General features: G+C 41.2%; 5 protein-coding genes and 2 long non-coding RNA genes across 19 annotated transcripts in view; 3 read left to right on the top strand and 4 right to left on the bottom strand.

Moving 5' to 3' along the window:
* Nucleotides 1–6,129: 6,129 nt before the first annotated feature.
* Nucleotides 6,130–24,185, bottom strand: TNFAIP1 (TNF alpha induced protein 1). Its single transcript, XM_030536323.1, has 7 exons — nucleotides 23,966–24,185; nucleotides 19,683–20,022; nucleotides 16,555–16,724; nucleotides 14,096–14,185; nucleotides 13,947–13,999; nucleotides 10,776–10,971; nucleotides 6,130–9,334 (listed from the first exon to the last, which is right to left on the bottom strand). The coding sequence occupies exons 2-7, from the start codon at nucleotides 19,894–19,896 to the stop codon at nucleotides 9,116–9,118; spliced, it is 942 nt and encodes a 313-aa protein (XP_030392183.1). The 5' UTR covers nucleotides 19,897–20,022; nucleotides 23,966–24,185; the 3' UTR covers nucleotides 6,130–9,115.
* A 447-nt stretch (nucleotides 24,186–24,632) lies between these two features.
* Nucleotides 24,633–30,386, top strand: IFT20 (intraflagellar transport 20). 6 transcript variants are annotated; one of them, XM_030536326.1, is made up of 5 exons: nucleotides 24,633–24,839; nucleotides 27,170–27,339; nucleotides 28,626–28,711; nucleotides 29,630–29,733; nucleotides 29,934–30,386. In XM_030536326.1, the coding sequence occupies exons 2-5, from the start codon at nucleotides 27,213–27,215 to the stop codon at nucleotides 30,013–30,015; spliced, it is 399 nt and encodes a 132-aa protein (XP_030392186.1). In that variant the 5' UTR covers nucleotides 24,633–24,839; nucleotides 27,170–27,212; the 3' UTR covers nucleotides 30,016–30,386. The 6 variants fall into 6 exon arrangements, with proteins under 6 accessions (XP_030392186.1, XP_030392184.1, XP_030392187.1 ...); XM_030536324.1 differs by lacking the exon at nucleotides 24,633–24,839 and adding an exon at nucleotides 24,852–24,942; XM_030536327.1 differs by lacking the exon at nucleotides 24,633–24,839 and adding an exon at nucleotides 24,858–24,942 and having other exon boundaries at nucleotides 27,203–27,339.
* Nucleotides 30,387–32,352: 1,966 nt separating this feature from the next.
* Nucleotides 32,353–37,917, bottom strand: TMEM97 (transmembrane protein 97). Its single transcript, XM_030537002.1, has 3 exons — nucleotides 37,619–37,917; nucleotides 35,048–35,192; nucleotides 32,353–34,215 (listed from the first exon to the last, which is right to left on the bottom strand). The coding sequence occupies exons 1-3, from the start codon at nucleotides 37,823–37,825 to the stop codon at nucleotides 33,965–33,967; spliced, it is 603 nt and encodes a 200-aa protein (XP_030392862.1). The 5' UTR covers nucleotides 37,826–37,917; the 3' UTR covers nucleotides 32,353–33,964.
* A 7,841-nt stretch (nucleotides 37,918–45,758) lies between these two features.
* On the bottom strand, nucleotides 45,759–151,645 carry NLK (nemo like kinase). Of its 2 annotated transcripts, none has more exons than XM_030536227.1 (11): nucleotides 150,168–151,645; nucleotides 95,448–95,577; nucleotides 92,629–92,684; nucleotides 72,171–72,277; nucleotides 70,150–70,235; nucleotides 69,017–69,226; nucleotides 65,815–65,916; nucleotides 53,339–53,425; nucleotides 51,254–51,452; nucleotides 47,988–48,087; nucleotides 45,759–47,482 (listed from the first exon to the last, which is right to left on the bottom strand). In XM_030536227.1, the coding sequence occupies exons 1-10, from the start codon at nucleotides 150,623–150,625 to the stop codon at nucleotides 47,990–47,992; spliced, it is 1,533 nt and encodes a 510-aa protein (XP_030392087.1). In that variant the 5' UTR covers nucleotides 150,626–151,645; the 3' UTR covers nucleotides 45,759–47,482; nucleotides 47,988–47,989. The 2 variants fall into 2 exon arrangements, with proteins under 2 accessions (XP_030392087.1, XP_030392086.1); XM_030536226.1 differs by having other exon boundaries at nucleotides 47,994–48,087; nucleotides 150,168–151,644.
* Nucleotides 151,646–151,837: 192 nt separating this feature from the next.
* On the top strand, nucleotides 151,838–197,221 carry LOC115636422. 5 transcript variants are annotated; one of them, XR_003996923.1, is made up of 4 exons: nucleotides 151,838–152,329; nucleotides 175,352–175,438; nucleotides 179,927–180,483; nucleotides 196,892–197,221. It is a non-coding gene; the product is annotated as an uncharacterized LOC115636422 (long non-coding RNA). The 5 variants fall into 5 exon arrangements; XR_003996921.1 differs by lacking the exon at nucleotides 196,892–197,221 and adding an exon at nucleotides 192,406–192,577; XR_003996922.1 differs by lacking the exon at nucleotides 196,892–197,221 and adding an exon at nucleotides 186,748–188,055.
* LOC115636423 lies at nucleotides 163,191–190,956 on the bottom strand. 2 transcript variants are annotated; one of them, XR_003996926.1, is made up of 4 exons: nucleotides 189,623–190,956; nucleotides 184,781–184,856; nucleotides 164,906–164,982; nucleotides 163,191–164,189 (listed from the first exon to the last, which is right to left on the bottom strand). It is a non-coding gene; the product is annotated as an uncharacterized LOC115636423 (long non-coding RNA). The 2 variants fall into 2 exon arrangements; XR_003996925.1 differs by having other exon boundaries at nucleotides 163,191–164,982.
* Nucleotides 197,222–221,989: 24,768 nt separating the features above from the next.
* The window catches only part of LYRM9 (LYR motif containing 9), a 7,466-nt gene continuing 6,469 nt past the window's right edge, over nucleotides 221,990–222,986 (top strand). The window contains exon 1 of one of the 2 annotated variants that reach the window (XM_030536731.1): nucleotides 221,990–222,011. The gene's annotated coding sequence lies outside the window, so the exon portion shown is untranslated. Of the gene's footprint in view, nucleotides 222,012–222,043; nucleotides 222,160–222,986 lie in introns of those variants that run through there. The other variant, XM_030536730.1, reaches the window with a different exon arrangement.

The following is a 222,986-nucleotide window of genomic DNA, read 5'->3' as shown; positions in this document are numbered from 1 at the left end:
TAAACCAGTGGTTGCCCCTGCAAGGCGCAAGCAATGGTTTACAGTCACATTGCGCTCAAATTGGGGGGTGGGGGGAGAAAAGGGAAAGTATTTGATTTTTAAACTTCTTCAGAGTGTTGCAAACTAAAAACCCAGGAACAACACGCGTCAGTGACTTGCTAAGCCAGGGGCAGCTGAGCAAACTCTACCCTGCGTGGAGAAACTGACATTTCCTGCCTGCTTGATGCTCTCGCCGGCGGCATTAGCGCTACAGGCAGCTTCCCCCTAGAAACTCTACATTCAGGAGGCCCTACCACCGGAAGCTAGCGACACAACGTTCCCCTGTAGAACTCCGAGTTAGGGAGCGTTCCATGGTAACTACGGCAACTAATTGTGTTGCGGGTTAGGAGCCCTGCGTGAAACGTGCAAGGCAGGTTTGTACACTGTGTACTAACGGCATTGCCTCTGCCCCTGTAGTTCGTGTTAGGTTTCGGAGATGGGGCACAGCTGATTTGTTCTGCCTTAACAGCTGCTTACGGCTCTGTCAGGAACCACAGCCCACGAAGCCCTCGTTGTTCAATCCCACTGCAAAATAAAATCTAGGCCCTTGAGTGAAATTAGCAGATTTACCAACTCCCAGCAGGGAGGCAGAGCGGGATGTACGATACCGCTACACAATTCATACAAACGGCTCTGTGCTCTCAACAGAAATTATACCTGTTGTCCTCTTGCGTTTTACTCTCGTGGCCAGAAACAGTTGCTTCACCCCACCTTTTCCTCGTAAAATTGCCAAGGAAACTGTCGCCCACTGTTTGCAATAAACACTTAGCCTAGCTTCAAACAAATCGTGCTACCAGGGCCTTAACAGCTCAACTGAGCCTCTTGAATGAGTCAAAACAATCTGTACATTGAAGCTTTGGTTTCCATAACGTTTCTTACCCTTCAAAATAGCCAAAAAGCTATTACTAACTAACTGCTGGAAATGAGCTGTACTAATTCCAAAAGAAGCCAGTGAGCAAACCTGGACCTGAGGACATATCATGACAGAGAAAAATTCAAGGAAGCTTAAATATTCACCATAGGCTACAAGGGCAGATATTTATTTTTTATATATATTTATTTAAAGGGCAGTTTATTAGGGTAAAAAAATTACCTATCTTACTAACACTTTAGATATAATTGAAATTTTACAAATATAAACTTTTTAAAAAGTTTATATATGTATTTTTATGTCCTCTTGGCCACTACAAAGGACTAGTCCATTTCACTTTGATTCATGGTCAATTTTCACTTTTAAATCGTGATAGAACATTTTGATCACAAAACTGCCCAGAATATGTGTTTAAGTGATTGACGTCTTTTTTAAATGGAAATATTTCTACTGAACTTGTTTTAGAAAAGCTTGCCTTTCTAAAGCTGAAATTAGGAATCTGTGCAGTAGGACCATCTCTGAAAATGTACAGTGCCTAGTGCAATGGGTCCAAATCTGTTAAGGTCTCTAGTTATTACCAGAATGTGCATAATATATCATGTCTACTTACCTCCTCATTGGAGACAACTGGCTACGCTATACAATATTCAGGAGAATGGAAGAGTCTTAATGGAAGAGTCTTAAGGGAAGCATGTAGAAAGGACATAATGTTGGAAGCAACTTGATCTGGACTGCATAGAGGAGCAGAGCACGTGACAGATGGAAACCCTATTAGCATAAGTGGAAGAGGTAACAAATAGCAGCTTCCCAATCTGTGTGGCAAATTATACAACTCTATGGAAGCTTGGTGATGACAAAGTAGATGTAGAGTAACACACATCCCCCAATCACGAGGAACAACAGTCCCACCCAACAAGTGGAAAAGTGGGCCACAGGACAGAGAGCATGAATTCTTACAGTGCTTCATGCCATCATGCTCTTGAGTTTTATAATGTCCAAGGCCGCCTAGTAAAGCCTGGTGGAAGCTGCCAAAACATGGATGAGTAAGTTCTCCATGAGGACTATGGGAACCAATGGTAGTTTGTGGCCGAGGTTGGAACCAATGGCACAGTTGTGGTAGGGGGAGTCTGAAATTGTAGCAAACCCAGACTGCTGGCATTAGAAGGAAAGGAAGAACAAAACCGTTGAAGTGAGGAAAGGCTCCTTCCTATGCCCACCACACTAAATAGACTAGAAATCTCAACTAGGTGGCTACCAAAAAAAAAAACAAACAAACAACATACAGGTGCCAGCAGCAGAGGCAGCAGCTAAATTAAGGCGAATGAATACATGCCCAAGAAGGTTAAGACAGCTGCCAAAAAGGATGCACAATTCTAGACATTCTCAGACCAAGTTATAGTAGTAGCTGTGAAAAATCTCACTTGTTTCACCCTTTGTTGAAAAGAACCACTGAATTGTTGGTCAGCTAGAGATTATAAATTGTTACAGTGAAGATGAAAAGTACTGAAACTAGTACAGATAAAAACAGCCATATCAGCCTATGGATAGATAGAAATAAAAGTCCAGAAAAATCGTAACATGGTGAAGTAGGGAAATAGCTAATGTGTCCTTATAAAAAGGCAGGCTACACACAAATAGGGAGGGTATCATCTGCTAGACACACTAGTCTACCTTGTATTTGTAAGGGGATGGACTTAATCAAATGGGTGAAAAGTAAGCAGTCTTAACAGTGCACAGCAACACAACCTATGGATCAAGAATTGGCATTACATGTCTGCAGTGCCATGTACGAGATAGATTGTACTCTGGTGTTAGAGATTTTTTCAAACTGGCTTGTGTAAAACCAATGAAAATTCATGAGCCACTTAAAATATAACACAGTTTATTACAAATGAGTGATCCATTTCCATTCAATGCACTGCAAAAAGTCAGAGGAAAATACTGTATTACTGGTTAATAAGTTTATTCCATCAACTTAAGAGATTTAGAATCCAGAACAAAATGAAAGCTCCTGTGGTCAGAAAGCAGCTTGTTCACCTAAATGTCAGCTAAATTATCAACAGTCACCATAATCTGATGTCTCTGGTAAATACAATTACAGTAGTCCAAGGTGCTTTATAAACATGAATGAATTAAGCCTCAAGACCCCTCTGAGGTAGGGAGTGTCTCACCCCAGTTTTCACTGATGAGGAAAATGAGGCTCACCAAGGTTAAGTGACTTGTCTGAGGTCACACAGTGAGTCAGTGGCAGATGTTGGGATGAGGGCCCAGGTCTCCAAGTCTCAGTAAAACCTCCCTTTTCCCCAATAGAAGGGGTTTGGCATGCCATTTGGTTATACGGAAGACTTTTTTTTTAAACGCGCAAAGGATTGTCAGAAAACATGATTCAGTTTTGGATTGTTTGGTCAGAAGTGTCCAGAAGAACCAAACTTACTCTGGTTTCCGGGTGCTTGAAGACCAGAACAAGCATTTTCTACGCCAGCCAGAATGCAGCTCTCAGAAACAGCACAGCATCAGTCACTCCCGTCCCTCACCGGTCCGGATTATTTATTTATTTTTCATTATTTAGTACAAGAGAAAAAGTCAGTGAAATGGAATGTTACCATGGGATAAATGTCTCCCGTTCTGAAGCTTAAATGTCAAGGCGAAGGTTAAACATTTAGTTTTGTCTCGGCATTTATCGAGCAGTGGGAGACGGCTACCCTGCAACGCTATCCCAACTGATGTTATCACCTAATTAAAACTGATATTAAGGTGCTGCTTAATATAAGATATTCGTTTGGAAAGCTCCAAGCCCCCTTCCCCGTAGAAAGGAGGCGGGTATTTGCAATTCATTAGGACCTCATTTCAAAGAATGCAGCTTTCCCAGCACAGACGCCATATAAACAGTTCCCTGTCAAAAGGGTCACATACAGATGTCAGTTAATATTTCCCATTCATCCCCTTAGTCTACTATCATAATCTGAATGCATAAAGTTCACTTAAACACAAGTGTGCAGACAATAGCAGGGCTTCAAAAAGATTGCACCAGCTAATGATTGCTTGCTGGTGTAGTTAAAATTCACACACTGCAAATGAGGCAAAGAGGTTTTCTTTTCTTTTCTTCTTTTCTTCCAAAAGGCTATTTTAGAGTCACAGGCACATCAATAGAATGCAAACGTAGGTGATTATGGTCTTTGTAGAAAGTTATTACAGATTTCTTAACATGCAACTGTGAATGCCTCAAATTAAAAATCTACGCTGCCGTAATGAGGGGGAATCATAATAAGTGCTATTTAAAAGCAGGAGAGAAAGTATTCTCAGCAAGAATGGCTGCTTTGTCAACTTTGCAAAGGGGATTTTACTATAAATAAGCAAAGACTGCTTAGAACAATGACTATTTCAAAGCGGCATTATCCTTCACAATGGTACTTGTTCTCAATTATATAAATGTCAAAAATGTAACCTAGGATTCAACAACATCTAAGCAATTTACATCCTTTAAGTAAATAAAGAGTGGTTAAAATGATAATACAGAGCACAAGTTACATCAAAACTACTAATATTAAATATAAGCAGAATATAGGTAGTCATACTGTACAATCAACAGGTCATGGTTTAGGTGCAATAAAAGAGAACATTCAATTAACATTCTGTATTGAAATATGCAGAAATCTTTTTTTTTTAAATCATTAGAACCTTAAACCCTTTTGGTTAAAAAAAAAAAAAAAGTGTCCAATGACTTAATATGGAAACAATGAAACTGCCCATTCCTGCATTTGAATTTAGTGAGACTATGTAAAGCTGTCCAACGAGGTAATCACACGGGCCAGAAACACCTAGTATGTTCTGTGTAGATACTGTACTGTTTTACTTAGCAAGTCTAACTCTGCAATCATTTAACACCGTGAAGATTTGTTTATTAGCACAGGGTCCATACCTTTCTCTACAAATGCTGACAATCTTCTGACATTCTCCCACCATTGGTCTATCCCTGGGGTGGGTGCACCACTGCTTGTAACAATGGGAGTGCTAGTTTTGATCAGCCACAGGCATTTTAACCTGTTACCTAACCAGGCCCTGATCAGCTCTGATTGTTCCCGTTAGTTTCCCAGAAAAAAAGGCGTAAATCATCCCAAGAGTCCCTGGCTTCACAGAACTCGCATTTCAGAAGTTGTATAGAATGGGGAAATTGACAAATAACCAGAAATCAGAGATCTCAAAAGCCTTAGTCAAAACAAATCTCAGCAGCTGTGTTTCTGCTGGCATGATGTCAAAACAGTCAGAAAAACAAAACATCACAGAAAGCAATAAAAAGCAAGTTATTGATTTTTATAGTGTTTTAAAGAGGCCTTTCAGAAAAAGGCAGGTGCGGTCGCATTACTGTGGCAACACTCACGGCTGGATGTGAGGAGAATTAAGAGATCACTTTCCACATGCAGGCGGCATGGTCAGACAATAAGGATAGAGATCTGTGGCAACTAATGCTCTGTAAACAGGCATATACAATCTTGTTTTTAAAAGACAAAAACCTAATCAAGGCCGATCCCCTACTCTTTCCAAATATCTATTCCCTCCAAAATACCCAATCGGCCCCATGCACATTACAGCTTCACGCTGTGAATTGAAAGATTTTGCAGGAAAGTAATCCCATGGGATTATGCTTTTAAATTTGTACACGAGTGGAGTGCTGTGAAAAGAGCCCCAGCCTGTTGGTCTTGAAGATTGAAGTCTCCCATTTATCTAAAGAATAGGTACAGAATGGGGAGTGGCACAGCATGCTTACCATAATGATCTCCCCCCATCTACTTTACACCTGGTGCGGAAGGGGCAATGGGGAGTTCGGTCTCCATGGTCCTTTCCACCCTTGGCCATTCTGCCAACAAGTCATTTGTTGCCAGTTGTGGCGATGGTGTTATGATATGGAGCCCTGGCTACCCAGAACTAGACTGAGACCCCTCAATTAATATCAAATACATGCCATTAAACAGCCATCAGAGGGTAACAGCTTGTGGTCACAACTAGAGCGGGGCAAAGTTTTTGGGTGAATAGGGCTCTGAAACTATTGGTGAATTAGGGTCACAAATAGTTTTGGCCAAAAAAACCTGAAAAAAAAAAAACATTTGGAAATATCAAAATGTTTTGAAGTTTTTGAAGTGTTGCTTTGCAATAACATTCAAAATGTTTTGTTTGACCCAAACAATAGTTTTCTATTTTTTCATTTTGTTGAGAAAAAAACAAAAAAAGATTCCATCTTGGTTTGAAATAATTTTTTTTCCAGATTTTTTGTTTCAGTCAAAGAAAAAAAAATCGTTTGCTCAGCTCTAATAGAGGTGATTTGGATCTGAGCTGGTGACCTAGAGATGAAAGATCTTACGACCAAGATTTTCAAACACGATTAATGACTTTGCATGCCCAGCTTGAGACTCCTTAAAGGGAACTCGTCTGTAGAATGCGCCAATCAACCAGCTTCTAAAAATCAAGCTCATTTAAGAGGTCACAAGTTGGGCACCCAAAATAATTAGGCCAATTTTTCAAATGTGACTATATTTTTCCCCATTACCAAAGTTTATGCATTTTATCTCCCAATTAATAAATAAAACAATTCACTATCTTACTCAGTTTATAGCTTAAATACATCTAGGGAAATAATGTACTCTTAACACTGTAACCTGAAAGCATTGTTTTTTAAACACCACATTCCATGGGCCATTTAATGAATTTTCAAAGAAAAAGCTCTATGTAGTTGAAGTATTCAAAATCTTTTGTCTAGCCAGACTGCGGTAGACTGGGATCTTTGTCTTGAGAGAGGGAGAACACTAAATGCGCTGAGTAGCTCGGGTTTTTAAATGGTTTATGATGCTGGGAGGCTAGGCCAGTCTAGCATCCGAACCACATTTCTCTCCCTGTAGACTACTCTGAAGGCAATAAAACCCCCACACCAGCTGCAGCCTATTCACATATTTTAAAAAGCCTCAGAAACAATCCGTATTTTTCCTTTGAGACAGTAAGTCAGCCAGTTTGATCATTAACAAAAGGTCAAATCCTGAGAAACTGGAGCTTACTTGCTTGAACTGGAACTTGCTCGGATTTGGTCCCAAAACATCATTTCTAAATCGAGACCTTGTCTACACGTGGGACAAGCCCCAACTCAGCCTTTGGTGCCTAGCAACCAGCGAAGCTGCACCACTGCTGATGCCTAAGCGCAAGCCGGGGCAGGCTGTGGTTTGCACCTATTACAAGTAGAGGTCAGTCTTGGTCAGACAAATTGGTACAAACCCAGGCATGCCCTTGTCTATGCTTTGCACTCAGCACCAGTCCAGTTACATCAGGATGTTCCCGAGCAGTGATTCTCACCCCCATCCCCACACACTAAGCCCAAATTCTCCTATGACTAGAAAAAAAATAATTTCTCATGAAAGCAATGGAAAGTGAAGCTCAGAAAAATCCTCCCATCCAGCACCGCCGGGCAAGCAACAAGCCAGGCTAGACAGGTGGCAATTAATTCCTGGCTGCTAGTCAAACTGCTGCCCTTGCATTAAAACAATCCTAGATGAAATATTGAACCAGGACGCACGGCTAATTGCACATTATACCATCATCTCCCGTGTGCAGTAGGGCTGCCCCGCTTCCCCCCAAACCACTACCAAACATTGAGATCAAGGCCAGTTCTTATTTGAAGCCTAAAGTTAGCTGCCTTGGTTAGTTAGCAAACCCAGATGTTTGAAGTGCCAGCTGGGGTCACCAGTTGTCCTCAAGGGGGAGAGACACAGGAAAACTTTGGGCCTGATTTTCAGAGGTGCTGAACACCTGCAGCTTCCACTGTTTTCAGCTGGAGTTGTGGGGGCTCAGAACTTCAGAAAAATCAAGCCCTTAAGTTTTCACCTGGGCTACCAAATAAGTTGGGACCATCATGTTCTCTCACTGGATAGTCACGTTCAAGATCAAAGCTCAAGTCCAAAAACCCCTACGCCCAAGGAGAGTTGACGCTATAGTACCAAAAGAGGAGTACACACTTGACAGATCATCTCTCTTTTTTAAAATATATGTTTAAAAAAAACCATCTGAGTCACAAAAGATTTTTTAAAAAGTCAGCTGAAGAAACGGTTTAAAATTCAATATAAAAAGTCCCTCTCCTGGGGCTGTGCAGAGACAGAGCTCCACTGTATAACGAGGTGTAATGGCCACTGTCCCTCCATTCCCACCTCCTGGCCTCAGAGGCGACTTAGAGCAGAAACACATGGATAACCCCAACTGTGCAAGAGTGAATGCGCAAAGAAGCTTTCTTTGATCTACACTTCAGTTATTTTCCCTCAATCACCCTGTTCTTTCCTAGCATGAGGAAAGATGACACCAAGCAGTGCTTAGGTGCCCTCTTGATCTAGTGACTAATTCTAGAGAGATTCCCTCAATTCTTCAGGATCTATTAACACAGGGTTCCCATCCCACCCAAAGCCCCAGAGGGTAGAGGTCTCACCATGCCCATGATTTCACCAGGGCTCTGTTTTCTTGTAAGCTTCACCACACCCACCCCCTCACCTTTAGGATTTTTTTTTCTTAACGATCACGTCATTTAATATTTACTCTCTAAATTTCCCCCATTTGGACCACTTGTTAGCTTGAGTCCTAAAAACTTGGCTTAAAGTGAGACAGGCTAAGCAGTTTCAGCACCAAGGGTGATCCTTGCACAAAAGGGGAAACACATTCTCTCTCATGCCATGGGAATCTAACTACTTGCTCCATAAGGAAAAAGAGTAGCTCGGCCAGTGAGAGGTAGCACTTGCTAAATGTGCTAGCGTTCGAATCCCACAGGGCATCCTTTGTAAGAAAATTTAAAAACTAAGCAATTCCAGGGCACACAGCTCTTAGGATGTCTCTGATAATGGGTTTTCAAACAAATGGAAAAATACATCGCTTCTCACAAGGCAGACAACGCCTCATGGTGGCAACCTATATCAGAACAAATGAGCTCCACAGGATCCCCGCCTATCCGCAGCACATGAAGAACTGCTCTATTTACACCACATGGTGCACAAGTAACATGTCACAATGACTCTAAAAGCCTCTGGCCTTAAATGTTGCCTTTGGTTTGCACGCATTGATGCCAAGCTGTTTCTCTAGGAAGCACTGAAACCATCTGAGGATCAGTCCCCTGCTTCCCCGACTAACTCCGCATATTCGTTAAGCTCTATGAACAAAGCAAACCGTTTCTCCTCTGCCAGCAGGCTAGTGGCCAAGCTGCCGGTCGTCGTAAGTGCTGTATCTCTTCACGTGGATGCGGCGCACTCGGTCACGCAGTTCAAAGCCCTCATCGTCCTCACTGTGAGATGCCTGGCTTCGGTTCCTGCTCGTTGCCTCCAGCAGGGAGTTGTCAGGTACGCGTGGAGTTTCATAAAGTAAAACGTTTAGTGTCTCCTCGTAGATACGCGCTTCAGGGAACTCAACCTAGGGAAGAGAGAGCATGCTTTTTCCTGATGCAGACTGGGTAACATGAGAGGAGGCCCTCTGCTTATTGGTGAAGGAATTTCAAATGCGAATGCACATGAGGATGGATGTAAAGGCAGTAAAACCGTTCTAAGCAGAAGAGACTTGTGAGATAAACTCATCGCATCCCCCAGGGTACGATTTTACTTTAAGTTCTCTAGTGCTTTCACTAGCCTAGGTTTTGATGGCCACTTCTCTAGGGAGACTCCGGCAGAATACACCACATCTCACTGTCAGGATGTCATTTCTGATACTGAACTGCAAAGTCTTGTCTCATTCTAGTCTCACCGGCACACGTGTAAATCAGGAATACCTCTGTTGAGGCCAGGGGAATTACTCCAGATTTATCACGTTGTAATTAACAAAGCAACACATTTTTCTTCTTAAAACAGTTAATATTCAGCCCAAAGTTCCCTTTTGTCAGTTTTATCCTACCCCACTTTTATTTATACTGACATGTTCCCCTCTGAACAATTCTCCTCTTTTGACATTTGCATCTTCCAACCTTTTGGAGATGGTTATGCCCCCATCACACATCATTTAGTCAAGCCACACATAGGGTCAAATTCTGCTCCCAGTTATACTAGTGCAAGTCTGGAGTAATTCAACTGAAGGTCATTTACACCAGTGTAACTAGGAGAAGAATTAGATCCTTCATTCAAGGGGGGTAGATTTTTCAAAAGCTCTTATGTGACTTAGGAGCACCAAGTCCTATTGACTTTCAGTGGGATTGTTCTCCTAAAAATTATTTAAGTGCTTTTGAAATTCCCCCTCAATCTTTCCTCCTTATTTATTCCTTCCACTGACCTAAATTCTGAACTCTGTTCAAACTGCCAGCATCTTTTGGATACCAATATGCCCAGGACTGAATGCAGCTTGCTAGCCAAGTGTTTTTCAAGCAGTGGGTCCCAACCCACCAGTGAGTCACAGGAGAGGTCTAAGTGGGTCACACATGCCCCAGAGGCAGTCCTTCCCCTCCCATGCTCTCGCTTCCCCTGGGGAGTGGCATAGGGAGCGGGATCTGGACAGCACGGAAGAAGTAGCTTGAGTCAGCGTGCAGACAGATGGCAGCCTGGTAGACATTGCAGCCTGGCTGAGGCCGCAGAAGAGGCAGGGCTGGGAGAGTGAGAATTAGGGGACTGAGACAGTTGGAGAGAGAAAGAGCAAGGATAATGCAGACAAAAGGCAATTGGATGGGTCACCAGTAAAAAGTTGAGAGACCACAGTGCTAGCCAATGAGTGGCCCCAGTCATTTGGATTTAATTGACCATCAACGGCACTCAGTCAGCACACTGAGGCCACCCATGACCATACCTTCTCCTACTGACCTCAAGAGATCTCACATGGACGTGCTACCAACTGTTACTTAACCACAAGATTCAAGGAGGACAATTCCCAGTACCTTGGTTTGTTTCTTTTCCGTGGCGTACACTATCGAGGTGCAACAGACCTCAGCGAGCTTCCGCCCCTGTCCGTAGAAAGACCAGCAGCAGATTTCATCCCCTATAACATCCTTAAGGAAGAGGACTCGGCCATTGAAGCGGAGAGAAAGTTTATCGAACAGTTCTATGTTCTTCAGCAAGTTATCGTCCGAGTTACTGAAACACAGCGGCAAAGGCAGCGAAAAGGTCTTTGTGGTTTAGCAATTGGCCTGCACCATAAACTGCACAGGTTTAGCATTCCTACCCCACCACGGCTGCAAGCATTAATCTAACTGCAGGATACAGCTAGTGACTCATTGCTATGCACTGGAGAACAGCCACCTTGGAACACAAATAGGATGCTCTGCTCCCCTGAGCAAATGCTCCTTTTAGAGGTCAAATGGCGTAATTAATATAATGGTAGCAGTTTCCTATGTCATTATAGCAACAATCTAAACCTACATCCTGACCAACGCCAGAGCTGATTAAATCATATGCTTACTATGGTTCTACTTAGCCTGGCAACAGGAAATGACCCCAGAGAGCCAACGCAAGGGTCAGCAGAACGTGTCCAAGTGTGAGTAGAAGTGTCACTTTACAGAGTCCTCCTTGTACCTAGAATGATACAGGGCACAATTTTCAAAAGCATCTAAATGACGTAACTGCTCTTGAAAACTTTACCCACTGTATCGCTTAAATATATATTTGAGTTTAATAAAGATGTCAGGTGATCCTGAGCCTATCTTGATAATGACGTAATGTAATTCACATTGTAAGGCATGTCAACGACAAGGTCAAACTCTAAAAGACAGGCCCCTACTACTCTGGCATTGACTTCGGCACAATTCAGCCAAAAGTATGTAACCCACTCAGAGGGGTGCTCTGTCCCCCTCATGTATGGCTTGGCCACACAGAGGTTGATTAGCCTGCAGCAACCTTGGCTAACAGACATGGTCTTTTAGCTCAGGAAGTAAAGGCTCGTGCTTTTGGGTCCAGAGCCCCAGATTCAATCCAGACGCTGGTGCTTCACCCGTGGTACTCCATGAGGGCCACATCTACATTACAAACCTATATTGGTATAACTACACCACTCAGAAGTGTGAAAAGTTCACACCCCTGAACTAGTGTTATACTGACTTAACCCTCTGTGTAGACAGCGCTAGGTTGACCAGAGAGCTCCGCCGGTCAACATAGCTACCCCGCCTCTCAGGGAGGTGGATTAACTACACTTATGGGAGAAGCTGTCCCATCGGCATAGTAACGTCTTCATTAGAGCACAACAGCACTGGTGAAGTTGTAGCACAGTACATGAAGATAAGCCCTCATATCCCTCCTGAGGCCAGTGGGACTAGCTGTGAAGTGAGGCACTCCCCATGAGACGGGTGGCAGAAGCAGGCTCTAAGGCAGCAAGTATTCAATTTAGAGGCCTGAGAAACATTTGCAATCAAAACTGAGGACGGGTGGAATAGAGCAGGCCAAAGGCTTCCGCTCTCTGGGGTGTGAGATTGATTGGCCCCCGAATCCCAGAAGTGTCGAAGTTCAGAGTTTAGTATTGGTTGGATGATTTGGTCTGGCATTCAGCTAATGGTCTTCAGACGTGCTGTGGCAAAACCAAGCCACTGCATCATCCCAGGCCAAACTAACTTGGGCAAACTTCAGAGGCCTCCAAACCTGGAGGGGGAGGGAGAGGTAACCAGGGGAGAAAAAGAGCTGTAGAAGCAACATAGTAAAATGGACAAGCCTTAAAACCCTAGAAAAATCACACTCTGTGCTTATGCAGCACCTTGGAGATTCTTCTGTAGGTATTTTCCATGATGACGGGTAATTGTCACCATTTTATAGGTGGGGAAACAGAGGCTTTAAGTGTTTTGCCAAGGTAACAGCGCAAGTGGCAGAGCTGGGAAAAGAACCCAGGAGTCCTAGCTCCTAAAACATTATCACCTTATCTCCTTACTGATATAGAAAGTGAGCAAGCGGCCTTCACTGATGACGACTAGGAAGAATTGGCGGGGCGGGGAAGAATATTTTTTATCCTGGTAAGATGTAGTGTCTATAAAGAGATGCCTCAGACAGCTGCCATCAAGGCATAAAAAGCCACGCAAAAGGAGTAATTAGAAGCTCAAGTTAACTGAGCCGTCCCTGCATACGGCTCCAGGCTTCTGTTGCTCTCATCAGTGCCACTCCAACTTCAGACCCCTTCTGACTAATACGTTATTTTGTCCTTAGCGCAGTGTTGTCGCTGGATAATAAAGGGAAGCATGGCCAGGAGGGCGCGGAAAACACAGACCCCAGCTGGGTGATGATTGTGCTGCTCTCTTGCACTCCCTAGTGGCCACCTGCACCTAGTGGCCACCTGTTTGTTAGAATCTGTCTCTCTGGGAGACAAACAGCACACGTCTAGAGATTCAAGGAGGTTGAAAAAACCTCCATGACTGTGTCTCAGAACGAACAGGCAAATGTGCCCCCCACCCGCTGCCCCTTAAGGTTGGCTGTGTTGCTTCAAGCTCCTGATCTGGGAAAACCAGGAGCCACTTTGGCAGTGGTGTGGCACTGGGGGTGGGGGGTGTCACAAGAGTTACACCACAGAACCCAAACCACACTCTTTATTCCCTCAGTGACACAAGGACAGCCACGATCCTTAATGCTAGAGCCTTACAGGGGCAGTTCCTGCTCTGATATGTTTCACATCTCTGCCTTTTACTAATTAATTGATTTCAAAAGGGGTGGGGCTGGAATAACTAGGGGTGCTGTAGGTCAGGACTGAGGTGGGTTAGCAGGGCTGCACAGGAGCTCAGGAATTGAACAGCAGAGGGAGATACAGGTCACAAGTGCATTAGCATTGCAGCAGGGGGGTGGAAGTTTACCCTGCATTGCCTTACTCTGCCAGGCTTCAGCCAGTGTTAATAGTAGTCATGCTTCTCTGAGCACCTTGAGAGACAGCCACGTCCACCTCCGCTACCCACACGCTGATCTCTAACAGGCTGCATTCCCCATGCAACCCAAGGAGCCTGATCATCCTCTGTCAATCATGAGTAACTGCACTCAGGTACATGGAGACACCCTCCTGGAAGAGGAGAATCTGGCCCATGCACACCCAGCCCCAGTAGCCTACGAGGAACTTTTACCGCCCGCGTGGAACACTCAAGACATACCTGGTGTAGGAATATTTGTTGTTGCTCCTGTTATAAAGCAGCTTGACAACAGGCTGTGAGGAGAGAAAAGAACAAAGGCAGGGTAGGTGAGTGGTGTACTGTAAAGAGGTTGGCAGAAATGCAGTGAGTGGTGATGGAAAAGCAGTTACTTTCATGGAGGATTCGATGAGCCTCTCTTCTTCCTTTGGAGACGTGATGATGGGGATGCTACAGACGGGCTCGTATGAGTCTTTCTTGTCCTGGTTCAAATAAAATGAGAGAGATAACTAACATGGGCACCTCAGCCATGTTCCCAAGCCCTCCAATGCAGAGAAAGAGCACCAAGTTGCTATAGTAACCCCACCATATTACCATGATCTGCAACCCAGGAATACAGCAGAGATGTTTCTTAGCCCCGAAAGGCCGTGATAATTGCAACATTCGGATGCAAATGGACGTCATTCCTACCTACTGCAATGACTCCAAGCCCGCTGTGGGTTTGTGTTCGCGGGCTGTGATGTTCTAGCCCCTTTGACAAAGGGGGCAGGGGAAAATTGCTTGGGCCAGTTTTATCAACTGCCCATGGTAGATCAGTCATCACGAATCACACATTTGCTGGAGAGAAATGCACTTCACTGAAATGGACCCAAACCCTTTGTTGTACAAGCAACAAGCTATTGCTTGTAGCAGATGCTAACTCCAGCTTCCTTATGCAATGAGCTATAGCGCCAACTACTGGATCCTTGAGTAGAAAATAAAAAAAAGCAAAATCTGTGGTCTATATCTACTTACATGGCCCCTTTACTGTAGTATTGGAGCATCTCACTGTGACCCTGTACCCCATAATGCTTTATGGAAACATGACATAACTGGAATAGGTTTTGTGCTGCCTGTGCCATGTAACATATATCTCTGTAAAGGTTATAGTCTACTATATCTATTCATCTTATTTGTACACATATATTTTGTACTTGAGGTTAAGAATATTGGCTGTAAACTTGCTTGATTTCTAAGTAAGCTTTGTGAGGCATTTAGTCAGCTTCTTTCAGAAGGAATTTGCAAGGTTAAGTACCCGGTCAGGAAGCACTTGGGGAACAATGCATCTTGGAATGCTCCAATCCACATAAGAAGTCTTCCTGGAGACATACAAGATACCATGTGGACAATGGATTCTGCCTGCAAAGACCGAGTCATGCATGGACATGTGACTTGCCCAGGTTACTCCAGAACTCCATCTTGGAGCTGAACTTTGCATAGGAGTAGGTCTCCACTCACAAGAGAAAGTCTATTTAAACTCCTGGGAGACCCCTCCATTTGGTCTTCAGCTGGCTAAAGAGAGAGCTTCTCCAAGACACTTGAAAGAAATTGGAACAAAGGACAGTAATTACAGGGGGTACGAGTGACTGCTGGACCCAGGCTAAAAGGAGATTCGTCTGTAAAAGGGAGTATTCTGGAACTGGTGAGGATCTTATCCATATTCAGTTTGATTAGACATAGATTTACACATTTTATAGTTTATTTTACTTGTGACCTACTTCGTTCTGTCTGTTACTACTTGGAACCACTTAGATCCTACTTTCTGTATTTAATAAAATCACTTTTTTCTTATTAATTAACCCAGAGTATGTATTAATACCTGGGGAAGCAAACAACTGTGCATCTCTATCAGTGTTATAGAGGACGAACAATTTATGAGTTTACCCTGCATAAACTTTATACAGGGTAAAACGGATTTATTTCGGTTTAGACCCCATTGGGAGTTGGGCATCTGGGTGTTAAAGACAAGCACTCTTCTGTGAGCTGCTTTCAGGTAAACCTGCAGCTTTGGGACAGGTAATTCAGACCCTGGGTCTGTGTTGGAGCAGACGGGAGTGTCTGGCTCAGCAAGACAGGGTGCTGGGAGTCCTGAGCTGGCAGGGAAAACAGGAGCAGAGGTAGTCTTGGCACATCAGTTGGCAGCTCCGAGGGGGGTTTCTGTGATCCAATCCATCACACTCACAATCTTTAATTCTCTCAACGCTCCTAGGAGGCAGGGAAATGCTATCATCTCCAGTTTAGAGAACGGAGGTCCAGAGACCCTGTGACTTGCCCAAGGTCACACAGGGAGTTTGTGGCACGCCAAGGACTTGAACTCAGGTCTCCCAAGTCATAAGCTCTAACCACTGGACCATCCTGCCTCTCTTTAGGCTGCAATAGGACCTTATTCCCGAAGTGCTTCACAAGCCACGTACACACTCAGCATGGTTACACTTCTGCTCGCTCTAGGGTGGAAGCCAGGAGCAAACAATGGGATTAGCTGGGGATATTTTGCCCAAGTATTCATTCCAAATCCCTTCTCTAACAAGAAGCATCACAGAACACTTAGTGTCAGGCGGAGCAGAGAACAACATGGTTTTAAGCTCGTATCCAAAAGAACAAGAGGTCTGTCGCTCAGTTTATCTGCCTTGGAAAGAGACCCAGAGGGGGATCAAAACTGATTTTAGACATTTCAGACTTGATATCAGACACCCCCTGGAGTTGCACCAGTACTTCATTCAAACATAAGCATTTTTAAAAGCACGTACAACAAAAGGTAGGTCCCCAATAATTTTTAGAAGTTAAAAAACTTCAGGCTGCTGCCACATCTTACCTGGAGAGCTGCCTGGCACATGTCTACTAAGCCCTGAATTAGGTAATATTTCGCTTCTGCCATCAACTCTTTGATCTCCTGCCTGTTTTTTGGAAGTGCGATAGTGTCGTCTCGGAGGTAATTTAAAATCACACCGAAGTGTTTCCCACAACGGTCTATAAGGATCCACCCTGAAAGACAAACACCACAATATTTGAGTGCAGCGTTGTACCAAGGGAGGCAAGCAGCAGCTCAGCAAGGAGGCAAAACATGGAATCTCAGTGCAACAGCTCTCAGGCCTCATCTGTGGATAATCCATCTTCCTAGTGCCTCTTGCAACGGAGCTTGACCAAATTCTCAAGGTAGTCAGTGGGAGTCTTTTTTGACTTCAGGGGAGCTAGATCTGGCCCACGGAAGAGAAACTGACAGAGGAATTGCTCTTCTCAATGGTCCAACCATCAACCTCCCAAAAGGAAAGATTCCACGCAGATTCCAAAGCCTAATAAGGCCTAGATGAAAGAATCTGAAAACAATCAGGCCTTCCCGGAGAGGGACAAAAAAACCATAAGAATCCTAGTGCTTTGTTTTCTAGTGCACTGATCAAGCCACACACTTTCATCCCAGAACTGTTTTCTGTGCCTTGTCTTGTCTATATTAGATTCCAATCAACTGAGGACATGGATCCATTTCAATATTATTGGAAGTTACCAGTTGGCACTATTACAGTAGTTTTGTTTAACTGACTGTTGAGGCAGTTAGATTTTAGAAAAATGCTTATTATTAAATGTGGGACAATTTTTTTCAGAAGCTCAGAGCTATACCAGAGAAGTTGGTTCTTATTGCCTTCATGTTGGAGTCATTTCTGTTGCCTACAGGTTGTGTGGACAAACAGGACCATTGCATGGTGCCAGAACAGTACAGCCACGTGAAATGCAGTGAACTCTGGAACCCAAACTCCAGAATAATAGGCATGAGAGTGAGTTTTGGGTAGGAAGGCTTTTCAGGAGTCCTATTTGATTTTTTTTTTATTTTTTTTAAGTTGTTGGAATGGATTTTGTGATTTTTAACTTTTGCTCCTAGAGAACATGATAAGCTCAAAAACATGAATATATGTCAAGATCTAGGTGTTCAGCAATAAGAGATCTATTGGACTGGTGTAATAGCAAATATTTTAAAGCAATTAAATATTCTTCAAGTGTTCACAACAAATATGCATAATTCAATAATAAAAGCTAAGTGAAAATACATGACTCTTCCCATAACCCTCTACAAGGGATGGGTAGACTCCTGCCAGTGTACATTGCCATGCAAAGAAGCAGATGCAGTATTGCCAGGCAGCTTAGTACTAAAAAAGTATCAGAAAAACTAAGGGCCCATTGCCAAAAGTGTTTGCAAATTCTAAATGGATTTGAGTCTAAGTTCTGCATACCACCTGCTGGCATTTGGCTGAGGTTTCACTAGTCCTCTTTCCCAGTTCTTGAGAGAGAAATCAAAGCAGCATTCCACAGATGCCAAGATATAGAAACGGCCAGTGAAACCAGTGAGGGAAAGGCCAGTCTGTACACGCAGGGAGAAATGCAGGAAAGCCACCGAACAGGAAAAAACTCAGCACAGGTGCTTCATTCGTTGTGGAGAAGGGATGTAGAACTTGCTATCAAACAACGCTAGCAGCAGGAAGCATCTGCCTGAACCGTCTTACGTAACAGGCGTTCTAATGTGGAGTTAACATGCAAGGAGGGCAAGATTTTGCAATAAGTCAGTATCTTACATTAACAGGGGATGAACAACAACAGTACTTTGGATGTGTACAGTGTCTTCCATACCTGGACCTCACAGAGCTTTACAAACATTAGCAGATTCGCGTCCCTGCACACTGAGGGTGGTATGACTCTCCTCTTTTCAGATCTGGTCTAACACACTAAAGATATGCTATCACACTGATTTAGTTAAACCGAGTATTTGACAGGCACGCTACACTGATATACGCCAGCTTCATACCAAAGTACAATATTCATACACAAAGCTGAACTGAGTTAGTTTAAACCTGGTGCAACATCGCCCCTTTGGTTTAACCAGTGCAACCTTTATGTGTAAATAAGCAATATGAAATACCAAGAGGTTAAGTGACTTTCCCAAAGTCACAGTAAATACATGGCACAGCAGGGGCTAGAATCCAGATCCCCATGTTCCCAAGCCCACACTCTCAACACCCAAGATCATTCTTCCCTGAAATGCGTAAATAGATTTTTTCCTGCTTTTGCTTATATTTGTATTGCATGGGTGTATTTAGAGGGCTCCAGGGACATATTCTCTCTCTCTCTCTCTACATAATTCCACGACTCTAGCGAGCCCACATTTTTTCTACTCCAAAACATATAGTTTTGCTAGGCGGCACCTTTTTTATTTTCCATGTGTGCAGTACAATATGGCCCTGAACCCTGACTGTGGCCTTTAAATGCTACCTCAATTCAATTATATGAATATCAGAATCAACAAGTAGCACATGCCACAGAAACCAAAAAACAGCACCTTGGTTTGGCCACACAGGTCAGAGCTTAAAACAATAAAAAGTGCTGCCATTAGTCTTCCCCCTTCCCACATTTCAATTGATGCCTCTACACAAGATCACACGAGTGCCAACCCACACGCATATGTTCAGTCCTGACAGCAGAGTAAGCCATCCACATACCAGCTGCAACAGAAGTAGAACAAATGATTCCTTGTTCCAACTAATGTTGGTAATGAAGGAGGAAGATTACTCTCCTTGGTGGCTTTGAAAAGAAATCTCCGCCTATATCCCATGCATTGACAGAGTCCTGGGCCAAGTCTTCACTACCCGCCGGATCAGTGGGTAGTGATAGATCTACCAAGGTCGATTTATCGTGTCTAGTGTAAAACTGATCCCCGATTGCGCTCCCCATCGACTCCGGAACTCCAGCTTGCAAGAGACTGAAGTGGAGTCGATGGGGGAGCGGCAGCAGTCAACTCGCCGCTGTCCCCACGGCCAGGTAAGTCGACCTAAGACATGCCAACTTCAGCTATGCTATTCGTGCAGCTGAAGCTGCATATCTTAGGCTGACCTCCCCTAGCTAGTGTAGCCCTGGGCCTAGTCTCAGACACGCATGCAGCTCCTATCGGTGCTCCCTTACCTTCCTTGTCAGTCAGTACTTCCATCCTGCCACTGAACATGGCCTTCAGCATGGTGTCATGCCTGGTCAGCACCTGCACTGTGGTGTAGTACAAGGAGCCCCCAACGTTCAGCCGCACGTACTTGTTTCCCAGGCTACCCTCTCTGAAGCTGCAGGTTTTGGGCTTGGCTCCTGAAGACTGGCAGATGGTGGTCAGGCACGTGTCCCCAGACATCTCCTTCCGCAAGTAGATGATGACTCTGCAGAGGGTTGGTTTGATGGATTCCGCCGTGGTTGGGGAGGGGTCACGAATTGTCAGATGGGTAGGGCAGGACAGGAATGGTCATAAGTCGCTCAAGTCCTGGGCGGAGTTAGAAACAAGGAGAAGAGGATGAGATCAAGGAGGAAGCCTAGAATTACCGTCCGCAGTGAAACATGCAGCCTGAATCAAAGAAGGGAGGGGACTCCTAAGAGGATACAGTCTCTCACCCTGAGGTTCCCACGTCACAGCTAGCCTAGGTGGATCGTTAGCAACACCTAGCAGTTGGATAGCTTCCACAACACAGTTCTGAGGGAATCTTCATCGGTTTTTATTAGCCAAGCGCTACAGTTCTTGACCGCACTCAGCCTTGGTCTGGCACTGTTACTGTTCTCACTGAAGACAATAACTCCCATTGACTTCAAAGGGAGCAGAGCTAGGGCACTTTTAAAAATCCCACCTAAGATGTTTAAAAGAAAGGGGAAAAAGGAGGATGGGGATAAACAGACAGAATGTGGACTTTATTTTAGTAGCCAGCCTGGAACATTGCTGGTCTTAATGTATGTGTATAAACCACTTTGATAAGAAAGGCAAGGTATTACTAGCAGACATAACTGAAAGGCTGAATGAAGGACTGAAATAGGGAAAATATAGAAGAATTCGCCGAGTTTCAACGTCAAGGTTTGAGTGCATGCCTAATTACAAACGTGTCGGGAAATGAGCTCTTTCCTCACAACAAAGTCATGAGAAAATAATCAGGCCTGGCATTTGGAAAGTGTTTAACAAAGGAGCCTGCACCAAAAGAATTTGGTTTTGATTCTCTTTTCAATATGAGACAAAACTCTGCAGCTTCTTTCAAATGATCAATTGAAAATAATGGCGCTTCTACCCCATTTAGCCAAATAAAGCTTTTCTGGACTAGGCAAAGCTTAGCCATCAACCAAACCTGAACTCACTGGGAAATACTGCAGTCTGAATGTATCTGTGCAGCGGCAGGAACTCTGCTCTCCCTCAGCTTCCCAGAAGGATATTACACATCTTGTTCAGACCCTATCCTACACAATAGGAGAGTTTCCTGCACTTCCGCTAGCTGAAATAACAGCTTGTAGATCTTTTCTTTTAATTGGAAATCTGTACAGCAGCTGTGGAAGTCTATATTTACTGAGTTTAACTGTAATAATTGAAATCACTGTTTGGGCCATTCCATTTCTCCATCCATACACCACTTCTTGGTACATCCTTACACAGACATAGTTGTTCCTCCTGTACCCTTGCAGGTAGGGTAGCTGATGCTGTACTAGAGTTCTAATATGGAGAAAAATGTTGGAACATCCCTTACTGATGAGTGCAGATGAGAAACTAAGCTAACCTGTCACTAATCCAGTCTGAGCCCCATCCTTGCCTCTGCTCTCCTCTCTCATCCCAACACAAGGTAAACAAGAAATAGAACCAAAAGAACAAAAGCAAAGATGGAGCAATTCTAACATGTCAGATCCAAAATCCTCTAACTGGAAAAATGTGAATCTAGATTTCGTGGGCACTGCACTGTGTTCTGCTCCTGGGTTCAGCTATTTCACTTTGCTCCCAGTGCTGACATCTTTTTTCCTTCCCTCCCACTATGTCATAGTCTACTTATCTGTCCATTCCGGATTGCAAGCTCCTCCTTGTCATCTCACTTCTCTGTAGCATCAGTGGCCTTGTACAAATAACCTGCTATCCAATAGTGCCATTCTTTATCACGATACAGACAGCATGAAAGAGCTAAGCATCCATCTGGTATAGAAAAACCTCTTGATAGCTACAGACGGCATCGTATTAATTGTAAGAGATTTGAAGAACTCCTGACTTTACAGGCATAGAAAAATGCTCTTATAGCATCAATTCCTATCTTGATTGTTTTATCTGGGTAATCAGTACAGGTGGGCTCTATTAATCCACAGTGAGTAGGAAGCAAACTCTGTAGCTTGCAAGGACACAGCAAATTCCACAAAGCATTTTTTAGGCCAAGGGAGGTCAGTCAGGTTATAACTGGCTCTAATTGGCACCCCTATGCGCTGTCCACATTCTTAACCTTGAGCTGAACAGTCCTAGAAAACAAAGCATAAGTTCTTTTCTACCTCTGAACAGAGCGAAGTTGCTTCTTAGCTGATCACGTTAACCAAGCATCCCAGAGATCACTATGAATCACAGGCAGTTACACATCTCAATTGTTGATCTACAGGTGATTAATCACTATAGGCTGTGATCCACAAGACCTGGCTGTGTGAGTACTGTCACACGACAAGATCACTGAACAAAATACCACCTTTCATTTCTCTATGCCCTTTTATCAAGGTCACTTAAAAAGTCTGTCATAGGAATGGGACGGGAATAAGCCCAGGTGTCCTATCTTATTTCAGATACCCTGACCAGATCTCCTATTCATATTAAGAATTAATTTGTAGGAAATAATTCTTACTGGCAGGCAAAGCAGCCCAGTCAATAGAGCACTGGACTGGCACTCAGGAGACTGGCCTTCAGTTCCTGGTTCTACCACAGACCTACTGGCTGACCTTATGCAAGTCATTTTCACCTCCGTGCCTCAGTTTCCCCATCTGTAAAGTGTGGCTAATACTGCTGACCTCCTTTGTAAAGCATGTTGAGATCTCTGGATGAAATGCGCTATATAAGCGCTAGGTAGTACTACTAGTAATAGTTTGACCAGAGAATGAAATCAGTACATTGTTGGAGGAAGTTCTGCTGGGTACTGTTGACAATATTTAACAGTCTGTTTCAGCAACTACTTTATTGCATATTCGTAGGGTGATGAGAAAGACCTTTTCCCAGGTTCCGCTACAGATTACAGAGAAAATCATGACTGAACTATCGGGAATTTATTTGCAAGGTAAGAGGTGTGGGGGAGAGTGAAAAGGGAATCTAACAATTCCCTGCTCTAAATAAAACGAGAGAGAGCGCACTTTCCATCTTCAGGGCATCCTCAGAACCCCCATGAGAAGTACCCGCTGCAGGGGGCCTGCTTTACAGAAGAATAAAATATTTCTGTTTATGGGTGCCTCTGTGCTTTTACGTTTACAAACATTAGGTCACCTTCACTATACCCCTTGCGGGTAGGGGAACGCTAAGAATTCTTAGCTCCACTTCACAGGTGGAGAGAAACATGGCCCTGGCCCCAATGAGCTAACTGTTGGGTAGGACACATCCCCTGAAAATACTGTAAAACTTTTTTGTTCCAGGTGTTTACAGCTTAGCACCATGGGGCCCTGGTCCAGGAGTGGGACTCATAGCCACTAGTGCAATACAGCTAATGAACCAAGACGACAAACAATGAGGGGAAGCAGGGAGAAGGGTTGCCAACTCTCATGAAGTTACGGTAAGTCTAACCATACTTAGCGTGTTCCTTAACACACTTCGTGAAGCACTTTGAGACCAAAAGAGCTACTGATGAAAAGTGCTGGATAAGAGATCGGTGTTGTACTTATTAAAGCCCTGGCTCCGGGAATGAAAGAACACAAGAATCTTGGCTCATCCAACCCCCCCTTTTTTTCCCCATTACAATGAGAAGGCTGGAAATGGGAACCCGAAAGACTCCAACTTAGAAAGCTAATAAAAAGAACCCAACATTTAATATGAAGTCCCATTAATTTTTGGGCAGACTAATGATATCAGCATGCTTGGGGCCAGCAATATCAGCTACAAAACCATCACGTGGAGGGATGCTTTAGTTACTTACATATATTCCTTGAGGGTACATACACAGGTGACAGGGGTGGGTGCACACCCCCCCCCAGCCCCAGGGTATTGCCCCAGCCCCTCACCCTCCCCACCTCCAGGGTATTGCCCCAGCTCTTCGGCCACCCCTCCCCCCAGCCAGCCCCAGGGTTTTGACCCAGCTCCTAGGCCGCCCCTCCCCCCAGCCAGCCCCAGGGTATTGAGCCAGCTCCTCGCCCGCCCCAGGGTATTGCCCCAGCTCCTGGGCTGCCCCTCCCCGTCCCCAGCCCCAGGGTATTGACCCAGCTCCTCGCCCGCCCCCCCCCCGGGTACTTACCCGGCTGTGGGACCGTCGCGCTCCGAGAGCTGCCAGCGACGCTGCCTCACAGACCCCGCTCCAGGAGGCCCCGGGCCCAGAACTCAGCCCTGCTCAGGGCACAACATCCAACCGCAGCTTCCCCGGCCTGGGCTGTGCCGAGCTCCCTCCGCTCCCACAGCCGAGACCCGCGGCCCGGACCGCTCCCTGCAGCTGGGACTACGGGCTCCAGCATGCACCGGGACCGCCTGCCCTTAAAGACTACAGGCCCCAGCATGCAACGGGCCACCGCCCTTAAGGACTACAGCCCCCAGCATGCAACGGGGCCATCGTCACCGGGGACTACAAACCCCAGCATGCAACGGGCCACCGTCCCTTAAGGACTACAGCCCTCAGCAAGCAACTGGACCACTATGTCAATGATTTAGAGCCCGCAGCATGCAACGCCCCCCCTGTCCCCCAGCCCAATGGCTCCTGTGGTCCCGCCCCACCCGGGCACCGCTCCCCAGGCTTGGTCAATGGTTGCAAAGTGCTTTGAAGACGGAACGTGTCCGGGGTGAGGGGCCCAGGATACAGCAGCACCAGCCGCAGCCCCCTGTACGGACCCCAGTTCCCAGCATGCCGAGGGGCGCCTCCCATTTCTTCCCTGCACACGCCAGGGCTGCTGGAGCCGCCCGGGGCGGGGGGGAACCTGTCCCGGCCCAGCGTCCCGACGCACGGGGCTCACTCCGGAGCGCTGGCCCGCGGGCGGCTGGGCTGAGTGGGGCAGAGTGAGCCCCCGGACTGGGCACCACAAACCCCCGGCTGCAGCGCTCCCCACTCCCCTGCCATGTGCTGTTCCCTTGTTGGGACTACAGCTCCCAGGATGCACCGATCCCGCCCCCCCCCGCGAATGGTAGGTTCCGTGGGGCGGGGGGTGACACCCGGGCTGTCGCCGTGGCAGCCAGAGCCCGCAGTGGGGGGTGGGGGAGCGCGGCGCGAGCGCAGGAATCTGGCAGGTAAATACCAGCCGCGGGGCTCGGGGGGGTGGTTCCCGGAAGCCTGGGTTCTACTTCCACCGGGTTGGGACGCTCCACAGCCCCCCCCCCCCCACCACGGAGCCAGGTTGGGGGCAGGGTGGTCTTGTTCCCCCCCCCAGCACTGCCCCCCCCCCCCCCAGCCAGCCCCAGAACCAGCCCCGGGTAGGTGGGGAAGCAGCTTCCTCCCCAGATACAGAGGGGAAACTGAGGCACGGCGCAAGGGACTTGGCAGCTGTCAGGAAGCCGGTCATTGGCGGAGCCGGGGAGAGAAGCCAGGAATCCTGATGTCCTGTTCTACCTACCAGGCCACTTCCCTCCTCATCTTCCCCCCGTTCTGCTCACTGGGGAGCAGGGTGGGAGGCAGCCACCCTAGGCTGCATCCACCCCAAGGCTTTTCTGCAATTCTCCCACTGCTGCTCTTAAACTTGGGCTGAGACAGGCAGCCCCCAACCAGCCATCTCTGCCCTATGCAATGGGGTGAACACACCATCAGGGGATTGACACGGGCCTGATCATCATTGCTGCGGAGGCTAGGGGAATTGCAGAAAATCATTTGTGGAGGGAAGGGGGCAGAGCTGCCTCTGATGTTTTCTTCAAGATTCCCAACCCTCCATGGAAAGTCTAAGGTTGGGGCAGGAGGTCTGCCCACTGAGAAGGAAGCCTAGAGGTGAGTTGACAGGTGGAAAGTGAGGTGAAGTTCTGCCCTGGTGCACACTCCCCTTGCAGGCTCCCCCTTACAGCTTTGCACTCAGGAACATTTCTTGGCCTTGCTCTGTAAACTTGTGACACCTCCTCTACTCCTACAGGTACCAGGTTCAGCTCAGCATCACCACCTCTGCCCTGTAGGGATCAATTCATCACACACATCTCCTCGAGACAGTCAGTCCTTGGTCTGTCAAAGTGGCACAAAGACAGATTAAGTGCGGATTGTTGGCCTGGCTCAAACTCTCACTCCGAGGAGAGCAGCCGCTTTGGGCATGAGTAATTTATAGAGCCAGGTGTAGTAAGTGAAGGCCCTGATAAAGGGCCCAGTATGAGGCCTGAGGCCTAAACTAAAGTAATGTCAAGACTTAGCTAGAAAGCAAAGTCAAGCTGTGAGCTGAAGGCCGGCTCAGTTCACACATGCTGGCAAGGAAAGGGCTGATATTGCATAAACATATATTCACCTAGCATACCGAAGTATAAACACGGTACCAGAACACCTTATACTGGAACATTCCACAGATAAGAAAGAACAGGCCGACCCATCCCAATGACAGGGGCAAAAGGGTAATATGATGGACAGAGTTGTTTTGATCGAACCAACATGTACAAGGTGAGAGGCGGCACTTTACTACGTAGAGGGGCTGCACCTCAATACGTCAGGAGTGATGTGTAACTTGTTTGTACCTGTGCATAAAAATGTATCCCTGGGGCGATGTCTTTGTCCGGCCAAGGGGCCAGTGGAAAGTCCCGCCACTGACTGAGCCGGGTCCATTGCCAAGAGGTACTTTCTTGTAGTATGCCCTGAGTTAGGCTAAGAAACCTACAGGGAACTGCCATTGTGTCCAAGATCGCAATAAATCTAGCAGGCGTGACTTTGCACCTTACTAGAGTCTGTGGTCATTGGGGGTTCTCGTCGGGTCTGCTGTATCAGCTATCTGCAGAGCTGGGGCAGCACACAGGGTGAGCTCACGCACGCAGCCGAGTGATACCAACAGAGAGAGCAGAGCACCACACCGGTAGCATCTGAGAACACCAGGGCCCAGGCAGTTGTTCCAGTTTCCCCACTTTCCCCTGTAAACAACCAGCTCCTGGGGCTCCAGTGAAGAGTATCATACTGTTATTGTCCCTGGGCATTGGGATGGACCTATACAATTTAGTGTTTTTAAGGTTCTGTCTCACTCTGGGGTCTCTGAGTAACAGTTGAAAATGGCTGAGAATCTTAGGACTGAAAGTAACTTTAAAAAAAACAAAACAAAAAACCCTTGTGTAAGTATTACAAATAAGAAGCTGTGGTTCAGCCAGTCTAAAGGTGGGGACCGGCTGGGACTAGTAACTGCTGCACTTTTGTTTGAGTAGTTCTGAGGGACATCTTGAATCATACAATAGATGTTTGTCCTCACGATTCATGGGATTGGGGCAAAAGATGTTTCTATGTGTAGCTCCTGTGACGTTAATGCTCTTCTTTGCATGCTGCTCACTTTTCCCCTCTTTATATGTTTAGTGCAACTAGCTAATTCTATGTTGTATCCTGAAGCGAGACAGAGATGGCCAAAGGCATTCTAGGAGATGCAAGGCTTCACTTTGATGAACTGAATAAACTACGAATTTTGGACCCTGAGGTTGCACAGCAAACAACTGAACTCAAAGAAGAATGCAAAGCTTTTGTGGACAGTAAGTTCTTTCCCTTTTATTGGTTCTGCCTAGGTCAAGCTCTCAGTAATACTAAACATCGGGTCTAAATACTGCTTTTGCTGCTGGGTGGCCTTTTACCATCTTTAAAACGAGTCCATCTACTGCCAAAACTGGAAATAGTTCCCATTCACAGATGGAGTTTTGAAGCAATACCATCCGTCCGTCCCTAGCTTGCCTCAATTAGTTTTGTCATCAGCTTGCTTGAAACAAGCACCCAATAAAGAGTAAGACCAGTGGAAAGAAGAAAGGATGTATTCATGGAGTCTAATCCAAGGGTCTGCTTTTGTTTTTGGAAGTCTTTTTGTTAATTGATAGTGTTAAGCTGTAGCTTAGGTTAGTTTGTTCCTTCTGGCTTTTCACATCAGTCACACCCGTAACATCAGATGACTGGACTAGATGACCTCTCGAGGTCCCTTCCAAACCTATGATTCTATCAATGCTCTTTAGCGGTAGCTCCCTGTAGAGGAAACCGGACCTGGAGCTCAGTTTCTGCCTGCCAAGCTGCTTCCCACAATAAACCCTATATATGAAACACCTGATGATAATGATATTTTTCCCCATGCGCAACCTTTGCCACAATTTACAAACGTTTTCTGAAGCTGACAAGTCAGTACAGGCAGTGACTGTACTGTGCAGACTCTGTTGCATTGTCTATCAGCCTTGTTAACATCGTGAAAAAAACCTATTACAGTTTCAGAGCAACTTCTTTGTTGTGAATGTTAGTGTCTGACCTGTGCTTATTGGTGACAGGCTAATGAAGGCAGAAAATTTGATAATTAAATGTGCTCTTATTGTAACAAATGCCTGTCTCCATCACCTATAATAATTTTTCCGATACAGGAAAAGAGGATTTCTTGGTAGGTGGCTGGTTGAGTTTCTATTTGCAATGATTATTTTTGCAGCTGGGATTTTATGGTATGCTACGGCACCTATCCATGTATGGGCATCTCTTTGTAAATTTAGATCTGAATCAAGAAGAATATAGAGCAATCAGACTAAGATTAGATGTCCTAATAGGACACAAGAACTCTGAACCTCATCACTGCTTAATGGCTTTTCAATATATTTTCCTCTTCTCCATCTTAAGTTTAGTAGCAATGAAGCTCTTAAACTAAACATATGCCTGATACAATCAATTTCAAAATGGTTAAGAATATAAAATATTAAGCAATCCAGGTTAAAACACACTCAAATGCTATAGAAAAAGAAGGTGTGTGTTATTTTGAATACTTGTAGCTTAAACACCACCATTTTTTCCTTTTCAGAAATTGCAGAGTTTCAGAAAATAGTGGGTAGCTTAATAGAACTTGTTGATCAACTAGCAAAAGCAGCTGAAAACGAGAAGATGAAGGTACTGTACATTTAATTATTGGCCCAGGAAATACTCTGTCCTGTACAATACACAGACAGCCCCTGCCGTACGATCTAAGCAAACTAGCTATTTATTCAATTGGTATGATAGATTGTTTTAGGGATCTTTTAGGTGGTAGAGTGGAAACACCTGTCTTTGGATTATCATAGTTGTTCGTTACCAAGGGTTTAAAGGACTAGTACTAGCCAGTAGCACACAAACAAGCAAGCTCATTGAAGTGTCATGTCATTCCAGGTGCTTGTTTTTTCCCAGCCCTACAGCTTATCAATTATGTTTGCGTGTAAATAGCAGATTCCTTCTTTCTAATCAGTATTTTCCTTCTACTAGTTCATTCAGTAGGGCCAAAATTGAGTGCGTGGGACATTAAGCATCAGCTCTTGATGTGTCGCAGTGGGCAATGCCATTACCGAATGCACCTGGCAGAAGGAAGTGGCTGATTAGAAAACAAAGAGCTTTTATTTATACACCTCTTGCTAGCTACTTTTGTGAATGTTCTTGTTGATGCACATGTAGAAATACATGCCACTAAGATCTGTGTTTTATAGGTCAGTCTAGAAACAAGCTTGGACATTCAGTGTGTTTCAGAAAAACTCCCATAAGCTTATTGATATTGAAAAAAGTTCAGAACTAGTGGTCAGTTCTGAATTTACTTGTCCCTTCTTTGCCCCAATCATCCAGTGGGCAAGTAATATTTCTAGACCTGGCTTTGCCTTTGGTGTTGCGCAGGTTACTAACCTGGGTCAGTGAGAGCAGTGAATATTGAAAGGGAAACGCTACGAAGATGGTATCTTCCTTGAAGTCTAATTATTAAAACCACTTGGAAAGTTGACTGGTTCGAAATGACTGTAGTAAACACTGATACAGCTCTATTACTAAAACCCAGCCTTGGTTCCATAGGCAATTGGTGCCCGAAACTTGCTAAAGTCTATAGCAAAGCAAAGAGAAGCGCAGCAGCAGCAGCTTCAGGCTTTAATAACTGAGAAGAAAATGCAGTTGGAAAGGTAAGCTAAGCTGTTACATGAAGCCAAGGCCGATAGTTTTCCAGGAGTTAGGTTTAATATTTTGAAAGGATAGATAGTAACAGAACAAGCGGGACTAACTTTATTAATATCACTGGTTTTGTGGACTAGAAATTCAGTTCCAATATTTAAACTCTAAGTGCAGGTTGTAACCATTCTCTCTCTTTCCCCCTCTCTCCCAGATACCGAGTAGAGTACGAGACCCTGTGTAAAATAGAAGCTGACCAGAACGAATTCATTGACCAATTCATTTTTCAGAAATAAAAGATTTCAGACCAACGTCCGCTGACTGGGCAAACTTGTACCTTTCCAGTATCCTGATGATTCTAAAATATGCAGTTTTGTATTGCGTACCAGTGAGCAAAGCAGTATGTATAAAGGTCAAAAAAAAATTTAACACTGTGTGAACTTACATTAAAATGGCAAAAGGTTTTCCAGGAATGTGTAAATAAGAAGAATTCTAACCTGTCTCTTGTTTTTAAAAAAATCTGTATGGTCCCCGTAGTTTGATTTCATTTAATCTTTGAATGGACACAACTGTTATTACATGGACCCCCCCTTCCCCCCCCCTTTTTTTTTTAAAGTTTAGAATACTTTTGAGAAATCAGGAAATAAATTATTGTTTTTAGAAGTTGCTTTATTTTCAGGGTTTTTTTGACTGCCAGAATCAGCTGCTCATGTTATTTATATAATTGAGAGTGTTTTCCCTAGATTTAATGAGTTCACTGGATTGTCACATGAATAGTTTACCAAATACAGCTTTTCATGTCTACGCAGACAAAACCCAACACTATGAAGAAGCACCAACAGCCTGTTTTTATTTGGACTGATCAGAAGAGAATTGCCTCTCAGTTTAAAAAAAATACACAAGTTTGTAACTAACAGAGCCCCCCAAATGACAATCCAGAATTGGAAAACATACAGCAGAATTCAAGACAGATTATGCCTGAGGCTCACAGCAGTTTCCTGGGAATTTTTAACAGTGACCTAAGCTGCCAATTAATAAGACCGACCACCCTGAAGTCTTTGTGGCCTGAGCAGATGTTAACTGTAAATGACTTTAAACAATGAATGTTTAAAGTTAGGTTCCAAAATCCACATTTAGATAGCTGAGTACAAATGGCCTGATTTCCAAAGGAGCTGAGCACCCCCAAATCCCATTAAGGTCAACAGAAAGTGCGGGTGGTCAGCACCTGAAACAGAAGTCAGGCTGCTTGTAAAGTGCATAGATGTGGAGTTGTACACCTAACTGTAGCCAACATGTTTCAGAGTAGCAGCAGCGTTAGTCTGTATCCGCAAAAAGAACAAGAGTACTTGTGGCACCTTAGAGACTAACAAATTTATTTCAGCATAAGCTTTCATGAGCTGCAGCTCACTTCTTCAGATGCACAGAATGGAACACACAGACAGGAGATATACAGAGAACATGAAAAGGTGGAAGTATGCATACCAACAGGAAGAGTCTAATCAATTGAAATGAGCTGTCGTCAGCAGGGGGAAAAAAAGTGATCATTAAGATGACCCATAGAAGGTGTGAGGAGAACTTAACATAGGGAAATAGATTCAATTAGTGTAAGGACCCAGCCATTCCCAGTCTCAGACAGAGATAAACACCTACAAAATCTCTATCAAACATTCTTAAAACTACACTACCCACCTGCTGAAGTAAAAAAAACAGATTGACAGAGCCAGAAGAGTACCCAGAAGCCACCTACTACAGGACAGGCCCAACAAAGAAAATAACAGAACGCCACTAGCCATCACCTACAGCCCCCAACTAAAACCTCTCCAGCGCATCATCAAAGATCTACAACCTATCCTTAAAGATGATCCCTCACTCTCACAGATCCTGGGAGACAGGCCAGTCCTTGCTTATAGACAGCCTCCCAGTCTGAAACAAATACTCACCAGCAGCCACACACCATACCACATAAACACTAACCTAGGAACGTATCCTTGCCACAAAGCCTGATGCCAGCTCTGTCCACATATCAATTCAAGTGACACCATCATAGGACCTAATCACATCAGCCACGCCATCAGGGGTTCGTTCACCTGCACATCTACCAATGAGATATATGCCATCATGTGCCAGCAATGCCCCTCTGCCGTGTACATTGGCCAAACCGGACAGTCTCTTCGCAAAAGAATAAGTGGACACAAATCTGACATCAGGAATCATAACATTCAAAAACCAGTGGGAGAACATCAACCTCTCTAACCACTCAGTGACAGACTTGAAGGTGGCAGTTTTGCAACAAAAAAACTTCAAAAACAGACTCCAAAGAGAGACTGCTGAACTCGAATTAATATGCAAATTAAACACAATTAACTCAGGCCTTAACAGAGACTGGGAATGGTTGGGTCATTATACTAATTGAATCTATTTCCCTATGTTAAGTTCTCCTCACACCTTCTATGGGTCATCTTAAATATCACTTCAAAAGTCTTTTTCCCCTGCTGACAATAGCTCATCTCAATTGATTAGACTCTTCCGTTGGTATGCATACTTCCACCTTTTCATGTTCTCTGTATGTATAAATCTCTCCTGTCTGTGTGTTCCATTCCGTGCATCTGAAGAAGTGAGCTGTAGCTCACAAAAGCTCGTGCTGAAATAAATTTGTTAGTCTCTAAGGTGCCACAAGTACTCTTGTTCTTTTTGTAGCCAACGTGAAGCTGTTGGCCTTTGGAACTGAGACCACGGCAGGCAGATAAGGATTCCAACATACTTTCAATGACAGAATAGTCCTTGACCTCAAATAACTGATGTCACAGCAATTTTAAGGTTAAAGCTCAACTTTTTAGAAGAGATTTGGAACAGAAGACCAGACCACTTGCCATTCTGTGCCTAACTGGAATGAATTTGTACATTTCATCCCAGGTGTGGCTGCAGCTTATCTCAATATTTCAGGTGACTAAAAGGAGGCCGTAGCACCACTCAGGTTTGGCCCTTCTGCCCCTCTATAGCTGGAAATGAATGGGTGGGCAGGCAAACCTAAGTTGCGCTGCAATGCCATGCACCAGGTCACCCCACCACTAGGTTTGAGGGCCCTCTCAAACAGGGGACCCAGGGCAAACTCCCTCTCCAGAGGCAGTCCTGAATGTGGGAAATGTTCGCTCCAACTGAGACGGGCTTAGGGTCAAAGTGGGATAGCCCCACGAAACCCAGGGCTGCTGGGAGGTACGCTGCAGGTCAAAGTGGGTGAAAAGGTCCCTGCTCATACACACTTAGGAAAAGACTTTAGGACCATTGGGAAGAAAGGTGCTATACAAAAAGCAGATGTATATCAGAGTAAGTTACATTTTAGCATTCAGAAATCCACTTAAGGCAGGTCTTGAAATATACTTTAGCCCATGATTCCACTTCATAATCAAAAATGGAGCTGGGACCAGCAGAATCTTTAACAAAGGATCATACTGTACTTCCAGATGGTTAGGCAATGGTATAAGGGGCCTCGGAGGCAGCCTGGCAGGTGTGCCCAGGCACAAGATCAAAAATATATAATTAAAGTTTTAGCCCACAAGTTCAGAGTTGTGAAATCTTAAGACTTACCCAACTACGTGACTTGGCTGTATCCGCATATATTCAGTAAGACTCTTAACTTTAATGGGCCAGGTTCTGCCCCCAGCAATACCTAAGCCAATGGGATTGTGCATATGTGTATGGGGGCAGAACCAGACCCTGGTTTTACTTCTAATAAAAATGATACAAAGAAACATTTCCTCCCTCACAGCCTCTCTACTCCCCAGCTGCTTGTAGTCAATTAAGTCCTAACACTGTGCAATTATGCAGGCTCCAGCATGTCTTATTTTTAAACAGACGGGGGATCCATGGTTTCTCACACAGGTATATTTACCATGGTCTTTTGGGGAGGAGAGCAGCTGAAAGGGAGGCAGAATGCAAGTGCAATGCTCTGTTTTCAGTATTGTACATCAAAGGCTTTACATGTGTGTTTTGTTCGCACTGATGAAACACACCAGTTTGCTAGTACCAGAGAAGTCAGGTCCCTCTAGCCAAAGCAGCAGGTACAGCAGGGGGAATTGCTACTTGTTTTGGGAAGAGCAGTGACTTCCAGCCAATTCTATTTGGGACTCACACTAATGTGAATTGGGGCAGCAGACTGTGCTAGTCAGGCACTTATCCCCCAGGACCTGGACGGAGGAGATTCTGAGAACAAATGGGGCTAGATATTTAGGCTGTTTCCACTGACCGTTATTTCTTTTTCCTTTTCTCCACCTCATTGTATTTGGGGCTGTACAACATGGTAAGCAGGAGGAGCATGGGAATCAGCAAATACGGCGCATAGAAGGATAACAGAGTAAGGCGTTCCTGCACTGTCTCTGGACCCTGATGCTTGGACGTCGAGAAGTCGTGGAACAGGATGTGTGCAAAGATAGGAAGTACAGTTGTAGATACATGAGTGGAGTAGATAATTGCTGGAGTCCGTATCCATTTGCAGCCACCTGTATTCAAGGCAGAAAAGTGTAACATTTGTTTGAAATAAGAGGGCAGCTTTCAATAGCCTTAGGATAAATACATTAAAGAGGGTGGACACACGTTGAGATCTATACTGCTATAAGAGAGTTAGATGTTAGCAGAAAATTAACCCAGACTGCACGAGCCTCAATTGCAAGGAGTATATGGTAGCAGGAAAACAAATCTGTTTTTATTAGGTGGAAAAGTGGCAGCACAAGGCATGCCAACTGGAAGCTTAGAAAGACAGGATGCAGATAGGATTCCTGGGACTTCTCTTCAAAGCAAGCTGATAAAATATTTTCATCCCCCAAAAAATAGACACACAGACTTAATTCAAGAATTATATTCTTAGGTTGACCACTAGGTATCGTGTAGATGCCGAGTATCATTATACCCATTTTACAGGCGTTAAGCAATTCGTCCAAGGTCACATAAGAAGTCGGTGGTGGAGCCTGGAATAAATACCCCATGTCCTAACAGGGCTGTTCTCTCCCCACTGGACCCCATTACCTAGAAACCTAGGATTTTTGGTTTAAGATAAGGGTCTCTGTTGTGGGAATGAAGTGTATTGTGCAGGCTTGACAAGCATCAGCAAAAGAATAATTTTTCCTGTTTTTATTTGAATTATTTTCCTATGGTCTCTATTCTACACTCCTTACTGAGGCAAAAATTCCTCGTGAAAAAACAGGACTCCCCCCCACCACTTGATGTATTTGTAATGGCTTAAGTATACAAAACAAGCTTTCTATACCACCTAAAATGAATATCTGCAAGACGACTGCATGCACAGCATTATTCTTTCATTCCTTCTGCACCAACCTTTTAAGAATGCATAGGCCGCAAAGGGAAAGAAGGGCAGTTGTAGAGCGGCTTCACAACATATAAACGACTTAAACCATGAAGGGGGCTCCAGCATCATGGAATCTTTAAAGGTAACCGCATACCATTTTAACAACTCCGTCAGCTTAAGAAAAAAAACCACAACAGATTAACACGCTTAACGTTAGCTGCAACGAGAAACAAGAAGGCATTTCACATGACCCATTACATAGAGCCATCATTACAGCGAGAGAAATCTGCAAGCCAGAAATCTGGTATGCAAGGCTTCAGCTGTGCAACTATTAATGGGAATTATGCTGGGAAGGTGGTGAAAGCACTCCTGTCAGGGTTCCCTCCCCACTCTGAATTCTAGGGTACAGATGTGAGGACCCACATGAAAGACCCCCTAAGCTTATCTCTAGCAGCTTAGGTTAAAAACTTCCCCAAGGCACAAATTCTTCCTTGTCCTTGGAACGGTATCACTGCCACCACCAAGTGAGTTAGACAAAGATTTAGGAAAAGGACCACTTGGAGTTCCTGTTTCCCCAAAATATCCCCCCAAACCCCTTCACCGCCTTTCCTGGGGAGGCTTGAGAGTAACCAAGGTGAGCACAGACCAGCCCCTTGGGTTTTTAGGACACTAAAAACCCATCAGGTTCTTAAAAACAACTTTATTATAAAGAAAAAAGTAAAGGAAGCACCTCTGTAAAATCAGGATGGGAGGTAATTTTACAGGGTAATCAGATTCAAAACGCAGAGGATTCCCCTCTAGGCAAAACTTTAAAGTTACAAACAAAAATCAGGAATAAACCTTCCTCTTAGCCTAGTGAAAATTCACAAGCTAAAATAAAAGATATTTTAATGGTGTTTCCTTCCTATTACTTACAATTTGTAATCTTAGATGCTTAGTTCAGGTGTGGTTTCAGGTGGTTCCTCGCTGACCCAGAGAAAACAACAAAGAGAGACAAAACAAAAACCTTCCCCCCACAGATTTGAAAGTATCTTCTCCCCTCATTGGTCAGGTGCCAACCAGGTTATTTGAGCTTCTTAATCTTTTACTGGTAAAGGAGGAATTTTATGCTCCCCTTAGCTGTATGTTTGTGACAGCTTCGTAGGCATACATTCGATTTTGCAGTGTTTTGTTCCACACGTTCTCAGAGTTATCACAACCTTACACAGAGCCTGCTGCTTCAGACGTGAATGGCCACAGACCAAAATCGCCCCCTCAAGGATTGAACTCACAACCCTGGGTTTAGCAGGCCAATGCTCAAACCACTGAATAACAGGAGTTCAACGCCTAATTCACTTAGGTGCTTTTGGAATTCCCACTAGGCCCCTATCTGCATCTTTAGGCATCTAAATCCCCTTATACTGCTGGCCCATGGTGTTTAATCAGTCCTTTACAAAGGCTTTTGTCCCAGCTCACAGTGCAATGAGCTAAATGTTAAATGAGTGTGAATGACTGAAAAATCAATTTAAATGTGGTTTTGTTAGGAGGCCTTTGGTTGAAAGTCCCTGGAGATTTGCTAGTTAATTTTTAATTTAATATTGCTTCTAAAATAGAAGCCTCCTGATTGGCCAAGAGAAGGCAGAAATCAAATTCACTATGGAAGCTGCTGTATAGCCACTCCTGATCTCATCCAGGTAACAATCCAAAGTTCAACTGCTTGAGCTTAATGACCTCATGTCTCGATCTAAAGTCGTTGGCTATAGATTATATTTATAGTTTTCTATCAGACTGATCAAACCCTGGTGACACAAAATGAATTTGTATAAATAACTCATGTTGTACCTTGATTGGTCATATTTGGGAACCAGTTCTCTCTGCCTCTCACACATTCATGGTGGGGTTTTGCACAGAAAACAAATGTACTGACTCATGAGGCCAGTATTACAGAAGTCACTCAATGAACAACAGTACTTGGCTCTGAATTCCTCCAGTCTCTCTCTCAGACGGGATTAACTTTTTTAAGACAAAAGTAACATGGAGTGCTTTCCATATGCGGAAGAAATCTACTGTCAACCAGATAAGTCAGGTATTTCTAGGCTGCTTAGGTTAGACTTCTGCAATAGCTTAGCGGGCTGGGAAGATAAAAGTAGGAGAGATTTTAGCAAGGGGGTTTCTTGATCTTACCTGACTTGTTTAGATTTAACTGGCAGAGGAAGCTTGCACAGATTTCATTTGATCTTTGAACCACTTTGGAAACCAGTTGATTTGTGCCCTCGTGAACTAATCAAAGTGAAATTTCTTCCAGTGACCCCAAATTAATGAGCTTGGCACAAGATATACGATCTCTATTTATAGATAGTTTATAAAAGCTAAGTGGTATTGTAAAAAACTGACTCATTTTAGGACTGTAAATTAATAGCCATCTAGTGAACAAAGACTCATTATTAACACTGCGGAACAAGAGCTGAGACTTTTGCAAGATCAGGTTTTTCAAGCTAAAGGCTAGGCACAAAGTCACTGCTATTCAAACCCTTGCATCGGACAGTCCCTACAGATTTTGCACAGAGCTGCAAACACACACAAATCACAATGTCACCGAGAGACCCCTGGCAGCTACTTACACACTGAGGATAGATGCCAGCTCCATGCACAAGCGGTTGCAGGTCTATCATTAAAGTGATGGGAATATGAGTGAGGAAGTACAGGGCAAAAACCCACTCCAGTAAGCCTGTAACAGCAGCCATCCCTTCCCTGGTGCAGTGCAGAGGCAGCAGGAAGTCAGCATGTAAGCAACAGACAGCAACATGCCACCTTTCTCCTGCTCTCATTGGCTGCACTCTCAGTAGGCTGGGTTTCCTGCTGGGACAACTCACAATGTAAAGGGCTACTCGTTTTGCTGAAGTCAACCCATGTGCTGTGCCTTCCCTTAAAGAAGATTCTACACAACTTAGCAGGAGGAGAACTTACTATATTTGCGGGACAATCTATTTTAAAGACTAAAAACATTTTCATAGCTTGGTTAGCAAAAAAAAAAAAAAAAAGTATTGGCTCGATCTTTAGCACTCAGCTCAACAAATTACACTGTATTCAAGGCATCGTCCAGCAACACAGCACATGATTTAGCAGGTTGCCTTTGAAGCCGGTAAAAGGAGGGCAGAAGTCCTCTGTGCGCACGTGCACACTATTATGGATTCCCAAAAGCATCTAAGGGACTCAGGGGAATAAATTGCCATTGACTTGAAAATTCAAAATTGCTGCCAACGGATAAGCTACATTTTAGTCTTATTGTATGCAAAGAGTGTGCAAAGAGGTATTTCCATAGGACTTCCTATTTTTAATCAGCGTAAGATCTATGCAGAATAGCTAATTATATATTAATGCTCCTCATTTTAGTCCTAGAATTACTATCTTTGTCCCACAGACACAGCACCTGATGCTGCTCTCATTTAATCGTAATTTATGTACAGAACCAAGAAACTGAGGCTACAGAAAACACTGAAGTCATCACACATTTTAAAACTCTTGCCCTTGTGTGCATACTCATTCCTCAGGGTGCTCGTCCCACATTTGGGCCAATGCAGATATAGAGATACAGATGATATAGTTATCAACACGATTTCATTTCTTGTGTGTTTATTGAGACCTACACAGAAAGCTCCGGCAATTAGCTCCAACAGGCTTTGTACTGATGCACAATGTGGACACTACTATCCATAACATTATGAAATAAACCCTTTACAAATCCTATGTATTTAAGGAGAGAGCAGTTCTAGCAGCAATCCATTTCATATCTGCATGTAAAATAACCAGGGTCAGGAAAAACACAAGCTCTACACTGAAGCAGAATTGAATGAGTAGCGCTGGCTAAGCAAAAGTACCAAATAAATTAAATGACACCAGTTTAGTGAGCTTGACACATAAAACAGGAATGTGACACCACCAACAACTAGAAGTTGAAATTTAGCTCATCATCATAATATGAAGAAATTGAGGTAGAGATGTTATACGAATTGCCTGAAGTCACTGAGGAAGCCCATGTCACAGCTGGGAACAGAACCCAGACGTTCCGACAACTCCCAGGGTATGGCTACACTTACAGTTGTACAGCGCTGGGAGTTACAGCTGTCTTCGTACAGCTGTGTAGGGAAAGCGCTGCAGTGTGGCCACATTTGCAGCATTTGCAGCACTGTTGGGAGTGGTGCATTGTGGGCATCTATCCCAGCCTTCAAGTGGCTGCAACGTGCTTTTCAAAAGAGGGGGGTGAGGGGGAACGTGGGGGAGAGAGAGAGAGAGAGAGAGTGGATTTTTGGATCTTTCAGCTCCCTACTGCAAGTTCTAAGGACTAGAACATACACATCACCAACCTGCAATCAATTTAAAAGTTTCGAGCCCTTCCCCCACCCCTCTCTTATTCACTAAGCCCACGTCCACACTACAGGGTAAAATCGATGTTATTAAAATCGATTTTATAAAGCAGGCTTTATAAAATCGATTTTGCGCGTCCACACTAGGGCTACTTACATCGATGTTGAGCGTCCATGTTCCCTGGCGTCCATCTTTTCCCTGAGCGTTGCACTCTGGGTACCTATCCCACAGTTCCTGCATGGGTCCCTGGCCTTTGGAATTATGGGTTACTACACCAGTGCATGATGGGGCCAAAATCCCCGTCGTGGGTGGTTCTGGGTACAGCCTCACCCCCTCCCTTCCTGTCAGCGGAACACAGTCACTTCGCGCGGTTTTTACTGGCTGCAGTGAGAAAACGCCATTTTGCAGCAAGCATGGATCCAGGAGTGCTCTTATCCTTGATTGCGAATGCTGTAAATAGTTCACGCATTCTCATGCTATCCATGCTGAACCATGAGTCAGAAATGCAAGAGAGAATGCTTGACTGCGGGGACGACAGTGATGAGGACTTGGAGAACGAGATTTCCGACACCCCGGGCCCCTGCACTTTGGAGCTCCTGACGGTTTTGGGGGAGGTTCTACCCGTTCCGCGCTGCTTTTGGGCATGGGAAACAAGCACTGACTGGTGGGACCGCATAGTCCTGCAGGTGTGGGACGATTCGCAGTGGCTGCGGAACTTTCGCATGCGTAAGAGCACTTTCTTTGAACTTTGTGACTCGCTTTCTCCTGTCCTGAAACGGCATAATACCAGGATGAGACCAGCCCTCACAGTGGAAAAGCGAGTGGCAATAGCCATCTGGAAGCTTGCAACGCCAGACAGCTACCGGTCAGTCGGTAATCAATTTGGAGTGGGAAAATCTACTGTGGGGGCTGCTGTGCTGGAAGTATCCAAAGCAATCATTAAGCTGCTGCTTCGAAAGATTGTGACTCTGGGAAACGTGCAGGCCATTGTGGATGGCTTTGCTGCAATGGGATTCCCTAACTGTGGGGGGGCCATAGATGGAACCCATATCCCTATCTTGGCACCGGAGCACCAGGGCGCCCAGTACATAAACCGCAAGGGGTACTTTTCAATGGTGCTGCAAGCCCTGGTGGATCACAAGGGACGTTTCACCAACATCCACGTGGGATGGCCAGGAAGGGTTCATGACGCACGTGTCTTCAGAAGCACTACACTGTTTAAACGGCTGCAGCAAGGGACCTACTTCCCTGACCAGAGAATAACAGTTGGAGATGTTGAAATGCCTATAGTTATCCTTGGGGACCCAGCCTACCCCTTGATGCCCTGGCTAATGAAGCCATACACAGGCAGCCTTGACAGTGCTCAGGAGTTGTTTAATTACAGGCTGAGCAAGTGCAGAATGGTGGTAGAATGTGCATTTGGCAGATTGAAGGGAAGATGGCGAACGCTTCTTACTCGCTCAGATCTTAGCCAAACCAATATCCCCTTTGTCATTGCTGCTTGTTGTGTGCTCCACAATCTCTGTGAGAGTAAGGGGGAGACCTTTATAGCGGGGTGGGAGGCTGAGGCAAACCACCTGGCCGCTGATTATGCGCAGCCAGACACCAGGGCAATTAGAAGATCACACCAGGATGCTGTGCGCATCAGAGAAGCCCTGAAAAGTAGCTTCCTCATGGGCCAGGGTACAGTTTGAATGCTGAGTTTCTTTTCCATTGATTACCACCCTCCCCATGTATTCAGTCCTGCTGCTGCAAGCTGCATTCCCTGCACCCTTCCACAACTGCTTGCTTACGGTAATTAAAATAGCCGTCTGTGTCTGTGGAAAACATTGAATTCTTTATTAAAAGACAGTCACTGTAAGCAGCGCACCCTCCCTCTTGCATTTAGAACCCTGCGAATAGAATTACAGTAATAGGGTTTTTTTGGGAGAAGAATAGTAAATGGCTAGGGTTAGGGAGGGATGTAGGAAGGAAAGACACAGTCAGTTAAGGAAGCCCAGAAGTGGCTTCATGGACCAGGGAACGGTGTGATTGGTATGTTTTTTTCTCTGTTATTACCTACCTCCCCATGTCTTGACTCTGGCTGCTGCAAACGAGCTTCCCTGCACCCTTCCTTAACTGCTTGCTTATTGAAAATAAAGTTACTGGTATTTGTTAAAGAAATTGAGTTCTTTATTAAAAATCAGACCCTTTCACAAATCAATCATCATGCTTGCTGTTACAATCCTGTGCATGACATTTCATAACTCGGGGTTCTCCGGGGAAGGGAGTGAGGGAGGTTTGGAGGAAGGGGGAGGGAGGTTGGTAAGAAGAAGGCGCATCAGAGAAGACATAACAAGATTTATCATGGACCATGGTACGGTATGACTGCTTTGTTTATTTTCCCTGTATTACCCATCTTCCCATGTGTTTACTCCTGATGCTGCAAACTAGCTTCCCTGAAGCTTTGCAAAGCTGCATGCTTTATTTCTTTAACAACCCACCCTCACACTGCCTTTGCATAGCATGTCCTGAGAGTAAAGTAAGTAAATGGTGCCAAGGGAGAGGTTTGGGAGGAGTACAGGAGGGAAAGAAACATAACATTAAGGGGTTTTCAATGTAATGACAGCCTTCTGGTTGGACTGTCCACAGGGGTGTAGTTGGCTGGTGCAGATAGCCTTCCCCCACGCGTTCTTACACGCCTGGTTCTGGAAGGTGTGGGACAGGGTGAGTACTGAGGGAGGTTATACATGGGTTGCAGAGGCAACCTGAGACCACGCAGCTCTTCCAGCATATCGCGGAGTATGTCGGTCTGATCACGAAGAAGATCCAGCGTTGCTGCCCGCCAGCGCTGATCTTCCTGCCACCTGAAATCATTTTTAGCATCCCTCCTGTCTTCGCGTTGACTGGCAGCCTCCCTGTACTTTGCGACCAATTGTTTCCAGTCCCCCTGCTGAGCTCTCTCAGTACGGGTTACTGCCATAATTTCTGTGAACATCGCCTCACGCGTCCTCTTTTTTCTTAGCCTTCTTATGTGACCTCCCCGTCGGACAGGAGAAGGGAGAGGGAGGCTGGAGAAATGTGCAGCTGTGCGGGGGGGTGGGGGTGGAAAGAGTGATAGAAGAATCATAAGAGACATTTCATAGAACAATGGATACAGTCTTTCTCAGTGAACTGCGCTATTCACCGTACCTTGAGCATGTAACTTTACCACAAGGTCGCCTTAGGATTCTTTTAATACTTATTGCTTGTGGCTGAGGACTGAGATTTCAGCTCAGCCGCAGGTCAGGGGAGCACACAGACCGTGTCCGGAGACAATGGTAAGTTATTTGGTAGTGAACCGTGCAGTGGCTTGTAGTACCCTGCACCCCCTGCTTTTATCAGGTAGCATGAACAGTAGTGAGGCAAAGCGCTTTGAGGAAAAACACTGGTTTCTTTTCTTAAGCCATGGAAAAGGTGCAGCACAGGGAAATACAAGTTCCCTCCCACAATCATCTGTGCTGCACTTTGGAGTTAGCTTTAATGCCATCTACCTAACCCCATCCCCCCTCTGCCATGGCAGTTAATAGGGATGATTCATGCTGGCCAAGTGCTAGGAGACACCACCCCGTAGGAATGAACAGCTTTCTAACAACCACCACCTGGGTCATTGTTTTAGGAAAGGTTTTTCATTTACTGGCTCAGCACAGAAGAAAGGAATGAATGGTCATCTCTGTTCCCAGACATGTTAACAGACTGTTCCAGTAACTCTAATTCCAGCTACTGCATGCAGGCACTCATGGCAAATCACCCAGTAAAAAAGGCTTGCATTCATTCAGCCTACGCTTTTAATAAAAAAAGTGCACTCACCAGAGGACAATTCCACAGCATCATTTTCTGTGCTACTGGCTTGAGAGGGCTGGCAGGGTACTTCTGTAAGGGTTAGGAAAAGATCCTGGCTGTTAGGGGGAATTGAATGCTCTGTGCTCTCTGCTGTTTCGTCCTCCTCTTGGTCCTCATCGTGATCTTCGCTGTCCTCTAAATCTTCGGCAGTGGCAGAGATCACTACCCCCACCTCTGAATCCACAGACAAGGGGGGGGTTGTCGTTGCACAGTTCCCCAATATTGCGTTCAGCTCCTTGTAGAAGCGGCATGTTTTGGGGCCAGATCCTGACCTGCCCTTTGCTGCTTTGGTCTTCTGATACGCCTGTCTGAGCTCCTTCACTTTCACCCTGCACTGCAACGAGTCTCTGCTGTGTCCTCTCTGTCTCCTGGCATTAGAAATCTTTTCAAAGGTTTTCTCATTTCTTCTGCTGGACCTCAGTTCTGAAAGCACTGACTCTTCTCCCCATACTGCTATCAGATCCTGTAACTCCTGTATGTTCCATGCTGGAGCTCTTTTCCTATTCTCAGGAGATTGCATTGTTATCTCTGCTGCTGAGAGCTCCACGCTGGGCAAACAGGAACTGAAGTTTCAAAGTTCCCGGGGCTTTTCCTGTTTACCTGGCCAGCAGTAGAGTTCCTTTCCCTGTGCAGAGCGGCCACTGGTGCACTATGGGATACCTCCCGGAGGCCATTAACTTCTGTTTCCGTCCACACTAGCATAAAATCGATTTTATAAAATCGATTTTGGGGTTACTCCTCTCGTTTTGATGGAGTTCCAAAATCGATTTTAGGGACCCTTAAAATCGATTTTATGCACTCTGTAGTGTGGACGGTTACAGCTTAAAATCGATTTAAAGCTCTTAAAATCGATTTAAAGCTCTAGTCTGGACCTGGCCTAAATGCAAATTATGCACTCCTAAATAGCCTTCAGACCACATAGGCAGCTGCTCAACACGGACTCCCCCCTCCCCCTCTGTTATGTGACTTCTCTCTTCAAGCAAACAGTTGTGAACCTTCCAAAGCAATTCCCCTGCCTGCCTCCGCTCGCTTGCTCGAGCAAACGGCAGCTGTGTTTGTTTTTTAGATAAGCAGTCTGGGGAAGCTCGGAGTTCAGCCATTCTTCCGGTTTGTTGTGAGCAGCCATTCTGGGATACCTCCTAATACCCTGGAGGCCAATAACAGCGCTTTTAGTGGCCACACTTGATGAGCAGCGCTGCATTACCAGTGCTGCAATCGTTACACCCCAAGCAGACCAGGTGTACAGCCAGTGGTGCAGCCAGGGAGTTGCAGCGCTGGATGTGCCTTGCAGGTGTGGACGGTTACTAAGTTGCAGTGCTGTAAACCCACCACCAGCACTGCAACTCTCCAGCGTAGCCAAGCCCCCCGTCTTACATTCAAGTCAGGAGACCATCCTTCCCCATCTATAAGACTGTCAGGGACTTTAACCCAGACGGCAAAGTTCGTTGTCTGACCGCGAGAGAGACAGGCAACACCAGCAAAGTCCGATCAAAAGCTCTTTATTGACAAGTGCACGCATCAATAGAGAGCAGCTCGTCTCCAGAGAGAACCAGCCTCTGCTTTACATCTTAGTACAAACCTATATAGACAGTTCCGTCACGTCATAAATTATTCACTTGAGCAACCCACCCCCTTCTTCTAACAACTAGAAACTAGACACCTTTAGTATACATGCATGCCTAAAGTCAGGAATGTAGGGGAGTTAAAAAACAAACAAAGAACAAAACCAGGGAGTGAAAACAAGGAGGCTGGGAAGCTAGGGCTCTTATCAGTTCTTCGAAGGATCTGCTCCTAACACAGCACATCTGGTATGCACACAGGAATGCAGCCTCTCCCTTATCTCACTTTTTCCCAGCGCTTGTGAGACATGCTGCTTCTCAGCCTTTTTCCACTCAGGGATTACCAAAAACCTCTGTTAGCCTGACTTTGGTCAGGTTGGCATACCTGTTTTTGTCTGCTATATTTTTATTCAGGCCTAACAAGACTATTCAATTCCTTATGGGTTCTAGCAGCTGTAACTATGTAAGTTCCATGCTTGATTCTTTGAAAGGTTCATAACCATGTAATGTGTGAAATGCTTTCCATTCTAGTTTCTTAATGTAGCACTGCTGAATACTGGGCTACTTACATTAGTTGTTTAGAAAATCCATTAAAGCTTTTGCTTTGAAAGAAAGAATTATGTGGATTTTGCAAACAAAGAAAAAAGAAAGCAGAACCAACCATCCTTGAGTGTGTATCTTTAATCCCGCCCATCTAAATGTAAATCAACTTCTTATTTCTCTTCTGTTAACCTCTGGTTCTCAGCTTCATCCACGAGCTAACATTGCAATAAGGTTCAGAAAATAATTAGACTAACCGGATGCTTCATAAAAAGCAAATATATCAACCAAACCGCCCCCAACAATTCAAGATGCTTTAAAGTCATCTGACTTTAAATTATTTCTGACAGCATTAAATCAAGTTTAGAATAACTGAAAAGGTAGCAAACTTTCGGGAGGAAGAGGAGTGAGTCAGGAAATGAAAAGATAATACCAATTCTTTTTCAAATGTCACATTTAATGTTTTCACCACTGTACTTCAAATCTACATTTTACGAAGTGACCAGCAAGTGTGCCACATTAACTGTCCAACCTCTGAGATTTTACCTTTCATACCAGTGTCTTCTTGGGCTCTTTTAATTAAACACGTTTCTCATTCAAGTGAATTGAAATGTTTCAGTTGGTTTTATTCTCAAGAGCCTCATAAAAAACAAAGATATTGCACCATCTTTGTTTAGTAATTCAATGTTTGTTTCTTTCACAGCAAATAATTACTTCATTGAAGTTAAAACTTCCAAACATAACTTACTAATAGTCTCCAATTTCAGCTCAGATCACTCTTGTTGAAAATACTCTGCTAAATACAGATAACTTACAATAACTTTAACAGTTAATTGTCCATAACAAACACCAAGGTTTTTCCCCAGACCAATGCTCAAAATTTAAGACCATCCATTAGTATTTCTTTGTACAGGTGAAAAACAGTCTTCAATTTTCTTGTCTTGTTTTAAATATAAAAGTTGGAAGGGACATTCAAGTTTCAAGTCTCCACACTGAACTTAAAAAAAAATAATAATCATGTGGAGGTAAACAAACCAAGTTGTATACTCCAGGAGGTAGAGGCCTTCAATTTGTGTTCATATATACATATGCACAGAATAATTCAGTGTTCCAACAGAAAAAAAGAATTAGCCAAAAAGAAATAAAAGTTATTTACTACTGTGACATTTCAAGACTTCCACAGCTTTGCCTAAAGACACAAACACAATTAACATAATTCCCTATGTGCTGTTTTTTTTTTTCCTTTCTTTCTCTCTTTTTTTTTTCTCAACTGTCCAGTGCAGGAAAAAATTCTCACAAAATTTCACAGACCTAAAATGTGCAAGCTAGTTTCTCTCTATACAGCAATGATGTCAGGATTCTTTGAAATTAGCCCATAAATGGAATTATTTACACACATAGAAGATGCATGCTTGGGGGTTTTATGTAAGAAAGAGCAGAAAAACTTCTAATAAAAATAGATTAAATATATATATATATATTTATACCGGGTAAGGAAACAGAAGTTTATTCTCTCCTAGTCACAAACTCATTCTCTCTACTCACAACAGTTGATTTTAGAACAGCACACATTACCATCACAGCTCTAGTGAGAAGCTATTTATAGGATTTGATCATCAGGTGATGTGTCCATTCATAGTCTGGTCACTGTCATCTGATGTGACTTCATGATTGGTCGCAATCAAGTTCTCTGTATTCCTTAATTTTAGAAAACCCCAAATCTTCAGGAATGGCTCAATATCAAACTGCATGTCTATCCCTTTTTACAATCTCACCTCAATTAAAAAAATCAAAACAAAAAAACAACCTCCCCAAATTTGGTTCAATTCTCTGTTTGTTCCAAGCTGAGCCATCACAGCTGCCCCAGAATTCATAAAACATGTGCAACTCTGGATAAAATATTTTCTTCTAAAAGCACAACCACTTTACAAGATTAAAAGTCTAGTACATCTCTAAATATTATTCGTATCATACAAGTAGTGGTTGTTAATTTAAAACTTCATTAGTAAAATTACAGTACAAGCATGATTAACCTCCAGAATTGCAAATCCCAGACTCCAGTGGAAAGCTACATTACATCTTCAGTAGTATATCATCATCTACTTTTATTCCCAAACCAGTGGAGATGGCGGCATCTCAGATGGCTGAGCAACAGTGGAACTAGAATACAACAAGAACAGAAAATCAGTGTTCATTAACAATGGGTAACAGACAAGCAGCACAAGAAACGTGAGGTTTGATTGGTAAAACCAACATTTACCTCAAACTCAGATCAATAACCTTTTATATTAAAGCATACATTGTCATTATCCTTAATTGCTCATTTTTGTAATGGTTCTCCATTTTATTTAATTGTAATTTTTTTGCAGTGCAATTTTAAAATTACAATCTCTCCTGCATACACAAATCTCTCAATGTTAAACTTCACATGCTGTCACACTTTTATCTGTTCACAGACGATTACGTGAACTTGCTACGTTTTACTGAAGTTCAGCGTCACCTACATAAAAGTACTTTTAAGTTTAATCATAAATGTTTATATTATTCTTAGCAGAAGGCAGTCATATGGAACGTTTCCCCACTCCCCTTAATTCAAAAACATTTCAAATGTATCAAATGCTGTACAACTAAGAAATGTGAATTAGTATCAGATGTGATTACATACAGTTACCTAATAAAGCTCTTAAAAGCAGCAGACTGAGGGTTGATGCAGAGAGGTACTCGGTTTCCTTTCTGCTGTTCCAAAATGAACTGATGAATTATTTCTGTACAAGAAACAATTGACACCATTAGGTTAGCACTTTTTGCTTTGATTAGATGCAATGCGGAGTAGAAGCAAACATGGTTTTCTTTGGTGAGAGTACATACAATAAGATTACTGGGGACAAGAGTGGAAAATAAGCCACTCGGTTTTCCCATCACCAATGTGATGTATCCTATTAAACACCACAAATGCCCACGGTACTTTCATATATACATTGAAATAAAGTAAGCAAAATAAATAATCATTCCCTACTAAAACACAAAGTGATGACAGACTAAAGATTGAACATGAAAATGTAAGGGCAATTTCTTGAAGTGCATAAAACTCTCAATAGCATAAACTGGAGTTAGAAGCATGGAGAACACAACCCTAACATCTACTATAGTTTATCAGTATTATAAAGAGCTGAAACTAGAAACTTCTGCATCCAGATTCGCTGATCAGTCCAGCGTGGTACTTAAATACACAGCATTTGCAGCTATTAAATTAATGAAGTAAGCCTATAGTACTATTTGGTGAGGTGAAAATCAATCCTCTCAGAGCAAGGGGAACTCTGCATACATTACCTGCCTGTGCATTTTTTACTTCATACATCTGATGAAGTGGGTTCCAGTACACGAAAGTTTATGCCTAAATAAATTTGTTAGTCTCTAAGGTGCCACATGGACTCCTCGTTATTTTTGTCTTTGATGTAAATGCTTGTGGGAGATACTGATTACTAGATCAGTGACATCTCGTGGTGAAGTAATACCTTTTACTGGACCAATTTCTGTTGGTGAAAGAGAAGCCGTAAGCTCGAACGCTTGTCTCTTTCACCAGCAGAAGTTGGCCCAATAAAATATATTACCTCACCCATCATGTCTTTCTAATATCCTGGGACCAACATGGCCATCACACAGCAAACATACAAGAGGTATGACAGGGCCACTGATGCTGGCAATGTTATGGGGCTCTCACATCATTGGCTTGACAGCTTTAAGCAGCAGGATCTGACATTACAAATGTGGCCCTGCCACAGAAAGTCCTGTGCGCACACATCATGCAGCAGAGGGAAAAGGGGCAAGGTTTTTATATAGGTAAAATGTTTTAGCTATAGGAGGTTTTTTGTTTTTTTTTGAACGCAAGGTATTTGCCAGGAGTTACGATGCTGCTACCTGGCTATTGCTTCATCACATGTGGGAGGAATCTGCCACTCTCACCTACAGAGGATCTCTTCCAGGCACATGCTATACTCCTCCTGAATGTACATGCACAACTTCATTGGGAGGAGGAGGATGGAAGTTGTGTGGCCTATAATGGAGAAGATATTTCTTTCTCCTTTGCAGCAGTTTGTGAGTGCAGATCTATTTTATATGTCAGTGAACTGCAGGGCTTTTGAGAGCACAGTAAAATTAAAGATGGGTAAAAGAAAGACCCAATTTGGTACCAGTATACAAGACAAGGTCTGCAGCTGCATTCCACAACAGATACACTAGTTAGGAAAAAGAATGCCTACTCCAATTGCCATTTTTGCACAGGCCCTGAGGGCTTGTGGCATTTTTTTACATCCTTGAATAGATTGGCATTATTTCATTAGGAATAGTACACAATGGCCTTGCTTCGTGAGATGTACAGCTGACATTGCTTGCATCTTAGCACTAAACTAGGCACAAAGTAATATATTCATTTGTTCCCTGGTTAATAAAAAAATATTAATGTTCACAAAAATCCTTAATAAAAATCAATTTTGGAAACCTCACTCTCTATATACACACATAAAACAGTACATTAGCATATACCTCTCTACTGAGGTATTAAAATAGAAAGTTGAATGAAATTAATATTAGACACATTGTGCTTATGGCACATAGTAGGAATTTTTAAAATCAACATTTTAATTGAAATGTTCTCATTTTAGTATTTCAAGTTCCCAATCTAACAAGCCTTATATCCATATATCTTTTTTTTTTGTTCACATTCTAGTACTTAAATTAAGAGGAGTAAGAACAGTTCTCTCTACCTTGATTTTTGACTGTGCACAAGATTACGTAAAGCACAGCGGAAGGATGCATGTCACTGAAAAGTGCTGGACAGTGAGGTAACAGAAGGGCAGACTGACTGGATCAAAAAAAGTTCTATAAATTCACACAAGCAAAAACTTTGAACAATTCAGAAACATGGTACCCAACAGGGCAGATAACTCAAGGTGTCATGGCAGTATTGTGGGTATTTTTTTTTTTTGAGTGAGACAGAGAAATGAACTTCTCTTAAATGATTATTCTTGAACCATTTGTTACTTATGAATCATGAAAAATATCCTCAAATGCATATGTTATTCCATCTATATTTTGTCTGAAAGAAACGTATTGAGGATAACTCTTGTAAAACGAAATCCCTATTCATTCTGTGTTCCTCCTCTGTCCCCATTCGTTCTCCCAAGGCAATGATATACTGCGGGGTCATGTTTAAAAAACCTAACATTTATATTGTGGTTTGTTAGTTGTGTTGCGATTGGACTTCAAGTCTCTAGTGGCACAGAACAACATCTAATGTTTAGTAACCTTCCACACCAGTAGTTCCTTCTTTCAAGCATCAAAATTAATTTCCCTCATCTTGGCATGTCAAGACTCAGAGCGTGCGCCCCTTGTACCACTGCCAGATCCATGGAATGGCACCAGCAAAAGAGCTTAAGATGGCAGCCGCTTTTAAGGCCTCTGACATGGCAGTATCAATGTGAACAGAAAGTGACAGAATTAAGTGGGAAAACTATGAAACTACCCAGCTTCTGCAAACTAATTTGTTGATGAAGGCAGACTCTTCTAACCCACACTCTTTTCCTTACATTGGTTGTGGTGCCTGTTTTTTTTTTTTTTTAATACAATTCCTGCTAAAACACTGTCTTTCCCACACTCTATTCTCCAATAAGGATTGTGAACTCAGGAGAAAATACCAGTAGGGACAGAAATCAATAAGCCAACTATTTTATGGCATTCTCTCTATCAAAACTGAAAGAAAATAAAGTTATCTGGTAGAGAAACTGCAACTCCACTGCCTACCACAGGCAAACACCTAATGGGTTAGGGTGGCTGGTTCACTACATACAGTGGAGATTCCAGATTCCAACTATGTACTGACCAGGATAGAACAGGGAGATACAAACCTAAGCATGAAGAGTGCACGATACTCACCTTTCACCTGACGAACAGAACTGAGGTTCTTTTCAAAAGTGTCATCAAATTTGGGATTAGTGATGGGTTCAAAGTCACTGGTATAAACTCTTCCAGTAGAAGTGGAAAAACAACATTTACACATACAAGTGTGATATCGCAATCGCCCTTCATCAAGATACGGATGAGCTAAGGCATCCTTAGCGGATATTCTTTTGGACTGAAACATTAAATTAAAAACAGTTAGTGTGTTTGTAATAAAAAGGAAATATTTTCAGTGCCTTGTTTTATATACAGAATATTTTCCCACAGATTCATCTCTGACGTTTTCTAAATCCCATATTAAACATACTTGACAGTTACACCACTAGGGGGAGTATCTTACTAAAAAACAAGCAGAATTTTTTATATCTATACAGTGCGTTTGTGTGTGTGTACATATACATACATATATACATATACATATATGTTAACCTTTCTATACAGCATCCAGTATCAGAAAGTTATGCTATAAAAACGTTTCTGAAATACATTTCACAATAATTACTATAGTAAATTTGAATGTAAAAAGTAAGTGCTACAATAACCAAAATATTCCCTAATACTTATAACAGCAGCAAAGAATCCTTTGTGCTAGTACAGGCATTTATTCAGCAAATCATTTCAACACATGCTTAAGTTTAAGCCCTTATTGAGCAAAGCATTTAAGCACATGCGAAAAGTTAAGTACATGCTTACAACCCATTAAAGTCAATCGACTTAAGCATGCGCATCTGAGGTCATTAGGAGCACTCATACATTAAGTTTCACAGTACCCTTGTTGAAGTACAGTAAAGTAGCTAGGTTGACGCAGAGGTTAGAGCAGTGGGCTTTGATTATACAATCTACATTTTATTTCCAACTTGTTGAAACCGGCTCTTATGTGATAAAGCAAGCCACTTAATCTTTCCATGTCCCTGACTCCCCACATCTGTAAAATAAGGAATAATTCCCATGTCCGTAAAATGCTTTGAGATATCTTTTGATGGAAGCTGCTATTGCAAATGCAAAGCATAATTAAATTCTCACCTCACAGATGAGTAAAAAACAGCAGAAAGGTTAAGTGACTTGCCCAAAATTACTAAGCAAGTCAGTGGCAAAGCTAGAAACAGAACTCAAGCATCCTGGCTTAGCTACTAGACTACACTCTCTCCCCTCTTGAAATATCAGAGTATACAGCACCTGTTCTTAAGACTGTCGGCTTGATTTTCAAAGTAGCTGAGCTCCCGCAGCTTGCATTGACTTCAATGTGATGTTTGGGTGTCAGTGCTCTGAGAATCAGGCCATATGTAAATAAGTTACGATTCAACATTTGATTTGTTTGTTTTAAATGTCCCTGTTTGTTTGCCAAAAGCTTTTACAGTATTTTCAGTTAAAAGCAAAAAGATACCACCTGAACACTCTGATGATCAGCTGCTGGCTTCCTGCTACTCAGCACGGTCATCACTGGCTTGTCTTATCTTATTCAATTGCAATTTTAAGGATTTTCCTCTCAAGGTGCAAGTGCAGAAATAACTACAAATTTAGACATCAAATTTTTAAATGACAAAGTTGCAGAGTAAGCCCAAGAGCTGAAGCCCACAGCAGCAAGGGCTTGATTCCAATTAGAAAGACAGGTGCATGCCGAAAAATCCTCTATGTGATGGTATGTATAATACAGAAGGAAATGTTCATGCTACACGACTATGCATGCCCACGCATCAAAGATTAGAATTGAATCAAAGTACCTAACACTCTGCTACCTACACCTAACCAAACTAGGGAGAAAATGGCATGATTCACAAACACCCTCATATGCCACATTTCCATGCCTTCTTTCTTTTACAGGGAGCCTATTATTTGTACGTGAACTCCAGATTGTTCAGTGTACTCCATGCCCACAGGATCACTTATATGGACTTTGCAGAAGAGAAGGGACAAAAATGGTGGTATAGAAGAAACGTAAAGAAAAAAACAATCCTTTATTCACAATGGTCATCTATGCAAAATATAACAAGATGTGTCATTTAAATAGTGTTGTATATAAAAACAACAACAACAACAACCACCACCACCACCACCACTTACTGGATCAAAGACCAACATCCTGCAAAGGAGATGAACTGCTTCATGTGTAGCTTGGCTGGAAAGTGTATATAGGACAGGAAGGGATGGCTGTAAGAGGGAGGGAAAAGTATTCATTCAAGTCATGTCATATCAATCGTGTATAATACAAGTGTAAAAAAAGTGCTTATTACATCAATTACCAAGATATACATTTTGCTGAAAGGGAAATACACCTTTTCTGCCATCTACAATGGGGAACAAATATTTGATAATAGGCTCTTCAGTCTAGCAGACAAAGGTATATAACAAGATCCAGTGGCTGGAAGTTGAAGCTGGCCAAATTCAATCTGAAAATAAGGAGCAAATTTTAAACAGTGAGGGTAACTAATCATTGGAACACGTTAGAAGAATCATGGTAGATTCTCCATCACTGGCAATTTTTAAATCAAGATTGGCTGTGTCTAGTTCAAAAGGAATTATTTGGGGAAATTCTACCACATGTGCTATACAGATCAGACTAGATAATGACAATGGTCCCTTCTGGCCTTGGAATCGATGGACCTCAAACAAGAAGATCATTGCTATGGCTCAATTCAGCAAATCTGAATGTAAGGTAATCAATGATTTTTCCTTAATAAAGAATTTAGACTGAGTTGCAAATTTTATTTCAATTTTCTTGACAAGTAAATTTATATAGTGGTGGTCTTTCAAAAGTCAACTTTTTATCACCAGCTACCACACAGAATAAGCAGTGTTGTCCTATAGTTCATATTCTAGTTATCTGGGGTACCTAAGATACCACTGTGTAGCATCTATGAGTACATGTAGATTTTTGGTGGACCACCACGGCACCTGTTGCTGAAAGATTTGGTGTTGTTCCTAATGGCCTATTGCAGCACCGCTACTACTACAGAACATCGTGATGCTCTATTTTTTTTTAAAATGGGTCGTTTGACAATATAGCATACTCCAGATTATCCAAATAGCACGAAGGTGCATGGATTTTATTTGGATAATCAGAGGTTTGGAAAATCGAGAGGGCTGGAGCCGTCAAGCAGCAGGGTGAACTTCCTTACAGCCAGGGGTATGTCCTCCTCTGTCCCACTCACTCACTCCCAAAACAGAGTGCTCCCTGTGCTGAGGTAGGGCAGGTGACACCCGATTCCTTCAGACGCAAGGTTCAGGGCAGAGAAGAGATCTCCAGCCAGGACTTTGCTCTGTCCTGCCAGAACCACACTTGCATTTGCAGGGATTGGGTGTCACAGGTCCTGTGGCAGCAAAGGGAGCCTTCTGCAGCTCCACTGACACAGCCTTGCTTAGTCACTCCTGAGATACCCGGAGAATAAGAAAGGGATTCCGATAATACAGTGTTTGGATAAACAGGAGAATACTGTGGAGTGTGTACACACATACACAGTCCAGGGGGCAGAGGTTTGGATTTATGGTTCACTCTGCACCAGAATATTACATTCATGACAACTTTTTACTCCCATTAGCCACATATTTTCAGTTATTTCAGACAGTCAGTATCTACACAAAACACTGACTTTAAAACCTTGAAAGTTAGATGTCTTTGTAAGATCAGAAACAGTTTAATGCAACCAGTCTCATTTGACTATATCAAAAACTTTTACCCTCTACTACAGTAAAATTATTTACTCCACTTACTTGGAAATTAAGAAACAAATGTTTTATGTTTGCAATAATTTAAGACAACAAACTTCTCAGGAGATGAATATTCACTTTATTCTGCATGACAATCATGCCCTGCTGCCTTAGAGATTCTCCCTGTCCCTGCTGAAAAGAAGGCAGAGGGGACCCCCAAACAGAAAAAAGGACTAAACCGGCTAAAACTATCTACAACTATTTTGAATAACTAGAGATACAGAAGAAAGAGCTTCAAGGACACTGGAGTGTTCTGTCACAGACCATGCACCGGTCAGAAACAACTGGAGAGGCAGGCAGTCCACTCTACCCCTTATACCCTCACTTTAGAGCACGAGGAAAGAAAATGCATACTATGGACCAATAGGCACTCAAAGAACCAATTTTATCTATTTATGAAAATTTCCTTTCAAATGGCACAACAGTTTTGATGCATTTCTCTCCCACTCCTCCTTTATAGGTGGCATTTGTCTACTAATATATCTAAGGCCAGATATGTTCTACAGGACAAGATAATACACTGCATCCATTTGTGATAACCTTGTCCTCTGAGAAGTGTACGTGAGCTACATACTTTTAGGTCTGCATTTACTAAAGACAGTAACTTGCATGTCAAGTATCAGGAAACAAGAGTTTCTGATAAACGTTACATACATGTATATATTTAAAATATTCACATCACAAACTCCCATTCATTTTTCTAAGAAGTATGTCCTCAGCCTTTTATCCTCTTACCCAGTGGTTTGACACAAAGTTCCAAGGTTTGAGGATATGGCATTTTAATCTTCTCTTAGTTAGATATTAACCATTTGAAAGAGACCAAAAACGTTTTGCTGTTTATTAGCTGTTAAGGCTGGCATTGTTCACCATTTTTTATTTTATATGGATTTTGTAATTTACAGCATCACTGAAGTTAATTGACTGTACTGACAAAAAACACAAAAATCCATTTGAATTGTATTCCAACCATTGCTTCTTAATTCTACCCCATTCTGGACATATTTTTGTGAAGATATCTAGGTCCTAAGTGCATTTGCCTGACTATTCAACAGGGCCATTGCTTGTTTGTTCTTCAAGGTAATCTACCAAACAACACAGTACAAACACTTAATTTTAAAGGAATAGCATCTGTACGACATTGGTGAACTATCAACTGGTTGTCAACTGTATTATGTACTGCACACAAAACAACAGGTTTGAAGAATGTAAAGGCTGCAAAGTCAAGGATTCAAAAGTTAGGGAATGACAGAGTCAAGGTTGCCTGTGCAACACAAATCCAGCCCCCTTGTACATAATGCGTTATAATACAGTCTTTAATGACATGATCGCTGAGGCTAAGATTATGTCCTGGAGGCCATGGAAGTCATGGAATCATGTGACATCAAGGGCCCCGCAAATGACCAGCCGCTGTCAGCAGTGGGGGGCCCTGCAGCAGTCCAAGCTCTGCAGGTGGCAGGGCACCCTCCCACAGCTGCCCAGGAGCTGTGGGTGGGTGACCCCCTGCAACTGACTGGCCACTGCCATTGGTGGCAATCCCTGAGCTGCTCAGCCACCACTGTTGGCAAGGGTCCCTCATGCAGCGGCTCACCCACCGCAAGCAGCCGCCCTCCCCTACCCTCAGCCACCACTGGTTGCAGCAGAGGGACTCCGGAGCTGCTCAGTGGGCTGGGGGGGGACCCCAGAGCTCCCCAGCCACCGCTGCTGGCAGGGCCCCTCCTGTAGCTGTTCAACCACCACAAGCAGCTGCCCCCCCACCCCACTGGTAGCTCCCAGCCACTGGCAGTGGCTGAGGGACCCTGGAGCGGCTCAGTGGTAGCAGGCAGGGGGAGCCCCTCTGTAGCTCCCAGCTTACCGCAGCAGAGGAACCTCAGAACTGCTCAGTGCTGGCAAGAGGTCCCCCGCAGCTCCCAGCCCCGCAGAGCAGTACAGGGACCCTCCCCAAATCTAGCCCTACAGAGTGGCAGAGGGACCCCTCACAGCCAGTAGGCCATGTGGTCCCTGCAGCTTCCAGTATTCATTAATCTTGGGTGCCCAATTTGAGATGTCTACAGTCTGACTTTTATGAGTAGTTAGCATTATAAAGAACTTTATATATTTAAGCACATCTCCCACTGGCTTCAGCTGCAGCTGAGAGTGCTCAGCGTTTCTGCAAACAAACGGCAGGGTCTCAAGTTGGTGGAAAATGAGGAACACACAATTAGTGACCACCTGTGAAAAAAGTTTGGTTTAAGTGACTTGCATTAGCATCACAAAGGAACTGCACCAAAAGCAAGGATAGAACTCACTTCTTGGGGGTAGTGTTCAACTGCCTAAACTGAGACCCTCCTGCAATCCCTGCCTCATTTACCACACCCGTTCCATTTCTGCTGTGGCCCTTCTGACTACAGCCTCCTTCACTACACACCCTGGTTCATCCCCAGAGCGGGTTCATCCTGTGCACTGAATGAAGCAGGGGCCCTAACAATTAAGTCTGGTTGTTCTAAGTTGCCTTGCTGATGTGGTCTGCGTTTGTTTAATGATGTTCTATTTCATTGTTTGTTTTTTTCAAATTATAAATATTAATGTTGTCAACTTGTTTTGCGACTTTTAACTCATCATAATACTCTATGTATTATTAGTCTCTCTTAGTTATTTGTTGTTTTTCCAAAAGCTCCCAAATCTTATGCTGGCACCTAAGCATTTCAGACAGGGAGGACATCTTTTTGTTTGTACCCTAACAACCAGCACACTTTGGAGCACTGTAAAAAGAAATACTAACAGTTCTTTTATGGTTAAATCATTTAGGTACCATGGTGTTCTGTGCCAGGATAGAAGGCAAAAAGATCATGTCCCAAGACTATCAAAAAATTCCCTCCTATAGAATACAGAAGAAGTTCTATGGACTGAATCCATTAATATAATTTACTTTCTTAGCTCTGCTGTAGTCTATAAACTGTTTGAGCTTCTCTCTCTAGTTTATAACACTGGAGCTTCCCACAGGAACTACAGCTTTCATTTACGGTTTAATGCTCCTTTGTAGAAATTCTTGATGTCATTAATCTCAACACCAGTGGCAACCAAACCTATACGGTATATTTGTCTACAGACTTTGAGAGTATTTTTCTCAAGCCTTCTTGATTCATTTATTTTATGAACATTTGTGCAAGTTCAAACCTGCTCCTACAGCTGAAGTTTAGTAAACTGCATCATTTCCTACACTGTTCTAATCTCCGTGTTTTTCTGTTTACCCTTCTAAATCCACATCTGGCCCAACACAATCAAATCTCCAGGCATATAATGGTTTTACAGTAGTTAGAAATAAGCAGGCCAAGAATCACAGTTTAAGGAACTCTGAATTATATTTTTTCTACAAGCTCCACCTTGTGCTATAGTGAGGTACCTGAGCCAGGAGTCGCATGTCAAAGGTAGTTACAATAACTCAGCAGCTGATTTGCACTCCTAAAGAAGACAGTCAAATACTAGTGGTGCTAGAAAGTGGTACTCATTTCAGTATTAAATGGAGAGAACTGTCAGGCTCATAATTTCTTTAAATTATAGGAAGAGAGAGCTCTGCAGATACTCCCACATGCTTCCTCATCTTGTACAAAGAAATGGGGAGGCCAGGAATCTAAAGTTAGAGCAAACTGTATTTTAAAAACTAGCTAATTCAACTATGATCCTTCTAAGAAAGGCTTAAATATTTTTGTTTAAAAGAAAAACAAACAACAGGAAAAGGAATTTAAAATGTTTCAAGAATCCAAAGGCTCTAACCATGTGAGTATTTGAAATAGACAATATTTGACAGAATTCTTTAGAAGAATATAAAACCCCCAAACATGATTCTACAGATCATACCATAGCAATGATAAAATAAGGGATAGCTTGCCAACTCCAGACTCTTAGGTCAATCCACCGGAAATCTTCAAGTCACATAGCTTCAGGACATTTTTCTTCCTCAATTTGCATTCAGAAAGCTTTACAACAAACAACGAAAGATCTTCCGACTCCCAGTTCAGATGCAGCCTTATCTGTATCCTGTCTCACACTGCCATCATCCAGATTTTTTTAAATTCAGTTTCCTCCGTATATTTAGTAGTTTAACACAACAGAAGCCAGTTTCGCCTTCCATCAAATAAATTAGCTCATAGCTGTGTAATTCACTTCTCTGTTTTCATATTAGCAGTTTTTTTTGTTTGTTTTTAAACTTTAATCCTACTAGGTTTTGGCACTTCTCTTATGTTCATTTACTGGACAGCAAGTAACCTTCCCTACATCAGGGATCCGAAGGAAAGCAAAAATCTCCTTAGTGATAAGTGCTTTAAGCAAACTGATTACACCGATTAAAGTACACGGTCAACATTTTCTTCAGTCTCTGCATTATACCTAGTCTCTGCCGCACTGATATCTAGATACCCATTTAGCAAGATTGACTTAAACATCCTGATGGGTACCATCTGAGAACAACTTTTTACCCTCAAACATTCCCTGCCCCATAATCCTCCCTTAACCTTTAAACGTAGTTTCTAGTAACACCAACAAGATTTGACTGCAATTACTTATGTTTTCAAATATTTAATAGTTCCCTCCCCACAGATAGATAGCTTATCTCCTCTTCTCTTTTCTAAAATCCTGGCAGAAATACTGCCCTAATATTTTTAAAAACAAAGTATTATGCTTCTGTATAATGTCAATTCTAAATGGTTAGCCACTCACTAGATACACTGAAATGGGCTGCCAACTATTTTCTCTCTCTCTCTCTCTTTAATTACACAGCCATATCAGTCTCCCATATCAAGTACTAAACTTCTGTATCTTAAAACACATTATTCCTATCACCAGATCTATGCATGGGAATAGATTTTTGGACCACACTCATTTCCTTTTTCTTAATGCACATTAAATTTGATTCACAGAAGGTCAGTTTCAATTCTCTTATGCCAGTCTTCCTGAAAAGGTATCAATAATTCAGTTAAGAAAGTGTTCCCTCTCTGGTTGAAAGTGGAGGAAAATCTGTACTTGGAATCAGTTATTCAAGACCCACTTTTTCTCCCCTCACCAGGAGAAATTAATGAAATTCTCGTGAAATGGGTAAAGAGTAGCTCCTCTAACGTGTAGCGAATTTTAAATTAGGAAGATGAAGGTAGAGAGAAAAGCAGCTTCTTAATTCATTTTCACAGATAAAAATAGAACTGACCCCTTTATGCAAATCTAAAAAGCTGTATTTTCTTTAGAAAACTGCACAGACTAAAATTTCTGCTTTGAAGTTTGTTACTCTCAAAGCTTCATACACTATAATTTCCCTCCTTTTTAAATAGTACCTGTACATCTGTTTACTTCCCATGCAAATTCAAAAAGCACTCTCATTGCAGGAGACCTAATGAGTGCACGTGTTGGGAAGAGCCATTAGGACAGGAAGGGTTATAAAGAATGCTCCATTAATGTGTATAATTAATTCCTATTGAGATGTGGGAGGAATATACTATTCTGCTGACAAAGAGGACTAAAATGCTCTGCCCAGAATATAACCAAGCAATTGAAAGCCAGCTACTGTATTTATGGGACAATATTAACTGAAAGGGTTAGACTCCAGAGCATGTGTGAATGTGTTAGAAGGATTTACAAGATTGTAATAGAACTGCACCAATGGTTAATTGATATACTAATGCAATTCTAATGCTTTGCATGAATCTGTCACAGGTTGCTTTTTCCTCTTCAGCAAACACAAATAATGTATGAACACAGGTCAGATTTTGAGACACTATCTTTTTATATATGGAAATGTTGTTGTGCATTTAATATGACACTAAGTGAATTGTTCTAAACCTACCCATCAGGGTCACTAGACATAGATTTCAGTACTTCTCAGATATAAAAATAACTTGTTCAAATGGAGCCTATGCTACAACTGAGTTTTGTATAACCGTAGCCTCTCAGGGACCTAGTCATAGACAGACCCTTATTGTGCTAGGTGCTGTACAAACAGTGGTGATGTTGTTACCATTCCATAGTATTTGGTGTTCTCAATCATTTGCAAGTGTCCATTACAGAAAAAACAACATCACCAGTGGCATCATGCGTAACTAGTTTGACCCATTCATTTAGGGCAGAAAATAAAGTAAAACGACACTCCTTCATTCCAGAAAAGACTGTGTAACACACAAGTGAAGAGTGTGCTCTCTCTCCCCACACCCTACTCTCTCCCCTACTATAGGCAGATTGTAGCAGCAATTTGTCTTTTTCCTTCTTCCCTCTGCAGCCCCACCAAGAGAGTCTGACTGTCTCCCACATCTGGTGCCTCAACAAATCACGTAGTGATATGTAATGAGCACAATGGTCAGAGACCAGGAAGAGTCCTAAATAGAGGTGCCGTGGCAGGAAGAATTTGGTAGGAACTGAACTTCTTTGGTGTTGGTCACCAGGGGGTCAAAATCCAGGTCCCTTCTGTAAAGAAAGAGGTTGAAGCCATCATTGAAACCCTTTTCTTGCTAAAAGAAAGCTCAAGGATGAACTATGAACTGGGCATAGAGAATGAACTCCTGGACCCTTACTTTAGAAGTAAGAGAGTCAAAGCTAATGCACATTACTGACAGTGAGCATTGTGAGCAGGCTTATACTGCCACTGACTACGTTCTATGTATGAAGAGAGGACTTCTATTCCAGAGCTGTTGGTCAATTACCTTTGGTTAGCCGTAAATTCACTTTTAACATTGGTAAGAAGAAGAACAGACTATAAATGTGTGACTTTCTTCCATAGTGAAGGAATTATATAACTTTATATTTAATCCAGAAGATGGCCCCTGGATGTTTTATTACATAAAGCAGTTAAGTCTTTCCCCATTTATCATGTATGCCGATTAAAAGCAATTTTTGTTACAAAGTAATTGCTTATTTCCAACAGAATTTCTTAGTTTTGCTATCTTGTAAGACTAATTAAGAAATTGGTACAATTTAATCATTTTAAATTAGCGTCATCACCTTTTTCTAAAACTAAAATTTAAAAATTTAAACTTAAATCCAAAATGTACTTAAAGTTCGAAATATACCTAGAAGAATCATCTTATCAGAACCTTATCAGATACAATATAATCCCTCCGGTTTTCACACGGCAAAAGCTCACACCAGCACCATAGGAATGAGTTTTGAGAACCTGTGTAGTTTTTCATGGAAACTAGATGGTATTTTTCCTGACTGACACTTAATTGCCTTTTTCCCCTTAAAGAACTTTTTGGGGGGGAGTGCATGGGGGGGGACATAGGGGGCAGAAAAATCAGATTTAAAAAAGCTGCATCCAGTACCATTAAAGATATTCAAACACATTTTGAGGACTAAAATTCATCTGGTTCTAGAGTGTCTAGACAGGTTTAGAAAAAAACAATTCCAAATTCCTTCACAAGTTTGGTGATATCTTGTGTTTTGAACACTTGTTTATACAGCATTTTTTTTAAAAACTGAATTCCTGAAAGGATTCACACGGGTTGTTTTGGAACAATTCTTTGCTGCTACCAAGTGAGCCTCACTCAAATATTTAATTAGAACTATTTAAAATTTATACCGCTTGCTAATTTATGCAGAGGTATTATTTCCATAACATATTGGTGTTAAGTGTACTTGCAGTGTTTATTTTCAATATAGTGTCAGGGATCTTCATGGCCTCTTTTACAATATGAGTTAATACAACAGGTGCGAGTAAACTACTTTACAAAACCCATCTGTGGCAATGTGCAACCACGTATTTAAGAAACTGGTGAAAATTAGGGCAAAACTCAATTTGATTTAAGCCCCCTGAAATGGAAGGTGCTACAGAAGTGCACAAGTATTTTTAGTACACATGGAATTTGCTGATACAAAATAATATAAAGGCAGCTCCTAAAGCATTCAAACCAGAATATCAGAAAAGCTATCATTTACACTATACAGACAGCAGGTGGTGATGTGTCTATTTAGGTATTTACACTGCACACATTCGTGTCAGAGCATAGGATCTGATGGCTATCAAGTCCCCCATATCCACATCTTAGTTACCAGCATTAGTGTCTGTATCCATTCGGCATCAATGTCACAAGGACAACAGCTAGCACAGTACATTACACATACCTATAATATTTAACTTACTACATCACATTGAACATGCAGGCAACACATAAATAAATCTCTCTATTCTGTTGCTATTATGCAGTTCTTCTGATGTAAAATCAGACAGGCAGATTCTGCTGAGGTGCAGAAACTTTCCTCTGAGAGTGGGGTGGCACTGCAATGCTTGGCATTTACTATTCACATTATTAGCTACCTTCAACTAGACAGAAGTTGTACTGGTTTGTAGTTAAACATGTAAATAGAAGTTCAATTCCTACAGAGGCTGTTAAATTTTATTTAGCTCCCATCACTCCGTGCCCAACATTATCCCCTGAAAAGAAAAGTTCATGGATACAGAACCTCCCCCACACCATAAAACTCATTCCAAGAACAGGTTTTGCAGTACCTAACTTTCTATGTACCACTGCTCTCAATTTATGTTTTATAGTTAAGTACATACCAATGAAGGATAGCAATGGTTACTATGAAAGTTTGGAGAAAATGACAAACACGTATTCATGAGGACTTCTTATCTTCCTCATTCCTTAGAACTTAGATATGGATTCATGGAATTCCTTAAACAAATTATGAGCCTGATACTACAAAGAATTAAGCACATCTGCTTAACTTTACTCATGTGCAAGGCATACCAGGGTTTCAACAAGAACTGAAGAGCCCATAAACTCTCTCTTGTATTATTCATACCCCCCCACACACACACACCCATCCCCTCTTTTTTTTTAAACTCTAGAAATACTCACTTTTTTCTATCAGTTTTGAAATTGGTAATTTTGGTTTTAAAGCATTTGAGGAACGTTCTTGATCTTTTAAAGTGTACAGTCCTGTGCATTTTAAAATAAATGGATACTAGACAGTGTCAGTAACAGTAGTTTATTTTCAGTATTTTGCTTACAGATACCTTCCTGAGATTCAATATATGTACAAATCCAGACAAAGCACTAGAAATGTTCTAGCATTAACATTACTTTATAATCTCAAAGTGCTGTTCAAGAACTAGTCAAGCTTCTTACCCCTCCTGTTACTACCCCATCGTACAGATGGTATAAAGAGACAGATTAAGTGGTTGTCCAAGACCAGTATCAGCACTGGGGTTAGAACTCAGGAGATATTTATCTACATAACACAACACGCTGGTGAAGCATCTTGGTGTCGTGGATTGTACATGATTTGCAAGCAAGAACTCCAGAGTTCTGATCCCAGTACTCATATGAAGCCTGACCAGTGCTTGTACAGCACTTGGAAACTGAGACACAAGGAATATAAATGCTTAGGACTTAAAACAATTTTATTTTTAAAAGGTCTGCATTTAGAATGCTGGGTATAGGTTTGCTCATAACTTCTTGTGACCAGGTGCATCTGTAAGCAAAACAGAGAAAATAAACACTCCTGTTTCAGACCTGCAAAACAGGCAGTCTGGTATTAATTTAAAAAAAAACAAAAACAGTACTGTATATTTTAGAAGACTAATGGACATTCTCCTGAACAGTTTGCAAACCAAAAAGGCTTATTTTAAAACTGATAGAGAAGACCCTGAGAGCATTTCTACAGTAAATATAAAAAATATCCCACAACAGTGTAGAGGCAACTTGGATTGAACATGGTTAGGAGACAGGAACTCCTGAGTTACAATTATGTAGCAGTGTGTTCACAAAACACTAATTTCTTTCGTATTATTGTTATTGTGACATGAACTAGACTTCACATTAATACAAAGAATAAAAACATACATGTATCAAATTTTTCAGTGATATAAAGTATACACGTCATGTTTTCTGTTCATTTTTACCATCTGTCAGATAACTGATGGCATGTTCTGTTTCCACAGAACCCGATATTACAGGACGAAAGACCTGCTGATCTAACCTCTTATCAATATGGAAGCGTCTCAGCAGCTTTCTGAACTACACTATTGATTTTAATCCATGCCTCTCCTTACATCCTCCTTTAAAGCGACTGTCATGATATTGCCTGTCCTCCTAAAACTGCAAGATTTTTGCCCATGCCAGTCAGAGAAATATTTGTGAGGTTGCAGCTGCAAGTGCAATTTACAGATGAAAAACTGCTTTGTCTCAACAGTATTTTGACTAGCTGCAATTTTGATCAGTGCTAATCCAAGAGCCATCTTGGGTAAATCAGGATTGGCTAACAGGCAGAGGCAACATGTTAACAGATCATGTTAATGAATATAGATGGGTGAGATGCTTACATAAATTATTTATAAAAGTACAGGTGACAAATAGGAACCACCGGTAAGAATGGCAGGTGGTGTTTTTAAACTTCTCATAACTTCTTACATAAAAGTTACATTAATTATTTTTGCTTTTCCCCATGAACTTCTTAGACAAGTTTATCTTAATACAACAGGGAATTTCACAGAGATGAAGCTAATACTTTTACTGTACAGATGTGTACAAAATAATAGATCCATCTTTTACTGTATTGTATGGTGTCTTGCTTTTTGTTGGCCTGTCAGTTACCAAGATGGAAAGTCTGAGGGTCGAAAATCCCACACAGAGGAAACACTGAATTTATAAACTCCGACTGAATGACAGTTTTGAAGAGGACAAGAGCAGGCTCAATAGATTGTGCATGCGTGCACACACACCAATGAATTTTTTATATAATTATTATAAAAAATTCATTCGTATATACAATATGTGTGTGTGTGTGTGTATGTATATATATATATATATATATATATATATATATATATATATATATATGTGTATATATATGAATGAATGAAGTGCAACTCATACCTGTTTATGAGGACCCCTGAGTATGTGCGCCTTGGCGCCTTCACAAGCCGTCCTCATTGCTTCCAGTGACGGTGTTCCCAATAGATCTGTGATCAAATCCAACTGTAGGTGTAGAATACATACATTACAGATTAATTTCAGAGATATGTTTATCTTTGAATTCACACAAAGTGGAACAATGGATTTGTAATGTCTGATTCAGTCTGAAATAAGCTTCTAAAGTTAAATTTTACTTTTAATAAACTACATAAATGCAATCAGTTTTAAATAGACTCTAAAATAAAACTAGATTAATGGCAAAGGCAAACAAACTATTCACTACCATGTTAGTGTAGGTTTATGGAAACGTTTTATTGTAATTTAAAAAAAACTAGATTTACTCGGTTATAATTTTTGAAAATACCATTTAAAATCTGTTATGCATACTACAAACTGAATGTCTAGTCTTGTCTGAATGTCAATAGTACACCTCAAGGCAGAGCAAGGAAAGATAGGTAAAAACAGCCATATACAAATGCACATAGATGGCAAAATATTTTTCAGTGATAAAACAACTTATGAACAGAACTACTATGCAAAGTATTATATAAAGTCAAATTCCAGTGCCCTCAAGTGTGAGAAATTCTTGTGTGAACAAGAGTGCTTAGGCTGTTTAATGTCACTTTAGAGCAAAGAATCAAAACATGAAAAATGTCTGTAACTGAACCTGCTTTAGTTTTCTTTTTAGATTAAATGTTCATCAGTAGATATTTAGGCTATGTGTATTCAATTTTGTGCAGCCTTTTAAAATTAGATGTTCTTGAATTTAAATTGTCCATTAGATAAAGAATGATTTCATCTCCTTTGCAGAACTGCTGATGTAAAGAAATGGTGTTAAATTACATGAACGGTGAATTTGTTTGGAAGGCAAGAATAAGTAAAAGTAAAAGGCCTGCCCAGGACCAGGGAAGAGTTGTCTGGTTTTGGGTAGTGAGAAAGCAAGTTAACTGTATGGGAGGAGTTGTTAGTATTATTGTAGTGTCAAGGAGCCCCAGTCATGGACCAGGACCCTATTGTGATAGGTGTTGAACAAAAACAGAACAAAAAGATATTCATTACCCTATATACCTTAGATAATGCCTTGTTTTGAGTTTGTTTTGTTTACATTTCTTTATTTGTGTAAGCAATAAATACTTTATAGTAGGATGCATGTACAGGCGTGTGCATGTACATGCATATTTATGGTGGAAAAAAAGACATTGCCAAATGCCAGGTAAAACTTCTTAGAAAAAGTCAGTGGGCAGATTAGCACCCAAGTGCCAAATGTACCTATATGATCATTATGCATTGAGCTAATGGATCAACTGCAAAGCTTTCCCTGCAGAGTAAAATCACTATCATTGTACATGACAACCCACTTTGACTGGCAGTACAGTACTTGTGGCACCTTAAGAGACTAACAAATTTATTTCAGTATGAGCTTTCGTGAGCTACAGCTCACTTCTTCGGATGCATGGAATGGAACGCACAGACAGGAGATATTTATACACACAGAGAACATGAAAAGGTGGAAGTATGCATACCAACGGAAGAGTCTAATCAATTGAGATGAGCTATCATCAGCAGGAGAAAAAAAAACCTTTTGAAGTGATAATTAAGATGACCCATAGAAGGAGTGAGGAGAACTTAACATAGGGAAATAGATTCAATTAGTGTAATGACCCAACCATTCCCAGTCTCTGTTTAAGCCTGAGTTAATTGTATCTAATTTGCCGTCTCTGAGACTGCTGAACTCGAATTAATATGCAAATAATTCATCCGAAGAAGTGAGCTGTAGCTCACGAAAGCTCATGCTGAAATAAATTTCTTAGTCTCTAAGGTGCCACAAGTACTCCTGTTCTTTTTGTGGATACAGACTAACACAGCTGCTACTCTGAAATAGGGAAGTGTGATTATTGCTTACACACCACCAAAACATTTGTTGCTGTTAAAGCTTCCAGTCCCCTGCAAAGATGAGATCATTTCCTACTCTCCAGCAGAGATCCTAATCTATAAAGGTGCCTCTTTGCACACACAACACTTTTGCTTGGTATTGAGTATATGTCTAGTGCCCCCCTCTCCCCTCAACAACAACAAATGATCTTTAAGTATAGGTACTGAAGTAGTAAAACAAATACCTATAAACGTAACCAGATCGGGGAAACGAGATAGCTCATGCGTTGTGGTTTTCTTCTTTTTGAAACTGGGAAAGTATATATTGTAAATTACCCAAACATAAATGTGTAAATATGAAACCAGCAATACCACTGTGGAATTAACTGATCAGATCCTTAACTGGTGTAAACTGATATAACTATCAGCTTCAATGGAGCAATGTCAATGTACATCAACTGAGGATCTGGCCCACGTCTGTAGTTTCCCCGTATCGTTAACATTTAACTATAACTTTCTCCCCTTAACCATATTTAACAGCTCAGGGGACACACAACTGTCAGACTTTCATCTTTAAGTCACTGGATTGCATTCCTATAACATCCATAGGTACACTGGCGTTTCAGCGGTCGATTTTAAATAAGTCGATGGTCTCGGTAGAGTTCCTACAGGACAGCTGTTCACACCACAGAAGTCACCACTACAGATGAAACCCTTGTTGATGTGTTGCATCTGAGACTATCACCTTCATCTTGAGAAATGCTTCTTCCAGAACAAGACTGAGTAACACCAAAAGGCTTATAAGGCTTTGTTTATTTATTTGTTTAAAAATCTTATGTTTAACAATCTGAAGGTTTCAGTGTTCGGGGAGTATTCCGATCTACTGTTTAAAGTCATTTTAAAATCATGAATTATATAACAGATCAAAATATTGGTTAAATTCATGTATTCTGAATTCTGCTAAAACAATCCTGAAGCAATCTGACCATTCATCATACTAATTTAGAAAACATAAAATTGGCAATTAAGTTGAAATGCAGCACTGTGTACACAGTATCAGTATGTAAGTATCAACTGAAACCCAATAGTTTTTTTTCTTGTTGCTAAATGTTAAAATCTGTTGGTCTCAGTTAGATCATGTTCACCTTATTTCGACACAGACCAAACTGGAAATTTTTGCCTTTGTGTAAAGCAGGTGATACAAAAGCAGGTTTGAGGTTCAAATGTGATGATTTCAAGGAATTCTGCAGGACACTGTAGTGAAGACTTTTACAGTGAAGTTTAGTTATACCTGCTGAATGGGACTTTGGGCCTGAAACAATATTCTTCGACCAAGTAGTTCTGCAAAGATACAGCCCACAGACCAAATATCAATCGCATTGCTGTAGTGACGGCTGCCCATCAGGATTTCCGGAGCCCGATAATACTGAGTGACAACTTCCTGAGTCATGTGACGAGATTCATCTAATTCTTCCACCCTGGCCAATCCAAAATCACAAATCTAAATTGAAAAGGTAAATAAATAAAAAAAAAATTACCAAAACACTTAGTGCATTTCACACAGATATGTCTTTAGTAACAACGTATAAAATCCCAAACCAGCATTGTTTTAAAAATCTGCATATTGCAATAACTGCATAAGCAAGCTTTACTTTTCTTTTTTTTTAAATAAAGTGTTTGTTTTGGGGGGGCCTATTATGTTATTTAATTGCATAAATATTTAAATACCTAAAATATCTAAAATAATTATTTCGATTTTCTTGAAGTGACAATATATTTTTCAGCTGGCATTACGCTGTTAAGTGTAATATTAAAAACCCAATCCAGCATTTTGCTCTTAAAAGATCACTGATAACTTCCTGGGCTCAAAATGATTCATTCCAATACAAGTTTCCTTTTTTGATAGTGCTCCTTAACGATGTCAGCAGTGAGATTTGGCCTTTCCTGTCACTACAGAGTGCGGCTATTCTTAATTTTTTTTAGTTTCTTTTTATTAGGGTAAAGGAAAAAGTAGCCAGCCAAGATTTTCAAAACAAGGACCTAATTAAATTAAAAACAAAGAAAGCTGGTTTAATTACAGTAGGGCACATTTCCTTATCCTTAAAAGTATAAAAATAAATTAAAGGAGAAATCTCCAGCATTCACTGCCATCTTCATGGTGGCAATGTGTTACTGACAGTGCTGTAGCAACATAATACAGGCTTTTCAAAACCGCTAAGCACACAACAGTTCCCACTGAAGTCAATGCAAAAAATTTTCTGTCCATATAGCTTTACTCTTGTTTTTTTGCGGGGGAGGTGTGGGGCTGCTTTTACTTATGAAAACACTTAACTGGGGAAAGATTTAATTAACTGACAAATCTTTTTGACCACGACCCCTAATATATAATGAACTGGACAAATTTTAAATAAATGTAGATACCACCTTAAGAACGCAGTTGCTGTTCACAAGTAGGTTCCCTGGTTTAATGTCTCGATGTAAAATCCCAGCTGAATGTAGATATTTCAGACCTGAAATATTAAACAAAGTAAATATATTCTCTACTATAATCTATGACTGAGGACATTTTCCTGAAAGGCACCATAAATCCTGAACTTGCAAAGACTTATGCATCTGTTTAACTTTACACACTGCTAGTAGTCCCACTGACTTTAACTCACTACTTTACTACTCAGGAATGAAGTTAAACATATAAATAAGTCTTTGAAGGATCCAGGTCATAGAGAGTAAATTATTTAAGACGACATACTTTTTAACATACTTTCTTCCTCTGTTTTCCTATAAAAGTACTCATATTACTGTATAAAATTATAATTATATTATAAGCAGTTCTTATGAATAAACATGTCTATTTCAATTACATAATTTCTGAAGCACTAATATGCAACTGAAGCATAACGAGAAGCTTTTAAGAGGAGTGTCCAAGAGGAAGTAGCATGAGGCAGTACAATATACGACACATATTTTGATTTGATGTAATTATTTTAGAGCTCACAGTTGCTGTGATGACTTTCTGTTGTTTATTACCTTGTAAACTGGTGGGCAGATACACCAGTCGTGGAATGTAAAATAAAGTCCCAAACTACAGTTTAGCCCAAGGCCCTTTATTCAGGGCTAACTTTATTACTACAAAAAAATTTCAAAACAAAACAAAGCAACCCACAGCATCTGGTCACTGCCACTAGAGGCCTTTCAACTTTCATCAGGCTGGGAGGGGAGAGAACAAACCATTCCCATGAGTTATTCCCCTCACAGCTGCTTCCCCTGTACTTTTATAGTCTCCGTGGTTGCAACTCTGGTCCATTTTAACAAAACAAACAATTCAGGAAGCACCTCACTAAAGCTCATCATGGAGTAAGTGTCCATGAAAGGAATGATGTCAGTGTGAAGTTCACTAGGTATTGGAAATGTAGCGGACAAAAACTAGTCAATAGAAAGGTGACTAGATTCTCACTTAGGGATATGGGACAAAATGGGTAGTGCTGAGGTCAAAGGTCAAGTGACCAGGGCAGATAGAATAAAAAATTATTCACAGAGCTCTCTGAAGAGGCTCCAATTGGCAGCATTACATTGTCATCTTGATGGAAATTAAAGTTGATGTGCACTACCACTTACTCTAAAGCCAACTCACAACAGGCACAAACACAATTTGTCCTTCAGAGGGATAAACCTTTCCTCTGGTTTAACAGGCTTGGCTGGGGGACAGTACCGCCTTTGAATGTGTTTTACACCTCCTTGTTCTGACATTGCTGAATATAACCCAATAACTATTTTTATCAAGGAAAAATGGCTTCTGTTTATTTTCACCTGATTTTCATTGCGGGTGGGGAAAACAAAAAGAACATATGGAAAGTGAGGCAGTTTAGAACTGATTACAAGTCAGAAGTCCAACTCATTAACCTGAATCAGTAATTTCTGAATCCACTGAAAGATCTAAATTTATAACCAGTATCATAAGATTATTTGTATTGAGCCAATTTTCTTGGCCATTTCTACAACCATTTCAGTTATGTTGTTTTACAATATAGCATCATATTTAGTTCTGGCTAAAATGTATTCACCAGATAGGATGGCCTCAGGTGTCTTCTCTGCACCCTAATTCAAAAGGCCACTTTACTTCACAAGATCCATTGTTTAAAAAAATCAGTATTGTGCTTCATCTTTTCAGTAACCATTAGAAAAGTCATTCAGGTTAAAACACAAGGATTGCCACCTTTATACATATAGTACGCTAAAAAAGCATCAAGGCCCAAGAGCTTTTTGTACACATTTTCTATTCTTTCAAAGACAACATTAAGTAACAAAACAATTTATTAAATATAGCTTGTTCTACACATTAGTGAGGCAAGTCTTGGGAGTAAAAGCTCAGAAACTATGAAGAGAAAAATTACCAAGTAAGAATACACCACTTCAATATTGTTTCATCAATTTTAAACAGAAGTTACCTCTTAAAATCTGGTAAAGAAAAACTTTGACATGATCCGAGCTGAGTGGTTGAGGAGAGACGATAATCTTATGGAGGTCACTCTGCATCAATTCGGTGACAACATATCTTCAAGTTATTAGTTAAGGAAAGTACAGAAAGTACAGCATATAATCCATTTGAAACAGTTACTCTTGCTCATAAGAATTTAAAGTCTTATAGCTCAAAGCCGTAGAACAAAAGAATAAAGCTTTTTGACTGATATAATAGAGGTCAAATCTCCAGACTTCCACAAGAATTACTTGACAGTTTAGTTACAAGAGAAAACTTAATTATTGAACAAAGCCACATTTATACTTACGTATATACGTTACAAAACTATCTGAAAGCCAAAATATGGTTCATGAAGGATAAAATGCCCAGTATTAATATAATCGTATTTTTAAAGCCTGTAATTTTGAGCTCAAAATTCTTATTAAATAATAAATTACATGCAATTCTGGTGGCCTCATCTTAATCCTTAGTGGAAATTTATCCACATCACAAAACCAGACCAGTTGATAGAGGTCAATACAGCCCAAGCAGGAGTGTTGTACGTCAGTAGTGCACTGCTCTTATAAGAAGTTTGTACAGTGCATTGTGTCAGCTCTACCTGTAGTATCAATATTTTACTTCCACAATCTCCAAATCTCCTTCCATACACACACACACACAAAATCACTGGTTGCAAATCGCTTTCAAGTTCTAATTTTAAAAAATAGCACCTCTATGTGGAAGAAAAGGCAAAAGCCACCAACTGGTGTGCTGTCACACACACAAAGCAACAGGTGTAGGAGCCTGCTGGCGATTTACAACAGTAGCTGAACATTTCAAGTGCTGTTATTCTTGCTGACATCAATGTAGAGATGTAAATTAAGAAGGGGGACATGTTCGCTCAGAAATTGCAAAATACTATCTTTCACAAATGGAAAAATACAGCAGAGGGACCACAGAAACACCACTATCAGGAAATTGATGAAGTTGTCAATTTCCTGAACTTGGGGGTTATGGACAAAAAAGTAACTCTTAAAAAACCCAAAAAGGGTACCTTGGGTGCTGAGGATAGCTGCTCACCACATCAGACGTATCTACTTACTTTACTGACACATTTTTGCTCATGTCAGCAGCAAAGAGCATACATACCTGCTGAAAAGCAAATTGTATTTTATTCTGCCTCCTGCATCAACAAAATTGCCAGCTAAAAAACTGATTTGCACTCTTTATTGTTGATGAGCGTCTGCAATGATGGAAAGTCTGAAGTAGAGCCAGTATGTCTTGATTTTCAAGTAACAGGTTAAAGCAGCAAAGAATCCTGTGGCACCTTATAGACTAATAGACGTTTTGGAGCATGAGCTTTCGTGGGTGAATACCCACTTCCTCAGATGCATGTAATGGAAATATCCAGGGGCAGGTATATATATGTGTGCTAGCAAGCAAGCTAGAGAATACGAGGTCAGTTCAATCAGGGAGGATGAGGCCCTGTTCTAGCAGTTGAGGTGTGAAAACCAAGAGAGGAGAAACTGGTTCTGTAATTGGCAAGCCATTCACAGTCTTTGTTCAATCCTGAGCTGATGGTGTCAAATTTGCAGATGAACTGAAGCTCAGCAGTTTCTCTTTGAAGTCTGGTCCTGAAGTTTTTTTGCTGCAGGATGGCCACCTTAAGGTCTGCTATAGTGTGGCCAGGGAGGTTGAAGTGCTCTCCTACAGGTTTTTGTATATTGCCATTCCTAATGTCTGATTTGTGTCCATTTATCCTTTTCCGTAGAGACTGTCCAGTTTGGCCGATGTACATAGCAGAGGGGCATTGCTGGCATATGATGGCGTATATTACATTGGTGGATGTGCAGGTGAATGAACCAGTGATGGTGTGGCTGATCTGGTTAGGTCCTGTGATGGTGTCGCTGGTGTAGATATGTGGGCAGAGTTGGCATCGAGGTTTGTTGCATGGATTGGTTCCTGAGCTAGAGTTATTATGGTATGGTGTGACTGGTGAGAATATGTTTCAGGTTGGCAGGTTGTCTGTGGGCAAGGATTGGCTTGCTTGCTAGCACACATATACATACCTGCCCCTGGATATTTCCATTACATGCATCTGAGGAAGTGGGTATTCACCCACGAAAGCTCATGCTCCAAAACGTCTGTTAGTCTATAAGGTGCCACAGGATTCTTTGCTGCTTTTACAGATCCAGACTAACACGGCTACCCTCTGATAAGTAACAGGTTGAATTTCTAATGGTGACGGTTCAGAAAAATCTTATTTTGATGTATAAACTGAGCGAGTTTGATAAGAGAATAAAGAAACATACTATGTTCACCCAGCTGCTTTTCAGGGGACAGCCGCGTTCAAAATGAAAAGGGAAATTCTGGGATTTGCTGTACTAATATACAAGTAACTTTATCTACTCACTGTTGCAGATGATCAGTCAAATATTGTGGCCTTATTTTCAATACACTGTTATTATTTATATTATAATAATGCCGAGAGCCCCAGCTGTGGTTAGACAGTAGTGGTGGGCACAGTACAAACATACATTTAAGAGATACTCCTGGGCCCAAAGAATATACAATCCAAGTAGCCAAAAAAGGTTAGGAGGGCACAGAGAGGAAGTGCCTTGCCAAGGCCACACATCAGGTCAGCTGCAGAGCCAGAAATAAAGCATATGTCTCTCAAGTCCCAGTCCAGTGTCTTCTTCAGTGAGTCACACTGTCTCATTTGCAATTCAAGCTAAGAGAATTGCAATCAGCTCTCCTGTGCTTCGAGGTATAAGCGGATGATCTGCAGGGGACAGGAACAGCTCAACTTCCACCCACCAGAATTCAGCACTGCACAATTGTGAGGGGCATAATGTTTTTCCTGCCTTCTTCTGAAGCATCAGGCCACTCCAGAAGCAGGATAACAAAATGTATGGACTAATCCAGAAGAGAAAATTCTATCTTTCACACTTGACACTTTGACTTTTGGAAACATAAATCCTTATGAATGAGACATAATCCAGTAGCATTCCTATCTGCTGTGCACCAGCCATGGCAATTCTGTAAACTCTGCACCTTTCAGTGGGATTTTCAAAAGTGTTGACCCTAACTCTGCAGCCACTGAAGTCTACAGGAGTTTTACCAGTGATTTCAGTGGGAACACCACTAAGTCAATGCTGAGTTGAATGCTTTTTAAAAATCCCACCTTTAACCTGTAAAACCACTAGATCGTCTATGCATCCACTACCTCAATACTTACAGCTAGGCTAAATCCTCTGCTAAATAACTCTGCAAATGACAGCAAACTAACTGTGAGATAGAGTTCAGAAAAATATCTAAGATAGTAAATTGATAAACAGACGAGCCTTGTCAGGAATTTCCACCCCTTCTTCTTACCACACCTTGGTTAGTGAATCAGCACAGTTTAAACCTCATGTACGATGACCCAATAAGATCCTTTCTTCCCCAGCCAAATGATTGCTTACCCCACCAACCCTGTCTGTTGTTTCATATAAATTGCCATTCACTTCATTCCTTTTGAGTATCAAATTTTTTAGGTCCTCTGTCTAACTAGGTTTTAGACAATCTAAGAATGCATTCAATTTTTTTAACTAGTACAGTACTAAAACCTACCAAGTTATATTTAATAAATTAATGACACATCACATAATTTTCTAACAAAAACTTCCCTAGAACTTCTCTCATAAATGTAACGAGAGAAGTTCAGCAACATTGCAATACAATAATTTTCAGTTTAATAAAGCAGTTTCCACTTTGCAAAGGCCTCCTTTTAATAGTTATGCCAGCTTTTTTACATTTCATTTTACCTGCTGGCTGCAACTTATCCTGAAATTCTACAGTTTCCAATAAAATATTCAAAAACCCAAAAGCAATACTGTGCACTTTATTATAAGATTTCTGTTTTGCTATACCACAAATCCTCCTAAATCTCAATCCCTAGCATAATGTCTCCCAGATGTCTCAACTAGTTGCCATGCCAACTAAAGCCGCTTAAATTAAATGAGGGCCTGAAATGGCACCTGCACCACTCCAGGTCTGTTGCGCATTAAATAAAGCTCTCTTGACAGGGGCTCAGAGGTGCCATTAACTTGAACAGCAGCTATCTGATTATTGTGTCTGGATAATTTAATGAGGATCTCTAAACAAGAGTGAAAGCAGGACTTGCTCAGTGTATCTGTCTTTTGCAAATGTGGCAGCCTCTTAAACAGCTGGTGTCCAACCAGGTCAATGTCTTTGCTTAGGCCTGTTAATATTTAGCTAAAATAACAGGCTGTGTCTAAAGCTATGGGATTTCAATAAAATATTTTAACTGACACTTGCATTTTTCCTATTTAAATTGATCTATAATATATGCTGGCCAGTAGGAGGTCACTGGAGCTATATTACTCAGCTAAAGTGAACATTACAACCAGATGAAAATTGCTACTGACAGCTGTAATTAGTTAAGTAGCCATATAAAATTAGAACTACAAAGTGTACCAGTTCACTTCAGACAATTATAAAGGAAAATGCGGAGCACAATAGACCCTCACTAATTCACACCAACTCGGAGACCCATCGAAATTAGTAAATATTGCAGATTGACAAGTAAGCAAACAAAAACCAACAATATTGCATGAAAGTGTACTTTGTTCCTTGGATGTATTAACTTAATTTCAATAATGTATAAACATAACTCACGTCCTATAGCGAAGGCTACGTTTTAGTCACAGTCATGGACAGGTTACAGGCAGTAAACAAAAATTCACAGCCCGTGACCTGTCCATGACTTGTACTATATACTTCTGACTAAATCTTGGGGAGGGTGGTGGCCTAGGGGTGTTGCAGGTGCTTGTGTGGGAGGGGTGGCCCAGGGGGCATTGTGGGTGCAAGCAGTGGCACATGGCCTGGGACCTGCGCTGGTGCTGATGTGGGGGGTTTGGCAGGGCTGGCAGGCTCCCTACTCAGCTCCGCACCTCCCTGGAAGTGGCAACATCCCTTAGCTCCTAAGCGGAGACACAGCCACACAGCTCTGCACCCTGCTTCCTCCCTGAGCACTGGCTTCGCAACTCCCCTTTGCTGGAAACTGTGGCCAATGGGAGCTGCGGGGGCGATGCCTGCAGGTAAAGGCAGCACACAGAGCCCCCTGGCCATGCATCTCCTTTAGAAACGAGGGATGTCATTGCTTCCGGGAAGCCCCCCTGAGGTAAGCACCGCCCAGAGTGCTCACCTCCTGTGCCCTAACCCTCTACCCTGAGCCCCCCTCCCAAACTTCTGTTGGGGGGAGAGAGTGGCTGGGGCAGCCCCTGGGCAAGTCACACAAGTTGTTCAGGCAACCCCCAGGTCAGATGCACCTGAAGTCATGGAAAATCACGGAATCCATGACTTCTGTGATCCCCGTGACCAACTCGCAGCCTTACCTATAGTATATTGACAAGAAAAGAAGTCTCAGAAATCTCACATTTAGGTTGGGAAGAGACCACCATGTTTTGGCCAAGTTATGGGGTATGTGGATTAGCAGAATATGAATTAGCAAGGTCCTGAAGAAGTAAATGGTGAAAGATGTGTTCAACTGCTATGTTACCATGGGAAAAGGTTTCAATAGTTTATTTTCTAACCAGAGAAGTTCTTATAATTTTTACATTTCAGGATGCCCTTTGAAACAGAGACAGGAATTCTCTCACTCAGCCACTTTAGCACATTAGGATCATACTAGCCCAATCTGTGGTGCCATATCTGTTTCTTCTTGCCACTTCCCAAATGCAGTAACCCAGTCATCATAATTCTCCTGTAATACGCTTGTTTCATATTAATATCAAAGTAAGAAAAGGCTGGGCTGGTTAAGAATAGTATAAGAATTAATGGAATAAAATCTCATGAAACTTATTTCTATATATTCTCAGTTATAGTGAAAAATATGCTGGCATTTTCTCTCAACCTATGTTAATTATTAACTGGCAGTGGAATCACCATCTATTACGTAAGGGGTGTTGTAGGCTCTGTTCTTCTGGTTGGCAAGAGTAAAATCAGGGCTCTCTGATGCTCTGTAAAAACCACTAGTTTGAAAATCTCCTATTTAACTAGTGGTATAATGGGTGAAGATTCATTCCCTGAAGATATGGGAAAGGATGTGATAACAGAACATGGCCTGTGGTACTGTGATAAATTACACCACCTATTTTAAGATTTTCTAAATCCTCTCAATTATATCATTATTATTTGGACTCACGATTAAATTAATTTGATGTTTAAATGGGAAATTCTTCAAGTGCTCATATTACTATGCACGTGTTGCAGTTTACAGCTTTGATACAGCACAGTATGCATGTGAGGCTTCAGTACAACTATTAAATACAGCCATGCATAAAAGAGAAAGCAATGTAAGAGGCAGTACAAATTAAGGGGAGAAGTATTTTTATGGATGACCTACTGATACACAAGTTACTACTGATTTTTTAAAAAAAATAAATACCTGCAGACATTTGGAATAGAGAACATATGATATTGAGAAAGTGACAAAATATTGTCAAGTATTTCTACACAAAGCTAACATTTTAAGACTTTCCACATTACGTAATTTGGATTTGCTCAACAGCAAAGTCAATCTTGTAGTCACGATTTAAGTCAAAGAAGTGATTAACGATAAATGATGCAATAAGAGTGGACCTTGTGTGTGTGTCGGGGTGGGGGCTTATGGTCAAATAAGTACTTGATGAAATAACTGACTAAATAAAACTACGCTCAATGTATACATAATCTGCAACAGGAATAATGATCCAATATTATGCACATTAAAAAATAAACTTCAAGGTTAAATAAAGAAAAATCTGTGTTTAGTACTTATTCAGGTGATGGAAATAGGACTCCTGGGTTCTGTATGAATGGCTTGTGTGGGCAAGTCAATTAAGAGTACTTTGGATTAGCCTGTAAAATGGGTAGATCATCATCCACCTTACAGGGATATAATGAAGCTAATTTGTAAAGCACTCAGATCCTGAGACTAAAGGGACTATATAAGTGGCAAGTATTATTTAACTTATCACAAAACTGTCTCTTATTTTAAAGCATATATATTTTTAACACTTTCAGGAAATTTCAGGTGGCTCCAAGGTGGCTGCTAATGAATCACCATTTTGTAAAAACTGACAGGGGTTACTGTGACTAATATTCATGTCATTAATAAGTTAAAGCAAAGAAAAACAATGAAGCTGTTTTGTTTGATATTTTTCAGCATGTATACAAATCTCCCTAACTTTAGGCACATTTTCTAGACAGAAGCAGTTTCATATTCAGACAATACTAATGAAAAACCTCACAAAACCAGTATTTGGCTACAGTAAAATAAAATCCCAATAAGTAGATTGTTTCTATAAAATGAAAATTACATAGAAAAGATACAATTTTGTTCTGTTAACCTATTTTTATTCTTGAAAAACTATGTGCCATTAGCCAATGCATGCTGTTAGCCATTTTCAGTGGTGTCAGTGACATTCATGCAGGTGTGAACTGATACCACTGATCAACAAGAGGCCTGATCCGTGGAAACAACTTCCATGAGAGGCTGACAAAAATTTTCTGATGTCCATGTCTCAGAAATCTTAGCGCTTAATCACAATGCAAGAAGCAATACAAAATGCCTCTTTCCTGCATCTTACTGCTGAATTTGATTACTGTCCCTTCTGAGTTTATGTCAGATCATTAAAATATGCTTCCCTTATGCCCATATAACTAATACGATGACAGAAGTCTGAAAATGGAAATTGTTTTCAACTCACATGTCTGAGAACATATATTTTAAAAGCTCCACCCATTTGAAATTCTGTCACGATATTTCAAACGCTGACTTCAGTGTGGTCATAGATAAAAAGGTATATTTACTCTTACTGTTGGTTCAGCTATATATATAAACTTAGATTCTTTACTAATTAGTAAATGACTGTATAATTGATCAGACTGGGCAAAAAAACCCACATCACTTTGGTTTATCATTTAGGGTTAGACTCCTGGCTATGAATGTATACTTCTATCTGGCCTCAAACGATAACTCCTTTGTCAGTGTGGTGTGTTTGTGCACATAGACAGGAGGTTCTAGGATTTATATGTTCAGTTCCACGTGACATTATCCAACAGGTACTCCCGCATTTGGAACAAAGGTATTTCAGTTTTCCTTGATGCATAAAACAGATTTTCAGTCCATAGCAAAGGCCCTTCAAAAAATACGAAGGGAGGAAAAGGCAGACCTTACTCAGAAAATACAGAGGGTGGAGAAAGCAGACCTTAGTTTATTGGTTTGGGAATATCACATTTTCAAAAGGTGCAAGCACAATGTCTATGAAAGAGGGGGAAGAAAGAAGGATGAGTAACAATGAGGGAAGGAGAAGACAGAAATTCAAAGAATAAAAGACTACTGTATAACATTTTGAAAAGGTCTTGTGAAAGAATGAGAGGTCAGTGTACTCTAATGGGCACTCTGATAGTGTGACCAGTCATCCTTCTCATTGGGAGCTTGAATAATTTTTAAATGATACATTTGTCCATGTCTCATGAAACACTGTCAGAGAGCTCTTAAGACAGAATGTGAAAGTCTGCTGCACATCTCTTCCTGCAGTGCATCAATTCAGGTTGACATATGATTGACAAAAAGTGACAATATTGTTAATCTTCAGCTGCTTCTGGCATAAGCTTTAAATCGAGAAAATCTTAAGAGAAAGAGTGACTAGAGAAGCCCGCAATAATTATTGGCGAAGAAGGAGAACATCTGTCTTTCTCCAGTTGCAGAATTCAATACTACAAAAGATTAGAAAGCAATATTCTGGATTGATACTAGAAAAGTGCTGTACTATTAATTCAGATGTTCCAATAACCCTTCAGTGCTATACAGAGGGTATACAACTTCTTATTAAGACATTAGATCTCCATCTTCTTGACTTATAAATTTGAGCTGTTATGTTGTCTGGATGGATTGTTCAACATTGGAATCTTATGACTAAATATTTCACTCAACTATCTGGTATTTATTGTAGAGGATAGATTCTTGCTCCATATTTTCCATGAGGATTGAGTATTTTATTGCTAGATTCCCAGGTTTGTTATTTATATTATCTTTACATATATTCTTGTTTTGATTTTATTTCTATAAATGTTATGCCACTTTCAGTAAAGTTTTTTAAACATAAAAAAGCGAAACAAAATTAAGTTATTCGTCAATGCAATAACATCCACTACAACTAATGGTCATGAATCCTTGTAAAAAAGTTCATATTCAGACTGCTTTAACCAGGTAATTGACTGGCACCTGTGCATATTTTAAATGGACTAACATTTTATAAATGGGTATCTATGTCACCCTAACAGTTGGCTATGAGTTTAGGCATGTCATACCACCAGAATACATATCTAAACGTGGTAACAGCGGCTAGATTTCTGCACGTTTTTTTGTATACCATTTCCATGCCTACGGTTATGGGGATATGCCATCAACTCCAGCTCAGAAATGGATTAACGTTGAACAATCAAACATAGCTTCTACACCTGTGTAAATTGTTACTGCTTACGTATGAGCCTTAGTGTTCTGTTGGAGGTTAGCTATGTGTAAAGTAGAGTAATATGATGAAGTCCGTAAAAAGCTTCTGCTTAGGACGGCAAAGAACACCTGCAGAACATGACAAAAATGCTAAGTTTCCCAGTCAATAGCTTGGAGAGGTGTGCAAAGCACACATGTAACTTATCACAGAAGCCCATGTATAATTTCTCACAGGTAAGAGCTTGAGTGGTACTTGCAGCAAAAACAAAAGCACAGTTCAAATTTCCATCCACATATAGATGCTACAACATGGAAATAAACTGAGTAATGTTAGGAAGTATTTTCGGTGCTATTTTCTCTATAAAAATATAGAGACTAGCAAATGCCTCAACCATTGACTAAGGATGTCTTTATATCTGACTCCTCAGTAGGTTAGACCAGGACAATTATATTAACAAACAGGTAAGATATACTGAATGTTCATCACAGATTTTAAAATGCAAAAACTTACTTGTTACAAATTTAGGTAACTTAGAATATACAAAAATTAGAATATGTTATAAATAACTTATAAACGTTAAACCTCACTAGCTTCTGTGTAATAAGAGAGGAACATCAAGATTATCCAATCTATTTGGCAGACCTCTTAAGAGAGGAGAAGTTTTCACTGCTGCCAAACTACCTTTAGTCTAAGGATTTACATTTACTTGGGACAAAGGGCCACCTCCCTAGAAGCTTCTTTAGATATGAAGTACATGCTTCACAAGCAGTCACATTAGATTTTATTACTATTATATTAAATAAAGCATCCTCCACAAGCTAGAGATAGATGGTTAATAAATGAGTTACATATAAAAGTAGAAAGATTTGAATCAGACATGAAAGAATGAGAGTTTTCTAAAATAAACACTACACTATAGACATCAAGTCCAAATTACATAAAATTAGTGTGTACTTAACTGCACTCCTGAACTAGGGTTCCTCTCAGCCTTCCTACTTCTAATCTTATGACACTACTTGTTTAATTGGAATCAAAATAGCTAAATCAACACATATCACTTAAGTTTTTAATAGCTATATCAAAATAGGACACTCAATCTGAAATAAGCCTTAACACAAATATGCACTAAAATAAGGGAAGTTGTGAATTATAATTCATTTAATTATTGTGTTATACTTAGCTCTGAGTAGACCAGACAAATTCTTGGTTTTCAGAATTGTAAGGCACCCCCCAATCCCCGGCTAACAGTTCTGTAGTCAAACCCACAGCCTGACCTTCTATTCATTCCTTTAGAGGAGCAATCCAGTCTTTAAGTATTCAGGCCTTAAATTCACTCACCAGATGAGCTTGGGATTTTGCTTATTCACCAAGGAAATAAAAGATTCATCCAGATTGTTTTCACTGACATCTCCCTTTCCCAGAAAAGCTTCTAGGTTCCGCATCTTAGAAGTTTCCTTGGCAAATGGAACGCATTTAATATAACATTCAATGGCATCTGCCCATTAAACTTCACGTTCAGCAGCACAGGTACACATCTGCAATGTGTGCTGTTACTGCACTTGGCAACAGTGAAGCAATTAATTCTACAAAACCTCAAAGGAAATTCATATACAGACATTAAAACAACATTCCATATTAAACAGAGTGCAACTAAAAATGGGTTATTAGGACTAGAATTCTCTTATACTGACCTACAAACAGCTTTTTAAAAAAAATTGGAATGTTTCCATTTACAAGAGATGTACAGAGGTTTACAGGTGCATGTTAAAGTAGAGGGGATGATGATTCCGCTTTTTTCCTTTTTTAAACTTTAGACATATCAAGAATGCCAAGTCTGGTCTTCCTTAGTTTTGCTGGCAGACTTATTTTGGGGAGGTGAGGGGATTGGAACATATGTATTGTGAAGTTTTACATTTTAAAAGGTGCGATGTTGAACCTTCAAAAGTTCTACAGGACAAGGAACCAGGATCTACATTTTGTGAAGAGATTTTTACCCTAATTTTCATTATATGCAATACATAAGGGAAATAATGTACCTGTTAGTTTTTTCCCCTTGTGTCTACTAGCAAAGCCAAATACTTGGGTATGGCTCCTCCTTACCAACAGATGGAATTTTTCAATGACATTCCAGATGTTTACTATAGGCTTGCCAATGTGAAATCGTAAGTGGAAAATCACTATAACAAGTCACTAAACTAATGCTCACCCAACCTCTTGAACGAAATCTGAGTATCAAATGGCAACAAGCAAAGAAGTTGGACTGGCAAGAAGCAAAGAAGTTACCATCTGGAAAATGTGTGGTGATTTAAGGAAAAAGAGTTGGCAGTCCCTGTCATTATTTGTTAATTCTTCACAAGGTCAGACACTTCTTAAAAAAATTCAAGTTCCATAAAAATTTAATTACTGTTTCCCTGAATTGGACATTGTATGAACAGTAACGACAATAACTTCTAGAGCTATTTTCTTAAAAATAAACTGTTAAAAATTTAAATGGACAACTTCAAGTTCACTACCATTAGTAGAAACAGAAACAAGGAAAAAACAATCAACATATACAATGAAGCTCTCATACATTAATTTCACTTCAATACCTCTATGGTGAGTATCCTCAGTGTTCAATTGTTGCAATGGTTTGTGTCAGGAAGTTGACTCCCAGAACAAACGGGTTAAAATAATAAACTTCCTAAGCACCCAAAAATAATGAATTAACAGAATCTACTTGAATAACAAAATTTAAAATACTACTTATGTGCACTAAATCTATCTAAAAATTAAAACAAACCCATTAAAAGTTGTGATTTTAAAAAGCAAATATGAACTGGTGCATTGATTGTAACAGATTTTAACCAAGTATGCCACTTGTCGCCTCTGTAGGACAATCATTTCCCTGGAAAGGAGCAATCAGACCACTAGACAAAATAGTTTCATATGAACAATACAATCCAAACGTCAAAAAACTAAAATCGAAACTCCTATGTAGAGTTTTATAAAACACTGTCAAAATATACTATCCTTAAAATCAGTTTCATTTATGAAAAAAATGAATGCCTCTGTTCTTTTACATATAGTATTGTTCAAAAACATCTATATAAAAGATTATGGTCACCCAATTTAAATATTCCCACAGAGGAAGCAATCCTTAACCTAGATCTGATTTATAACTCATATGACACGTAATAAAATGAGGGCATTTAACTAGTGCAGATAACTGAAATCCAATTTATGAAGATTATTTGTCTCAGACACTGCTGTCCACATGAAAGAAATAGCTATGCACACTGATGGGAGTATTATCTATCATTCATATGAAAGAGCCAGCCGCAAAGTATATCCAATCTTTGCAACCAATAACTTGGTAAGAAACGGAAAGTTTGCACGCGCTTCGGTGAGAATCATTGACCTTGAAATGTGTTCATATTTTTCTTCAGCAATCAATATAGGGTATTATACAAAACAAAATAATCTTTGCTTGGGAAATATACTATCTAAATATAAAAAACTGAATTTTCAGCTGGTCAAAAAAATTGTTAAATTGGTCAAAAATAGAAAAATAACTATAACCTGATCAACCAGTAAAAACAACCTTCCAAAAGCCTAGCAATATGCCACAAAATTCCAAAGAGCTCAGTTAGAGGTTGAAACTAAGTACAATAAAGCTTCCTGCAGGATAAGCAGAATGTATAAATGAGCAAGTGTGGGATATTGAATTAATTAGTTTCAACTTTAGCACTACCATCTATGCAGGATATCATTGCAGAAAAATATCAGTATACCTAGTTCTGAATACTCACAGATGTTATTTTGTGTAGAAATTTAGGGGTTTTTTAATATAAAAATATAGGCAACACAATCATTTCCCCAACAAAAGTATTTTGTGTGTGTGCATCTACACATATACCCTTCTTTTTAAAACTTCTGGAAATGGTTTGCAGCCATCATATTGCTGGAAGTTTAGAATGGCTATTTCAATATCATGGACTGCCCTCGAGTTGCCCAGCAGGATTTGATAGTGTAATTTCTGTCTCTAGTCAGTTTATAATTCACAACAAACTGGTATAAATAAAAACTGGAAACAGAAAGCTAACAAAGAGCTGTAGTATGATTGCAAGAAATGCTTGAACAAGCCAAATCACAGGAGTTTCCTTTCAACTCTTCTGCATTTGGTTTAAATCTTTTAACATTTGCTTTTGTTTATAATAAAAAGATGAAAGTTAAATGCTTAGCAGCACAGGTCAGAACAGCCTAAAATGCTACCCAAGGAAAAGCTTTCGGCTCCTTCTGAAACATGGTCACTTGAGCAACCTCTCAGGCAACTGGAGCATGATCCAACCCTATCTGCTCAGAAGGGCTCAGCCTACCTCAGGGGTTCTCAAATGGGAAGTCGGGACCCCTGAGGGGGTTACGAGATTATTACATGGGGGGAGAGGGGTTGTGAGCTGTCAGCCTCCACCCCAAACCCACTTTGCCTCCAGCATTTGTAATGGTGTTAAATATATTAAAAAGTGTTTTTAATACATATGGGGGTGGGGGTTGCACTCAGAGGCTTGCTATGTGAAAGGGGTCACCAGTACAAACATTTGAGAAGCACCACCCAGCTCAATGCGGTCTTTTTTTTGTTTTTTTATTTTTTAAGACATAGCATGAAATTACCACTAACTCCACAGTTTCAACCAGGAAAGGCATTAAAACTAAAGAGAAGAGGTTATACTGTTCAGTTTAAGATTTCTGCACAATAGCTGAGTTAACACAATTTAGACATGTTACACATACTGCAAAATGACCCCTGTAGTCACGGTATTACCAACAAGATGCAAAGGCAGTTTTAATTTTTGTATAATTATAAAATAAAATACATGCTGTAAATAAACCAAAATTACGTAAGCTTTAAATGCTACAGAAGGTTCTTAAAATAATAATCTGACTACTTTAGGAATATATTTATCCTCTCTCTCTCTCTCTCTCTCTCTGTCTCTCTGTCCCCCCCCCCACCCCCCTCTGACTGGCCTATCCAAAATTTGGGAGTCTCTTTGCAGAAAAAGTTCAGTTAAAAATTATCCCCAAATCTTGCCTACAAGATGAAGGTGTAAAACCACCACAGACATTACAAATTTAATATAGGTCATTCTTACATGACCAAGTTTGAATCTGATTAGCCTTACCAATTTTTAGTACTATAAGAACCACTTTCTTAAGGTTCTGCAAGTTGAAAATGTTAGTTTTTTATTTTTTCTATTATCCTAAGAAAGCTAACTTTTACTAGAATGTATCAGTTCATTCTTGAATGCCTTTTCTGTTTCTGTAATTAACAATTGCCATTCTACTCAGATTCTCTAAGTGAAAAGCCTGTTTTCACAGTCCCATTCCAGCCCACAACACACCACTTTCCAACTGAAGGCAGCACTTTGTATTCTTGATAACATGACGGAAATGCCTGAGTGACCATTTAGTTTTATGCCACCTTGAGATGTAGGATCTGGCCACTTATGCAAGCTGAGAAATATTTAATGAATTACACAACCTTGAGAGTTACACAGAGGAAAAGTACTGCATTCCACTTTGTAATTATATGGAAAATCCTGTGGAAATAGTCAATCCTGTTTGATGAATTGGGTACTCTTAACCCACAAATAAATCCTGTAAAGATTTTTATGCTTGACTCAGCCAAACAAACAACAATCCCTTGCTTTATACAAGTATGTGTTATCAAATCATTACTTACAAAGCTTTTATTTTTATATTCTGACCCAACTGCACAAATGCTTTAAAATCAGCAGTTTATTGTGAAGCTACAAATTAGCGTTCAGTTTTCTTAGCCCTCAAAGGTGTTTGGGGAAGTAACATATCAACATACAATAAGTATACAGAAAACTCATATCAATCCAGACTAGTCTAATGAAACATTCAATATTTTGGGTAAGCAATTGCTAAGCACCAATTCCAAGACTGACATCACCTCTAATTCCAGACACGGAGAAAAATATACATTGCAATGGTAACTTTGCAAGATAGGTGTACAACATAGGTTTTTAATAACAAATAATTTTTCTAGTCTAATAAAAATAACCTGTTTTTTTCCATTTCTCCCTCCCTGCCTCAAGTATCAGAGTGAAACATAATAAAGCAACGGTCAAACCAAAAGAACTCTGATAAAATAAACCAGACTGAACAAGGACACTGACAACTAACTTAACAGATGCTATAACATGAAGTTATTGCTTGGTGTTTGGTCGCATGTTATAGCAATGCTGATGGGAAAATAAACGTATTTGGCTTGCAACATTTAAGGAACAATCATCTTTTGGTACTTTTTTGCAAATATTTAAATTAATCAGAGAAATAACTGCTGCAATTTTCACTTAGATTTCCTCCTACTATAATTTTGAAATGAATAACGACTATAATCTTGTATCTGCTATAAGTCTATAATTTATATCAATTCAATGAGAATTGCTGTGACGGATATGAGGAATCCTTACAACATATTACCACAACCAACTTGCCGAAGAGCACATTCCAAAATGGTGACAGAGGCAGGAATGGAACCCAGATTCTTCTTCCTGCCAGCCTTTTGCCACATGCGCTGAACTTGCTATTTCACGAATTAGATGCTGAATGAACCCACAGATGTAGTTTTAATTAAGCAAACATATGGTATTTCAATTCATAACATGGTGTCATATCTTTACGCAATACCCAGTCTCAAACCCTTAAATAATTAAAAGCTATAGTTAGCGCATGAGGAGGAAAAAAAGCAAATTAAGCTTTTTTACAGACAGTATCGAATACTATGCCACTACTGGTTGACAAATTAGATTCAATGGTGTGAAAACACAAAAGCAAGAAGATACCATGGTCTCCATGGAATTTGTTATTATTTCCGTCCGACTGACTTTTTCCTCAGCTAAAACTACATGTACCCTACAGGCACATACTGTATATTAACAGTACAGAGATTCTCTTTCTTCTTCGGCTGCCTTAGGGAGACATTTATCTAAATATTTTCCTACCAAAAAGATAAATAATCTGGAAAATCAGCCTAAAAATTCCATTTAGCATTTAAGATGCACCTTATGAGTTATCTATTCTAGCAGAAAATAACTCTATTCCAATATAAGGGCCAAACCCAGGTAGACAACAATCGGATGCACAAGCTGAGATGAATCCTACAGTTGGGTTGGGAGCTTTGACTAATGTAACATTTGGCCTAACTGAAGACAGTTTGGCACCAGACTCCTGCTTTGCACGAGAGACAGGAACACAGTTGGGTGTAGGGAGCTGTACATGCACCTTTCTATGACAGGCTATCCCCCTGAGGTGGAGCCCATCTGTTGGCAGCATTTTCCTCCCATCTTCAATGCACCTGGAGAACAAAGTGCAGCTACCTGGCACTTTCCCCCTCCTTTGCATTCCCCTGCCATTTGTTCCACCTCAGCAAAGCAGTCTGATCCTACAAGATGGAAGAGCTACCGAAATTTTCAGTAAACTTCACTTTAATGTAAAATATTTATTAGCAGCCAATATTAGAGCTTGTTGAAAAATATGGAGAAGTTCAAAATTTTGAGTGGATAGACAGTTGATCCAAAAACTGGAAACATTTTTCACAAAAAAAACAACAAAAAAACCCCGACATCTTTATTTTTCCAATTCTATTTTTTTGAAAAATTTAAGAACTTCAAGTTAATCCAATATATTCCAGAGTTCAAAAATAAATAATTCTGTTTCACTTGAAGACTGTCCTCTGAAGAGGAAATCTCCACAGCTCAAGAGACAGAGAAATGGGCTGGCTCTTCAGTGAGTGCCCACAAGTTTGTCCCCGCCTCAAAAAGCAGCAGAGAAGGCTGAAGGCCTACTGTCAAAATATGGAGGCCTGTATGCAAGAAAGAATATCCTCCAGATTTTTAATTATACAATACATACACACAAAAACCCAAACATACATACATGTGTGTGCACACACACACCCCTCCCCCATATGTCTATAAAATATTCTGTTCACTGGGAAATATTTGAAATACAGCACTTAATACAGGCCTCTGCAATATTTTTCTGCCGGGGAGGAGGAAGCTAAAAGTTAACAATAAAGCTTATTCAAAAAATTGATGACCTCTTCAATTATGATTTTGTCAAATAAGAAAATAATAGAATAATCAAAATTAGAGACATACTGGATTGTGCACTATGAAAAGCAAGGAGAGGGTGAGGACATCTGTATGCCAAACAGACAAATCTGATATTATTTTCAAACTTCTGAGGCTATTAGGAACTAAGAAGAAAGCTAACCTCTGTAAAACTATATTTAAAATCTTGGCACACAAAACCAGCCGCTCGTAGTTTTAATTTATCAGAAAATCTAATAGGGTTATATCACATACACAAAAAAATCTGAGTATATTCCCCACTAGCATGTAATTTAAATAGAATCTGTGTTTTTACCCTAAGTGGCTTTTCACCAACTCTCAGTCTTTCACTTAATTGGGTTAAGACCAAAATTTTAACAGTTGATTTCATGTAGTTTGCCCACATTAATTGTCTTATTATTCCATTTACAATAAAACTGCTCTGGGGTTGACCTTGGATTCCTCTATCTTCCATCACTATGAACTTTGTTTCTTACATAATAAGCGTCAGTTAGTAAGCCTGTACGTTTACAGTTGTTGAATCAAGGCCAAAACAGTGCAATGGTGTTTCTCCCACAACTACAAGGACTTAACTGTATTTAAAAGTTAGCACCATTTCAGCTAAGATTTATTTATTACACGACCAAAGGATTCCACTAGAAAATAGAGAATTAAAAAGGGAACAAAACCCAGAAATGTTTCAGATTTCTCCTCAATATTTAAATTATGGTAAAATAGCTGTAACCTGCTTTTTGGTTCTATAGATTTAAAATATTTTAATAAGAGGGTACATAGGTGAGCAGACATTCATTCTGAATTCTCGGTTTGGATAAACTTTTGATTAAACTTAAAGATGTCATTACTATAGCTTGCATGTTATAATTTTACAAACTACTCTATTACGCTTTAATCCTATCTAACACAGGTTTTATAACACAGTATTTATAATTGATATATACATAATGTATGTTACACAGAGAATAACTTAAAAAAATGTATTTATTAAGCAGTTCGTTTACTTGACAAATTCTAACTTACATTTCTCTTACCACAACTGAAAACAATAAAACAATCTAAAACAGGACCTATTTTCAGGACACACATAGAATACTGAACTTGGACGTTGACAATCCATTAAGGACAAATTTATTTGCATCTTTTAATAAAGTTCTATTACTTTATTTACAAGCCTTATGTTGATGTTTGTTATGGTGATATACTACAAGAAACTGAAAGTGAGTTAAGTAAATTATTTAGATTGTTCTTTTCCCTTTTTATGGAACTTAGGTTTTAGAGACTAACACACTCCTGCATTAAAAAGCTCACTGAGTACATACCCTTTCTATATATTCTTCAGTATGAAAACATTAACCAAGTATCTTAATACAAATAACTTTTACATTACTTAACTTATCTGCTCCTTAAAATACACTTTTCCTTTTAAGTCTGCAAAAAATATTCTGCTACTTATTTGGGTTCGTAAAACATTTTAAAATGTTTGTAAAGTTTTGCAGTTTACTTTAAATATCAGTCATGGAAAGGAGTCTGATGAATTACTTTCCACTGGAAATATGTCTATAACCAAATAATCCCAGAGTACACTGATTATCTGGTTTATTTCCCTACTAAGAATTGTTTCAAACTTTCCTAAACATTTCCAATAAATGAACATTTTGTGTATTAAATGTGTAAATTAGCTCTAAAATAGGAATAGATTAGTGAGATCAGGGTAGGCATAACATTTTTATTGGGATCTCTAGATCTGTAAGATGGTAAAGTCTTGCTAAGAGGAACAAAATGATTCTTATTTTAATCACAGCCCTTGATGCTGAAACCAGAATCATCACATTCTTATGTACTTTTTGTACAACTCACTACTTATATATTGTCATGGTGGGCGCTATACAAAAGGCAAAAAATATTCTAGAATTATATTTCTATTAAAGCAAGTGAGCTCTAGCCATAATATTGCCAATTATTTATATATCTCTATAATATATAAGAATGTGCAACTAACAGGTCACAGATAATCAATCACTAACTATGTTCCCAGTACACTTTTTAACCTCATCCCCCTCAAAAAACAAAACCAGCCATATGAACATAAATAATAACACACAATACATATTTTTTTCATAGCTGTCAAATATTGTTTTTTGGAATGAATCGACACTCTTCCACTGATCTGAGAAATATCTTAATGTTGGGCCATCTATCACGGTTTCTCAAAAAATTATCTACAACAGCACATGGGCTCTTTTGTGTAAATGCTATGGTAAACAATGTATAATTCCATGTGGTATCTGTTTTCACTTCAATATGAGGACTGAATATTAGATGCCACACATCACTAGTTGCATAAGAATATCTCTAGAAATCCCATATCCTGGTATGCGTCATCACCACTCAGGTCTGAGTATGAGAAGATGGGCATTTTTAGGAATTGTTGTAGAGTGTTACTTAATAAACAAACAAAGAAATAATTCTTGGAAGTAATTTTCAAGACAGTATTTGGGGGAATTGTAACTACAAGTGGTGCCTGCTGGTAAGCAGCACTATATCCCACTTGCCTGTTGGCACTCATGAAGTCAAAGCTTCGTGATCAATCCTGAACCTGTTCATCTCTAATGATAGCATGAACAAACTGCTCTTGCATGAGCAGTCCCATTGTTGTCAACAAAACTATTCACATAAAGGCTATGAAAATTGGGCCCACATTCTTTCCAATTTCCTATACAGAGATCACAGATTAAATCAAACACTTGCAATTTGTAATCTAAAGTCAATCACATCTACCTCAATTAAAATTATTTTATATTTAGGATACATTTCTTCAAAGTAGTCAATGTGTGGAGGTTGGAGTATGTCAAGGGCGGAGAGCACCTATGGAACAACAGGCAAGACAGTTTTACCAGAGAGAAAACAGAAATCTTAGTCAAATAAAAGTAAATACTTACTACAAAGGCAAGGTCAGGCTATATTTTTAACACTTTGTTTGCCTCCTGTTTAAAATATTTGAGATGTCCTCTTAGTAGATTTGACAAAACAGAACACAATTTTTAACTAGCTGGTGAATTAAGATTTGACTGTTTAACCTTGGCCTGGCCGATGACTAAGTCCTACTTTACAGCTGGCATATTTTACTTGTTATTTATTAATTTCAAACACCTAAGTAGACTTTCTGTAGCCTACCTACCAACATCTCTGTCTGTAAACTGACTCATTTCTCTATTAGGACTTAGCCTTATTCTGCCACCACAAACTAAGATTAGGCTGGTCTTCACATTTGGAGAACATTTCTTTAAAAGGTGAAAGAGTAGCTGGCTTCCAAGTATTTGTAAAGTTGACATCACTGCATGTTATATTGTATGGCAACACTGTCACATAGGCTGTATTCTGTCATCACACAGGACACAAGGAAAAATTTTGCATCTGCATGACAAAGCCAGCCCCACTGACTTCAGGAAGATTGCACAGCATGCAGGTGAGTGTAGAATTTAGCCCATGTCTTTGTTTCTCCCAACAAAATAAGCAAAATAAGGAAAGTTAGGACAAGATGTTCAGAGGGCAAGATTTCCAAAATGGATGCCTAAACTCAAGCTCCTGAATCCACAATTAGACACTTGAGTAAGTGGTCTGATTTTCAAAGTACTAAGCACCCAGCAGCTTTAAGTTAATGCAAGGTGCTAGCTGTTGAGCGCTTTTTGAAAAATAAAGCTATATTTCAGGTGCCTGTATACTAGCATAAAAGGACAAGTTTAAAATATCTTGGCCCTAATATCACAAATGTAAAAATATGACCACAAAACTTCTGAAAGAAGTTTGAAGTCATTTTTAAACACAAAATATACTAAGTATACAAACAAAAAGGGGACTGATTTTGTCTTGCAATTTATCTTTTTAACAATATCCCAACATATTCCCATTTCCATAAAGGCATTTAAAACAGACATTAAAGTTATTCACTTTTTGAACCAACAGCCCTGACAGTCACTTAAGTTGTGTCCCTACAGTGACACGTTTGAGAAAGCAATTGCACAGAATTAAAATCCTCACAGGACTAGAAAACTACTTTGGTGTGGGGAATATAATCTATGGCATTTAAGTGCATTCGCACAAACTGCTTCTGTTATCAGACTCCGCTTCAGATCACCTGCCAAAGCAGTTTACTACTTCTTACTTCATAGCAAAAGTTAACCTGTAATGAAGCTGCTGCACAGAAATGATTTAATGTATTACCCCAATGAAATCTTTAGTAAAAAAACAAAACAAAGATTTTCTTAGACTCAGGTGTCACGGCATTTTTATAAAGGGTAAAAAAAAAAAAAAAAAAAATCTCCTCTACTGTCATGAGCTTTATTTCCACCAAGGGTCCATGCATCCTGTGGGAACTTTGGAAAAGTATGCAATTATCAGGAAGGGGCGGGGCGGGGCGGGGGGTACCCAATGGCTATGAATCAGTGTACAGACATAGTATAGTACCTGTTCTACCTTGGAGCACTGTTTTGTAGACATTTGAGTAATGATTTGTAGGCCACCCCTGGAAGCTGCAGCTTTGTTACAGTGTTTTAGTTAGTTAGTTACCATCTGGCTTATTTCTAGAGTCCAGTTTGTGTTTTTTCCTCAATCTCCTCAGTCTTAGATTGGCTCTTTGCTCTAATTAAGGGCTGTCTTTATAAAGAGAATCTCTAAGCAAAGAAATCAATGCAGAATTATCAAGTTCTACTTACAGTACAATAGACATATCTCCCAGAACAGAAACTGCAGGTAAAACCTGAACTGCTACCAATAGTATACAAATCGGTCAACTCTTTGAATTAGAAGAGACACCACCTCTGGGTCCACATTCCTGTTACTTAATGTATGAAGAACTCCTCCATTCCCCACAAAAACAACTTTTCAGTCATTTCTCCAACTGATTCCTCAGTTTATGCTTCGCTACAATTTATCACAGATTTCTGAGCAGAATCTGGACTGGTGAAATAATCACAGAGTGAGTTTATGGGTAGAATTCTTTTTTTGCTGATCAGATTATCATCACAGGTTAATGGGTTGCACTTTAGTGGTATCCATGACCAAATTGGGTTGGAAGAGGACTGAAAAAATAAGACTCATTTAAATCAGATAACAGAGTGGAGTAGGGATTGCTGGCCAAACAGATTCATGTATACCTCAAAAACCTTCTTACGTCTAGGAAAAAAAAGTCTTAAAGCTTCCATGAATCTGCTTTGCTTTCCCCTCACTTCCATTTATTAAGGCAGATGCAAGAATAAAAGTACACCAACAATTCAGTACTGCCAGCACTGATGTGAATTCAGCATTTAACCACATACAAGAAAATCATTTTTAGAATCTGAAACTCACAGATGAACTGGATATAAAGAGGAGGGAGAAGACAAGACAAGGTAGTGAAATAAAGGACATTTAGGCAAAGATTCCACTATGTCAGTCAGTTCAGATCAGGATAAATAAGTGGGTACAAGCACCCATAGGCTAAGAATTTAATCCTTTCACTGTGTGCAACCTCTGGATTTTTAGAGAATCCTAAAGCAAATAAGATTTTTAAAGTTGATTTAAAGAATCCAGATTTTAAATCTTTTCTTACAAAACTTCTATTAGTATACTAAGAACTCAAACTTTACTCACATTGTCATGCTTAAAAAAACACAACATCTTCAATTCCCGGAAGACCCTTTTGCAAGAGACCAGATTTTGGAAGACATTGGGCATCTTTTTGAGTGCAACTCTCTTTCCATCTCGTGGATCTGTTACTGACCTAGAGAATACAAAACCGGAAAGGTTAAAAACTAGTTCAAGTAAACTTTTCTAGAACAGAAAAAAAAAATGTTTAAAGGTTACAATACTTTTCAAACAGGAAGGTGGTTCAAGACACATATTGGGGGGGGAATCATGTAAGCAAGGGCAACACAGCGTAAATTTACTGTTCTTTATTAAGTAAATTCCAATCATTCTTTGGTTAGATTATATATTTACACATATTCAACTCCTCCTGGTTATTGAAGTGGCTGAGCACGTCATGCAGTAGTGAATTTACCTCTAACGTACACTACTATTTGAAGTCAGAGATCAGTAACTGGAACCATAACTCATGTTAGACCACAAACATTTCCTTCAGCCTCCCATTAAACAGTCTATTAATATGGGAACATTTTTCGGTTATACAAAAGAACAGAGTTAACTATTGCATAGTGGTATAATAGAGGTGAATACAAAGATAAATCCACTAAACCACACTGTCAATCAAACTTAGGAACTCTGTTCTGATCTTGGATCTGCGACCAAGCATCTTTGTGTGGTGTTTTGAAAACTGTGTTAAAATTACAAGCGATCATTTTAAATTCTAAGGGGATTCCTGGTCCCGCTTGTGTACGAGGGGGCTCTGAAAGAAACATGTGATCTGGTTCCTCAGCAATTAGCCTGCAAAAGAGCCAGTCATCAAGGTGTGTGGAGTTGCGCCTCTCTGCTTTAGGTAGCACCTGCTATGTCTGTCTGTCTGTCTCTCTCTCTCTCTCCCCCTGTATTGGGTTGTTGCATGTTAGATTTCTGGATTCTAAGAAAGAAAAGAGCTTTCACTGCAGATTTTCAGGACAAGTATTTATATTTTGTTTCTAACTCTAAGCATACCACTTTGGAGAAATCACTCCAACTGGTGTCTGAGTTTCCTGATCCGTAATGTGAGTATGATGTTTACTTTCTCATAGGATATGAGGATGTATATACAGAAGTTACAAGGAGCCCTGCAAGTGTTAAGTATTTTATTCTAAAGTTACTGGCCTCTGAAAACAGAGAACTCTGAGAACTTTCAAGTCAGAGAAATGGGACTCTTATGGGCCTCAGCTCCACAGTCATAAGATTTTAAAGCAAGAAGGGACCAATACAGTGCTTAATTTGTGCCAGGCCTTGTCAGTTCATAGACTCGGCACCTCTGGGCTTGCAGCATAAGTTATGTAAAAAAAATTGCTTGAGCCCCTGCACCTCTTTTGTTAAAAATTAAGCACTGGGCCAACATTTTGACCACTTGCTTAACATAGGCCAAAGAATTCTACTCATTAATTCCTCCATCAGTCCCATAACTTCTGGCTGAGCCACAGCATCTCTTTTAGAAAGACATTCGACCCTTATTTAAAGTATTAAAGTGATGGAAAATTCTTCAATCCAACAGTTAAGTACTCTCACCGTTAAATATTTGTGCCCTATTTCCAGTCTGAATTTCTCTTAACCTCCTCTTTGATAATAAGACTCTTGACTGATATATTTAGCTTATCTGTCATTATAAGGCAGGTTTTCAGACCTCAAATCATTCTTCTAGCTCCATTCTGAAGCCCCTGCAATTTTTCCAAATCCTTTCTCAAGTGTTCACATCAAAACTGAACATAGTACCAGATAAACAGCATTGCACCAGGAGTTCACAATCAGCTATCCACCATAACATCTAAATCCTTTCCAGAGTCACTCCTTTACAGGACACATTACCCTATCTGGTAAAAGGGATCTATGTTGTTTGCTCCTAGATGTAACACTTTGCATTTAGCTATAGAAAAAAGGCACATTCTTTTAATGAGCCTAGCTTACCAAACAATCCAGATCGCTTTGTATAATCAACCTGTCATTTACCACTCCACCAAGCAGATTGTCATATGCACACTTTATCAGCAGTGATCTTATATTTTCTTCCAAATCACTGATAAAGACACCGAATAATATTAGGACAAAAACAGATCCTGTAGAACCTCACTACATAGCCATTTGATGACTATTCCCATTACGATTTGAGAAAGTTAATTGTTAGTCAGTTTTTAAATTAGTTTAATATGTGCTACACTGATTTTTATCATAATAATTTTTAATCATAATAGTGGGAGGCATTAAATCAAATTCCTTATAGAAGCTCAAGTAGATTATGACACCAGTTACCTTCATCAACCAAACTAGAAATCTCATTGGAAAACAATATCAAGTTTGTTTGACAAGACTGTTTTTCCCTGAAGTCATTATGATGCTGTTGCTTTGAGAGATTTCCTCATATCACCAAGACACACACACACACACACACACACACCAAAAAAAAAAAAAGAAAAGAAAACTACACAATAACATGTCATTGTGAGTTTACTCATGGCAATATTAGACTATGTGGACAAAATTAATGTTGTACTAATTAAGAAATGTTGCCCTATGAACTGTTTTGATCATGAAATAATTTTCTTATAGTAAAACAGAAAGTAGTATTCTCCTGGTTTAAGTTTCTAGTATCAAAATAAATGAGACTGAGGAGGTGAAGATGGAACATGAAGTGAAAGGCAAGACGTCAGAAAGAGGCGGAGGCAGAAGACAGACGAGAAGGATAGGAGTAGAGAACAGGAAAAAGAACAACTCACTCGCAAACAGACCAAGCGAGGATGGGAAAGTCACTGGCTTGCACTATTTATCAAAGAGCAAACTTTAGACTGACTTTTTCTTGTCTCCCAAGAGAAAGTGCATTATGGCTTCAGGGGAGGGTGGGAGGGACCCACATGTCACATCTCCAAGCATCAGGTCTGACAAAATTTATGTTAAGAGTCCAATGACATTGGGGTAGGAAGCGCTGCAGTGTCCCTTTGCACCAGTTTCCACTGGTTCAGAGTTCAGGTAAAACACTCCTAGCATCCTTTAAGAAGAATACAACACGCAGGAGAAAGCCCCAAGGCAGTTAAATTTGACTAGGCTTTTAACTGAGGGCTTGTCTACATCAGAAAGTTGCAGCGCTGGTGAGGGAGTTACAGCGCTGCAACTTTGAAGGTGTACACATCTGCAGGGCACCACCAGCGCTGCAACTCCCTGTTTGCAGCGCTGGCCGTACTCCCGTTTTGTCTCGGGTGTAGAGGATCCAGCGCTGGTGATCCAGCGCTGGTAATCCAATGTAGACAGTTACCAGCGCTTTTCTTGACCTCCGTGGAAGGAGGAAGCCTCTGGTAATCAAGCTGGTTTCCTTTCCCGGTTTGCTCTCTCGGTCCCGGAGCCACCCAGCAAACCGCAGGGAAGGAGACCTGCTTGCTCGGGGTTCCGGGACCGAGAGAGCAAACCGGGAAAGGAGACCAGCTTCGCCGCGGTTTGCTCTCTCGGTCCCGGAGCCACCCAGCAAACCGCAGGGAAGGAGACCTGCTTGCTCGGGGTTCCGGGACCGAGAGAGCAAACCGGGAACGCCGCGGTTTGCTCTCTCGGTCCCGGAGCCACCCAGCAAACCGCAGGGAAGGAGACCTGCTTGCTCGGGGTTCCGGGACTGAGAGAGCAAACCGGGAAAGGAGACCAGCTTCGCCGCGGTTTGCTCTCTTGGTCCCGGAGCCACCCAGCAAACCGCAGGGAAGGAGACCTGCTTGCTCGGGGTTCCGGGACCGAGAGAGCAAACCGGGAAAGGAGACCAGCTTCGCCGCGGTTTGCTCTCTCGGTCCCGGAACCCCGAGCAAGCAGGTCTCCTTCCCTGCGGTTTGCTGGCTGGCTCCGGGACCGAGAGAGCAAACCGCGGCGTTCCCGGTTTGCTCTCTCGGTCCCGGAACCCCGAGCAAGCAGGTCTCCTTCCCTGCGGTTTGCTGGCTGGCTCCGGGACCGAGAGAGCAAACCGCGGCGTTCCCGGTTTGCTCTCTCGGTCCCGGAACCCCGAGCAAGCAGGTCTCCTTCCCTGCGGTTTGCTGGCTGGCTCCGGGACCGAGAGAGCAAACCGCGGCGTTCCCGGTTTGCTCTCTCGGTCCCGGAACCCCGAGCAAGCAGGTCTCCTTCCCTGCGGTTTGCTGGGTGGCTCCGGGACCGAGAGAGCAAACCGCGGCGAAGCTGGTTTCCTTTCCCGGTTTGCTCTCTCGTCCCGGAACCCCCCTTGAAGCCGTCCAACAGCGCTGCAGTGTGGCCACATCTAACACCACTTGCAGCGCTGGTTGCTGTAAGTGTGGCCACTCTGCAGCGCTGGCCCTATACAGCTGTACTAATACAGCTGTAACAACCAGCGCTGCAAAATTTTAGATGTAGACATGGCCTGAGAAGGATTCAACTTTATGCTCGTACATTATTCAAGAATCCTGTCTTCTAGAGAAAACTGTAGGCTTTAGAAGTATCCATTGACAGTGCCATTGGTTTCTGTTAGAGAAACTAGATTCAAGATGTTTTGTGGATAGAAGGCCAAAACAGACGACTGCAAAGCGATATTTGCAATCTGCATTTTCTGTCCCTTTTCCCCCCCAACACACCAAACCCACAGGTCTCACTTCAGAACAGACGCAGGGGAAAAAAACAAAAAAAACCACAACTTTTTTTGGTGTGCTGTGTGTCTATATATGAAGTACAGAAAGAGCATGTTTTTAAGTGGATAAAATTTGCTTACAACCAGGCAATTAATAGCTGATAAAACGCTTCCCTGAGGACAAACTGGCAAAAAAGGAGGGATGATATGGCATTCAGATAGAGTGAGTCAAAGAAAGTCCATTGTCTGCACAAATCAGTGTTCATTACTGCAGAGATTACAACACCTCTTATGTTTACCTTACTTCACACATTCCCACTGACTTCAATTAAACTATTTTCAAAATAGGGAACTAAATGTGACTAAGGGGTTCACAATTTGGCCCTAGAGATTTAATATTACACCAAGGAAAAGACTTCCCGTATCCATCATTAATTTGGAATAATTTATATGAATTGTAGAAACTGAACATTAAAATGACTACTTACAGAAAAATTACTCATTTAGGTACCACTTATACATTTTCAATTCATATTCATCTACCTTGTACATTTCTACCTAACATACCTGAAAATGTTCTTCATAAATACTTCAGGTAACTACCTCCTCTCCCCACCTCACTAAAGTAATACCATAAGAAAAACTCTACAGACAAATGCTTAGGCACAGATTCAGAAAAATAACCGAAGGTAACTCCTGCTCTCTCCCCATTAGCAAAATGCCACATTTCACAGAGGATCTTCATTCTTCCTCTTATGATGAAAATGACGACAGAACAGCTCAAGTAGTGAGTCTTTGGAAGGCTTATTTATTTGCTAATCTGTGTACAGTGGTAGGTTGTATCATCTCTGGAGGCTGAACCATTGTTTAATAAAATAGGGAAAGGTTTAGGAGGAATCCTGTGCCAGGATTAGTATCCAAATCCAGTTGGTTTTTAATTTAATTAAAGCAATTACATGAAATGCATGCATGCTAGTGGTTTAAATCCCTACCTTCATCCAAATGTCACTGCCATGTACTACAGAATGGGTTTTTAGCACAAACAATTTCACAAGGGAAAAAAGTGGACTTCAGTTTCTACTGAAGATAACAGGCTGCTCATTTATTTTAGCATATGTTGAGTAATCTCACTAAAAGACACTCAGAATGCAAGATTCATAATAGCTGAATATTCAACCAAAAGGCCAATTTCTGCTTCTAATAAATATACCTTTCTTTTTAACAGCGGGCATTTCTACTACAGTACAGTAAACTATTACTCTGATTGTGGAAGTTATTCAGTATGAAATGAAAACATTCCAATATTTCACCACATTGTATTTTATTTCTAGGAACACCAAATAGCCAATCTTAGGAGGGCTAAGAACTGGACAAAAATCATTTATAATATCATGTGAATCTGGTTCAGCTAAGGTCCCAAAATACTGCAACAGTCTGCACACTTCTTTGATTGAGGGAATGAGATGATTACAGTATATGTCCTAGTTTAGTTATTTTACCAGAAGGATCTAATGAGAAATGAATATAATCAGCCTTAAATTATAGTGAATAAAGGCAAACAAAATTCAGCTTCATTATCTGTCCATACAAATACTTTGATAAACTAAAGAAAATACTGGTCTCTCTTGAAGTTGTTTCAAAGGGTTCTTACAGAGCAACTGGAACAGCAGCAATAATCACTGATCTACATCAAGACAGCATGTAAGCTCACTCGCAAACACGTGTTTCTACAGTTTCCAGTCATATGATCTGCACTGAATTAGTGCTGTAATCAGAATGGGATTAATCTGTACATAGGCTACAGACAAAACTGCCTTGGGTCACTTTTTTCCATCCTGAAGAGTGGAGGGAAGACAAGGATGGGTGTCATAAAACAAGGATGCAATCTAAAGATGATTTGTCTGTAGTCAGATTTCACTGAAGGAAACAACTGCAGCTTCACAGCTGTTTGTCCCAACAACATGGGAAAGAAATGTTTTTAAAATAGGAATATGTGATTGTAAAACAACAAAAATTGGTAGAATGACTTGGGGGCTGCTGTATCACCTGAAAGTACTTATAACGAAACAAATTTCATTTTGCTACAAGCCTACCATAACCTCTATCCACTCAATTCTCAACCTTGCCTCTGTTAATATTATCACTTTATAAATTATCTCTTTAAAATAAAATATTTGCTACAATATATAATTCTAATATTGTTGTTATTCCTTGGCCACAGTATTTTTTGCAGGGAAGACTGGATGGAATACCTACAGACATGCTTAGAAATGCCATGTTTGTTCATGAATCTTTTTCATTAATCTGATTCTTTGAAAATGGGATTAAGATGCACCACACTTCTAAAAGAACTAATTAGTATAAAAATCATGTCAATATACATGAGATCAGGTGCCCAAAAGCAAATGTAATCAGGCTAATTTCCCAACACTCAGCTCTGACCTGCCTCCCGGAGCCAGCACCCTGTACCTCCTCCTGCACCCCAACACTCTGCCTCAGCCTAGAGCCCCCTCCTGCACCCAAACTCCCTCCTAGAGCTTGCACCCCTCACCTCCTCCTGCATCCCAACCCCCTGCCCCAGGCTTAGCCCAGAGCCCCCTCCCATGCTGTGAAGCCCTCAGCCCCAGCCCAGAGCCCCCTCCTACACCCAAACTCCCTCCTAGAGCTTGCACCCCTCACCTCCTCCTGCATCCCAAACCCCTGCCCCAGGCTTAGCCCAGAGCCCCCCTCCCACGCTGTGAAGCCCTCAGCCACAGCCCAGAGCCTGCACCCCCTGCCCCAGCCTGTGAAAGTGAGTGAAAGTGAGCAACAGGGGAGGGGGGGAATGGAGTGGGGCGGGGCTTTAGGAAAGGGGCGGGGCAGATCCTAGGTTGCCCTTAGATTCCAAAAGTTATCTTGAGCGTAAAAAAAAGTTGGATACCACTGGTATATAGAGAGTAGTAAGAGTACACTGATTACCAAGCGACTGCTTGCAGACAACATGCGTTATGTACTCATCTCTTCTTCACCATTTTTTTTTAGGTTGTGAACTCTGTAGAGAGGACCATGTTTTCTTGAATGTACAGCACCTAGAACAATCAGGTTTTGAACTTGATTGGGGCCTTTGAGTGCTACCACAATTGAAATAAACAGGCACAGAAGTCATGGTAGAAAGATCCTCCACTTCTATGTTAACAGGTAATGTAAAAAAAAGGTCAGTCTATAATTTATGCACCATGCCAGAATCAATTCAGACACCTTAGAATGTTTTAAGATTGTGAAATTTCATAAAATAAATTGCACTATGTGTTTGGCCTTGTCTAAGCGAGGCAGGTACCCAAAATTTTTAAAAGTTACTTCTATGAAGAGTTTGAGCAAAAAAGAATAATGTGGCTTTGCGATTGGTTTAGAGCCTGATAAAATACGAAAGATTTTATTCACAAGACCAGTGGAGTGAGAGCCCCTCTGGACTGTAAAATTAAACAGAAAGCTAACAAATGTCTTGTCACTCTCCAGGCGTTGCTTTATTAACTCACCTCCTGGAAAGAGTTTCCTTTGGCTTTCAGGTTAGTGGTGATTGGACTGCACAAAGCTAAACGTCATCTTGGAAAAACTATGCATGTGGAGCATTTGCAGCCATTCTTAAAAGTCTCTTGCAATCTCATAACTGCAGTACTAGCAAAATACTCAAACTGGGGACAGACTGAAAAGTTGTGTCTGAAATTAAACGTCTCTCTGCTAGAGGAGGAATAAATAAGAGCTGAGAGTCTCTGGTTTCTCATTAGGTCATTTCTAATTGAACAAGAGGAAAAGAACCTTTTTAGCATCATGGATTTGTGTGAGATTTGCTTCCCCTATGAAAAGACTCCATCTGAAGTCTATTGGAGATGCATATTTTGGCAGCAGAAAAACAATTATAGGAACACATACCAAGAAACTTCTCTTTTTAATAATCACATGTATTTACCGTGTTTTCTTCTGCATGCTTCAAACCTGCATTTTTCAAGTCTCATAGCTATGAACCCTCTTCCAACACTGGACAGGATAGTTGCTGTAAAATTAACCCAGATGTGGTGATACTATACAGTAGAACCTCAGAGTTACGAACACCAGAGTTATGAACTGACTGGTCAACCAAACACCTCACTTGGAACCAGAAGTACGCAATCAGGAAGCAGACGAGACAAAAAAATGCAAAGACACTACAGTACTATGCTAAACATGAACTATTAAAAAAATAAAGGGAAAGTCTAAAAAAGATTTGACAAGGCAAGGAAACTGTTTCTTTGCTTGTTTCATTTAAATTAACAGGGTTAAAAGCAGCATTTTTCTTCTGCATAGTAAAGTTTCAAAGCTGTATAAAGTCAATGTTTAGTTGTAAATTTTTGAAAAACAACCATAAGGTTTTGTTCAGAATTACAAACATTTCAGAGATACAAACAACTTCCATTCCCGAGGCGTTGGTCACTTTGAGGATCTACTGTATATGGTTTCAAGGTTAGTGTTGTGGCTTGCCAGTATTCTAAGGTAAAACTCACAAAGTAGCATTTCGTTTTATTATTCATGCAAAGACCAGTCATGCTTGTAGCTGGTAACAATATAACTCTAATGAATGTGAATGGTAGTGCAGTAATTTCACACCATGTTGAGTTTGTTCTCTCTTAACTCAGAGAAGCAGCTGCTTTGGTTCAGCACAAACAGTACCAGAGAACAGAGATAAGTGCTGAAGCCTGTTACACAGGAATGCTTTTATTTTCTTTGTTGCTTAAAGGCTTGCTGTGCTGAGTCTTCTGGTGCTGAGACACACTGGTTATCCCATCTGTATTAGCTAATGAATCTCAGGCTGTAAAGATAATGAACAGCCCTGAAGGCAGTGTCCGTTATCTCTAGTGAAAATGACCCCTTCATGAGAGAGAGCTGATCTGTTAGTGACTAGTTACTTTTTACATAAAAAAAATTATGGTGTAAAGTATTAAGTGCTTTAATGACATTAGTCTCTGATTTATATAATGTGTTAAATGACACAGTGTATACCTGATTTTCATACAAAACCATAAATGAAACTTCATTTTACTAGTAAAGGTGTGTTACATTTATTTAGATGGACTATACAGGCCCAAATACTCAAAGGTGTTAACATGACCCTGTCACTGCCCAACATTAAAACAGTTTTAAGCTAAGTTCAAGGTTTGGTATACTGAGATCCCGGCCTGCTTAGTACCACGGCAAACACACCGATAAAAATTGTAGTCTTGTATTAAACACATAGAAAAGGAAAATCAGGTAAAGCCTTTGAAATTGGAAGTAAAGCTTTCATTTTAACAACATTCCTTGTTTCTTTTCCTTCTAGCTGGAGAAACTTTTTAAAAAGAATTCTCCCTTCTGTCATTTTCACAGTATTTTAGATGGTATTAATGATGGTAATAACTGTCATTTTGGGTAAAAGAGAAGAAATTAGTTGGAAGGGGCTGGAGCGATTGCTGCTGCTGAGGTCCAACCCCATTTACTAAAAGACAGACAAACACAAGAGGGGAGAGAAGAAGAACAGCAAAGATAGAAAATGCAGCTTCTGTCTCTGGGGTTGGTTCCTATTTGCTGTCTCACTGCTGGAGAAACTCAGACACGGCACACGGTCTTATTAGCCACTGTGAGACCTGGCAACTTGTACCAGCATTGGGCAGTTTAGGGCTTTGCTATTAGCTGCCTTTTTCAGGTCATAGGCTTAGAGCAGTGTTTCAAAATACACAGTCTTGGCCAGCTTAGCCAGCTTCTTATTAAACAGAAGGCAAAAGGAGAGACAGAAGACAAGAAAAGAAACAAGGGTGAGAAGGAGGAGGACACGCAAGGGAGTGGGGGTTAGGCGAAAAAAATGCCACATCCCAGGTGGAGTTTGGGATTTAGCCAAAGTTGGAGGAGATGGCAATCCCAATGTCATTTGGGTCCCTCTTTCTAGCCTCGTCCAGATCTCTCTCAGGACAATGAAGGCCTCTCAGTGTAATGATAGATCTCGGGGCGGCCGCAAGCACATGGGCGAGGGTCGTGCCGGGAGCCACGGTCCGCCGAATCTGCCGACGCAGAAGATAAACAAACAGGCCTGGCCCACCAGGGTGCTTAACCTGGCAAGCTGCGTGCCAGAGGTTGCCAAGTCCCGAACTAGAGTTATCCATCTATACTGCCTCCATGGCTGTACACGTAGATTTTTATTTTATTTTTTAGTAAAGCTTTATATCATTTTGGTGTTCAGTGGCTTGATTCTACCAGAGTAACTCTAATAGTATTGACATATTGAAGTAACATCCCTACACATACCTCATTTTTGTCCACTTGTCAGTGAAGAGCTTCAAAGACAAGTGGTGAGGGAACAAATGTGACAACAGCTTTTTGTGGAGATAGTGTAATCAGAGCTATAAGGTTGAAGCCCAGATGTAAATCTGACTAAAGTAGTGTCGCAACAGGCAAACGGAACATAAGAAATCGCAAGAGCATGACACGGTGGAGAGAAAAAAAGATGTTTAGTGCCTACTTACAACATGCTAATGCAGTTGGATTTCTCTAGCAGCAGATTTGGAGCATTACATTCCTTCAGCTATACTGCCATAAAAACATGCCGATTCTGTGCAACACATTGCAAGAGTTCAGGACTGCCAATTTGTGGAAGCATTTTCAAGTTGGAGAAAAAAGACTTTAATTTATGAAAAAATTGTTTATGCAGATAAACAGCTTCTGCTACAAGCAAGGCATAGAGCTGTTAGAGTTTATAATTACATAATTGACAGTTCTGATAAATCAACATTAAATTTAGATGCTCAATAATAAAACAATTGGACAATATATTATTTTTTATGGGCACTAAATATTTATTTTTCCAGTTATATAATCACACTCCATTTCCCTATTCCAAAAATACAATTAAAAATCAGGAATGCTTTCCCTGCTTTTAAAACACAAAATTAAAACACAGTTGCTTTTAAAAATAAGCTACAGATATAGATTTAGAGCTAAATTCTTAAATCCGTTTTCTCCTATTAGCCATAAAATTATTTAAAAACTCTTGCTTATATTGAAGAAATTATTTAAAAAAAGATAGTAAAAGAGAAGTAAAAAAGCACAAGACTTCTATAATTTCTGAAAACAGATTGAACAGATTTCTCCACCTTCTCTCTCATTCATTCTAGTTTTATCCATAAGTGCTGTAGAGGCCGTGTATTTAATTTGAACATAGACAAATGGAATCACAGAAATGTAGGTCTGGAAGGGACCTCGAGAGGTCATCAAAGTCCAGACTCCTGGGCTTAGCAGGACCAAGTAAACCTAAACCATCCCTGACAGATATTTCATAGCTGTCAAAAATGCAGTCAGGCTCTCAGTGCTGTTCAGTAAGGTAATTAACATTTTGCTACAAAAAAATTAGATTTTTTATGATAATATAAAATAAGCCACAATTGCACTCAAAAGTGTTGGCTATAAGCATACTAAAGGAAAACTAAAGACTTGCAACTATTACTTAGAGCAGTATCTTATACTTGCCCCTATATGGCATCTTGGAAGCCGTTTACAAACAAACAACCATTAAACCTCAAAATCTCTGTAAGTGAAGCTTCCCTAGGATATCATTAGGGAAACTGTGGTAGTGTTCATGGAAAAGCATAGTTAGAGCATTCGAACAATCTTAACTCTGCTCATACAATGACATCGTGCAATAACCATATATTTATGATAAATGCATACCAGTGTTTGTATAGTCCCAGATTAAGTTAAACTGATTTTTAAAGAAAGATTTTTTTTTTTCCCCCCTCTTCATAGTGTCACTACAGGGCAAAGTTAAAGTTGTTTGGCTGCTTAACTTTGTATTTCCATGCCACAACATGTTTTATTTCTTTGACATTTAACTTTAACTCGGAATTTCTTGGGTTTCTATGCTGTTCATTCTGTGGATAGTTACAACATCCGTGTAATATTTTTCACCCTAAATTATTCATCTTGTATTTTGAAGGCCTGTTCTTTCCAAAAGTAGGTTTTACCCAGTAGCCTTTTCCTGACTATCCTGTTCCAGAGTGTGGAGTGAAATGGATCACTGTAGAGTATGTATAAAGGAGCCAGTTTTTCCTAATCATACCCCACAATACAACCAATGATCACCAGAATGTCTATCAACCTGATCTCCCCAAAATAACTGCAAGTTAGTTTCACACTGCTCTCCACACCCTCACCGCTGCTGGTGACCTCTGCACCACTCATTGTCAATTTCACTTCAGGGAGCAGCTGGAAGCTAACCACTGGAGTCATGAAGATCGGAAGTAACAAGACTGCATCTGCCCCTCTCCCCCCCAAAAAAAGCTTGCCTGAAAACAACTGCTATTTACAGTATCCAGTAGAGATGCTGAAAAGCGTCACTTGCCTTTTGTATACAGTACATACTTTGATACTGGCAAAATAATTATTTATAGCAATATGTTATCAGGTCACGAATTCCCAAGAGAAACTAGCTAAAGCATGAAAGTCTCCTAGGAGCTAATTGAGAGAATAGCTAGAAAGGCAGCTTTACTTACTGCTGTTCTCAGAAGAACACATTTCAATTCCCTGCTCTGCTTTGTTAGGATATTGCACCCTAGGTGAATCTAGCAGTAAAGTGAACAGCAGGCAGGGAATCTATCCATCACTCAGCACAGTGTCAGTGGGGTGCTCTTTCAAGCCACTACAGAAGTCTGCAAAGGTCTCACTTATTAAGCATCAAGAGTAGCTGGAGATAGATAAGAGACTAAGATTTAAACTAAAAATAACCTAAGAAAAAAGTCAGTATTGGAAAAAAATTAAATAGGGTAAATACAGCCTCACAGTGAGTTCATGAAGGTCTAGTTTATATGTAACCAGGTCTTTAATAACTATTTAATTCTAGCTATTACTATGAGAATTCAAAACAATGCATCTTACTGGCACCATCTTTAGGATTTCATATTATATAGTACAAATTAAAGGAAAAATACATCTGTAATACCAATAGTTTACATTTAGGGCAAAATGTTTGATTCAAGCTACTTACAGCCATATTGTAAATTTCTCTCTTATACTAGTGAACTTTTATTCACATATGTCATTCTGCTAATGTTACTGGAACTAGTTGTATGAGTAAGTACTCAGCATTGACACTGAAAGGTTCACAATCTGATCCATTGTAAAAACATTTGGACACAGCTTGTTAACATGACTCAGTCACCTTCCACAAACTCTCAACCTCTATGTATCTAATAATGGTAGCATACAATGCTGTATATTTTGTAAAATTTATTATGAAAGACAACACACGTTTATTGAGATATTCTCTCCCCTTATTATTCCCGCTTATTTATTTTGCATTTGCGTATTTGCCAAGCCAAACAATAGTGTTCTCAGTAGCCAAGTGGAGCTCTCAGAGCCCACTGCTGAATTTGGTTAGCAGGCACTCCTTGACAATGGGCATCACCGTTTGATCTTCGTTGCAGCTGCAGCATGCATTGCCTCCAAGACCTCAACAGTGCTGCTTGGCTGTACAGAGCCATTGCCCAGTCCCGAATTGGTTAAGATGGGCCACTGACAACACGGTAGGTCAAAGTCAGGCGGACAAGCAATAGGATCTGTGACAAGGAATTGATTGGTGGTTGATGTTACACACTCCAACTTAAAAATAACTAATTATTTTTCATCATCTATTGTCACAAGCAATACTTAAGATTACGGCACCCAAAAAATTACAGAAAGTTATTTCTCTATTGTTTGTTTACATCATGCATTTGATAGCATTTTATTAATGTTAACAATTTCACTATTCTTGGTAGTGTCAACTTAGTTGTGCATGTCTGTGTCTGTCTGTTACATGGAGCAGTGTATAAGAAAGAAGGGTCTTTCACGTATCAACAAAGGAGAGAAAATATGTAAGAATAGCAAAGTGATTACTAACTCACACAAAAAAAGCAAAGATATTCAAGGACAGGTAAAGCAGGCAAACTACTTTTAAACTCATTTTGGGAAATTGGCACCTTGAAATATAGTCAATTTCTCTTTAAAATATTTAGTGACTGACTATCTGAAAGAGGTCCCATTGAATGTTTAATCTGAAAAAAATGCTGAATACAAACATTTGCAAAAACTTAATATTAGAAATTTTCAGAGTTCAGCAAATAAGCTTGTGTCAAATGTGTATTAAAGAAGTCAATTCTGTAAATGCTAGGAGGAATACTAAAGTTTTTAAACCCATAATTTAAAGCTAATGGAAGTGCAATATAAATATATTTTTCTGCACTAAAAAAATGCAACCCCCTCCAAGATGTGCACAATATTTCCAGGATGACTTTTTTGGGGACTGCTTTTCCACCTGCCCTCATCAAGATTTGCATTCACACGTGAAGCAGATAGAGGTCTGAAAATAAAGGACAAAATTATTAACACAGACAGACATGCACTCAACAGATGGGAATAGTGGGGGTAATGGTGCCGAAGTCTTCATGGATTGAATAGCTACTGTCTATAGTGCAGATGGCAGGAACTTTACTTTGAGGCAGCACTGGTGAAAGAGACAAAGACCAGCTGCACTCAATGGAATGGTCCTCAGAGAGAAAAATATAGTTAGAAACTCTCACTCAAGACTTTTATTCATGTTCTGACACAAGAAAAGCAAGTTCCTTTCCACAGAAAGTGTGCCCAGTATTTACTAACAAGACAAAAATTGAACAAGTGATCAAAATTATTGGTAAACTTTTTTTTTTAATTATGATAACCCCCAGCAACTCATGAGCATATTTAGGAAGAAGTCATGTGGATGAAGCTTCAGAACCAATGACCACTGGTTGACCCAAAACAATATAAATAGATTTATATTGCACTGCCATTAACTTTAAATGAAAAATCAGTTATTCACAGCTCTACTTACGAGTCCCTGGATTAAATGGTAAACTGTACAGTACATTTATTTTCCAAGAGCCAGTGAAAACTTACAACTCGACCTGAGAACTCCTGGATTAAACTAAACTGTACAGTACCTCTATATTTTAATAGTCAATAAGGACTCCCACTCACAGTGAGCTGTAATGAATAAAAAGAAAGCCGCTCTAGCTGTAACTACGGCCACACAACTTTTTGGACAAGATCTGAGATGCTGCAGTCAGAATACTATCAAACACAAGTGGAAAGAGTACAATCACATTCCTCAACCTAAGTTGGCTTTGAAGGACAATTAATTTTTCAGATCCAAAATGTATGCAAATTCCATTGTGGAAAATTGCAGGGTATTAACAGAAGTCTTGTTATCCAGCAGATCTCTCAGATATTGGCAGGCTAGACCAAGCCAAATAATCAAAAGCTATAAAGAAAGTTGCTACAGATTCAACTTCACACTGAAGTTCACAAAAAACTTAGAGAACTAAATTTCTAAGGAGAGAAACAATAGCACTTTGAATCAAACTCAAACAGAATGTTTATGATAAAAATTTAAAACACGTTAATACTTTGACTAGTTATAATTTTAAATACTTAGCTTGACAGATTTTACATATGTTTACAGCCACAAAGCGTCTTGGACTCAACACATTAAACTAAACTGCATCCATAAGGAAATCCCAAGTCAATATTAGCTCTGGAAATAGCCCTGAACACCACATGACATGGTACAAAAGGGAATGTACAATTTATCAGACATTAAGTATGGTCAATCAAATAGTCTGATGAAAATGAGAACACAAGGTAAATTTCAAAGAGTACATCCTGTTACCTATTCAACTACCCAAATTTAACTGAATCAGGTTCAGTTATCTACTCAGGTGATCAACAGTTTGATACTCTTGTTTTTGTAATGAAAGATTAGTTAATATTGAGATTTTTAGGTAGCTTAACATTTACAAAAGTAGAGTTTAAAGAGAACCTGTTAGAGAGCTTAAGGCACACTTTAGATTGGGAATCTTATGTTACAAGTGGCAGTGTCTTTGTTGCTAGAGGAAAAAGTTTTCCATGAGCTGCCTGGGAAACAGCTTGCTTGATTGACATCCTCAACTGAGTTCAAAGTTCATCTTTTTAGAAACACTGGTTTTGCAATACTTTATCTGAACTTGGATGAACAAGCCATTTACTTGTCAAGAAAGAAATGCTTATTTCTGAAATTCAAGCCCCCTCTTAAAATCCACCCATTTTGTCTTCACTCTTGTTCATTTAGTTACTTTATTTATTCACTGGTACATTTAAAATATTGCATAGTACTCAAGAATGATAGTCCTGTAACAAGGTTTCCTCAACCAGCTTTCTGGGATGGACTAATTTAAACAGAATATAGGCAAAAGACAAATGGCCATTTGTTCTAATAAACACTAGGAACAATGATTTAGACATTCAAATTACAGTTCTCACTTTCCTTCGATGATTGTTTGTCAAAAAGTTATTAGCCCAAGATTTGGCTTGATGTTCCCTTAACCTAATTCATACAAAACACTGCTAAACATGAAAGCTTATTTTCACTTTCTTCCCCCAAAAGTGCATGGTTCAAGCATTTTATATTTAGCATGAAAAAAGTAATGAAGTTTATTTAAGCACATTGCTTTTAGAAAATCCTAGTACATTTACCAAGAGTTTCAGAAAACTTATGGCAGCATCCTTGATCCAATTTAAAATATGTTCACCTTAAAAGTAAATGAGGATTTTCCTGTACAATCAGAGATTCCAATAGCCATAGTAAAAAAACAGGTCATTTTATTTTAAAAAGTTGAAGTCTGCTAGAAACTGACACTTACATTACAGTACCAGTTACTTATGTTGCAAATTGGAGAGTCAGGATTTTTTTCTTTAAAAAAAAAAAAAAAAAAAGCCTAGTCGATCTAGATATTTTTATAGTCCTCATCACCGCAGGATCTGAGCATTTCACACTTAATTTTTATCCTCACAACACTTTTGTAAAGTGGGGAAGTATTATCACAACTGTTCAGATGGGGAACTGATGAACAGGGCAGATTACAACAATCTACCTAAAATCCCATAGGAAGTCTATGACTGAGCCAGAAACTAAACTCAGGTATCCTGAATCCCATTCCAGAGTACCACCAACTGAATTATCTTTCCTCCTCTATGAAAACTTCCCTTGTTTATTATGCATGTTGTTCACAAACACAGAATGAAATGAAGCCTTCACAAATACAGTCTATGAGGAATAGGAATATTTTACATATTTGTTGACAGAGTAGAGGATTTATAGGCTAAACGCTTTGGAAAATATAATTTTAAGATAAATTGTGGAGCTGCAGAAGGGATTAATAACCCAAACCCTTAAGTATGTCATGTTGCCAGAGGTAATGCTTAGTTCAGATAACTGTTCAAGGACTTAACCCTTTGAATCCTCAAGTGACCTTCCACTATGTTTATGACAAACACTTTGGCTAATGATTATGCCAGCAGTTCCTTTCTCCTTTCTGAATCCAGCTCATTTAGCAATGTGTATACTTTGTTCTGGAGTCTCGACTGGTAGAAAAACAAGTTTGTGGCTACTCAATTACAATTATTATACAGAAACAAGATAGCGGAAGAATGTTCTCACAGGGTGGAGTGGGAAAACTGTTAAGGGACAGTTAAGAGGGAAGTAATCTTCTCTCACATGTTTTATAGGCAACACCTACCGAAGACATACAGAATGGAAAGAAGTTTTGAAAGAAAACTTGATAAGTAAAAGTGATGATTAGTCCAAAATACCGGATAATAGAAACTTTCTAAATAATTGCAACTCTCTTTCAGAAAGCCTTAACTTAACCTAAATGTTTTAGACATGTAATAAACACCCAAGAGCTTCCCTTGTTCAGCCACAACTATGTGATGTACCATTTCCAAGCAAACAAGACATTGGGGGGGGGCGAATGTGTGGATCACTTTCAAAATAAATATATTACTGCAGCATGTTCTTGACAGTGACACAAGATTCTTACTATCAGGGTGGCTCAGTAACTTGTTTGCTGACTCAAGCATTTTTTTGGCCAAGGCTCAAGGAAGACATTTTGCATAATGTATATCTTGTTACAAGAGATGATCGCAATTTGGCATACATCAAAACCACTTTTTTCAGAGTGGATAAAAAGCTTTTAGTTCAGTTACTAAAATGATTATTTGACATATGCAAAGAAAATCCAACATCACTTAAGGCAGAAGGAGGAAATAGAAAGGGGGGTAAGGAAGAGAGAGTGGAAAAGATATGATCAGGTACATAAAGTTTACAAACAGGAAAGTGCCATTAGGCCCAATATGGTCTGCTCTTTCCGCAGGAACACTAAAGAATGATGAGCCTTACTAACCCACTACTACAAGCAGTTTGATAAGATTTAACTGAACACCGGGAATATCTGAATGACGTGAACTATCACTTGAGAAGTTATTCTAAAAATACAAAAGTTTTACAAGAGATTTCTTTTTTCAAACGTTACTAGGAAATTAAGTTGGACTATGTTCTGCTCCGATTTGATAAGCTCAACATTTAGTTAAAAAAAAATGAACACATTGCATACTGTCATTTCACCAGTCCCAGCAACATTAGAAACATGGCTGAGGCATTGCACATATAATGATGTAGACTGCCTCACCGTATCCTTGGAGGAGATATTTCTATTGATTTGACAGTCACAAATTGAAGAGTTCACTTTCTCAAGTAGTTCCTGGCAATTACTCTCCACATTCACAGATGCATATAAAATACTTTGTCTTAATGGGCTGCAGCTTTTCTTTTCTGAGCAGAAGGTAGATGGTTCAGCTGGTAAATGCAGAGCACACACACCAGTTTTATGGTAAAAATCAAAGATGTATAAGCCTTGTTAATTTTGGGTTAGACAGTTTTTGAACTTCACAGCCCTTGAATTTCACTTGAGTTTCTTGTCTCCCCAGTGCCACTCTGACTTCAGAGGTACAATACTAGGAATGACAAGTTTGATTAAACTCTATGCCCTAATTATGGTGCTAGTTACGCTTCATTTGCAATCAGAAACAGGACTGGTGGCCATCTATAAGTGGCTAGCTGTAGGTGGTAGTTACGAGTAAGGTAGGTTTATTTTTGTTGCCGGTTTTGCAGATTGGGCAGAGAAGCACACGCATTCACATAATAGCACAGTTCCAGAAGTGTTTTTCCTCCCTACATTTGGACGTTTAAGAGTTCTAGAACTTGGCAGATTGCACTTTGAAGGATATAGGCATAATTAACTATTTTCAATTGTCTTAAAAAAATGCCACCTACAACTATGACAGGAGGAGGAGAATATGATAGCAGGTGCAATGCCTTTATTCTGGTCTCCAATTCATCCCACAGCAGAGAAGGTGTGGGGTCACTTCGCCTTGGTTGTCAGACAATGCCATCTGCAGATTACATTAGAAACTGTCTTGCTACCCTAACAGAAGTTTCTAGAGAGCTCTAGCACTTTGGAGATATCCAGCTTAAAAAGGAGGCCTGTCACCACAAGCAGGGTGGTGAGAGGCTGACAACAAATTCAAGCAGCCATAGCATAGATGCTGATGAAGAAAAAGTAGATGCTGCAAAATTATGCTATATATGAATGTGGGGGCCTGTATGAGTGAGAAAAACAGGGCCTAATGTTGATGCCACACACAGGGCTCCTAAAGCAGAGTTCAAGGGGGTGCACTTAAGGAACCTTGACTGGATCTCCATGTAGGGCCGGCTTTAGGGCGATTCAGCCGATTCCCCGGAATCGGCCCCCGCACTCCTAAGAGGGCCCGGCAACGTCCCAAAGGAGCTGCCGCCGAAGTCCCACCACTGTCTTCAGTGGCAGCTCAATTGCTGCCGCGGAGGAAGGTGTCTCCGTTGAAATGCTGCCAAAGGCACCATCCACCAATTGAGCTGCCACCGAAGTCCCGGCACTGCTGGCGGCAGTAGCTCAATCGTTGCCGCTGTCTTTGGTAGCATTTTGGCAGAGGAACCTTCCTCTGCAGGAGCGACTGAGCTGCCGCTGAAGACAGCGGGGGGACTTCGGTGGCAGCTCCTTCGAATCGGGCCCTGCGGTGCCTAAAGCCAGCCCTGTCTCCATGCAATAGCCAGAGACCCTGGCCTAGGAGGATGTACACTAAACCACTGATGCTTCATTGACTGAGGTGGAGGACGTATTACTGGGATTTTAAATTTAAATTCAATTTAAATCTAGCAGTTCTCACTTTTGGGAATACCAAGGACAGAAATGCCTGGTTAAAAGGTGGAAAATTATGAAGACAGTAATATGTCCCAACCTCCCTAAACTTTGTTCTGTGCATTTGGCTATTGGCCCTCAGAGATAGTTTTTTCCCATGGTCTTGTCTACACAGGGGAAACTGATCAGCATAGTATACAGGAGTAACTCCCTCATGCGGGCACAAAATTTCAGAATAAAAGTGATTTTATTCCAGAATAATTACTCTGCCTTGTGAATAGCATAATTATTCTTGAATAAGGCCACTTTTGTTACAAAATAGTGTCTCCACAGGGGGAACTATTCCAGAATGGCCACTTCAGAACAGTTATTCTGAAATCACTATTCTGATCAATTTCCAGGTGTAAATAAGGACTGAGATGTATTGGGTGTTTTTGCATGATGGTTGTCTCTGTTATGAGCTCTTTGTTGTAATAATTGTTTCTGTCCATGTTACTACTTTATGAACAGATTAGATGAAAAATAGTACCTATGCTGAAATACTAAAAACTTTACTGGGCTTGCACTGTGCAGGTAGCCCCAAGGATTACCTCACCAAGATCTAATATTCTGCAGTTACACAGCATCTTTTCATAAAAATACCTCAATGTACTTTACAGATGTTAAGAAACTCATGCTGGAGATTTTTTGCTAAGGGCAAAAATACTACCTCTCTTTCCCCACCCAGACATAATTCAATGTAAAACATAAAGACACTTACTTTTTTGTGCTTTTCAAAAATATATAACCAGAGCGCAGTTAAGCACAAAACTATTTAATACCTGTTTTCAAATAGCATTATGGCTGTCATGCCTGACCACACTGAGGTGGCAGCTAATTGGTGACCCGTAAGATGGTACTTACCTTACGTGACCTGAAACAGTTTTGTAATGAACTCAAAATTTTAATGAAGTATACTCATTCGCCTGCATCGCAAAAGTTCAGACCCAAACGTTTTCACAAACCAGAGCTACACTATTTTATGTAGAACTCACAAACCTACAGAACTTCACGTGGTTTCACAACAAAAGATTCACACAGCTCTAATAATAAGGTTTAGAAGTATTCATTGAGGGAAAAGTAGTACTAGGTAAGTGAAGTTCTTGCATGTTAGCCTAGAAAATAAGTGAAAGGCTTTAGTGTTAAAAAGATACATATCACCACAGAGGTTGTACCCTTTGGAGATACATTTAAGAAAACATAATATGTTATTAGTTATAGTGATTTCCAGGTCTTTATTGTTGAGCCGGGGTCTCAACCTGACAATATTTCAAAGAAGATAAAATGAAATCCTGGAGACAGCAAGGAGGTGGCTGTCAAAAGATAAATCAGAAGCCAGCATGACACAAAGATCCTTTTATTTTGGGAGATATGTTAAAAGAGCATTATTGAAAGAGATAGCTAGGGAGGGGGGATTACCCACCATTCATCTAGGGCCATCAAGAAAAACCTGGCTTTGACTTCGATTCAGCTGCATGAAACAGACATCCAAGATTAGTAACTGCAAAGGCAACCAGATGAGATCAAGAAAACACTGATAATTTGAGGGAAGGGCCCAATAGATCTAGGCGGTATAGGGTATTTGAATAATAGTGCAACCACCACATCTCTTCCTCACCGCATGTATTTATGCATGTGTCTTAATTTTGCACATCATCATATTTTTTATAATGGTATATAACTCTAGCCTTTTGATTTTTGGAATTCTTTATATGGTTAGCTGTATGATTTAAAAACCATTTCACAGAACAAGCATATCTGCAATGAAATGCCATATTTCATAGCTGTCAGATGATTTTTTTCTATTTATTAGTTGTACTGCAGTAGTGCTTCAAGGTCCCAATCAGAAACGAAGCCACATTGTGCTAGATGCTGCACAATATAGAGTACAAGACAATGCATGCCCCAGAAAAATGAGAGTTAAATATAAGGCAAGATGCAACAAGTAGGTATAACAAACAATCGAAAACAATGGAGATGGGGGAATAAGGGAAAGCTAATAATGTGTTTGCAGCAGATCCAGCTATGTGTATAGCTGGATGATTTGAAGTTGGTTAATGATACTGTCCTTACTGTGGACAGATGTTTAAAAGAACTGGTTGGTCATGGTTAACCTTGTCCACACCAAGGGCAAAATCCTGTAATTCTGTGCTAGTTAAACCATGTTACTTAACTGAACGCACTTCGTAATATGATGCATTTTTCCAGTATAGCCAAGACCCTATAGTGGAACAAAACTAAAGCAGAGTGAAAACCAACTGAAATGTACTAAAGCAATTCAGGACTTTTATTCCACTCAAAATGCAGTTTTACTATATCCAATTTCATTATAAGTGGATTTTACCACATATTTAGCAAGTCTCTCACAGTAAAAGAAAACCTGTTTTCACTAAAGCCCACTAGCTTAAGGTGAATAATACCAGAGAGGGCACTTTACAATCTGTTTGCCAGAACTCCTGCCAATACTTCGCAGTCCACATTTATTAATCAAACTGGCCAATAATTTTAGCCACTATCCAGCATTTTCCCAAGCTTCAAAATTACTGTAATAAAAGCTGTTCTGATGTTAGGTGGTAATAATTTGTTATTAAAATAAACAAGGCACTTTTTTAACTACTTTACAGATCATAATTTCCATCATGCACCTTCAGCCTTAAGGTTTAAGCAAAATAAAATCAAGCTGAAAATTAAAATACAAGTTATCAGTCAGAAAGTACAATTTTTCATTTAATTGTTTTTGCTTACTAGACCTGCAAAAACATTATTAGTCTGAGTGACTGGGAAAGTTTTATATTGTACATAAAAGTGCAGTTTTTAAAGACAGCCAAGTAGTTAGTGAACTGATTTGTTTGTGGAATTTAAATATAAGCATGCAAGTAACTTTTATTAAGAGCTAAACTTGCATTTTTGCAGTTTTAAGTGTGTAATTAGCAAAATTCCATAATGAATCTAGATGGGTTTAGAATAAATAAGCCACCTGAATAATTGAATATAATTCCTCCTTACTGGCAAAAGGGTTTGAAACAGCAAAAATACTCAACTATAACCATTTTTAGACCACTAGTCTCAAACAGGGATTTCTCTAGCATTTCTTTAATAATGAGTTAGCTTTAGTTAGTAATGCAGTTTTCAAACTTTTGCAAGTACAGTTCCTCAATCCCTATTTTGCTAGGGATAACAATTTAGATTTGCAGATGATCACTGCCACAACTGCTCATCCTTTCTCAAAGCCTTACATTGTTTTGCTTTTTCTAATTCGCTCGCATCTTCCCAGATCTTCATGATTTATCAAATATGACTGCCATTGGTTTGGAAATTCATTACAATATGTCTTTAGCTTCTTAGGCTGTGTGTCATAAGAACCTACTAATTTATGGGCTACATCCTAGCTGTCCATACTACGTCACTTTTTAGTAACATAGCTATTCCATCTTTAAACCGATGCCCTGTGCATTTATTTGTATGACAAATTATTGAAAACAATATCCACAATATCCAGATCCACATAGTAGGACTGAGACTGCCAAAACAGCCAATTGTAATGGGGGACTTTGAAGCAGACAGCAGTCTACTAGGAACTAGTCTGGAAACTGTAATTAATTCAATGTTTTGCAAACAGCCAACAGCTAGTTAAAAACAAACCAACTTTCAGTCACAGTCAACCTGGGATGTATGCTGAATAATGACCTAGAGGTGAAAGTATTTTTAAAACTCCTTATAAATTCACTGAAAGAGTGTTTATCTATTTGTTAGCAACTCAACATCCAACTAAACTAGATTTGAATTAAAATACTGAAATAAAGAATCTGTAAGAGTAAAAGGCACACATATCTGATAAAGTTCTCAAAGTATTCATGAAGTTTAGCTGGTTTATTTAGAAAGCCCATCTTGAAGTTTTTAATCAAAAATCCTTAGAGTGTCGAAAGTGAGAATTAACTTGTCAGACTGAAAGCACAATCCCAGTGTTTACAAAACCTTGGAAAATATATCCTCTGGAGACCCTGCTCAGACTGTGGAAACAAGTCCCACATTAGCAATGCCAATTTACAGGACAGCGGCAACAAAGAATTTTAAGCAGTGATTTCAAGGCAACATGTTCCGTGTGGAAATACTAAATATGACAACACAGACCTTTACAAAACGCACTGCTGTATTTGAGAATTCGCAATATAAAATATTGGAACGTTTAAGACTGAACTATAATCAGATTGTGCTGACTATATTACTAAAATTTGTATAATTTAATAAACTTGTCTATAGAAAAATTAAGTTTTCTGCAAAATATTCTAGCCAGGTATTAACCTGTTTTTCATGCAATAACATCTAAAGATATTGGTATAATTCAACAGTATCATTACACCCAGACAAAGCATTCGCAATACTTCCTGGGTAGGTGCTTTAATAAACTGGCATACATGCAATTAGTTAAAATTTTGTAATGTGAATTCCTTTGAGAAAAATATGATCATTCCGAGCTAAAAACTTTTGGATGTTATTCTAGTTATTATAAGATGTGTGCATTATAAATAACTTACACAATATTACATCACTAAATAGTAAGTGATAAAAAGTCTGCAGTTTTCACTGTGTATTTGCAGATAGTATAAAATGCAATAAGGGAGAAGGAAGCAAATTCAACTGCCTATCAGCCATGTCACAGGGCAACACAACTTTGTATACAAATTTCATAAGTCTGCTGGGAAAACCTTATCATTTCACTGATTTTGCTCTCAAAACACTTCCAACAATACTGGGAAAATCCCAGAGAGTCTCAATAACTACTGAAACATCAAGACAGGACAAAAATAAAAGGAACATATACCTGTTTCTCCAAAAAACGCTGGCTCCTTTATCTAAAACAGATAGTCCACCATCATTGCTTTAAAACTCAAAAGACATGCTAAGCACTAAAACTTTTTAGGAGAAAACAATGTGAAATGGAGATCTTCACTACAACCTCTTGGATTCAATTTGCGGCAATAAATTTGCATTATGAATTTCTCAACTGACGGGCTTGAAACACAATTCACCCTCAACTTATTACAAACCTCTGTAAAAGTTGTTGCCCATATTAAACTTCTTAGGAATCCTCAAAAGAAATGCAGAAATTCTTATTTCTTTTCTAGTCAGAGAAAGTCACAGTTGAAAGGAACAATGCAAAAAAGGTGCTAAAAAAAAATGTGAAGCCTGCTTCCTGTCATCCATCAGAGGAGCAGGCAATTACAATTAAAATGCTGTGCCTTTCCAGAAAATATATATTAGATTGGAAATCTCAGAGAATTCTGTTTGACTGAACAGAGTTGTGGGTTTCCCGGAGGGACTGAAAGGAAGACGTTTAGCATGATTTCTAAATAAATGGACATCAGATTTTGAAAGTGAGGGTGGAGAATGACTATTATGGTGAAGCTGAAGCCGAATATTAAGGATGTAGCTAAATTTCTGTTTAAAGCCAATATCCTGTAAAATATCCTCTCTAAAAATCTCAAAAGTAGGATCAGCCTAAAACTTGGTAGGTCAGGTCTTCAACCCCATCTCAACAAAGTGATGCAAGACACAACTGAATTTACCTATCCAACAGTCACACATGGACAGAATCACTGTGCAGTGAATGAAGCAGGGGCCTTTACAAAGAGAAAGGGTGGTTCTGTGGTTAAGGTTAATGGACTAGAACCAAAGAGAACTCTATTCTAGCCCTGGCTGTGCCACAGACTTGAAACTGAGGGAAGCCTAGTACTGTGCCAAGGGGTGGGCTAACAGGAGAATTGAAGCTGTGTATGGATTGTGGCTAGGAACCTCTTGTCCCTCTCCTCCCTCCCACACGAGGTCCAGGACCCATCTCTCTTCCCCAAGTGCAGCTCTGACCTTTCAACACTCTCACCCATTTTCAGGGAGCCATGCCTTCTCTAAAGCAGATGTGCCTACTCACCTCAGAGGCAACTGCTGGCCGTTCAGTACTTCTGAAAAATCTAGTATTTTACTTAGACACCTAACTATGGATACAGGAACGTAACTTTAGAGTTTTTTATCTATCTATTTATCCATATATACATATTGAGAGGTTCTGTAAAAAATTATCCTAATTTAAAAAAAGTCACAGATAGAAGATACACTAATTTTGCACTTGGTGCTAGCTCGAATTGTTCTCATTGTGGCACTGACAGATGTATCTACCACATTATGATACGTTTATCTTTTCAAAATCAGACGTTAAAAATAAGCACAGTGATATCAAACACACACACAAATATATAATGTGAACTCTATAGTTTACTGAGTTTTAAGTTAAAATATTCTATCAACTCTATTGGCTAAAAAAATGTTAATTTTTCCCTTAGCAGCCCATTTAGGTTCAACTTTTGTCATTTACCGTAATTCTAAAACGTGCAGTGTTTATAATCTAAGGCCAAGAAGTTCTTTTGTCTTTTGGTGATAAAATATGTCCCTCTTTTTGTCCTAATACTGTGAAGGTCAACTTGAAGTTTCTCGCTTCATTTTGAGTCCACAATCCAACTGCAGATCACCCAACAAATTAAACAGAGTTGCAGAAGCATATCTTTTGTCGTGTCCTGTCTTTTTTTTTAATTTTATATTATATATATCTATATAGATCTATAGATTTCCTGTTTGCAGACAGAAGTGAATTGATAAAAAGCTGGATGCATGTATTAGCAAACAAAAGCAGAAAATGTCTTACAGTTATAATTAGACATCTGGGACCTGTAAAGCTGTATTTTGCCAGCTAAATATTTTCCTGCAATTTAGACAGAAAAAATGAATTTTGTATCCTGGGATTTTTGTTTGATCACCAGCAATGTGTTTAAAAAGGCTACACACAAAACCATTTCCTTTAATAAACGCTGTTTTCTTCTGATGGACAGCCCACTATACGTAAATGTAATATTTCTATTCTCAAAAACTGCAAAAAAATTGCTTGGAAATACCTAACAAAATACTATGAGCATCTGACAAAGTTTCACTTGTTCCAAATATAAAAGTCTCTCTCTAACACGTATGCTTGATGGGCAGCCTATTTTAGGGTACAGGATCTGTTTGGGAAGACAGGATTAAATGCAAGCTAACACATTTAATGGTTAACTTTAAGCTGAATCTAAACACACCCATATTTAGCCTTCTCTAAAACCAAAAAGGCATTTTTCACATGAAGGGTTAAGCAACTTGCTCTTCATGATATACTTCAAAGGTAAGCTTTATTCACATCTTGTTCAGCTGCCAAATGCAGACCTCTCCAGAGCTCCTTTTTCAACTGTAGATGTCCTAAAAAGCCTTTTAATGTTGCACTCTAATCACCCCCTCAAGCATGTGTGCCATTATCACTTATTCTTTAAAAATCAGAGCTAAAAGCAAAACTGATTACTGAAATAAATCCGTCTCCCTGAACAAAAATTGATTCAGAGTATCTAACTTACAAGAAAGGATAAGAAATTAAAGGGATACTGTCATGGTTAATGCCTTTAAAAATGTTTAATTTGCCTCACTCCATGGAAGCTTAAAACTGAAACCATTTCCAAATCAAGTTTATATTTCTCCATTTATGCAACTTCTTCTGGCAAGCTGCTATGCTCTAGCATTTTCATTTACCTCCTGATTTACATGCATGAATCTTGGTGACACCAAGTTATTACACCATTTAGGGAAGTCTATGATCCCATTTTTCCCTCCATTCCTTAACAAAGACAAACTGATTAAAAGAAAAAAAATCAATGACATAACTCTATAAGATGTGAATGATGAAGATCACATTATGCAATCTGTGTATATTAAAAGTCTATTCGTTTGTTCCTATTTTAAATAACCCTCAACATATTTGAAGACTTAACAGGTTCCCCGAAGTCTTCCCCCCCCCCCCCCCAAGACTAAACATGCCCAGGTTTTTTTAAACCTTTCTTCATAAGTCAGGTTTTTTAAGCTTTTATCGTTTTTGTTGCTCTCCTCTGGATCCTCCCCAGTTTGCCCACATCTCTCCTAAAGCGTGGTGCCCGGAACTGGACATAGTATTCCAGCTGAGGCCTCACCAACGCCAAGCAGAGCAGGACAATTGCCTTCTGTGTCTTACATGCAACACTCTTGTTAATACAACCCAGAATTATCTTACTCTTTTTCACAGCTGTATCACACTGTTGACTCATCTTCAATTTGTGATCCGCTATAACCCTCAGATCCTTTTCTGCAGTACTACCACCTAGGCAGTTATTCCCCATTTAGCAGCTGTGCATTTGATATTGCCTTCCAAATGCAGTACTTTGCACTTGATTTCACTGAACTTCATCTTGATGAATTCAGACCAGTTCTCCAATGTGTCAAGGTCATTTTGAATTCTATAAATGTCGTATAAAGTTTATTTGCTGAATACCAAAGTCCCACCTAAGAGATTTGCCATTGGAAGTTTTCAGCATCAAAATCTGAGACAAACTCAACTTCTATTTTAGCTTGGTAGTTCACTTTTAAAATTTAAAGAGAAAGTCAGTAGATATTTTAAAACTGATGATGATGAATTTGGTATCTACTCATGGGACCATACATAAACAGACTGAAAACTATTTGTAGAAGGCTTTGGGGCCTTTTAGATGAAAACTATATACAAATTTGTAATTTCAGAGTATATACACAACTTTCATTTCTTTTTCTTCTTGGCAGCCCTTGTTGAAAGATTTATCTGGATCTGGAAGCTACAGCCTATAAAGAGGGTGGAAGGGCAATGAGACATTATTTTGAGTTGTAAGTAGTGGGAACAAACTCCTTTTTCATGAACTGCTTGTCATTTTCATCTTAAAGAAGTAATTATAAAATTTACATTAAATTCTGAGGACTTCACTTCTGGTTCACTCCTGGCAATCTCTCGCTCTTTTTTAGGGGGAGAGATTTAAGAAAGCCATCCTATCTTCATGAACAAGCCCCTGTTCTCCATTTATTTCTGGGACTATAAACTGATTTCAGCATAAGCAAAGAAAAAAATATTTTCAGGTGAAGGAAAATGCCTTCCCATTTCCAAAAAGCTGTTCTTTATACAAAATATACATCTGTACAGATCACTTGTCGCTCAAGAAAATATTTTTTCCCGGCATGCTGTATCATCAGGAAACTTATTGTCACTAAATAAATAACCTAAAAAATGAAAAGTAATCTGACACATCCAAGAGGAATAAACAGCATACCAGATAAGTTTTTATTTATAGTTGTTTGAATAATTATCACTTCTACTAAAGTAAATTCATTTTCTGCATCTCATACATTAATCAGTTATTTAAAATTTGTTCCAAGCCAGGAATAATTTAAATTGCAAGTGATGCTTTTTATTTTGGCTGTAGCAGCTGGGGTTATTACCACTTCGGTTACAGTCTCCTTATCTTTTGTCTTACAATTTTGAGATTTCATATATTTGCTTTAGAAATATTCACTATTCAAGATCCCTTAGTGGTTTATTGTTTTATAAAGCTGTGTTGCTGACCAAAACTGTATAGTCATCCTGCATAATGCCAAGAAACAGACAACGAAATGTGAGTGTTGAACAAGCATATAGTAACTACAAACCAGCTGTTCAGCAGATGTATTAAGTCTTCATTCAGTAGTATTTAGCTCCTTATTCATCTCTTTGTAAAGGCTTCAAAAAAGCTTCCAAAAAGAGCATTCTTCTTTATATTCAGAAGGTAGCTTAGGAAGTGCATAGATACTATGGTGACAGTTACTACAAAAAACCATGAGAGAGACAGGCAGGATGTTGTAATGCAAAAAGTTCTTGGAGAGAGTGATATTTGCTGAGAGAGAGTTTGGACCAAATATTTTTCCAATTCTTTCAATTTCTATCTCTGACAGACAGCCTGGTAAGTAACACACACAGTTCTTCTTCACCTCTAACAATATAACACACTGCAGATCAACTGATTCAGAAGTCAGTAACTGAAACACTGTGTTTGAAAAATTTCCTGTACAATCTTCAGGTGGAATGAATTGCTTATCTATCAAAATCAATTCCCGTATTCTCTATAAAGCTGCTGTAATCAGTAGCTGAAGTTCCAAAACTTTTTAGCATTTTAAATGTCTGGGTTTTAAAAAAAAGACACTCTCTGGCACAATGTGCAATAGTTAAGTCTAACAGCATTTACATTCCACTGATGGAAATTTAATCTAACAACACTATGCATCAAGTTGATTTGAATGCCTACTTCCTTCTCCTCCAGTTTACCTTTTTTAGGAGCTTGCCTCTCAGTAGCTAAAATATCCATCATCTTTGTGAACAGTAAAGAAGAAGGAATCCTGCCTATTGAAGCTCCTAAGTCAGGTAGCAAGAAGAGACTATGAAAAAGTAAAGATAGTAGAAAACACAGCAGGGTAGGGGAAACAAAACACAAATGAAGAGTTATTTTCTTGTTAAAAAAAGTTACATATATAAGAGACACACAGGAAGAGGATGAACACTGAACACAAAATAAACAAGGAGAAAGGGAAACTGAGGCAGAAAATGGGAAAAGGAAGAAAATAGCATTCAGGTTAGTAAGACATGTATACGTAATTCCTATATTTCATCCTTGAGATGAAAAATCAACAATTCTGTTAATTTGAGGGAGAAGACAAAACAAGAGGGAAGCGATGACAGAATGCTGCTGTTAATGGGAGTTGAGTCAAATTGCTGTTTACTTCTGTGCTTCTTACTAGATGAATGGAATGATGTTTTAAAGAACTGCATGGCACAAGGCACAGTAGTAGTTAATGGCTGTCCTCTCCCTCAAACTTCAGGTTCCGTAGTGATTTTTAAAAAATCTTAATTTTCCTATTATTTATACCTAACTGTGGACTTACAAGATATAATTAAATATATATACTTCTCCTGTCTGTAGGCACAAATGTTTACATTTCTTTTAAAATAAGACAGCATCATTGTTTAATTACTGAAGCTAGTACAATATTTTAAAACATAAGCATTCTTACTTAAAGGCACTTCTTACACCATTACCTATTTAACTGCAGAACACAGAACTTTAAGTGTAGTTTATTTCACTGTAATTAAAAACACTAATACTCACAAAAATGCATCAGTGAAACTAAACGTGTACACAACTCAGTCAACAGCAATATGAAATGGAAACTAAAATTTTAAGTTGAAAGTTCCAATTATAGACTTTTAGAAGCTGTGTTATTTATCCTAAAAAAAACAGTTTTCAGATTGACGTAAAACTCAACTCAAAAATTAATTAAAATGACCAACCTCTGAAACAGATGAATCAGACTGTGATCTGACCAGCCATACAAAAACCCATGAGATTAAAATATACAGCACAGAGTTATTTCACACATAAAAAGGGGAGATACTGAAGGCAATACTGAAAAGTTGATGTACAGTTTATTCTCCACTAATAAACAGCGTGCCACCCAGAGGTATTTCCAGTACTTACTTACATAGAAATGGATAATGTCATTCAGAATGTCCTTATTTCTTTAGTTTCAACTACCCTGATATGGACCATTCTGTTTTGATTTTTTGTTAAAAAGGTATCCATTTCTAGCTTGCTATATTTGACCAGGGCTTGAAAAATTCAAGCATGTATTAGCCAGAGTACTAAACTTGGTGGCTTAATTACAAAAAAGAGAAGAGGAAGGAAGCCTACCAGTGGGGATCAGGAGTAATGCTTATTGAAAAGCCTAGCCCACAATTCCTCTCCAGCTACTGGGATCATTACTAGGATAGTGTCCCCAGACACCAGTTTAGAAGTTTTCATTCTTTGTGTCAGGTTTTGGTTAGTAAGTGTCAAAGACTTGTAGCAGTAGAGAAATTAACAAGGCTCTGGTCAGTTTTAAGCTGCTACTGCCTAGCAAAGCTGAGAAAAGCAGCAGAAGCACTGGAACAGTCTGTCTGCAGACTCAGGTCCATTTGGTCAAAAACTAAATGTTTTGTGAAAACAAAAAAAATGTTTCAACACAAATTTCATCCAGACAGTTTCTCGGGTCCAGGATTAGGATGGACAGACAGACACACACCAGAACCTGAACCCCCCATCTCCCACATCTTAGGCTCGTGCCCTAATCAACTGGTTATAATTTACTATTGGCTATTCCGAGGTGGTTGTGTTCTTTGCCTGCTCAATTTTAAATGTTTCAGTTTCATTCCAAAGCCAAACAAAAAATATCTCTCAAAACCTCAAAATTTTGGGGAAATTGTTTTTGAGACAGCTTTTATTCCTGCCTTCCTGTCTAGTATTGTCCACTAGATCACGCTGCCTCAAGAAGTTGAGAAATTCACAGACCAAGTTTTAAATTCTGAGAATAAGAATCCCTTCCTCCTTCAGCAAAGGCAGAAGGAGAGCATCAATTCAGGTTACAGTTTTGGGTGACTTAATATTCAGATCCTCTAGCTGTCAAGGTCAAGCAAAGGCCATGGCCACACTGGCGCTTTACAGCGCTGCAACTTTCGCGCTCAGGGGTGTGAAAAAACACCCCCTGAGCACTGCAAGCTACAGCACTGTAAAGCCTCAGTGTAATCAGCACCACAGCGCGGGGAGAGCGGCTCCCACCGCTGCAAGCTACACCCGTAAGGGATGTGGTTTACGTACAAGCTCTCTCCCAGCGCTGGCACTCCGACCACACTCACACTTCAAAGCGCTGCCACGGCAGCACTTTGAAATGTCAAGTGTAGCCATGCCCAAAGATTGGGATGCAAGGACCTGCTTATTCCTGACTTTTCAAATGTAAAAAAACAAATTAGGAAGATATTTGGGTACGTTTAAGGCCATTTTTATATATATCAAGAAGTAATTAAAGGCAAAACATAACATTTTTGCTGTCCACTTCATCTCCAAAAGAAAAAGCAGTTTATATTTAGATGGAACTTCATGCTTGAATCGATACAAATTGAGGCATGTAACAATATATACTGACTTCTTGTTTTGAGCAATACCAACTATGGCATATATATATATACACATATACACACACTATCAGACTACTTATGCATAATCATTACTAGTATGTGGAATTTGAGCTATTTATACTGCCTCAAAGATTGGTGGCATAAAATATTCTATAAACCTACCTACTTCAAGACAGACTGGATCCACTTGGAGAATGTAATATGCTTCCTTGCCTTGCATAGTCATAAATTCACAAAGTTCACCTACTTAAAAAATTGTACCTAAAAACTATTGTATGTAATACAACCTCATGGAGGATATTACAGTAGGTATTCATTTCCCTTCCCCCTTTGATATTACAGTAGGTATTCACTTCCCTTCCCCCTTTGATTTTGTTTTATAGTTCAAACTCACTACTTGGATATTTCCCTTGCCCCCAACTGATTACTGGCATCTTGCAGGTTAAGTGACTTATTATGTTTAGTTTCTAGAATTAAAACAGAATCTTTCAACATATGTTTCATTGTGTCAGATCTTACAATGATCAAGAGAAGATAACACATCAGCAGCTCACAAGAGCCTGGATTAACTTGTCATGGTGACTAAGAGGTGGAGGAAAAAATAAATTCCGTCTGTTCATAAGGTTTATGAAATTTACAGAGAATGTTACATTGGAGTCTCTCTACAGCAATTTGAACCTAGTTACAAAGATGGGATAATATGACTAATATACATACATCTATTTTGGAAGAACTTTTTCTGCTTGCTTATACAGTATTTAGATTTAAATACAGAAAAACATGTAATATGCTTGGTCATTAGAGTTACTTGTGCTAACGTTTGTTCGTGAACATCTTCAGAAGTTCATATGTTCTTTGAATTCACAGAAACAGGAACCCATCAACAGAAAATTTAAACAATTAACTTTTGTTTTCCTTTAAATGCTGTTAACACTAAAGTTCCTGGAATGATCATCTGAAGGAAACTTGTAATACAATAACGTCGGCAGGTTCTATCATTTTCCAAGATAACTCTTTTTACTTATTTTCTTCTCTATTCTGGATATATTCACATTATTAAAACAGTCGTCATGACTTGATAAAACAAGCTAAGTGACTGCAAGACCACTAAGTTTTGGTTAAAAGCTTTGCCAATACCATGAACCTGAGTGTTTTTTACTTCAGATTTATCACACATGGGATAGTTCAAATGTAAAATTATTTAATCTCATCTTTGCTCAGACTATCCAGCTTTTCAATAAACAATCAATTTTGTTCCTCCATTTCATTCAATTCAATTGTTCTTTAAATGGTAATGCCTTTTCTTTAGTAAAGTTTTCAGTTCCACTCCCACCTCAGGTTTTTCTCCTCTTATATTGCCATGCTTACCATTTGCTTTCCCTATGTCTCCCATAACACAGAACAAAAAACAAAAACAAAAAAAGTCAAGGCAAATGAGTCTAATTTTATCTTTCAGCTATTACAAGCCTTGTATCAAAAGTAAATTTGTCTATATCATCTTTAGGAATTTTCTTAACAAAAGCTGTTGGAAATTATTTATTTTCAGACAGACAAATCCTTTCTGGCTTCACAATCACTGTCTGCCAGGTCTACTTCTCTCACACTCTGAATCATAAAAATCACCCAGTAAAATGGAAATGCAAGACAACTGTTTGTTAACTACTTGATACCCTAGATACTTATTAGTATATATTCTTGATTGCTTTTGCACATCACATAAATAGGTATCTGAAACCCTATATTCATAACCAGAAAATCGCTTTTCCTTTTGCACTTTCACTGTAGCATCTTAAGGATATGAAGAATATTTCTCCAAATACCCACTTCTCCTTTCATTTCTAGAATCAGCTTCAATAACTTACAATGCATATTACTCTGCAGCAGCATGAAAATAGCAGCCCTTCACATAAAATGCATTTTGGAAAGTGGCTTTTGTGCAACTGACCTTTTGACCTCTAGAGAATCTTCAGAATCACCCTGGAGGACTTGCCCTAAAAGGGAACAGGGCATGGAATGGAGGGTCTGGTTCACGCTACTAAGTTTCTAATAAGCAACTAAATGGTCAGTATTTTTAAGAAGTCAGTGGATCTGAAGCTATTAATAAATAGTATTTGTTTGTGCTGTTGGCAGCAAAAACAGACTTATTGGTTACTCACAATACCTCAAGGCAGTTGCAATAACTTCCACAGGTAAGGAATCTAGTCATTTTAACCTTTATAGCCTTGTGGAGAACAAAGGAGATCTGTATTATTTTTATGACAATCCAAGGTGCCACAGGTTACCTGTTTAATATTATCCTGCATGACTGAAATGAGTTAAATCAAAGGAAACTGTTGGTGGAAAACAAACAGGAAACAATGGCAAAGTTAAGGTAATGTAAAGAAAAAATGACAGGTTTTTGAGGAAACAATGTGGAAAATACTCTTTGGGGAACACCTCCTGCCTAGCTCCAGCTAAATTGGCAAGGTTCATTTTTCCCAGACCTGAGTATAGGTTCAAAGCAGATAATAAAACCATAAAGATGTTGGCCTACGGAAGAAGTGGGGTTGGGTAGGTCGTCAGTGTAGCCTGTCTCTTCCAACACAGAGATAGAGCTAACTGCGCTAATGGGAACTTACAAAAGCTTGCAATTCAACATTACAGTGTAGACAAATCCCTTGCGTATAGGCCTTTTTTGTTTTAACCCTGCACGCTATGTATCTTTGGGTGAATAAATAATGCTTTGTTTTGAAGAAGCTGTTTTAAAGTCACTTTAATCAGCTGCAGTCATGGGCTCTCAGAAGAGGGCTTACTCTTGCCAAACGGACCTATGATGTTAACTTGGTTGAGAAATGGGGGGTGCTGCCTCCCACTGATCCAGTCCCTCAGTAGTTGAAAAGTGGGGTTCAACCTTTGAGACGCGCGCAGGAAGACAGTTCTATCACCTCAGGGGTGCACATAGGAGGGACTAAAAGAGATCTAGGGGACAGATCACCTTGTAATTGCAACCATCCTTCACTTTATTAATTACGAAACTTCTGAAAATCTGAGGAGGTTTTTAAGTCTCATTGGGAGAAAATGGGAAATGTGATAGTAGATGACCTTAGAGATTTCTTCATACAAGTAGGATCTCTCATCCCTGGATGTGGCCATTGCCCTTAAAGGAACAAGCAAGGTCTACTAATATAAAAACTCTATTCCTTGCTTTGTATGGTTCCAATACATGTCATTTAAGCCAGCTAGATATTTAGTATTTTGGAAGTGTATTAAGCCCTACCTAAGGTGGGTTTGTGTTGGGGAGAAACAGGGGGAACGCTAGCTCTGGTGATACCAAAGGGAGATTTGCTCCAAGCAAAGAAAGGGAATATTAAATTACCATTACAGCTTTAGTCCCAGATAAACATTTGGTTTTTGGGAGAGAAGAACCTAAGTTCTACAGCAGTCTAAGTTCTTCCTGCCTGCAGCCGCACAGTGAGAGAAAAGTAACAGATTATTCAGCGGCTTGCGGCAGGGGGGGTAACAGAGAAGTTCTCATAGATTCATCTCTTCCCCCAACGATGCAAGCAGGATAAAGATCCAGTGCTCTGGTCCTTTCTTATCTGAAGACAATGTCTCAAATAAAATTTACCTTAGTATAGAGCTACCTTTTATACTTTAGTCCAGATGAGGAATACACTAATCGAAGACACAAATTTAAATAAATATAGTAAATAAAAACTTGTTTTATTAGAACTAAATTTAGCTGCATCCCACTAAAACCTGCTGGTCTCTATTATACAGATTATTTAATCATGAAACCAATGTCACAGAAAACTTTATTTTATGTTAAAGAAATCCTTCCACATCTCTCTCTCTTTCTGGTGTCTGACATTAACTCTTGTTTCACATAATCTCCTTTTAAAAATAAAATCAGGATTACATAGGTTCTGCTAAACAAATGCTGGGGTTATCAACAGTAAATAGAAAAAATTGAGCCACCTAACGATTTTAGTCAGTAGCTGACTAAAATCATAAAATGATAGCCATTTTACTTTCTAGAATCTAGGATTAGCCAATGACGCCTTTTCTGAAACTCAGTTGCCAATATTTTTACGGCATGGAATAATAAAAAAAACTACGCAAACTAAGTGGGAGATGTTATCTTCTTTCAAGAAGTATGCTACCAAATAATTAAGATTAGAGCCAGAACACTTGCTTGGCTGTTAGTTCGTCAATTGCATGAGCAACATCAGCATTACTGCTGCCAAATCAAAGATGTAGTCCATTCTCAGGCTACACTGTTTGGAGGGGAAAAGGAACTTTAAATTCACCTCCTAGTGGTATGGGGTAATGCAGCAAGGATGTGACATGGAAGAGGTTAGGGATTAAAACTAGAAATAATGCAAGTCCAAAATGACAAAGAGGCTGAACACATCACCTTCCTTGACCAACCCTTTTTATCCTTTGCTCAATTTTACATATATTTGATTAGGAAAGGAAAGGAATGGGAAAACTATGCTCTAATGTCCAAATATTCCAGATGCCACTTGAACCTATATCACACATTGTAATGTCCACATGGATCTGTAACAATTCATAAGAAAAGAATGCTTTTATTACATACTTTTCAATTACACTGTTAATGCCATCAGAATATACCACATGGTAAAAAGCTAAAAAAGTATTTATCAGCATGTATCTTCTGTAAACTCAGTAAGCTATGATCAGTGTAGTGTTAGCTACAGCAGCTTAAAGAGTATTAAACCTTAAGTCTCAGATGCAATGTTTCAACTCTGTAAACTTCTTCAAAGTATCTACTCCTTAAAGAAAGCTACTACTAGGACTTGGGACTTTTCAGCTTGGAAAAGAGATTACTAATCATGACTGGCGTGGAGAATAAATAAGGAAGTGTTATTTATACCTTCTGATAACACAAGAACTAGGGGTCATCAAATGAAGTTAACAGGAAGCAGGTTTAAAACAAACAAAAGAAAGTATTTCTTCACATAATGCACAGTCAGCCTTTGGAACTCCTTCCTAGAGGATGCTGTGAAGGCCAAGACTATAACAGGGTCAAAAAAGAACTAGATAAATTCATGGAGGATAGGTCCATCAATGGCTATTAGCCAGGATGGGCAGCGATGATATCCCTAGCCTCTGCTTGCCAGAAGCTGGGAATGGGCGATAGGGAATGGATCACTTGATGATTACCTGTTCTGTTCATTCCCTCTGGAGCACCTGGCATTGGCTACTGTCAGAAGACAGGATGCTAGGCTAGATGGATCTTTGGTCTGACCCAGTATGGATGTTCTTATGTTGGTGATCCTGCTTACTGCCTTCAGACCTCTTACTAAGCACTTTGAAAAAAACTTAATACAGTAATGTGGAGGGTTCAAAGCTGACCAAAGGCAGGACATTTAATGTTAAGGCTGACATAAGTCTATCCTTAATTCAGCCATTATACAGATACATTGCATCAGCTAAAGACATAGCATTAGCCTTCCTTTAATGCTGAAGCTGTTTTAACAGCCTGTAAAATCAAACCCAGCAAGTCACGTACAAAAATGTAATTCTTTCATGGAAGCTTGAGCCACCTGAAATAAAGTTTGTTTGTCCAACACTTTGGAATGTCTCCAAACACAGCTGTTCTGATCTTTTGTAAAATAGCTTATTTACCCTGATAGAGTTGTTCCTGTCTACTGTTTCACTTCATATTTAGGATGTACACGGTAGTACAAAAATGCATATTAAGTAGTTATTAAATTTAACAGTGACTTTTTAAAAAAAAAAATCTTATAAAAACAGTAACTCCCAGACAAAGATTATGGCAAAAGTATATTCCCCCACAAGTGAGGAGAATGATACATGATGACAGCCTAAACTATGATGGACATCAATGTACAGTTGAAATATTTACACTCATTAAAAGTACCAGCCCCTTAAAAATCCTGGTATTACTAACTTGACCCCTCCCCCCATGAAACGACTTCCAAATTAACGCACTTTTGATCATAGACAAATTAGAAGTTTTAGTGGAAAATGGTCAGTTTTGTGAATGTTTATCTGTTTACTATTCTGTTTTGTCTAACTCAATAGTAGCAAATTCAGAAATATTTGGATCACAACAAAAACAAAAAACAATCTGTTGAGTAGAATGAAGTTTTATAGCTACAGACCTGCCTTTAGTCAGTCAGTTGTTTGTTTTTCCCTTTAAAACTATTAAGGTCCCAACCCAGCATATGATCTGCCAGCACAGACTTCTACTCTGGTATTACGGTAATTCCAAGCTCATGTCTAAGATTTGAAAGGTATTAGGTTGTTAACAAGGCAGTGTGCTGTAAACATGTTAACTGGTTAAGTTAAAGGGTTTAACTTGATCAGTTCATCACATGTTAAAAGCCCATTGCTTTATCTATATTAGACTGTTAACATGTGGCAGCTAGCACATTAGCTAACCTCTTCCAAGCCAGAGTCGAAAGGCCATAATGACTTCATTAGAATTCCTCACTGGTGTAAAAGTCCACACCAGAGGATCCTACTGTAGAACTGAAGTATAAATTCTTGTAGAGACTATTAGAGATATTTGCAAATTATACACTACATGGGAAAAATCCTTCATTGATGCTTAGAAAGATAGGCAAGCATGAACAGATATGAGAAGTCTTACTGAGATCTGCTTCTTTTTGCACGGACCATGACTTGCCTTAGGGGAAAAGATTTACAAATAAAATTCCACACGAAGAACAGATGTCTAGATGTTTAGAAGCAATGACCAATAATTTTTCCTCCATTTTTCAACATACGTCTATGTCCTTACTTAAGCATGCTGTTGGCAAGCTTCACTTCACATATAAAGCAAACGATTAAGATACTTGGTGATGTTAAAGAATAGTTTTAATTTAGAACTAGTAAGTGAAAATACATTTTTAAAAGCTAAGATTTGTTGGGAGTGTTACTTTAAATTAACTAACCATACACTTTTCTACTAAACATTAATTTTTCCATCCTCTTGTATTTAGGACTGCACATAATTACTTTGATATGCATCACCTGTAACTATTACCCATTCTTTTTCACCACTGCTTTCACTGCTTTCTTTCTGGCTGCCTGTGATTGTTAAAATACTATTATCTATAAATAAAACATTAACCACATAAACTTCTATCCTTTACATACATATTTACACTGCTTGTCACAAGCCACTTGCATTTAAACTTCAATTGCCTCACTCAGGGGTCTACTTTACAAAATTGAGTATAATAGCTAGTTTGACTCACAGTAAAGCAAAAGACTTACAGCCTCTACTAAACGATGTATGTTAGAACTAAATAGAGGAGGTCTTACCTACACCTTCAGCACTCAGTTGTCTGCAGAACAATTAACTAAAACACAAACAATTGAGCACATCCACACTAGTCATCTTAAAGTGCTGTAAAACTTGTCCTTGTATCCAAAGTAGAGTTGCCTTACCCCGGTTCAGGAGAGGTAGCGGTCATCTTTGACAACTGTAAGATCTGACAGCTGCCTCAGCCAACAAGCCTCCCTTCTGTCCCCATGCCACATCCCCCACTTTCCCTCTCCCCAGAAACATTCCCCCAGCCATGTTTCTCCCCACCTCCACTACCAGACCAGAAATGCCTTTCTCCAATTCCACAGTTTCTCAGTCCCTCCCATCTTACCTCCCCAGCTTCCCCCACTCCAGTAATTCCATTAGCTTCATCTCGGCAGGTTCTCAGCCAAGCCACTAAAATTTCACTCACTAAGGAAATTTGACAGCTAAGGGAGATGACAAAGATGGCAGCTCTCAGTGTTGGCAGTGCACCAACTGTGCTAGTGTGTTGCATCCAGAATGGCATTTTGACTGAACCTCAATCAGTCGAGACTTCACCCCCAACAAAATCATAGAATCATATAATATCAGGGTTGGAAGAGACCTCAGGAGGTCATCTAGTCAAAGCAGGACCAATACCCAACTAAATCATCGCTGCCAGGGCTTTGTCAAGCCTGACCTTAAAAACCTCTAAGGAGATTCCACCACCTCCCTAGGTAACCCATTCCAGTGCTTCACCACCCTCCTAGTGAAAAAGTTTTTCCTAATATCCAGCCAAACCTCCCACACTGCAACGTGAGACCATTACTCCTTGTTCTGTCATCTGGTACCTCTGAGAATAGGCTAGATCCATTCTCTTTGGAACCCCCTTTCAGGTAGTTGAAAGCAGCTATCAAATCACCCCTCATTCTTCTCTTCTGCAGACTAAATAATCCCAGTTCCCTCAGCCTCTTCTCATAAGTCATGTGCTCCAGCCCCCTAATCATTTTTGTTGCCCTCCGCTGGACTCTTTCCAATTTTTCCACATCCTTCTTGTAATGTGGGGCCCAAAACAGGACACAGTACTCCAGATGAGGCCTCACCAATGCTGAATAGAGGGGAATGATCACGTCCCTCGATCTGCTGGCAATGCCCCTACTTATACAGCCCAAAATGCCATGAGCCTTCTTGGCAACAAGGGGAACACTGTTGATTCATATCCAGCTTCTTGTCCACTGTAACCCTTAGGTCCTTTTCTGAAGAACTGCTGCCTAGTCATTCGGTCCCTAGTCTGTAACAGTGAATGGAATTCTTCCATCCTAAGTGCAGGACTCTGCACTTGTCCTTGTTGAACCTCATCAGGTTTCTTTTGGCCCAATCCTCTAATTTGTCTAGGTCCCTCTGTATCCTATCCGTACCCTCCAGCGTATCTACCACTCCTCCCAGTTCAGTGTCATCTGCAAACTTGCTGAGAGTAGAGTCCACGACATCCTCCAGATCATTAATGAAGATATTGAACAAAACTAGCCCCAGAACCAACCCCTGGGGCACTCCACTTGAAACCTGCTGCCAACTAGACATGGAGCCATTGATCACTGCCCGTTGAGCCCGACAATCTAGCCAGCTTTCTATCCACCTTACAATCCATTCATCTAGCCCATACTACTTTAACTTGCTGGCAAGAATACTGTGGGAGACAGTATCAAAAGCTTTGCTAAAGTCAAGGAATAACACATCCACTGCTTTCCCCTCATCCACAGATCCAGTCATCTCCTCATAGAAGGCAATTAGGTTAGTCAGGCATGACTTGCCCTTGGTGAATCCATGCTGACTGTTTCTGATCACTTTCCTCTCCTCTAAGTGCTTCAGAATTGATTTCTTGAGGACCTGCCCCACGATTTTTCCACGAACTGAGGTGAGGCTGACTGGCCTGTAGTTCCCTGGATCCTCCTCCTTCCCTTTTTTAAAGATGAGCACTACATTAGGCTTTTTCCAGTCATTCAGGACCTACCCCGATCGCCACAAGTTTTCAAAGATAATGGCCAATGGCTCTGCAATCACATCCGCCAACTCCTTTAGCACCCTCGGATGCAGCGCATCCGGCCCCATGGACTTGTGCTCGTCCAGTTTTTCTAAATAGTCCCAAGCCACTTCTTTCTCCACAGAGGGGAGAAATACTGGGGTAAATTGCAATGATTGTTGCTACCATAACAATCAACTGAACCACTTTTTTATGTGGACAAGTTGTGGGATAGGGTAGAAATAGCATGACTTCCTCTAGAGGTAGACAAGGCTTAAATTAGTGCTTGTCAATCAATTCAAGTGTACACTTTTTGAATAATGGACGACATTTTAATTAAGGAAATTTTCATTAAGTGTTCCCTGTCCTCAAAGATTTTAGACTGATTCAAAACTTAATATTCCAATACAATTCCAATACTTAGTATTCCAATACACACGTGCGTAGATGTTTTATTATACTCACACACACACAGAATATCAGGGTTGGAAGGGACCTCAGGAGGTCATCTAGTCCAACCCCCTGCTCAAAGCAGGACCAATCTCCAGACAGATTTTTTTTTACCCCAGTTCCCTAAATGGCCCCCTCAAGGACTGAACTCACAACCCTGGGTTTAGCCGGCCAATGCTCATGTATGTGTACAAACAGTTGTTACCCTTTGGGAAACAATGGCTGATTTACAGAAAAGGAGTTTAACAACTGAATTATTTGGTACTGAGGAACACAGAAGAGTGAACCTGATGATACTATCGCATCAGCTCGCAATGATTTTTTTTTTTTTTAAACACACACAAAATCTTAAAGGGATGTTACACTAAATCGTAATGTGCTGTATATGCTGTACTATATTCTAAAAACCTCACAAACAAAATTCCAAGTTCACCAGATAGATTTCATAAGAACACAAGAACGGCCATACTGGGTCAACCAAAAGTCTATCTAGCCCGGTATCCTATCTTCCAACAATGGTCAAAAGCCAGGTGCCCCAGAGGGAATGAACAGGATAAGTAATCATCAAGTAATCAACAGAGGCGAGAGACACTATTCCTGCCCATCCTGGCTAATAGCCGTTGATGGACCTGTCCTCCATGAATTTATCTAGTTCTTTTTTCAACCCAGTTATAGTCTTGTCCTTCACAACATCCTCTAGCAAAAAGTTCCACAGGTTGACTGCACTGTGTAAAGAAATACTTAGTTTGTTTTAAACCTGCTACCTATTAATTTCATTTGGTGACACCTAGTTCTTGTGTTATCAGAAGGCATAAAAAACATTTCCTTATTTACTTTCTCCACACCAGTCATGATTTTATAGACCTTTATCAGATCCCCCCTTAGTCCTCTATATTCTGTTGCTAATCCTTATGTTCATGCTGCTGCTGAAAAATCCACATAGACATAAGCACCTTCCACTTGTGTAGGCTATAGGGTATAGCTATAGTAATGCAGCTATACCAGTATAGTCTTTGAAGCACAAAAACTAGGGCTACATCTACACTATATCTTATGTTGGCAGAACTTATGTAGCACAGGGAACGAACGACACTTTTCCCTCCTCAAGTGACAATTTTCACAGACATAAGCACTGGTGTGGACAGCACTATGTCGGCAGGAGAGCTTTTCCTGCAGATATAGCTTCTGCCGCTTGTGGACAGGGGCGGCTCTAGGCATTTTGCCACCCCAAGCACAGCAGGCAGGCTGTCTTTGGTGGCTTGCCTGCAGAGGGTTCGCTGGTCCCGCGGCTTCAGCGGACCTCCCGCAAGCAGGACCAGCGGACCCTCTGCAGGTACACCTGCGGGAGGTCCGCCAAAGCTGCGGGACCAGCGGACCCTCCGCAGGCAAACCGCTGAAGGCAACCTGCCTGCCACCCTCGTGACGACTGGTAGAGCACCCCCCCATGGCTTGCCACCCCAACCACGCGCTTGGCGTGCTGGGGCCTGGAGCCGCCCCTGCTTGTGGAGGTGGTTTTATTATTCTGACAGGAAAGCTCTCTCCCGTCGGCACAGAGCATCTTCATCAGATGCAATGCAGCTGCACCACTTCACATGTAGACAGGGCCTAGGATTTGCAAAAAATCAAATCTAAACATTGCATGCAAACACACACTACATATTGGTGTGACGAACAGTACAGAAAAAAAAGTTAATGCAATTTGTCTTATTAAAATCTTTCCACTAAGATAACAGCTCTGTTCTATAATTGTATAACTCCTGTATTCCTTTCCCTGCAAGTATTTTCTTTCCCATCTCACCTCAGGTCTTACACCTTGTTTTTGTTGGTATTTTTATAATAAATTTTGCAGTAACTATTTGCTCCATAGTTGCTACCAGTAATTCCTACAGCCCAGCTGTACTTTAAAGCATGATTTAATGCTTTAACATTTGACACTCTAAGTTTTGGTTTGGTATGTTTGTTGTTTTGGTAGACTACATTTATATCAAAACCAAGACCGCTTTAAAAAAGTTAAAGTGACAATCATTTTGTTTAAAGCACCTCCACGTAACATGATTATAGTGGCCTAATTACTGTAAAAGCCCAAATTAGATTATTATAAATTCAGTCACTAAAATTCCCATGTTTATTCAACATTATAGTTCATAATTTAAATGTTCATGTGTCACAAAATCCAGCATTATTTGGTTCCCACAAGTACTTTGACTAGATCACCTAGCTTGCTACTAATGCATATGTTGTTAACTTGTGTCTAGTGTATGCAAAACTGATGTTACCACAACTAAGAATAATATCTTCCGGATTTTCTGACATTTCTGCATTTAAATTCTCAACCTTATTACTTTAGTGCATATGCAATAGCTACTTTTATTTAGAAAACGAAATTTCACAACATTCGAATGCACACTGAATGTTCTCATACATATACAGAGTCACACACTGAAACATGCACAATTTGTTCATTTCACCTAAGCTCATGCAGTGGGTCTCCATCATAATCTTTACAACTCTAATTTGCAAATAATTGAAGTTACTTCAGTACTCTCTATACTAAGTACTGTACAGGGAATACAATGGTTATCAGATGATTGACAATATTGGAATGGGTTGTAATGGCAACCATTTAATCTGAAACTCTGAACCTTACTTTGTCTGAAGATAGATCTACTCCACAGGTAAACTAATAAAAGCATTTTAATCTTCCTACATAAAAACTGAAGAATCTGGATCATGCAAAGTGTTTGTACGGTGTCCCACATACTCTATACCAACACAGAAAAAGGGTTAATTCCTCTCCCCACGACAAGTAGGAATAATCAGAAAAAAAACAACCTTTGTCACTCTCTTTATAAAAGGGGCTTGCCAGCTGACACCATTCTACTGTAATCTTTTGAGTAATGAAAGATCAAATATGTACACCACCTGGATAACGAAACCATGACTGTAAAAATTGGGAACAATGTCTTATCCAGTTCAAAACCAAAAAGTTAACAGGCAAGCTACTTTTCAATATCTTATACTAGGCCAGATAAGCAAAACTTCAAAAGTAGTCCTGGAAATTCAAAACAGATGAGACTATATTTCCATACAGGAGCCTGCAAAAACACACAAACACACACCCCCAACCACCTCCCCCACACACACCATTCTGCATAGCGTAGCAAACATTCAAGATTCTCTGCCCCGAAAAAAAAGTTAACATATATTTAAAGCTAATTTTGACTCATAGCACCTTCTGAAATGGTTCCAATTTTAGAATCCTGTTTATTTAAGATATTCATTTTAACAACAAAAATTCAGCCTTTCGTGGAAAACAACTCAAAATGTTACCTCATATTTCATATCCCAGTTTCACAGGTAAGTAGGATTACATTTTTAAAAATCCTACCCAAGCAGATTAAGGCTAAATGAGTCCCAGATATAACAATCACAAGCCAGCCCAGAATCAGACACGTCAACAACTTCCTCCCATCCTCCCTGGTTCCAGAGGACATTAATGCTGACTCTTCTTTCCCCCAGTTCCATGGCTCTCCCAAGGAATTAGGCAACTAGCATACCCCACAACATAGCCTGGTGACAACAAGCACGTGCCACACAAACACTTGTTACTCTGCTTCACTCTTACCACCCTGCCTTGATCCATTGCTAAATTATGCATGTGTTTTGTTTCTTCTAAAAGTGGACAATTTAATTGACTTAAATTCTGTTTTTTGTGTATTCTCTCCTAAAACTCCTAAGTAAAAACAAATTAAGAGCTAAAAAAAATGCCTTAGTCGGGGAATGAGGGGAGTCACATCTGAAATATAAATATCTTGTGAAAACCTAATTTTGATTTCCAATCCAGTTACAAGCTGTTCAGCTATAACATTTGCAGAGCTGAGCTGAAAGAACAAATATTGGATTCTATCATGTGCTGTATTGCCAACATGCATTTACATATGGATACAAACAATATCAAGACTTGCAAATGGTGTAATAGAACAAAATGGCATATGAAGTTAGTCATGAAACAATGACCTGTGCATAACTTACTTCAGACTGATTTGCCTGAAAAGAGTCTCACTCACCTTTGAGAGGAATAAAATATATTGTCCATATTCCTTGGTCTTTATGCCATCTTGCAAGGCAACAATTCAGACTTTATTACTTAATATGTTACCCAGTTTCCAGATAGTTTCTTCATAGCTAATAACTGGATATAATAAGAAACCACACCAATGCCAAAATTTATTTTTTCCTGTACAACACCTCATGACAAACAAAAATATTTAGAGATGTCACGCATATATATTTGATTTAATTCATCAACACTAGGGAAAGAGTATATCTATGTTACAACAGGTTCTCTCTTTTCACAAATGTTGGGAAGTGAAATTTTGATACATAAGGAGCATCCCAATTCACCCAACATAAAATTTAAAGAATAAGATCATGCCACCATGATGTATTTCTTTACAACCAACAAGCAACTCTGAAAATCACAACCCTGAATTATTTAAACATAGCACTCATTTTAGCAATACCAGCATACCCATATAAGGATGTATACCCATTTATTCTTAAAGTGTGATGGTCAGTGTTCAGTACAATATATGCACTGCTCTGTCATGTTATTGTCAGCACTGCCTTTTTGCCTCAGGCTTCGTCATGGTTTCCTCAAAGCACCAGTGATATGAAACTGACATAATATCTTAGTTAAGAAATGATGATTAGCTGCATTAGATGTCCCAGGCAACAAAAGAATTTATTACAGCATGATACAAGTACAGCATGATGCTTCACAGATAAATCTCTAATGTAATTTTCAAGTTTGAAGTGGTCCCACCCAACATCTTCAATCCATTCAAGATAGCCTGCTACTACTGAAGAGTTTCTGCCTAGATGAACAATTAGTGGTCACATTTCAAACCTACACATTAGATTAAAGTAGAAGCCAGGAAATTGTACTACAACATCAACGCCAACCTCAGTATCTCATATTTCTGGGTGTTCTGAACAGATCTTCACACAGCAAGCCAAACTATGCAAGCAGTAATTGTGATAATATGAGAAACATGTAGATCAAATTTTCAGATTATGGTATTGCTCTAGACAAACCAGATACATTCGTTGAATTACCTGGCATTTATAGATATCTAGAAGAGAGAATTATCAGCAATGCCGAATGTAATACCCATTTTTCTGCAGTTGCGTTTTCCAGATGTAAACAAACATTTGGTCACAAGCATTTTTTAATTCTACACACACGCACGCACCTTTTTCCATTTTATTTATACACTCCTAAACAGAGTTCTAGAGTCCATCATGAGGCGCAAGAGTTTTACTGGGCAAAACTGATATTTTATGGCATATTTTGAATAGGGGATTTTTCTTCAGAAGAAAAGAAGAAAATTAAGTTATATTCTTTACTTGGCAAAGATGAACTCCAGACCATTAGTCATATTAGTACTTTTTTCAATAGTCTCCTTGGACTTGTCTCAGGTTTGCTCAATTAGCGTGTTCTGTTTTGTTACAACAGTTTCTGCAGTGGCCTTCTCTATGGATAATACGTTATCAGCAGGGATTACTACTTCCACAGCCTCCTACTGATACCTGGCTATATCTAGTTGAGCGAGCATTTCCTGTTTGCAGTTCAAGTATTACTCAGTTTCATAAGCATTTAAAACTCCAAGGAAAAACTTTCAGCTAGGTTTTCTTTTATGCCAATATTGGAAAAATCATTCTAGATTATTGCAAAGCCGCAGATGAAGTAATTGAAAACAAAGGGAGTAACCGTCTTCCCAGATGTCAGTCAACACAGGAATATTTTTCTGATTGTTAGAATCACTTCCTGATTCATTTGCTGAATGGATAACATAGTGTTTGCTAGCAGGAAAAAAACACCACCACTATAAATGTGTCTCCTGGTTCCCACAGGTAAACTTTGTGCCATTGGAAAATTACCTTCACACAAAATGGCTCCACAAAAGCTAATGTCTGCAAACATAACAAAACTCCTCTTGAAAGCTGTTTAATGAAAGCTTTTTAATCTTTCAACTATCTGCTGAGTTTCCATACTTTACTAAACTAGCTCTAGGCTTTTATAGCTGAGATTTGCATTAACACTCAATGCAAAACAGCATCCTGGTTCCCATCAGCATCTGGACACAAAAGGAGAGTTTATCCTACACTTGTTTATAGGATTCTGAACTTACAGCCTCAATTGTTTGTTCTACTAGACCCTCCAACATATTTTTTCCGAAACAAATCATCTGTACTGTACTCTTGCTCAGCACACAAAACTCTTTCACAAAAATATTAAAAGGTTATCAGTAGATTCAAGAAACATCTTCACAGCTGGAGCATTAAATAATAATAATGTAATTCACTTTGAAACAAATTTCAGGCCCACATTTTATCCACTTAATATCAATTACAAATAATCATTTTTTCCAATAGTTACTTAGTATTTGCTTTAACCATTTCAGATCTAAGTACAGGCCAGGGATCAACTGCATCTCCTGACTGTCCTTATCTTTAATATAGTTTCAAGCTACAATCCCATCTTTATATGAACAACAAGACCACTTGGTAAGCCATAAGGGACATAACCTTTAGGATTTTTTTTTTCAACTTGAAGAAAATGAACACTTTAAAACTCATTTCACTTTAAGACTTCAAAATTGGATTGGTCTTCAGTTTTATAGCTTATTTGTATACACATAATTTGTATACAAATATATGTTGACATCCTAGCACCTGATGTTCAGATACAACAGTGAGAGGACATAACATTATACAATGAGCTGGAAGCCATATACATCCTCTTCCATGAACTACACAAGAATACAAAGTGGTAGTTGCACTATTCAAATCTATGTACTTAAAATGTGAATGCTAGTAAATTAAGCTATCAAGTTTTTAAGCTTTACAGAGTTTGTACATTTTCTGTGCATTACATTTACACCCCTTTAAATCTGGACTTCCTTTCAAAAGCAATCCTTTGCCATCACCTTTTAAGTAACTAAATGGATTTCTTAGGAAATAGACCACAAGTAAGGATGCTGTATCCTCATGGATAGGACATTGGACTGGAATTAAGGAGACCTCAGTTTAGTACCCAACTCCACTACTGGCCTGCTCAGTCACTTTAGGCCAATCTCTTCAAAGCCCCATGCCTCAGTTTCCTCATCTGTAAAATGGGGATAATGACACTGACCTCCTTCCTTTGAAAAGTGCTTTTGGATATATAGATGAAAAGCACTATTTAAGATCTAGGTATTAACATTAGCAGCTGTAGTAAGCACCTGCTAAAACACTATTCTCCCTCTCATACACAAACCCCTACTCCCCACATATGCAAGCAAACTGAAAATCACTTAAGAAAGTTTCCCAACAGATCTTCTCCAGCACTGGTTGGTTCCTCACCCTTCTGGGAGGGATGCTCCAGATACTACTGGAGCTATAAGCATCTATAGAGTCTTCTGACCACCATGAAGTGTTCCCAATCCCTTTATGTCTTTCACCTCCTATTGTGGGAGCACACTGGCAGCAAAAAACAGATGTGACTCCCATGAGCAGCACAAGTAGTTACTCTTTTGCTCTCCTAAGGGATGGATGCTGCCAGGGAGCCCCTTATCACTGGCTCAGGGTACAGTGAGGTGCCCTGCAGTGGCTGCTTCAGCTTCTCTACATCCATCCTGCGGAAGCTTTACAGGCACTTCAGTGGTTCTCAAACTTTTGTACTGGTGACCCCTTTCACATAGCAAGTCTCTGAGTGCGACCCCCCCCTTATAAATTTAAAACACTTTTTTATATATTTAACACCACTATAAATGTGGGAGGCGAAGCAGGGTTTGGGGTGGAGGCTGGCAGCTCACGACCCCCCACGTAATAACCTTGCAACTCCTGGAGGGGTCCTGACCCCCAGTTTGAGAACCCCTGCACTAGTGTTTTCTCTTCCTCTCTGATACCAAGCCCCCTTCTTCGTAGGGGAATCCCACCAGCTGGCAGCAGGTCTCCGTAGCAACACAGAAGCACTACCGTGGAGGACAGCTCCTCATGCACATGCACATTCTAAGGATGTACAGGAGTCTTCCAAAAACCATATATAGGATGAAATAAGGAATACACGCAGAACTTTCACTAAGGATAAAGATTTATACGACAGAATTGTTAACTAATTTAAGTGTGAGTTGACACTGATCCTTTAAAGACCAGGATATCTGCAAACTGCTCTGGTTTAAGCAAGTTAAGTTGTAGTCCTTGGACTATTGGCAAGCTGACAACAGAGACCTGAGTTAAGCAAATTTTAGATGTCCTTGGCTAAGGCACTTTTAAACCCTTCACTGCTTTTAACAACTTTTTTTTTCCATTTTCACCAACCTTTCGTAAGTACCAGTCTTTGGTTAAGTTACTGCATGTACCTGTTTATTCTTTACTAAAATGTACTGGACCCTGAACGGTAAAGTAATTTATTTATGTCTGTTCAGTCTGTTGGCAATTCTTTATGGCTAAACTAGCTAAATTAAGCTTATTTCAGAATCTACCTGTAGTTGAGGGAGATGACATTTGTCAAGGATACTCAAATTATGCTGCAGTGGTGCCCACATAAACAAGGATATAATCTGTTTATACAGACAACAGTAGCAGTACAAATCTGAATGAGATAGTGTGGAAAACACTGAAGCATGATGCTTTGACAACTCATGAGTGGTGAAGTACAACAGCACACTGGCTGCACCAAAACATCAGTTTATTTGGCTGGTACTCTAAAACCTTTGGATGTAAACAAAACCTAACAGGCACTGTTAATTACAAATATTAATTCAATTGTCAAAACAAAATCTTTACTAGACAGCTAACAGGAAATTCAATACCTTTACAAAACTGTCCACTGCTGATAACTTATTTCACTAGTTACATTCAGCACCAAGATAAATCAAGTCCCAGTTGACTGACTATTCAGTGATAAATCTGAATGGTAAATTGCAGGATTACTTCTACAAATATCTCATCTACATGCAGAAGTAATACCAATTTCCTTCAAAATCACAGGCATTACTTTTTTCAGCAATTAATTACTGCCACTATGTGTTTAGGCAGAGAAAGAGTCATTATATAAAATTAGTTTATGTTTTATTAAAGCTCTCAGGTTACACAGGTACCAAACTTACATTTTTCATATCTAAATGATTTTAGGTGATTTCATGTAGATACACGTACGTTATAAATGCATTCTTATATCCTGAAACACAATTTGCTTACACGCTAGATCTTAAATTCTGGATGCATCTCACCTGCAAGCGATAACCTCAAATGCCAAAAGCAGAGCAAGGACCACTGAATTATCTCAGAATTTAGTATGCGCAAAACAGGAACTAATTGCAAATATATAATTTAAACATAACTAATTGCTCAGTGCATAGGAATATACTAAGTTCCATACTGGATAATACCTGTACGCCACACTATGGTAATCTTAACCATTTTTTATTAAAAATTTCACAATTTATCTTTAAGTAAATATTGAGATCACAATTCTGCAATGGAAGCCACACCGGGAGACCCTTCCATCTGTATAGATCCAATTGGACGATCAGGGCTAAGTTAATACCAGTGAAACATTTGGCCATCATTCTACTGTAGTCACACAGTCAACTGCTATTTCAACAACTTATTTTCCTTTTTCTTGCTGTCACACTATACTATTTACTCTGCATCTTTTTATTTCATCAAAATGAAATATTAACAAAGTACTAAAACAACAAAAGCAGGTCTCTTTTTCCAGCCTGTTTGCAAACAGAACAGACACAACAGAAACCTAAGGAAATGCACACAGTAGCAATGTATGTATGTCCCAATTGATAAAGAATAGGATGTGATCTTACACAGTAGCCAAAATTAACAAAGCCTACAGTAAAGTATATTCCAAAATATAGACAGATATATCTCGAGTAATAAAAATCAAGGACAGGTGGAAATAATCTTCGGATATATCTTGACAGTGGACTTCTTTCTAGTTTTTATCTTAAACTTAAATCACATTACACTGAACAGTGGCAAGAACACCTTCACTAGGGATACAGCAATTCAGGCTCTTTATAAGCATGTGTTATCCCTTGACTTTGAAAAATTAATATGTCATTTACAGTATGGAGATCTCAAAATTCGAAGTTTCCTCTTAAATAGTAAAAATGCAAGTTAAAATAGTAACTCAGCCCCTTAAAATTTATCTAGTTTAAGCCTCAAGTTTTGTCTTCTTAAAAACATGATTTTGTAACAAAGACATGTGTCTGGATAGTTTATCAATCACCTACCTTTAAAAAAGAATAAAGTCTTGTTTTTCAAAGACTTCTACTGTAAAACACTCTGGAGCTGCAATACGTACCAGCATACAAAGACAATCACAGCTTTAAAGGGTGCAGTACTTTTAATTAAGTAAAATGAAATTACAGGAAAGCTGCTAAGGCAGATGTCCCTTAAATGACACTAAGAAGTTATATTAAAAAAAATATAGAGAGAGGTTTTGTGGGGTCACGCCACAATTATATGCTTGTGACTTCATATCTGTGATACAGGAAGTGTGCTGCAATACGCCTGCTCTGGCAAAAAAACAAAACCCAGACATACTTCGTGTTTCTAACGCATCTTCAAGTCAATGGTAAATTTGTTGATTTAAAATCAACACATCATAAAAATGAAAAATAAACGCTGTTTTCTTTCAGTGACCCTGGAAAGAAGGACTAAAGGGAATTAAATAGGCTAAAGTTGGAGTAGTCACAAATTCTATTTTAAGAGATTAAGTTTCAAAATAAGATCTACTGAAATAAGTGGCCATGGAGAAGACAAGACATTCAGAGGTACAGTAAGACAGAAATACGCGTTTATGAGGAAAGTGTAAAGTACAGGGATCACTGTCTTAGGTGGTCTGTAATGTGTTACTGTAGAGCAAATGTTGTCTGCTCAACTGAAATCTTGGCAAGTGTCTAACGAAAAATTTAATTTTCACATTTCCCATTTGAAACTCTTAAGTCTAAAAGTATATTCTATTACTCAATTGTTATCAAAAATTGATAATGCATTTTAAAGCTGTGCAGTTCACCTCCAAGGAAAACAAATGCCATTTCATTCTCATAGTCTACAGTTTTTAAGGTATGTATAAATATGTTGCATTTGTCTCAAAATAATGGTGTCATCCAAAAACTGACTTGGCTTATGGCATGGCCTAATGGCACGAGGTTGTTGCCCCACAAAAACCAACTTTCTACAATAGATATGAATCACTAATAGCAATTTGTAAGTAAGTAGTTTTCTTATATTCAGGCCCAAATGACAAAAATGAGTTATGATTTGGTAAATAATGAAAAGGAAAAATTAGCTGAGTTTATTTTCTGTACTCACCAAACGACACCAAAGGCTCCATATCCAATAGGTCTGTCCGGCTCAATATCCAGTTGCTGTTGTGGATGATGTGAGTGCTGATGATGGTGCGCTTTAACTGCAGCAGCTGCTGCTGCCTGTACCTGAGCAGGGGCCGCTGCAGCTGGTCCAGGGGCCTGACCCGGTGCCGGTGATGGGAAATATGGCTGTTGCTGCCCTGGGTTTAACATGGCTGCAGCTGCAGCCGCAGCTGCGGCTGCCGCAGCCGCCGAAGAGGCATGCTGCTGTACGGGATGTACTGCAGCCGCAGAGCCTGGATGCAAGTGATGTTGAGGGTGGTGGTGGTGATGGAGGTGAGGAGGGGGGAGGTGAGGAAGGTGGTGATGATGGTGGTGGTGGTGACCTGCTGCAGCTGCAGACGTACCGCCATTGTAAGCCGCCATCATTTTTGCGTTGGCTGTTGTGCCACAAAGAGACATTCAAAAAAATGCCCTTTGACTGGATAACAACTGGGTCAAGCTGTCATTTGGCCATAAAAAATGAAATTTGCTACACTTTAAAAGAAGTCAGGTTTCATCATACACGGCCCACCTTCAAAAGCATTGAGCTCAACTAGCTTCACATCTCCATCAAGCCAAACAATCTGATGAATCTTTTCACATACACGTGAGCCTGTGCGCCCCAAACCCCCTTTTCCCCCCCAAGAGTTCCGCCGTGATTGGCTACTAAAACTCCATCCTTGGGTTGTTGGGGCTTTTCGCACCAGTCTTTAGAAATAAAATGATCACTCCCCCTCCCCCCCGGGAAAAGGATTTGAAGTCACCCCCCTGGAATAGTTTGAGAGTATTGAGAAGCCTACCCCTTCCATTCCCACATCCTCTACGTCAAAACCTTCATAGAGATCCCCCAGGCCTTCTACATCACTCCCCTCTTCTATGCCCCCACCCCCTGAAATAGACTAAAAACTTGAAGGCTCCCAACTTTCCCTGGAAAGACAGAGAAGTGCGCTGTCCACATACACAGAGCAGCCAGAGAAGGGATGAGAATCAGGAGGGGGAGGGAAAGAAGGGGATAAAATAAATGGGGGGAGGAACCAAGATGTGAGACAGGAGAAGGGATGGAAGAAGGGAGAGAGAAAGTGACAAATGAAGGAGTGGGGAAGGGAATGAGAGGAGAATAAAAGGGGGTAGGAGAAAACGGGGGGGAGATGAGGGAGAGAGGCGGCAGGAGCCCCAGCCCCCTCTGTGGCTGCCTCCCCGGGGCCCTGACAGCCTGACCCAGTGCGGGGCGTGGGTGGGGGGGAGCCCGGAGGCTGCAGCCCCCCCCTCAGGCAGGGAGGGGAAGGAGCAGGAGCCGGGATGGGGGGAGGGGAGAGGGTCTCCCGCAGAGTGTGTGCGGGAAGGAGAGGAGGGAGGGGGGTTCTCAGGCCCCCGCCGCAAGGCGCCGCTCCGCCCCCCGGCAGTCACCGCCTCCTTCTCCTCGGCCGCCCGACCCGCCGGCGCCGCCGCCGCCGCTGCTGTCGAGACTCACCTCCTCCCGGAGCCCCTGAGCGGAGCGCACAGCGAGCGAGCGGCGGGCACGCGCACCCGGCCTCCCCTCCCCACCCCCCCATGCGGGGCGCGTGCCCGACACCCGCCCGCAGCCAATCGGACCCGGCCGACCAGGCTCCGCGAGAGCCGCCCCTAGCCAATCACCGTGCAGAGCAGAGCTCAGCCAGCCCATAGGCTTCGGCTGTTGCACAGACTCCGAGACTCAGTCCCGCCCACTTGACCCTGCTATCCAATCATCACGCGCCTTCCCGACAAGTGCCGGCGAGACCCCGCGAGATTCCCTCACCTCACACAACCCTCACCTCGAATGGCCGCACCTTCTTCACCTCACTGGCCAATCACATAGCACTGGTTTTCCCAACTGACCAACCGTCTCTCCACAGCTAAAACCTACCCCCAAAAAGGTCACCGGGCCAATAGAGCTTAAAGGCGGGAACTCAAGTTGATTGACAGCTCTTCTCACGAGTGACGGATGCTGATGGAGCTGTCGTTCTTCAAATCGTAAGGGGGAGATTTCCCGTGACGGATCAGGAAGCGGCTTGTGCCACCTTCGCTGAGGTCAGACGACCAGTCAGAGGCAGGGATGGCGCGATGAGCAGGCGAAGCGGCCAATCCGAGAGGAGGGAGGGCGCGGTGAGTTAAGGACGCTACTGGCAAGGGAAGAGGGGCAAGTGGATTTCATCGCTGGGGAGGCACGGGAGGGGCCTAAAGGGGAAGGAACTTCCGGGAGCCTGAGGTGACCGAGGGCTGGTAGCCGCTGCTTGCCAGGCTGGGCTGGGCTGGGCAGGGCAGGCCTCAGGGTATGGTCCAGGCGGAGATGCGGGGCGCCGTGTTACCCCAAGTCCCCGCGCTGGTTGCTCGGCCGGCCGCCTGCAGCGTGGCCCTCCCTGCCTCAGGGTGGCTGGCGTTAGTGCATCGCATCAGGCTTGCCCCGCCCCGTCCCTCCCAAACCTGGTGAATCAAGGATCTGGGCCAGGGGAGCCTTAACCCCCCCCCCATGTAAAGTGCCAACAAAAGAACCGTTGGCCCAGCCCAACTGACAGAAATACGTTTGTGGGAGGGGGGTGGCTTTAAATGGATCCCTGCTTGAGGGGCAATAATCTGTGTGGATGTGAAAACCGGCAAGTGAAACGGACTCGAACCAAAGGGAGACCCTGCAGTGTCAGAGATAATCCGATCTCTTGGGCCTGGGGCTCATGACCCTGCTCGGAAGCAGAGCCAGATATGGACAGTAAAGAACCTTGCTTCTAAAACCAGCAACCTGCGCCTCCCTCCAAAACGACGAGAGTCTTCTCTCGCTTCTGAACAGAGTTAATCCACCTCCCCCTGAGCCAATAGCTGTGTTGATAGAAGAAGCTCTCCCGTTCACACAGGGCTGTCTATAAAGGATTTACATCAGTATAACTATGTCGCTCAAGGGATGTGGATTTTTCACACCCCTAAGCGATTTAGCTAGACTGATACAAGTCTGAAGTGCAGACCTGGGTTTAGTAACGGATACTGTAGTGAAATCTTATATTATTAGGATTTTACTACATTTACTACATCTACTACTGAATATTTACTAGCATACTTAGCAGTCCTATCCAAAGTTAAAATAAATGTCACTCTCCACCATAAATAAGGCAAGTATATCTTTGTACATCACATCCTTGATTGATTTATTTTTAAGGTGGTGGTTCCTGTAGTGACTAAAAGTCCAATAATTCAAAATGATTCTCCCAAATTGTATTAGGAAACGCAATGTGTCTGAGCCAAAAGAGGCAGACAAAATAAGGATACATTCTATATATGCATAAGTAAGTTTGAAAATACTGCTCAAATCTGGGAGGCAGCTTTAATTTTCTACAACTCATTGTCCTTAGACTAACCGAAGTATTATGGGAAATGCATAAAAAATTACTAAATGGTGAGTATTTTTAAATATATTTAAATTAGACAGGCAGGGTAGCAATTCAGTGTCAGAGGAAGAATGACTGACAGAGTGAATTTGCAGGTGTCACCCTCAAATGTGAGCAAGTTGACAGCCCTTCTTACTCCTCCCCAGATGACACAGGGAATGTCTCTACATAGGGAAATTGACCGGCAGAACTATAGTGGTATAATTATACTGCCGGTCAAATTCCCTGTGGATACAAGGCCTATCTCTTATTATTCCAACTTTTGTTAAAAAGGCAACAGCCAAATCATTGTGCTGTTTTTATAATAGTACAGAAGAAGCTGAGATCACTGCACGTGTAATCCCATTACAGTACCAGGCAGACTGTGGTATGTACTTTCTTGAAAGCTTCAAAATAGTTAGCCTAATTTTGATAAGAATAGGCTTCTAAATACCTTTAGCATCTTGTTTGACATATTGATAGAAGGGATGAAGAATTTTTGGTAAAACTAGATATATCAATTACATTTTACAAACATGGCAGTGAACATTTGTATGTAGAGTATTGCCCAGTTTTGCAAACATTCCACCAACATTTGGTGGAATTTTTCTTAGTGTTATGATCCACTAATGAGCAAACCTCATTATTGGACATCAAAAGAGAGAAGATTTAAAATCAGGTTTTGTTTGCATTTTGTGTCTTTTGATGCCTGCTCACATCTCTCATTGAAGTCAGTGGGAGCCATGAATGTGGTTCAGAATACAGAGCTTCACCCCTAAGTATCTTGCACTGGGATGCTAACTAGGCATCACCATCCTCAGGAGAAATGCAGGAATCTAAGGGTATATCTACACTACCCGCCAGATCGGCGGATAGCGATCGGTTTCGGGGCTCGATATATCGCATCTCATGTAGAGACTATATATCGATCCCCGAACGCACTCCCATCGACTCCGGAACTCCATCAGAGCGAGTGGTGGCAGCGGAGTTGACGGGGAGCCGCGGCCATCGATCCCGCGCTGTGAGGACAGGAGGTAAGTCGAAATAAGATACTTCGTCTTCAGCTACGCTATTCATGTAGCTGAAGTTGCGTATCTTATATTGACCCCGCCCCCTAGTGTAGGCCAGGCCCAGGGTATAGAAGCAACCAACAGGGCAGACAGTGTGTGCACCAATTTGAGGGCTGGTATATACACTAGGGAGGGTATCGATCTAAGATACGCAACTTCAGCTGTATGAATAGCGTAGCTGAAGTCAAAGTATCTTAGATCGATTTACGTTGGGTCCTCACGGTGCGGGATCGACATCCGTGGCTCCTCGTGTCGACTCCGCTACCACTGCTCGCTCCAGTGGAGTTCTGGAGTCGACGGGAGCGTGTTCAGGGATCGATGTATTGCGTCTAGATGAGACACGATATATCAATCCCAAAAAAATCGGTGGGTAGTCTGGACATACCCTGAGTTTAGCACACATAGATCACTCCCAGAGAAAAAAACTACCTGCAAGAGTTAAAACAAAAAAAGGAACAACAAAATGGTGCAGTGTGATCTTGTTAAAACGCCCTTTGCCCCTCCATGATGGCAACACTTTTTGAAGATTGCATGGAAGAAATATTTTTAAAGGGGAAAAATCCAGTTTGGACCTAACCTCCCTAGTGTAATTCTCTGATCAAGAGCAAACAAGATGTGATATTTTGGTGGTTGTTCACAGGCAAGCACCTACATACGACAATCACAAGTGCTTTGCAGATGCCTAAGTTAGACACCTCTGTATGGAAATTCAGGCTCTACCCCTGCAAACACTTGTGTAATTTTAATGTACATTAGTAGTTCCACTGAAGCCAATGCACAATGTTCCTGGGATTTGAAAGCATAGTTAGTAGCGGTTTTTGTCTGTAGCACAAGCAGTGCTTGTCTGCTTTGCGAGGTTTGTAAAGTAAGCTGTGGTCCTGAAATATCCTTACATGTGCGCAATGTATTTCTAATTAATAAAAATACTTCTATTGCATCTGTCATTCAAAGATCTTAATTTGTGTTCCACATTTTATTATGATTTATTCATTATTCTAACGTTTACAAACTCTCCATTGCATTTGTTTGTACCGCATATTTTTACTTACTTTAATCCTGATTCTGCAAACCACCTAAGCACTTGTTACTTTACATGTGTGAGTAATCCTGTCAAAACCATGTGAACAAAGTTACACAGGTTCTGAAGCATTGGCAAAACTGGAATAGATGTCCAATTTGAAATAAATAAGGCTGGATTTTTAGAGGTGCTGAGCACTCGTAGCTATCATTGATTACAACTGCTGCTAAGCACTTCTGGAAATTAGCCCAGCATACCTCAAGATGAGGCTTCAGAATTAGTGGTCACATCTGGATAATTTGGTTACTAATGAATACATTGTATTAAGATTGTGTGTGTGTGTACACACATATGTACATATTATAGCTTGTGTTACCAACTAAGTTTGACTTCAGAATTCTGAATCATGCTTTCTGGATTTACTATAAAAATCAGTAAATGAGATATAATTAGGAATTACTGTGAAACATTGCATTTGTTTTTCATAATAGCTGCGACAATATGTTGTTCTTACAAAGCAACAGCACTGGAAATAATTATGGAAACACCAGCTAGAGCAAGGGAAGATTTTGTTGGACTCAACATTATAGTATAACAAGACACTGATCTAAATCTCATTACAAAATTACTATCTGGCAAGAAAAGACTAACCTCACGCATTCGAGAGTGGTGTAACCCAGTGGTTCTCAGTCAGGGGTATGTGTACCCCTGCGGTTACTCACAGATCTTCCAGTGGGTCCATCAACTCATGTAGGTATTGGCCTAGTTTTACAACAGACTACAGAAGAAGCATTAGCGAAGTTAGTGCAAACTAACATTTCATACAGACAGTGACTTATTGTAATGACTCTCTATACTATACACTGAAATGTAAGTACAATATTTATATTCCAATTGATTTGTTTTTTAATTATATGGTAAAAATGAGAACGTCGGCCATTGTTCAGTAATAGTGTGCTCGAACTCTTTTGTATTTTTTATATATGATTTTGTAAGCAAGTAGTTTTTAAATTAGGTGAAACTTGGGGGCCCGCAAGACAAAACTCCTGAAAGGGGTACAGTAGTCTGGAAAGGTTGAGAACCACTGTTGGTCTAACCAACATCCTGAGATGAACACTTTTGCATGATTGATGAAATTTAGAAATACAAAAAGCAAAAAGAACACTAAGAAATGTGACGGAGCAGTGGTGTGGGGTACAAGATCACGTAGCAAATGTTGACAGTGTCGTTTGTCATTTATGTGTGTTTATATGTGATCCCAAGCCCATTCCAGTTAGTCGGAGACTTTCCCCTGAATCTGGTCCTTAGTGAATTGTGTTATTTTATTTTATTTTATTTACATAAAATACTTGGCCTAAAATGTACTATGGAAAGTACTGTATGTCAGCATCTGAAAAAAATTGCTGTTCCTTTTTAAAAAAAGAAAACTAATTATCATAACTAATGGCAATCATCATTACTACACTATAAAGCCGAGGATCGTGCCTTCCATTATGACCTTAATCTTGCAAAGCCCTCTGTAGTGTATAGCAAAAGCTGTTGTCCTCCAATGCATCTGCATTCCAAGTCTGCTCATGGGCACACGCAAGCTTAAACGATAGGTGTATTCATCTGCATTGCGAGTGTGCTCCGGTAAACAGGACACAAGTGCGGGAGGTAGGAGAACTCGGTTCCAGTTCTGGCTCTGTCACCACTGACTCACTGTGTGATCTTGGCCAAAACACTACAAATCACTCTGCCCCCGTTTCCCCACCTGTAGATTGGAGATAAAGATGTTTAATGGTACCCGATCGTTGTGTGTTTTGAGTCTAATGACCGAAAAGCACCACTGAAGTGTTATATATTACTGTTACGAATAGCATGTCTCACATGTCCTTACTATTTGTTTGGTTAAATGAGATCGAGGGCCAGTTTTTACTCATCAATCAAGTGGAGGGCTGATGAGAGATAGTGTTTGAAGAGATGCATCTATCTGAGGTATCTACATCCAGTTCTGGCAGATGACAGCATGGAAGGAGCCCCTTAACAAGTATATCTGGCTGGCATGCAGGGTCTGTAAACCCCCTCTTTGGGTTCCCCATATTGTATTCTCCTGTGCAGCCGAACCTTAACCAGTCCGACTGCTTTTTTGGCATCCCACACACACTCAGAGAAGGGGACAAGGTTCCCCTTCATGCTTTCACTTGATCCTCTTTTTTGCAGAATGCCACACCTGCTCTGGAGGCTGCAGGAAACAAATCAAAGTATGTTGTAGCATAAACCAAAAGAACTATCACCAGGAGAGTCTGCTGTTGTATATTTAAAAAGACCATGAGCGCATGAGAGGAATGAATCATTTTTTAAAAACCGATTGACAGCCCTTGCAAGATAGCATTTAAAGAGTCAGTTTCTTGTTTAAAAAATGGGCAGAAACATTCAGAGATCAAGTGACAGTGAAATATGTAAAACTTTTCTACTGAACCATTCAAGGGAATATAAGATGTACAGAAAAAATAAACACTCTGCTCATCACTTCTAAGATACCCTTCGTTTCCTCATTTCTGAACTTAATGGAGCTACCCTTTATTCACCATGAGTAGCACTTACAGCATGCGTTAGTAAGCCCTGCAAGGTACAGAATCAAGCTGTCACATATTATTACGTGTGCTTCACAGCTTTTCTTTTCACCGTTCCAATCATCCAGGGCTAGCCTGTGCAACTTTTCTCATGCTGAGTAGCATCTTATTTCACGAGTAAGGCTGTTTGCAGAATCTAACCCTCATTAGTTTGGAGGGTGCAGGTAGAGACAGCACGAGACCATGCCAAAGCCTGGATTGACTGAAACTAATCTGTTGTTCTCAGTGATGCATGGAAATATCTGACTGGTGACTGTTGTTGATGACACATGACAGATCAATTCTAATTTTTTACTGGTGAAGCCACCAGCATCTGTCTGTTGCTATTTTGTTCATACTAACGGTGCTATAAAGTGGTAGCAAGTGTACGGTTTGTGTATCCAACACTGAACACTGGCACTTGTGAGACCTACTTGCCTCAACCCACTAAAAACTACATACCACCTGGCAAAGTTAGATGCGCATCAGTTGCACAGAATACAGCCCAGTTCCTTTGTGAAAAGGTAGCAAGTCAGATCAACATGCGGAGTTCCCTGGACCTGATTCTCCACTGCCTTGAATTTGCCACTCACTTTGCACAGGTGGAATCCTTTTGGCAGCTTCTTGCACTAACTCTGCACAAAGTTAAATGGAGGAAGGTGTGGATATCAGGCCCAGATAGCACTTGGAGAGTCTTCAAAATGTTATTCACAATTGTCTTCCTTAATTAGAAACCTTGTACAATGGGTGGCATTATCCTGTATTGTGTACAATACATGGGCCAGTTCTGGGCATACTGTAATATTCATATACTGCTGGGACTAGTGAGAACAGAAATTTCAGTACTAGAAAGCCTCTCTTTTGACTTCGTAGCTGAAAGCAGTTATGTACATAAATGCCCTTTGCCCTTGTGTATATCCCTTCTTTTGACCCATTAGTGCAAAAAATTATGTAATATTTCTCAAGGAACAAAGCATAATAGGATACTTGTGGATCAGTCAAACACAAGAATCTGTACAAAGGGACTCTGAGCTGGACTATTGATAATTTACCAACCCCCTCCCCCCCCACCCCAATACACAACTCTACAGCCAGCAACGGAACACTGAAAAATGTAAATGCCCGGGTTATATTTTATTCATAAATCCTACTGATGCCATTAAGATGTCATAAATGCAGTGTTATGTTAATATATGCTAATTAGATTTTTTTTCCTTTTCAAATAAACATCCTGCTCTAATTAGGTGCATGGTTCCTAACATACAGAAGACAGTAAATATATTTAATACACACAGAAAATACAAAAAGGCTACAGAATTAAAGCATCTCCATTCATACTAAAAGGCCTTTTTTCATGAAGAATAAATTAGTTGAGGCTTCATCTCAAACCTTTTTTTCCCCCACAAAATTAGAAGCAAATCAGCGCATCTATTAATGAAATTGAGTGTGGGTGGGAAATTGAGTAGTTCCCTATACCTTAAACAGCTTGAGTTAGGAAGGTTTGTGTGGTGATGTTGTTTTGGAGCTAGTAATAAAGGCACATTTCAAGAATGAAGACATAGAAGTCAGTGAGGCTCCATGTAGGCACAGAGATCCATCCACCCATGTATATGAGCTTGCAGGGTTAGGGCCTAATTCAGTTTGTCTGGGGAAGATGGGGTTGTGGAGTCAGTATATGTGCTCAGGAAGGTTGGGAGGATCAAAGTGGCCAAGTTAGTGTGATCAGGGACCTGATCCAAAGCCAACAAAAAGACTGACATTGACGTCAGAGTGTTCAGATCAGGCCCTAAAAGCAGCTGCAGGGGAGACACAGAACTTGTTTGTTTTAAAATCATAATATATTTCGTTATCTGCATAGGGTTTTATTAATATGCATTAGTTACATTTGGTTTTAATATTATAGGCTTATTTTTCAGATGTAGTCACCTAAGGTAGGATGGGAAATTCCTCATTTCAAAGTTCAAATTGGAACAAAGACTGAGTCTAAAGACCTATGCGAGATTCAGCATCAGGACCCACAGATGCATGCATGACCTCATTGTGCTGGCAGTCTCCTTTGCAGTCCTGGCAGCACAGCTTACAAGGTACCAGGCAGCTCCCTGACCATGCATATATAGCAAACCACACACATGATTATCATGCATGTGAGGGAGGATCAAATCCAGGACCTTCAGCACCAAAAGCACAGGCCTGTGCTATGTGAGCTAAAAGAAAACTCTTTTAACTGTGTGGCGGTAAAAGGCTGTAGAGTCATTAAGGCCCCAGTTCAACAAGATAGTTAAGAATGAGCATAACCTTAAGCACATGCATAATCTCACTGAAGTCAGTGGAACTATGCTGATGATCTGCACTCATTGAGAGTCTGATCCAGATGATATGATTACTCCGTGCCCATTCTGCCTGGATTCCTTTTCTCCACCACCACATCTTCCCCTGGGGGTTTTCTGGAGAAGGTGACACAGTTCTGCAATTTGCTCTGTTCAACATTTCATTGCACCAAAAATGCCCCTCTCCTCCTCCCCCCACCGTTCTTCATCACCAGTGTTTCCTTTCATCCTTCCCCTAGCAAATGCTCTCACTCAGTTTTCATGTTGGGACAGCAAATGAACTCCCTCTGAAGCTATGCCAGCAAAGGCATTGATGCAGCAAGAAAATTGACATTCTCTCCAAAGACTATGATGGGCCTGTGTGAGTGAGCTACACAACGGTTAACAAACTCAATGAAGTTCTTTCCATGGCAGCTTTGTCAGATACTTAAGGCGAAATTGTGCTCAGTTGTACTAATGTAACTAAGAAGTACAGTAACTCCATAGTTACTCTGGATATACACCGGTGTAACTGAAAGCAGACTCTGGTTGCTAATGTGTATGATAAAGGGGCACTGTCAAATTAAAACTCAGAGGCCAGATCTTCAACTAGAATAAATCAGTACAGCTTCAATGTGCTCAATGCCTACTTATCAGCTGAAGAACTAACCCCATGGTTTTATAAAAGGAAGTTTTCTCAGCTCTGTTACTGACACCTTAGATCACTATACTGGAGCCATTTTACATATGAAATTTAGTTTTTGCTAAATATGATGTTATCTTTATTATATTTTGCCTTGGAAAAAGAAAATAGATTATTCAGTTTCCTTTTAGTTTCAGTTTCCTCCATTAATTCAAAACCTTTATCCTAAAATACAGACTTAATCTTCTTGCTAATAACATTTCCTTTAACAGTTTCTGAATTATGTCCTTCCTCCCTCCCCCAAGAAGCCTTTTTTTCCTGCACATAAAGCCAAACATAGGAAACTAAGCAATTTGCTGGAAAAGAGAACTGCAAATGGAATTAAGAAAAAAATAGTAGCAGACAAAGCAATACAAGAAAAATGAATAAAGAGAAATAAAATATAATGCAAAGTAGGGCCTGATCCTACAGATACGTACATAGGAGGAACTCTTCTTACAGGAGTAGCCCTATTAAACTCAGTCAGACTACTCATCTGAATAAAGTTACAGATGTGCATAAGTGTTTGTGGGATCAGGCCTAAAAATAAATGTCAACTTTTTCACTTCCTGTTATTGCTCTGTTCATGAACTTCAGCCCCCTCTATTGCTACAGAGAAATAATCTGATCTAACTTGCATTACATCACTAATTTCATTGGAACTGGTCTTGATTTACGCCAGGATAAGTGAGATCAGAATCAGGCCCTATGCTTTTCTGCGTTAGGAATAACAAGAGAAAGTATTTCTGTTACGCTCAACTCGGAATGGCACCCAAAATAGCACCTCTGAAGTTTTCTTGTGTCAACTTCATTTTGAAATAGGTTTGACTGACAACGAGGAAGGCTTTCAGGCAGGTTCAACATGTAAATATGGTTTGTTATATTAAGGGAGAGGTGGGGGAAAGCATTTAAATCAACAACTACGTTTATGCATACCCAGATGCATCATTTGTAGTAATTAGATTATTCTTGACATAATATTGGTAAAGAGCTGTGCTTGCACATTTTAATGTAACCGTTAGGCACACATAACAAGGCCCATTAGGCAGAAATGACAAGATGTATCATTAAACAAGCCAGAAATCTCTCTATGCACAGTAAATGCCCATGCTTGTAAGCACATTCCTCCTAAAACCAACACTACCTTGTACCACCACGGTGACCCAGCAGTCTGTATTCTTGGAAATACCTCTAGGCCAGGGGTCGGCAACCTTTCAGAAGTGGGGTGCCGAGTCTCCATTTATTCACTCTGATTTAAGGTTTCGCATGCCAATAATACATTTTAACATTTTTAGAAGGTCTCTTTCTAAAAGTCTATAACATATAACTAAACTTTTGTTGTATGTAAAGTAAATAAGGTTTTCAAAATGTTTAAGCAACTTCATTTAAAATTAAATTAAAATGCAGAGCCTCCCGGATTGGTGGCCAGGACCCACGCAGTGTGAGTGCCACTGAAAATCAGCTTGCGTGCCGCCTTCGGCACCCGTGCCATAGGTTGCCTACCCCTGCACTAAGCCATGGGAATATAGCGCCTGCATGCCACAAACAATAGCAGCATATTATAAAAACTGCCTTGAACTCCTGAGCACAAACCAAAACATCCTGCATGATATGGCTTTATCCTGCTCACTTTAGAACCAATGGGATTTTTCTCTTACATGGGAGCTCTCTACAAAATACAAACGAATGCGTGGGCAGACTCAAAGCGCTGGATTACTGTGCTGATACCCTGGAAAAACAACATAACTTGCCACAGGAAAAACTGACTCAGTTACTACTGCCATTGCCAGCAATTACTAATCATGAGAAGGTACTTGCACCTCTTGAGTTTATCAGTGCAAATGCTTCATTCGATTCCTGAATGTACATGATGTGAGAGAGTGGTCTCAGGTTACAGGCACTTTGAACCGACACCATAGTTAATAATATGTAGGATTTATAGAGCACTTTTCATCTATAGATCTCAAAGCACGATAAACCCTGTATTACAGGTGGGAAACAGCTAGAGATTGTTAAGTGACTGTGATGGGATCCCTATTCCCTAGTGGAATGTTGAGTCATCAATCCCAAGTGTGTAATCTATCTTAAATATGCAGCTAAAAAAATCTTTCCTTATTTATTTATTTTTTTCGTGGCAATATCAGTTCAACAACATTAATCTCGCCACCCAGTTTCTAGGAATTTGTTGCTGTTCTCAGGCAAGTTGAACTCACTTGACCTTCAGCTTTGTACCTCACAGTGCACCTAACGTATGAAATAACTCGAAACAGTCGTACTGCTCCTTGTGTTTTATTACTTTAAAATATTGCTAGTTCTTTGTGGCCATGCTCTCCTGTGTGAGCTGAAGTACTTAAGCTGAAAATAGCACAGGGCCAGATTTTCGGAGGTTATAAATCAGCGTACCTCCTTTGAAGTGAGCAGAGCTATACTGATTTATCCCAGATGAGGATCTGGTCCCCAGTGTTTTGTGTCCCTTGCCTTTAGGTAGACAAGAATGATATTATAGTCTCTTAGGGCCTCATATTGCAAGCTTATTCAGGCAACAAGCTCAGCTGATACTTGTATAAGTAAAGGCTATAGGAATTTAGTTCTCTCAACCCATCAAACGTTGAGATCAGAGTTCACTGAACTGTCACTCATGGGTGCTGTTGATCCTCTTGTTTTCTTTCACATATGCACATTAGCAATGGATTGTATAATAAGCACTGTAAGGCACAGTTATTTTGTTACCATGTTCTTATGCACACATGCTGGGTGCATTGTGAGGCATGCAGCTGAAGGTTGTGAGATTTATCACTAGAGACAAGTGTACATGACACTAAATCACACACTTTGCACCTTGCCATTTTATTTTGGTCAGTCCTGAACACAAGCATAGTCACTTACTTAATTCCACAGCTGAGCTTTTGTGTCATCCAATCCATTTGCTCCCTCAATCCAAGTCTGTTTGATCAGAAAAGATAAAGGGAGGATGGAAGTTGGGAAATGGTTATCATTTACATGTGACCTGGGAATTACTTGTTCAAGTGGTTTGAAGATCTGTTTCTGTGGTTAGACAGACATCAATCATTACAGTGTACATGGAGAATTCTGTTCGTTTAAGAGCCCTTGCTGATATTTTGCCACCTGAACAAGCAGCCGCCTCTGGGTGTTTGATTTCCTGATGGCCTCGGGAGAATCCCTGTCAGTGTTTAGACTTGCTAGGAGAACCTAGGAGCTGGTACATGTGCATTATTTTGGTTAAAACATCTGCCGTCTTTTCAAAGAGCATATGCCCATGATTTGTTTCCTAAATCTGAGGGGTATTCATTTGGATTACAAAAGGCCAGATGAAATGGTACTTCACAAACAGTACATTTTGAGAATCGCTTTAAATATTTCTATATTTGAAGGCAGCTGTTTGTTTCCCTTTAGAAAATAAACTTGTGCTGTCTATGAGGGAAAATAAGGTATTTAAGTCACATATGATACATCGTCTGCAGAAGTTGTAGACAGATCATTCTACTATATATCAGCCATCCATCTAGGTATTTATGTCATGCCTTTTGGTATCGGAGCCCAGCATGCTTCAAACAAAAGTGCTTTCCCAAGGTTTTGAATTATTTGTGGGCTGGGTACTGGCAGTATCAGTCCATTTCTCTTGAAGGCATTAGTCTTACCCTTCCTTGCAGCTCTGCTGAAAGGCCCTCTATTAGGCCCTGATTCAGTAAGTTTAAGCATCTTGCTGAATTGTGTCCTGAAACAGAAGATGTCAAAAGTTGGAGTGTGATTGAGCTCAAAGAGCCATTAAGCAATTCCCTCTCCAGTGTATTAGCTACAGTACATTAACACATTAAAATGATTCAGAAAATGGGATGAAAGCAACCGTCCCTCACCCTAAGGCTTGTTGTAAGGGTGAAAGAGATTATGTTTTACAGTGTAAATCTAGAGGTATTGAACAGTCTTTGGGGTTGGGAGAGGGCTTTCCTGGCTGTCCCTATTTCCCCAGTGCCCCTGTTCTTCATAAAGCAGTAAAAAATGGCTATAATACAGCTAAGATACCTACCTAGCTAAGGAGTTTCAAGAACTGGCAAGTGAGTGCAAGAACAAAGATGATCCATGTATTTCCGGATCTGCAAAAGTTTTATTCACACGTTGGGCAGAGGTTCAGCTCTGTTTTTCTTTCAGATATATTGGGCTTTCCTATTCTATTCCTATGCACATTACAGGAATAGGAAAGCCCAATACATCTGAAAGACAAACAGAGCTGAACTTCTGTCCAACGTGTGAATAAAACTTTTGCAGATCCAAAAATACATGGATCACCTTTGTTCTTGCACTCACTTGAATAATAATTGGAAAGTGAAACTGACCTGTAAAGAGGGTTGAAATTCTTGAAGCAGTTTTTTCATCATAAAGTGGCCTTTTTAAAAACAAAAGAAAAAGAAAAGAAAAAAAAAGAAAAATGCCACAAAAATAGACATTTTTAAAAATTCTCAGTTTTTCTGAAAATGTCCATGACATTTTTAATTGAAACTTTATCCAGAACACTATCAATATTTTTCATTTACTGAAAATCCCCATTTCATTGAACAAAAAATGTTGATAAACATTGACAACATTTTTTATAACAACATCTATAAAAACGTTGGGAAAACTTTTGAAAAAAGTGGAAACCACTTTGCAATTTTGAAATCTTCCATGAAATGTTAAAAATTTTTCAACCAGCTGTACGGACCTATGTATATTTATTGTGTAAGTTGTATAAACAATCAGCATTAATGGTAGAAAGAAATTAGCTTTTAAAAATTCTCTCATATTTAATAATTTAATGTTGTATTGATAACTCAGTATGGAAATTTTAAGAAGTGGGAGTCTTAGCTTGATAATGTCCCTTTAAGAGCTACCTTGGCTAGATAAATGAGCTACCCAGTAGAAGCTTTTCTCTAGTTCATCTTGTGGTTATAATTTATCCTTCAGGCCTGAATTTCTCATATCAAGATAACTAACAGCGATACTTCCTTCTGGAAATTCACATCAATTACTTATACATCATTCATCTCTGCAGCATTGAAGGATCAGTCAGTTGTAAGAATGATGTTTCTGTAAACACCAAGGACTCTGTTTTTGAAAGAAACAGCATCCATGCCAGCATATTAAAAGATGGGAAATGTGGGGATTTATACACACACATACAGAACCAGGTGCTTGCTTCAAACAGCCCTTTTTGGAATGTTAAATGTCTTTGCCCACAGAGCTCATAAACAATTTATGAAGGATCTTATTCTTATAGCTAAGCAGATTTCTCACAACAATACCAAAACCAAAAGGAAACTATATGTCATCCAGAGGAACAAGAGAGCTCTCAGAACTCACAGCAGCTGGGCTCTTAGCTGATGCATAGACCTAAGCGCTTTTATGTCCCCCATCACTGCAATGTCTGAGTGCTTGATGATGGTACCAGATGCCTTAGATATAGATAGAGTCCTGCTGCCTTAAAATCCCATGTGTATCCTGAAGGGGAAGGCCTTGTCTTTTCCCCCATAGGATTAATATTAGTCCATGGAACTCGCCCTGCAGGGAATGTGGAATTTTAAGGCTCTCTAGATGGCTGTAATGTGATCTCAGAATCTGGAGCTAACGAGGAGGGAGCCATCCAAAGAGAAAGTCACAGTCTAACTTAATATTGTTTGGATAGATACAGTTCAGAAGCCAGCAGCTGTAGCTTCGTATTCCATCATATGTGAGAAGCCATTTAGTCTTCTGGAGAAACAAGGGAGAAAAGCAGCATGAAGATGAAGCAATAGCCCGTTACTGTATAAGAGCTTCGCTGTCATGTAACTAACTACTCTTTTGTGTAGCTGTAAGTCAACTAAGCACATCATACAGTTCTATTTATGCACATGCCCTGAGCTGGCTGGGGTAAGAGCTGCTGACGTGTGTTGATGTGGCCCGAGTCGTGGTTACAGCCTGCAGAGGCGATGGGTCAAAATTAAACATTAGATTTAGGCTCCTAAATCTTTTAGCTGCTGCTGAAAATCTCCCCCAAAGTGAAAAGGAACATGACAGGCACTGAACAGTCTAAAATTATGTAAAAAGATTTTTGTTTTGAAAAAGAACCAGGAATCCTATTCAATTCCATTTCAAAGACACTCGAGTCACATGGACTTAATAGCTGTTATGGAACCCAGTGTTCTGGAAAGTTCAACAATCCACAAAATGATCTCCTTCAGGGGTTGATGTTCTGAAAATTGTCATTCTAGCATATTAAGCATATCAGGATTAACTCTCTTGGTCATGTCTTCCCTGATAGTAACCCTACCTCAGAGACAGCAAAGGGTGTTAGTGCAATGGAGCAAGTTCCTGATTAGAAGTACATTACCACCAGCTGGATTGCACTGATATTTTTGAAATTGAAGAGAACTTTTGTACCTGTTGCAGCATGGGACAAGAGCTTAAAAGATTTAAGATGAGGCATGGAAGGGTGGGAGAAGGGATCATCTTGGTTTGTCTGCAATGGTGCATTGGTGGATTTGCATGCATTCTCCACAGTGCTGCAGCCTGGGTGACAGTATGCATCACTTTAAAATATTCCACGGTAAAGGAGGGGAAGCAAGGTCCGGTAACTAAAGCACTGGAGGTAAGGAGATCAGTTTCTATTACTAGCTCTGCTACAGCCCTACTCTGTGACCATGGGCAAGTTACTGAACCTCTCTGCCTTGGTTTCCCCATATGTAAAGTGGGGAATACTTATCTAGTTAACAGTATTTACCTAGTTCATAGGCTTGTTGTGAGCTTATTTCACTAGTGATTAAGAGCTTTCAGACCCTTTTTGATAGAAGAAGAATATATATATATAGAGAGAGAGAGAGAGAGAGGAGCAAGGTAAAATAAAAGCTAAATGAGCCAATCAATGGCCTCTGAGTCAGCAGTGTTCAGCTTGAAAAGACCTCCGGGAAGCCCAACATAGAAACAGCAACCGTCCAGCACACGAAGAGCATCTTCCACAGCACACAGATACACAGTGGGCAGCCCTAGATGCCGCAGCCATGGTCGGTTGTGGCGCAGCGAACCACACCACACGTGAACCTGTTAAGCTGGCTCCAGAGGTGGCTGGGGAGCCTAAAACCAAGTAGCCATTCATCCAACCTGATGAAGATGTAGGAGTTCCTGGTAGTGGAGGAGGCTCTCTCCCATTCTGTCTGCCTGAGTTATAGATATTATCAGCTAGCTGGAAAGTTTGCAGCACTGTCCAGATGGAATTTTTGCTACGCAGTTGATGGAAGGCTGCATCCCATATATCAGTGAACAGTGGCAAGAGAGGCATTTGCTGTATCATGATGATCAGTTTGTTGGCTGAATTCTGATGCTATGTGTTAGGTGGAAGAATGTTGGTTAGGACAGTAACCATACCAGTTTTGTTGGCTTCAACGTGCCAGTGATAATTTTTATGGTATGATTAAGCTGTGTATCTAAAATCTAGTGTGGGGAGAATTGGGGCACAGTATTTGCCAACTGCATAACAGAGAGTGAGCCCCAAACTAATCAGTGTTTGCACACTGGCTCCTCAGGTAGACCCTACCAGTCTGAAGGAGCTATGAAAGTACTATTTATTATTAACACATCTTAAGTTCTAGAAATTTCTGCAAAGTTCCAGAGCACAGTGCACATTAAAGGCTAACGTTCCACAGCTTGGCAGGTAAGTGCTATGAAATATAGTCTCACCCAAGGACTTGCCCATACATGCAATTATCTGAGTGGTACCTGCAAATGTGAGGTTTATGTGGAGAGCAGGTTTTTTAAGTTTTTTGAAGGCTACAGGTTAGGATGAAATAATTTGAAATTTTGTCTGGAAGCCCTTTTAAAACTCCCTTTACTACCTTTGAACCATGTGGCTCAGAAGGAGAGGCTACAAAGCTCTCTAAATGCTACATGCAGGGTAGAAATAAGCTTTTTGCATTAATCAATTATAATAATTATCCTCCTAAACACATGCTTGGTAAGATAGGAGAGCCTTACAGAAATTGATTAGACTAAAATAAGCACCTCATTTGCATTTTTCTGATTTTCCTCCACTCCATTTGTCCCCATTAAGGCGCCTGCTCTACAAAAGGACAAATGTTGAAAAGCACATTTAAGAAAAATGTCATGTTCCACACCCACCTGTTAATGCATTGATCCTTTACCTCAAATGCCCTTATGAAAGCCTCAGACAGGAAAAACTTGTCTGTCTCTCAAGGTGAAAACTGCAGGCTAAAGTTTTCCACTCTTGGCAAAGGAAGATTAACCCTTAGGCTCCCATGCACTTTCCCATAGGGCATTAGTTTTAAGGATGAATGTTTAAGGAGAACTTATCTGCATAACAACTAAATAAGCATAGAATTTATACTTTTAAATACTTAATAAAAATGGCAAATGAACATTAAAGAGCCAGTGCTAATAAAATTAAGTAGCTAAAAATAAATAGTCTCAGACATTTTAGCCTGGGGGAAAAAAATACCATAACACAATGTAATTGTTCAAGACAACCTATAGTTGGCCTGATCTTGAGTGAGTCAGTTAACGTTATGAATGCCCAGCCCTTCACCTGGGCTCCAATCCAGTGCTCACAGAAGAGAATAGACTCCCATTGACTTTAATAGGCATTGGACTGGGTGATTATTTGTATATACCATCAATGTTATTTAAATCTTCAGTCATATACATGCAGATATATAGCTCCCCACATAACAATATTTGTATTATAGATTATAGTAGCACTGTCAATAACAAACCAACCAGGCTATGTCACTGCATATTTGCCATCAAGAGTGGCTAAACATGCTCTCCATTGTATCCATTAGTCAGCTAAAAATTGACTAGATCTAGAACCAGGGTCAGATTAACCAGATCACAAGAAAATAATGGCTTGAACCTTCATACATCCCTCTGACTAAACTTTAATTTGAGCTTCTATAAAGCCATTTCATCTCTCTCCCTCTTCCCCCTCAACTCATCAAAATGTCAGTGTTTTTTCACTTTCGATGTATCCCCAGCTACATCCTTCTTAACCTGCAATTCCTAAGTTGCCCCATCTGGCCCTACCTTACAGCAAGTCTCTTCTCATAACTTTGTCCCATATATTTTCAGACCCTATTGATCTCCCAAACTGGGTGATTATGTGTATATACCATCAATGTTATTTAAAGCCGCACTCATCACTGGATTTAAATCTCTTGTGCTGTGAAGTGCATAAAGGATGTACACAAGGAAGCACAGTGCAGAGAGAAAGCCAAAGTAGATTCCACCCAGGAGGCCAACAGAAATGTTGCCAAGAGCTCCTGGGGTCTGCAGCTGAATGTACAAAGACAGAAGGAGAAGGATAGAGAGACAGGGTAAGTCAGGGCATATTGGATTCTTCAAGAGCTAATGAGGAACCTAGACTAGGTCAGATGATAGAAACGGGTCAGAAGAAACTTTTCAGGTTCTTTGACCTTCTGGCAGTGGTTATTTCTCAAAGAGGTGGGGAGGGAAATCAGTGAAATGAAGCTTCTGCTATTTACTTTGATTGGATTCAATGTAGTACAAGTCAGAATCATTGCAAAATTATTGCTAGTGCAATTTTCCTGCACTTATTTGTGCAGCATCAGAGGCCCCCCCTCCGCCATCCGACTAAAACAAATGACTGTGGATGTGGTTTCTCACAGCTGCTCAATGTCCCATTTTTCCCTAGCAAGCATCCCACTTTCCAGGGGTGACCTCAGTTACTATAAATATATATAGAGTTATATATAGAGAGAGTGAGTTACATAGTTATATTTGTATAATGGAGGGAACTTCAGAAAGGTAGACGATACCTCTTTTCCCTGAACTGGATATTGCTTTTAGCTCATGTTTTTGCAGACACTTCATGAATGGAGCGAGAAAAATGATTTCTAACCATACTTCAATGGACTTTAAAATATATCAAAGAGCGGCTCACAAAGAGAGACAGTAGTTCATTGATACAAAATTTCTAGACATTTTATGGCTAAAAGATATAGACGAAAAGGCATCCATAATGACTAAAATGCACGCTTCTGGTCCTCAGTAAATCCCCGTTCACTCCTGGTTCATCAATGTATCTCCAAGATCTCAGAGAGATGGAATAGAAAAGACAGGGCTAGGGCTAGCCCTGATTAGGACTTTGTCTACACTTTGCCCGTTCCAGACACTGCTGTAGCTGCACTGGTAAACCCCTAGTGCAGATGGGTAAAGCCATTGTTTGGATCAGAGGAGCTTCCTCTTGCATGAAGGGTAAGCAGCACCGGTGTGAATAAAGTGTCTATGCTAGGGGTTTGCATCAGTGTGGCTGTCCTAATGTAATCATGGCAAATCCCTAGTATACACGAGGCCCAGGACTGAGTATAGGTAATGCAAAGTCGACAGACGGGTTGGAAACACCTTATCTCAGTTATATCTGGAGTTATTCTGTTGACTTCAGTGTCAACTTCCCATCCCTACTGTGACTATGAAGCCCATGGGCCAGATTATCAGCGAAGCTATGCTGGTTTATACCAGCTGAGACTATGACCCCAATTTTAAATATTCCTCTTGCTTGTTTAGTGAATACCACCTGATCCATATTCTATTGTGCCATAACCAGATTTCTGTGAGGAATATGGGGCATCACGTCACAAAGAGACCCTGCAATTTCCACTGTGTTGAGCTGAAATCAGGGCATGTCAGATTGTTCATATCTCAGTGAAGAGACAGAGGCCCTGACTATGAAGCCCTTGCCTGCACTAGAAAGGGTTTGTCATTATAGCTACACCGGTGTAGCTATACTGGGAAAACCCTCCTAGTGCAGATGATGTTTTTGCTGGTGCAGTTTATACAGGGCCCCCAAGTGAAATAAGTTATACCAACAAAAGCACTCTCTTGCCTTGCCTACACTAGGGTTTTGCTTGTATTAAAGTGTGGTAAAAAATAAAATCACCCCCACTCCCACCAAACAAAATTACTACGCTGGCCATAGTTTCTAGTGCAGCCAGACCTCCATTAATCCATTCCTGAGCTAAGCCCAGGAATGGAGCAGGGTGCAAAGATGGCTTTAAGCTATGTTTGTGATCCGTGTATCCTGCGGACTTTCAGAGACTGACACAGGCCCTAGTATCAGAGCAGTGATCTTCAGTGTGGTAGGGCACGGGTCGGCCAGCAACTTTAAGGAAAGGTAATAGGGCCTGAATCTGCTCAGTTAAGCCAGTATAAATCCAGAAAAACTCCACAGGTTTCGGTGGCATTACTGTGGATTTACACTGGTGTAAGTGAGAGCAGAATTTGTCTCTGCTGTAGAACGTACTAGAGACAGACATAGAAGAGGGAAAAATACATTTTAAAACAACTGATTCTCTTTCACTGATGCTTAAGACAAACCTCATTTCAGAGGATTATTAGTGAAGGACAACTGTAAAGACAAAATGATACAAGATCTCATTAAAATGAAAATGCTGAAATAAATGGGTAATTTGGCATTGATTCCACTCCCCACCCCCTCACTCCAAAAGCCATTTTGTATTAAAAGTTACATGACTGCAGGATGATGCTCCAACATCTGTTATTGCTGAAAAAAAATGATTTGCTTGGGGTTTTTTTCCCCCTCACATTCTTCTAACATCTGCATGTGTATCTCTCTCCTGTATATTAATCATTCCCAACACTGATTGCTCACGTGCTGGAATAATGCATCAAAGAATATGGAATTCTGTCTTCATTTAGGCAATTTAATATTTCAGTCGGAGATTAAAGTTTCTATATTCCTATCCACCTACGTTGCATGCCAAGTGATTATTGTTTACAAAAATGAACATGGTGGGTGATCTACATCCCTATGCAGAGGGCCCACATCCTCAGAGGTATTTAGGCACCCAACACCCATTGAAAGCAGTGGGATTTAGCTGCCTAAATACTTTCGAGGATCTGGCCTCAGTCTCACATGAGACATAAGGGGTGCATAGGCCTTAAGCTGGTCCTCTTCATACAAGTTAATTGTACCTTATATGATTAGAACAAATCAAATAATTCACATCCTTCTCTGCTCTCAGAACGCTTGCAGACAGACTGCAATTTCCTCAAACATACTTATTGCTGAAAGCATTCCATTGTTGTTGTTGTTCTTGTTGAACTCTATGGATTGATCCAATTGACTGCTTGAAAACAGTCCTCTGTGAGTCTTTGCTAGTCCTACTTTTTCGGTTAGCTGTGATTGGTCAGATAAAAACCCATGGTATTGGTTTGCTGTGATTAAACATTTCTGAAACAAGCACTTGCACATGACAATTTAGAATTCTGTTTCCCCCGAAGATATTTGTAAGCGTGACTTTAAAATTCACTCTCTGCCAACATTTGCGCCAGTAAAACTCACCCGAAAAAATGTTCCCAGGAAGCAAATGCAAAAAGTTCACACTGGGACTGAAAATAAATCATTTAAAAATCCAAGTGAGTAGCCGCGAACATTTATTTTATTATATGTACCACGCTCTAGTTATGATGCATTTTAACATTACCTTCCAAAATCCAAACTGTGGCCTTGATTCAGAAAAGCATTAAGTTCGTCCCTATTCAGAAAATTAAAATGACGCATGTGCTTGTGTCCTGTTGACTCCAGAGAGAAGGAAGCACTTTCCAATGAGAAGTAAAAGCTTTCATAAACAAGGAGGCTTTGCTGACTTGGAGTATGAGTATATATATCTATATTTTCACATTTATTTCAAAATACTGCAAAGGGAAAAGAATTGTGGTTCTATTTGCTCTTGATATACATTTATAATGGCTTTTGACCTTTATAATTGTTCTTTAATCTGTGCTAGAAGTCAGAAAACAAAAAATAAAATACTAAAACTATGGCTTTTATTTCAAGAGTGTGCCGAAAAGTATTGGGTACACAAAAGAAGGTCTATAGTGTAGTAATTCTGCATGCAGAAATAGAGTACCCAGGGTGCACAGCAGATGGTTTCAAAGGAAATCCTCGAGAGCTAGGATTAAAAAGCAATTTCCAGCAAATTTAAAATGGGTCTCCATATTTGGGTCACAGAAATTAACTCTTTCAATGTGAGCGATGGGAGTCTTTTGTTGGATTATCTGTCTGTATGAACTACCAGCATTCCCTATGGAAAAGGAAAATTTAAGAGAACATGAATTTGTGTTGCTTCCATTTGTGTTTTATTATCCTTTATATATACACACAATAGTCGCACTCAGGCTCAGGGTTTTGTTTGGAAATAAGGATTGGACTTGTGTGTGGAAGACAGTTCCACATATTCTGAAACTTGAATACATTTTTGGAGGGATAGTTAGGGATTTAAGAAAAACAATTTGGATGCTAAAGAGGAGGAAACATGGTGCCATGCAGATACTCTTCCTGGCTGCACCAGTTCCAAGTCAGTGGCTTGACGTGACTGCCAACAGTACGTGTCTGAACATACAGCGATATCAGTCTGTTTCAGTAAGAAGTGAGTTGATGAGGAGATGCAGATCAGCTGGGTGATTTGTATTCTGCGGTCAGCAGGAGATACTGGGCCAGTTCCTTAGCTAGCAGCTCCACCAAGATCATTGAGTCTACACTAGTTACACCCGCTGAGAATATGGCCCACAACAGATTTTAAAATAGGCCTAATTAGGAGCCTGAATCACTTTTTCACTAAGATAGTGTAAAGCTCCAGCAGCGTAAAGGAGCTCTAAAATGGATGTAAATTACTCTTACATGCCCTTTAAGGCCCCTTTATGTTGCTGTAGCACTGTAAAGGGGCCTAATCTAAATGAAAATTGGGCCCTAGACAACATTCAGTACTAAACAATTAAATGTAGCAACTGGTATTATTTTATCTTGTCCATAAAGCTAAATCAGGCATATTTTGAACAGAGCTGGAAAGTTCTCTGAGCAAAGGTGCCTGATGCTTTGCTAAGTAAATTATAAAAACAATTGCTGGTTTAAATTTCAGCAGGGGAAAGAGTTAATTGCATTGCACTTGGGCTATTATGTAAGCCACATGTTAACAACAAAGTACAATGTACTCCTGAAAGGGCATCGTAACTGTCCTGATGGGACGAGTAACTGCAGGTGTTTTAATGAAGTTAATTAACAATCCTAAATTTTCTTTTTTCTCCAGAACTAAGATGGATATTGAAGACCCTGAAATGTCTTATCGAAGAGGGAACAAAAGAATTCAGATGATTGACAAAGTTACAGTTATAAGGTATCTTTCAAATGCTCTATGCTGCCGTTCTTGGGCCAGTTCTAGAGTTGTTTAGTAGGGCCACAACTACTTTTACTTTGGTCTCTTATAAGTGCATGTTCTATTGACTTAAATGAGACATTTACCTTTGTGTAGCCTCATATGACCAGATCTAAAGAGCTTCACACAGTACTTCAGATTTCTGTTCCATTCAGGTTGTCACATCACAATGATAAGTGCAGTATATGAGTGCTTGATGATACCATATTGTGTCCTTCACTGGAAGAATCAAAGGAATAATCTTTCTACTTAAAGATCATAGTATGACATGATAAACTAGAAGTGTGTTAGGTTCAATTTAAACTATAGTAGGTCTTGCCAAACACAAATAATGCCCTCGTTTACTTATACCTTTACTGCCTCATTGTACTCAAGGGGGCCAGGTTCTGATCTAAGTTACACCAGTAAAACTCCAGATGAACTCCACTGATGTCAATTCCAGTTTCACATCAATGTCAATGAGATCAGAATTTTGCTGTGGGTTTTCAAGTGTCTATATCTTGCAAGGGAAGGCAAACCATATTCTTCTCCTTGTTCTTTTTAATAAAGTCTGTCTTTTGAAAAAAATCTTAGAAGATTCTATCAAGTGCCCTGAGAGAAGGTTTGATCCAAAGCTCATGGAAGTCAATGGGAATCATTCCATTGGCTTCAGTAGGTTTTAGATTGGGCCTTGAGTGAAGAAGTTAGCACTGGAGTTACAGTGACAGAGTGAGTCTATTTTATTGATTTTTCACCAAACTATGCAGCCAAATGTTGAATCCAGCAAAGAACCTCTAATAAAGGGAAGAACCCTATTAATCAAACTGTCTGGGTTAGTGCCTGCCTCGTAGAGCTGTAAAATATTGGTACTGCACTTGGTTTATTAGGCTGTTGGTGCATCATTTGTTTTCACTTAAAACAGTGATTCTCAAGCTAAATCGTTGCAGTTGCATGCAGCTCTCCTACAGCCTATGTCCAACTATAAGGGTGAGAGTGATCTCAGGCAGTGCAAGTACAGCGCTGATCTATAAGCACTTCCTCTGCTTCTCCCATGCAGGGGTACTAAGCCCCCTCCGCCAAGAGAGCACCACTTCCCCAGCACTCCCTCCCTCCACAACTGTGTTGGGAAATGAATGACTGAGAATCTCACCTGCTGCTTTCTATAGAGCAGTGTAGGGAACTACTAGGTTGTCATGTCCCAAAGTGGACTCATACTTTCCCCAGCACATGAAATGGCTAAGTTCTACTGTCAGATACACAGGTGTGGCTCCCACTGAAATCAGTACTAGCACTGCAGTCTTCTGAAAGCTACAGTTTTGCCAGAGCTTTTTGTAATGTTTGAGATGTGTTCTGAAAAGCGTAGCATCAGGAAAGTTTGAAAGGCTCAATTCCATTGAGTGTTTTAGGATTACTCCCTATTTAGAGCTTAAGGTAGTGTGGTGTATTAAAATGCATTGTTCTGGGTGGATTACTGAAAGCACTAACCTATTCATCTCAAGGCCATGAATTCACATGTAATGTGACTAGTTAAGAATGGGTGAATGATCATATGCTGATGAATTTGTGTTTTCCTCCGACATAGGCTTATATGGACTGCTTTATTGACAGCACTTTGAGCACTGAGATGAGGAAGAGGCGATAATGAACAATTGATTCTTCTCTGCGGGTCTTTGTTGCTTACTGTTGGACTTGGACAAACCTAATCTGTGAGGATAATTAAAATTCCCTCACTCTGATTGCTGGAAGTGGAGTCTTGTCTACACTTAAAATTTAAATCTACCTAGCTATATTGCTCCAAGCTGTGGAAAATTTTCACTCCCTATGCAATGTAGTCAGATTGACTTAACCCCCTTTGTAGTCGAGGCTAGGTCGATGGCAGAATTCTTCTGGAGAAGAAGAGGAGGATTAACTATATTGATGGAAAAACCCCTTTAGCTGATGTAGGAAGTGTCTACGCTATGCTATGGTGCTGTCGTGTAGACCTATCCTTAGTTTCATGAAACTTATTAGGAGCTTATTTGCCCTATACAGGGAGAAAAGTGAAACTGCCAAAGCACAAGCAAGTGGCAAAAATGATAAAGCGAGCGCCAATTTGTTATCTAACTGCACATGTTGTGAGTGATTCCTTAACGGCATTTTGTAGCCAGAGAAAAAACCCAACCCTGTTGACAAATTGAATAGCACAGTTCTAATTGTGAATTGTCAGTAAGGATAGCAAATGTAACAATATTTTGAAGGATACTTTCATCAGGATTACAGATGGATTATTTATCTCAGCATGATAGATGGGTTCTGCTGTTGTATTGCATTTATTTCAGAACAGCTACTAGCATTCCACTGTCAGTTACAGTTAGACAAAAGTGTCACCTGACATAAGAATATCATTAATAAATATTTAGCCTTGTTCTGGCTCAGAAATGCCTCTTGCAGGATTTCAGGTAACAAGGACATGAACATGCAATTATAGGATTTGCAATTTTGCTAGAGTCTTAAACAGCCAGAATGTTTTGAGGTCCACTTCACCCTGATGAGCTGAAGTGCCTACAGATAAAGAACACATCCTGCCCACCTAAAGGAAGGTATTTTTACCATCAGTGTCGTACACATCCACAGGTGCAATTTGTTCTACTGATGATTGATCAAATCTCAGGAATACTAAGCATGGGCAATATTCTGGGCCTGTGCAAAAAGAACAAACTAAACATTTGCTTTAAGTCTGATCTCTGGAGATATGTACACACTCAAACAAGTGTGTACTTCCAAATATTATAGGAGGTTATTTGTATTGGCAGTCATAATGGGTATACCCCATAGCTGGGGTTATCATCATTACCTTGCACATCTTTGTCATCAGGCAGGTACTAAATTTGCTCTTATTATGTTGTCTTAGGGCCTGATCCAAAGCTCACTGAACTCAATGGAAAGACTCCCATTGACTTGAGTGGGCTTGAGGATCTGGTTCCTACTCATCTTTCTGCACAAATCAGCGGTGAATGCTTTAGGGTGTCTCAGAATAGTGGAGGAGGTATTTGTGATGAATTTACAGGTTTTTCTAGGGCACATGTATCCTCACAACACCTCTAAGTTGCAAAGGAAGTCTGTGGCAGAGCTGAGAATGAAACTCACATCTGACATGTCAAGTGCCTTAACCATAAGACCTTCCTTCTTCTTGAGAAGCCCTGGCACTCCTAATTTTGACAGGTGATTGAAATCCCCCATTAATGTTAATCACACAGCAAGCTAAAGGCTTGATTCTGCAAACACCACCAAGTATAGTGCTTACTATTGTGAAACCAAAGGGATTGCTCTAAGCAATCAGTGCTATGCTAGCTAGTAATTGCTTCCAAAATTGGGTTGTGAATTGACTTTTACAAAACTGGAATGTTGTTTCGCTCAAATTGTGCGCTCATCATTTAAATGATGGGCCAAATTCTACACTGATTTACTCACACTGACCGCGGTGAGGCTGCAATGTCATTCCGCACAAAATTTGCCTAAATGAGCTTAGCTGCATTGATGGAGAGACCACAAGAGACGTTTTCTATCAACTCCATTAATAATACTGCTGCTAATGACATGTCCTATATTCCTACAGACTTTGCTATCAATGGTTAATATTCTTGTAATCAACCATGGTGAAAAACACTCAAAATTCAGAGTGCCCCCAAAAGCCATAGAAACCATGTGCTGGCTTCCCTCATAAAGAAGTTATGGAAAGTTGTGCAGCTGACATGTGCACCTGGCTGACATATTCAGCAGGATATTTGGCTTGGATGCTGAACCACTTTTGCCAAAAGTACCTCTCTCATTGTGCTGGTTAGGGATAGAGACTTCGTTATAGTTTTTTTCACTAGGGGAGGAAAGAAGGAATAACTGCTTCACCTGTGCCAGACCCTTGCCAGAATGGAAGCTATTTGGGGACTTTGATCATTAATCAAGCTCTGATGGTTTAGCAAAACTTTGATAACTAACAAAGGGTTCATGAAGACTTATTTCTTTAACGCTGGTGGCAGATATGGATTGCCATTTTGATTGGCTTGAATGGTAATCTGGCCCATAAAGCTGAAGCGTGATCTGCAAACTGCTTCTCTGGCATGCCCACACTAATGCCATCTGTGTTAGGATAGAACTGAGCCTGCTCAGAAGGTGGTCTGCCAATTTTAAACAGGGCATGGGTGCCAACCACAGATGGATTTGAAAGGATATCCTCAAGAAGACAGGAATTGATACTTCTGCAGAAAGAAGACTCTCTGGTTGGCAAGAAGCTTCACTTTAAGGCACTTTCTGACCCACTTTCTGTTGGGTCTTGTGGGAACTGGAACATGAATGAATGCTCTCCTCCTCTCTCTCCTTTTACCAGCCTGCCATCCCATCATGGGAATGCTGTACATGGACTGAGTAATCTAAAGGCATTTTTTAAACCAGCAGCAATCACAGACCTTCATAAATGTTCTCTCTCTTTTCCAAAAGGTGAACATCTCTGAAGTGAAAGCTGCACCCCTCAGAAGTATCACAGTATTGTATCTGTCTCGGACGTGAGCTCTGTCACTCCAGGACTTCACTGATTTTGAAAAAGGCCCAGGAAGAAAATTCTACATGCTACAAAAATTCTTGCCTTTTTTCAACCTGTGTAATCAAAATTGCCATCTTGGTTGTTGCCTGAGCATCTGGACTACTCCACTGTGCAGAAGAGACAGAAGATACACACATTATCCCAGTTCCTCCGGAGTATAAACTGTGGACCTTTCTTCATTGTGTCCAGAGACTCATCACCATAAATATACATCATACATTTCCTCACACTGCACGGTTTAGACCGCCACCATAATGGAATACAGCGGAACCCACCTGTCAGACCTGATCCTGCCAGGCTTGCCATATTGGTTCAAAAGCTCCGGCTTTACTGTACAGCAGGACAGGGCATCAAACATTACGACAGCAAAACGTTCTGTAAGTTTGACACTCGATGAGCCTGTCTTCTCATGCTGAACTAAAAAGTGTCTTGACACAATATGTGACTCAAAGAAGTAAGTAAAAGCGATTTTGACTGGCTAACTATACACTCTGTGAAACACTATTTCCATATATATTGGTTTAAATGTACCTTGTAATTAGTTTGGTTGAGTGACCACATTCTTACATTAAGGATATGTAAAAGGGAAGCATTGATCAATTTCCACTTCATAATCTTAAACACCTCAATCGAGTCCCCTCTAAGCTGCCTCCTTTCCAGCCTAAAGGAGGCCAGCTTTTGCATACTCTCATCTACGCTCTTTAATTACTGCTCTTGAGAGAGTTTCTGCCAATGCATGGTGCTATTTTGTCGTGTCACATTGAATTGCATCAGCTTTATTTTTAGGAATGAAAAGAGAGGGAGGCAGAAACAGGATGTGGGCTACAAATGGAACCAAAGGGCTTTCTTAAGGACAGTCTGAAAATAGACAAGAAAAGTAGCAATGCTGTTTCAGGCAATAATCCATGAAAGGGAAAAGTCAAGTCAGTGAAGACAAAAATGGAAAGCAGGGCTGGGGGTGGGAGGGAGAAGGGAAATGAGGTGTTGGAGTGGGCAGGTGTCAGGGGAAAAGTTGATCAGCTTGATTCTCATTTACACTGCCAGAATGATATAAAGTGAGAATCAGGTGTAATGAATCCAGGTACTGAAGGGAGCTTGATCTGCACGTCCTCAAATTTTACATTGTAGGAACAGACCCAATGGCAGAGTTCACCGTCATATGGCAGAGTTCATATGGCAGAGTTCACCGTAATGGATTAATACTGGCCTATTAACTGACATGTCCTCTGTGATGAATTGTGTCCTGGCCATGATGGTCAATAGGATCTTTTCCCTCTCTAAGCTATAATCTTAAGGCTAAATTTGGCATTGGTGCAAGCAGGCCCAGCTTCATTGACTTCAGTGGACTTCTGCCTGCTAATGCCATCTCCTAAGGTTGGAATGATTTGCTCTTGCATCGTATGGCTCTGGGTACCAGCCCCACCTGCAGGGTTCCCATTGCCTTCGAAGGCAGTTCCTTGTGCAGGAAGCACATGATGGCTCTTTCTTGTTTACCTTATGCTGTTTGTACCATTTCAGACACAACACGGGAGTCTATTGTACTTTGAAAAACTAAAGAAAATTAAAGTTTAAGAAAAGTAGAAGGGAGAAGAAAAATATTTACTAAAATAAAGAGAAAGAATGGGAACAAATAAAACGGGATGGTACTTTACAGCTGGGTCATGATTCTTTGCAACTTTCCACTGTGGTTTTCAATTGACCTTCGGCTAGGCCCCTTCTGTAAGCTTTCCTCCCTTTCCCACTCCTTCTCTTTATTTTAGCAGATTTTTTTTCCTTCTCCCTTCTGTTTGTGCCCTCAAAGTGCTTCAGAAATATTAAACCTTGCAAAACTCCTGTGAAGCAGTTGGGTGATGTACCAGGTGGCTGGGTCTAGTCTCTCATCTCAGTAACACCACTGTAAATTTGGAGTTAGCTCCATTGCAGTTACAAAATGACTAGCACCACCACCCAGACCTCCGCTACTGTAAATCACTCTAACACCAGAGATGCTCATGGAGCTATTCTGATTTACACCAGCTGAGAGTCTGGCCCAATGACTTTAATAAAGCCTTTACACTGGTGTAACTGAGTTAAATGAGAGACTGAGGCAGAAAGCTGAAGTGCTCCAAACTCAAGTATCAGAACCAGAATTGGAATCCAAGAGTTCCTGGGTCCCTGTCCTATGCACAATGCATTAGACCAGGAGAGGTCCCATTGTTAAAGATTCAGGGTCAGACCATGCCACCTTTACGCAGATGAGAAACAACTTACTCTATAAGTAGTTCCATTGAGAACAAATTTGATGCCAATGCGTTTACTCATGGAATAAGTTGCTTCTTAAAAGAATATAGCTGGTAGAATTCGGCCCTAAAAATGGGTCCAGATTCTTATGCAGGTTGAGCATAAGTTCATTTGGGTTATTCCTAATATATAATATAGTTCCATTGACTGTTGCCTTTGTTAACAAGGCAATAGGGCTAAGACTCCTATGGACTTCGATGGGTTTTGGATCAGGCTCTTTGTAACTATTATTCATATGCCCATTCTCTGCTTTAGCTTATATCACTTCAGCAATTTTGTTTTCCCTTGGGACAGGCAATTCTGTAAGAACTACAATTAGACTTTGTCTAAATGTTTGATTTTTTTTTTCAGGTGAGAGTAGTCAGAAATACTTTTGCCAACCACCTATATCTCAAGTCAGTGTTTGGCAAAAGGCTTTAAAGCAGCCAGATAATAAAAACATTTTAATTTCACTGTGCGGCAGTAATGTAAAAGTGACTTTGGTAGAGAGACTGTAGTGGGGAGAGTTCTCGTTTAAATAGGCTTTAAAGAAATGGCACAATGACATTGTCACAGTGACAAAGTCAATATTATGCTTTTTGTTTGCATATCTAGTGAAATAAGGCATCTTGTAGTAAACACATTAGACTGTCTGCTGGGAGACTCAGCTGATGTGCTCTGATCTTTTTAAAATCATGCTAGATCAGGATCAGGATCCCTGGCACCACAATTATTTACTTATTTATTTAAAACAAAAACAAAAAACCACACCCTGCAGAGAAAATAGAGATTTAGTGGAGACAGAAATAGAAAGCCGCATTGCAATCTAGTTGACACTGGTATAATTTGGAATAACTCAATTGAAATGAATAGAATTGTTTGAGATTTACACCCATGCAAACAAAAATCAGAATCTGGCCCATCAACCTTATTTTTTTCCCCATGTCCTTTTGATCTGTGTTTGTACAGCTCCTAGCACAATGAGATCCTGGTCTACAACTAGGTCTCCTACGGGTCACCCCAATACAAATATTAGACTATAATTGAGAACTGTAGTAAAAGGTTTAGAGGCAGCAATGGTAGAAGAGAGTGAAAGGAAGCCTGATAAAGTGATAAGGAAGGTTGGAAGCAGGCTGAGCATCTTGCATTCTGACTGCCCTTATTACTACCTGTTCTGTAGATAAAGACTTCGTATTGTAGGTTGTTAATTGGGTGAGAGAAGATCAGAATAGAAATAGAAGGAAGGCAGGAAAGCTTTGAAGGCAATGTTCTCACCCTGCCTTGAACAGTCTACAGTGAACGTAGGCCAAATGTGTCCCCTTCTGGAGATCTGGGCTTCTTGATAAATGGATGAGTGTGACTCACTGGTCTGTGCACCCCTTTGTGGCTGGATGCACTGCAGCAGCAGGCTCTTTGCCCCTCCCCGAGAGCCTCTCCAGCCCTGTGGGGATTGCTTCTTCTGACAACTCAGCCTTCTGACCAGGTTACAAAGTCCCTCCCTTTCCAGAGCAAACCAATAGTGCCACAAACAATAGTCCATTGACCTCATGTTAGGCCTTCAGTCCAACTCCAGACAGCATGGAATCAGGGGTTTCAATAGTCCATACCGCACGAGTCTTGAGGTTTCCACCCCACCGTCCTCAGGAGGCTGCTAGGGGAACTCAGCTCCTCCCTCTCCTCTGGGTTCCAGTTTAGGGACCTTTTAATGAGCAGTCAAGGCCTAGCTACCCCAACCCCTTGCTGCCTCCCTGGATGGCTTCCTAACACAACCTCTCTTAGGCCTCTTCCCAGGCTCACTATGCATCAGCATGGCACTCTCTAAACCATTTCTCCAGGCTCACCACAGAGCTTCTTCACACTTTTGCCGTCCAGCTGGTTCTGTTGAAGGTGCGTTTTCTCCCCTCCCCTAACCCTGCAGGCATCTTCCTCTCTGCCAGCACAGAACCCTGGGCACACTTCCTTCTCCTAGCATTCCTTCACCGCTGCGTGGTGCTCCTATCTGCAGGCTACCTTCCTTTAGGCAGGTTCTGTCTGTCAGCGGGACAACTCAGCGGCCTGGCTCCAGCCAGGCTCCTCTCCCTGAGTGAACCAGAGATCTGCTGCCCTTTCCTAACCAACTCCCAACTGAGCAAGGTTCGTCCCTTTGTTAACTCCTCCTTCTATTGCAAGGGTAGTGGGGCAGGGGTGTTTGAGCCCACAAGCTGTCATTAACCCCTTCTGGCCCAATGTGAGGTTGGTACACCCATGAAATAACGCAAATACGGGATTATTGACCATGGGACACAATCTCTCATTACTGCAGCAATGATCAAAATCCAACTCCGGAACAATACCAAAAGCCAGTACTTTCTTCATGCTCTTTGCTCGCCTAGGGAAAATAAGTTGGTCGGTCCCTAGCGGGCAAGTGTCCGCATCACAAAAGCCATTCCCATAAACTGGCAAGTCTCAATAGAGCAGCCAAGAACCGAATAGGCAGTGGAGACTTAACTCACCTCCAGAGTTCAGTCCCTGTGGGTCTCGGTTGAGTCACATGAGAGGGACAGCCTGGGAGAAGTTTCCAGCCAGTGCCTATGAACAGATGAGAGACCTCAGTCAATCTATCACACTCTCTTTTGGTTTTTGAGTAATTCCCCCTCCAGTGCCCCCCATCATTTTAAAAATTAGTCTCAAGGAGAGTTCACTTGGTTGTTCAGAAAATATATTAGCACTTTCCCTACGGAAAACAGACTTTTATTTTGCCCCTCTCAGAAATTGGCAGAAAATGATCTTTTGAAATCAAATGCATAAATTATACATGTCCTAGAACTTGCTTTGGAATGACGAGTCTGATAGGAGGCTGATGGAAATTAACATGAGCTCTGAAAGATCAATTCTGTTTTAGAATCAGCAAAACTCTTGATGCAGATATGATCTGTAGGCGTACAGCAGCACCTACTTATCAAATTAGAAAAATACCATTCATTTCATATAGCCGAGTGCTTGGAGTCTTGCTTCTGAAATAACTGATGATGTTTTAGGTAATATTTTTATTCTTGTCACCGAGGATAATAAAAATGCAATAGATGTTTGAAAGTGCATATATTTATTGGGTTATGACAGATGTAAATCAAACACTGCTTTTCAAACTCCAGCTAGGCAGAATAAGCCCAGCCATTCACAGTTAAAAATTAACAACCCCTCAGAGCTGTAAAATATTCAATATATTGATGCCATTATCTAAACTTTGCCTTAATTTGTAAACTTTTCTTATACAAAAGCAAAACAACCACCCTGGTGCTAAATCCATCCATCCAATGCAGACAGATAGTAACAAGACAACGGCTTTACACACGGAATTGTGGTATTGGGGTGCGTGTGTATGACCGTGTGCATGGTGAAGGGACTCACAAATGAGATGAGGAACGTACTATTGGCAGTTAAGTTTTTTAACTCAGGTAGTAAAGACCCATGTCTTTGGGCTTGGTCCACATTGCCAGATCCTATCTTTTGTGAATTTGTCTAGTAATTGTGCCTGCCGTCTGTGGCACTTGGATGCATTACAAATGGAGCAACGCTGGCAATATCTTTAAGTGCAGACCTTTGTGTAGTGGGATGAGAAGAGGATAACATCAGTTTTCCTGCGTTGGTCAGAATTTTTCATCTATTTTTTTAGTCCATTTCCCATTTGTTTTAACAAACACATGCAATTTGATTTCTGTCCCCTGATTTTTCTGATTCATGGCAGAGAATTAAAAAAACACCAACTCCCCAACCCCCAACAAACAACTTATGAATCTCCAGTGCATTGCATATTTTAACAGCAAAAAATTAAAGCCCTGGGTACTTTTCCAAAACAAATCACAGAAAATTTCTGTTTGGTGCAGTGCATGATTTCTTTTATTAATTTTTTTTGTTGGACTGAATCTGTCTAAAAAGTACAAATCAAATGAAGAGATTCCATAAACATTCTCCAGGTTGCCTGTCTAGTCACAGAAAACCATTGTAACAAAAGCATGTTCTTAATTAACGTCTTTGTCTCATGAAAAAGCATTGTGGTGCTCTTGAAAATGTATTATTAAATCTATGTTGCTCAGATAAGAAGACGGGGAAAGACACTTGTACTGAGAGCTGTGTCGAATTCATCAAGGTTTCTTTTAATTCTAGTTCACTTGCTCCATTTTGCAGCTATTTGTCTGGGTACTCGGGTAATTTGGAGGATTGAGTGAAGCCAGATGACTGTAATAAACTCGTTTTATGTATTTATGACTCATTTTGGCAAAAAGAGACACTATTTATGGAGTATTTCGTATTGTTAAGACTTCTGTTTCTCCTGTCTCTCAAACTTTCTCTGGGCGACTGTCTTTGCTCCATCACCAATAATTACATCAAATTAATTCAGCATAATTTAGTTAATTATTAGCACTGGAGGTTAGCAACATGACTTCCATTGAACTGAAGCTTTTATCCCCTTTTCCCTTAGGTTTTACAAAATGTAAACAAATCTGAATCACGGATAAAAATGAGGGCTGCTCCCTTTCCATCAAGAGCTTTTGCCAGGCTGAAGAACTGTCCTGCCACATTCATTCACTCAGACAGGTGCTGATAAACGTGCTGTCTGCTGCAGGCGGGAGAAAAAAAATCCCCGGGCTTTGTATGTCAACACCCAGGCAGTTCGGGAGACAGGATGAAAATATATTTAACACACCACAAGAATGGATCAATCAAAAATAGGACAAAGAGAAGTACTAATAAAAACAACCCAACATTAAGACATCTACTGAATATTGGATCTGGCTTGGCAAACATATGGCCTGAGCACTTAGAGTACAAATTCCAGAGAAGGAAAGGACAGTTCTTGGATTTAGGGCTGTGGCTCTGCATTGCCATGGAGGAGGCAATAAATAGCGCAATTCAGCGGATAGGGCAGAGGTCGGGAATCAGTGGTGATTCCCAGGTGCTGTTCCTGGCTCTGCCCTTGACCAGTCATGTGACCATAGGCACATCACTTCATCTCTCTGTGCCTCAGTTCCCTCTTCAGTCTGGCTTGTCTTTTTCGATTGCCTGCTGTTTGGGGCTGATGCTGTCTTTTGCTGTGAGTATGTGCAGTGTCTAGTACAGTGAGGTCCTGATACCATCTGGGATCTCAAGGTATTACTGTAACATTGATAACCATGATAGGACTTAAAATCTACGTAATGCTTTCGATCCTCAATGCACTGTAAAGGCTTGAGAGTGCCTATCCTTGGGAGGTATGTGGCAGAGGAGAGAAAGGAGCCATTCTTTCTATCCTTCCCGCTAGCACCAAATTTGTGTGTGTGTATTTTTCATTGAACAAAGTCCCAGTCCTAACCAAGACTGGGCTCACAATTTGGCCCCTAACCCTCCCCCTAGCATGAACCATGTAACAGGGCACTGGTCAAGGGTCAGGTCTGAGCCCACTTCAGCGATCCAGGCTGGGCTTAAGCACCTTGTGCTACACAACAGCAGTTTATGAGTTCCTTGTCCAGAGGCTATTGACTTGGAAGTGGAGAAAGACTAAAGGAGGAGAGACTGCAAAGGAGAGCCTCAGGCCTCCAGCAGGATAGCAAAGGCCCCCTAGAAAAAAGTAATCAGAGTTGGACCCCAAACCTGTACCTTGGCCTGCTCCAAATGCAAATAGACAGGATGTAAAACCCATCTGTAAGGGTGTGGGACTCACCCCTTCGGCGCCTCCTGCTGATTGTCTCTGGGAATTAGCTCTCCAGTTGTTGGAGCGCCTTCTGCAGGCCGGTGATCCACCTTACCTCACTCTGGCCCCCATGTCCCTCCCAGGACCCTGTACCCTGTTAACTGGGGTGCTGCCCCCTGGCAGTAACCCCACAGTTCTGGGTTTCCCCCTCTCAGGGGAACCCCCACCCACTCTCCCCACTGCGCCTCAGTCTTGGCTACTTCCCAGTCTCCATCTAGCCCCCATTCACTAGGGCAGACTGCAGTATAAGCCACTTATCACAGGCAAAGGGGTTTGGACCTGCTGCCTTTGCCTGCCCCTGGGCTGCCCTCTGCAACCCCCGAGGAACTGTTGGCCTTATGCGAGCTCCCCAGTTCCTCTGCCTTTCCCCAGCCCTGCTCCACTCAGGTACCCTGTCTCTAGCTCCCTGCAGCCAGGCCCATCTCCCTCTGTAAACAGAGAGAGACTGTCTGGGCCTCCAGCTCACAGCCTTATATAGGGGCCAGCTGGGCCTGACTGGGGCATGGGCCCAGCTGAGCCTACTTTCCCCCAACCAGCACAGGTTTCTTGCCCCAGCCACAGCCCTCTCCTGGGTTGTTTTAAGCCCACCCACTACACCATCTTTCTGTAATGGATAAAAACAGACTTCTGGCTCCACACTCCCTGAACTTGAAGGTCAAAATCCAGATCTGAGACCAACTTTCTCCAAAGTTCAGGGTGTTTGGTTTTGGCCATTCTAGCAACAGCTCTGAATTTGGGAACTCGGATCCAGGGTTTTGGTTTGGGCTCAATGGGAATTTTAATCGTCCTCTGAATCTATCCTTCAGAGATGATAGCTGAGATTTTGGGTCTCAGATTTTAGCACACAGTATACCAGCTCAGTCCTAAAATCAACAGCCACACTCTGCTGGACTTCACTGGGCCTTGTGCGTGTGAGGGGACTATGCCCCAAGCAGCAGCAAGACCATCCGTGCCATCTAGAGTACTCCATGCTCCTTACCCACAAAGGTGTTATATGGCGGCATTCTCACTGGTTCAATTGAAACATTATTAGACTTCTACTGAAAACATGAGGTGAGCTGTGATCAAGGACAGGATCCACTTAAAGATGCTCCTTTGAGAGTAAGGATTATTCAGGAAACAACAAAAAACATTGACAGGAAAATGCATCATTGTGGAGTTAATCTAATCTTACGACAGCCTGCAACCTTACAGAATCCTGAAAGAAGAGCAGGATCTAAAGCTCCACGTAGGTGGATTTCTCCTGTAATGTTCAGACCCAAGCAGCAAAATTATCTTGGGCAACTTCAGTAAAAGCAAACAAATATGTGAATGATGGATTTGAAGTACTGGAAAACTGTCCATTGAAGGGAGGCAGCATGATCCAGCAGATAGGGCACCAGACTGGGCCTCAGGAGACCTGTGGTTTACTCCCGGCTGCTACTGACACGTTGTCTGCCCCTGGGCAAGTCACTTAATCACTTTGTGCCTTCATTTCCCTTTCTGGAAAGTAGGGCAAATGATGCTTACCTTTCTTTGAGAAGTGCTTTGAGATCTATGGCTGGGAAGTGCGAAGGATTATTTAACAACAGAACACTTTTGAATTCTGAGACTACTTATAGAAGAAGACGAGACAATGTCAACCCACCTTGCTTTCTGAAAAATCGTTACACAATCCAGAGACAATTTCTGCTCTCAGTTACACCCGTGTAAAACTGGAGTGACTCCACTGCCAGCATTCTGGCCCTTTAAGTACAAATGATGCAGGGCTGGAAGAGAATGAAATAACCGTTGTTTTGGAAAGCTGTAATGCATTGTTACCAATAATACACATACTGTATCACTGCATAATGCAGTGCTATTTACTCATCATGGGCTGGTTATCATAATCTGATGTAAGCAGAAGAACAGTGTGGATCAATTGTAAGCACTGAGACAAATTTCAGATCTTAAATAATGTGGTTTTTTTTAAAAACGGTTAATGGCCCATCCTCTGATTTTTTTTTTTAATTAATACCTCAAGCTGCCGTGCTCTATTCCATGTTAATTTAAAGCTAGGTGCAGAACTAAAAGAGAACCAATGTCACAAACAGACGTTCACAGCGTCTGATTTGTATTCAAATCTGAAAGATGCATCCCCAATTCCACCCTCCCCATACAGTCGCCTGATGTACAAGTGCTTTTGTGAAGCCTGCGATGTTAGCACATAGGAGGGGATGCCAGACCAAGGCCCCAATCCCACCTGGAAAAGGGCCCAATCTTGAAAGGAGCGAAATGCCTCCTGCAAGCTTCTTTGTGCCCTTAATTCCCACGACAGTCACTGGGAGTTGAGGATTTTCAGCACCAGTTAGGGGCCTGCTTCCGCTCCCACTGGACCAGATCTTAGTTAGCCGGTGTAAATGGGAACAGGTCCATAGGAGTCAGTGGAACTATGCCCATTTACGTTAGCTGAGGATCCAGCTGGTATCAGTGGGATTTTTGCCATTGATTTCAACTGGATTGGGCTCAAGATGGACTGTTTCATTCAGATTTTGCACAACTGTCTTCTAACAACTCCTCCTTTCATGTTGATTCCTGTATCTAACCCAAACCGAGCAGGAAGGATTCCGCTAATGCAGGCAACAACTTGTATTTAATCATCTGTTTAAAGCATTTCAAGCAGCATTTAGGCCTGGACTTTAAGTACACTGCATTAACTGCCATCTGCTACCAGTACATCAGATCTGGCTTCCATTACTTCTGTCGTCATACTGGGTCAAATCTTGAAGCCATTTACTCCATTTTTATCTTGTTCTTTCTAGAGCCAGGCTCCCTTTAATTAAATTCATTATGGAAGTCCATGAAGGTTTTCCTTACATGCTTATAGCATACCCAAGAAAATTAAAAATGATGGTGATCTATAGCATCTATAGGGGAAAGTATCAGAGGGTAGCCGTGTTAGTCTGGATCTGTAAAAGCAGCAAAGAATCCTGTGGCACCTTATAGACTAACAGACGTTTTGGATCATGAGCTTTCGTGGGTGAATACCCACTTCCTCAGATGCATGCATCTGAGGAAGTGGGTATTCACCCACGAAAGCTCATGCTCCAAAACGTCTGTTAGTCTATAAGGTGCCACAGGATTCTTTGCTGCTTTTATAGGGGAAAGGTTCTTGAGAGGGGGAACCACCCCCCTCCCCATCTAAATCATGGAGACCATTTAAATCTCACAATCTCAGCTGATTTAGGCTCTGATCCTGACACGGACTCCACCTGTGTGCATCTCTGTGCCTGTCCAGAGCCCCACTGAAGGCAGGAGGTTCTGTGCAGATGTCCTCCCACATGGATCCAGTTGCAGGATCGGGGCCTTACTTTATGAAAGGTTCTTTGCTGGCCAGACCTCCTTATTTCTTTTAAAACAAATCTAATTTTAGCTAAGCTACAGAGAGACACCATCAAAGTTACTGAGAAATCCTGGGCTATGGCTTTAAGACAGCACACTATTCCTGAGGCACGATGGGCATCTGTCCACGTGATTAACTGTTGGTATGGTAACAAACCCTGATTAGTGAACTATGCAAGTTAAAATCCCTCTTAACAGGCTAAAGACTTATATGTACAGTACTACTGCTTATAAGCATTTCCTCCACGAATAGGCATATCCTTTGCTCAAGACAGAGTGGGTGAAATTCATCCATAGTGTAACTCCACCAAAACTAGAGCTTACACCAGGGATGGTTTTGACTCAGTGTGATTATTGCTTGGATTGAGGGCACAGGACAAGGAGATGTTATGTTGCAGGTGGTGCGATGTGAGATGGTAAATTGCACTTGATGCTGCCGTAAGGATGATGCAGATTGGGAAGGGGAATTACAAGGACGAACTATAGATATTAGGACATCCTACAAGTACCATCAAGATTAGCCAAAGGATTATGTACATTTACGAAGTACTGAGAGGAACATGTTGTGACAGTCTGTCCCCTTATGTTAATTCTTTTTACAAGACTATGATAAATTTTGTTCAAAGGATGCCTTGTGATGTATCATTAGAAAACTCATAATCTTCTGAACATTATTGTCCTGGTAAAATATGTGTGGCAACACTGTATGTAAAATTACAAGATTCTACTATATGACATTGCTGAAATATGTTCTAAGTTTTGAAAAGCAAGCACAGACCAGTTCCTCAGAGACAAAAGGCAAACTGACATCTCAGCCAGGTGTCAATATCATCAATGGACTATCACCTGATTATGCGGCCATTCTTTGGCAGGAAGAAGGGTGTGAGTGAGAAATGTACATTTTGGCAATGGAACAGCTGGAAGTTCCCGTCCAACAGAGTTTTGGTCGCTGGAACCCCAGATGGAGGGGATTCTCAAAGAAGGGAAATGTTATAAGAAAAGGGAACACACTCCCTACATTACCTCTCTCCTCCCTTTCTCACTGCCCAGAACATGCACAACTCCTGAAGGATAAGAAAAGGAGTATTGGACTGGGGACGGGGTCCTGACTAAAAGGCATCCAGGCAGCCAGTAAGATTGGAAAAGAACATGTGGTGAGAGAAGCCCGTTTGCTTTAAGTTCACTTAGCTTGTTAAGTCAGGCATTAGTTTGCATTTTACCTTTTATTTCTTTGTAACCAATTCTGACTTTTACGCCTCATTACTTGTAATCACTTAAAATCTATCTTTCTGTAGTTAATAAACTTGTTTTATTGTTTTAGCTAAGCCAGTGTGTTTGGATTGAAATGTTTGGGGAACTCCATTTGAGATAACCAGGTTTGTGCATATTATTCTCTATTAATGACATGAAGGATTTTATCTGAGCCTGTATTGTCCAGGAGGCTCCTGGGCAGTACAAGACGCACATTTCTGGGGGAAAGTCTGGGACTGGAAATTGGCTGGTGTCGCTCTGCAGTATAATTCAAAGGTGGTAGGCTGGCTGGCGGAAGGTAATTTACATGCTGAAGACTAGCAGGCCTGGAGTGGTTGCTCTCACAGCAAAGCCATGTAAAAGGCAGATTGGAGGACTGAGGGGACACAGCTGTCCAACAGACCAGATTGTACCCAGGCTAATGTCACGCATACCACACTGGATCAAATAAATGAGCAGTGGAAAATCCCTGTTATACCATGAGATCCATTCCCTACTAATGCAAGTATAGAGTCTTCCTCTAAAGGGTGTCAAAATGCTAAGGGGAAGACTCTGGGGTTATTAGCACCTTGGGCAAATAATTTCTCCATTCCCCTTAAAGTCAAAGTGGGCCATGATCTCTTTCTTACCTTTTCCCTGGTGTTCCCCCATCTCTTTCCCTTCCCTAGGTGATTTCCCTACCCTTGGTCCTTCCATTCTATCTCAGCATTTTTTTCAGAGGAGCCACCTCTAAGCCAAGTGGTACGTACCCTGTTTTGAATGAGGTATCTTTACCTGTTGGCCTGTTATTGAAAAAGAGGTAAACCAGGTGGGCACAACCACAATGTGCCTGTCTTGAGTGCGACTAGAAGAAACTTCCACCTGCTTCAGTCCTCCTTGTCCATGGCCACAAAGTGTGAAAAAAAACCAAGTGGCAAAAGACTAATTACGAACCATGATTAATAATGGACTGGAGTGAACAACATGAGTGAATTCATCACCAGGTCTCTGTTAGCAACAGCAGATTCTGAGCTTATAAGGAAGGGCTGTCACCTTTGCCTACTCAGATGTAGTGTACAGGCTTCCTTTCTATATCATAAGCATAAAGGGTTACAAACCTGTGATAACCTTTGCAGGTCATCTTAAAGTGTAACATATGGTGCTTTCAAACACTTTTGATTATTAAAGGTGCTACATAAAGCTGAATTCTAGCCTCTCAGAAGCTACCTGGAGCAAGGAGCTTCAGCTTACCCATGTGTTCATGCTCCACAGCCATCTACTCTTAACGTGCATTAACTTTTACGCTGCTGTCATAAACTTTAAACTTTCAGCAATTGAATTTTTCCTCAAAAGCTGTCAGTGAAAGAGGTTTTACAACTAACTCTGACTGCAGTCAGTGAAATGGCATTGCTGGTTTCTTCGTTTCTGTTTCCCGAGGATTAATCCAGTAAATTATTATTATTAAATGCTGAAAACCTGCATTTAAATAATATGAGTTGTGACACACACTGACAAAATCCAGGAAATGAAAAGGCAGACAATCTCTTATCTCCCCAGGCACAGCACCGGGATGGGTTGAGGAGGGACACAGGCTTAGAGCTAACTTGGTTTTCCTTTAATTTTCTTGGTAACTTTTAAGTTTCAAACTTTCACAGGCTATTGGGTAAATATTCAGGCAAGCAGGCTGTAAAAGTTAAGATTATTAAGGCCATCTTGTCCTTGTGGCTTAGCACATAAACTTTGATATTAAGGAGGTATTTTTTTATTCCTCCATTTCCCCCTTTTTTTCTTCTCCTTGAAAGACCCCAGCCTATCGACTCCACTTGTGGGTGACTTCATGGCTTGGGCTTCTCACTTTAATGGTTACAATCTGGAAACAACCCTGGACATCAGGAAACCTCAGATTTGGATCTAGATCCAGATCTGAACCATGCAGCTCAGTCCTGCATGAAGAGAAGAGACGGGACTCAGTTGTATTGAGTACAAAGGGGGAGTCTTTATTTTGGCTGCTGGACACTGACAAACCCAGTGGTTCTTTTTGTATCTCTTGCTACCAGACTTATTACCACAACCTGTCAGGTCCATTGAGACAAATTTGGGGCCCTGATACATCATGTTTGCTGAGGCTCCGCCCTCTCCCAATCCAGCGGCGTATTATTGCCTAGGCCAACAAGGCTTAGGCCTAAGGTGGCAAATTTGCAGGGGCGGCAAATTTATAATAGCAGCATTTCTGTAATCACGGCATCAGTGACACTGCGATTCTACCAATCATAGCGCGTATTGAAACCACCAATGATGGCACGGCGCCACTTAGTAAACATGCTCGCGAGAATCCTAAACATTAATAATATGACCGGCAGGAAGAAATTAATCGGTTCTCCGTTTTGGAACCATGCACGGTCCCGCACTATAAGTGAAACCGCACTATCCAGACGCGCGTTCAAGCAAGGGTCTGCTGTACTTGTAATGTTATTTATAATAAAACTTGTAAATGTTGAATTATTTTCATGATATTTAGATTAATTTTAGTTCAAATGACTTTGTAAAAAAAACTAAAACAAGTTCATATGGGGCCGGAGACAGCAATTATTTCAGGGCCTAGGGGCGCCAAAATCATTCATCCGCCACTGCCCATATCACCTCAGTTAGAGACACTGGGGGGTGGGTGACAAACTCAGGGCCCTGGTACAAGTGTCCCTCTTCCCCCCCATTAGCCCTACCATCTGCCTTCCCCACACATAGGGTCTCCTAGCCTGCATTAAGCAGTCAGACAAAGGCTTGAAGACTGCACTGCAGTGTTAAACGCTGCGTATAAGTAGCCTCACACAAGAAGCCATGTCCAGTGCACAAGACATTTTATTGGTCCTACAAAACCCAGGATTAATGCATATTCCTGAGTGCCATCATGGAATCATAGAATATCAAGGTTGGAAGGGACCTCAGGAGGTCATCTAGTCCAACTCCCTGCTCAAAGCCATCTACTGGCACCTAATCTATTAACTAGGAGGCTTTCAGTTACTACAGTGATGTTCTCCAATATAGAAACATAGGCAGCGGTGTGGTGAGAGGACCTCAAACAGCGTAAAAGAAGCATCAGTGAGCCCAGGGCAGTAGAGAAATGGAGACCACCAAGATGGCATACCATGGGGGTTCCACCATATGCCATCCATCTAAGTTCCTCAGGCGATGTGGGGTTGATACTGCTGCATGGCTGACTCTCAGTAGGTATGGTGGTGGGGGGCATTGTTACATGAGACTTCTGCTGTTTTCCTCCTATTCTTTTATCCTCTAGGTGGTTTTTAAGCCTGTGCGCACTGATCTGACACCTTACTTAGGGCATGCCTTCTCGAGGCCATGCTGTAGAGTGTGTTACTTTATAAGAGAAGAGCAACAAGAATGATTAAAGGTCTTGAGAACATGACCTATGAAGGAAGGCTGAAGGAATTGGGTTTGTTTAGTCTGGAAAAGAGAAGACTGAGAGGGGACCTGATAGCAGTTTTCAGGTATCTAAAAGGGTGTCATCAGGAGGAGGGAGAAAACTTGTTCACCTTGGCCTCCAATGGTAGAACAAGAAGCAATGGACTTAAACTGCAGCAAGGGAGATTTAGGTTGGACATTAGGAAAAAGTTCCTAACTGTCAGGGTAGTTAAACACTGGAATAGATTGCCTAGGGAAGTTGTGGAATCTCCATCGCTGGAGATATTTAAGAGTAGGTTAGATAAATGTCTATCAGGGATGGTCTAGACAGTATTTGGTCCTGCCATGAGGGCAGGGGACTGGACTCGATGACCTCTCGAGGTCCCTTCCAGTCCTAGAGTCTATGAGTCTATGAGTCTATAACTGCCTGCTGTGCCCAGATGACCTGAGTTTATAAACTTGTGAAGCAGGTCCCCATTTTAAATGAGCAAAAAAACAGAGTGCGCATCTGCTTCCCTGCAGCTTAAGGGATGGAAAAAGCTGGCTTCCTGGTAGATCAAATTTAGTGCATAATTTTACAAGAGATCATTTATACATAGATCACTTATTCTATTACTGCCTTTGTGTGCCCAAGAGGGCCCAAAAGAAATAGATTTCTTGTCCATTTGAACAAACTGATTATGCCATAATGAAGCATTCTTGGACTATGCCATTTTAATTGTGGAATTATGATCCATGAGAGAGCACTTGACAGGTACCATTAATCACTAAACTGGTTGCAGTATTCCCCAGGAGAGATACTGAAGCTCAGTTACGTAAGAGGGGATATATAATGGTACAGTAAATTCTAATTGAAGCCATTGAGTTTTCCGGTAACTTTGTCCTGTAGGGTCTGGTTAACACCCTGCCTTAGGGTAAAAGAAAGAAGATGCAGATGGAAGATGGAAATGTGTGTTTTACATGGTTACTGTGGAGGACAAGGTTCTTACTGCAAGGAAAGATGTGATCAGCACTCCTGTTCTAATCTCAGCTTTGATACTGACTCACTCGGTGACCTTGGACAAGTCACTTCACCTCTTTGTGCCTCAGTTTCCATGTCTATAAAATGTGACTAGTAATTCTTGCTGACTTCCCACAGAGCATGGTAAGAATAGTCAATGTTTGCAAAGTGCTCTGAAGTTTTATGTGCTAAATCTTGTTTGCATTAACAACGAGAGGAGCTACACCTCTACCCCGATAGAACGTGACCTGATATAACATGAATTTGGATACAACGTGGTAAAGCAGTGGGGAGCCCTGGGGCCTTTAAAGCGCCACCCGAGCCCTGCTGCTTTACCGCGTTATATCTGAATTTGTGTGGAGTCCCGGGCCCTTTAAATTACCGCCCGAGCCCCGCTGCCAGAGCTCCGGCGGTGATTTAAGGGACCAGGGCTCCCCACAGCAGCTGGAGCACCGGGCCCTTTAAATCCCCGCCGGGGCTCTGGTACCCAGGGTCGGGTGGTGATTTGAAGGGCCAGAGGCTCCAGCTGCTGCAGGGAGCCCCGAGCCCTTTAAATCCCCACCCAAGCCCCGCTGCTGGAGCTCCGGCAATGATTTAAAGGGCCCGGGGCTCCCCACAGCGGCTCCTGAGGACTGTGTTATATCGGGGTAGAGATATATTTGCCATTAAACACAGAGAAATTTATTTTGGGTTTTAAATTTTAAAAAAAAGTCACTTGCAGCTAGAGAGGCTGGATTCTATACATACAGCCCAGACAGAGGCTGGATTCTACTCCTGGAGTAACATACATGTCCGGGGAGCAGAATCTGACCTGTATGTCATTTAAAGTTGGAGAGAGAGAGCGTGAGCAATTTCATTGTTTGGATTCTGGCTCATTAGAGAGGTTAATGGGGGACCTATGATTTGCCTCATTGATTTTTTTTTAAGTTATATTTTACGTCATCTTTATATTGTATCTGCCCAGGTACTGGGGCCCTCATTCTGCTCCCATTTAAATCAATGGGGATTTCACCACGGTTTGGTGGAGGCAGAATTGGGTCCTGGGTTTTTTGCTTAAAGGGAGCAGGACTAACACAAAATAAGTGTTAAGAAAGTACCACAGGATCCACTTCTTTGTTGGCAGAACAGAGCATGGGGCCCATGGACATCTGTAGTGGTGGAATGTCTGTTGGAATCAGAACAATGAGGCACTGAAGCTGACTGATCAATATATTGTCTGCAGAGAGGAATAAAGAGAGCTAAAGCCTTTTTTGTGATTATATTAAACTGAAAATACCCCTTTAGTGCAAACTAGTCCTGTCACTGTTTTATCAGCTCCATATCATTTACATCAGTGCCATTTATCTAACTAGTAGCCACTGGCAATTAGAAATGGGTGATGGTAACAAAGGAACCCCCAACTTCTTTTGCCATGAGGGGAATTTCATTTTAATAGAATGCCTTTAGAATTTACCTAGGTTCTCGATATTCCACAGATCATTAAGTACTGCCCTGCCAGATGTCACATGTCACTTTGACAGAGTTTGCAGTTGCATTACCTCTGTGTTAAGTTTTGTGAACACTCTGAGGATTCAGAAGAAACTTCTGAGGGCCATTAAGGAAATAGATAGCATCAAAGTTAAAAGGAGTGAGAGAAACTAGACGAGGTCTCAGACACCAGGTTTCAAACCTAAGGTCTCAGATCTCTTGCTACTACTTGGGAAGAATCCTTGCCCAGAGCCAGGCATCTGCAGTGATCTGTCAGCTACAGCTCTTCTGTGGGGCAGCAGGTAGCTCCTGACAAGCTGGGCTTCCTTCGGGGGTTCCCGTCCATAGGAGCATCCTTCTTGCTGAGTCTGGTGAGCTCTTCTGCTCAGCTTCTCCTCAGAAGCTTCCTATCTCTGTGATCTCCCTTCTGGCTCAACCCTTTAGCAAGCTCATTAGCTGCTAGTCAACCAACCACCTAGGGATTTAGTTACTTCCAGGTGAGTTGGAGTCAATTCCCTTTCCCATACAGGGGCTTGTCCTTGGTGGGCTGGTCCCTGACTCCCCTTCAAAGGCTAGCTCCTGTGACGCAGACAGAATCCAGGGATATTTTGTGCTGTGCATAACACCTTGATTTAGATGGGGGCTAAAGTCTCCCCTCCTGCCCCCCATGAGGGTAGGGCACTTGGAGCTAGGATTATGGTTCCCATGGGTAGGGTACCCCACCCTATGGTTAGGGTTCCTATGGCTAGGGCACTTGGAGCTAGGGTTAGGGTTCCTATGGGTAGGGCTTCCGGCCCTGGGGTTAGGGTTCCTCAGTGTAGGGCACTTGGAACTAGGGTTAGGGTACCTATAGGTAGGGCTTCCCGCCACAGGATTAGGGTTGTTTAGGGTAGGGCACTTGAAGCTAGGGATAGGGTTCCTATGGATACGGCGCCCCACCCTAGGGTTAGGGTTCCAATGGATAGGGCAATTGGAGCTAGGGTTAGGGTTCCTATGCGTAGGGCACTTGGAGCTAAGGTTGGGGTTCCTATGGGTACAGCTTCCTGTCCTAAGGTTAGGGTACCTAAGAGTAGGGCACTTGGAGCTAGGGTCAGGGTTCCTATCGGTAGAGCTTCCCGCCCTAGTGTGAGGGTTCGTATGGGTAGGGCACTTGGAGCTAGGGTTAGGGTTCCTATGGGTAAGGGACTTGCAGCTAGGGTTAGGGTTCCTATGGGTAGGGCTTCCTTCCCTAGGGTTAGAGTTCCTATGGATAGGGCACTTGGAGCTAGGGTTAGGGTACCTATGGGTAGGGCTTCCCGCCATAGGATTAGGGTTGTTAAGGGTAGGGCACTTGAAGCTAGGGATAGGGTTCCTATGGGTACGGCGCCCCACCCTAGGGTTAGGGATCCAATGGATAGGGCAATTGGAGCTAGGGTTAGGGTTCCTATGTGTAGGGCACTTGGAGCTAGGGTTAGGGTTCCCATGGGTAGGGCACTTGGAGCTAGGGTCAGGGTTCCTATTGGTAGAGCTTCCTGCCCTAGCGTGAGGGTTCCTATGGGTAGGGCACTTGGAGCTAGGGTTAGGGTTCCTATGGGTAAGGAACTTGCAGCTAGCGATAGGATTCCTATGGGTAGGGCTTCCCACCCTAGGGTTAGGGTTCCTATGGGTAGGATGCCCCACTCTAGGGTTAGGGTTCCTAGGAGTAGGGCTTCCTGCCCTAGGGTTAGGGTTCCTATGGGTAGGGTGCTTGGAGCTAGGGTTAGGGTTCCTATGGGCAGGGCTTCCAGCCCTAGGGTTAGGGTTCCTATGGGTAGGGCACTTGGAGCTAGGGTTAGGGTTCCTATGGGCAGGGCTTCCTGCACTAGGGTTAGGGTTCCTATGGGGAGGGCACTTGGAGCTAGGATTAGGGTTCCTATGGGTAAGGTTTCCAGCCCTAGGGTTAGGGTTCCTATGGGTAGGGCTTCCCACCCTATGGCAAGTTTTCCTATGGGTAGGGCTTCCCACCCTAGTGTTAGGGTTCCTATGGGTAGGGCACTTGGAGCTAGGGTTAGGGTTCCTATAGCTAGGGCTTCCCACCCTAGGGTTCAGATTCCTAAGGGTAGGGCACTTGGAGCTAGGGTTAGGGTTCCCATGGGTAGGGCTTCTCACCCTAGGGTTAGAGTTCCTATGGGTAGGGCGCCTCGCCCTAGAGTTAGGGTTCCTATGGGTAGGGCACTTGGAGCTAGGGTTAGAGTTCCTATGGGTAGGGCACCCTGCCCTAGGGTTAGGGTTACTATGGGTAGGGCTTCCCACCCTAGGGTTAGGGTTCCTATGGGCAGGGCACTTCGAGCTAGGGTTAGGGTTCCTATGGGTAGGGCTTCTCACCCTAGAGTTAGGTTCCTATGGGTAGGGCCCCCGCCCTAGGGTTAGGGTTCCTATGGGTAGGGCGCCTCGCCCTAGGGTTAGGGTTCCTATGGGTAGGGCGCCTCGCCCTAGGGTTAGGGTTCCTATGGGTAGGGCGCCTCGCCCTAGGGTTAGGGTTCCTATGGGTAGGGCACTTGGAGCTAGGTTTAGGGTTCCTATCGGTAGGGCTTCCCGCCTTAGGATTAGAGTTGCTAAGGGCCGGGCTGACTTTAGGAAGTGCGGGGCCCAATTCAAACAGTTTAGACGGGGCCCTGGCAGGGATGACTTAAAAAAAAAAGTGTAAAAAAACCACATGGGGCTTGTATTCACCGAGCGGTGCTCTTGAGTTTTTGGCAGCACTTCGGCGGTGGGTTCTTCACTTGCTCCAGGTCTTTAGCGGCACTGAAGGACCTGCTGCCAAAGTGTCGCCGAAGACCCAGAGTAAGCGAAGGACCCCTCACTTAAGTGCCATTGAAGACCCGTAGAGAGTGAAGGACCCGCTGCTGAAGTCCCACTGAAGACCCAAAGCTCTGCCAGGTGAGTAAAAATTAAAAAGGCGCCTCTAGCTAGGGAAGGTATTCTCACTGGGAGTGGGGCCCTCTTAGGCGCAGGGCCCGATTTGGGGGAATTGGTGGAATAGGCCTAAAGCCAGCCCTGCCCCCATCCCTGTCTTACAGTCAAAGCCTAACACACAGACAGTAAGGGGCTGATTCTGAGTTCCCTTTGCACCCTCTGGCGTTATCAAGGCTCCATATTTAGCAAGGCCGTTAAATGTTACGCAGTTACTATTCTATTGAGCCCAATGACTTGGGTTTGACCAAAGCAGAACTTGCATTTGGCTAACGTGTCTCTTCCAGAAAGGCATCCAGACTTCATCTGAAGAGTTCAAGAAATGGATAATCCACCACTTTCCTTATTAATTTGCTCCAGTGATTAAATCGCCCTCACTGTTAAAAATTTGTGCCTAATTTCTAATCTGAATTGAACTGGTTTCGGCTTCCAGCTAGAGAGACCTGTTCTGCCTTTCTCTGCTAGATTAAAAAGCCTTTTAATATGTGGTATTTTCTCTCTTGGACAGTCCATATACACTGTGATCTTCTCTTTGATCATCTAAACAGATTGAGCTCTAAATTTCTTATTAGAATGGCATTTCCTCCTTCCCTTGAATCATTTGAAGCTCTTTTCTGCCTTCTCTCCAAGTTTTTCAACATCCTGTTTTAAAATTCCACTATGTGTCTCACCAACATTGTATCCAGAGGTGAAATAATCTCCCTACTGCCCTGTTAGTACATCCAAAGATCGCATTCATCTTTTCTGCCCACAGCATCATGCTGGGAGCTCGGGTTTAGATGCCTGTTCACTATGACCCCAAATCCTTTACAGTTACTGCTTTCCAGGCTACAGCCCCCCCATTATGTAGGAATCAGCTACGTTCCATGTTCCTGAGGCATAACTCCACATTTGGCTGTATTAGAAAGCATTTTGTTTGAATGGGCCCTGGTTACCAAGCGATCCAGATTGCCCTGTCCTCCTTGCCTCATTTGCAAATTGTAATCAGCAGAGATTTTATATTTACTGTGGATCGTTTATGGAAACGTTGAACAGCATTAGCCCTAGTTCCAGCCCCGGGGAAACCTCACTAAAAACCTCCCCAATCAATGATGATTTGCTGTTGACAACGACTTCTGAGATCTGTCGGTTAACCAGTTGTTAATCCATTGAGTGTGTGGTCCATTGATAAAGAATAATGCAGATTTTATATTGAGCCTCAAAATGGTCATGTCACTGCACCCTGGCATTTGACATTGCTTCTCTGCTTCAGGCTCGAAGCAGCGCAGAAAGCAGCGGGGAGAATAAAAATAGAAGAGAACAGAACAAGAATGTCTGGCATCATCACACAGGCAATACAACATTATGGAGCATATTTAGAAAGGACCAAATCCACCATAATGACAGGCCACAGCTTGTCACAAATGATCACATCAAAACAGCAGATCCTAATAAAAACTCAGCATGCAGGAGAGACGCATTTATTAGAATGTAACTTCAGCATTGTACGTGCTCACCCATACACCAGGAAGGGTGTATCTACAGGGCAGGCAGCTGCCTGGAGCAGCAAAATATTAAGGGCAGCAAAACATTCAGTAGCTCTGTAAGCGACAGACATTTGCTGGTTTGCCTAGGGCAGCAGGACCCAGAGAGCTGGCTCTGAACGTAGTACGTGATTCACTCTCCTGTGACCTAGTAAGGGACGCAGAAAATGTGTCACAATATGACAACCACAGAGGGAGGCAGGTATTCATGGAAATAGAAAGAAAACCTGATTCTCTTCTCTGTTGCAGTGGGATGAATTCGGAGTAACTCTAGTGCAGCAAGTTACACAAGTGCTTCATTTGTGTGAGATCAGAGTAAGGTCACAATAGGTCTTTCCCATGAAATATGCAGGTGAAGAATGACATACCTAACTATTAAGACACAAGAGAGTGAGCATTCTCTTGTGTAACAATAATACACTCAGGCATCGTGCCAGAAGCTGAACCTAGATGCTTTATGGCTAGAGACATTTCAGTGACACTTCCAATTTCAGCAGAACCTTGTCCATTCTCATTTTGTTCAGCTGATCATTTCCACCCACCCCAAACGCCTAGCAGTCTCACTTTGCGTAAATCCCAGTTTGCAGTCTGTCATGGAGTGTGGGGGAGTCAGGGCCCTGCACGCCCTACTTCCTGCAATTCACCGTGATTTTCAGCCAGGCAGTAAAACAGAAGGTTTATTAGACGACAGGAACACAGTCCCAAGCAGGGCTTATAGGTACAACCAGGACCCCTCAGCCAGGTCCATCAGGGGGATAAGGATCTTAGACCCCAGACTTGGGGTTCCCTGCCTCTTCCCAGCCAGCCCAAAACTGAAACCAAAAAACCCCTTCAGCAGGCTCTCTTCCCCTCTCCCTTTGTCCAGTTTCCCAGGCAAAGGGGGTTGACTCGCCCCACCCCCCTTCCTGGCTCAGGTACTGTCCCTCACCTAAAGTCATCCCCTGCTCTCCCATCCCCCATGCAGACAGTCCCAGTAAAACTAAACAACATTCCCAGGTTAGTCTACCCTGCTGCCTACTGCATCACACAGCCCTTATTCATGCACACAGTCCAGTGAAGGTTGCAGAATCGCTCTCTCACTATTTTGTAAGAAGTGTTCTAGCGAGGTTTCATGTGAGACTGTCTTCCCTTACAAAGTCTATTGCAGTATATTTAGAGCAACGTTTTCAAAAAGGACAAGTGATTTTGGGTTCCCAGTGGGAGACACCATAAAGGGAACTGGTGGTCGGAAGAGCTGAGCACCCAGCCTCTGAAAATCAGGCCTGCTGAAGGTGTCAAGATGGATACTCATCGCAAGTCATTTTTGAAGAGGTAGGGAGCGCTACATTGTCATGTGGGTAATTGTACTGCTGGATATACTTTGAATTATCGCCCTAATTAAAACTAACCTACTCGTGTCCCAATCAATAAACTCTATGCATTTTGTCCCCTCCCTTTCCTTTATTCATATTTTTCTTATCACATTGGTTTGCTCTCTTGCTCATTTGCAAAATCCAGTGAGCATCTCCCAGTCATTTTTGTGGATCAATGAAGGCTAAGTATAGTAACAGCCAAGGAGTCAGAGGTTGGTTTTTTTTTTCCCTTCCTTATTAACAGGAAGCAGCAAATTGATTGTCAAATGCTGCATCTGAACAACTCATCAAAATAAAACGCTCGCATGCTTGGCAAATACTCTCTCTGACTGGCTATCAGCAGCAAGCTAACCATTTATTATAATAGCTCTCCAGAGTTGGATGATTATATGTAGCTTTAGGATTTAATAGACAGCCATGTCTCTGTGTTGTAAGCATTGCCTGAAACACTGTGTTTGATGCATTATATCCCTAGTGACAGCTGACAGGTCAAAAAGTAGAACTAAACAGCTGTGTTGTACCCCTTGGACATTGGGAATCACAAAGCACAAGCCGTTTTTGACCCTTTAGCTATATGAAAGGAAGGTAGGGAACCGGTTCATGTAGAAAGCATCAGTCTCTGTATAAATCATACATGCTTTCCCCCTCTAACTACTGGATAGTGTCTATAACTCATTTGCCATTGCACTTAATCAACCCTATTGACTTCCCTATGGGATTTCTATTATCTTTCAATTTAAAAAGAAAATTCTGTGAATAAATTGTACTTGAAAGACATCAGACTGGCAGCCTGGGAGACTGAAGTCTGTTCATCTGTAGAGCAGATACTCCACAAGAAGCAAAGAGGAAGCTTCCCCCATCATCACCTCTCAATCCAGATTTGGAGGGACCCTGACATTCAATGTCTGAGCTCTGTTTGTTAGTTTGGACTGGGCACATAAGTCACATGCTATATCTCTGTCCTCTGATTGGAGGAACACAACCCTTAGTCATGTTTCTGATGACATTCTTGTGATTATGAGTTCAACATTTGCTTTTCTGGGAATATGCTCTAAGGTCTGCTTAAAATTTGCTATTTCTGCAAGTGCTCCTGCCAATAAACGAGGGTACTGGAATCATCTTGGAAAGCTACACAAGGGGGCTGTGGACACAAGCAAAGCAAATTCACAAGATGTTGCAGCAGAACACTTTGGGAGGTGTTCTCCACCCCATAGTCAAGTGCCACAGGATGAATAGATAAATCACTGGATTAAAAAGCAGAAAATGGAAGTAAAATATTGAAGGATAAGGCTCTGTAATGAAAATCCCTAACCATTTTGTCCAACTGTTCTAGTTTACGAGACAAAGACCCCCAAAGCCTGCCTGAAGTATTAGCAAGATCATGTTCTACTCTTTGAGATACACCAGAAGTCTCAACAACTCACAGCTAGTACCCCACAAAAGCACCGACCGGCTCGATCTCCCCGGCACAGAATTTAGAGTGAGAAGCAACTCACCATCCAATTCTCTCCCAACTCCATTGGATTAGCCCTGAAGACGTTGGCTGTATCTGACCCCAGCATCTCCCATACAGAAAAGACAGCTGGGCTCTTTAATGGAGCGTGGTCTTCTTAAACCCCAGGCTTTGTTGTGTGTGCTCACACTTGCTTGTGAAGCGGGCAGTGGCAGTGCAGGCCACCCCAGCAGAGAGCCTCATTGTTAGGCTATGGAAAGGGAGCTTAGCGCACCATTGAGAAGGGAGTCTAGAAAGGATGAGCCAAAGATTAAAGTCCTAGTCCAAGTGGTGGGAGACCCAGGTTTGAGTCTTGTTTGATCCTGGGCAAGTCAGTCCCTCATCTATAAAATGGAGGTATTAGCATTTTTCTACCTCCCTGGGGTGTCATGAGGATTCATACAGTAAAGGTTATGAGGTGCCCAGACACTAAAGCAATAGGGGGCCACATGGGTACCTTAGTCAGAACCCTGAAGAACCAATATTGGGACACATAGCAGTAATGAGGATCCATTGCTATTTGCAGTGTGTGGAGAGAACAAAAAAGTTGATAAGCCATTGGAATCATGGAGGGATTATAAAGCACTCGCTGACCCTTTTACCAGCCCTTCCAGTCCCCGGAGCTCAGATTCTCAGGCTATTTGACTCCAGTTAGCCTAGAGGGAGTGAGAATCTAACGATAGGGATTGGCTTGAAAACCAGTCACAGCAGCAGAGAGAAATAAATCTGAGGAGCAGCAAGATGCATTTGAGAGCAGTGGCCTGGTGTCATATCAGCATCAGTGGTTCGGCGATACACTGGGGTCAGTTGACAAGCTTGCTAATGCAGAGTGCAAGATTAATTGGCTTTGGTCAGCCCAGGCTTCACTATCTGAATATCTTATCAGCAACGTGAATGATTATGCTATGCAGAGAAATACCACAATAGTCTCCGTGTCTCCTTTTATACTCGTCTCATTTTAAACAAGCCTTTATCTAAATGCAAATGTGATTTCAGCTTTCTGATTAGGACATTATACAGTCATCCATTGCAGAAAAGCACAATTAGGGGATTATTTTATTTCTGACTCAACAGTTCTTTGTTTAGAAAGTTCGTTTGTGGTGCTGTGCATGATACTTAAGTGATCAGAAGCAAATTTGCATTATGAGAATGAGGATTGCAGCCAAAATTTTCCAAGGGGTTTTTAGCAAAAGAAAAAAATAATCTGAGCAGATAAAAATGGCAACATTTGTGGGATTTTTAGAGGGGATTTTTTTTTTTTAAGAACAAAAAGCAGCAACTCAAATTTTTACGATGCTTCATTGTCCTTATATTGCAAATGTAGGGGGAAATTCTCAGTTACACCAATGCAACTCCACTGAGGTAATGAGGTGACTGAATGAAGAATTTAGCCCTAAGACGTTTTAGGGGCTACTTATTTAGGCAAGTTGAGGAATCATATTAAAAGGAATGGGAGACGTCCAGAAGGTTTTGGCCCAATACTGAATTGTAACTAAATTAGTACTAAAGTCACTGGAGGTTTTGCGTGGCCTGTGGCAGCTTACTAAGAACCTGGAAGAGGGAAGAGTGGGCTAGAGCCACTTGCGTTGGGGAGTTATGGCACAAAGTGAGAGGATTTCAGGCTACTGGCCTCTGGCAGCCTGTGGCAGGAGGCTTTTCACTAGAGGAAATGCAGAAGAATAGGTGAGGCAACCAGGGACGAAAGTGCTGGGAGAGGGTGAATGGCGTAAGGCTTTTGTCACTGGTGAGAGGAGGCGGTTGAGAAAGGCTATCAGGACACACAATCCGTTATCGCTTCCCCTCCATGCTGGGGACGGGGCCCTGAGCCAAAGCCCACTGAAGTCAGTGCAAGTCTGTGGCTTTAATGGGTTATGAGTCAGGCCTCTGGAGACTGCCTTCTCCAGCCCCAACCTCATCCCCTGGGTAGCAAAAGCCAGCTTTCCTCCCCTCCGCACTATCCCTTCCCATCTTCTTTCCCTCGGTGCTCTTCTGTTATTGTTGTCCTTCCAGGGTTAAATTAAAGGCAGGCTTGAGCGCAAGGCTTTTTATTCTGAAAAATGAAAATTTGTTTCACCTTGGCCCACGCCACTTACTGCCACCAGGGCAGGATTTAGGGGCAAGCAACCCAGGCAACCACCTGGGGTGCCAGGCTTGGGGAGGGGACGCCATTTGGTCTAAGGCTGGCTCTGCCCATGAGCCTCTATGTACAGCATTTTAAAAAATTCCATAGCAAGGGGGTGTGATGGTGCATGGAGGAAGGGATTTATTGGGACGTGTTCCACACATGAACAGAGCAAGGAACAGAGGCAGAAGCATGCAAATCGTGCATCAAAGTCGTGAAATGGCTACAAGTGTAATAAAAAATAAGATATTCAAAAGTTTAACAAATGGAAGGGTGGGCGTGTGCCGAAGAGGCTCCTTGCCTGGGGCACCACCTGCCACTCAGGAGCAATAATAATACTAGCTTCAACTTCATATGACCACTAGGACACGTCCAACCTGTCCCCATCCTGGTAGCCAGAGGTGGTTTGAATGGTTCAATGGATCAGTGGTAAAATCCCTGGGCCAAAATTTCCAGCTTCTCTGCTTTATCCCTGAAAATAGAGGGTGGGGCTGGTGGTAGAAGAGAAACCCTATCGATACAAAGGAGCACCTCTATTCTACCAGAGGCATTGTTCTGAGATGGTTCTCAGCTCTGGCCATGTAGGTAATGCCCGATGTGCCAGAATTCTGCTCTGTGGTTATCATGCACTCATTGCTATTGAACAGCAGCCAGATTAACCAACAGCTGATCCTGCCTGTTTAGAAAGCAAAGCATAGTGATTAGTGGGGTTTGTTTTCATGACTAACACACAGCCTTTGACACATCAGCAAAGGTGAGGAATTACACTTGATGCCACTCAGTCTATGGCTGTTTGGCTTCCTTGTACTGCCACGGTTCACAAGAGGAATCATAAATAACTGCGGTTTGCTTAATATCTGCAGACTGCAGTTGCTTTTTATTTGAAATAATTCAGTTGCTGGGGTTTCCTCTGGTTTTATAGGTTGAGAGCTTCCAGAATGTCCCACTCCTCTTTTAACACAGGAAAAATTGTGTGTTGGAAGTTGGAGTGAGGAGTAGGGTTAACTCACACTTGCTGACTATGGCTTTTTGTCCCCCTCTAGTGGCTACATCACATAGTGGTTTATGAGTCTGCTACTGGCTCTGGACTAATAAACCTGGGTCTCTTAGTTCAGGCGGTAGAGGTGCATGGTTTTGGACGTAGGGGTTCTTGCTGCCAACAACTTAACAAGGGGTGTTGTGTTATATTTGAACGCAGGGGGGTTTACCTTGGTTTGGGCTACTGGGAACACGGGCAGCTTTGATTTGGTCCTTTTGTGCAAAAAAGCTGTAAAGCTACACTGATCCTGAAATTTCCAGTGATAATGACAGCATGGGGGAAGACCCAAATGACGTACAGCTACAAGGCAGACCCTCCTGGATCATGGCAAAAAGCCTGACTGGAGCTACCTGCAGAGACAGGCAGAGCCTTAAGATGATGACACCAGACAGCACAGCCTGGGTTTTGGGGAAGAGCCGTCAAGCCCACCAAGGGCCAAAGAAATTATGGAGTAAGGGAAAAGGTCAGGTTTGATTTAAACTGACATTTGAACAATGGTGTTTTAATAATCCAGATCCCAAGAAGGGGTATTATTTAAGTTACAAAGAGTCTTAGTGCAGTTTTTGAGAATCCCAAGAACGGGAAACCGAGGCAGTGGTAGGGTCCAGTGCTGGAGTAGCTGTGACCCGTTGCAGCACCCCTCTATAGCCTATGCCCTTTGGTTGCATATTTCATGGTAGGAACTTACAGCACTTTACAGACGTTAATCGTCACAATTCCCCCATGCAATAGGTAAGTAGCATTACCCTAATTTTACAGGTGGAAAAATGGTAGCACAGAAAGATGAAGTGGTTTTCTGAAAGTCATTGTACCTGTGTAGCAAATTCAGTGGCCCTTGATCAAGCAAATCTCCCATTGATGCCAATGAGAATAAGACTCAATTAAGTACAGGAGAATTTGACCCTAAGTCAGGAACAGAACCCAGAGGTCTGACTCCAATCCCCTGTGCTGTCTATAAGACACCGCTGCCTCTGTAGGGGCAACAAAGGTCTGAAGACAATTAAAAGGTCTGAATTCTCTCAGATGCACAAGTCTTGTGTCTTGCGTGGTATGTGTTACCAGGTTACGGTGTGACAACACGTAGGCCAACATCTGTTGTTGCTGATTAACTGATCTGTTACGATGGCGCACAACAGCTGCCAGAAGCAGTTAGTAGCCTGTAAAAAGAGCCCCAAAGTTACAGTGCTGCACACAAGCTGCTGCTGATGTTACAAATCCCCGGAAATGAGCTGCTCTGAAAAATGGAGTTTCAAGCCAGCCCAGGGACAGTGCAAAATTCCGGCCTTTCGTTATGGCTGAATGGCAGAGGGGACTTGAGACATTTTTTCCCTTGCAATATGGGATCCTGGTATGTAAAAGGCTGAGAACTAGGACGTCGTCCTTTATCTTTTCCCCCCCAGGATCTCTGCAGCGGCATTATATCTCCATTGATCACGTGCCTCATTCCATATTCATCTATTTATGCCATTCTAGTATCCTGCTCTCTCCAGTGGCTGAGTGTCTTTCTGCTGAGGCTGCCCTATGCATTCCCAACACATGAGGGATCTTTGCTTTTGTGACAGGAAATCTATTGCAGTACTTAGGTTTAATTAGAACACAATGACAACCGATGAGTTTACACATCAGAGCCTAGAAACAACTCAACAAATTGGCCCCAGTCCCATAGCGCATTATGAGATCTGCCTTGGACTGCGAGGTTTTATTGCATTTTGTGGGACTGTGAAAGATACAGGGCCAGATCCTCAAAGGGCGTGAATAGGTGAGGTCAATGGAGCACTGTGGGTGCTCACCAGCTGAGGATCTGGCCCGAAAAGAGCACATGGCATGCATTCTCACCCACACTATTCAATCTATGGAAGTTTACGGGAATTCAAAGACTGTGGGAGCAAACAGACCCTATATAGATTGTTTTACTCTGTCAGGGAGCTGAGTGGGAGAGCTGCGTGGGACTAGTTCAAGTTGCAGAGATGACGCTTAGCCTCCGCTCCTATTTGTAACCTCACACTGTGTGTGGAGTAATAAGTCACAATCTATCGTGTGAATGAGACTGCCCACTCCACCATCTTCAACGTGCAAGATTGTTTTTAACCGATACTCTGTTAGGGCTCAATCTCGCAGCAACTCTTCCCCCCTAGTTAACGTGACGAGTAGGTTGACCAGATGTCCTGATTTTATAGGGACAGTCCCGATATTTGGGCCTTTTTTTTTTCCATATAGGCTCCTATTATCCCCCAGCCCCGTGCTGATTTTTCACACTTGCTATCTGGTCACCCTAATGATGAGGGAGTTTCAGCATATCACAGATACAGATTTTTTTAATTATCAGTTTAAACAAAGATGAGCCTGAGAGGTAGCATCCAAATCCAGATCAAAAGGAGGGCTGGGGAAATCTTATGCTTTGGGCCCATCTTCAGTGTTTGCAGTTACACACCCACCCACCAGGCAAAGGTCAACGCTTCCCTATAAAGAGCAAGTGAGGGGTCTGATAGAGGAGTAGGAAGTTAACCAGGGTTTCATCTCCGTTCAATAGGGAAGCACCAATGCATGTATTGTTTTCAAAGCTTCATTCCCCTTCCCCTCCCCCCACCCCAATCATTTGATTTCTTTAGTATTTTAAGAAGCTGCACTAACTGGAGACAGAGTTTTTGCAGACTAAAGACATTATTCTTTCACTGCCTAGTTCACCTTTCTGATTTAATTGTATAGTAATGGTATGTGAACTACACCATCCCAGCATGACCCCTAGGAGGCATTGTGCCTCGGACACGCACTTTTAAGGCACTGTTCCCTCCCCTCCCTGTCTCCACCCCCTTGCCCCGAGCAAAGGGGGATTAATTTGCTGCTGGTCTGTACTAGCAGCAAGTTATGACACTTCCTGGGCTGGCTCAGTGGTTCTGGCCAAGTATTGTGATGAAGAGCGAAGTGTCCAGCCGTTCTCAGCGTACCCACTCTGCAGTAGTAAGCAAGTGAATCCAACCCCAAGGTCTGAGTGTCCCATGCAGGGGCTTGAGACGGGTTCAGATTCCCCTGTGGCCAAGTCACCGTCTACCTCTTAGTGTTTTAAAATGACAGCCCAGTTTCACAGGCTTAAGATGACAACATCCATTACAAATAGTCATTTTGACTAAATGCTATAGGGCTAAAATACCAGGGAAACGGATACTAAAATACCATGTGCTGTTACTTCTAGTACCTCTGTGGTCTGATTTCCAGAGGTGATGAGCACCTGCAACCTCACTGAACACTTCATTTCGGTGTGTCTCTGTTCCTCTCCTGTACGATGGGGATAACTGCACTGCCCTAGGCGAGGCGAGGATAAATACTTGAAAGGTTGTGAGGTGCTCAGATCTAGTATGGTAATGAGGCCAGAGAAGTATCCAAGAGAGCTAGATTTAAAGTCAAGAGGAGCTGGAGCTGCTCAGCACCTCAGATTACTATGCCATTATCTCCAGTAATTGGATGTGACTCCAGTGGATGGTAGGCTTTAGATTAGAAAAATGTCGTGCCTAGTCATGCTTTAATCTGCTGGCAGAAGAAAACATCCTGACAGTCAATGGGATGCGACATGACTTACTTCCGCCAAGCTTTGCAGAAGGGTTTCTTGCCTGGCCTCTGTAACTGCAGCAAGGCAGGCACTCTCATCAAATAGAGAAGAAAATGAATTGAGCGGGACACCTGTAAGACAGAAATGCTTACGATGTCAGGCAGAAAGCGAATAGCCACACTTTAGAGATGTGCATATGCTTCCCCTGCCTAATACTGTATAATAAAAAAACCTTAAGGCTGAAAAACAAAAAGGCAGAGTTTAGCAGGTTATTGTACTTTTTGTCCTCTAGTTATCAGATGAAAGTCTAGATTTTGATCCAGAATGTAAAGGCCCAAAGCTCTCAATCCTTATGACATAAATCAACACTAACATTCCTGCCTGTTTCATGATGTATCCAAATAAAATAAAATTAAGAACGTGAATCATTTAAACATCATTCGGGAGAATTTGCCCAAGCTTTTTGGGTTACATTCACAGCTTACGCACGGAAAAGTCTGAAACACAAAACAAAACAAAAACCCATGAAAGAGATTCTTCCTGGAAGGCTGCAATGTATCCCTATGTTGTTTCTTAAAATCTAGGACTTTAAGACCACAAGAACCAAAACCAGAAAGAGACAACGCAGGCTACTCCCTAAAACAGTGAGGCCCACTCATCCTACTTTTCTGTAAACTATCCTGCTGCTCGCATGCTTCCCTGCAGAGCCCTCTAGCTCGTCAGGACCAGGAATCCTCTAAGCATTTAGAGTGATAGATCACAATTTTAATACCGTTTTCCAGACATCACCTTTCGCATGTCAAAATACACAGTATTTGATTTGGTTTCATTATTATTCAGTGCCCATTGAGAAGCAAGGGACGTGGTCAGTTTTCAACATAGGTGAAGTTCTTAAGCAGCTAAATTAGTCCAGTGAAGATATTTTGGGATCAAGTTTCCAAACTGAAGCTGTTCGTTTACATGTCCCAAAAATACATGGTCACGTCTTTGCAAATGTAACTTTGGGTGCACAAGTTTATGGATTCTAACACCTTAAAATTTCATAAGCAAGACAGGTTGATAGATCCCTTTCTATCTGATATGCACTTGCCGCCAATGCTGTCTGCACATACAATTCTGAGATCTTTTTTTGATTTGAGAACACACAAGACAAAGTGCAGATGGCATGGATGCTTGGTGTGGGATTCACTTCAGATACAGAAAATGGTCCTCAGAGACAAAAAGACAGGCCCAGATCAAAACATTGGGAGAGTTTGGATCTGATCTTCGCAGTCTGCAGCCCATGTCTACTAAAATTGGTATGCTCAAAAACTGGGTATACAAACAGAGAGGTCAGGTGGAAACTGCTTCGAAAGATCATCTCTGGCTCCACATCTCTGGCTTTTTGTAACATTTCTTTTCCTTATGTAAATTCGATTGGGTTGAGAAATCTGTGTTATTTCTGGGTCAATTTTTCAAAGCCCTCATCAGTGCTGATGAATGGCTTTTATTAAGCAAATATCAGAGCATGGAATTTGAAATGTCTCCTTCAAACACAAGACTGTAACAGTAGAGAGCCACTTATTACCTACATGATGGAAGAATGGTTTTCTAATCAGCTGTGAACCCTAATGGAAATCATACTTGGGCTGTGAATAATTCCCGGGAGGGAAACTTGGCAGAAAAAAACCCCCTTAGCTCAACTTTCTTACTTTATCTGACTCAACACATCTACAATACTCAAAAGCAAGCACACCCCAGGTAGTGCACAGTGCGATTCTACAGAAAACCACTGCCTATTTCAGACAACTCAAGGAAGATGTAGTAGCTGGAGGTGATTAACCAGTTATCACTGACCTGTACTGACCCCTCTTTATCATGCAAGTGTGGATCAGGGTCCAGGAAGAAGACAACTCTAGGAGAGGACCAGTGTTTCATACACAGGTGCTGAGTTTCCGTTGTGTGGGGGGACTCTACCCCTGGCTCTGCCCCAGACCCCACCCCCACTTCACACTTTCCTTCAAGGCCATACTCTGCCCTGTCCCCGCCCCTTCCCACCCCCGCACCACCTCTTCCTGTCTCTCCTCCGAGCACGCCCCGTCTTCGCTCCTCCCTTTCCACCCCAGCCTCCTGCACACCGCGAAACAGCTGATCGCAGTGGGTGGGAGGCATGGGGAAGGAGGGGGAAGCGCAAATTGGCGGGGCCTGCCAGCGGGCAGGAGGCACTGAGGGGCGGGGGGGTACTGATGGGGGGCTGCCAGGGGTTGCTCAGCACCCACCATTTTTCCACAGACTTTCTTTTGACCTTGAGCAAGTCACATCCACTCTGAGAGTTTCCCTCCCACAGCATTAAAATGGGAGGTAACAATATTCCCTCTCACATCTGTTGGCTGCCTTGTCTATTTAAAATGTATGTTTTGGGGGCAGGGAAAGTCTCCTACTGTGTGTTTGTAGACTGCCTAGCATATAGGGGTCCTAGTCTTGGTGCTACTGTAATGCAAATAAAAAAACCTAGAACAAAACAGTCAATGGGAGATTCTTCATGGCAGGGACTGAATCTTTCTCCAAGACATGCTGGCAGGAGGGCGCAGTTACCTTGGGCCAGAGGAAGGAGCCAGTTTGACAGAGGACATCCTGGAGAGAAGCCCTAGGAACGGCTGAGCTCAGGAGAGAAGTCCACATTGCATTATCACTTTGAAGTCTATTAATAAAGGCAAACTGCCAAGAAGGGATTGAGTTTAGACGCCGAGGACTCACGCCAATAGGTGCCGAAGTCAGTGGAAAAACTCCCTTTGACTGCAATGAGCAGCGGACTTGGCCCTAACTCAGGATGCATGTGTTCGGTTGCTTTGACTTCAGAATCAGAGCAAGGAAGAAGAATTTGGTCCAGAATGGGTAAACGTGCTCATGTGCTTTCCTATTTTCTCAGCCTCCGTTCATCCAGCCCCCTCTCCCTCCTGCTTTTAGACCTTGCTTTTATATCACAGAAAGGCACCCAATGTTTAGGAAGGTAGAGAACAACTTGGCATAATCTGATTGCCTTACCTCCCCCACCTCCACCCCCGCTGCTGGCTGAGATAAGAGAAAGTGTGTTCGAGCCCCTGAAGTGTGTTCCTCAAAGGTTTACAATGCTTATTAAATAAAATATATATTGGTGAATTAATGTTAATCATTTGTATGGTCAGCCCATGAGACAATAACCTGGTTAAAATCACTCCATTCAAATAGGCATCCTTTCCCTTTGGAAGCTTGGAACAGATTTTTTTTCCTTATAAAGTGGGAGAAAGGCCAATCTTGGGGGTTTCTATAGTGTCAGTCATGACTCACAATTTCTGCAACTCCTTAAAAAAAATATTTGGTATGAAACTTGCCTGTTGCTGTTAGACAGGTGGCGAGCTATGTTGTGTGCCTGGATAGTCTGCATAAGCACAAGTTTATTACTGTCTCTCCCTGTCAATTCCATTTCTGCCCGTTTGTCTCCTCCACCTCGTCTCGTGAGTTGGAGTGTAAACTTTTTGGGCCAGGGACATTCTCGTTATGTGTGTACAGCACCTGGCATGATGGGGTGCTGATCCCTAACTGGAGCTAACAGGTGCTACTCCAGTACAAATAATACTATAAAACTTCAGGGCTCTGTTCTCTACCCACTTCTGGCAGATACAAAAATCTGCCCTGTGGTGAACTGTCCCTTATTTAAATGGATGTGGTTTATTTTGAGTCTAATTATCTTATGTCCTATAGCAAGTCAATCCAGCATTTACTTTGTCCTATACTTCAGCAATGATCTGGCAGAAGATAAAATACACAATTTTGTACTACGTATGACTTTGGACCGTGAATCCAACAATATTGTGGGATCCTGTCCTTCAAGAACAACTTTTATCCTGTATTTTTCCATACATGGTCCTTTAATTGTCCTGACACAGAGCTACCACAACTAAAAACTTCAGCAAGCCCTAAATCTTCAGTAGCATCGGCCTACAGATGTCTGTGCCAGAATGGGTAAATATTTTCAGCAACCTCATCAGCGGGTGTCAATCAGCATAGCTCCTTTCATAGTATAGCAACTGAGGATCTAGCCCATCATCTACAACCAGCATCTGTTTACACCTAGCTTAACTTACTGAAGGTGTACAGCAGCCCCTCGCCCCTTGGACTGTGCATTGTAGGCATATATAACAAAGATTTTTCCCTCCTGGAAAAAGTTGACAACTTAAGTAAAGATGCAGAATAGAGATACTTAGGAACAGAATTCAACCATTTATTGATGCTACTGTGCTAGAGGTTTTACCTTGTTATGCTGCAAAATGCTTTCTGAAATGCTAAACTAGAGAAAAGCTGAACTCTATGACAAACGGAGAGGAAACTATACGCAATGGCACAGAAGATTTCTACTTGTTCTGTTCTCCTTTTATAATAGTTTTCATGTCATTGTCCATTATCTGTGTGGGTTTTATTTTAAACTGACATATTCCTGGCCTCATGGATTTGCAATGCTTTTTCCAATTAGCAGAGCATTTTGTGAATGGCAAGGACTGTGTGTGTTTTTGCAGCTAGGAGGGGTTCAGGGACTCCAAGGGACGACCTTTTCAAGGCTAAAAGAAAGCAGTGTGAAGTCTGAATGAATATTTTATGAATGCTAAAGGTATTAGGACACTGTGTTTCCAGAACACAATGATCTCGGAGCAAACAATGGAGGATACCAGAGAACAGATTTCTAAATTTCTTTCAAAATACCAAACCGATCAAAACAGGCATGTGACTAGGTGTTCCACTGATGGAAAAAAATAACCTACAGAAATAGAAACCGTGGTCTCCATCAATTCAGAATGGCCCATATAATAAATTTAGCAGACTAATGGTTTATTGATGGGCTCTGCACCAATGTTGTTATGCTAATCAGATTCAGGCTGCTGGAGTAGCAACCATGTACACCAGGTCTGGACTTGGCCCAAACAAGATCCTGATTTGTATGAGTGCACAAAAGCTCTTAAAGAGATACTCACTGTCAAAGGTCCAAAATGTAGGGGAGGAGTGTTGTGGAAAGGGAAAGGAAGGTTTCACAGGACCTAAAATGAAGATAATTTGTTTTCTTTTTTTTTTTATTCCAGAGCAGTGGTTCCCAAGCTGGGGTTTGTGAACCCCTGGGGGTTTGCGAAATGTTACAGGGGGTTCTCAGGAAAAAATCCCTAATGGCGGACAGAGCTGTCCCTAGGGACCCCGCTGGGCAGCACGGAGTCCCTGGACCTCCAAGAGCTAAGCAGATCAAATCTATCTATCACACTGAGGAGATTTCAACTTCAAGACTCCTTATAAGAAATGGAAAGGGAGGTGGACATTTTTTGCTGTTTTTAAAATGATTATGAAGAACAAGTTTAAGCTTTGTTGTAACATGCGTTGTTTGCCTGGACTGCTCAAGACCTAAATGCTCTTTGGATTGGCTTCTTAAATACCTTCATGCTGTTTCACACTTGATACTCCTTGATGAAACATAGGAGCCTCGTCTTATAACAGGCTTATTCAAAGTGATACAAGCTATGAAAGTGAGATCTTGAACGAGTGTTGCCATTTTCATAATGTAATAAAAATACTCTAATGATAAATAAATAATGATAAAGAGCATGCAATAAGCATGTCATAAAAACAAATTTTATATTTCCAAGGTCACTGCTTTTATAATTTATACTCAGGTAAAGGAGAAACTCCCTGGAAATATTCATTTTTAGCAGGGGGTTCACGAGACACACCATTTTACTGAAAGGGGTTCACAGGTTGTTCAAGTTTGGGAACCACTGTTCTAGAGGAAAACAATTTCTTCAGTTACGTATGTCCCTGCATGTTGCAAACCCAAAGGCAGCAGAACTATGCTAGTGCAGGAGAACCAGAAAATGATACTGACAGGTCTAGTTTTATTTTCTAAGAGATCACCCCACTGCAGGAAAGCACTTTAGCACATGCTTAAAGTTAAGCACATGCTTTATGTCTAAGTGCTTTTCTAAACAGGAAGACTTTCTTAATTGCACCCTGAGGAAAAGGCAGAAAGCATCCGTAGATCATATAGTGGCACTTAGATTTCTCTTCTGGCATTGGTAATCTAAAATATTCTTAGTAATGCAAGTAAGGACTGTTTAAAAGTGATATGCTTGGTATCTTGAGGGTGCCCCTTTCTCTTCTAGTACACTACGCAAACCAATCGAAAAACGCTCTCAACATGTTAGAAATATTGATCGCCACAAGATTGCACTGAAAGTGGGGACATAAATTGCACAGCACAGAACAGACTTGGCTCAAGAGTGACTCTCCTCAGTCCTCCTTTGATAATTCACTGAAGAATAAGAGCCTAATTTTGAAGAGGGAAAAATGGACTCAGGAACTTATCCTTGAAAGGTATAGTTTCTTGGCCTTTTTTTTTTTTAAATAATAGAAGTATTGGAGGAGACAATTACATATAGGCTTGACTGACATTTCCTAGAGCATTAAAAACAATACCCATGAGGTACATCATGGCACAATTGAAATCAAGGACAAAATTCCCATTTGAATCGATGGGATCAAGCTGTAGCTCTGAAAGTTTTCCTGAAGAGCGTGAGCCACAGAATGCCCCGTCTCTTTTATGTAGTTAGTTGTCAGGAATGCATTTGCTTAACTTTGTCTCCCTCCGGAGCACTATTGGTTGAAATTCTAATCTTCCCCCATCCAAGCCTGAGACAATGGACTTCGCGTGGGGTGCAAAGGTGGAGGGAGAACAGAAGGAATCCAGTCCCCTCCCCTGATAACCAGAGTACAGGGGAGCAGCATGCAATCTGATGTTGCCGTTAGGGCCCATGACTTGTGGGACTAGCCATTGCTCACTGGAGGTCTCCTCACCCCGCTGAGTCCATAAGTGTCTCTCTGCAGTTCACAGACCCATTGAAGACATCCCTGGGGCATTTCGTGCCTCTCCAGCTGGGACAGTTGCTACCCATTTGCACAATGTGGGAGGTTTGTGGGGTGCTTCAGTGCTCATCCCCAATTTGTCCAAGAGAAAAGGCATTTCCTTTTAAAAGAAGAAATGAACAGCTTGATGAGAAGGTGTCTGAAGACGAAATATAATTCAGCAAAAAGGAAAAATAAAGGTAAGCAAGTCTCAGGAATATATGTCCTGACAGGGAGTTCTTCGGCCCCAAAGGCAGTGGGGGAATCCCCATTACTTGGCATATTTAAAACTAGGTTGGACAGAGGACTGGAGAACATGGTGTTGGGACAACCCTGTACTGGCACCCAGAGGACGAATAAGATGCATCTAATGTAATCCTTTTCTCTGTACTCACTCTGTGCTTTAAGGTTCCATTTGCTTCTACACCAAACCCAAGATTTTAACTTTAGTAACAGAGCCTTTGACCTGTTTTCCATGCATAAGCTTCTGAAATATTTTAGCACTTCCTAAGGAATCTGATCCAAAGCCCACTAAAATCAGTTGGTGTCTTCCCATTAATCTGAAGCCCACTGAAATTGAGTCCAGAATTCCTTCCATGCACTCATTGGACCTTGACTTCCATTGCAGATCAATGCAGCTTTGGAGAACCTGCCCCATAATCACAAATAGCCTCAGTAAAATAAGAAGTGAAGGACCCTCTAAGGAGACAGTGTGGTTCAATGGATAAAGCACTGGCTGGGACTCAGAAGATCTGAGTTATACTCCCAGAGCTGGGCCACTGGCTGGCATTAGGAGAGTCACTTAGTGGCCTGTGCCTCAGTTTCCCCCCTATAAAATGGGGAGGATGATATTGACCTCCTTTGTAAAGTGCTTTAATATCTGAAAAGTGCTACATAAGCACTGGATGTCACTGTTATTATGAAAGAACCAGTTAGCACACCTAAGCTGGAAACTCCAGTCATTATAAAACATTGACAGAACCATTTGTTATGGTTTGCTTTAGCTAGAGACTAAATGTTTCTTTCTCTCTGGATACAAAGCTTGCATTTGATCAATTCAGAGCAACATTTTAGCTCTCTACGCTACAGCAGAGAGGGCTGTTCAATAAAATAAACGTTATTTCACTTAGAGACAATGGCAGTTGCAGTAGTTCTTTTTCCAATTAAATTCAACATTCCCTTTCTGCATTACCAGTCTGGATTGGTCTGAAAAGATTGGTACTTACATTACTGTCATATTTCTTCTTTTTGACATGTGTTATGGGACTGCTATTTGATGAAATGAATCAAAATGTAGCTCTTGCACAAAAGCCAGCCCTTGAAGCCAATAGTCCGCCTCTAATTCCTGTCAATACTTGTAGTTTAAGAGAATGAGGAAGTCTGCTCCATGGAACATGAGAGATAGGTTAGGAAAGAAAACGTTAAAGAGCTCACATTCAAGGACCTCACCATTCTGGCAATAGGACAAACTGCTGAGCTAATCCGGCTTGAGCTCACTTTCACCTGAGTTTAAGTGCGGCCTTCTCTCACCAGCCCGCCCGCGCCTGCCTACACTTGTCCACACTTTGTGACAGATTGCCTATACATGGGTGGAACAGGAAAGCCCCCCCTAAACTGAACCCAGTGTGAACTGCAGCTGCTCATTGTTAGCGATGTTTGATGCTCAGCGCGCGTGAGATGCTCTGGCTGCCAATGAATTTCTAGGAGGAATGTAAGGTATTGAGCTTAACTTAAGGCCCTAAATAGCATGGGACCAGGTTACCCAGAGACTGGCTCTCTCCCCATGCCAGATGGTCAAGGAGTTTAGCAGAAGTACCAATGGAGATACTGCCAGAGCCGTTCCCATGAGCTTGCAACACGCTCCCCACTAGGTCTATGCTGCAATGGCAGGTGTGACTGTAACCCATGTGGACATCCTCAAGCTAGCTTTGATCTAGTTCAGAGGTGGCCAATTTGAGCCTGAGAAGCCAGAATTTACCAATGCACGTTGCCAAAGAGCCACAGTAATACATCAGCAGCCCTCGCATCAGCTCTCCCACCCAACTCCCAGTGCCTCCTGCCTACCTGCAGCCTGGCTGATCAGCACCTCCTGCTCCCTCCCGATCAGCTGATTGTGGCCCGCAGGAGACTCTGCGGGGAGGGGGAAGGGGTGGAATGGGGGCAGGGCCTGTGGCAGAGCCAGGGGTTGAGCAGTGGAAAGTTGGCGCCTGTAACTCCAGCCCCGGAGTCCGTGCCTATACAAGGAGCCGCATAATAAAACTTCTGAAGAGCCGCATGTGGCTCCGGAACCACAGGTTGGCCACCCTGTGCTAGTTAGTGCGAACAACAATAGTAGTGAAGCTGTGGCAATGCAGGTGGTATAACCCCCTCCTCTCCCCACCCCCACCCCCCAGGGTTGCTGAGCTAAGGTGACTGTCTTGGCCGATCTGTGTCGATATATCCAGCAAAAAGCTTATTTGGGGAGCGGCACCCCCCCAACTGTCACTCCAGGGAGTAGCCGTCTGTACAGCAGCCTATAATCACTGGCGAGATTATAACTCAGTGACCAGATTGTGCTGCCTCGCCTTGGGACGGGTCAGGAGGCAGCAAACCAAAGGACGGCTCTCAACAGCTGTCACCCTCTGCCTGGTCCAGAAAAATCAAGGGTCAGTGCTGCGCGTGGTGTCTTGCGGGTGTGATCTGCAGTTCTCCCGGCAGGGGGCGCTGCTCACCGTCCTGGGCCTGGCTACACGGGACGCCCAGGCAGCCCGTGCCCTTGGGAGCAGACAGGCTGGGCTTCGGGCTCCCTGCTAGGTACCTGCAGCGCGCTGGGGAGGGGGGCTGCGGGGTACTGGGGCGCAGTGCTCGGGGGAGGGGGTGCAGGGATACTGGGGTGCAGTGCACTGGGGAGGGGGCTGCGGGGATACTGGGGCGCAGTGCTCGGGGGAGGGGGTGCAGTGCATAGGGGACGGGGGGGCTGCAGGGATACTGGGGTGCAGTGCACTGGGGGAGGGGGCTGCAGGGATACAGTGCACTGGGGGAGGGGTGCAGTGCACTGGGGAGGGGGCTGCGGGGATACTGGGGTGCCGTGCTCTGGGGGAGGGGGTCAGTGCACTGGGGAGGGGGCTGCGGGGATACTGGGGTGCTCTGGGGGAGGGGGTGCAGTGCACTGGGGAGGGGGCTGCGAGGATACTGGGGTGCCGTGCTCTGGGGGAGGGGTTGCAGTGCCCTGGGGAGAGGGCTGCGGGGATACTAGGGTGCAGTGCCCTAGGGTTGAGGCTGGCTCCCGGCTCTAGCCGAGCCTTGCAGCCGCCGGAAGGAAGCGCCGAGCCGCAGCTGTGTCGCCGCCTCCTCTCCCTGCAGCCGGGCGGGGCTCTCCGGCTCCGGCCCTTGCGGGGGGGGGGGGGGTCTGAGGGCTGGTGCTTCACCCTGTGCCTGCCTTCTGGCAGCACCAGTGGGCGGGGGGGGGGGGGTTAAATTCACCGAGGGGTGAGTCTGGCTGGCACCTCTGCAGGGCACGTTGGTGCCCTTTTCATGGCAGAGCAGTGCCCCCCTCAGCCTTACCCATCACTCACTGGCAGCCACCTCCAGCTTGTAACCCAGCAGCTGTTGTGAATACCCACAGACCCACTGAGACTAAG

This window comes from Gopherus evgoodei, chromosome 17 (assembly GCF_007399415.2).
Source record: "Gopherus evgoodei ecotype Sinaloan lineage chromosome 17, rGopEvg1_v1.p, whole genome shotgun sequence".
Taxonomy (NCBI): domain Eukaryota; kingdom Metazoa; phylum Chordata; order Testudines; family Testudinidae; genus Gopherus; species Gopherus evgoodei.
This window is presented reverse-complemented; position numbering and strand designations above follow the sequence as displayed.

Bases quoted from the DNA above. Each gene is read 5' to 3' on its own strand.
- TMEM97 (XM_030537002.1), bottom strand. From the start codon at position 37,825: ATGAGAGCAGGAGAAAGGTGGCATGTTGCTGTCTGTTGCTTACATGCT. The intron at 35,193-37,618 runs GTAAGTAGCTGC...TTTTTTCTTAAG, and splicing joins CTGGCATCTATCCTCAGTGT to CTGACGGAGTTGTTAAAATG. The intron at 34,216-35,047 runs GTTGGTGCAGAA...CCTTGAATACAG, and splicing joins GGCCTATGCATTCTTAAAAG to GTGGCTGCAAATGGATACGG.
- IFT20 (XM_030536326.1), top strand. From the start codon at position 27,213: ATGGCCAAAGGCATTCTAGGAGATGCAAGGCTTCACTTTGATGAACTG. The intron at 28,712-29,629 runs GTACTGTACATT...TTGGTTCCATAG, and splicing joins CTGAAAACGAGAAGATGAAG to GCAATTGGTGCCCGAAACTT. The intron at 29,734-29,933 runs GTAAGCTAAGCT...CCTCTCTCCCAG, and splicing joins AAGAAAATGCAGTTGGAAAG to ATACCGAGTAGAGTACGAGA.
- TNFAIP1 (XM_030536323.1), bottom strand. From the start codon at position 19,896: ATGTCTGGGGACACGTGCCTGACCACCATCTGCCAGTCTTCAGGAGCC. The intron at 16,725-19,682 runs GTAAGGGAGCAC...TTTGTCTTTCAG, and splicing joins AGTACTGACTGACAAGGAAG to GGTGGATCCTTATAGACCGT. The intron at 14,186-16,554 runs GTAAGATGTGGC...TATTTGAACCAG, and splicing joins TGTGCCAGGCAGCTCTCCAG to GACAAGAAAGACTCATACGA.
- NLK (XM_030536226.1), bottom strand. From the start codon at position 150,625: ATGTCTCTTTGTGGCACAACAGCCAACGCAAAAATGATGGCGGCTTAC. The intron at 72,278-92,628 runs GTATCCTAAATA...AATAACTTGAAG, and splicing joins ATTGACTACTTTGAAGAAAT to ATATGTTGTCACCGAATTGA. The intron at 51,453-53,338 runs GTAAGTGGTGGT...TTAATGTTTCAG, and splicing joins GGATGTTGGTCTTTGATCCA to TCCAAAAGAATATCCGCTAA.